The sequence below is a fragment of the Mirounga angustirostris genome, unplaced genomic scaffold (genome assembly GCF_029215605.1).
Source record: "Mirounga angustirostris isolate CCGP_5_RB_7025 unplaced genomic scaffold, mMirAng1.0.hap1 SCAF_13, whole genome shotgun sequence".
Taxonomy (NCBI): domain Eukaryota; kingdom Metazoa; phylum Chordata; class Mammalia; order Carnivora; family Phocidae; genus Mirounga; species Mirounga angustirostris.
This window is the reverse complement of record NW_026991721.1, coordinates 60,181,395-60,433,794: the sequence shown is the minus strand read 5'-3', so window position 1 is coordinate 60,433,794 and position 252,400 is coordinate 60,181,395. Positions and strand designations below refer to the sequence as shown.

General features: G+C 42.7%; 2 protein-coding genes, 1 long non-coding RNA gene and 1 pseudogene across 3 annotated transcripts; 2 read left to right on the top strand and 2 right to left on the bottom strand.

The window, feature by feature from the left end:
* Nucleotides 1-12,472: 12,472 nt before the first annotated feature.
* SYT9 (synaptotagmin 9) lies at nt 12,473-213,126 on the bottom strand. Its single transcript, XM_045894217.2, has 7 exons — nt 212,787-213,126; nt 159,187-159,538; nt 149,235-149,781; nt 66,844-66,964; nt 65,272-65,443; nt 62,303-62,432; nt 12,473-14,931 (listed from the first exon to the last, which is right to left on the bottom strand). Exons 1-7 carry the CDS (start codon nt 212,929-212,931, stop codon nt 14,923-14,925), a joined length of 1,476 nt encoding a protein of 491 aa, XP_045750173.2. The 5' UTR covers nt 212,932-213,126; the 3' UTR covers nt 12,473-14,922.
* LOC123857407 (uncharacterized) lies at nt 28,745-33,739 on the top strand. Its single transcript, XR_006793860.3, has 4 exons — nt 28,745-29,310; nt 30,444-30,615; nt 31,235-31,396; nt 33,231-33,739. It is a non-coding gene; the product is annotated as an uncharacterized LOC123857407 (long non-coding RNA).
* LOC123857405 (NADH dehydrogenase [ubiquinone] 1 alpha subcomplex subunit 3-like) lies at nt 194,609-194,941 on the bottom strand (annotated as a pseudogene).
* Nucleotides 213,127-242,234: 29,108 nt separating the features above from the next.
* Nucleotides 242,235-242,550, top strand: LOC123842166 (MICOS complex subunit MIC10-like). Its single transcript, XM_045871565.1, is given in 4 exon segments — nt 242,235-242,356; nt 242,425-242,479; nt 242,481-242,507; nt 242,509-242,550. Coding segments are annotated over 4 exon segments (246 nt in total).
* Nucleotides 242,551-252,400: the final 9,850 nt, after the last annotated feature.

Genomic DNA, 252,400 nt, shown 5'->3' with positions numbered 1-252,400 from the left:
AGCTGGCTCCCTGAGCCCATCAGGATTGATGAGCCATGGGGCAGACCCAGCGTGGAAACCCTCGTGTTCTTGTGGCCAGAGGTCTCATAAAGAAAGATTAAGCTCCCTTTGGAGATAACCCCAGATCTGACTGACATTCAGTGGCCAACTGTGGCCATCCTCACTCAGAGCAGGCCTTACTCAATGGAAAGCAAAAATGGCTTGGTGCACCTTGGCCTGCAGTTGGAATAAAATCATTTGCTTGGCTCTTTCGTCTTCTTTACATTTAATCTCTGGCCTTGATCACTGCCATAAGCTCACTATGAGGACAGTGACCAAGCACAGTGACAGCCTGCTTTTCTCTGCAAGTGTCTGATCCTTCTGCTTTTCTGCCCTGTATCCTAAGAGAGGAAACTTAAACCCTTGACAGCCACCACTGTGTCCTCAGTGTGGTTGGATCCAGGTCACTAGTCTTGATCTGTAGGCCCAGTCCTGAGCTGACTGCCCTCGATGACTAGTCAGAACCAGACCTGTCAGTGCCCAGCCCGGCCAGCCCGCTGAGGCTGATCTCAGCCAGCTTGCCAGCTCCTCTTGGAATCCTTTGCCCCCTTCATCACAGGTGGTGCTTGTGCTGCTGTCCCTCTATATGGACGGACTCCCTGATTTCTAGAACCTCCTCTGGCCCCTGTATCCTCCACCTCACAGAGAAGTGCTTGCCCATCCAGGGACCCTGCCTTCTTGAGGAGGGAGAATTAACTAGACGGAATACCAGCTGGGATACTAGAATTCAGTATTTAGATCCGACCAAGATGCTTCCTGTTTTCCCCTTCTCCTTTCCTTTCCCCCATATTTTCCCCTTTGTATTCTTTCCCCACTCTAGCCCCCACCCCCACCAGCTCTTTGCCTCGACATCATCCTCCAACCTTCCAGCCTTTTACAAGTAATTGCATTGTTTCCTGCCTGAGTGATCAGAGCAGCCTCTAATTCCTTATGTCTCTTCACATAAAGCACTGGCTGATTTTATGCCAACAGGAAAGCGCTTTAAAACGTGACCTCGGCCAACCCCTCTTGCTTCAGCTCTTGCCATACCCCGCATTCAACCTCTACAACCTCTACATCCAAGTGTCCCCAGACGTCCTCTGAAGTTTAACATCATGGTATCTTCACTTAGCCTAGAATGTTTCTCCCTTTTGTAACCAGTGAACTCTTATCCTACAAGTCCTTCCACCACCTCCTCACCCGCAACCCTGGCAGAAGCAGCCCCTCTTTCATCTGTCTCCATAACATGTTGAAGACCGAATCGTGGGAATTTGAGGGGAAGGCTCCTCTGGACATTGGTGCTCTCTGCTGGAGGGTGAGGGCTGGCTGCCTCTGGGGCAGCTCTGTGGAAGGAGGATGAGAAGAAATATAAACCTCTCCTGGGCTGAACTGTGTCCATCTGCGAAATTCTTATTTTGAAGTCCTAACCCATAGCATCTCAGAATGTGACTGTATTTGGAGATAAGGCCTTTAAAAAGGTGATTAAGTTAAAACGAGGCCATTAGAGTGGGCCCTAATTGAATCTTACTGGTGACCTTATAAGAAGGGAAAATTTGGGCACACGGAGAGACTCCAGAGGTGCAGTGTGTGCACAGGAGGCATCTGCAAGCCAAGGAAAGAATCCTTAGAAGAAACTAAACTTGTTGACACCTTGATCTTTGAACTCTGGCCCCTAGAACCATGAGAAATAAATTCCTGTTGTTATGGCAGCCCCGACAAACTAATATAAGCACCCGCTGAGTTGCAGAAGGGGGCAACATGGGGACAAAATAGAAAGAGATTCCAATGGGGGTCTACAGGATGTTCTTGGCAGGAAGTAAATTGATAAGGAATATCCTGGGTGATACACCAATGATTGCCAAATCCAGGTTTACTGCTTGAGCTCCAAATCCTATTTTCACCTGCCTACTGGACATTTGCACTTGGATATCAAATAGCTATCTCAAACTTGAGCTGTCTCTATTTCTCTCTCTACTCGAACCTGAACTTCCTTCTGCATTTTCTCTCTCCCCAAATAGCACTATCTTCTGTCTACATATAAATGCGGAAATGTAGGAGTTATTCTAGACTCTTCCTCACTCTTATTCTTATGTTTAGTCAATCAGTCACCAAGACCTGTTGATTTTATCACCTAAATATATATAAAAAATGCCCTCTTCTCTCTTTTTATTGCTACCTCCTTACTTAGGGCTTTTTTAAATTTACTACTTTTTATTCATTTATTTAACAAAATTGTGGGGTGCCTATTATGTTCCAGTCACTGGACATGGCACTAGGGATACAATGATAGAGTAGACACCTTCCTGCCTACACAGAGGATATAGTCTAGGTGGGGAAACAAGCACACAGATGTATAATTATAATGCACCAGTCATTACCCCACAGGTATTGTCCACTGAGCACACCCCCAGAAATGCCTTGCATGCACAGTGTCTGTCCCCTAGGGAACCTAACTATGATCGTTTCCTAGCGCCATTACTCAGTCGCTGATAGCCGACACAGAATTTTCATCAATGCCTCAGGTCCACTAAGTTCTGTTTCTGTATCTTTGCAAGGGCAAATAGAGGGAGTATTTAGATCCAGTTTGATGCTAGATTTGGCACTGCCTACAGAAGCCTCCATTCTGACCCCTTCTGGTCTATCATCCACACTGCAGCCAGCATGATGGAGCCAATTGGCAAATCTCATTATGTAATCCCCCTGCTTAGAAGCGCTGACTGTCTGCCAATTTCTCCCCAATCAAGTCTAAATTTCCCAGGCTCAGGAAGGCTTTGCAAGTAAATTACATCTAAATTAAGATTCTAGCATGAGTAAAATGTCAACAAAGGAATAGGTGAGGTACATTCCCAGTGGGGGCGGGGGGGGGGTAGGCACCCAAACAGCTCTTTAGCTCCGACTAGCAAGGCTGCCTCTCAGAACTGACCATGCCTCTTCTGGACCCAATTTATGCTACTCTGCTTGTCTTTGCCATATGTCTCCCACTCAGCTCTTAGAGCCTTGTTTGGACACACATCCTTGCCTCGACTAATTCCTGAAAGACAGACACGTTTGCTCTTGGTCTGGGCTTCTATTTCCTCCAGAAGCGGTCCCTTGTCTAAATCATGCTTGTTCCCACCTGGCAGCCAGGTCTTCTCACCTGACAGCCTCTCTGAAAGACACTTGGAATTTTGCAGGGATGATGTAAGAACCTCAGCTCCATTATAGAAGCCCACCTAATGAATGGGTTTTAGCATGTACCTCAAATCTTATAGTATTTTGAAGGCCTCACTGCTCTCTAGGCCTTAGCAAACTGGACAAGTGTGAGATGATTTCACTGTGGTTCAACATATTCCACACACCTATGAAGACCAAGTTCTCAGAAGTGTCAGATTTACAAGCTATGTAGTACTGTGGACACGATGGGGAGGATTTTGCAAAGACAATCAAACTTCAAAACCTAAGAGGAGGGGCACTGAATGAAGAAGGAGGGGTGCTGAAACACCAAATTGTTTAAAAAAAATAACAAGTCAGTACTTTTCAGTACTAAAGGTCCAGTTGTGACGATCACAGTTTGTATGTAAATGGCAGGTGTGTAGGGGACTTGAACCAGCCTCCTTTTTTTTTTTTAAAAGATTTTATTTATTTATTTATTTATTTATTTATTTATTTATTTGAGAGAAAGAGAGCAAGAACGTGTGAGCAGGGGGAGCAAGGGGGACAAGGAGACTCTGCAAACTGAGCTCAGAGCTGGATGAAGGCTCGATCCCAGGACCCTGAGATCATGACCTGAGCAGAAACCAAGAGTCAGACGCTTGACCGACTGAGCCACCCGGGCGCCTCATACCTCCTTTCTTAATTACTGCCATGTTCCCCTGGATAGATTTATTTTCTTATTAATTTGCTACCTTCATCTTTTCATATCTTTGGATTACATGGAAAGGAAGGAGGTGGGAGTGAAGCAATAGGGAGTGGTCTGTGGAATTTCATGACTAAATGCAGTTTCAAGGTGGGATTAAAAAAAGAGACATACTAGGGGCATCTGGGTGGCTCAGTGGGTTAAGCGTCCGACTTTGATTTCGGCTCAGGTCATGATCTCAGGGTCCTGAGACTGAGCCACACGTCAGGCTCTGCACTGGGTGCGGAGCCTACTTAAGGTTCTCCCTCTCCCTCTCCCACTCTAAAAAGAGAGAGAGACATACTATAGAAGGGAATTAAGTTTGACATTAAGAAGAGTTTCTGAGAATTCTGGGGTAAGAGGTTATAGAAGCAAGTTGCTATGTTTCTAGTGGATAATGGGATATTTGAGGAATCATTTAAAAATATTCAGAGATTTATGTTAGAAGGTAGGGAGTCAGGACAGAACCCTCTAGAAGGCCCCATAAAGATAACAAACAATGGAAGTCATATGTAAATGCTTGTGGAGTCTCCAATCATTGTCAAATATACCTTTAGTTACCGCCTGTCCCATACAGCCTTTGCTGTGTCACCAGCCTGGCCGCTTGTCAGCGATGACATCATCTGACATGCGCGAGAAGTTCCTGAGACAGCCACTTCGCCCCCAATCACCGCTTCTTCCCTCCCTCCCTCACTCGTGGCCCGAGTCTGCTCAGAGCGCAGTCTTCTTGGCTCCGGACTTCCGGCCCCAGCTCCTGGCCAGGATCCTCTCAAGTGGCCCGGACGGGAGAGGCCGGCCCCGCCTCGCGCAGCCCCCGGAAGGGAGAGGCCGGCCCGCGTTCCCTCGGTGGAGTACTCACAGCCCAGCCCCCTGCCGCTGATGCACGGGCTGCTCTTTTCCAACAAGCATAATCGGCACACGGTGTCCTCTATCAGTTTCGGTGTGTGTGATAGGGATTTGATGTTTTTTATTTTTTAATTTTTTTATTATTTTTAATTTTTTTTAAAGATCTTATTTATTTATTTGAGACAGAGAGAATGAGAGAGAGAGAGCACATGAGACGGAGGAGGGTCAGAGGGAGAAGCAGGCTCCCTGCTGAGCAGGGAGCCCGATGCGGGACTCGATCCAGGGACTCCAGGATCATGATCTGAGCCGAAGGCAGTCGCTTAACCAACTGAGCCACCCAGGCGCCCGGGACTTGATGTTTTTTTAAAAGATTTTATTTATTTGACAGAGAGAGAGAGAGAATGCACAAGCAGGGGGAGCGGGAGAGGGAGAAGCAGACTCCCCGCCGAGCCAAGAGCCCGATGCGGGGCTCGATCCCAGGACCCTGGGGTCATGACCTGAGCCGAAGGCAGACGCTTAACGACTGAGCCACCCAGGCGCCCCTGGATTTTATATTTTTATACACTAGGAAGTGATCCCCATGATGACTCTGATCACCATCTGTCACCATACAGAGTTATTACAATATTATTGATTATATTCCCTACGCTTTACGTTACAACCCCGTGCTTTATTTAAACCATATGCACCCGAGTCCTGAGAACTTGCAAAACCTCTCTTGGTGATCATTCTGGTTTGGCTTTTGAAACCCACCCGGGCAGTTTGCTACGAACGGATTCTCACTGGAGGCTAAACGTCTGCTCCTCGCTGGCACCAGGCAAATGCCAGGTGTAGCCGGTTGGGCTCAGGTGGCCTATTTGGAGTGTCTGTTCCTAGAGCACCTGGTAACCACATCTCCGCCAAGAGTCCTGAAGACTTGCCGACATTCCCTTAGCTTGGGGAGGCTTGGCAGTGGGGGATGGATGGACTGCAGGGAGGGGACTGATCAGTGCCTCCTGCTGGTGCGAGAGCTGTGGGAGCAGCTGTAGAAGACTCCCTGGCCAGGAGATGACGTCATGTTGCTTGACGGTCCCCTGCAAGGCCTCCTTACTAAGCAGGCCCCAGGGCCAGGGCTGGGCAGCGTGTGTGGGAAAGCTGGGTCTTACACAGGCTCCGTGTCTTCTCCAGCTCAAGACTTACCCTTGGTCTCTGTGGCAGAGGTCCCCAAGAAAGTGAGGCCATTTTGTGCAAAATACTTGTTTGAGGCTTTAGCCACTAGAGGGCAGACACTTTTTCGGCAGTTACCTGACTATGGCTAAGATGGTAGTCATTTTCCTTTTTATATTTGAATGGGAATATATTCCATCTACAAAAAGTGCCCATAAGCTTTCTCTTTTCTTCCTCCTCTCCACCTCCCCCCAGTAAGTTTGATCGATATTCTCAATCAGACTGACTGAATCGATAGAAGGGACTGAGTGGTTTTATATTCAAAAACGTTCTTGCAGTCTACAGAGCCTCAGGCTCTAGAAATTCACATCTCAGGCCCATCCCATGTGGGCTCGGTGGGTGGGCAGTGTTGGTTTGTGTGAATTCTGCAGTTTGGAGAAGGCAGCTTCCTGCTCTTGGTCCCCGCCCAGACACCTCTGTCTTGATATATCAGGAGCACAGGGTTGAGCCGTGGGGGCTGTGGACAAATCCATGAGTTTCCCGGGATAAAGATTTTTATCACAGCCTGAGGTGAGGGATTATAGGCTGTTGCTGGAGGAAGCAGGCCAGGGAAAGAGGCTGCTCTGCATTCTCCCTTTCTCCTGCCCGACTGAGAACCAACCACCCAGACTGTCTTTCCCTCTTCATCTAACACCGGCTTCTTCATCAGGAAGTCCTTCTTCTGGGGAGCTCTTGGCTGTGGCCCTCTCCCTCCCTCCGGCTTACTCATAGGAGTCTGATGAGTTCTTTGGGGTATACGGAGAGAATCTGTATGGGTATTGAATCCAAAATGGAGTTTCCTCTGCTTGGAGGGCCAGTCCTGGTGTTAGGATCTGCACTAGACATCACTGATCATTAAAAGGGATTTAGGTAATTCCCGAAATCAAATTCCTTTCAGATCATTTGTTACAAATGAAGACCCAGTGAGAAACAATGGGAGGGGTGGGGAGAGAGCCCAGGGCCTCTGGAAAGCAGAGAAAACCCTCCTCCAGGGTTAGTGTGCACTTGGGTTTCTGGGCAAAGGACTCTAGGACTGCACAGGCCCCACCCCGGCTACACAGCTTCCTGTCAGTTCCTCAGACTCAGAGATACACAGACCACAGGTGGAAGAGCACAGAACACACTGGTCCAAAACTTTCTCACGTGAGAAGAAGCTGAGAGCCACAGAAGTGACCTCAGCTTCAGGGGCAGGGGCAAAGCCCTGGACCGTGGGTCCCTTACATCGTGCTACCTCTTGGTCCTTGCTCAGTATTCCTGATCCTTGAACAACAACAGCTGACCTTGAACACCATGGGCTTGAACTGGGTGGGTCCACTTATACGTGGGCTTTTTACGCTGTGGTACGGTAAATGTATTTTCTCTTCCTTATGATTTTTCTGATAACATTTTCTTTTCTCTGGTTTATTTCATTGTAAGAATAAAGTATATAATACATATAACATTCAAAATATATTAATCAACTACTTACGTTATTGGTAAGGCCTGTCATCAACAGTCGGCTACTAGGAGTTAAAGTTGGGTTTTGGCTGTGTGGGGGTGTCATTGTCCTTACCCCACACATTGTTCAAGGGTCCATTGTATTACCCATGAATGGCGATCTTTCCCCAAAGATGGTAGCCTGACAAACCCTACACGTGATGCTGTAGTCTCTGACACGATCCTTTCTTGAACCCACATATTGTGGCCCTTGAGAGGTGCCGTCATCTGCAGTGATGCTTTTTCCTGGCTGAAGACTGGCTTATGGAGGTGAGTGTCATGTAGACTCTTGGATAATATGAGAGTAGAGAGCTGCTATGACCGAGGGTCATGGGTATCTAAGGAGGTAAGAGGCTTTGAAAGAACTGGGCTACTTGTGCTAGGTGGGCAAGTGCACTCATGAAGCCTTGCCTTAGCTCTGATATTTCTGTGCAGCAATTTCTCAAAGACCCAGAGAGCTCTTTGTTACAGAGATGTCAAGGTCAAGTCTCCCAGCTCTGCAGGGGGCCATGTTCTCTTCAATCATTTTCTTCTGCCTAGGAGGGACAGGAAGCTCTGTACTAGCCTCTTCTGAATACTCCCGCACAATAATTGTATTTGTGCTGGTGTGTGTGTGCACATAGACAGTGGGGACCCAGAGCACCATGGGGTACAGTAGGGATCCCGAGCACCACGAAGGAAAAGGCTGAGTGAAGGCAGAAAGTCCCGTGTCGTTTCCGTTGTATGCTTGAGCTCTTTGACGATTGCCAAAGTCCTCTTAAGCCCAGAAGAGTGGGAGCCAAGTACACCCACCAGGGCACCACTCTTCCTCTCTCAGGTATGTCTAATCTGATTGCACTAGGGACTGACAAGGGTCTGGGCAGGAATCCTAGAGGACCAGGGTGTATTAGGAAGGTGAGGCCTGGGAGTTAGTGTTGGTCAGTGACGGGGTAGATCCTCAGCCTCACCCACCACAGGGCAGGGCCGTCTCCAACCAGCACTCTGCTAGGAGGTAGCCAATTTGAGATCCTTCTGCATCTTATAGGGCCAGCTGGTCTCTAACCACTGCTTCTGTCCACCAGAAAAAGGCAAATGTTTTACAGTTAGAACCAAAGCGGCGAGATCACGCACTAGAATAGTTTCAAGTGGCGGGTAAAAGTTTAGTTAACCTTTCTTCCTGGTCCTTAACCCCCACATAATTATAGCTTCAAGCCTGAAATCTGCCTTTCCCAAACTAGTGATTTTACATTGTCCCCTGGAGCAAAGAAGGTCATGAATTCTTCCCTCATTTATACAAACGCCTTCCTCCACGAGGACCCACCCTCCTCATGGAAACATGAGGAGACATAAAGACCATGCTGAGGTTTCCTGAGCCTGCCCAAGTAGACTCTCTCTTCTTCTGAACTAGAAAGGAACCGAGGGTTTGTGGGTCCCACTGAGGCTTGGCACACAGGAACTTACAGTCCTTAAGAAGGCGCCCACGACAGCTACTTCTCCATGGAAAGGGAAATGACAGAGTAGAGCCGTTCAGCCAAATGTCAATATCTGGCCTATCAGATCTAATAAATGCTTGAATGGTTTACCTAAGTTTTCTGGTTTTGTGGGACTCTTTAAAGTCACAGATATACCCTTTGGATTTCTTTTAAGTCCATTGTTTACATTGTTTGAAATTCCATCTTTATTCCCCTTAAAAATCTAAGATCAATAAACTTGAAAATGTAGAAAAAAATTCAGAACACTGCACTTGGGCTGGCTCTAGATGCTGGGGGCCCCCACTCCCCTGCACCCCTGCATGCGCAAGCGCACACACACACACACACACAGTGGTTGTCCTTGTTATTCTGTTTGGTGACATGGTACATTCTTCCTTGCTTTGCATTTTTGGGGACCAAAGGGCCACCTGTCAGATTGGGGAGAATCAAAACCAAGTGGCAGTTGCTGCCCAAATGGCATTATCCCACCCCAGAAGCCCCAGAGGTTTTGTCAGAGTTGCTAAGTGGACTGCTACTGCAAGGCCTGAGACTCACTGGGCCAGGACTCGCGGAGGGGGGGCCCACAGGTGTTAAGAGCCCAATTTCGGGCCAGGGATCCACCCAGGCAGCTTCCTCCCGCCAACCCTACAAGACCAGTGGCACCTCAACGTGCCTTTCAAGTGTGGAAAACACTGGAAGGCAAAGTTTACACGTCTTCTGGTTCATTCTACTCAAACAAATACAATTTTTTCGAAACCTACCAGTGCTGTTCAACATAAGGTTTCACTTAACTTCACAGAGAGCAAGGTAAAACCAATACCTACTTTGGAAAAATATTTACTTTGGTCGAAGTACTTTCTTTTTTTTTTTTTTTTTTTAAAGATTTTATTTATTTATTTGAGAGAGAGAGAATGAGAGACAGAGAGCAGGAGAGGGAGGAGGGTCAGAGGGAGAAGCAGACCCCCCGCTGAGCAGGGAGCCCGATGCGGGACTTGATCCCGGGACTCCAGGATCATGACCTGAGCTGATGGCAGTCGCTTAACCAACTGAGCCACCCAGGCGCCCGGTCGAAGTACTTCCAACCCCAGAGTTCTAATTTGAAAAGGAGCACACAACAGCTCCTCCTCCTTTTTAAAGAGGAGCCAAGACATACTGTTTCTCTCCATGGGGCTTGGCCCAGGGCTGCCCGCGTCTTAGTCTCAATAAGACATTTTTGTATTTGCTCTTTGCATCCAGAAAACACTGACCATAACTGAAAAATAGTACCCATAATGTTGACCATAATGCAGACTTGCCGCTTGGTTAGGGAAGTTCATGAATGTTGCTGGAGCCAGCAGGCCCAGTGAGTCCTTAGCCGAGCTCCCGTGGGAGTTGGTACACATGCAGACAGGGCTGGCACATTTGTTTCCCTTTAAAAAACGAACAGTTTACAGCATTGTTTTTCTTCACTGGGTTCTTCTCTTGCTTGCACTTTCTAGCACACTTTTAAGGTAATGATTGTTGGAAACTTTATATTTGAAATCTCTGATTCAGTTCTAAAAACTTCTGAGGGGGAAATACATTTTAAAAATCATTACTCTTTTAAAATGAAGATAAAAAACTTGTTTCTGGGGCGCCTGGGTGGCTCAGTCGGTTAAGCGGCTGCCTTCGGCTCAGGTCATGATTCCAGGGTCCTGGGATCCAATCTGGCATTGGGCTCCTCGCTCAGTGGGGACTCTGCTTCTCCCTCTTCCTCTGCCCCTCCCTCACACCTCGCTCTTGCTCTCTCTCTCAAATAAATAAATAAATAAATAAATAAATAAATAAATAAATAAATAAATATTAAAAACCCCACTTGTTTCTGGAAGGTTTATTTACCAGTTTACATAGTCCATAAGCTCATCTGTGAAGCCCTGAACATAAGTATCTTCAGGTATTTATTATTCTCTGACAGCTTTGAGTTTGGTAAATTAGAGAAATTACCCCTCTTTGATAAGTTCCAATCCAGATACTGCAGCCATGCAAAAAGAATTTTATCTAAATTGTGCTAAAATCAGTGTCTTCAGATGATGTTCACTTGATAGGAAAAACTATTAGTATTACTCTGTCAGATGCTAGTTTGGAAATAGCTTTAATGCAATTGATAATTACTGGACTAATAGCTATAATAAATTTAGTATTGAGCCAAGAAGACAGTAATTTTTTTTTTTTTTTACTACCTTTACTGTTTGGAGTAACAGTTGAATTTTCAAAAAGTAAAGAAAAAGCAATACCATGTGTTATAAACTATAAGATGCAGTGGTGTTTATCATCGATAACCTTCTTACTGTTAAATATACTTTTTTAACAGTCTGGCAACGCTCCTCCAGCCTTCATGAAGAAATCTATCCTATGATGGAGTTTAGCAATGACATAAGGGGACAGCCTTTGTGGCCCATGTCCCTTTGGCTTAGAGATGAAGGGAGAGGAAAGCATCCAACTTAAGCTTTTGAGCTTTCTGTAGAATGATGATAATCATATTTTTCCTCCAAAGTTCCTTGTGACATTGTAAGTTCTGTATCAGTGATAACCAGTTGCTTCTCTTTAGATTTTGCTCTATGCCAGTGTCCATGGATAGCCCTTCCCGCTCTCCCCCTTATAACTGCCCCACTCACCCCACCCATGTGCAGGTTAAGCATTGCATATGCTTTTCAAGTGACAGCTATCCAGGAAGCCCTCTGACTCAGTGTCACCTCCCTCTCCACTCAGCCCCTGCTATTTCCAAAGTAGCCCTGGTGAGCCACACCTGCTCAGATTCCATTCTTGTGTAATCCCTTCCCCCAAATCTAGGCTGGCCCGATGTGATGACTTGCTCGTGACCAGCAGTGTGTGGCAGGGATGACTCTGTTACTTGGAAGGTTATTTAGAAGAATCGTGCAGCATCTACTGGGACCACTTGCAATGCTGGCTCTGGGGGAAGCCAGTGCTATGCAAACAGTCTGACCGCCTTGACACCTCCATGTTGTGAGGAAGCCCAAGCTAATCCTGTGGCAAGAGATGCCCAACCAGCATCCCGCTGTTCCAGTCATTCCAGAGAAGGAGCCAGACGTGTGAGTGACGAATCCATCAGGAATATTCTACCCTGTGAGGCATTCAGATGCAGCCTTAGCTGCCATCTGAGAGCAGCCACGAGACTCCAAGAGAGAGCAACCACCTAAGCCCAGCCAACCCACATAACCATGAAGGATAATAACTTTCCCTCTAAATCAGCAAGCTCTGTAGTGCTTGTTGTGCAGCAACAGATACCTGCAACATCCACAGGCGCACGACAGGATGGCCATGAGGAGAGCTTTCCGTGTCTGTCTTTGGTCAGTGTCCTCGGCTTAAGTATGAGAACATGCAAGACTTTCTTCTTTTCATAGAAATTTAGTTCTATTGGTAATCATGAGGACTAAGTCATTCCATTTAGAGCCATGATGTTGGAGCATTTTGAAAACTCTAGAAACCACACTATAGAAACCACTCCTGCCCTTCCCTCCCTTATTCCTCCTCTGGTCACGCAGCAGTGTACTTCCTGGACATCATATCACCCGCTAAATGTGCCCAGTGCGCTGGTGGGGAGATGCTTTGGCAGCTACATGCATCCAAAGCAGATCAGCTTGAAGACAAAGGCAGCGAGAGGAAGGGGCTGAGAATCCGTGCCAGGTGGGTGGGGGAGACACTTGGCCTCTCCCATCTCTTGACACCAGCTCTCCCCAAGGTAACTTTTCCTAAGATCTGACCCTCTCACTGCCATTTCCATTTTTTCAAGGCATGTTAATTTCCTTCTCCATTCTGGGAAAGATGTTGGAGAACCCCCTCCCCCCCAAGTTCAATGAGACAAGGTTGGAATTTTTCAAAAGGAACATTTACTAGGAAACTAAAGGGAAACCAAACAGAATGCAAGAGAACAGAGACAGAGTTGCAGATGGGCTCAGGGAGTTCAAATTCAAAAGCAGCTTCTGGCCACAGCTGGACTGGCTGGGCAAAGCTTTCTAGACACAAAGCCACCTGCCTGCCACGCAGACAGGCTTCTTTGCCTGCTGGCCCCTGTAAAGCCACCTTCCGTTTCGTACAAACCCGCCAGTAACAGACTCAGTAGTACCCAGGGCTGCTAGCTCTCTGGGCAGGAAGATCTTTGGGGGGTTGGGCGGGGGTGGGGGCAACAGTAGGCACAGCTGCCCCAGGATCTCCTACCCAGGCTCTCAGGGCCAAGTTTATTGGAATGGCTGCCTGATACCTATGGGGGCCAGTCCGGTTTCTCTGGGACCATTCTTCTGGGCTCATCTGCCTGGCTCTAGAGACAGTATTTCTGCTGGCTATCCTGCTGGCACATGTCCTTCACGCTTTGGTTCGAAACACTGGTACGGTGGAGGATGTCTGACTGGGGAGGAACAGGCAGGGTGGAACTTTGGGCAAGGAAAGTCAAATTCTTCTCACATCATCGGACGTTGGCAGAACCTTGGGTTCTCTTTGGATCCTGGTGGTTGAAAGCCAATCAGAGATGGAAATGGACTAGGCAGGCTGGGGAACGCGGGAAGCTGGAGTGTAGTAACACTGCCTCACACAACCGAAGGCCTCTTTCCTTTTCAGATGTGAGATCAGGGTCGAGTGTCTTACACCAGGCAGCTGCGGCAGTAAGAACTTTCTGAAGACATGCAATGATCCTGCTTCCACCCACGCAGTCCCACAGTGAAATGTTAATTCAAATGAAGACAATGAGCTTCCCAGGACGTTATCTTAGAGAAGTGGTGCAATGTGTGCTTGGGGCACCTTGCACTCATAATGGGAGAGAGAGGGCCACTAGGTAACGGCCACCCCTCTTTCCCCGCCCCAAGGGACACTAAGGCCTTTGGTTTCCTTTGTATGGAGGCAGAGGCGATGAGGATGAGGAGCAGAGCCGGCGGTGGGCTGGCTGATGGGGTCACAGAGGAAGCTGAGTAATGAATGCGATACCTGGGGAGAGCCCTTGACCTTCACTCTTGTAGGTATCTCCGTTCCCCAAGTGCTGTGAAAGTGATATATGTGTCTGGAAGTGAAAGGAAGCCTGTCTGTGGCTGCCCACGGCTAATGCCTCCAGGCTGTTGCATATGGAAATACCCCAGAGAGCATGCAGGCCGAGAAGACCCCAAAGTGGTGCCTTCCTCAGGGGGAGGGTTGTGTTACCTCTCCGTCAACTTATCTCACACAATGGTACACCTGCGGCTGTTCCCCAGTGGACAGCTATGCCTGGAAAAGGGTATTCCAGAACGCTTACGCCACTGAGACGCATGCCTCTCTAACATAGATGGCAAGTAACTTTCATTCTAATGTCAACACCAGTTGCCAGGAAGTGGCTGCTGGCCATCTAGAAAATACTGTCTGGGATTCTGACTCCTCAGAATCTGGGTTTAGCACAAGAAAGGGTTATGATCAACCGGTCCTCTCTGCCATGTGCATGGGAGGGGGCAGTGAATTTGCTGTGAATCAGCCCTCCTTGCACCAGATTTTCTCCAGGGGAACAGCCTGCGTATCCTCTTACTCTCCTGGGGCTATTCCTTGCAAAGCTGGGGCACTTCCTGGGGTAACATGATTTTCTGAAGACAGTTATCAGCTCAAAGGTAGTCCAGTGTGAATTAGATCCGCTGCCTATTTAGCACCTGGATACACTTTTAAATATTCTGTCCTTCCAGGGCATTCAAGCAAATAACATCGTGTCAGAATGACGTTGCCAGGGCAGGAGCTATGACCCCATCACCAAGGGCCTCACGTTAATCACAAAGAGTCCTAGCGCTCTAGGGTACTCTTAGTATTCTCACTACGTCACGTGGTTTCTTCCATAGTCCGATCTTGGTTCTTGGCCATGACAGTCGTGCTTCCCCCGTAGCACACCACCTTAGGCCACTGAAAGATGGCCAGACCATTCATATTCACCAAACCTAATTCAGAAAGAGGGCCAGTTATTGCTGTGGTTACAGCTCAGCATTTGGTCACTGGAGTCGTCCGGGTGTTGTTGTATGGGAAAAGTTACTTAAGATCTTTGTAAGGTGGTTGTCCCACTGTGTCCTTGGCACAAAACAATCCTCTTACCAATAGTCATCGTTTCTGTAGGAAGAAGAAACAAAAAGAATGCTTTGGTTTTCATCCATATACATATTTTTATTTTTTTTAAATTGAAGTATAATTAACATACAGTGTTATTTTAGTCTTAGGTGTACAACATATTGATTCACAGTTCTATACGTTGTTCAGTGCTCACCAGGATGAGTGTAGTCACCATCTGTCACCATACAATGTTATTATAATATTATGGACTATATTCCCTATGCTGTACTTTTCATCTCCACGACTTATTTATTTTATAACTGGAAGTTTGTATCTCTTAATCCCCTTTATCTATTTCACCCATCCCCCATTGCTTCCCCTCTGACAACCACCAATTTGTTCTCTGTATTTAAGAGTCTTTTTTTTACTTGTTCATGTTTTTTGTTTTTTAGATTCCACATATAAGTAAAATCATATGGTATTTGTCTTTCTCTGTCTGACTTAATTTCACTTTGCATAATGCTTTCTAGGTCCTCCATGTTGTCACAAATGGCAATATCTCACTCTTTTTTATGGTTGAATAATATTCCATCAAGTATGTGTGTGTGTGTGTGTGTGTATACCCGCACACACACACACACACACACACCTATACCACACTTGAGCTGCTTCCATAACTTGGCTATTGTAAATAATGCTACAATAAGCATAGGGATACATATATCTTTTCAAATTAAGTGTTTTCGTTTTTCTTTGGAATTTTGGAATTTTCTTTGGAGTTTAGTGGAATTACTGAATCATATAGTATTTCTATTTTTAATTTTTTGAGGAACCACCATACTGTTTTCCACAGTGGCTGCACCAGTTTGCATTCCTACCTACAGTGCACGAGGGTTCCCTTTTCTCCACATCCTCACCAACACTTGTTATTTCTTGTGTTTTTGATTCTAGCCATTCTGACAGGTGTAAAGCGGTATTGCACTATGGTTTTGATTTGCATTTTCCTGATGATAAGTGATATTGAGCATCCTTTCATATGTCTGTTGGGCATCTGTATGTCTTCTTTGGAAAATGTCTATTCGGGTCCTCTGCTCGTTTTGTAATAGGATTATTTGCGGGGGTTTTTTGGTGTTGAGTTATAGAAGTTCTCTATATATTTTGCATATTAACCTTTTTTTTGGATATATCATTTGTAAATATCTTCTCCCATTCTGTAGGTTGCCTTTTGTTTTGTTGATGGTTTCCTTCACTGTTCAAAAACTTTTTACTTAGGTGTAGTACCAATAGTTTATTTTTGCTTTTGTTTCCCTTGCCCGAGGAGACATACCTAGAAAAATGTTGCTAAGGCCAATGTCAAAGAAATTGCTGCCTATGTTTTCTTCTAAAATTTTATGGTTTCAGGTCTCACATTTAGGTCTTTAATTCATTTTGAGTTTATTTTTGTGTATGGTGTAAGAAAGTGGTCCAGTTTCATTTTTTTGCATGTAGCTGTCCAGTTTTCCCAGCATTCATTTATTGGAGTGACTGTCTTTTCCCCATTGTATATTCTTGCCTCCTTTGTCATAGATTAAGTGACCAGATAAGCATGAGTTTATTTCTGGGCTTTCTATTCTGTTCCATTGATCTATGTGTCTGTTTTTGTGTCAGTACCATACCTTTTGGGGCTTAGAGGGAACATACCTCCACATAATAAAGGCCATATATGACAAACTCACAGTTAACATGATACTCAGTGGTGAAAAACAGAGAGCTTTTCCTCTAAGATTAGAAAAAGAATGTCCACTCTCACCACTTTTATTCAACATAGTAAGAAAGTCCTGCTGTAGCAATCAGAAAAAAAGATATAAAAGGGGGCCCCTGGGAGACTCAGTCAGTTAAGCATCTGTCTTCAGGTCAGGTCATGATCCCAGGGTCCTAGGATCGAGCCCCGCGTCAGGCTCCCTGCTCAACGGGGAGCCTGCTTCTCCCTCTCCTGCTCCCCCAGCTTGTGCTCTCTCTCTCTCTGTGTCAAATAAATAAATAAATAAAATCTTTAAAAAAATATAAAAGGAAGACAAATTTGTATGAAAGAAGTAAAACTTTCACTATTTGCAGATGACATGATATCATGTATAGAAAACCCTAGGCTCTACTAAAAAACTATTAGAACTGATAAATGAATTCAGTAAAGCTGTAAGATACAAAATTAATATACAAAAATCTGTTGCATTTCTATACACTAATAAGACAGTAGCAGAAAGAGAAATTAAGAAAACAATCCCCTTACAGTTACACCAAAAAGAATAAAAGATCCAGCAGTAAATGCGACCAAGGAGGTAAAGACCCGCACTCTGAAAACTAAAGCACTGATGAAAGAAACTGAAGACAACACAAACAAATGGAAAGATATCCCAATGCTCATGGACTGGAAGAATTAATATTGTTAAAATGTCCATACCACCTCAAACCATCTACAGATTCAGTGCAATCAAAATACCAATAACATTTTTCATTGAACTAGGATGAATATATACTAAAATTTGTATGAAACCATGGAAGACCCCGAATAGCTAAAGTAATCTCGAAAAAGAAGAACGAAGCTGGAGGTATCAGAATTCCAGGTCTCAAGATATACTACAAAGCTGTAGTCATCATTCATATATTTTTAATGTGTACCAAACAAGTGCCAGGCACCATGATAGATGCTGGGGACACAGAGTATCCCCGAGATGCTGGGGACACCACGAGTAAGACATATACCCCACTTTCAAAGGGCTTACAGGGGGAGAAGTTACAAGGTGAGAAGGTGAGTAAGAGAGGTGTGCAGAGAATGCGTAGGAGCAAAGAAGGACGAGGGGATTGAGGAGGTCTACAGAGAGGATTCTGAAAGGTAAGTCAAGCTGGGGCATTTAGGCTGAAGGGGAGTCCATCAGGAGAGAAGGAGGGAAGGCCACTTGGGGCAGAGGAAAGAGCCCATACAAAGACACAAAGGCAGACGAGGTGTATAGCCCACTGGAGGAACAGGCAGACTTTGGTGTGAGGAGTAGAGGGGGAGGAAGTAAGGCTGGGGAGTGGAGTGGGGTGTCTGTGTGGTGCATCATCCATTCCTGGTTTTCAAGCTGTGAAGGATGGGCTCTTTCAGTGGAGCCCAGACTTAGAACAGCAGGATCTCTCCTGTTTCACACTCAGTGCAGCATCGATTTAATTTAAACTCAGGGCATGTTCCAAAACAGATTAAGGGTATTAATGCTGCTGGCCCAGACAGAAAACCAGAGTCACTCCCAAGGACACAGCAATAACGAAATAGATATATATTAACTACGGGAGAGCCACAAACATTCTGAAACGAATATATGGACTGCATTTCACAGATCTAGTGTTCACATGTGAGGCTCTAACTTAGAGCAGATGGACAGCCATGTCTGGCTTAACCCTTGACTCTGAAGTGTGCCCCTGGCTGTGGGCGTACCGTACCCCTGAGTCTAGAAGGAAAATGTGAATGGGTATTTGTCTTATATTGTGATTCAAAACAACCTTCCCAGACCAGCTGATGCTCTGAAGCACTCTATGAAGGGCTCTCCTTCCCAGCCCACCACCCCCATCTGGCAGGATCTTCCCAGAGCCCCTTCTCTCAGTGGTGAGACCCCTATCTACAGGACAGCTTGCCAATCCCTGAGGCCTTCTTGTCTGGGAAGGCAAACTGTCAACCGGCTTAGCCCCACCAGAGTTGGTTGTGCTGCTATTAGCCAACTAGGCCATGTACCATATTCCTTCAGTGTTTGAGTGTGTATTATGTGCCAGGCACCAGGACAGGAACTTTACAAATCCTTAAAAGGACCCTAGAAAGAACCTATGAGGTTCTTTACTGGCGGACACAAAGATACAGAAAGATTAATTTGCCCAAAGTCACACTGTTACTAAGTGTCAGAGCTGGGATTTGAACTCAAGGCTTCTAATTCAAAGCCTATGCGTCAGCAATTACGTCATTCCTAAATTCACTCTGTAAGTCCTGTCTACACATCTGAGCTTCTGCCTTGGTTTTCCAGGTACTCTAAATCAGATGAAGGAACTTTAAGAAACCCTAGTCTGAGTCAGGAGCATGCAGTGGGTGCCACAGTCCACTCATGGCTTCTGACTTTATCATTCCATTTCTCTGGACTCCGCTGGCTAGTGACCTGTGTGTGTGCTTCATTTGCCCCCTGAGCTCTAGGCACAACCTCAATCTTCCCTGTTCTGACCTTAGTTTCTTCTTTCCATTTGAGCAGGCCCTTGACACTGCTTTGGGGAGAGCTCTCCCCAAGTTCCCAGCCTCAGGGACCACCTCTGTACCTGGTGTGTTAGGGCCTTATCTGAAGCCTGCTTGGAGGGCTGGGCTGGGACTCTAGCCAATCTTTTACCAGTCTCCACACCCAGGGCTACCATTAGCAGAGACCATGCTGCCAGGGGCCAAATTATAGTACAGCTCTGACTTGACCTCCGTAGCTGGGTTTTGCTCACCTGGGGAGTTTCCTTGTGCATGCAATTAGCTGGAATCAAACTCAGTCCCTGGGAATACTGTGGAGGGGCCTAATCTCTTCTTCTTTAGCTGGGTCTCGCTCTTCTTTAGCTGGGTTTATTTTCCGGGCTCTGATCCTGGCTGGTCCCAGTATCCTTTGTGTTCCTACTCTGGACAGTGCCACAAAGGCCCCAGAATGTTTTTGGCCTGCCAGCCCACAAGAAGACAGGATAAAGGTGTTTCCAGGTCTGGCGGAATGGTAGGGTCATCTCTACCGGGGGCCTTTCAAGAGAAGCTTCTTGGAAATGAACTTCTCCTAGGGCAAGTCAGCTATACAATTCAGTTGGGAAAAAAGCAGTTGTTACGGGAGAAGGGCAACTCTGAGTGTGGCCTGGGTGAAGGGTGCTGTGGCCCAACACCTTCTGCCTTCTGTCGGGGGGAAAGCCTGGAAAAACTCAGCCAAAGAAAACAAAATAAGCAAATCACAACACCTTTCCAAACCCTTACAACCGAATGGGCTGCTTCCCAAGATTTCTATAAACTGAGGTGTAAGGAAAGACTTTTGCAGAGTTTAGAAGAGCACTGACCCAGTAGGGTTTTGGTGGGGAGACGGGGTGGTAGAGACCAGAGACAGCAATGGTGGTGCCAACACTGGTTCCAGGGCTGGCACCAGGCCCACCTCAGGGGGCAGAAGCGGCAGCGTCCTTGTTATGTGACCGGTGGCCTCCCCGGCAGCACCAGGGCTTTGGAAGTCATCAGGAACTTCAGTGGCATCAATAGGAAGTAGCGGTTACAATCTTATCAGAACAGAGGGGAACTGAAGTGAATTCAATTGTCCCAAGACATACAGATCCCATTTGAATTAAATTGAATTGAAACCAAAGATGAGAACAATCTCAATGAAAACTGTCATGTGAAGTGAACTTTTGATCACAGAAATGGCAGCTGATGTGAGACAGGCCATTGAAACTGACCCCAAATTAAGAACATGAAAAGATTGGGTGGATCATTAGATAATATCTTCTCGCGAATTTGAAAATGGGTTTTGATCACAGGAAGTATCTTTGAACTAAGAAGCTTGTCAGAAATTGAAGTGACTCTACATGATTCAGTCTTACATGGGCTCATTATGGTTATCCTCGTGTTTCAAATTTTTATTTAAAAACCATACAAATCTCGTGATTTTGTTGACTATTACTTAACCCTGCTTTGCAAAATATATGAGGAAACCTCATGCCCCCCCTGCTTAGAATCTGATTAGCTTCTTTCTTCTTTCCCCGAAGAGGGCATTTTTGTTCTTCATTGCCTCTCACCCGTTTAAGAATCGTGTTAAAGAAGTGTGAATGTGACTGTACTCTCAGCCGGGGGCTGGGGCGACAGCTGGAAAAGGAGAGTCCACTTGGGTAATAGCCACTCTTTGTGGAGCACTCAAGCACTCTGCTCTATCCTAAGAGCTCTGCAGAGCTGATCTTCAATGCTCACCTGGACCCTCTGTGATGGATACTACAATCACATTTTCACAGAGGTAACTGAGTCCAAGAAAGGCCAAATAACAAAGGTAGTGAATGGCAGAGCCAGCATCTGCCATCGTGTGTTTATGGTTCCAAACGTATGCTCTTGAGTACCATGCCCAGCATGGCAAGTTATCGTCCGCGCCACCCCACCAAAATGCCAACTCCCTCACAGCACCTTTCTAAAAAGGATTTTCAATTCAGAGAGTAGCTTTTTTTTTTTTTTAAAGATTTTATTTATTTATTTGAGAGAGAGAATGGGAGACAGAGAGCATGAGAGGGGGAGGATCAGAGGGAGAAGCAGACTCCCTGCCGAGCAGGGAGCCCAATGCGGGACTCGATCCCGGGACTCCAGGATCATGACCTGAGCCGAAGGCAGTCGCTTAACCAACTGAGCCACCCAGGCGCCCCAACCTTTCTTATTTTTTTTTTTAAAGATTTTATTTATTTATTTGAGAGAGAGAATGAGAGAGAGAGAGAGAGCATGAGAAGGGGAGGGTCAGAGGGAGAAGCAGACTCCCCGCCGAGCACGGAGCCCGATGCAGGACTCGATCCCAGGACCCCAGGATCATGACCTGAGCTGAAGGCAGTCGCTTAACCAACTGAGCCACCTAGGCACCCCGAAACACAGAAATTCTTAGGATCTGACACCTTCATGAAGTTTCTGAGATTATGTTTTGGGATATGTTGAGATGTCCCTTCTGAAGTAGAAGATAAACTATGTCTTTTTTTTTTTTTTAAGATTTTATTTATTTATTTGAGAGAGAGACAGAGAGTGAGAAACAGCATGAGAGGGGGAGGATCAGAGGCAGAAGCAGCCTCCCTGCCGAGCAGGGAGCCCGATGCGGGACTCGATCCAGGGACTCCAGGATCATGACCTGAGCCGAAGGCAGTCGCTTAACCACCTGAGCCACCCAGGCGCCCCCAGAGAGTAACTTCAAACATTCCAGACTTTGTAGGAAAGTGCACTAAGACCCACTGTCAAGTCAAGCTTCAGCGGAAAGGCGGTGAGTGTCAGCGTGTGTGACACGTAGACTGTCCTGACAAGGTTCCTCAGAAACAAGCGAGAAGGGCTGGAAGTGACGTGTCATTAAAAAGGTACGCGACACGGGTGCTGTCAGAGTTTTCAGATGAGGGGACGAGTCAGGGAATTGTTGCATACCTGATGGAGTTGCAGAGAGGATGTCTGGAGTTTGTTACTCCAAGTTTTCAATGTGTTAACATTTATTCATTAATTCATTCCGCAAACATTTGTTGAGCACCAGGCCAATGTGCGGACCATTAGAAACATAAAGATGACGGATGCACATCCTACTCTTGAAGAGCTTGCAGTTGTCAGTAAAGGACCAGAGAAACAGGACACTGAGCAAGAAAAGAGAGTAAATGAAGTCTCATTAAGAAGCCTGACCGTAGGGGCACCTGGGTGATCCAGGCGGTTAAGCGTCTGCCTTCAGCTCAGGTCATGATCCCAGGGTCCTGGGACTGGGCTCCCTGCTCAGCAGAGTCTGCTTCTCCCTCTCCCTTCCCGTGCTGGTGTTTGCTCTCTCTCTCTCTCAAATAAATAAACAAAATCTTAAAAAAAAAAAAAAGTAGCTTGACTGTAGCTGTTCTGGGATGGTGGTGGGAAGAAGCAGAGTGTGTATATGTGTGCATGCATGCTCCCACAGAATTCCATCTACCCAAATCAGGGAAGAAAAAGGAAAAAAAGTTATAAAAACAATTGGATCAGGGTGCAAGTTGAAGTGTTCCTAGGATATATGAGACACATTGGATTGTGAAATGAAATCCCACTAAAAAAGCCTGGTGTTATCTCCCACTGACAGCACAGCTAGCAGAAGCCAGCTAGAAGAAGGGCCTTGCCTTGCGAATGCACAGCTCTGGTGACATTTTCCGGGGGGCAATCCAGCCCTTTCCCACGTCTGTACACAGGTATCTAACCTTTGCAATTTGGGACTCAGGCCTCTGAATGGCCATCTGTAGTCTCAGTTGCCACTGAAGAACTAATAATTCTCCTCCCTGCTCTTCGGAAAATTAACTTTGTAATACCAGAAAGGTAGAACAAACAAGAACTCTAAATGATGAAGTGATAATGCTTTTGTGTAGGTTATATTTATTTCAGTGTAATAACCCATTCTGTGAACACAATTCCACTTTACGTTTTTGAGGTAAGTGCTTAATAATATGATATAGTAAAAATTACTAGATTTATGATTTCAACAGATACATTTAGGATAACTTGACTAGTTACGTTTAATATTTAAATGCTCAGGAAAATCCAATATGCTAAGTTTATAAATTTATTTTCTAAGATGCTGAAATGCTTAAGGTAATTTAATCTAAAAGTATAAGTTTCTTTTTATTTATTCACATTATAAGAGTTAACAGTGCTTGACTGAGAATCTTAAGGACAGTGAAAATACTCTGTATGATACATTGCCATTATATGATGGATACATGTCACTGTATAGTTGTGCAAACTCAGAGAATGTACAACATCAAGAATGGATCATGATGTAAACTATAGACTTTGGGTGTCAATGCAGGTTCATTGATTGTAACAACACAGACCACTCTGGTGGGGGATGTTGATAGCGGCGGAGGATGTGTGTATGTGGAAACACTGGTTATATGGGAACTCTCTATACTTGCTACTCAGTTTTTCTGTGTGAACCTAAAACTGTTTAAAAAATAAAATTTATTTTAAAAAAGAGTTAAAAGTGCTTGAGAACGATTTTGTTTAACCCCTACTGTGTTAGATGTTTGAAGCGTTTGACATAATCACACTTTAAATTTGTGGCTTCAGTTTGAAATATTTAGGGAATTTAGCCAATTGATTGCTTAAACAGTGCTTAAATATTAGGAGAATTTTATTTGCTAGATTATAAGGTTTTTTTTTTCTTTAATTTGGAATGTTTAAGAGAATTTGATTAAGTGTGAAATTAGTGTTTAGCAGTTTAGGGAAATATAATCTATCAAGTTAATGAGCTAATTGAGAATTCAACAAAGAACAAATGAAAATGAGTGTTTTAATTTCAAAACAAAATGATTGGATTTATAAATCATTATAATAGTTAATATTACATAGCATTTAGTATGAACTATTCTAAGACTCTTATATCTATTAATTCACTTGCTCCTCACCACAGTTCTCTGAGGTGGGCATACTATTATTATCCCCATTTTACAGATGAGGAAATCAAGGTACAGAGATGTAAAATGACTGCTTTATCAAGTGCTATGGAATGAATTGTGTACCCCACAAAATTCATATATTGAAGCCCTAACCTCCAATGCGATGGTATTTGCAGATGGGATCTTTGCAGGGCAACTAGGGTGAGAAGTCCTGAGGGTAGGGCCCTCATGATGGGCTTAGAGCCCTTACAGGAGACATCAGAGAGCTAGCACTCTTTCTGTCTTTTCACCCGCCATGTGAGCACACAGGGAGAAAACAGCCATCTGCAAGTCAGGAAGAGAGTCCTCACTAGAACCCAGCCATGCCAGTACCCTGACCTCTCACTTCCAGCTTCTAGAACTGTGAGCAATAAACGTCTGTTGTGTAAGCCCCGGTCTACGGTATTTTGTTACGGCAGCCCAAGCTAAGGCACCAAGTGCATCAGTGTCCTAGCGTTTTCATAACAAAATATAATAAGCTGGGTGGCTTAAAACAATAGGAATTTATTCTCTCCCAGTTCTGGAGGCCAGAAGTCTGAATTCAAGGTGTCAGTGGGGCCGTGCTCTTTCTGAAGACTCTCCAGAAGAATCCTTCCTTGCCTCCTCCTGGCTCCTGGTGGTTGCTGGCAATCCTTGGCTGGTAGCCACATCACGCCAATCTCTGCTCCACCGTCGCCATACATTCTCCTCGTAGGCTCTCTCTGTGTCTTTACCACATGGTCTTCTTATTATAAGGACACTAGTCTTTGGATTTCGGGCCTATCCTAATCCAGTATGATGTCATTTTAATGTAACTAAATATATCTGCAAAGATTATATTCCCAAAAAAGGTTCTGGGTAGATAAGAATTTTGGGAGGACACAATCAACCCAGTATCCCATGTCACCAATACCCAGCACATTGATAAACTCAATGTCAGTTCTCAGTCCTCATCTTATTCGATCTTTTGGCAACATCTGAGATCTGATCACTTCCTTCTCCCGGAAATAGTATCTTCTCTCGTCTTTGGATGCTCCTGGTTTTCTTACTACTTCAGTGATTTTCTCCTTCTTAGTCTCTGTTGATTTCTCTTCTTTTTCCTACCTTTAAAGTATTGGAATGTCCCAGTTTTTAGTCCCTGGACCTCTTCTCTTCTCCATTTATATGTCAACCATCTTTACAACGTCAGCTTGACCTTTCTCTGGAACTCTTGATTTCTGCACCTAAGTTCCACTTGATGTCTCCCTGTAGCTATCCAATAGACGCTTCAAACTCGGTAGGTCCAACTTCTGATCGCCTTGCACAGATGCTCTACCAGTTGTCTTCCGCAGCTCACTTCTAGCTGCTCAGGCCTAAAACACTGAAATCATCCTCCACTTCTCTCTGTCATACCCTACATCAGGAAATCCTATTAGGTCTCCTTCCAAAAATACATACAGAATATAACCACCCCGCTTCTACACCAGTCCAAGCCTCTATAGTTTCCATCTGGATAACAGCAGTAGACTCCTAGTGGATCTCCCACCTTCCACCCTTGCCCCCTACAGTCTATTCTCAATATAGAATCAAAGGGATCAGTTATAACCTCAGATCACGTCACATCTCTCTACAAAATCGGGCAATGGCTTCCTGTTCATCTCAGAGTATGAACTAGAGTCCTTATAAAGACCTATTAGGTTCTATGTAATCTGAGCCCTGCACACCTGTTACTTTTCTGATCTCATCTCCTATTTCTCTCCCTCACCCGGCATCCCCCATATTGTTCTCAGGGCTCCTTGTACAAACTTCCCTAAGGCCTTTGTATTGGCCACCTCTCAGGCTGCATACTTACGTGGCTTCCTCCTTCATTTCCTTCAACTGTTTGCTCAAATGTTTCAGTTCTCTGCGAGACCTACATTACTTCTAGATTATCACTCCCCCCTTAAAAAAAAACAAAAAACAAAAAAACCCCAGCCAGCCAAGCAACCAACCAACCAACAAAAAAAATCCACTACAATATTTCTGGTCCCCCTTACTTGCCCTATTGTATTTTTATTTTTATTAATTAGTGATTATTACCTTCAACAATACATAACATGCTCATTTACAATGTTTATTTCCTGGTTTTCCCCACTAGAATATAAACTCCACTTGGGCAAGAATTTTTGTCTATTTTTTCTCACAGATGTATACCCATCGTAGGTAGTCAATCAATATTTGTTGATATATAAATAAATGACTGAATCCCCCACATCCCTCTGCAAGGTGATTGTTTTAAAGGAAACTTGATTGAGCACTCCTTGAACAGAATGCCACGATACATACAACAAATGATGCAAATAGTGTGAAGAGGCATCTTGAAAGATTGTGGAGATAAGCAGCTAGCCTGGGGAGTCCAAACATGAACTTCTGGAGGAGATGGTCATGGTTCTTCCAACCTGTTGTTAAACTAAGATGATTCTCTGCCCAGACCCTTTTGAGAACTGTCTGGGCTTTTTTGTTGCCACAAATCCCATCTGAACAAAGACTGAGAACTCGGCACTGTTGTCATTCTCACGGGTGCTGCCTTGCACTTGGAGAACTGAGTGCTGGACGGGAGGTAGAGCTCATTTGCTCTTCAAGAAAATGGAGCTTCTTCGGCTTTCAGAGCGAGCTAGCCCTGGGTTACTTTTACACATTAACAGAACCACTGTAGCTGTAGTTTTGAAAATATGTCATGCAGAGTCCAACTAACAAATCAACAATGATTTTTTGAGTTGTAAGATAGAAGAAATTGGAATTCTATCCAACAAGAGTTTATTCAATGCTGACTTGTGCCAGGCATTTCGCCAGGTACTGGTTATACAACAATGAATAACAATTGCTATCCTCAAGGAGCAGCAGGATGGGCTGTGGATGACAGGTACACAGATAATATCAAGTGGCACCCAACGCTATGGTAGGGGTAGGCCCAGGGTACCAGTGGGAGAGAACACATACAAGAGACATTGAACTCATAGTAGGAGGTTCTCCAGAATGCCTCCTGAAGAAGATGACAACTGATGAGATGTTTAAAAGACAAGCTGGATCTAGACAAGCAAAGAGAGGTAGAGAGGCTAGCACAAGAAGAAGTCAAAGCAAGAGCAAGGGCATGGGGGTGAATGAAAAGCATGGAGCAGACCACCAGAAACTGGGCATGGCCTCAAAATAAAGTACAAGGAAGAGATGGAGGCAGGGTCACAGAGGTCCAGGAATGGCAGGATAGGAAACCTGATCTTGGTCTGAACAAAGGGCAGCGACTGGAGTAGGGGAGGAGCATGGTCAGATTTGTGTTTTAGGACTTGAAGCCTGCAAGCAGTGCAGAGAGGTTGGATGGGAGAGCACACAGCAGAGCAGGAACCCAGGGTGGAGTGACCACATAGGAGCAGCTGAAGTACCCCTCTTGCCTTCACAGTCTTCATTCACGCTGGCCATACACAAGTGTCGGTCAGTGAAGATGGGGAGGACGTGGCTGGCTTTGGCTCCTCAGAGTTCTATTTGGCTGGTCCACAAACAAGACCAGAGTATTTAAATTCAGCACTTCCTAAAAAGGGACAAATGGAGCTCTGAAAAATATTGAAGAGCTAAGCATAAATACCAAAGAGATAATGAATGAAGAGTCATCTAGCTACCTCCCAACCCACCGATGTTTAGTATACAATAAAATGGATGCTCGATCTGTTCACCAGTGACCTTGACTCCAGGATATCACCACTTATGGATGGTAGGCATTTTCGGCTAAAGAGCAAGATTCCAATATCCTCTAGCTCTCATTTGCCTGACAATGGTAGGTAGATGCTCTCAGCCTGCTGCATGTGTGGGTAACTTGCCCCTCTCCTCTGGATGCTTCTACCACTTTGAAGAGCTGTGTGCAGATTGCCTGGGTCTCAATCCTCCCTTGGCACTCTCACACTGACCAGTCCCCTCCTGCCTATTGATGATCACATGCTGGAAACTTCTCTATGGACCACAGAGGAAAGGCTCAGTCACCATCTGTAGTAAAGGTCCAGCAATGAGCTCATATCAGCTAAATACATCAATTGAGTGAATAATGAAAACCCCTACTTTTCAGCATGGGGAGGAAACATAATCTCAGACCTCAAGGGGTTCAGAGTCAAGAGAGAAAACATGAAACTTACTATAAAGCAAAAGCAAAAGTAAGTGGTCAATATGAATCACAATCAAAGTATCCTGGGAGTATTTCATGCTAAGTGGGGTGTTGTTCACTGGAGACTTCACAGAGGAGGTGGCACTTCAATCGAACCCCGAGGATTACGTGCGATTTATATGGTAAGAATGGAGAGGAAAGGTGCTCTAGGTTAAGGACGCATCAGGAGAAAAGGCGAAAAAAAGAAAATTAATTTAGGGAACATAAATAGCCATGGCCAGCCTGTGGAAGCTTTTGAAGGAGGGAGACCTGGTAAAATCTGAATTCTCCTTCCTAAGGAGAGTAGCTTAAAATGAGAAGGAAAGGGCGCCTGGGTGGCTCAGTCGGTTGAGCGACTGCCTTCGGCTCAGGTCATGATCCTGGAGTCCCGGGATCGAGTCCCGCATCGGGCTCCCTGCTCGGCAGGGAGTCTGCTTCTCCCTCTGACCCTCCCCCCTCTCATGTGCTCTCTCTGTCTCAAATAAATAAATAAAATCTTTAAAAAAAAAAAAATGAGAAGGAAGAAGCCAGGGGGCTGTTGATGCTGCTTCCACAGCCTACCTGAGGGAGAGATGGCGGCACTGGGGGCCTCCTTCCCGGGCACCCGCTGGGACCAATTCACCCTAACTGGCTGGTGATACTCGCTTTAGCAGATTTGCCCCAGGAGATGGTCATCCATGCCCAGAGTTTACACAGGCCAGAGAGAACAGCTGTAGAATCTGTAGCCTGTTGTGATACCACGAGAGAGAAAATATCCGATACATGGCGGCCTCAAGCAGGGGTCCCCCGCCCCCTCCACTTACCCAGGCCCATCATGCTCCCCTCCCCTTCCCCAGGCGCGCGTATGGATGTGTTCTTCCTGGGAGAAACTTGGGAGAAGTTCTCAGAATGAGCCTAAACTCTGGGATGTAGTTGTAGGGAATAAATACAGCTAAGAGGTTAAACACAAACTCATTTTGAAAAGTCAATTAGGGGGGCGCCTGGGTGGCTCAGTCGTTAAGCGTCTGTCTTCGGCTCAGGTCATGATCCCACGGTCCTGGGATCGAGCCCCACATCGGACTCCCTGCTCTGCAAGAAGCCTGCTTCTCCCTCTTCCACTCCCCCTTCCTGTGTTCCTGCTCTCACTGTCTCTCCCTGTCGAATGTCGAATGTTGAATAAGGTATGTGGTAATTTAAAAAAATGTCATGTCTTGCAGCTTACTTTTCTGTGAGAGAGAGATCCTTAAACGTGTTTGTTGTTTGGAAAAGAGGGTATGATCAGGGCACCTGGGTGGCTCAGACAGTTAAGCATCTGACTTTGGCTCAGGTCATGATCTCAGGGTCCTGGGATGGAGCCCCACAATGGGCTCCCTCCTCAGCGGGGAGTCAGCGTCTCCCTCTCCCTCTGCCCCTCCCTCTGCTCATGCTCTCTCTCTTTCAAATAAATATATTTTTTAAAGATTTTATTTATTTATTTGAGAGAGAGAATGAGATAGAGAGAGCATGAGAGTGGGGAGGGTCAGAGGGAGAAGCAGTCTCCCTGCTGAGCAGGGAGCCCGATGTGGGACTCGATCCCAGGACTCCAGGATCATGACCTGAGCCGAAGGCAGTCGCTTAACCAACTGAGCCACCCAGGCGCCCCTCAAATAAATAAGTATTTTTAAAAAAAGAAAAGAAAAGAGGATATGATAGAAGACACTTTCTTTCCCCCAAGGATTTAGAGGCTTATATGAAGTTATAAATAATATCAACATTTGGGGTATTATTCCTACCATTAAGTTTTCATCTCAGCTTCCCACAAAGTCAAAAAACCCCTATAAGCACAATTTTTCTTTTATCTGAGTATCTGCTCTCTTCCGAAAAATCTGACTGACAGTTGGCCATGGAATGTATCCCTCTGCAATGCTGTTAACACTGGGCCTTTGCGTGAATTAGAAACAGGAACCCCTCTGGGCACACTCACCACTTGGTGAGTGGAAAGACTGCTGACCTCAGCTTCATGTCTCCCTCAGCCCAGGTTCCTGCTGCAGGAACCACCTATAGAGTGTTTGTGAGGCCCCGGGAAGAAGCTCCTGGGGGTGGGGGTCCCTTGGGGGACTTAGATTATCAGGTAAAGCCCAGAACCCATCTTGGCCTGAGAGGCTGACGTCATAGGAGGCTGTATTATTCTGAGTAATGATGTAGTATCTTCCTTGCAGGCAGTCTCCCATCGGCAGAGACAGCTATGACTTGAGGTGGATATTTCCTTCCCTGGTTAGAGAATTTTCAGTTTCAGATGATCTGTTTGTCTTGTAATCACTCATGTCACCCCCAGCCCTTAGGAAAGTTTCATTAAACGCTGCAGCCGGGCACCAGCTATGCTTTGGGGAACTACGGAGGAGCTGGGTCCAGCCTTGGGGATAAGCGGTGCAGGAGAGGCTTCAGCTTGGAGAAGCAGGACTGAGACCTCTGAGGATGACCAGCAGAGAGACCCGGAGGCAGAAAGGGTGAGCAAGAAGCAGGACTTGTGAGACAGGGAATCGCCGAGTCGTGTGGGGAAAAAAGTCAATGAGGGTAGACACAAAGGGTAGGGGCTCAGACAGTAGAACCTGTGGACCCTGGACTTGCATCAGGGGGCTGGAAACGTGGGGAGAAGGGGGAAAAGTGAAAGAGGATGGAGCCAGGATGGGGAGAGGCATGTCTTCCTGGATGAATTAGGGGTTGGTGTTACCTGTGGAGAAGCTGAGCTCTCGTAGCTCTGCTTGGAGCACCTGGCCTGTGAGACACGATGAGCTGGCAGAGGGGACAGGCTGAGGAGACTGGTTCAGCGCTTGTCCCCTGCGGCTCCTGATGAGGGGCGGGGGAGCAGAACTGCAGGGGCAGCCACCTCCTCTCGGTGACCCAGACTCCCTGGGACTCAGGTGCCCCACACTGCCTCCTCTCTGCTTCTCCCAAGTCTTTGTTCTGCTGTCTGCTTCTTGTCCCAGGTTTCTGGTAAGTATCAGTTCCCAAAACCAAGGTGGCCCCATTCACCCCATCACATCTCACTTGGTATTCTCATCCTTGAACTTAATCATGACCTATTTCTGTTTACGTGTCTGTGGCTGGTCTGTCTCCTTCTGCCAGAATGCAAGTTCCACCCTCAACACTGCATTCCCAGTGTGGGGAACGGCACGTGGCATGTGCCCAGTGAACGCTGGCTGGATGACTGTGGGAGGGCACACATCGGAACAGTGCAAGACTGCTGTGGGAACTGGTAATAAGTGTGCCGACGGCCAGCCCCTGGGGGTGAGTCTGGAGTGTTGTGCCAGCTCATGCTGACAACACCCCCTCCGCTCTATCACCTGCAGTGCCCCCCACCACAGCAGTGAGTCCTGGAAGCCATGCTTGTGAGACATGGCTCTCCCTTTATCCCCCCCACCTGCACCCCACTGTCTCAGCTGTCCTGGCCACAGCGGGCACCCCACCCAAGATGGGAGAATGAAAGATCTCCTGTGAGACAGCGGGGAAGGGAAAGAGGAAAAGAGAGAAATGAGAATACGGAGGGAGACAGAAATGTGTATGTGCATGCATGCACGTGGGCGGTGTTGGGGGCGGGGAGAAGCAGCAGAGGACAGGGAGAGGGAGAGAGAGGGAGGAGGTGGGAGAGAGAGGGAGGAGGGGGAGAGAGAGAGGAGGGGGAGAGAGAGGGAGGAGGGGGGAGAGAGAGGGAGGAGGGGGGAGAGAGAGGGAGGAGGGGGGAGAGAGAGGGAGGAGGGGGAGAGAGAGAGGGAGGAGGGGGAGAGAGAGGGAGGAGGGGGGAGAGAGAGAGGGAGGAGGGGGGAGAGAGAGAGGGAGGAGGGGGAGAGAGAGGGAGGAGGGGGGGAGAGAGAGAGGGAGGAGGGGGGAGAGAGAGAGGGAGGAGGGGGGGAGAGAGGGAGGAGGGAGAGAGACAGAGGGAGGAGGGGGAGAGAGAGAGGAAGGAGGGGGAGAGAAAGGGAGGAGGGGGAGAAAGAGAGAGGGAAGAGGGGGAGAGAGAGAGGGAGGAGGGGGAGAGAGAGAGGGAGGAGGAGGAGAGACAGAGGGAGGAGGGGGAGAGACAGAGGGAGGAGGGGGAGAGAGAGGGAGGAGGGGGGAGAGAGAGGGAGGAGGGGGAGAGACACAGGGAGGAGGGGGAGACAGAGGGAGGAGGGGGAGACAGAGGAAGGAGGGGGGAGACAGAGGGAGGAGGGGGGAGAGAGAGAGAGGGAGGAGGGGGAGAGAGAGAGGAAGGAGGGGGAGAGAGAGGGAGGAGGGGGAGAGACAGAGGGAGGAGGGGGAGAGACAGAGGGAGGAGGGGGAGTCAGAGGGAGGAGGGGGAGACAGAGGGAGGAGGGGGGAGAGAGGGAGGAGGGGGAGAGAGAGGGAGGAGGGGGAGAGAGAGAGAGGGAGGAAGGGGGAGAGAGATGTAGTAGAGGTAAAAAGAAGAGAGCAGAGTGAGAGAGAAAATAAATGTCGTCTGGTTTCCCCAGAGTTTCCAGGTACCAGCCCCAGACCTTTCTGGAACTTAGGTACATTTCTGTTCTTGAATTCCAAGAATTTCCCTCTCCTTACAAAAAATCCCGAGCTGGCTCCACTTGGTTTCTATGGCCTATAACTAGAATCAACTAAAAGAGGAGGGCACTGGGTGCTGGTGCCTGCGCTGTTCCACACCCCAAGTGCCCCTGGCTCCCAATCTGCATTTCCCGAGTCAGAGGCGGGGGGCGGGGGGCAACCTACCCCTGCAGCCCCCGGAGCTGGCATACCTCGCAGGGCCACCCCGCTCACCTGCAGGTCCCAGGGCCACCGACTTGCCTCAGGGCGGCCCTGTCCTCGCTGGTCAGTGTCTGGTCCCAGCCTCAGGCTACCACTTCTGCCTGGGGACTCTGCCTGCCTCTGTCACTCTTGAAACTTGTCCCCGTGGCCTGGGTCCTATCAGCTACCCTTCCTGCCCCGCCATCTGCGGCTCTCCAGCCCCGCCACCTGCTGTCACTTTTCACCTTGCTGTGCTGGCCAGGTGCTGGCCGGGTCCACCCTGAGCTGTTGAGTGTTGAGATGCTGAGTGACATTATCAGCAAGACTTTACAGTGTCTCAGTCTGCCTCTCTGTCTCTTCTTCCCTCCAGACCTTCAGACGATGTTGCCTGGCCTCATCACTTGCCACTTTCTCCGTATCTCAGCTCGGCTCTCCTCTGATTTGCTCCGTTCTGGGGCAGGTTCTGTGTGATGGTGACATAGCAGTAGGGATGCCCCACTTGTATCCTCACGGCTCCTGGCCCAGTGGAAAGACGTGACTCTTCCTGACAGTTCCAGCAAAACCCCTGGGCCTAGATCAGGTCAGGTCGCCACCCTGAACCAACGCCCAAATGTGCCGACCAGACACAGCCTGGGGCACCACAGACGTGCTCCTGGAGCGGAGGGTGTGGCTACGTCCCCCCAGACCACAGGGGCACAGAGGAAGCGGGTGGGTCCTCAAGGAAAATGGGGTTCTTTTATCAGAAGAAGGAATGCTGCAGAAGCAGAACGTAAGTCCACACTTCAGAGCCTTTCACATTTAGAGAAAATCATGTTCTTATTTGAAGGAATAAAGTCTTTGCTGCTAAAAAGTTTAGTCTTATCAGGATACAACGTTTAAAAAAACACTTGCAGAAAAAATCCATAGAACAGAACATGACTGCTAAAATAAAAAAGAGTATCCCATTAGCTTTTAGGATTTTTTTTTTTAAAAAGGGTTTCAGTTAATCAATTTTACTGCGTATTGTTCACTGCATGTCCTACTGTTTTTGAGAATTATGGTTAGGTGGAAGCAGCAGATGATTAGGTGGGGAAGAAACAGCAGAAGCAAAACAACTGAAAGCAAATTAGCAAAAAACTTTCATGACAAATCATTTGGGAATGTGAGGTCATGCGGGAGAGGGACTTAGCGCCGGCAAGATGAAAACAAAAGAATTTTCCAAAAATTCTTAGGCATTGTTTTAGTTCTACATTCTTAATTGAGCTGAGTAATAACAGCACAGAGCGACAAATCTCTCAGAAGCAGCATAGCCGTGTGATCCATACACCGACTGACCATGCGAGGGAGCAGCTGTGTCTGCTGCCTCTGTGTCTTCCTGGCTGTCTGACAGGCACAGAAGTGGGTTTGAGAGATTTGCTATGTATAGGTACGTGCAGGCTTTTTTCTTTCTTTCTTTTTTTTTTTTTTTAAGATTTTATTTATTTATTTGACAGAGAGATAGAGAGAGAGAACAAATACGCAGAGAGGCAGGCAGAGGGAGAGGGAGAAGCAGGCTCCCCGCTGAGCAGGGAGCCCGATGCGGGGCTCGATCCCAGGACCCTGGGATCATGACCCGAGCCGAAGGCAGCCGCCCAACCGACTGAGCCACCCAGGCGCCCCATGTGCAGGCTTTTTTCTAGGAAGAGGGCAGGGGAAGAAAAAGAAGAGAGCAACTGCAACAGCGGTAGGCTGCCTGATTCAACTTGATGAAGAGAGGAAGACAGAGCCTTTCCTAAGAGGGTGTTCAGACCCAGTTAGAACAGCCGTGGTATCTATGCCCCAGAAGCACCGGGGCAGGAGAACACTGTGATTTTAAAAGCACTGAATAGAATCAGAAAAATCTGTATTGGTTAGCTTCTGCTGCAGTAACAATCAACTCCCCAGTCTTAGCTGCTTATAACAACAAACACATATTTCTTGCTCAGAGGTCTGTGGGCTGGCTACAGCTCTGCTGGGCTCAGCCACATCTGGCCCCAGACAGCTGGAGGTCTGCTCCTGTGTCTTCTCATTCCAGGACCTAGGATATTCCCTGACAGATGCCAAAAGCTCGAGGGGATGAGTAGAAACATGGGATGCCTCTTAAAGCCCTCACTGGGAGCTGTCACCGCTTCTATTGATCAAAGCAAGTCAGAGGGCCTCATCCAGAGTAAGTAGAGGATAAGACCCTCGCACAGTGTAGGGAGGGCATGTAACGACGGACAAGTAACACAACCGACCTCAATATGTCAGCTCTCCACTTCTTTGCCTCAAGATGTTGGAAAACTTGGTCAAGCTTCACTGTTTTCATCTGGGGAGATAATACTGTTTACCTCACAGGGTGAGGGTGAAAGTGGATGATGGGTGTACAGTGCTTAGCACAGTGCCCTGGACAGAGTCGGTGCTCCATGTAGCAAAACTCACATGATATTATTATTGATCTGAGGTACTGTGTTATAGGCAAGGCACGCCTGCTTGTTAGGAGGGTGATGACCGGCTCCGGGGAGAAGGCAGGACCATGACTGACAGCTCAGATGGGCACAGTCCAGGGCAGAGGTGGGGAGGTGGTGGTCAGGCAGGCAGGTAAGAGTTTAAGGTGGTGGGAAGGCCATGGGCACACTAGACCCAAGTGTCATAAACACTGGGTGATGAATGAATGGACGGATGTATGGATGAGAGATGGCTCAGGTCAAGTCCCCTACGGACAGCTCTGGGAGGGCAGCTGGTCTGAGGGGGGTTGTGGCTTTATCTTCCCACCCCAGGACAGAGGACAGCCTGGCCACTTCCGCTGGTGGAGGCATACTTTGCTCCCCGAGGTTGAACCTGCCAGGCCTCACTCCTTTGCCTTGCCCCCACTGTTGGGTCACCTCTCCATACTGTCCCCCATATCCTGCCCTGTATTTCCCCTTCCCCGAAGGAACCCCCTCTTTGAACCAATTCCAGCCCTCCACATGCCATCGTCTGCATCCTCAACTCTTCATTCAAACCTTCCACCTGCCTCCCCACCTTACGTTCTCCCTCAGAGCCACAACTCTACAGCCCTCTGCGCAGAAGGCAGTTCAGGCCCACACAGCCCCTGGGTCTCAGGATAGAGTAGTGAAGCTCTATCTCTTGCTCCTTGATGCCTCTGCTCCTCCACCTTTTTGTCAAACCTCCTGCCTCCCCTCGACCTCTCTTCCCTACAACCACCAGGAACATCCTCGGCCATCCCCCTTTGTTCTATGAAGCTGGCCCCCGCTCATCACCCCATACTGATGGCCAGTCCAGGTGGGTGTCTCACGTGGGCGCCAACCCAGCCCACTGTAGGGACGGAGACTCAGATCTCTGGGGAAGCTGCAGAGAAGTGGCCTCTAACTCACTGTGGCCCCTGCAGAATTATGCTGGAGGACCTGTACAAGGTGAGTTATTTTGAGAGAATTCTCTGTGCTCTGAAGCAGAGGAGATTTTGCCACCTTCTCAAACGATTTTAGTAGGTCTGGAAAACAAAACCATGCACGACACAACGCTGGAGACACTGTGGGTACAGTTGCCATTTCCAGCATAGACTGGTGGGATCATCGCAGCGTGAAATTGCAATAAATAGGCCCCGTCATGTTGCCGAAGCCAGCGCAAGCTCATGCACGGGCTGCTTCCTTCTTCAGAGCAGGTCTCCGCCTTGTAGGGGGCGCACAGAAGCTGAGATCCGAGGGCGTGCCCTTTTCCCAGGGACCACTGAAGGCAATGGCAGCCCCCCTCCCCCGCGCCTCAAGCCAGGTCCCCACACCTGACGACGGCACGTTGGGTGGCCAAGACTGTTTGCAGAACAGACTCTGAAGCCTTCCTGGAGGGCACAGCCTCTACCCCCGCTGCCTCTCCATCTCCTGCCTTCGCTGCTTCCCGAGCAAAGTCACCAGATCATCTCGAAATGTGAACTGTCCCGGAGTCAGGGAGCCCTGATGCCCCGCTGTTTCTTTCCCTGTGGGTCTTACAGACTTTCCCTGATAGCCCCTCCAGAGACGGAGATCCCATGCTGCAGAGCAAGGCCTGGGCTGTTGCCAGTGGGGGCTTTTCTATTCAGCTCTGCGGTGGACACACGTTGAAACCTGCTGAGATCAGGCCGTGGCTGTCCGTGAAGGATGCCCGACCTGGGAGCCAGGGAAGGGCCTGCATACCTCACTGGGAGCACGCGAGCAGCTGGGCCCTCTGTCTCTGTCCCACCCAGCCAATACCAAGCACCCACTCATTGCTGGGGCCTATACAAGGGCCTGGGGATTCAGAGATGAATGAGATCCACTGCCTGTTCTCAGGGAGCTCATGGTCTCTTCAGGAAAACAAATACAAAACGGCGAAATCGCATGATGGGAGCTATCACAAAGGTATATATATGAAGTGAGGACGTCATGCTTGGGTTGAATCCGGAGGAAGTACACGTTTGCAGGGAAGTCGTGGGGAGAAGTCCCAGGCAGGTGGGACGGCACATGCAAAAGCAAAGGGGCATCAGAGAGCACAGTGTCTCCACATCCTAGAAGCAGCTTGTGTGGTGTGGCTGGGCATAAAACATCAAGGGGCAGAGAGGGGCTAGGACTCCAGACAGATAGAGAGGGGCCAGGTGGTGAAGGCCTCTGTGTGCACACTTGGGAATTTGGGTTCTCCTTGCAACAGGAGGCCTGGGAGAGCTGGAGGCAAAGACAGTATTGGGGTGAGGTGCCGGGGCAAGACCCGCAGCAGGCAGGCAATTTCCAATGTGTTCACTGGAGCCCAGGGAAGCTGGCTGCATCTGCCTCTTGCTGCGAAGCGGGGGCTCTGGCTACAAGGTCGAGACTGGTTAGACCCCAAAACACAACGTCTCACAGCATTGGGAGGCTGAGTTCCATCAGCCAGTGCTACCTGTCCCGCAGCCTCACAGACACTTCCACGTGGCCAGACCCCATAGGCCAAAGCAGAGGGACACCAGGGTATGTGTGCCCTTTGGCCCCAAGAGCGACAGCTGTGTTGCAGTCATAGGTTCTGCTGGGACCGAGGGCGGGTCCCAGGTGGGGCTGGTGTCAAGCATAGCCCCGTGCTTCCTTCCCTCGCTCTCCTCGAGGGTTGGGCCCTTCCTGTCCACTGGATGGGCATTTTATTAATCAGGAGTCATTGCAAGAGGCCTGGGGGCCTGACCGAGTCCAAGGTGGGCTCATGGACAGAGAGGCAGGGCGGGCACCACCTCCTCACATGACCCAGGAAGAGGGGAGGAGAGGCTGGGAGGTACCAGCGTACCAGCCTTGGGCCCCTGGACGGGGAGCTCACAGAGCATCCCGCTCCTGCTTCTCCCTGAGGGATTCAACACAGAGGCCTTGTGAGTGGTGGGGGTTGGAGGAAGACGGGCAGGGAGGGCCTTTCCTTCTCTCCCTCTGGGCAGCGCCATGATCCAAGTTCCTCAGGGACGGCCCTGTGGTGCCTATGGTACCAAATGCTGAGTTCAGGAATCGGGAAGCTGTCATGAGGTCACTGTACTTAGACATTCCTGGACAAGAGGAGCAGCCCTTCCAAGGGGTCCCAAAGCACAAGGGTCAGGGTCGGCCCAGTATTTCTGGCCAGGACTGTATAAGCCCCGTGGAGCCTGGCTTCTCCTTTCATAATGACAACAGGGGTGCCTGGGTCGCTCAGTCGTTAAGCATCTGCCTTCGGCTCAGGTCATGATCCCAGGGTCCCGGGACTGAGCCCCACATCCAGCTCCCTGCTCCGCTGGAAGCCTGCTTCTCCCTCTCCCACTCCCCCTCCTTGTGTTCCCTCTCTCGCTGTGTTTCTCTCTGTCAAATAAATAAAATCCTTAAAAAAATAATGACAATAATAATTAATATCTATTGAGAATACACTAGGCACCAGGCACTCTTATAAGTGCTTTACATTTATTAACTAATTTAATTCTTACAACTCTAGAAGGTCATTAAAAAATGATCTTCACTTTAAGTCTTCCTATCAATAGCCACGATCATCTATGAATGTAAGGACTGGACAGCTTGCTCCAAGCTGTCACTGGCCGGGAGCTTCTGCCTTCCCTACAGCCCTGGCTGCACAGCTGTAGGATCGGGTGGGTGCTCCAGGCTGGTCTGGCACCTGGATGGTGCTGCGCCTGGAGCTGCTTCCCAGCTTGGGGCTGCCACATAACTGCTGCTTATGCCAGGAGCAAAGCCAGCCCTGTGGTCAGTGCCATGCTGGCCACGTGAGTCGGACTTTTTAGCAACGTCAGCAGAAAGGGCACATAGTGTGCCCAGGAGGGTGGGGCGGGCTGAGCCCAGAGGCTGGCCATGAGTGGGGCGGCAGTCCGAAAATGTTGACCTCTAAACAGGGGACGTCCCCAGGGCCCAGTGGTGCAGAGTGCCTCTGTGAGCCCCGCTCTCGGTACAGAGTCTCAACAGCTGGCTCGGCCTGAAAGCCCTGCCTATTAAAAGAACTACCTCTCTGGCATCAAGTATCCCCCAAAAGCTGCTTTGTGTGGCACAGAAGAAACAGAAAGTGGCTTAAAACATAAACTTGGGGCATGACTGTGTCCAACGGTGAGCCCACCAACTCAATACAGGAGACAGAAAAGGGCAGTTGGAGATGTAGGAGGAAAGCAGGCTTGTTCTGGGAGCCAGCGGGAGCCAAGAGAGGGCAGGATCAGGGCAGAAGGGACACAGAGTGAGGCTGCGGTCAGGAGCTCCTGGGTGGGTCACCACGGAGGGAGACTGAGGCCGGAGGGCATGGCTGTGAAGTCCGAGCTGGGCAGTGAAGCCTGAGGCCTGGGGCCACCTGCTCTCAGAGGCCACTGGGCCTTGAGGGAACACATTTTGGACAGTCTGGTTTTCCTTTCTGCTTCTCTCCTTCCCCTGGACATCCTTGTATGTTAAGTAACAACAATTACCAAAATTCACCTAGCATCCGTTAAGGGCAGACACTGCGTTAAACAAACACGCTATGTGACTTTCTCATTAAGTCTCAAGCTGCTCCATTTGGGAAAGTCTGTTACTGTGCTGTTACAGAGATGAATAATCTGAGGCTCAGAGAGGTTCAGAAACGTGCTCAAGGACACACAGCTCAGAAGTGGTAGAGCCGAAACAGGAGCCCAGTGGTCTGACTCTCGAGCTTGTGTCTTTCATACCACGGTCTCCTGGGCTCCCCCGGTGAAGAGACCTCATCCCTGGCTTTCAGGTAGTGGGTGGTGGCCTAGGGCTCCTACAGAATCCCTCCTGGGAGCCTGCTGGAAAATGAGCCAGCCTCCCATCTGTCCCCAAGAGCTGACCTCTAAGTCCCTGTAGTAATCCTGCTCTGGAAAATCATGAACTCCACAGGAGGTCAAAGGCAGAGCTGGGCACCGCCCTGCCAGTCCAATCGGGCCTGGCCCTCCCGCGGCCGACTTCCAGGGAGGCAGGACCAGAATATCCCCACTCTCCCTCCACGGTGGCAGCACACACACGGGCCTCCATTCGCTCTGGAAATCGGGCAATTTTTCACTTAGAACCAGCTGAAAACAAACTTTATGCCTTCAAAATTATACATTCACAGAACATTTCTAGACTCTGGAATAGGATTAGGCGGTAATGATATAATTGATGGTTAAGTGTGTAGATAAAATGAATGTGCTGAATCCTTTCTGTAATTATCTCTCCAAGGAGCCCTGGCCGTTGTAATTACTGTCTGAGGCCGAAATCACAAACCAGCTGTAGTTTTAAGCAAAATGTGTTGAAACCCCTGCCAGACGGAGTGAAAGTCAGTCACGAGCAGCATGGGGCCCCCAAGGACTCATCAAAGGGGGCACAGCCCTTGCAGAGAGAGGCTCGTCCCCCAAACCTGGGGAATGTGTTCTCACAACTGCTTTGCACTCCCGGCCCTGACCGTCACTCCAGTGCTGTCCACACCCTGCTGGGGGCCAATACACCAAATTGGGTTTTAAATCCAGGTCTGGATTAAGCAAAATGGCTGTCTCCACTGATCAAATGAGTCCAATCATGACCTTTGCTTTGTGGAAGCTAAGCTCCTGCCGGGATAATTATGCTCAATTCACGTATTCATTCAAACAGCACAGAATTGTGAAGTGCCTCCTACAGGCCAGGTGCTGTGTGAAGGACTGGGTATTTGCAGGTGAACAGAGCAGACAGGGCTCCTGCAGGGTTGGACCATGCTGCTTAAGTTATCCTTGACATGGGCAGGAACCTGCTAAAGATCTCACACATCTGGACCAGCATGTGGAGATGAGGCTGGGGACAAGACAGTATCAGGAAGGGGTGGATGTGCTGGAGCTGACGGAAGGCCCAGAAGCTGCTGCTTGCCGCAGAGCCTGTTGGAGGCAATGGGCTTGGTTGTCAGGCCTCTGGTGTCTGCAGTCTCTGGCAAGCATTCAGCACTTACCGGGATGCCCACCATGTGCACAGGTTCTGCTCCTCTCTGGTTCATTCCTTCTGCCCTCAAACTATGGATCCCATACCTGATCGTTGCTGTGCAGGACTCTAACTAGATGTGAACAGGGCAGAACCCAGCAAAAGGGAACGCTTACCCTAAGTGTAAGGAGCCCAGAGTCAGACCACTGGGCTCCAGTCAAACAATCTGACTACTTACTTGTGTCTATGTCCTTAGACTCTAAAGCCCAGGGGTTGTGGGGCTAGAATTTCCCCCACCTTATCTCTAGTGCAGAATGCTTGGCACCTGCTCAGAAATATCTGGTTTATCAATGAAAATAAATCATCACATGCTAGGGAGGAAGGAGGCAGACAGGACTGGTACACTCTACTACCGGAGGGAAGTCAAAGGTTCCCATTCTCTCTCTTTCTCTCTCCACTTTTCCTCACTAGTCTGTGCTCCTGGAAAGAAAGTGCCATGTGTTTTTATTGCTGAATCTTCAGTGTCTAGACATTGCGTAGTACAGAGTGACCCTAAGTAAGTGTTTATTGAGTAAGAGCATCAGTAAAGCTATCAGAGTGCTGAAAGGTTACCTGCACTGACGCCGATGGCCAGGGGAGGGCAGCAAGGGCAGCAGAGCTGATGGCAGATGCCCAGGAGAGCGAGGTTTGCTCTTTGGGGATCGCTGGGCATTGAGGCAAAAGTCCTATTATTCATGTGAATATTTGGGGACACTTGGAGGCACCAGGACAGGAGAACATTGCCGACAGAAGTCCAATGAAGCCCAGCGTCCTAAAGGAGGGAGACCAATTTGAGCGGGTGGCTAGAGAGGCTAGGGACCAGTGCCAGAGTGGAATGTGCACCGAGGGGCTGATGTGCAGGATCCCAAGGGAAGGAGTCTAGAGTCACAGGGCTGGCAGCACAAGCCCCATACAGAACAGCTCCCAAAGCTCAGACTTACTCTTGGGGCTCTGGTTCTTAAAGTGACAAGTGTCCTGAAAGTCAGGCCTGATACCACCCCGCCCATCCTGCTTTGGGCTCAGGAGCAGTAGGAGGAGAAGGCCAAGACCAGACCGGGCTGTGTGGAGGGATGCTCCCAAGGGCCCCCACAGGTGTTGGAACTGGCAGACCGCCAGATTGTTGGAAGCGCTCCTCATCTCAGTCCATTTTCCCTGGTGCACAACGTGCTGACGGCACGTGCAGAGATGTGACAGGAAGCAGGTGGGGCGCCGGCTGCAGCTGCCTGCCAGGATTGCCTCTCACCTGGAGAGGTTCTCAGTGGGGGCTGCTGGTCTGGCAAACACAGGCTGCAGACTTGATTTGCTGTCCTGTGGTGCCCATGTTGGCTAGAAAATGCTTTGTTTCCAGGAGGACAATGGAGCCCAGAGCTGTTGTGGGTGGACCTCAGGGGAATGGAGGGATTCGCCCCTGGAAGGTTAGAGAGACATCGCTAGGGGCCAAGGAGATGGTGTTTCCTGGCAGTATGAAGGGAATCTGCCTGAGGGTGGAAAACAGTGTCCTTCAAATCAAGGGAAGCCCTCTGTACCTCAGTGGGTGTGACATGGCCAGCTAACCCAAGTGGGAGGTAGGACACATGTCCCTTCAGGGTGCTCTGAGTGTCAGGAGCTTTGGGAGGTCCTTAGCCCGGGAGAATATGAAGAGGCACATAACCTCAGGTTTTTTGACCAAAGCCTTCATGGGGGCAAATTTGCTCCATGATGCTTCCAAGTGTCCCAGTTGTGAAAAACAAGCGGCCCTGGGTCAAGTCCATGCTTCCTTGAAGAAGCCCAGCTCCCCAGTGGAGACAGAAGATCTGATTTCTAAGTACCAGTCTGGTGCGGGCCTCGGGAAGTGGTGAGACAAGCAGGGTCTAGAGAGTGGAAGTGCAGTGGGGAGGCAGAAGGATGAGGATTGTGTGAGGTGGTGAGAGAGAGACCAGGTAGTAAGACAAAGGCAAGAGCGCACCTTCCCTACGGTGTTCTTTTCAGCCTTTGTCTATGTCCATGTAAAACGTCAGTAGGCATGTCTTCCTCTGAGTCCTTCCCTTCCTATCATTTGTGACTGCAGAGTCAGAAAGCATTGTAAAGAGCTTTCTGAATATATGGAGTCTATCTAGGCTCCCAGCAATTGAAAATGCCTATTTTTTTCTTCTGAGTCTTTGAAAATCTTCATTTGAAAGCTGATGATAGAATCTGACCATATCCCAACATGATCTCTTTCACTACCATGATCTCAATGATGATACAGTAATTTTCCCCAAGGGCCTAATTACTTCTACTTTGCCAAAGAGTTCTTGTTTTTCTACATGTTTTCTTTCTTTCTTCTCTTTCTTACTTTCATATACATTTTTTCTGACCTGAACTCACTGTCTACATTTATGAGATAGATGAAGCACCCTGTTAATTACCTGCCCAGCACCCACTCCTCCCTAATTTCCTCCGTCCTAAGTGAACCTTGAATTTGCCAGGTTTCCATTTCTCCCCACACACCTATGCATCTCCCAGGAAGAGGATCCATCTCTGGAGTTGGATCTGTTTGGCCCACATAACCCCATTCCTTTTGCCAGTGACGGGTTCAGAAATTGGCATCTTCTGGCCGATGGCAAGTAAGGGGAAAGTTTGTTGAGGGCTCGAGAAATTCTTTCCTTGCTCCCAACAGAAATCAAGAAGAAGTGCATTCTCCTCTGGTTATTTTTATGTCTGGACACAAGGCCTAGAGCTGCATCCATCTTGCCACCAACCTGAAGATGGACCAAAGAGGGAAGATGGCACAGCAGCCTGGAAAGATCCAGAGTTCCTGACCTTGTCATTAACCACCGTAGGGAATCTACAATCCCTGAGCCCTGTCCAACTCTAACTCCTCAGGCAGATGATACATTTCTCATTGTTTAATTCAGTTGGTGGCAGGATCTTGTTCTTCACCTCCAAAGTCTTCTGATACATCTTGCCAGCAAAGCAACTCAAGGGCTTGTCAGATCCTCTTGTTTTTAACCAAAGAAGACTTCCAGGACCTGTCTCCTTGGTGGGTTTCTCCTTCATGATGAGATTCTGCCTCTGCACTAGTGTTACGATTTGTTTCAGGAAAGCGCTACCCCTCTGCCTGTGATCGCCCCTTGGTGGGGTCACCCTGCTAAGCCCCACGTGTATCATTCTCGTTGAGTTTTCTACCTCAGGTACATGGCTTTCCTTTCCACACCAACCTGCCCGTTTCTAAGTGGTCTGCTGACGTGCCTGCGAGTCCACAGACTTCGCACTGGGTTATTGTGCTTGTTCTCTGTGTGGGATACATTAGAATGCTGGTCACTTACAGCTGGGCTTCTGATCTTACCTTCCGTGTATCGCTGACACCCCTGGTCCCAAAACTCTTTTTTCCACATCCTACTTAATATCATCCATAGGGACTAGTCTGGTGTATTACCAGTTTTGTCGTGTTATTTCTCTTTTCCTCCTGGTATTCACTTTTAAATCCTCTTGATGGGATTAGCTAATCAACCGCTAGTTCCCCCATGTCTTTATAAGATCTGCATTCTTGGCTGAAAATGATTTCTTCTGGTATGTTAAGCCATGGTTCAGAACCTTACCTAAACATCAGCCTGATTTTGTGAGGCAACCGTTGATCATCTTCGAGGCATTCCTTCTAGAGTTCCAAAGGACAAGGGGAAGAAGTAAGGAAAACACCACTTACGTTCTCAAGTCTTTCATTTTCCCACCCTAAAACCATTATCTCTGAAGATGTATCCATGTTTGTTCCTAGTGGGTTGTCTATGGTTCACGAGAAACAGTAAATTTGACCAGTCTCAGCTGACTCTTTATTACACCTTATTGACCATCAGGAGGTCATCCTGCCATCACATCTTCCAGGTCCATCCGCAGCTGCCTCACGACAGGGAGTCACCAACCAGGGTCTTTTTAAGCTTCCCTCCACGCAGTTTTCTTCACACTCAAGTTCTTGGGGTTTCTCCTTCATCTGCGCTTCTCTTCCAGAAACTGTGGCTTCCTCTCAATGGGATAGATCTCATTTCTCTTGGGCATTGTTCTACTCATTCTAGCTTCTTTTCTATTGAGGGAGATTTCCACCATCTTCAGGTTTCATCTTGAGCACCGCTAGGCTGTGGCAAACTATGTGACAACAAATGGAGTGGCCCAAATCCAATATCCGCCAAATGTACTTCTGGGCAGCCCCAAGTCCATAGATGTTCTGCTAAGTCTTTGGGTTGCAAGGAATAAAGGCTCACTCAAGGTAGCTCAATAAAAAGGTTTAACTAGGGATGGTGGTGGTGATTTATCGTGAAAACACTCACGGGGCAATAGTGGAAATGGATTCTCACAGAAGATCAAGAGCAGGAACCCTGGTAGGCGTAGGTCCTATGACCAATTGAGCAGGTGTTTTGGGTCCAAGGTAACTCCTAGAACCTCTGCATCACAACTTCTGGATCTTGACTCTACTCCACTATTAACTGAATTCAGCTGTGTTCTGTTCTCTTTTTACTGACTGGCTTCTTCATCTTCTATTGAGCATATATTTCTACTCACTACAGTTTCAGCATACTTAGAATGTGGTTTTTCTGTGGCCAACCAAGACCTCTAAAGCCTCTCTCTATTTCATAGTCCTGCTGATGCCTCATTTTCTTGACATATGCAGGGTCACTGGCGGTATCTAATGGATCCAACCCACTTTAGGGTATCATGAAACCATGTCGTATGTTACTGGGCAGCCCATAGACTGGCTGCTGGGAGCATGTGCCCTTCTTGACCCAATAACCCCATACATTTTACAAATCATGGTGATTAGGACTGCTTCTTCAACAGATGGTAGGGGTGGAGCTGTGTGTGCAGGCAGGGGCGGCTAAGATGGGGCAGGCACCGTGAGTTACATACTCAGTGCAATTCCCTTGCAGGGCTCTGCCTCCCAAGCTGCTCTGTGTCCCACCCTTGCTTCATTTTCCTGACCTCCAACCTTGAAGTCTGTCTGATCAGCCTCTCCAGTCTCAGGTTACAGCTCCACCTCTCGCCTCCTAGCCTGTCTTCTTAGTGTTGCTTGATTGAAGCTCCTGTGGCTTGGTCAGGGGGTACACTCCCATCAAACGTTTCCATGGCAGCCTTGCTAGGGACGACCCAGCATTCCTGAGCCCTGGCCTCCCCAATGGCATCAGCATACGCTACTTGAGATCAAACATGCTCCTCTCTATCAGCCCACACTCAGCTCCAACACTGGCTCCCCCTAGCCTCCTTCTTGTTTTCTGGAACAGAGGAATCTCCCCAGAAGTTTAAATTCACATTCTAGGTGAAGGTTTCACACCATTAGGAAACACCAGTGATAGAGTGACCTCTCCTCTTCTATGGTGTGCGTGCCTCAGTGCCTCCACTTGCTGGTGGGATTTCTTCCATTCTCTCCTGCAACACTGTCTTCTCTGTTAAGCTGGGTTTTTAGGAACATTTTTCAGACTGTTTCATCTCTTCCAATGTCTTAGCATTTGTTTGATTAAGGCCCAAAGGACACAGTGAGTGTTTGTATTCTGAGTTGGGAGGGGCAGCCTCTGGCATCAACTTTGAGCCCTTTAGGACTTTAGAATAAATGCTCAAAGACTGTCCACAGCAGGACCTGCTGGAAGTGAATGGAGGTGGGGGCTGTGAATTAGAGCCAGGAGGAGAGGACTTAGCAGGAAGAAACTTCTGCGTCAGGGCTGATGCTGAAATGAGAGATGAGGACTAGGCAGAGGTGTGGCATGCCTATTCAACTGTCAGGGGCAGGACATGGCAGGTGCATGGGAGTACAGGGTGCAGTTGATCCGAAGGGTCAGTTTTAAAGTGCAGAGCAGAGCATGGGGAAGAGGCCGGGCTGTTCCAGATAATCTGATCAAAGTTGACAGAAGAATAAGAGCAACGTCTGGATGCTGGCAAAAGGCTCAACAGGATCCAGGTGGAGAAAGAGGCCCTTTCCAGGTGGAGCCAGGTTGGAAAAGGGCAGAGCTGCTTTCAGGACATGGGAGTGCACAGGGGGTGTACAGAAGAAACCTGGGGATCCAGAGACCCTGGAAGAGAGGAGCCAGGGGATCATCTGGGCCTCAGTTCTGGTCATTAGGGAAGGTGGAAAGAGGCACTGCTTAAATCCTGGGTGCTCTGCACAAAGCTACTCCTAACCCTGCCTATGGAGTGACATATGCTTCCATAGGCCACCAAGGCAAGATGGAGCCATGCTGTGCCTGAGTCAGGAGGGAGGAGCATCTGTGTGCTCTCCGTGGGGAGCTGGGCAGAGGCCCAGGACCATGTGTCTCCAGGTGAATGGCCACACACCCATCATCCCTTCTCTCCCCTGTATCTTGACCTTTCCTTCCCCATTGGCCTTTTCTGCCTATACAAATGCTCAAATTCTTGCTTCCGAGAAAGAAAATCTCACTCTCGAAATCCTTCATCACTGTCTACTGACTGGCCTGTCTCTTGCCTTCCCATTTCAGCCAAGAAATGTGAAAGAGTTGTCTGTGTTTATTAACTCCTCCTCTATCTCCAGGCTGGATGCCACTGGATGCCACCACTCCGCTGAAACTGCTCTCCTTGAGGGGAGGAAACATATAGACATAAAAACTCAGGGTAGTCAGCCCAACCAACCCATGTATATGGAACCACAAGAGTGCTATCTTCCTCTCAAGATATTTGAGAAATTTGAAGGAAAGCAGAGAGATGGGCATAGTATTGAGGAATGATTTTAAAGTATCACTAAGTTTAACTTGACAATGACTTGAACAGATTTTGCTAACTTGCTAACTTCCCAAATTTTGTCTTGGTCTGCTCCTGATACCACCTTGACATTGACCGCCTTACTGTTACTCTGTCCCCTTGTGCCTCTCTCCAGTCCTTGCTCCCCCACATGCTCCTTGTTTGGAGGACACCTATCTGTCTGAGCCCCTTGATGACCGCTGTTCCAGAATTATCTTTCCAGTCCCCACTCTAGGCCTCAGTGGGAGAGGGCTGCACTCGAAGACTCAGCCTGTGTGAATGGACAGTCTTTCTTTCCCGAGTAGGGTCACAGCTGAGTCTGGATTCCCCAGTATTGATACACCAGCTATGTGGGAAAACCTGCAACCTCCCTTAATTCAGGGAGAGCTTTTGTTGGCAAAGCTCAGAGCTTTCTGACATGCTCTTCCTCACAGGACCTGGGGCTTAACAATCAGGCTAATTAGCCTTTTGTCAGCAGATTATGAGCATAGGCATTTTCACTTCAAAACTGGGTGAACAAACCTGTCTTCTCCCATGGCCTTGGGCCCAGATTAGAATCTGACTGGCTGTCAGCTAAGAGAAGGGCAGGAGGTAGGAGCTCAGTGTGCACATGCGTGCGTGAGTGTGTGTGCGCGTCTGTGTGTGTGTGTGGGGGGGGGCGTAGATGGTTAAACTTGAAGTCACTTAATTGTGAACAGCATGTGTCTTCCAGAGGAGCATTTTTTAGAATGCATGGTGTCAAACACCACTGCTCTCAGCTCATATATTGAAACTCCTTCATCCCCCCTCTCCTTGTCAGCCCACCATCCTCTCATTCCTGCCCTCCAACAGCCTATCCCTTCTCTACCATTCCACATCCATCCGGTCAGCAGAGCGGCCTGGATATCACACCGAACTCCTCTCTCTCCTGGGCCTCCCATAAACCTCGGCAAGACTTTCTTCCCGCCCACCTCTCTACTTGCGGCCTCTCTACTCAGGCCTGAGCACGAGCACAGCTCACCCAGACCCTACAGCGGCGTCTGCCCCCAGCCTCATCCCTCTCGCCCACGCTCCTCCAGATGGGCGACGCGATCCTTTTGAAGCATAGATTTGGGCATGCTGCAGCTCGTCTTAAAATCATTCCAAAGGCCCCTACTATCCCCAGCAGAAAGTCCAAATTCCTTAATGGATGAACAAGCCTGTCCCTCTGTTTCGGGCCTCATTTCCACCCCCAAGGACCCTGTGCTTGAGTCATCCTGAACTCCCCTGCCCCAGGCACCAGCCCTCCGTCCACATCTCCATGCCTTTGAATGTGTTTGTCCTTCCTCTCTTTGCTCGGCAGGAAGATCCCTACCCATCGTGGGGAGCCCACCCCAGTGGGCCAGCATGTCTCTCTTCGGCCAGCCTTCTCCAGCCTTCTCCAGGCTCTTAACTGAGGAAGTCCTTATGCAGCAGGGCAGTCTCCTGGGCTCCCGTGAACTCAAACACCATCTGCAGACAGTGAAGGAAGCTAGTGCATCTGTGCTGGGGGCTCTAGAGAATTAGTGGCTTAAAGCAGTAAGAAGAACGTCTTCTGGGCTGAGTAGCCCTTGAAGACTCCCATGTGATTCAAAGGTCCTTTTCTTGCCCGTTATTCCCTTTCTTGCTTTCAAGCGTCTCCTCTGCAGCAGCAGCTGGAGCTAAAAGTTATTTCCCTGTAACAAAGGACAGCCTCCCCAAGGCCTTTGCTGGTAACACTCTGGTGTCTGCTGACGTGTGAGAACAGCAACAGAATGGGGGTGGGGCAGGGGGTGCACTGTGTGGGATGGCTTAGGTTCTGCTGGACTCTGTGAGTGCTGGCAGGATCCCAGATTTCCCCTTGTTATCCTGAGGGTATAGGGCTCCCCTGAGTTACTATTTCTTTTGTTACCAGGATCTCTGGAGCCTTATTCCTGATAAAAGGTTTAGTTCTAGGTATGCCCACATTCACACCATACTTTGGTTCCATACTTGAGAAGCAACGGAATTGTCACATTATTTTTAAGTAGGATATGAGCCAGGACGCCTGGGTGGCTCAGTTGTTAAGCGTCTGCCTTCAGCTCAGGTCACGGTCCCAGGGTCCTGGGATCGAGCCCTGCATCGGGCTCCCTGCTCAGCAGGAAGCCTGCTTCTCCCTCTCCCACTTGCCCTGCTTGTGTTCCCTCTCTCTCTGTCAAATAAATAAATAAAATCTAAAAAAAAAAAAAAAAAAAGTAGGATATGAGCCATTAGCACCAATCCTGGGAGTGGCCCTTTTGCGACTTTAAGGAACATAAAACTTAAAACGCAAGTGCAAGGTCAGATTCTGTCACTCCCAGCTACTTACCTATGAATGCACTGTTGGCTTCACCGGGCGGCTCCACATGGGGAGGAGGAACTGCTGCTCTGTGGCTGACCTATATGCCTCAAGATCCTGTGACGCCATCTTCCAGGGGCCTCAGCTGTCAACCCATTCCTGGACCTTAGGTGCTGAGATGAGCCAAACTCCCACATCCTTCGCCTCCACCACCAGATGGGCCCAGCCTGCCAAGCTAAGATCCTGCTTGGATCCTACCTCGATCCTAAAAGCCTGCTGAGAAGAGCTCTGCCATCATTCTAACAGAAGCCCGTCCTGATCCCTGCCTTGGCTCTTGGCTTCTTGGTTAGAGGCTGAATCTGCAGCAATAGTCACTGCCACTGGAGGGCTCCACTCACCACCCCTGTGTGGAAGCTTCTAGAACTAAGAAGGGAGCACTCGATGCTCCACCTCAATATCTTAGTTACAGACACTTCGGGCTCCATGCCCATCTTCTCCTCATGAGTAGGTGTTGCCTGTTCCCATTTAGCTCTGCTCCTCAATGTGACCATGACTCCAGGCAACAGAGAGACAGAATGTAGATAAGGCCCAACTAAAAACACTCTGAATCCACTTCTCCACACCCCCTTCAGAGACTTCATTAAGCATTAATATCAGGAAGGAAAATTCAGAATGTTTACATTGCTTAATTTTAGTCAATCTGAATCTCTTTGGATGGCATTTTCTTGATTGGCTTTATGACCTTTTTCTAGTAAACTTTCTAAATCTGGACATTTACCATCAATATGTACAGTATTTAAGCACACTCTGATTCTCAGCTACCTAGGGGGAAAAAGTGTATCTTGTTTTCCTGCCCCTCATTCATAACTGCTTCTCCTTCTAATAGTCTGAGCACAACTCCCAGTAGTACACCCTAAACCTTAGAGTTAAAGTTGCACTTTGTAATTGCTCAGTGAGTTTTTTCCCACATTTCTTTATTTCTAAGCATTTGAATGATCAGTGTCATCACATTTCATGTTCTGGACTCGATTTGAAATGGGGGAAAATACGTAATTCTATCACTACTGATCACAGGCTTTGAACATATAATTGAGCTCTAGCTCATAAATAAAAATAAATAAGAATGGGATTAAAAGATAATGTTACTGCTGCTAAAATATTGTTATCAAAAGAGTAGAGATTTTTATTTTCATTCTTCACAGAAGAATTGTAGTCCATGGTAGGGGCTATCAATGGGAAATGACAGGCATGTGACTGATCTTCATTCCTGAAGAACTTTGCCTTTATCAACCCAAGGAGCCGCCAGCAGATACAGAGCAGCCCACAGGTCCTTCAGGTCCACACAGGGTTTGAGTTTCCCTTTGCAAAATATGATACAAACACAAAAGGAAAGCAGTTTTCCCCTAATTTTTTTTTCAAAGATCTCATCCATTTATTTGAGAGAGACAGAGAGAGAGAAAGAAAGAGAGAGAGAGCATGAGTTGGGGGGGGGCAGGACAGAGGGAGAGGATAGAGGGAGTGCAGACTCCCTGCTGAGCAAGAAGCCCAATGTGGGGTTGATCCCAGGGCCCCGGGATCATGACCTGAGCCGAAGTCAGGCGCCCCTCCCCCTAACTTTATACAGTATTTTTGTGTCATTAAGAGCAGAGAGTCTCTCTTTTAGCCATGACTATTTCAACATGTAAGCTAAGCAACCAAACATCGATGATGTTGCCTTAGAAAAACTTCACTCAATATCTACCATGTGCCACGTACTTTGTTAGGTATTAGACATACCATAGTGAGCAAGATAGAAGAGCTGATCTCATGGCAGCTTTGGGAATGTTTCTCTTCACTCCAAGGGAACACCAAATGGGTCAGGAGTGTGGGGGGGTGTTTACCGACATCCCAGATAAGATGTTTCTGTTTCAAACAACAGAAATCCTACCTCATATTGCTTACATAATAAAAGGAATTTATATGCTTACATATTCACAAGGGTCAGAGGTAACACTATGTTCAGGAAAGGCTTGATCCAGCAGCTCAACCGTAGGCTCAAGGGTCTGGATTCTTTTTCTTTCTCTGTTCTGCCATCCATGGGATTGGCCTCATCCTAAGCCTGGATCTTTTAGAGATGCAAAAGGACCATAGCTTCTTTGTTTACATCCAAGAGGAAAGAGAGCATCTTTGCCCAATCATTCACACCAAATGTTCTCCAATCTTCTCTGACTGAATCAGTTTATGCAGTGCTAATCTCCATGGTTGGCTTGGCTAGTTTAGCCTGGGACCAAGTCATAGTTTCATCACTGGAACCAAGGATGAAGTCAGGCTCCCTAGAATCCCCAGTGAGAAATCAGAGCCTTCAGAAAGGAGGGCTGATGCTGGGGAGGCAACTAATAAATGTTCACACTGTCTGTCAGCACCTGCAGAGCTGGGCAAAATCCTTATCAGCTCTCCTGCTTCTTATTCTTGGGGTGTGAGAACAAAATCCATCTACCCCAAGACAGTTAACTGTCTATAGAATATGCTCTATGTTAACTTGACTTTACTATTCTACTATCTTCATTAACACAACTTTACTATTCCTAGAGACCTTTGCCAAGAGAGATAAAAGTTGCAAATAACATCATCGCTCATTACAGGGAGTTCTCAAAAGACCACTGGTTGGTTTTTCCTTAGCATCAAAAGACAAGTTTATACCCCAAAACTCTTTTTTTTTTTTTTTGAGAGAGAGAGAGAGAGTGCACAAACGAGTGTGTACATTGGTGGGGGGCGGGAGGGGGAGGAAGAGGCAGAGGGAGAGAATCTTAAGCAGCCTCCACACTCAGCACGGAGCCTGATGTGGAGCTTGATTTCACAACCCTGAGATCATGACCTGAGCCGAAATCAAGAGTCAGACACTAAACCAACTGAGCTACCCAGGCACCCCTATCCCAAAACTCTTTGACTCTTGGCCTCATGATCCTCACCTTGCTGTGTCTACCTAAGCTATCACATCAGTTCTAACCAAGCTCCCCTATTCCGTACCAGGCAGGCAATAAACTCAGCTTTGCCCTATCAACAGTTGATCTGGTGTTATTTGGGAAGCAGCATTCAACAGGCACAGCTGAAAGACTTCCAGGTTCAGTGGCCCTCCAGACATCCTCCATCCTCTGCCAAGATGCGCTACCCTTGGTCCAGGCCCCTTCACCCAGGAAGTTCCCTTTTACCCCCAGATATCACGTGGGGGTGTGGCTCTTTCAGAGGCTGGAAGGAACCATTCCAGTGAGTTTTGTCTGTGGGGGAAGAACTGGCCCACCGTATAAACCATCACCTCTGAATGCCATTCCTGGAGATGGAAGATTGCTGAAGGCCCAAGCCCATTGTTAACCACTTTCTGATTTAATTACTATTCAAGTGTGCAGCAGATGCCCTCCAGGGCAGTGACTGCTGGGGCGAGGTCATTTTTGAATGAGAGGAGAGTCAAGATGCAGTTGACTTTTTGTTCAGGCAGAAAATGTTATTTTCTAACACATTATTATTATCTCTTATACCTCTAGTGTTACTCCCAAATGTTTCCATGTTTTGTATGATCACTATCTCTACAGATACTTGGAAGAATGCTGATTTTGCATCCCAGCTAAAGATCAGAAAATATTTAGTGTCTTTTTTTTTTTTTTTTGTATAGCTAATTCAATACAAGAAAGAAGACTTGCTTGGGAACTGCTGAGTGCTCTTGGCTTTGTTTGCTGACCATTTCCTCCACCAGCTGGAAATCCGATGCCTCATTAACACTAGCCATGCCTACTTGTCCAAACGACATTCTGGCTGCTTGTAACAATTGGCACAGATTCTAAAAGGCTTGTTAATGTTTTTTAGATCCCAAACATGTAGGATATTTTTATGTTCTTTGCAATTGGTTTTGTTTCAGTGGCCCTGCAGGTGTTTACGGATACTGGCATGCTAAATCTCACCAATAAAAATAGTTTATTTTCTAAAAAAAAAAAAAAAAAAAAAAAAAACCTCAATTATAAGTCCCTTATTTTGTCTAAAAAATACTTCTCTGGTACTTTTCTCTTTTTTATTGTCACAGATAGGTGGAGCAAATCATTACACTGTATAAAACCTCTGCTAAAGTGTTTCCCTGGTGAGAAAAGCCAACTTATGGACTTATGTACTTGTCCCTCCTGATCAGTTCTCATTCAGGATGCATCTGTCTACCACTCGTCATAGACATCTTTGTGGTGTTTCTCCTTCCTCTGTCTGTTTCTTATAAAAGAAGACACTGAAGTACTCTAGGATCTGGCCACCTCCATCAGCTTGAGGGGGTCCTTCATGATTTACTATGGTGCCTCGTTACTGTTTTGAATATTTCTCAACTGCACTCAAAATGTAAAGCTATCACCAGATGGCAGTTAAAAAAAAAAAGGAAAAAGAAACAATAGGCTTAAAATGGAGTCACTTGTGCTAAAGCCCCATGTCAGCGAACCAAGACTTAATACCGAACCCAACTGCAGTTTCAACCTCTCCCAGGAATGTAACCTTTAACCAGCCAATCTGGACTTACCTGGTCAACTGGCATTTTGGCATCTAACCCCTCTTTTTGGTCTTTAGATCAATTGGCATCTAACCCCTCTCTTCCCCCAAAGGAAGGTGGTCTTGCCTGAAACAATCCACTCTGCTAGAACAACTTCTTTGCTTCACCTCCTTCTGCCTACCGAAGTCTTTCATTTTGTACAGCTCCTCAGAACTCCTTTCTATCTGCCAGATGGGATGCTGCCCAATTCATGAATCACTGGATAAAGCCAATAAGATCTTTACATTTACTCAGTTGAGTTTCGATTTTTTAAACAGTGGGAACAAAGGGAGGAAATGACTTCTCATATCCTTCTAAATGGAGAAAAGTTAATCAAAACTTGGAGCTTAATAAGGCCCATTTTCATTTGAACAGCCCACTGCAAATTCAGTGTCCATACTGTTTAATTCTTGCTCTGAACTGACTTTGGACTCTGTCGAATGGAAAACTGTGGAACTCCAGAACTAAAGGAACTCAAATGCTTTCACTATATGTCTCATTCATTCATTCTTTCATTCATTCATCAGTACTAATTCAATGCCTGTGTAACAGAGGTACTATTTCCATTCTGTGCAAATCATGTTGTTCCATGCAATGAATCAATGCCACAGATTCCTATAAGCCAAGGGCAAATAACACAAAGTTAATCATCAGCGAGTCCCTCATGAAACAAGAGAAACAAGAATATGGAAAGCTGGGCCTTGTTGAGAGAAAAGAGATATACTAAAATTCCAAATGTTCCCTGTACATGTTGAGAGGAAACCCTGGACATCTGAACATAAGGCATAAGTAGAGAGGAACTGTGCTAGATATAAAGGAAGTGTAAGCACAAGGAGTTAGGGGTCCCCCCGCAAAAGAAAGATGAGATATAGCTTCAGTGACCTAAGAGAAGTCATTTTAGGTCTCCAGCTGTTTTCCCTGATCTACCAGCACCAGCACACTTCTTGCAGAACTTCCTAGGAGGTGGCAGAATTACAAAGAAATGCAAAAACCACTAGGGTCTACCAGGCCAGGAAACAACAGCCCTGATCATATCAGAGACAACCAGTCACTGGTAAAACTGCCAGTACTTTTCAAAAGTAAGCAAGATAAAAAAAAAAAAAATAAATAAATAAAATAAATTAATTAATTAAAAAAAAAAAAAAGTAAGCAAGGCCCTGCCCTGGACTCCAAAATAAGGAGCCCAGGACTTTAGTCAGTTTATATTGCTCTCGCGCCCCAGGAGCATGCCCACAGCCCCTTCTCCTTGTCTGACAGTTACCTCTGCTTCACTATAACATCAAAGTATCGGCCCCTAAAAGGAGCACAAGCTGTACTAACAAACATAGGATGAACGTATAGGCATGTTTTCTAAGTACGTCTGCATACCCTGTGTCTGCCTTTACAAGCGAGGACAAAGCTCCCCTTTCCGAATAGTCATTCTGAACTTTATTATATTTTATTTTTATCCTAAACTTTAAATAAAAGGAACCTGCTCATCCTTGCTTGGTGGGTGGGACGGGTCATAGCTTTGGAAGTTATTCCCTGTGATCTCCTTATTTGCTGCAAATGAAGTTTCCTTCATGTGACAACTCCCCGGGGTGTAGTCTCCACCTGTAACTCACCAAGGAGCAAACTCACATTCATTCAGTTACAGAAGTTTCCACCAGCTGGGAGGAGGAAGTGGAGAGCCTTTGGCAGAAGAGATAGGGAGAGGGGAAGAGTGGCTCTCAGGTGAGGTCCTGACCTCAGGCCCAAAACCTCAAGTTTTAGGTGGATTGAGGAGGAAGCTGAAGGCAGATGTGGCCCCAGTGTTTGGAGGGTGTGGAAAGGAGGTGACTGTTGGCTGACAGGGTTCAAGGGAGGTCCAGCAAGTGGGGAAGTGACCCCATACCAAGGGCTGCAAAGACTTCCCAGGCTTCCTAGGCTGGGCATCAAGTGAGATGTGCGGTCAGACCTCAGAGATCTGTAGGGCTGGCAAGAGCCCAATTCAGGTCTGGTCAGCCTTGAAGGGGCCAAACTCCCAAGCAGCAATCATGCCTGGCTTGTACTGTGAGGACAGGTCGCAAGTTCCATGAGCAGAGATCCTCAGCAGCGTCTGATGGCCAAAGACAAGAAGGACAATGTCCCCAGTGAGATGAAAGCACACAGTCCACCCCTGCCACTGGGCTTCCCTATACCTGGACACCAGCTCGGGAAGGAGGAGGGAGAAGAGGCCCCCAGGAAGAAGGGAAATCACTCTGGCAGAGAATGTGAACATGATATTTGACTGAATATTTAACACAGAGAGACTGAAATAATCTAGAAAAGACCAGAAACATTAATGTGCAAGATCAAGTTTATGTTTTTTCCCTTACCAGGATGGTATTCATTTTAGAGAATAAAGAAATTAACATTTTCTTACACTATTTTAATGTACTTTAAATGCTTCTTGTTCTCTCAATTCCCATCCAGAACAAGCATCTTGTTCTCTGAGACACTGAGGAGACTTCTGTTGGATTATGTATGGGGGGAAGGGGGATGTCACAACATGGGGAAGAGAAGGTGCCAGCACATGGTCCTTCAGGTACCGACTCCTCATCTCCTCCATTACTACCCCCTGATACACTCATTAGGCTTATGCTCAGCTCATGGACCCAGTTCTTGAGCCACCCCATCAGAGGGCAAAGCACGTGATTGCCAGCCTCAGTTCACGCCCTACTTACCAGAACTGGATTCACGGTATTTCCAAAGACCTGCGAGGGGGGTGCTATAGGCAGCTCAGATCCCTCCTGCTTCTGAGTGGCAGCACTTTCCGGGGCTCTCCCTGTCCTGTCCCTCAGTCCACGATCCACCCCCCATCCCGCCCCCACAACCAGTCTCAGTTTTCTTCTCTGCTAGTCTAGTCCTCACCAGGACCCAAGCCCTGCAACAGACTCAAACTCCTTTGATAGGAACCTGATCTCCTACTTGGTTCTTTCCAGCCAACCCCTCCCCTTTCTGGAGAATCACTCCTGTTTCCTCAACTTTTTATAAATAACAATTTGCCCAAAGTGCTAAAGCCTCTGACTCGTTCACTTCACAATCTGGGTAGCAGTGGGGTTCGCCTGCATCAATTTCCCCATCCTGCCTGGGCCCTTCTCAGGACGCTGAAGTGAGCACTGGCTCACATTTTCTAAGACCTCTGACCTACAGCAAATTGGGCCAGGGGAGACCCAACCAGGGCAATCAAATGGCTTCTCCCGGGAATGTGTGTACCTCGAAGACTCCAGGCAGGCTCTGCTGGGCACTTGATGGATTCTATCCAGAGCTGGTTTCAAAGGCCTGCTCATGTAACTCCCAGGGGAGTCTGGGTAACTGATGTTTGCTTTAGTTCTACAGCTGTAAGTTTACACCTTTAAGGAGGCTCCAGAGGGTGGTAGATGAGTACTCTGCTCACGCCAGACAGGTGTACTATTTCACACTTGTCCCTCAGTGATTGGGGTCCCTCAGCTGCATGGGGATTGCATAACTCTGAGTTGCAGGGGGCACTGGGCTCTGTGAGGTGGCCCTGTAGACCAGCAGACCAGCTGGGGGCAGAACCCCGTTAGCCTCATATACATATATGCATGAAAGGCTGAGCTTGGAGAGAGGAGACTTATCCACACCTAAGCACAACTTGAGTAGGACTTTGGGGTTTAGAATCTTGTACCTCTGCCAGTCAGGATAATGTTGCTGATCCTCACTATATATTCTGATTGGATATTCTGTCTTCTCACTCTTTTAGAAAAGTAAAATTTTATTTAGCCAAATAGTGTCCGTGTCTGGTCTTCCCATGAGACCAGGTCACTACTTGTTAATGCAGAGGTTATGCGGCACTACAGTGGGAAGCCATGAAGACCTGGAGCTATTTTTATTACTCTTGCTGGGGTTCATGATGGAGGACAGCTCCACATGCAGGAGGGTGGAAAAGGTGCTGGGATGTGGCCAGGCCAACACCATCTTCTCTGGGACATACCAAACAGGGGGCTGTGATAGGAGCTCCAAGAGCTCCGTCACCTCCTGAGGCCCCATGGAGGGGCTGCTCCTGTCCCCAGGTCCCAGGCAGCCAGCTCTGGGGGAGTCTGCACAGCTTCCCAAGGCTTTGACATCATGGAGAGTAATGGGAACTGTATTGGCTGACCTTTGAGTGTGCAGTGAAGCCATCCAGAAACGCTGCGAGAGAAATGGATTTTTGAACTCATTGGCTTTGAAGACTCCATCTGTCACCTGCCCTGGCAAGGTCAGGGTGTGTTGGATGCAGCCTGGAGTCGGCTGCCAGATCTCTGCAGGGCTCAGGGTTCAGTCCTAACCTGGTCCCTCAGCCCCCAGCAGTGAGGAGCTTCTGCCAGGTCAGCCTCCCTTTATACTAAATCCTAACTACCCCATATTCTTCCTCTTCCCTTTCTCTCATTCATTCATGCACACATGCTTATGTACACACGCACACACACAGAACTGGGACTTAACTGCTGTTTTTGTCTTCACGCAGAACATTTAAAAGTTCGTAGAGAGTATAAGAAGAGAGGAGAAGAAACAGAACTTAAGTACGTGCATCTATGTGTCCAGTCATGCCTCAAATGACCCCTTTCCCCATTCTGAGGTGATGGCTCCCCGGAATACAGGGGATAGGGGACTTCCAACCTCCCTTTTATCCTCTATGACTAACATTGTGGATGAGAGTCCCATGAGGACACACGGCAGTCCTTCCCAATGTGGGACATACACAATCATGACCATGACGCAGAACCTTTCTTACGCGCCTGCCACTGTGCTCCCCATCTATCCATCAGACCGTTTACTCCTCACAACCACCCTTGGGAGACAGACACTGTTATGGCCACTCCACAGATGACAAAACTGAGATTCAGACAGGGAAAAGCACACAACTTGTGAGGGGCAGCACAGGGATACCAACATAGCTCCATCCAAGTGAGTGCCTCCACCCATGGGCTCTGCTCTGTCGCCTCTGTCCTCACAGCCGTCCGCAAAGCACGGTGACCTCTCCCGTCCTGCTTTTCATCTCATCTGGTACCAGGGCCCCAATTCTGCTAGCTGCACGTTTATTTTTAAGATGGAAAGTATGGCTTCTGCTCTCAGGATGGATGTGGAGTCCTGGGCACGTACTTCGAGGAGACAGGACACCACGGGGCAGAGAGACCCTCGCCGGCCCCTCCCACAGGTGCGCGGGCAGGGGGTTCCGCTGCAGCAGTTGAGAAACCCCCGTGGTGCTAGCCGGTCATTCCAGCTGCTGTGACAGACGACTCCCAAGTTTCAGTGGTTTAACCCCAAAAGCATGGATTTCTCACTCACACCGCTGACATACACACATTTGCAAAAAGCCAAGTGCTCAGGGTTTAGGGACTATCTCCTAGGTTTGCAAAGTCAGACAGTGCTTTTTCCTCCCATGAAGGCAGCTTCCAAGGCATGCTTTTTACACTTCCCGTTGGGTACCGTGCGTACCCTGCCACTCGGGGCCCAGTGTCCTTCCTGGGACAATGCACCACCTGTCCTTCCTCCCTAGCAAGGGCATTGAGAAGGCGCTGCCTGTGCACCGAATTGGGTCCTGTCTCAGCCCCACACCATACCCCTAAACCTCACCCCTTCCCCCATCCTGTGTCCTGAGAAGCAGAGAGCTCTGGGACACTCCAGATTACAAGCAAGAATTAAAATCAGCAGTGACTCGTAAGTGTGCAAGAAGCCTATTATAACTGCTCTGATGGCCTAGCTGGCGCAGGCGGTATCATGAGCCCCACACGGACTCCTCTGAGAGCTCTACCAGGAGCTGCAGAAACGACGGCAGCTGGGTCAGCATCCGTCTCCCAGCTACTTCTCAGGGGGTTCACAGGGACTGTGGGTCTCCCTTAGGGATTAATTTTGAGTCCAGGAGAGAAAGAGTCCTAGCTTCGATGGCCCAGGGGCAGAGGTGTCTGCAGGAATCTGTAAATTAGGGGGCCCTAGGCGCTGCTCGAATACACCCAATGGCCCTGAAGCTTAGAATCAGTCCACAAGGCCTGCACTGCTCTTCTCCTCCTGGCACCACCTCCAACAAAGGGAGACTGTCCCTTCCTCCCCGGGCCCACTGCCTCTGCACAGCTGCCCGGCACGTCTGCTTCAACTTGACTCTCCGGACTCTCAGTGGCGGCAGATCCCACACTGACGAGGCTCTTGTCTTGGCCTCTCAGGATGGCTTTGCACAGGGCAGGGCTGCCTGCGCTGGGAGAATGACAGCAAAGTTCTCTGCCTGGAACCCATGCTCCTTGGGGAGTCCCGTTCCCAGGGGCTCCCTTCCCTTCCCTTCACTTACCAAGAGCAGGAGGGAGAATGCTTCATAGACAATCTCACTCCCTCCTTTGTGCTCCAGTAGCACCTGATGTGGATGTTAAAGCTCATGACTGTGCATTTTAATGATTAGTTAGCATGCCTTCTTCTGTTTCTCTTGTGGTCTATAAGCTCTGTGGGGGAAGGTTTCCTATTCCCATCTACTTTCTTTATCTAATATGGCATTTGACTGTCACAAATGTTACCTGGTGAATGCAATTTGTTTTTGAGAGAATGAGTTAGTAAATAAATAAGAGAGTGAGTCAATGGACAAAGATGGATGGGGGAAGCATAAATGAGAAGTGATGGGGTAGGGGGTTGGTGAGTGAATGAATGAAGGTGTGAGGCAGAATGATGGCTCACTGTGTGCAAGTATTCACTCCTCTCTTCTTCCTTGCACATAGAACCCTGGTTTTCAGTTGGGCATATTTCCACCCAACAAAAGAATACATTTCCCACATGTGTCCATGTGGCTATTCTGTGACTAAGTTAAACATAGGGTGATGTGTTGCATGACACATCAAGGAAAATCCTTTAAAAGAGAATATGTGTGCTTTTAGCTTTTGTCTCTTTCCACCTTTCTGTGACCTGGAAGATATGTGATGGTTGGAGCTTAGCAGCCGTGTTATTCAGTGAGGCCTCAAAACAAAACAAACCCATACTGGGACAGTGAAGCAGAAAGACAGAAGTCTAGGTCTCTATTGATCACAGAGCCACTATAACACCCTGGACTGCCTCCTTCTGGACCTTTTTTTTATGTAAGAGAGATATAAATTTCTATTGCATTTGTTGTTGTTGTTGTTGTTGTTTTATCACATGTAATTGAATCTGATACTAACCAGCTTGTCCAGGATCACAGGTTAATGCTAGAGCCAGTCCTGGAATCCGGGCCTCCTCTCTCCCAGTCTCGAACTCTTTCTGATGCCACACATAAGTCACCATATGGCAACCTGAAACTCCACATTCATCCAGATCTTGCAGATACCTTCCAAATATCAACCCAAAGCCATAACATGGAATCAGAGAATCTCTATCATTTTTGAAGAGAAACAAAGTGAGGGATGAATGATCAATGTTCAAAACCTACCAGACAGGTGGGGTGCATAGACTCAACCTTAGATTGAACGCAATTTCCAAAAGCTCCAGGAAGGGCAAACAGAGAAACCCATTGGTGACCACAGACCTGGTATACTCAAACTTTTGGTGGCTCCTGCCTTTCAACAGCAAAGCATTTATTCTTCCACGAAGTGCAACATGTGGGAATAGGGTCTTACCTCCACCAGGGAATGCCAGTGTGCAATGGGCTTCCGAGGATACGACAGCATTTCACTCCAGTGGTCTCTGCCCAGCCTCTCAGCTTCGTTGCCTACTTGACACACGCCGATGATCTCATTATGACCTACACTGTGAAAATGGCCCACAATAATTTTTTCTTAAAATTTTGGTAAGAGCAACAACTACTCAATTAAACTAGTAGGAATGAGGGCAAGGGTGGTTCTTCTCCTTCCCTCATTTAAACTACAGGACAAGCTTAACAGCTAATAGGACTTGGGATCCAATATTGTACTTGGGGGCACAGAAAGGAAGAGTAGAACACTAGGTGGCCATCACACACCTTGGCTTTTGTGACACTGGCATGGCTTAGCTTGTTTCTGATGCATGCTAAGCATGACAACTCTGGTTCTAGAACTAGGTTCTAGACCTTATCCTGTCTTCTCCGTAGGAAACACACCACCAGTGGTGTCAGCCCACAGGAGGGGCCATTGCCCACCAACCGTGGAAAGCTAGGCCAGCTTTTTTCAAGCGATTGCCAAGTTTCCCGCATCAACAAATCTGATTATATGAGCTCTGCTTCAATTCAATTCTCAGTAAACTCATGAATCTGCCTGGAAAAATCCTTGCCTGGAAAAATCCCTGCCTGGAAAAAGACCTCCAGGTCTTCAAGTCTATATCATGAAAAGGAGGCCATCTGAAAGGAGTTCCTTGCATTATGGCTGCTCAAATTCCCATAAGAGGCAACCAAGTATGGGTAAGAGAGATGCGCCAGGTAGGGCAGCCGTGGTCTGGAGCTTACAAAGGGGGCAGGGTGGAGACAGCTCCTGGGTCTCCTTGCAATCCCTCTCTTCAGAGAACATGCATCCTGATGCTCTCCCCTCCTTCCTTCCAAGCCCATCTTTGCTTCTTTGACCCGACTTGATTTCCCTCCTATAGAAAGATACTTAGCTCCTGTAACTTCAGGGCTAATATTTCTGAAATTTTCCCTGGGTACGTCCCTACCTTGGGACAATTCTTCCCCCTCAGTAGTTTTTGGTTAGATGTCATCTGCATAACTAGAATGATATGACCCATCCTTTTTTGTTTTTAATTTTTTTATTCTTATGTTAATCACCATACATTACATCATTAGTTTTTGATGTAGTGTTCCATGATTCATTGTTTGTACATAACACCCAGTGCTCCATGCAGAACGTGCCCTCTTTAATACCCACCACCAGGCTAACCCATCCTCCCACCCCCCTCCCCTCTAGAACCCTCAGTTTGTTTTTCAGAGTCCATTGTCTCTCATGGTTTGTCTCCCCCTCCGATTTCCCCCGCTTCATTCTTCCCCTCCTGCTATCTTCTTCTCTTTTTTTTTTCTTAACATATATTGCATTATTTGTTTCAGAGGTACAGATCTGAGATTCAACAGTCTTGCACAATTCACAGCGCTTACCAGAGCACATACCCTCTCCAGTGTCTATCACCCAGTCACCCCATCCCTCCCTCCCCACCCCCCACTCCAGCAACCCTCAGTTTGTTTCCTGAGATTAAGAATTCCTCATATCAGTGATGATATGACCCATCCTTTAACTGTTTGGGATCAAAACTCATGGGCTTTCTTTTTCCATCCTGCAAAGATGAGTGGTTTTTCTCCTATTTGTATGTAGGGAATAAGGGCGAGACATGGGTGGGGGAGTGTGAAGGATATTCGAGGCTATGCTCATTAAAATCAGTTGCATGCAGTTGCATGGATTTTTCCAGGCAGATTCATGAATTTACTGAGAATTGAATTGAAGCAGAGCTCATATAATCAGATTTGTTGATGCGGGAAACTTGGCAATCGCTTGAAAAAAGCTGGCCTAGCTTTCCACGGTTGGTGGGCAATGGCCCCTCCTCTGGGCTGACACCACTGGTGGTGTGTTTCCTACGGAGAAGACAGGATAAGGTCTATTGCCTGACATGGGCTGTCACACCCATGGGCCGCTGAGCTAAGCCATGTGTTCCTGGGGCTGGAAGACGGTTCTGCTTGACCTAGGCATCTGCTAGAAAGAGTGTTCGGGGTGCTGAAGCTGCCCTACTGACATTTCAGGGGTATATGGGAACATTCTTAGCTACAAATAATATTTGTAAGATTATACTCGAAGTCAGAATGATTTTTTTTTTTTTTTATATAATTGTGCCCAGACCACATGGGAAGTTTCCAATTAAAAAGAGACTTTGCATTTCAGTCTAATGACTGGTTTAACATGTCTAATTCCCTGTTGGTACTTCCTTTGCATATTAAAATGACTGTTTTTAAAATCTGTCCTTTAAATACACAATTGGCCACAATGCAAGCTATAAATATCTCTTCTGTGCTGTATTAATTAGAAAGTCGAGCATCTTATACATTTTAATGTACCCTGTCATCCATACTGATTCTAGCATTTTCAAGAGAACATTTCTGTTTGCTTTCAGATTTAAGTGGATGGAAATGATCTTTATTAAACACATTGGGAGAAGGGAAAAAAATAACAGAGTTATGTATTTAGAAATGTTGGTGGTGTGGCTAAAGGAATCACTCTGCTATTTTGAGTGGGATCTTCCCACAAAGGCCAGGCAGGATTGCGTGGGAGAAGATTAAGACCTGCAGGGCCCCAGTTTCCCAGGCTGAGATTCTGGGGAGTGTGCAGGGATGGAGAGGGGAGGAGGTGGGGAGGATGGGGAGGATGGGGAAGGAGAAAGAAATGAAAAGGGGAAGAGCAAAGAAGCACTTGGGTAATAGGACTCTACAGCATGGTGTGGAAAATGCCGACTCCTGTCAGTCAGCTTTCCCTCGGGGGCTCCCCTGACTCGTTTCCCACAGCCTGGGCCGTCAGCTGAGCATGTGTGGCCGCGCACCCCCTCTGCCCTCCCTGCCCCAGGCATGGTCAACCTGCCCCGAGAGAGAGAGAGAGAGAGAGAGAGAGAGAGAGAGAGAGAGAGAGAGCTCCAGGCTTCTCACCGGTCGTAGTCCATGACAGCTATGGACAAGTGGATTTGGTCAATGTTCTCGGGAGGGACATCAAAGACTATGGCTTCGTTGTAAACAGGGTTCAGAGTGTTCCTCTTGGTGGATGTTTTCCTCTTCTTCAGTCGTCTGCCATCACACATCAGCGACACTTTTACATAGGGATCTGTACAAGCAGGAGAAGCGGGGGGGAATGTGAGGATAAATGTGGGTTCAGGGGGCAGTTTCATCACGATGGGGTTCCACAGACAATGGGAGGCAGAACTCCCTTACCTGCCTGTGGCCTGGAGTTTGAGGATTTTAATTAATACGATGCCTGGGCCGCGACGAGAGTTAGGATAATTAAGACATTCATTCAAGAAGAAGCACAGCACTCTGTCTCCTCAAAGTGTGTGGAATTTAAAAAGGGTGTGAAAACATCTGTTATTGAATTAGAAAATATTCCAGCTAGATTCAAGACCTGCCTGGCTTCAACAGGGAGAGGCGCAAAGGTAATTCCAAGGCAGGGGAAACAGGCCACAGGCCCCGAACTCTGAGCCGCCCCAGAGAATCTTCCTAAACCTCAGGTCTTTAGGAAAGGGACAGGCAGAACACCTGGATGACAGGGAGAACTTTGGGGAGAGCTGCCTGCAGCAGCATGGCAGGGAAAGAAAGCCCAAGGGCTTGCTTGTGGTATAACACTAGCAGAGGGGGACAGGTGACAAGGCTGGTCCCTGCTTCCAGTGGGACTTTTCTGGTTCCCCCTCACTCTCCTTCTGCTCAGTGGGGAGTTCCCTCTCTCCTCACCTGCACAACCACTGACTCCCCGTACACTGTCCAGGAGGAACTCAGAGGACCAGAAGGGGCCACATCTTTTTTTCTTTGAAAAATACTGGAGGACAGTAAGCAGGCTCTATTGCATCCGGTGTCCTTTGATTTCTGTGATCAATAGCCAGCGGACTGGGTGTCTTAAGCAGAGGTTGTATAGTAGGAACTGCGTATTGGGGCGTTTTTTGTTACGGTTTAGAATTTAAGTGTACATGCTTGATTCATTGGCAATACCAAACTGCATAGTTCACTGATGGGCTTTTTATGAGGATATAAGATTGTTTTTCAATCTTCCATAGGCCCGAGATGGTGATTGCTTATATCTGAGGAAAGACTCAGTTAGATAAACTGTATCAGCGTGTGTAAACTATAGGACAAATTCACAATTATGGTGAGAAGACCTAAGAGAGAACAATAATGATTATTCAATGAAGAAGACCTAAGAGAGAATAATAATGATTATTCACATTAGGTAGCATATAGTATGTGCCAGGTACTATTCTTATTTTATAGGCATTAACTCATTTAAACTTACAACAACCCAAGGAGCCAGATACTATTATGACCCTCATCTTACAGATGGGGAATCCGAAGCGCAGAGAGGTTAAGTGACTTGCCCAGGGTCACACAGCCATGAGGTCTAGCACTGGGATTAAACCTAGGTAGTTTGGTCCCATGCGCCTAATTACTCTACCGAAGACTTCATGAAAGTACTATATTAGAACCCTATGAAGAAGTCTGAATTTGAGAATGTCCCACCTGATGCTCCTGTTATGTCCATTGCCTTTAAATTCCTTGCTTTTATAATGGTAATGGTCAGCCTGCCAGCAGTTGGAAGATAGCAGAGGGAAAACATCAACTCTCCAAGATCCACATTGTCCTGTGGAGAAAGCACAAAGGGACGCATTAGAAAGTGTCCTGAGCCCAGTGTGCATAAGGATCAGCTGCAGGGCAGCTCTAGAAGGGATGCACTTCTCCTCTTGCTCCTCTTGTGAGTCCCTGCTGTCTCTCCCTTCACGTCAGTCACACGGAGAAGAACAGATGCCTGGACTTTGGGGGCCCCTGCCCCTAAGGAAGTACAGCCCACACTCAGATGGCAAGGCTGTGGGGGCCACGCAGGACTTCTACCACCCTCTATCCAGCCCTCCGCAGCCTCACACAGGTCCCCACAGCCCTGAATGCACCCCCCAGAGCCTTAACTATTTCCCAGAGTCCCCCATGTGGCTCCATTCATAGTGCCACCACAATCCCCCAGGGCCCCCAGGACAAAGCTGCCTGAAGAGGGGCTCTGTAGGATGGCACAGCCCCACCAGCAGCCCAGACACACTCTGCACACAGCCCTGAGCAGCCTCCTGCGGCGTCTCAAGCAGGTCCCCACTTCTATGGAGTTTCCCCCCAGAGTTTTTCCCACAGGCTCTACATCAGCCCACAAAGTCCTCCAAATAGTCACTATCCCTATGCCTCCTTCCCTTACAGCCCTACACACTCCCTGACACAGCACCCCCAGGATGGCCATAATACTTCTGTACACTCCACTCCAGCAGACACCTCGCCCCAAAACACACACATGTGCATGCACACACACACACACACAGACACAACCCTTCACCCGCCAGAGCACTGCACACAACCCGGTCACACACTACGTGTGCAGACCAACACACAGCGCCACTGGATCCTGAAATACCTAGTCCCTACCATCTGGCTCTAGACAAGGGCCCTGCAGACCCCCACACACCATCCACAGTCGTGGACACACGCAGACACTCACCCGGCCCTGCCCAGCCTCACACAGAGCCCTGCGCGGGCTCCACCCAGGGAGATGGGTTGGTGACCCCCTGCTGCTGGCCTCAGGGGCTCCCACTTAACTGCAGCTCTGGCCTTCTCTTGGTGTGTCCCTAAGGAGCCCGTTTCCCTCTGCTGGGGAAGACATCTCCTCAGGCAGTGTGCAGCCATTCAAATAGGTCAGAAGACATGGTCTTCTTTCTCCTTTTTAGCCCAAGGAGAGTGTTACCAGAAAGGAGGGGGGGAGCCAGTTCATTTAGTTTCAATATCTGTGATACCTAACGTTATTGAGCTGGGAGCCTTCATCTAATTAATACAGTTTCATATTGACAATGCTCTGGGAAGTCCGGGTTTTGCCCTCAACATCCACAGCCTCCCGTCCTCCTTGATTCTCCAAGGATGCTTCTATTTTTAGAAGCAAAGATTCAGTTCTGGAAGGTCATCTCGCCCAGCCTCCCTACCTTGACCGCTTCTGCAAGAGGATGAGGCAAAGGGAATCTGTTTGGTGGCTAAGGCAGATGGATTGCTCTGCATCTCCGTGCATCGCCTGCCTCATGTAAATAAATAACCTCACTTTGCAGGCCAGGCTCTCTTGGATCCTGGAGCCCAGATCTCAAGAGACCCAGGAGGCTGGGCCTTTCTGTCTGGGGTGGAGAAACCAGAATTCTACAGGAGCTGGGGTGTCACCTGGGGCAGGCACTGGACCGTTTCATGCTGCTGGGCTTCCCATTGCAGGATGGAGGTCTGCTCTCCCTGAAGAGGGAGGATCTGACCCATCTTCCTGCTGGTGGCACAGGAGAAAGAGAAACAACAGCTGTCCCCACAAATTATCTTTTTCCTTCCACACTCCCTGCCCTATTCCTTTGCCCTTTGACTTCTCCTGCCTGCCTTAAGCAAAAAGGCCAAAACACCTGTTCCTCCCTCAGGGGGCTGCTCACTGCACCTAGCTCACCACCCCCTTCTCTCCTTCTGCCCAGAAAATCTGAGTTTGACAAAGCAAAACAGGAGTGACCAGAATCATGCCTAGGAAGCTTCATCATCACCAAATTCCCCAGCATAAAATTCTGGAAGGCCTGCACTTACCCAAGCTCTATAGGGTTCAAGATGTGTACCCCAGACCCTGCCCTCGAGCCCAGTGCACATAACTGAATATGACAAGTCAGTTACTTTTGCCTTAAGTACATTTTCTTCCCAACGTAAATCCCATTCACAAATACTCATAGTATGGCTCTTTGCTCATGAGTTAAACTAAAAAAAAAATTAAGCTTCAGACTTGGTGATAGAGTATTCGAAAGGTCAGCTAGGGCTGAAGTCCACATTTGTACTTCCAAAAAAACAAACAACAAAACCCAGAAAATTAAAGATAGTTACCAAAGAGAAAATGCTTGATTTGATTTCCAAGTGCTTTAAAAATAAAATAAAAAAGTTAAAATTTTCTAAGTCATGCAAATAAAAATGAAAAAACTCAAATAGAAACTCTTAGTGAAACAGTAAAAATCCTTTTCTTATGTATATACACCCTCTGTACCACTCCTTTCCCCAGAGTAACACTGTGAATAATTTCTATTTTTCTTTTCATCCATCCATCCATCCACTCATTCACTTATTCTTTTAACATTGGCTATGGTTGTGGTGGTTGAGCACTGCTCTTTTCCAGGTGCTGGGAGCTGTTTTTGTAGTAGGGGAACATCAGACGCCATCCCTTAAGGACAGATAGGCTTGCAGGGATATGGAACAGGAGTTGATGTCACCTAATGTTAATTCTGCTTTTTCCCCACTAGCTGATGTTGATTTGGGGTCAAGAACGTATAGATCTTGATGTTAGCAAACATTTCCTTAAACCAGTGGTTCTCAGTTAGGAGCAATGTTGCTCTCCTGGGGGACATTTGGCACTATCTGGAGAAATTTTTATTGTCACAACTGGGGAGGCAGGTGTTACTGACATCTAGCAGCTGGAGTCCAGGGTTGCTGCTAAAATCCTACAATGCACAGGGCAGCCCCTCCCTGCAACGAATTATCTGGTTCAAAATGTCAATAGTTTCAAGGTTGAGAAACTGCCCTACACAGGAGTATTTATATTGTTTGTAAAAATTTTTCCAGAGTGCTGATAAAAGTCAAATATAAAAGGGTGGTGCAGCGTTTGGCTTCTTTTTCAGCTTGACAGGAATCAGATATGCAAAGCGTCACCAGTGGCTGTGTGCCCTGGGGGAGACAAGGGGCAGGAAAATGTCATATAAAGAAATGCTTCATTTGCTCCTGCTTTGTATGGGCAAGTTCAGTATAGTCAGCAAAATATATTGGGAATTTATAGCAAGTGTGAGTGAATTCTCCACCTGCCAATCTGTAATGTGATATGTTTGCCTGTAGTGGTCTATGATAGTTCTAGTTTTTGTCTAATTAGTGCACTTTTGCATTCCTCTTCTTAGGTTCTTCCGGTGAGCTCCTTTCCAATTCCATGAAGTTCTAGAAGGGCTGCTGCAGGAATTCAGGCTTAGCAAAATATTCATGCCCATGTCCATTGTTGTTTATTCAGGGATGAGTATGGAACCCAAGCAAGGCCACTTAGAGTCCTTTCTGGGATTGAAAAATTGATACTGAAATGGAGAAATGATCATTTTATTGGGATTATTTGTTGAAAAGATATGAAACTAGAATTGTAAGGTTCTTGTACTGTAAATAGCATACATAGTATAATATTACTTTAAGTTAGGCTGTGTATGTTAAAGATGTACACTATAAACCCAAAAGAAATGATTAAAATATTAAAAGATGTATAGCTAATATGCCAAAAATAAGATAAAATGGATGCTTTAAAATTATTAAATGTACTGCATGAAGCACTGGGTATTATACAAAAACAATGAATCATGGATCACTATATCAAAACTAATGATGTGTTTTATGGTGACTAACATAACATAATAAAACCAAATTAAATTAAAAAAAGAATACAGTATATATTAGAAAAAAAATAAAAATATTAAATTAATCCAAAAGAAGACAGAAAATGGAAAGAGAATAAGATTAGAAGAGACAAATCTGACAGAAATAGAAAACAATAGGATGGTAAATTTAAACCAACTATTTTCACAAATACATTAAATGTAAATGATCTTAGCATCCAGATAAAAAGCAAAGATTGATTAAGTAAAATAGCAAGACTCAACTGGTCTCTATAAGAAATGTACTTTGAATATAAAAATATAAGTAGATTAAAAGTAAAAGAATAAAAAAAGATATGCCATACTAACACTAATAAAAAAATTGGGGTGGCTATATTAATATCAGACAAAATATATGTCAGAGCAATGAATACAACCAGGACAAAGAGGATCATTTCATTATGATAAAGGGGTCAATTCATCAAAAGCACATAACAATTCTAAATACTTATGCACCAGATAACACACTCTCAAAATACATGAAGCAAAAGATAATAGAACTGTGAGGATAGACAAGTTATAGTCAGAAGTTTGAATACTTGAACAACACTGTCAAGTGACTCGGCATAACCAGTGGCATTACAAAAGCCCTCTATCAAACATCAGCAGAATACACATTCTTTCCAAGGGCACCCAGAACACCAAACAAGAAAGACTATATTCTGGGCCATAAAACAAGTTTCAATTAAATTTGAGAAGATTCAAAGTGTATTTTCTGGCTGCAGTGGAAATGATTTAGAAATCAGTAACAAAAAGATATCTAGAAAATCTCCAGATATTTTGAACTATCACACTTCTAAATAACCCATGGATCAAAGAAGAAATCAAAAGAGGAATTAGAAAGTATTTTGAACTAAACTGAAATGAAAACATGACATATTAAAATTTGTGAAAGGCAGCTAAAGCAGCACTTAGGGGGAAATTTATAGCACCAAAATGCCTATATTACACAGAAGAAAAATCTCAAGTCAATGACCTCAGCTTCCATTCTAAGAATCAGAAGAAAAAAATAAGTGAAAACAAAAAATAAATAAAAACAAAGTAAGCAGAAGAAAGGAAATAATAATATTAAATAAAATACTGTAAAGAGGGGCTCCTGGGTGGCTCAGGTCATGTTCCCGGGGTCCTGGGATTGAGCCCCGCATCAGGCTCCCTGCTTGTCCAGGAGCCTGCTTCTCCCTCTTCCACTCCCCCTGCTTGTGTTCCCTCTCTAGCTGTCTTTCTCTCTGTGTCAAATAAATAAATTAAATTAAATTAAAAATACTGTAAAGATGTATATTTCAAACAATAGAGTAATCAACTAAAAAAATAATAGGTATAGCAGAGCAAGACCCAAGTATATATGCTGTCTACAGGAAACCCACTTAAAATATCATGACAGAGATAAGTTAAAAAGATTAAAAACAATTAGGCCATGTAAACACTAATCAAAAGAAAGTTTTAGTGACTCTGTTAATATCAAAGAAGATTTCAAATCAAGGAATAGTACCAGGAAGGAAGGGTCAAGTCATCAAGAGGACATAATCTTAAATGTATATGCATCTACCAACAAAAATTCAAAATACATTAAACAATCTGATAGAATTAAGAAGGGAAATAGGCAGGGGCGCCTGGGTGGCTCAGTCATTAAGCGTCTGCCTTCAGCTCAGGTCATGATCCCAGAGTCCTGGGATCAAGCCCCACGTCGGGTTCCCTGCTCTGTGGGGAGTCTGCTTCTCCCTCTCCCACTCCCCCTGCTTGTGTTCCCTGTCTCGCTGTGTCTCTCTCTGTCAAATAAATAAATACAATCTTTAAAAAAAACGAAAAAGAAGGGAAATAGGCAAACCCATAAGTAGAGTTGGAGATTTCAATACTGCCCTATCAGTAATTGACTTAACAAGCAAGCAGAAAAGAAGTAAGGATATAAAAGACCTGAGCAATAATATCAACCAATCTGACCTAATTGTCACTTACTTTACCCATTATTACTCCATCTAATAACAACAAAATACATATTCTTTTCAATTATACACCAAACATTCACCAAGAGAAACCATGTTCTGGGTCATAAAAAAAAATTCTCATTAAATTCAAGATGACTGAAATCATATAAAGTATGTTCCAAATAAGACTAAAATGAAACTACAATGCAATCATAGTTATCTGGAAAATCTGCAAATATTTGGGAATTAAACAGTATTTTTCTAAATTACTCACGGTCAAATAAGAAAAACCACAAGGGATATTAAAAATTAATTTGAATGGAATAAAAACAAAAACACAACATACCAAAATTTGTAGGACACAGACTAAACAGTGCATATAGGGAAATGTACAGCAGTAAATGTTTACATTCTGGAGCGCCTGGGTGCCTCTGTTGGTTGGGCCTCTGACTCTTGTTTTCAGCACAGGTCATAATCTCATGGGTCATGAAATTGAGCCCCACATCAAGCTCTGTGCTCAGCAGGGAGTCTGCTTGAAGATGCTCTCCCTCTGCCCCTCCCCCTGCTCTCTTTCTCTCTCTCTCTCAAATAAATAAATAAATCTTTAAAAAATGCTTACATTCAAACAGAGGTATCATTTCAAAACAATGATCCAATCTTCAACTTAGGAACACAAAAAACAGGAGAAAATCAAACACAACATAGATAAAAGGAAGGAAATAATCAATATGAGTAGAAAATAATGAAATATAAAAAATGGAACCACCTACAGAAAATCAATGAAACCAAAATCCTAATAAGACTGATCAAGGGGGTGCCTGGGTGGCTCAGTTGGTTAAGCAGCTGCCTTGGGCTCAGGTCATGATCCCAGGGTTCTGGGATGGAGCCCCACCTCAGGCTCCTTGCTCAGCAGGGAGTCTACTTGTCCCTCTTCCTCTGGCTTATGATCTCATTCTCTCTCTCTCTCTCTCAAATAAATAAATAAAATCTTAAAAAAAAAAAGACTGATCAGGAACAAAAATTAGGAAATATTAATTACCAAATTAAAAAATGGAATTGGGTACATCCACACAGATATTATAGACATTAAAATAATAATAAAGAAATATTATGAACATTTTTATCCCAATAAATCTGACAACTTAGATAAAATGAGCAAATTACTTGAAAGCCAAAAAACCACCATACTAAAGAAAAAATAGATAACCTGAATTGTTTTATATCCACTAAATAAATTGAAGTCATAGTTAAAAACCGTCTTACAAAGAAAAGTCAAGCCCATTTAAAAATAATGCCAATTCTTTATAAGCTCTTCCAGAAAACAGAAGAGGTGGGAACATTTCCCAACTTATTATATGAGGATGCAATATCCTGATACTAAAACTGGACAAAAATATTTTAAGAAAACTACAGACTAGCACACTCCTGGACACAGACACAATTACCCTTAATAACATTTTAGCAAATTAAACCCAGCAATATATTAAATAGGAGATATATCCTGAATAAGTGGTATTTATCTAGGGAATGCAAGTTTGGCTTAACATTTGAAAATATTAATCAAAGTAAACCATCATATCACATACTATAAAGGAAAAACCATATCAACAAACACAATCATTTGAAAAAAGTCAATACTCATTCAGGATAGATGCCCTCAGCAAACTAGGAATAGAAGTGGGCTTCCTTCTATTAAAAAGACACCTATAAAAAACTACAGTTAACATTAAAGTTAATGATGACAGACGTTCTCCCCTAAGATTAGGGAACGAGGCTAGGACATCTGCTCTCACCACTTCTGTTCGACATTGCGCTAGAGGGTCCAGCCAGTGAAATAAGGCAGAAATGAAAGATATATACATTAAAAGGGAAGAAGTGAAACTGTTTTATTTGCAGATGCAATGATTGCTTATGGAGAAAATCCTTAGGAATCTATAAAAAACTATGTAAACAAGTTCAGCAAGGTCAACAAGGTTAATACAAAGCAACATTATTTCTATATACTAGAAATGAAACAATTAAGAATTGAAATTTAAAAATACATATGCATTTATTTATTTATCTTTGTTATTGTTTTTTAATTTTTTTTTTTTTTTTTTAGAGAGAGAGAGTACATGAGGGGGAGGGGCCGAGGGAGAAGAAGAGAGAGAATCTTAAGCAGACTCCACCCTCAGCACAGAGCCTGATGCGGGGCTCGATCCCACAACCCTGAGATCATGACCTGAACGAAAATGAAGAGTCGGATGCTTAATTGACTAAGACACCCAGGTGCTCCAAAAATACATTTACATTTATACTCACAGATAAATTTAACATATTATGTGCAAGACCTGTACAATGAAAACTACAAAACACTGCTGAGAAAAATTAGATAGGACATAAACAAATGGAGAGATATTCCACATTCACAAATTAAGAGACTCAACGTTGTTAGGATACTAATTCTTCCATAATCTGTAAATTCAATGCAATTCCAATTAAAAGCCAAAATACCTTTTGTAGATGTTGACAAACTGATTCTAAAATGGAAATGGAAATATAAAAAACCCAGAATAATCAAAATAATTTTGGAAAAAATTTCCAAAAAAGTTTTGGAAAATTGAAAAATTTAATACTACCTTACTCTGAGGCACAGAATAAAACCACAGTAATCAATAATCAAGGAGGTGCTGGCAAAAGGACAGACATACTAATGAACGAAACAGGATAAAGAGGCCAGAATTAGACCCTTGTTTATATGGTCAAGTGATTTCCTACAAAGGGACCACATAACTTAATGAAGAAATTTACACTTTTTAACAAAGAGTACTGGAATAGTTGGACATCTATTTAGGACAACAACAAAAGAAGCATGACCTTTCTTCACATGATAGGAAAGAATGTGATGAAAATGGATCATGTAAGCACTGAAACTATGAAAGTGCTAGAAGAAAGCACAGGAGTAAATGTCTGACTTTGGGTTAGATTCCTTAGATGGACATAAAAAGCACAAAGCATAATAGAAAAAAACTGATATATTGTGCTTCATTAATGTTAAAAATCTTCTGCTCTTCAAACTCATTCTTAAGAAAGGCAAAGATTAAGTAAGCCACAGGCTGAAGGATCATATTTGTATAACGTACAACCAATGAAGGACTTACATCCAGAATACATAAAGAATTCCTACAACTCAGAGAAGCCACCTAACAAAAATATGGGCAAAAGATCTGAACAGACACTTCGTCAAAATTACATTAAACCATAGTGACATACCGCTACACACTGACTAGAATAGCTAAAATGAAAGACTGACAATATGAATGACTGCCCAGGATGCAGAACAATTGACTCTCACGAGCTCTGCTGGAAATGCAAAATGTTAAAACCATTCTGGAAAAACCGTTTGGCCGTTTCTCCTAAGCTACACATACACTTGCCGAATGACCCAGAAATCCCACATCTGGTTATTTCTCCAAGTGAAATAAAATCACACATCCATGGGGCGCCTGGGTGGCTCAGTCGTTAAGCGTCTGCCTTTGGCTCAGGTCATGATCCCAGGGTCCTGGGATCAAGCCCCGCATCGGGCTCCCTGCTCGGCGGGAAGCCTGCTTCTCCCTCTCCCACTCCCCCTGCTTGTGTTCCCTCTCTCGCTGTGTCTCTCTCTATCAAATAAATAAAATCTTTAAAAAAAAAAAATCACACATCCATCCAAAGACTTGTGTGCACTTGTCGTGAGCCCAAACCAAAAAGAAAACCAAATGTAGCATCAAATGGTGAATGGACAAAGTGGTATATTCATTCAATGGAATACTACTCAGCAACCCAATGGAAAACTACTAATGAAAGAAACAACACGAGTACATTGCAAAAGCGTTATGCTGAGTGAAAGGATCCACACACAAAAGGCAACACTGTATGATTCCCTTTATGTGAAATTCTGGGAAAAGCCAAATTACAGTGACGCAAAGTAATCCGTGGGAATGAGGGACTGGGGGCTGGGAGGAGGGGACTGACAGGAGGAGCACTGGGAAACCTCTGGGGGTGACAGAAATAGTCTAACATCACTATTTTGGTGGTAGTTACATGATTGTATACATGTGACAAATCTTGTACACTTGAAATTGGTTCGTTTCATTATGTATAAATTAATAATGGGCATTAAAAATTCTGAAAAGAAACATTTTGCAGAGAACTCTACTTTTGTCTTCTAATTTTACTGCCTTGAGTTCAGAGAATATGCCTTAATGATTTCAACCATTTAAAATATTATGCTATTCTCTTCTATTCCTGTCCCATTCACTTGTGCTCAAGTGTGCTCAGTGTGGATTCTCCATTTGCCAGGGCCAAATTTCTACGTGTCTATTAAATCAAGCTTGTTCGTTTTGTATCTAAATTTTCTTCCTCCCAGAATTTAATTATTTATGCTTTTGTCTTTTAAAATACATTTTTTTTTGTTTTGTTTTGCTATTCTATTATGTTTCACAGCCAAATTAACATTTAAACTATGGTTAAAATATTTCCATTTCTTTGCTCATGGCAGTTTCTTAAAACCCACATCATCCCCCCTTTTGAGATACATTTTTCATTTTGCTTGAGTATGTCCTTGAGAATTTTTTTTCCAGGGAGGGTTCACATATAGTTAAAATAATCTTTATTGTGCTCTAATTCTTAAAAGAAGTTGGCTGGGCACAGAATTTAGGTTAAAATTATATTCTCTTAGAATCATTTTACATTGTCACAATGTCTCCCAAGTACTTCATGTTCCAGCTGGGGTGTTTGATGCCATTCTTTTGTAGATATTTTTTTCCTTTCAAGGAGGTTTTAAGATTGTCTCTTTGTACTTTTACTTTGTACTTTATACCTTCTGAAATTTCCCCAAAAGATATTTAGGTATTTTGTTTTTACTCATCTTGCCTGGTCCTCAGTGATCCATGTTAATTAGAATTCTTTCTTTTCTTTTAATGTCTTTTTCTCCAATGATCAGTTGATCTTTTTGTTTACTTTGGACCATGATGGTGGTTTTCCTAGGATATCCTTAATTGTCTATAATTAGAGGGTCAAAGCAAAAGTCTTCTACTGCTTATGCCCTTCGTATTTCCTTTATTATTATTTTATGAGGGGCCTCAAGAGGGAGTGGAGGTTATCTCATGTTTTTCATGTGATGTATTTAAGTAGAAATTCTGATGAACCGTTCTTTAATACTACCTGTATGATATTAACATCACCAAAATCAGAAGGTTACACAGTTAGGTAAAGAGAATCATTATCAACAGACTTTTGATACCCTAGTTTCCTCAATACTTGTGAGTACCACTGTCCTGGAGGTCCCCAAAACCACCCTCAGGTTTGATGATTCGCTAGAAGGACTCTGAGGACCCAGAAAGGCTGTTATTCTCATAGTTATGGTTTATTACAGCATAAGGACTCAGATTAAAATCAACAAAGGAAAAAGATACATAGAGTGGAGTCCAGAAGAGACCAGTTGTGCTCTCCCAGTGGAGTCACACAGATAGCACTTAATTCTCTCAGCCATGATGTGTGACAACACACAGCAAGTATTGACAGCTGGAAAACTTACCTAAACCTTGACGTCCAAGGTGCTTAGTGTGGGTGGCAAAGAGTGTCCACATGACTGACCTTAACTAGTCAGTCTTCATTCCCTTCATCAGAGGTCAAAAAGCATGGCTCAGGGCCCTAGGTGAACAAAAAGAGGTGTTCACCATTATTGTATTGTTAAGATAAAATATCTGGTGTGGCCCAAGATCTGTTATATAAAGAACTCTTATCAGGCAGGATATTCTAAGGGCGTAGAGGCTATCTCTCAAGAACCAGTAAGTCCAGTCCTTTCTTTAAAATATGTAGGGTTTGAGTACCCCATGCTCACTGAGTGAACCCTTTATGGAAAGCACACAGTGCTCTCATTTCAACTTGCCTTTTCACACACATAACCCAGAGATCAACACTTATGATTGGCATCCAAAGTGGCAGGCAATCTCATGAGCCTGAGATTAAGGGCCTGAGCCCCTAACCTGTGGGATCTGAAGCTATCTCCAGGGAGATAGTATCAGAATTGAGCTAAAGTTTAGGGGACACTGGGGCGCCTGGGTGGCTCAGTCGTTAAGCATCTGTCTTCGGCTCAGGTCATGATCCCAGGGTCCTGGGATCGAGCCCCACATTGGGCTCCCTGCTCTGTAGGAAGCCTGCTTCTCCCTCTCCCACTCCCCCTGCTTGTATTCCCTCTCTTGCTGTCTCTGTCAAATAAATAAATAAAATCTTTTAATAAAATAATAAAGTTTAGGGAACCAAGTTGGTGTGGGAAAACCCCCCATGTTCGGTGTCAGAAGTGTTGTGAGCGGGGAAGCGGTATAAGAGTAAAGGAGAAACACATAGGAAGAGAAGAGTAGGTTTTTTTCTACATAAATCCTTAAAAATCAGATTAAGGGAACATTTTTAGCTTTAAATGCACAACATGGAACAAAATAAGGCTGATTATCCAGTGATCAAAGCATCTACCTGAAGAACTTGGAAAAAGAACAACAAATTAAACCCAAAGTAGAAGGAAGGAAATAACTATAAGAGTGAAATTAATGAACTAGAAAACAAATATATTTAGAGAGAGTCAAAAAGCCAAACACAAAGTTAGCTTTTAAAAAGCTAATGAAAATTGCTAATCTTTTTTCAAGACAGACAAAAGAGAGGGAGACAGGGGAATAAAAAAAACACAACCATGTCATGGTTGAAAATGCAACACCACTACAGATCTTTACTAAAAACATTAAAAAGACAAATAACAATTTATAAACAACTTTACACCTATAGATTTTAAAAATTAGACAAAAAATTAGAAAAAACTGATGAATTTTTCAAAACAAAATTTATAAAATCAATGTAAGAAGAATTAAAGACTGAATTTTTATTGCTCATTAAAGAAATTGAATCTGTAATGAAACACCTTTCAGGCCCAGTTGGGTTCACTGGGGAATTTTATTAAATATTTAGAGACCAAATAAAGCCAGTATTTGCAAACACTTTCAGAGAACAGAAAAAGAGAGAATACTCCCCAATTCATTTTTGAAGCCATCAAATTTTAGGTACCAAAATCTGAGAGGTCCATTAAAAGAAAGGCAAAATTACAGACCAATTTCACTCATGAACTGAGATTCAAAAAAAAAAAAATTAAACAAAATATTAGGAAATGGACTGTAGAAAAACATGAAATGATAACACATTACTAGCATATGTGTTTTATCTCAAATTTACAAGGTTAATTTAACATATGAAATTAAAAGCCATAATTGTCCATAACAGAATAAAGAGGGGAAAAAATCACATAATTAAATGAATATAGAAAAAAATGATAAAATCAAGTATCTGTTTGTGATAAAAGGTTTTCACAAGCCATATATGAGAGGGGAATTTACTTATCTGATGGAAGGAATCTAAAAACAAGGCAATAGTAGTGGTGAACTTAATGGTGAAATGTGGAAAGCTTCCCAATTAAGTTGGGAATAAGATACATAACTATTTCTATTCTACATTGTATTGGAGGTCCTAGCTAGTGAAATAAGGCATGAAAAAGATATAAAAGGCATAGGTTTTGACATAAAGAATTAATTCTGTCATTATTGTTAGCTGATATGATGTGTAAAAGTATTCAATAAACTCTACAGAAAAATAATTAGAATCAATAAGCATATTTATAGATGACTTAATGGCCATGAGATCAGTAAACAAAGATAAATTTTCTCTTTATATATCAGAAAAAAAAAACAAGTTAAAAAAATAGAAAAAAACCCTTCACTTAAAATAGCATCAAAAAAACCCCCATCAAATACCTTGGAATATGTTTACCAAAAAATGTCCAATATTTTTTTACAGAAAAAAGATAAAGTGTTATTGAGTAAAGTTAAGGAAGATCTAAATAAATGAAGAGATATACCATGTTCATAGATTGGAAGACTCAATATTATAAAGATATTCTCCAAACCGTTCTACATGTTAAATGTAATTCCAATCAGATTACAATTTAACAAAGTAATCCTAAATTTTATGTGGACATGCAAAGTGCTGAAACAGTCCATATTCTCTTGAAGAACAAATTGGGAGACTTTACTGGATAGGAAAAATAATTAGATTTCTACTGGACTAGTGTCCAGAATGGACTGGACTAGTGTAGCATTTGTGCAAGGTAAACAAACCAACAGAATTATAGAGAGAGCTCAGAAACTGACTCGTGTGTGGACATTTGTCTTACGTATTGGTTATCTTCATTTGCCTCTCCACACCACTCCCTGCTCTATGCCCTAAAAGGCTGTCCTCTACAGTAAGAAATAAAACCTGATCTGTGTATTAAGAGACTTAAATGTCTGACAGAGTTTGGGATGAATTAGTGATAGGCACATGGAAACACACACCCTCATACAGCAAATAAAACCCAGGTAATTCATTTGTTTATTCTTCATTCAACAAGCATTTATGTAATATAATTATTTGCCAGGTACCCTCTGGGTGCTGGGAATCCATCAGTGAAGCAAACAGGCAAAACTCATTTGCCTTCATGAGGCTTATATTTCTTGTGAAGCTAGACAGCAAAATAAATTACACACACACCCACTCATAAAAACACATATAACACACACATAGAATGAAATGGAGAAAAAAAAAAAGTCGATAAGGGGGCTAAGTAGTGTTGAGGGGTTAAATGAAAGGAAGGCTTCATAATAGCATGTCTTTTGAGTAAGAACTTGAGGAAATGAGGCAAGAAAGCTAGCAGTGCAGCTAACTGGGAAGACTCCACACAGACCACAGAGCAAGTGCAGAACCCCTGAGGTGGGAGTGTATCTGCTATTCCCAAGGAAGGAAAAAGAGATACGGAAAAGGGAAGAGAGTAAAAAAGACTGAGATCAGAGAAGCTGTGAGGGACCAGGTCGTGCAGCTTATCAAAAGGATTCTGGCTTATGCTCTGAGTGGGAATAGAAGCCATTAAAAGGATTAAAGTAGAAAAGTAGCACAATGTGACTTGATTTTAACAGGATCAGCCAGGCTGCTGCATTGAGAACAGTCTGGGGGACAAGGGTAGAAGCAGGGCTATCAGTTAGGAGGTTATCATCAGTGAGAGGTAATGTGGCTTGGTCCAGAGAAAGCAGCTGAGGTGATGAGAAGTCATCAGATTTTGAAGCTAAAACAAGAGGATTTTCTAGTAAATTAAATGATAGAAAGAGATGAGTCAAAGATGGTTCCAATATTTTTGGCCTGAGTTAATGGAAAAGTGGAATTTCTATTAACCCTCATTTCTACATGTAGAGGGAGAAGGCATTGGGCTCTGGGAGAGATCAAGAACTCAGTTTTTTGGGGTGCCTGGGTGGCTCAGTTGTTAAGCGTCTGCCTTCTGGGTGGTTCAGTCATTAAGCATCTGCCTTTGGCTTAGGTAATGATCCCAGGGTCCTGGGATGGAGCCCCACATCGGGCTCCCTGTTCAGTGGGAAGCCTGCTTCTCCCTCTCCCACTCCCCCTCCTTGTGTTCCCTCTCTCGCTGTGTCTCTCTCTGTCAAATAAATAAATAAAATCCTAAAAAAAAAAAAAAAGAACTCAGTTTTTTGTATATTAAATATGAGATCCAAATGGGGATGTCACATAGCCAATTAGGTATGAGTATGGAGATCAGGGGAAAGAGCCAGGCTAGAGATACAAATGACCAACTCCTGTGGGAAAAAGAGAGTATAATCCACAGCATGCTACATGGTTCAGCTATCAGCCAAGTTTACATAATAATGGCATAGACATAATTACCTCCACAAATTTATAACTATTTTGAGAAGATGGGGAAGAGTCTGCATGTGTAGTGAACTTAGGAGCTACATCCTCATCTTCTATAATAAAACTCAATAGAAGCTCAAACTAAAACTAAAAGAAAGCATTTAAAAATATGGAGGTATATTTTAAAAGAAAAGGTTAAAGTAGCTGAAAGTATTTACTTCTGTAGAGTGGGATTTGGGACTGAAGGTATAAACATAAAGATGATGACGTAATTGGTATTTTAAAGGCCCTTAGGCCACAGTGCAGCTGATGGGAGCTGAGTTCAAGTCTCAACGCCTCACTTAACATTATGCAACGTTAGGCAAGCTACCTAATTTCTCAGTGTCTCAGTTCTCTGTTTCCAGTCTCTTCATTTGGAGACTGGAATTAGTATCTAAAGCACAGGGATGTTAAAAAGTTTAAATGTGAAAACACGTGTATACAGTCAGTACTGAATATGAGGTAACTATTACCACCATTGTCCTTGATCACATGTGTCTCACTCTCACTGGTCTGTTTACTCTTCAGGGGAAGTCCCACTCACCCAGCCCTCCCAGTGGCCAGCATTTAGGGGGAGCTTGGTCAGTATTCCTTGAATTAATGGACTGACTCACAAATGAAGAGTTGGTACAAGGGTCCTGGGACAGCTACTGAGCCTCTGTAGCCTAGCTCCCTGGGGCCTTTGGGTCAAATTTCCAGTGAGCCATCATGCTAGGGGACATGTGATCACTACAAGCCCCCGTATTCTCCATCACCACTAACTCCCTGAGAAAGCCTCTTACAGAGTCCCTGTGACATACAGCAGCAAGAAATCGTCATTTAGCAAGTGGAGAGGAAATCCTCGTTGCAACATTTCTCTCAAGGGTTATTAATCCTCAACTGTAATAATCACATTGATGGTCCGAACCTGCCCCACCTGTAACATGGAAGCTGCCTAATGATTTGATCATCCTGTTTTCTCAGAAACTCCAACTGTATTCCTGATACTTGCCACAGACATGACAAAATTGGCAAAAACACCCTTTTCCAGTGACAGATCCTACCAATAATTAGTGATGCACTGTTAAAGTAACTGTTGACTGCACTTTATTTATAGATATTAACAGGATTAATTGCACTGGCAGTGCGCCTGGAGGATGACGCTCTCTGAGCGGCGCCGGGGTGCAAATGAGCCCGCCAGCCCTCCCAGGATGCTGGGAGGGGTTGTGGTCAGTCCCCTCCTTTTCCTTTTCTGAATGGCTCCCTCATAGGAGTCCAGGTCACATTCCATAGGACTGGCCCGACGTCAGACAGCGTTTACTTGGACTAGTGATAGGTTCAGCTAGGAATGGACAGGAGAATAATATCACATGTGCATAAAGCACTTCACGGTTGACTGCAACATTCAGTATCACTATCTTACCTGATTGATCTTATCCAGCTCCCTGGTTTAAAGTGCAACTTCTGCATGGCTGACTCCAACATTTATGTCTCCATCCCAGCCTCTTCCTGTCATTACAGACTCACACATTCAGGTGCTTTCTTTTTCTTTTTCTTTTAAGATTTTATTTATTTATTTGACCGAGAGAGACACAGCGAGAGAGGGAACACAAGGAGGGGGAGTGGGAGAGGGAGAAGCAGGCTTCCTGCTAAGCAGGGAGCCCGATGCGGGCTCCATCCCAAAACCCTGGGATCATGACCTGAGCCGAAGGCAGACGCTTAACGACTAAGCCACCCAGGCGCCCCCAACTAGGTGCTTTCTTTAGATGTCTAGTTCATTGTCTAATAGGCATCCCGACCTTGACAGTTCACAAATGGAGCTGACTTCCCTCCCCCTGCCAAATCGTCTTCATCTCCGTTTGGTAAAAACATCCTCCAGAAGCTGAAGCTCACAATCTGGTAGTCAGCATATCTATATTCCTCCTCTTCTCTCACCCTCCCACATCTGCAAGTCATGTTATCTCTCCCTCCCAAAATATCTAGAGTCTGTCCAATTTTCTCCTTCTCCACACACTTCCCTAATCCAGGGTACCGTCACCTCTCTCACAGGAACTACTGAAAAACAGTGAAGGCAAAAGGAGAGGTGAGTCGTTGAGGCTGAATGGCTGCCCTATGCCCAGAGCACATGCTTCCCCATGGCGCACAGGGGCTCAAGGTGGAAAGAAGCCTCCGCTTCTGGATTACATATCCTCCTGTCCCCACTGAGACATGACTCTCAGTCTGGGATTCCCAGTCTGGTCTGGTGTGCTGGTGAGTACTCGGACACAGCTTCAGGAAAGGACTGGTCCTCCCAGGGGAGAGGATGCTGCAGTTCCCTATGTGCCTCCCCCGTGATTGGTGCTTTTCCTCAAAGCCTTCTAGAGTATGACCTGGTGGCTGAGGAGCTCCCATCAGCCTCCACCACATGGGAAGTGGCTGCACCCTAGAGCTGCAATGGCAGGTAGGACTGATAACAGTAACAGCGCAAAGGAAAACTTAATGATGAGAAGAATGTCATAGTTCAATCTCAGCAACCTCTCTTCCCTCCTGTAAAAAAGAGGGAGCTCTGGCTTGTCTCGAGTGACATGATGGCTGAGATTTGAGTCTTTCATATTTCAGAACACTCTCCGACACAGCCAGGGAAGATGTGGTGATTTGGCAAACACTCTCTTCAGTATCTCACAGATGGCTTACTGGGGGCTCAGCTTTTCTCAGCACTAGAGGACAAAAGAAAAGCTTGGTGACTGTGCTCCGTAGGAACTGACTGCCTGGGATGTGGCCGAAGCTTCGCCACAGACAGTGGTCGGGTCCTAATTGGCAGAGAAGGAAACCATAGATCCAGACTAAAGAGTTGAGCCCTTTTCTGAGGAAAGTAAACTTGGTGCTCATCTCATCTTCTTGGGATTGATTATTTTAAAAGTATGGTTTTGGAGGTCCTAAAATTTCATTGAGTCTGCATGGGTTCATTAAACATGGGGGACAGCAGACTAACATCACTGCCTTTTTTGATTTGGGCTACTTGGCTCCCAGATCGGTGCACTTTTGTAAGCACAGTAAACGTGGACCTCGGCACAGCATCTGGTGAGGTTTCTCCCGATCCCCTTTATATGATCTGGATACATTTAGGCTGGACGATAGCAAAACAAGGTGAATTCTCTCCCACTTGGACAACCATACCAAAGGATGCTGCTTAATGATTCAACAACGAGGTATTATCTAGTTCTATTATTGCGTCAATAATTTAGAAGAAGACCTAGAATCTGGGCATGACATGATATGCACAATAAGAACATTGGAGTCCAGAATCAAGATTCATAAAAATCCTGATAGGTGAGATGGGTAAAGCCTAACAATATAAATTGATTAAGATAAATTATTTGAGGGCCTACAAAGTCAATGATGCAACCTCCGAAGTAGGTGCAATTATGTGAAAATAAAAGTCTTGATGGTTTAATCCTACCTTGAATCAAAATGTGAAATAACGACCAGAAACTGATTTTGTTTGGGGCTGCATCAGTAGAGATACAGTCTAGAAAGGGAGGGTGTACACCAGCCACCACACACCCAAAACACTAACTCTGTCCTGGGCATCTCAATTTTAGAGATATGTAATCACCTGGAAGACGGTGAGAAGAGCAACCACATGGGAGAGGGTCAGGATTACAGAAGGAGCAATGAGGAGCTCTTAAGCTGTAAGGAAGGACTCAAAGCTCCAACAAAGATGAGATTCTTGTCAGCACATAGAAGGACCGTACTTGTTCTTTTTTTTTTTTTTTAAAGATTTTTATTTATTTATTTGACAGAGACACAGCGAGAGAGGGAACACAAGCAGGGGGAGTGGGAGAGGGAGAAGCAGACTTCCCGCAGAGCAGGGAGCCCGATGCGGGGCTCGATCCCAGGACCCTGGGACCATGACCCGAGCCAAAGGCAGATGCTTAACGACTGAGCCACCCAGGCGCCCCAGGACTGTACTTGTTCTTAATGGCTCCAAGGATTAGAACTAGGACTCAAAGGTGGAAGCCATAGGAAGATGTAGAACATTCTTTTCTATCACAATGCAAAACCAGTCTGTTTATCTCTGAAAGTGGTAAATTCCCTTCCTGTTGGGCAGGTTTCTCTGCTTTAAAGAAGAATGGAATATGGAGAAGGGGTTAAACAAATAGAAAGCCTTTCTCAGCCCTGATATCCTGCAATTCCCTGATCTCAGACATTAACTGATAGGCAAGAGAGACAGTAGTTTTGGAGCAAGGCAATTGTGTTATCAGGAGTGAAATTAAGGAGACAGGATTTGGTGGAGTGTGCAATTGTATTTGAGGGAAAGATCTGGCGACTGGGAGGTCAGAAGAGTGATGGCTGTTGACTAATAAAGCTTAATTGTGCATCTTAGGAACATGTATACTTTAAAGGGGGATGTGGGAAAGAGGAGGTGAGTTCCAAGCCTTGGCGTACCTAGCACAGGAATATTGAGTATTGGAGTCTTCCTGAACCTTCTTATTATTTCTCAACATACTTCCCTAATAGATTCTTTGAGATTTGCACATGACTTTTTTAATGCTCCTATTTTCCCAGAGAGCATGTCTAGTCAAAGACTGTCCTCTGTAAAAACAAAGCAGATTTCAGAAGTTAAAGGGCCAAAGAAAAGGCTTTAGCATTGAATTTGAAAGTAAAATGAGTTATTCTGAAGACTTTTTATAGATCTATCAATGCTCCCTAGGAATAAAAAACCCAGAAGTAATTGGAGATGAAAATTTGTTCTTATTAAAGCACAAATATCATTTTGGAATATCAGAGCATCCTTAGAAGCCTGGGCATTGTGTGATGGCTCTGACTTCCATGATAAGTATCACTGGCTTCTGGAGAAAAGAAAACATTAAGACGAGTTGGAGATAATTATGAATTTACCTCGCATGCCAAACATCCTGTCATTCTGAAAATGTCCATCAAAACTAAGAATTCACATTTAGAAATGAGAGAATGAGAGTCTCTAGTAAAGATGCCCTCTAAAGAGAAGCACAGCAATGAGTGAATGAAACCAACATGCTCAGTGGTATGAATAATCATAAACACATTACTTTTATTCTACCACGGATGGAGACATGCTCCAGAGAAAATCATCACAGGACCTGGGTGTGTTTTTTAACCTTTTACTGGAGACGAGCACTGGGCATCCCACTTCTCTGTCCCTGTCAACTATTCCTCCGAGTTTGGTACATGGGTCACCAAGTCACTTTATTTGACCTCCAAAATGTGTCTTGATTGCAACACTTCCCCTCTGTTCCCTTGCACCTGTCTCCGGAAGGTGACTCGGGGGTTAATTCTACCTCTTCCGATCTATCCTCCATGGAAACACAGATCTGATCACTCCACTCCTTGCCTAAAACCTTCGCTGAATCCCAGATGCTCTGAGTCTATCCTGTAAATGATGACTTCTCCAGCTGCTTTCCTGTTATTTCCGCTAAGATGCCCAATTCCCCAATCAGTCTGAACTATTCTTAACTCCCTGCACATACCTTACCCTTTCATGCCTTTGTGTGCTGTGGCTGCTTCCTGGACGACGGCTCCCTTCTCTGCTGGTGAAATGTTCTTTTGTATCTTTGAAGACCCAGCTTGCAAGTAATCCCTACCATGCAAACATCAGGTCCCTCCAAGCCTGTGCTCTCTGCTCGGGAAGCCCTTTGTCCATATTTCTATTACCGCATGAAATTAGAGATATTTGTGTTAGACTGTGAGATCCTGAAAGTAGGAGCTATTCTTCTTCCTGTTGGCACTTTTATCGGGGGACCCAGACATTTGACAGAAGAGCACCCTAGGCCAGAGAGGTTAAGTAACTGGCCCAAGATCACACAGCTAGTTAGTGCTGGAGCCAGGCCCCAACCAGGCAGCCTGACTGCAGAGCCTACAGTGCTCCCACCTGGAGAACCCTTGCCTAGCCCAAGAGGATTTTAGAGGTTGGTAAAGCAGAAGGTGGCCAAATTCTCCTTTCTTGTGCGGTGGAGAGAGACTTGAGGAAGTGTGCAGTAGCTGAACTGGGAAATACAATTCTCCAGAACCTTCCCTTTACCACACAAGGTTTCTACCCTCAGGGCTGACCTTCACCTTTTATCAGCAGGGACTCACTTCTGCCTTTGCAGCTAGTAGGGAAGAGAAAAAAGTAAAGAGAGAGATGCGACCTTGACTGAATCCCATATTAGAACTAGGGCAAATGGGGCTTTAGCAAAAGAGGATCTGCCTTTCCTTCATGCACAAGCATCAGTCCATTTCCCTCCATATGCACTAAATGTTCCTAATACTCTTTAGGGAAATAAGAGATTTGGTTACAATAAAGGGAAGTGTAGGTGTAATTAGAAAGCATTTCAGATGTACTTCCAATACAGACAATAACAATCGTCTCTTTCTTAAAAATTAAATGAACTAATACATGTAAAACATTTAACACAATGTCTGAAGTATGTGTTAACTCATTATCTGTGTCACCCCCACACCTCTTAGAGCAGTGCATAGCACGAAGTAGGTCCACAACTATCAAGCACAATGTATCAGTGAATGAGCATCAGTCATCTCTACAGGAAGGGGAAGAGAAAAAAGGAAAGAGAGAGAAGTGAGCTTGACTGAAGGTTTTTTTCTATCAGGGAAAGCACAGAGCTGAAACTCCTCTCCAACAGCTCGACCCACATTTGAAAACACTCTTACATCGTGATCTACTAGCTGGATAAAGCAGACACAGAGAAGCTACAAGAATTTCCTAGGCTATGAAAAGAATTATACAGGAGAGAAAACACATAAAATATCCCTCTAAAATGGTATGGCTCTAGGAGCCACAGAAGGTTATCAGATACCATCAGAGAGGTTGAAGAACCTGCCCAGGATCACAAAGTTCACCAGTGTCAAGGATAGGTCTGAAGATATTTTCTATATCCCCGGGCTCTCTGTGACCCTAAGTCTTCATTCAAAGGCGGTGACTTTCAGAAGGTGTCAAAATATCCTATCAGAATTTTAGAACAATCCTCCCACTCCAACTCCCAGGACTTAGCAGAGAGTCCTCAGTTTTCTCCACCCAATGCTCCAGTTGAGACTCACAGGCATTTCTAGGAAGAATTAAGTCAACTGCTACAGAGAGTCTACTTCTTGGTAATGGCCCAAGGCCATTCCATGTGTTGGGGTGTTCTGGGTGACAAACCTGGGCAGGGAGGTTGCCCTGATCTCCTGAGGAATTCTCAGCCTCCCTAGAGTCATGACAGTCTATGTTATGTAGGAATAATATCTTCCCTCTGCAAAGGCATAGTTCATTCATGCAGGACAACAAAGGCAGCTTCTGGGGAGGCAGGGGAGACCTGGGCATGTTTTAAAAAAAGAGAGAATGAGTCTTCACTTTAAATTTACTCATTCATCTGTTCAGCAAGCGGTTGCTGAATACCTACCATGTACCAGGCACTATTCAAATTGCTGGGAATACAAAGAGGGGAAAAAAGGGTAAGAATCCTTGCTGTGATGGAGTGGCCAGTGCAGCCGATATTCTAGAACTCAGACAACAAAGAAATTAAAAAAGTAAACTATATTGTATGTCAAATGGTAAAAAGTGTTACCAAAAATTATAGGCAGATAGGAGGTGGTGGAAGGAACTCAATTTTAAATAGGAAGGTCAAGGAAGACCTCAGAGACAATGACACTGAAAAGAAGACCTGAAGGAAGTGAGGAAGCAAGGCATCTGCATATGTAGGAGAAGTGGTTAAGGCAGAGAAAAATGTCCCAGAGGCAGCAGTGTCTGAACAGTGGAAGGAGCCTCCAGTGTAACTTGAGTGGAGAAAATATCTGGGAAAGGATTGGAGATGAAGTCAGAGATCACAGGGGATGGGGTCTAAATCCTGGAGGAGTTTGTCTATTATTCTGATGAAACTAGTAGTCATCAGAGGATTTGGGGCAAAGAAGTGACAGGAATCAGCCAAAAATTTAAAGGGATCATTCTAGCTTTTGTGTAGAGAACATCATGAAGTGAGGAGGCAAAATAGGATCATGATAACCAATTAGGAGGCCATGGCAACAAGCCTGCAACTTATGCTATTCAAGCTTCCATTGTTTTTAGCTAATTTCCTAAGATTATCTTAGATTTTATATGGTAGCCTTAGTCATTAAGAAGTGGCTTACTTGGTTATGGAACTCACCACTGCTTTTGCTGTGCACATGCTTCTGCTATTCATCTAGTCAGATGCCATAGGGTATGACAGGACACTCCTTTTGGTTAGAAAGATTCACAATAGGGTCCTAAGTGATTCTTTTTCCCAGGAACTCTGGGATATCAAAACAACTTTAGGACAATCTAGCAAACTGTAAAAAGAACTTTGAACATATTCATCAGGAAAACTTTCCCAACACTGGGGCCCCCAATCACCCCTAATACAGGCATCTCCCTCTAGGCTCTCCAACAGAAAAGGTGTGAAGGCTTCCCCAGCCTCGAGGTGCTCCTAGATATCTGGCAGGAGAGAGTCCAAGTATTAGGTTGAATTATGTGAAAGTTCCACTTTTGTAGTTAAAAAATGATGGACTACTAGTAATTTCATACAGTTCAGTCTTTTCATGGTTCAGAGTCAGTGTGAGCTGAGCTTGCTGCTGCCCAATGCTCTCATGAATGCCCTCTGGCTTAGTACAGGAGAACTCATTCCAAAATAAAATGCAAGCCTTGGCAACTCAGGGTGGCCTGTACAAAGGATACTGACAGAGCCTGTATGTGAAGCAGTCAGACCAAGAGCAAGTCAACAGGGCAGTTGGGAATGTCTGGAGCTCAGCACTGGCCAGTAACATTTGGGAAGAGGAGGTGTGAGCTTAAGGAAATCATGCCGTAAAACAGATAGGGGGATAGGAATGAAAATGTCACATAGGTAATTGATTTTTTTAAAAAAATACATTCCAAGGGAAAAATAATAACAACTCTTACATTGAGTCTAGTGTAACCCTGAAACTAATATCTGACAAAGATGCACAAAAGACACAAACATCTCTACAGAAACAGTAATACACAAGCAAACAAACAAACCTATAGGCTAATTCTTATATGGATATAGTTGAAAAATCCTATATATTAACAAATAAAATCTATGGGTATTAATAATACACCTTGACCACATAGGGTTTATTCCAAGATGCATGGATGTCTCAAAATTAGTAAATACATTAATGGATTAAAGAGGAAGCATCTCAACAGAAAAGGTATTAGATAAAATTCAACATCCATTCCTCATAAAATAGTGATGTAACATGAAGAGTATTATCATCGAATTCAAGATCAGAACAAGAATTTCAGTTATCGCTCTTGTTATTCAACAGTTTGGGAAGTTCTAGCCAATGCCATAAAGTAAGAAAAATATGTGAAAGGTAAAATTATTACAAAAAGGGAGCAAATATGATTCTTCAGAGAAGATATGATTGCTTCACTGGAAATCAACGACAACCATGTGAGTAACTACTGAAACTAATGAAACGGGTAGCTAATGACATGTATGTAAAAATCATAAATCAAAAGACAACCCAATAAAAAATGGGCAAAAAGCTAAAACATAAGTTTTATAGAAGATACATAGAAAGCTAGGAAAGGTGCTTGATATCCTTAGTGCTAGAGGAAAACCACAGGAAACACCATCACTAGAATGGCTAAAATAAAAAGACGACAACACCAAATATTGGCAGGGACATAAAGCAATGAGAATTCACATACACTGCTGGTGTGAATGCAAAATAGTGCAATTTAGTAAGAAACTATATGTATTTCTTAAAAACATATATCTACCTTACAACCAAAGAATTTTACTGCTAGGTATTTACCCAAGAGAAAGGAAACATATGTCTACCCACAGACTTACGCAAGAATATTCATAACAGCTGTGTTCATATTAGCCAAAACAAAAGCAAATAAAGAAAAAAACACCCAAACTAGAAACAACCCAAATGTCCAAGAGCAGAAGAATGAATAAACAGATTCTGGTGTGTTCATACACTGTAATATTACTCAGTTAAAAAAAAAAGGAACGAACTACTGATATACTACACAACATGGTTAAATATCAAAAACTACATTGAGCAAAAGAATTCCCTCTTACACAAATTATTAAGTATAAGAACAGGAAATTGTGGTGATAGAAGTCAGAAATTGGTTGCTGTTCAGGTAGGGTGGAGGGACTGACTGGAACAGGACATGATGGCACTTTCTGGGACAATGGAAATGTTCTATACCTTGTTGAGGATGGTGGTTACGTGGGTGAACACAAATGATAAAACTCATCAAACTGAGCACTTCAGATCTATGCACTTTATCAAATGTAAATTATATCTCAATTTAAAAAGTCTTTTCTATATATACCAGTGAAACAGATTTTGAAAATGAAAAATTGCCCATTCTCAATGGCAGCAAAAATTGAAAGTACACAGGAAAAAATCTTAAAAAGAAATGTAAGGAATCCAGATAAAGAATACAAAATGTTATTAAATGACTTTTTAAAAATTCCAAAGTAAATGGAAATATTTTATGTTCCCAGATGGGAATATTTAAATTTGTAATGATGCTCATTCATACCAAAATCGTACATAAACATAAGTAAATCCCACAGCAGTGTCACAATTCATTTTTTAAACTTCTTCTCGAAATAGTATAAAGGATTACTTGCAAGATTATATCCATGAAATAACCAGTCTTTTCACCATTTATAAGAATGAGACATTTGTCTTACTAGATAGTAAAACGTATTATTAAGAGACTGTAATTCTAATACCAGTATACTACTACCAAAACAGAGAAGATGAGGGGGGGAAAAAAGACCGATAAAGTACAAAAATAGACCAACTACATAGGCAGTTCCCTACTTGGGTGCATAATTATCTCATTAAAACATAAGGGATATGGGGCACCTGGGTGGTTCAGTTGTTAAGCATCTGCCTTCAGCTCAGGTCATGATCCCAAGGTCCTGGGATCGAGCCCCGCATCGGGCTCCCTGCTTGGCGGGAAGCCTGCTTCTCCCTCTCCCACTCCCCCTGCTTGTGTTCCCTCTCTTGCTGTCTCTCTCTCTCTGTCAAATAAATAAATAAAATCTTTTTTAAAAAATAGGGGATGCAAATGCACAAAACCCGAGAAACGTACTTGGATATTTTTTATAAAGGGATTTCTATAAGAACTAAAAATTTTATTAAAACCCTAATTGCCCATTACTTTAGTAGCACAATTTTTAACATGTTCCCAATATTCTCTTCCATTCACAATAGATCCCAGAATCAATAGGATAAGTGTTAGAAAGCATGTGTTTGAGGATAACAGTGAACTGCTTTCAAATTCTAATTATTTCCATATTTATCCCAATTTTATTACATTTTGGGGGTTATACTTTATGATTAATAACAGCATTTTTCAATTTCCCATCTTCTGTGTGTGCACGTGCATGTGTGTAGGTTTTGCTTTTCTTTTTTAATTGCTCTGCTAAAAATAATTTACATCCCATAAAATTCACCTGTTTTTAGTGTAAAGCCCAGTGAATTTTATTTTTTTTTATTTTTAAAGAATTTTTTTTTAAGATTTTATTTATTTATTTGAGAGAGAGAATGAGAGACAGCACAAGAGGGAAGAGGGTCAGAGGGAGAAGCAGACCCCCCCGCCGAGCAGGGAGCCCGATGCGGGACTCGATCCCGGGACTCCAGGATCATGACCTAAGCCGAAGGCAGTCGCTTAACCGACTGAGCCACCCAGGTGCCCAAGCCCAGTGAATTTTAGTACATTTACAGAATTCTATAAATATCACCACATTCTAATTTTGGGGCATTTCCATCATTCTAAAAAAGAAACCTCATGCCTATTTCATCATTCCCCATCACCTCCCTAGTCCTAGACAACCACTAATCTACTTTGAATCTCTATAGATTTGCCTTTTCTGGACATTCCATACCAACGGAATTCCATATTAATGGAATCATACAATATATGTTCTACTGTATCTGGCTTCAAAATAAAGGCAAGATGAGAGACAGTTTTTTAAACAATTATATAAATACCACTAATCAAATAAAGATGAAAATACTGCTGAAACTGAGCTGTTTCAGCCCGTCCACTTAAAATAGTTTCAAGAGCTTTATCAGCTGATATATTAAATGTCAAATTTGGGTTACAAAAGATGGTTTAGTGATGTCAACGTATAAGGCTCAAAGGTGCAGACTGTACAAAAGTTAAAAATATGGGGCGCCTGGGTGGCTCAGTCATTAAGCGTCTGCCTTCAGCTCAGGTCATGATCCCAGGGTCCTGGGATCTAGTCCTACGTCGGGCTCCCTGCTCTGCGGGAGGCCTGCTTCTCCCTCTCCCCCACCCCCTGCTTGTGTTCCCACTCTTGCTGTGTCTCTCTCTGTCAAATGAATAAATAAAAATCTTTTTAAAAAAAAGTTAAAAATATGAGTATTTGTTATATGACAATATTGGCAGTTTAGGAAATGTTGGCTTAATCAGATGGGGTTGAAATAACCAATTATTTGGAACAAATTATTTAAGATCATTAGCTCATATATACACCAAATTCATTCCAAGTGGATTCAAGTTTTAAAGTAGAGAGTGCAGTTTAGGTTGCGGCCTCTGGAGTAAGACTATTTGGGCTTGATTCCAGGCTCCGCCACTCACTATGTAACCTTGAACAAGTCACTTCACCTCTTTGTATCTCAGTTTCTTCATTTGTAAAATAAGTTATAATAAGAGCATATGCCTTAGAGGGTCTTTGTGATGAATAAAGAAGGTAGCATATGCAAAGCTCTTGGAACAGGGGCTGGCAAAGTGCTCAGTAAATGTTCTTGGAACAGGGGTTGGCAAAGTGCTCAGTAAATGGTCGTCCTGGATGTGTCTGGTTGTGGATATCAGTGATTTTTGTAATCTCAGGAATGAGGGCAGAAATGAGAGGGACTTTTGAAGCTTATCTCCAAAGGTGGAATTTTCAGTAAAAGAACATCATATATGTGAATACATAAACATTTACTTAGGTAAAAAGCAAACAAACACTGACACATTTATTTCCAAAGAGATCTTAAAAATTACTAAGAAAAAAACTAATGTGGGGGCGCCTGGGTGGCTCAGATGGTTAAGCGTCTGCCTTCAGCTCAGGTCATGATCCCACGGTCCTGGGATCGGGCCCCGCGTCGGGCTCTTGGCTCGGCGGGGAGCCTGCTTCTCCTCTCCCTCTGCCTCTCCCTCTGCTCATGCTCTCTCTCTCTCTGTGTCTCAAATGAATAAATAAAATCTTTAAAAAAAAAAACTAATATAAACCCCAATACAAAAAGAAATAAAAGAAACAGACAAGTCACAAAAGGAAAAAAAAACCCAAATGGTCAATTGATGTATAAAATGATTAAAACACAAATTATATCAAAATCATCATGCTGTACTTTGCCTGTTAGATTAGAAAATAATACAATTATAATAACAAAAAACCCGTGAGATCTATATAAATTAAAATAATAACTATAACAACCAGAAAAAGCAAAAATTAAAAACAGGTGAGAAATCCCCTGAAAATGTCAGTAAATAGAAAGCAAAGAAAATCAGAAGCCAATTAAAACTGGTGAGAATACTCAGCAAGAAAAGTATAATTAGCTCATTCATTCATTTAGTAAAAAAAAAAAGTCACTAACGAGATGTCAAGCATGGCACGAGGCGCTAGAATTTGGGGTTTACAAAGGTGAAGTAGAGTCCCCAGACTCTGAGGAGTTCCCATCCCATCCCATTTGCTCGGAAGTGCAAATAAAATACAACCAGCATTAAACATAATGCAAACATTACCAGATCATGGTATACTATAAAGTCTTAAAATATTTTTAGGCTTGCAAAGACATAAAATGAGAAATGTGAATTATTTTTTTTTCATTTTTGGCTGAGAAAAAAAAAAAGAGAGAGAACGTGCTTTCCCCCATAACATGGGAGGAGAATAAAAGCTGTACTTTTTAGACTAGGGTGTCTGTTTTCCTGACAAATCATCTGTTCCCATTCTCCTACCCCCATCTGGATGGTTTCTAAGTTGTTTCAGTTTTTCTTCTCTCCACAACCCTGATGACAAAAACTGCGTACACTCCATTATCACAGCCCTCCGTGTCATTGGAAATGGAAAGGTTACTGCAGGGTTTTGCTGCCCAAACAGGGGAGAGGGGATGAGGGTAGGCCTGGGAGGAGGAAGCCTGGGGCCTCAATAGCATACTCACTCAGGTACCCCAGGACACAAAGCAAGGGCCCCTAGCAAGCCAGAAAACCTGTTCCAGGAGGCAAGTCTTCACTGTCCGGTTAGAAGGTTCAGTTTAGGACAAATCTTTTTTCTTCCCTTTCTCCCGCTAGCATTTACTCCCTCATCCATCTGTCACAGCTGCAGAGTTCCCCAGCCATGAAGGAATCTGACCCCAAATTCTATTTTAGTCCTTGTGATGCCTTACATTTAACAGAAATAAATGTAACCACGGAAGACGACAAATCCTGCTCACGCAGGTTAGAGTTTTCAACTGGGTCACGGAGGATCTTAAATATCCATGTGACTTGTAAACAGGCCAGTGAAGGACAGCAGAGAATTCCAACAAGCCAGGGAAGACTGGAAGGGGGTTGGTTTGTCTTTGCCACACTCTCTGGTGTTTCAAATTAAAGTGTCAGCTGAAAGGCAAACAGATCAGGGGTTCAACCCCAGCTCTGCCATCCACTTTGGGCAAATTGTCATACATTTGTTTCCACATCTCTAGAGTGAAGGTAATAGCACTGAATGTTTTTTATTTGTTTGTTTTTTAAGTAGGCTCCACGACCAGCATGGAGCTGAATGTGGGACTTGAACTCACGACCCTGAGATCAAGACCTGAGCTGAGATCAAGAGTCAGATGCTTAACCGACTAAGCCACCCAGGTGCCCCACTAACTGGGTTTCTGTGATTATTAGAAACACTACATGACCCTGACACTGGAAATTTAAAGGAATGTATGCTATTATTTACCAGTCAATCTGGCTTCCTACTCTTCCTCAAACCTCTGAACTCTTCCTGTACCTCAGTAGCAGCAAATGACTTTGTTTCTTACCTCATGGAGAAAACAGAAGTCATTGGCCAGGAAGTCCTCCCAGGTTGCTCCCTCAACATCCTAACAAAGACCTCTGTATCTTTATCCTCCTTCCTGCGCTGGAAGACGGGTTCCTCATCTGATCAGGCGGGACTGACATTCCACCCCACTTCAGCCCTTTTAGAAACTTAATGAATTACCTCTGCTCTTCTCATTTTTCACCATTTTCTTCTCTAATGCATCCTATGTAACATCAGTAAACATACTAAGTTTTTAAATAAATCCCTTTTTAAAAAAAGATTTTATCTATTTGAGAGAGAGAGAGAACGAGAGAGCACGAATGGGAGGAGGGGCAGGGGGAGAGGGAGAAGCAGGCTCCCCGCTGATGAGGGAGCCCGACATGGAGTTCTATCCCAGGACCTGAGCTAAAGGCAGACGCTCAGCTGACTGAGCTGCCCAGGTGTCCTAAATAAATCTCTTCCTTGAAAACATGGCTCTCTTCCCAGCTACTGCGTGCCACTTTCATATTTGGCCCAACTTCTCCAAAGGGTTGGTTAGACAAAATAGCTCCGATCGCTTATCAGCCACTTGCTCCGCAGCCCACCCCTACCTGGCTTACGCAGCCAGGGCTCTCTCCACACTGCTCCCAAATCTACTAACACAGCCGCCATGTCTCTGTCTTCACCTGGACCTCTCAGTGGCACTTGCCACAAATGATCCACATGCTCTTTGTGAAAGCATTCACTTCCCCTGGATTTGTCAATATTAGCTTCTCCTGCTTTTCTTCCTTCTTTCTGACTCTACCTTTGCAGTTTCCTTTGGGAAGGCTTCTAGTCCACTGGACCTTTAAATGTAGAAAGCCCCCATGCTTTGGCATGAGGTGTTGCATTCTCTTCCTTCTAGATCATCTGAGAGGGTCCCTTCCCATTGCCTTACTGTGCTCAGGCCAGCCCCATCTTTCAGTTTTAAACCCACACATCTAAGGGCCTATCCAACATCTCCACTTGGATGGCCCAAAGACACCTCACATTCACCATGTACAAAACTCAATTCATGACCTACCCCTCTAAACCTGTTTCTAGTACTCTCCATTCCAATAAATGGCACCACCATTCACCTAGATGCTAATGTGAAAAAATTTAGGATCATCATTTTCCTTTTATGACTTCCTGGTGTTAAAGGTACTCAATTTGTGCCATGTGGGGTGAGTTGGGAAAATTTAGGTTAGTTGTTTTCTTACTAATTTCTCTATCTAGTTCAGTGAAATCACTCAGAAATAGTAGCAAGAGTGGATTCCAGAAGGCCAGTTAGGAGACTAGGCAGAGAAATGATAACAGCTTGGGCCAAAGTAGTAGCAATGGAGATTCGAGCCAAATGTAGAAACTGAGATTTACAGAAACTGGTGAGTGATGGAATGTTCGAGGAAAACAAGAGAAGGGTACGAGGGAGATGTTCCGAGTTCCTAATATAAGTAACTGGTGCAAAAAAGGTATAGTGGACAGGGGCGCCTGGGTGGCTCAGTTGTTAAGCGTCTGCCTTCGGCTCAGGTCATGATCCCAGGGTCCTGGGATCGAGCCCCGCATCAGGCTCCCTCCTCCGTGGGAGGCCTGCTTCTCCCTCTCCCACTCCCCCTGCTTGTGTTCCCTCTCTTGCTGTCTCTCTCTCTGTCAAATAAATAAAATCTTAAAAAAAAAAAAGGTATAGTGGACAACAAATTAATGGTCAATTCAATAAACAACAAGAAAAAAGACAGAGGAGGCAAAAAAAAAAAAAAAAAACCATGTTAACCAGAAAGTGAAAAACAGTAAAACAGTGAAATAAATCCATACACATATAAGTAACAGCAATATATGTATGTGGATTAAATTTTCAGGTAAAACTTAGTTATATGCTATTTAGGAGACATCCCTAAAATGTAACAACATATTAATGTTGAAAGCGAATAAGTGAAAAATATATGCAAGGTAAATACTAACCAGAAGTTCCTATGATATTGGACAAAGGATCTTTAAGGTGAAAAACACCATTAGGTATAAAGCAAGTATGGCATACTCAGATGATTTTCTACCAAATATTCAATCTCTCCATTTCCTGACTAATGGAACTCCAATTTTGTTTGAGGCAGCAATGGGCCCAGTTAAAAATACTCAATTTTCTGGACTCTTGCGGCAAGGGACGATTGTGACCATTTCTGGCTGACAATATATAGGTGGAAATCTACAGGATGGTACTTTTGAGAAGGCTATTATTTTCCTGATATAAAAGAGTAGTCTTAGCTGACACTTGTGTTTCAACTTTCCACCGTCTTCTTATGTGTAATGCAGAGCTGATACTGTAGGTAGAGCAGGCATTCAGTGACTGAATTTGAAAGTATAATTTTAAGAATGGTGGAGTAGAAAGTTAGAAGGATCTGGGTCCTTGAAAACTCCTTAAAGAGTGTGGCCAGCCCTGAGCTATCTATTATCAGATTTCTTAAGAAAAATGATATTTTGTCACTAAGCCACTCCAGCTGGTTTTCCGTAACATGCAGCTGATTTTGTTTCCAACAGACATAATGACATAAGGAACAATTCATCAGGAAGATATGATCCTGAACCAGCATATATGTACCAGAAAGAGATACCAAATTCACAATCATAGTAGGACATTATGACATACCTTTTTCAGGAAATGATAACCCAAGCAGATAAATTATGTGTGAGTACAAATTATTTGAAAAACACAATTAATAAGCTTGATCTAAGGGATATATATGGAAGCCTGAATTCAGTAATAGGAGAAAACATTCTTCTTTATACATAAGCATACATAATCAGTTACATTGTTCTTATTTTGAACAAACTGTTAGCTGTGAATTGTTCTGTTAGATCAACTAAAAATAAGAAAAATGAAAGTTTTTATTTTACTTTCACTTAATTCTTCCTTGATGTTCTTCCTTTCTTTATACAGATCCAAGTTTCTGGCCTATGTTATTTTCCTTCTCTCTAAAGAATTTGTTTTCACCTTTTTTTGCAAGGTAGGTCAACTGGCAACAAATCTCCCTCAGTTTCTGTCTGTCTGAGAAAGTCTTCATTTCTCCCTCACATTTGAAGGACAATTTTGCGGGGTACAGAATTGTTGGTTGGTGGTTCTTGTTTCTCAACACCTCAAATATTTCACTCCACTCTCGTCTTGCTTACACAGTTTCTGAGAGTAAGTCAGAGGTAATTCTTACCTTTGTTTCTCTGTGGGTTAGGTGTTTCTTCTTTCTGGCTGTCAGGATTTTTTTCTTCGTCTTTGGTCTTCTTAAGTTTGAAAGTGACATGCCTCGGTGTAGTTTTTCAGCATGTATCCTGCGTGGTGTCCTCTGAGCTTCCTGGATCTGTGGTTTGGTGTCTAACGTTAATTTGGTGGAAATTTTCAGTTATTATTGTTTCAAATATTTCTTCAGTTTTTCTTTCTTTCTTCTGGTAATCTTGTTACATGTATGTTACACCTTTTGTAGTTGCCCCAAAGTCTTTGAATATTCTCTTTTGTTTTTTTTTTCCTCAGTATTTGTTCTCTTTGTTTTCCAGTTTTGGAGGTTTCTATTCAGATAGCCTCAAGCACAGATTCTTTCCTCAGCTGTGTCCAGTCTACTCCTAAGTCCACCACAGGTGTTCTTTATTCCTGTTATGGTGTTTCTTATCTCTAGTATTTATTTTTGGTTATTTCTTAGCATTTCCCTATTTCTGCTTCCTGACCATCTGTTCTTGCATGCTCTGTATTTTATTCTTTAGAGCCCTTAGCATATTAATCATTGTTGTTTTAGATTCCTAGTCTGACAATTCCAACATCCCTGCCATGTCTGGTTCTGATGCTGGATCTGTCTCCTCAGATTGTGTTTTATTTTTTTGTTTTATTTTTTTGCCTTTTGGTGTATGCCTTGTAATTTTTTATGGATAGTTGGACATGATGTACTGGATAAAAAGAACTACTGCAAATAGGCCTTTAGTCATATGGTACTGAGTTGTGGGGTGAGAAGAAGTATTCTATAGTCCTATGAATAGGGCTCAGCCTTTTTTTTTTTTTTTTTTAGATTTTATTTATTTATTTGACAGAGAGAGAGAGATAGCGAGAGCAGGAACACAAGCAGGGGGAGTGGGAGAGGGAGAAGCAAGCTTCCCGCAGAGCAGGGAGCCCGATGCGGGGCTCGATCCCAGGACCCTGGGATCATGGCCTGAGCCGAAGGCAGACGCTTAACGACTGAGCCACCCAGGCGCCCCAGGGCTCAGCCTTTTAATGAGCCTGTGCCTCTGGACTGCAAATCTCACAAGTGTTTTTAATTTTTTTCCCCTCCCATCTTTAGGTGAGAAAGGATGGCTAGAGCTGACTGGAGTTGGATAATATCCTTCCCCCAGTCAGTTAAGCTCTGGTAATACACCAGCAGGTTAGGTTCTGGTTAAACACTTTCTCCCAAGGGCAAGTCTTGTTAAGTAGAACAGAGTACTCTGGTACAGTTCAAAACTGTTCTTTTTCCCTTTTGCCTTCCAGAAGCAGGAAGGGATTTTTCTCTGATATTTACTATGGAAACCTGGTTGGGCTGAAGGTAAATTTCACAAAATTGCGAAGTTCCATCATGATTGGGTCCCCCTGGAGTTTTTCTTTTTTCTTTTTTTTTTCTTTTTAAAGATTTTATTTATTTATTTGAGACAGAGAGAATGAGAGAGAGAGAGAGCACATGAGAGGGGGGAGGGTCAGAGGCAGAAGCAGGCTCCCTGCCGAGCAGGGAGCCCGATGCGGGACTCGATCCAGGGACTCCAGGATCATGACCTGAGCCGAAGGCAGTCGCTTAACCAACTGAGCCACCCAGGCGCCCTCCCCCTGGAGTTTTTAATTCTCAGAGTTGTCTACACTGGGCCTCTAGCAATTCATCAGGTTTTCCTATCCTGGTGCTAGTTCTAGCCGTGCTTCCCATTAATGAGTCCTTACTCCTGAAGTTGTTACGCTCTGTACTTGCCTGTTGGTCTCTCCAGTCTTGGGGGTTTGCCCTGTGTCCTCACCTCTCTTTTAGATTCTAAAAGAACTGGTGATGTTTTTCAGTCGGTTCAGCTTTTTACTTGTTGTTAGGACAGAGAGGCAATTTCCATGTTCCTCACATGGAGAACCAGAAACCAGAAGTTGAAAATACATTCTTTTTTTTTTTTTTTAAAGATTTTATTTATTTATTTGAGAGCGAGAATGAGAGAGAGTGAGCACATGAGATGGGGGAGCGTCAGAGGGAGAAGCAGACCCCCCACTGAGCAGGGAGCCCCATGCGGGACTTGATCCAGGGACTCCAGGATCATGACCTGAGCCGAAGGCAGTCGCCCAACCAACTGAGCCACCCAGGCGCCCGAAAATACATTCTTTTTAAGGAACCATGGAACAGTTATAAGAGCTGACCACATATAAAGCTGCAAAGCAAGTCTCAGTAAACCCAAAACACTGATATTCATCAAATCATATTCTCTGAGCAAAATGCAGTAAGATTATAAATCAACAATAAAAAGCCAAACAAACCCACAAATTTGGAAATTTAAAAATCATACTTCTAAATAATTCACCAGTCAAAACAGGTATTATAATGGGAATTAGAAGGTACTTAGAACCAAATGACTCATAGAATGCAACAAAAAAACCACATAAAAAAGTTAGAGAAAGTATAACAGACTAAGCAGACCAAAACAAACACAAGACAAAGAAAAGGGGCAAAAATATCAAAAATAAAGACAAAAGGATTAACAATACAAAAGTGGTTCCTTGAAAGCTCTAACAAATCAGTTAAATCCTTGACAAAGTTGGCCAAGAAAACAGAGATAAAGAATAAACAATGGTAGAAATGAAAAAGAAGCCATAAGTATGCCTATGTTAGAAATTGTTAGAAATCTTAGAGATTATGACCAACTTTATGCCAAGAAATTTAAAAACTCAATGAAACAGAAAATTATCTAGAAAAATATAATTACCAATATTTGAATCAAGAATGGATAACTTGAAAAAATTATAACCATTAAGTCAATCAAATCAGTTATTTAAAATCCACCTCAAAAAGCCCTCTATGACAGATAATTTGACAGGTAAGTTCTACCTAATCTTCAAGGAATCAATATTCTTTATCTCACACAAATTTTTCTAGAGAACAGATTTAAAGAAGAAACTTGGTCCAATTTATTTTGTGAAGCTAGTATAACCTTGATGTAACCAGACATGGACAGTCCAAGAGAGGAAAATAACAGGCCAATTGCCTCTATGAAGATAGCTGCAAAAACACTAAAGAAATTATAAGAGAGTAAATAAGGCAATATATGAAAGGAAAACCCTTACAACAAAGTTGGGTTTATCACCAGTATTCAAGAATTTTGATAATCCTATAGACATGATAATCCTATAACCCACCACATACAATGATGGAAATGGCACACAGTATTGTCATCTTAACAGACTCAGAAGAAACACTAAAATGTAACAGGCATTCATGAAAAAGATACTAGTGGGGCGCCTGGGTGGCTCAGTCAGTTGGGCGTCTTCCTACAGCTCAGGTCACGATCCCAGAGTCCTGGGATAGAGTCCCGCATCAGGCTCCCTGCTCGGCAGAGAGTCTGCTTCTCCCTCTCTCTCTGCCTGCCGCTCTGCCTACTTGTGCTCTCTCTCTCTGTCAAATAAATAAGTAAAATCTTAAAAAAAAAAAAAACAAGAAAGAAAAAGATACTAGTAAGCAAACTGTGAATCTTTAGTCTCATAAAAGGTGCCTATCAAACACTCACTGAGACCATCACTCTTACTTGTGAAATGCTAGAAGCCTCCCTTTAAGAAGAAAAGAATTCCTGCTCTCACTGTTTCTGTACAACACTATACAGGAGGACCTAACAATGCCCCAAACACAAGAAACAACTAGCAGGAGGAATGAAGAGAAATGAAGTTGTATTGTGTTAAAATTATAACCTAAAGAGAATCTGTAAACTAATAATCAAATACAAAAGTTTGCTGGATATAAGATCAATATTCAAAAAATCAATAGCATTTTTATTCACCAGCTAAAACAATGGTAATTTAAAAGACAACTTTCACAGTGGCATAAAAAACTATACTGTACTGAGAAATAAATCTATAAACATCATAAAAAATTTAAGGAGAACGTTATTACTGAATGACAAAAAAAAATGCCCTATATCAAACAGTACTAACCTTATTGTCATTCTTTATCCCTTTGCATACCATTTTTTCTTCCTCATGGTGCTTCTCACCTCCTAACATATGTATTTTTTGTTTATTGTCTATTTCCTCTACTAGAATATACAGTCCTCAAAGTCAGTATTCTTTTTGCTTTAATTCTCTGCTGCATAAGTCTCTGGAATAGTGCCTGGCACATAGTATGGCTCAATAAATGCATTTTCAATGAATCAATGAACATCAAACCCAGTGGAGAAATAAAGTATCTAAGGGTAGAAAAAAAAATCAATACTATAAGTATGTCAATTCTAGTCAAGTTAGTGTATCAATTTAATTTAAATAAAAATGTCTACATTGTTTTTCATGAAGCTGAATAAGCTGACCCTAAAATTCTTAAGGAATAATGAAAGGCTAAAAATGCCTATCCATGTAAGAGGGAGGAGAGGAAAATTGAGAACAGAGTTGAGTAGGAGGAGACTCACACTGCCGGATTCAACAGTTACTAAAATGCTATGGAAATCGATGAAATATAAATTGATGGAAAAGGGAAGAATGCCCAGAGGAAAAACAAAGTATGTCTGAGAATCTGTCATGTGTCAAAAGTAGACTTGCAAACTCACAGGGAAAGGACGGACTATTCATAAACGGTGCTGAGACAGGTCGCCTTTATGGTGGATTGACTATAAAAATGGCTCCAATGCTCCACCCCTCTCTTCTCATACTTTTGACCAAGTCAGGTTTCAGCTACTCCCATAAAGAGATGGTCTATTTCCCCACCCCTTGAATCTGGGCCAGCCCTGCAACTTGCTTTGGCCAATAAAATGATACCGAAGTGCCGTGTGTCAGTTCCAAATCTAGGTCTCCAAAGGCTCTTCTCTCTCCTATTCCTGAGCCTCTGCCAGGAGAACAAGCTTGGAGAACCAGGTGGAGCAGAGCAAAGTACTGCTGTCCCAACAGAAGCCCCAAATGTGTGAAAGTGCCCAGCCAAGATCAGCAGAGCTCCTAGCCAGCCTTCAGCAGACAACACAGCCATGAGCGAGACCCATTAGGCCCAGCTCTGATCAGCACAAGCCAAGCTTGGGAGCAAAATAATCATGTCACTGAGGGTTTGCAGTTATTTGTTATGTGACATTACTGTGGCATTAGATAATGGATATAGATATCTTTATGGAAAAAGACTTCTTTTAGAGAACACTACACACTACACACATAAAAGAAAATCCACATAGACTAAAGAATAAACTGTAAGTTACAAAACTTAAAAAGTTTTAGAAGACAGTCTGAAAGGTTCTTTTTATAAAGTTGGGGTAAGGAAAGATCTCTTAAAGCAGTCCAAAACTGCAGACCATAAGGAATAAAGAGATAATTTTTTTTTTAAAGATTTTATTTACTTATTTGACAGAGAGAGAGAGAGACAGGAGAGTGGGAACACAAGCAGGCGGAGTGGGAGAGGGAGAAGCAGGCTCCCTGCTGAGCAGGGAGCCCGATGCGGGGCTCAATCCCAGGACCCTGGGATCATGACCTGAGCCGAAGGCAGACGCTTAACAACTGAGCCACCCAGGCGCCCGAGATAATTCTGATCCTATTAAAAGTAAAGGCTTCTGTACAGTAAAAGATAAAACACACAGTTAGAAGTTAAGCTTTAGAATGAGAGAAGGTATTTACAACATGCATAATTGAAAAATGATTTATAACTAGAAAGTAAAAAAAAAAAATCCTAACAATTAATGAACAAAAATAATCCTAAAAGAAAAAAGGCCAAATTATATGATTAGGCAATCTGCAAAAAATTCTAATGGCAATACATATAAATGTAATAAATATATAGGGAAACATAACTTAAAATAATGAACTACAAGTGTCAAAATTAACCAATCAACCGTATTTGGGGGAACACATACAGATACTGAAAACTATACATTTCTGTTGGGAGTATAAATTGGGATAACTACCTGAGGAAGCAATTTTTAAATACCTAATAAAAATTGAATTATGTGTCTACTCCAACCCTTACCAATTTCATTTGTAGTAATGCCCCAAAGGGACATGTAGAAGGATGTTCATTATAGATTTTTTTTTTTTAGCAGAAAGTGGAATCGATGCAACTATCCATCAGGCATGAGATGGATAAGCAAACTAATGTATTCACAAAATGGAATTCTAAATAACAATTAAAGTAAATCATCTCTATGTCCAAGTATCAGTATGAAATAAACCTTGAGAAAATATTAGAAGAAAAAAAGCAATACAAATTGTAATGCTACTTATGAAAAATTTCAACATGTGGCAATATCATATTTTGTTTATGGATATAATCATGTAGTAAAATACTAACAATATGCATGGAAAAGATATACACCAACTTCAGTGGTTAGGTCAGGTGGTTGGGAAGGCTTTGACTATGTCTGTACTATTTTATAACTATAAAAATATTAGAATCAAATATGGCAAGAAATTAACAAATGAACATCTATTCTGTTTTTTGCATTTTTCTATATGTTAAAATATCAAGAATAAAATCAAACAAAAAAGACAACAGAGGGATGCCTGGGTGGCTCAGTTGGTTAAGTATCTGCCTCCAGCTCAGGTTATGATCTCAGGATCTTGGGATCAAGCCCCACATCGGGCTCCCTGCTCAGCAGGGAGTCTGTTTCTCCCTCTCCCTCTCTGCATGCTCTCTCTCTCTCTCTCTCTCTCTCACACACACACACACACACACACACACGTGCACACTCACCATAAATAAAATCTTAAAAAAAAGAGAGAGAGACAATGGAAGGAATTAACATACTGGCCATCCATTCTCTCCCCACCCTAGGCTTCCTGACCATTCACTCAACTCCTGCTCCCAGGGCAGAATATCTTTAAAATTGTGGATATTTTCCCAAAATGGATGGGGCTGATGACAGACGAGCAATGGCTTTTCTTGGGTTATGTCTTGATTTTGTTAGCTCCTGCCAAGGTGCCCTTAAAAAATGTAGGAGGAGTAAGTTCGGGGTCTCTGGTTATCCATTTATCTGAAAACTATTATATCAGGGGTTTACTTCTCATTGCCTCTTTATCTTTAGGACACTCTCACCCAATTATGGTTGGTTCGTTTGCATTACCTCACTTGGGAGACAAAGTTTAGTAATACCAATAGTTAAAAAATTTTTATTATCAGGTCTTAAAGACCAGTGTAAGCATAATATTACTTTTTTCTTATGATGCTGGTATTCGTATCCTGTATTTCCAAACAAGCAGACATTGGCTCCCTTTTGTAATCTCGCAACAATAAGATGATACCAAGATAGTCCTTGACAATTTCCCTAGACACCTTACAGTTTCTTCTTCACATAACAGCCTGAGGGCTTTTTTTTTTTAAAGATTTATTTGATAGAGAAAGACACAGCAAGAGAGGGAACACAAGCAGAGGGAGTGGGAGAGGGAGAAGCAGGCTTCCTGCGGAACAGGGAGCCTGATGTGGGGCTCAATCCCAGGACCCCGGGATCATGACCTGAGCTGAAGGCAGATGCTTAACAACTGAGCCACCCAGGTGCCCCCTGAGGGCTATTTTTAAAATGCAAATAATTTCATGTCACTCTCCTCTTAAAAATACGTCAATAGGTTTCTATTTATTGTTTAAGGGGGGGGGAATCCCAAACACTTCACACGGCTTATTTTTTCATCATGAAATGCTCTTGCCAGAACTTCTTCCTCTTCTTCTTCGGGTTAGCTTGGATTCACACTTTGCCCTCAGCATAAACACTACTCCTTTGGGGAAACCTTCCCTCAGGCCTCAGACTAAGTTCTGCCCTCTTGTTACTGGTTCTTGGAGTAGCTGATAGTTTTTCTTGTGCCACTTTTCACACTTTCAATTAAATAACAATCTGTGTAATTACTTATTGAATATCTATCTCCCTTCCCTCCCGGTAGAAACACCATGAAGGCAGAGAGCCTCAGATAGGGCAACCCAGTGCCTGGCACACAGTAACCATTCGACAGATTATTGTGGGATGCATGATTAGCATGTTTTAATATTACAACTTGAAAAAAGTGAATTAAAAGATAATGATTCTCCAAATAACAGAACCCGCAAGTGGAGTTTTAAGTATTGATGATCATAATTTACTTTTCATTGCATCTACTGTACAATGTTGATAGTTGTCTATAAAGGACTCATTTTAGATGGTTCAAGAAGTGCTTTCAAGTCATAGGTTTAAGTAATTAGATCACAAGGGGAAAGTAGCATTAGTGGAGTCCAGGGAGGGTAATGTGCAACAGGGCATCCTCTTCTTCCCTCCCTGGGGGGCTGCATTACACAGAGTCAAAGCCATGCTGGGAGGGAGAGATAGCAAGAGCAGAAGAGAGCAAGCCTCCAAACCAGGTCAGGTTAGGCCATGACCTGGATGCACACCGCTCCTATTTTTGATCACTGAAATACAAAAGTGGCCATTTTTCCCAAGAGAGAATCTAGATGTTGACTGTCAGAGTTGCAAAGGTACTAAAATTAATTTCAAGAACTAGAAAGATGACTAAAGTTTGAAGATGCACACAGTAGACTCACCAAACAGTTCAGTCTTTCTTTCTGTGCTAGAACTATATTGGTATCCAGACAACTGGGCTCACAGAACTGCTTCTTCCATCCTTCCACCAAGCTCATTATCATTTGTGACTTGAACTTCAGTGACCAATCTCAGCTCCTGGATAAGCTCAAACACATTGTCAGTTCTCTCAGCCTAGACCTGAGACTTGATGAGCTTAAGAGAAAACACCATTCCACTGGAATGATTTAAGTTGGATTCCCAAATGAAATCCAAGGAAAAGGCTTGGGTGCAACCAATCAAGTTCAATAAGATACATTTCATGAGCTCCTACTCTGTACAGGGTCCTGGGCCAGGCAGACACAAGGCAATAAGGAAAGGAAGGGGGCCCCAGGCAGTTCCTGGGATAACTGGGGAGAGAAGACACAGCACAAGGAATGCAAAGAGCACAACTGCAGATGAGTTATGAGAACCCTGGCACTTCAGTTCCAGCTCCAAGTGACTGAACAAGTTCCACTGGATTTTGGTAAGGCTCCTCTCCTCTGTCTTGGTATCATTTAGCCAGAGGATCTCTCAAGTCAATCCTATCCATCTCACTGTGCCCTCTCCACTCTCTAACCCAGTACTTGCACAGAAGAGAGAGTAACTGCATATAGGAGATGTTCCAATATGTCCCAATCTCTCTCCAACTGTCTGTGCCTTCCGATTCTCTAGCCCCGTACATGCATACAAGAGATGTCCCAAGGCAGTAGCGGGCTATCTCTACAATTGTCTAATAGACTGATCAGGCAATAATGGAGGTAGAAGTCTATGAAAGAAGGTGGGGTAATAGGCCTCAGATGGATCCTCTATTCCTTCTGGCTGAGGAAGGAGGGAGAGAGTTTAAGGGAAAGGTGGGACTTGAGTTGGGGACGAAAGGAATAACGGAAGAGATAGGAGAAGAGTAGAAGGTAACTCCAACACGGTACTTCCCTTACCTCCTATGTTGTGGCAAACAAAGAAAACTCTATCTGTAGTGCACCCCAGAGGAAACCAGTCAGGTGGGGCGGTGATGCTGGCGTGCGGGGAGCCCACTTGGCCTCCCAGAAGCTGAGGGGAAATCAGTATGTCAGCACACCTGTAGGCCCTCTGGCACCCCTATATCTCCCGGCGTGCCGTTGGGCAGGAGTCTGGTGGTAGGAAGGAGCCAAGTGCCCCTTTCAGGTTTCGAGTAGGGTCAGGTGTGGAAGTGTGTAAGTGGAGGAGCAGGGAGAAAACCTATGGAAATGTATTTTTGTCTTGGTGTGGACCTTGAAAAAAAGTTAGTGTTTATTGAAATGTCTCCTCTATTACAGGTACCAGTCCAAACACTAACTCGTTTGTTCTCCCCAACAGCTCCACAGGTAGATACAAGTATTTATATCTTTTCTATCTGAGAAAACAAAAGACATGGGAAAAACAGTGACCACAGGATTTACAGAGGAGCAGCCTGAGAGAATGTTCCCAAGCGGCAGTGTTAGCACCAAGTAAGACAACAGATGTATTTCCACAGCCCGTACATGCCTAAGGCCACCACCACCACCTCTGAGAACAAACCATAAAGCATTACTGTGGGCCCAGCACATGGGCAGCTTCTTGCCGAGAAGAAGCACAGCGTCAGACTGGAAAGAGGGAGAACAGGTGAGAACACCATTCAGCCAAGAGCACGAGGAAGCAGGACTGAATGACTCACTCAAAAGCTTTTCAGAACTGGGGAAGGGGTCATGTGTCTGATCAGAGGGAGGGAGTCCACACCTAAGGACCTGGGATCCCTCAGTGTATGTTTCCCCACTCAGGTTTGCGGGGTGAGTGGGGACAGGTGACAAAGAAGAAAGAAGAAGAAACATGTTGGTCCTGCCAGGGTTTGGACCATCAGATTCACCATGGCCTGGGGCCAGACATGTTTGCAAACTGGTGGCCTTCTCCAATGAAGTGTCTGAAGCAAGAGAGTGACATGCTTTTTATGTGGATTATGATGGCTGTGTAATAGGTAATGAGCTAGAAATGAGATAAGGAAGTGACTTAGACTTAATATAAAGATGGATGTAGGCAGCCTCTCTCGATCCCAATCAGAAACATTATTTGACATGTAGATAATTATTTACAATTATTAATGATTAACCATGCTTGCTCTATACTGAGATATTTAATAATGATGGTATAAAGCCATTATGATTAACAAGGTAGTTGAAAAACAAAATTTCAAATATACAATTTCATCTTTGTCTTATTAGAATTTTTGTCTATGTTTTAACACATTTATGCAAATTAGTAAAATAGTACATGAGTATAATTGATAAATAAGAAAATATACATATATTGGCAGTGAAGTCTCCATTCTTTTTTTTTTTTTTTTTTTTTTAAACTAATAGAAGTGCACTGTTACCAGTCTGGGTCCAGACAGGAGACAGAAAACCATCCAGTAATTTGGACAGGGAAAGTTTAATATGAAGAATTATTTACTGTACCAAAGGACTGGAGTAATGAGGCAGTGGTTAGCAAGGAGGAAAGAGAACCTAAAGAACCCGGGAATAGTGGAGAGAAGGAGCAGCCATTTCCCCAGCGCTGAGCTAGAGCACCCAAGCACCCAAGGATGAGATCCTTCCTACCCTCAAGGAAGAGATCCAGACATTGTTGGAGAGGGCACAGCTGTCACTCACTGAATGACAGAGAGGTCGCCATGGTGCTGCACCAGCAGAACTTACTGGAAATCCACCCTCTGGGACTTGCCGGGACTCTGCCATCCAGGCGCCAGGAAGAACCGTTCACGGGAAGGTGTAAACCAACCGAGGGGGTGCCAGGGGGAGCCGCTGGCCCCTGAGCGCTGGAGAGGCCCCCTGTGTAGGGGAGCCTGGTGATGAAGCGATGCTCTCACTGCAGGAACAGGACACGAGGGAATCTGCTGGTGCTGCTGCAGGCGCTGGGTGCTGGAGAAGCCTGGCCTCCTGGCAGGAGCCTGACAACACCAGAACTAGGAAGACAAACCACTTCCTCCGGCGTTGTCTGCCCAGCGCCCTCTACTGACAGAGTTTAGCATTGCATCACGTGGTAAAGGTAAACTATGTAAAGGTTCCAATTTACTTTTCCAGAGCAGGCAATGAAGGATGACTGTGGAGTTGAGAGGAAATAAATTTATAACTGGCACATGCAGTATTAAAGAGTTTTGGGCATTATTCTCAACGTATGTCTATCTGCTTACTTATAACTTACATGCAGAAAGTTCTAACAAATTACATATAATAAACATACACCAAAAAAAAAAAAAATCCCACAAAGATAATAGAAACAGAAATTCTGATATTTCATTCTTGCACCTCAGTGTACTCCAGCCAGTCAAACCTGTCAGGGGCCACAGCCAAACTACTTACCCTGCGGTACCTCTCTCAGCTTTGTAGCTCGCAGTGATCTCTGCATATGTGCCATCCCTGTATGAATCCCGCTCCATACTGAGCCTTCAGTGTCACACGGGTGCACCTCACCCCCCCTAACAACTGCAGGGGCATATGTCTCGCTATTCTATACTATTCCCCACCGGGCTGGATGAAAATTACACTTGTCACAGACTTACTAACGGCTGAGTCACTATTCTTTTTTCTTTGCAAAACTACTTTATTGAGGTACACTTGACATAGAAAAACCTAAACAGTTGAATGTATACAACTTGATAAGTTTGAAGATAAGTAAGTATACACCCACGAAACTATCACCCCAATCTACGCCACAAACACATCCATCATCACCAACGGTTCTTAAATACCATCAGTATCTACCGTACACCATTCTTATTTATTATTCAGATAGTAATGAGCCAGAGGCAGTACGTGGTTCCAAAATTTAAACTATGATGTCTGGGTCTTGTTTTTTAACTCACTTCCTCCAAGGATACAAGGCAAGAGCACATTTAACAAAATGCATTTGTTGTTGCCAGCTTGAATGTTTGTCATACAACTTTCTGACGAGTTTAAGGAAATACTCTCTCAGTCCCAGTGCAGACATTCAGGGCAGCTATGCAGACCCAGCTGCCTTGTTGGGGCGACCCTTACCTCTTCTCCATCTCTGAGTGCTTACACAACACTTGTGTAGAAACTCCTGCGACTCTAAGATTGTATGTGTTTGCGCTTCTTTAGGAAGGAAAAAGACCACTTCCTTCGAGATCATTTATGTCAGAAGTCTAGAGATGGCTCCCCTGGGTAAAAATCTCACAGCATGTCTCACACACACATATTTCCCAAACACTCAGAGATGGCATGTCAAGTCAGCTGGGATTTGGCCAAAGAGCCACACAACTGCTCACCATCTAGGCCCTCCTCAGGCTCATGGCGGACCTAGACCTGCAAAGAAAAGCAAGGTCTGGTGGGCCCTCTGCTCTCACTCCATCCTGTCCCTACTACTCCTATGGGATTTATTTCCTGGAAAACACATTCACAAGCCAGTCACCTCAGCTCACCCATATAGCGGGCTCTGGCATAGAGTGCTGGTTGCTCATTATTTTTCTTCTTCCTTTCTGGTCACTTTCAGACCTGTCATACTCCTGGCAATGTTTGTAACTTAGATAGAATCTTTCCAACCCTGGGTATTCAAATACCAGCCTATCTTTCAACTAAGCCCACTGTTTGTCTGAGGATACTTTGCTTAACCGAGTGGCCAATTGTTGACAAAACAGAACTTAGCCTCATCTCAAATTTCCACTTCCCTCTTCAGAATCGATGAGCATTCTGGAAAGTGCATCATTAATCCCATTACATCATCTTATTGAAGACGCTGGTGTGGTGTTTACAAAAGGAAATGCTTTCTTTCCCCATAAAATCAATGATGGCAGGCTAAGGGTCTGGGCAGGGAACGAGCAGTCTGGAGCTCCCGTCTAACACACAGCTCCCACACGGGGAGCCCAGAACTCAGGAACTACTCTCAAAAGTAGGCCAGCATCACCACTGCATCGTGCATTAGGGGACTGCCATCAGACAGGCTGCCCATAGCCACAGGGCCCTCTTGCACTAGCTGTGGGAGCTTGACCCTGGCTAGCCACATCCCTGGCCAGTTAGCATAGATGGCAGAGTCTTGAAAACGTAACCACTGCCCCAAATGACACACAGATAATACTTTACTTGTATTAAAGGTCTTAGGAACTGTTGAACTGTTAGTTTCCTCCCCCAACAAAGTACATGATATTCAACCGTTAAGAAAATAGGAAATACATACCACTTTATTTGTTTCAAGGTGCAAAACAAAAAAGATCACTAAAAATTATTTTTAAAACCCCGGCTATTCATACGGGAGCAGGACTTTTTAAGGTGGCCATTTTGATCTGGATATTTTTAAGACAAGAGCATCGTATCCTAAAGATCACTGGTTTTATTACCAAGCGGGTGCTTACCTCATTCCTCACTCCACTTCCACGTGATCGTCACTCACAAATAGGATGAGGGTTAGAGACAGGGTCAGAGCTGGGAATCCTCTAAAAACAGTTGCTTTATACATTTTTAGGCAAGTTTATAAAAGCTGGAAGTTCATCTGTTTCTTTTTAGGCAGTGTCAAAACGCACATAGTATTTAGATCCTTTTTTTTCTTTTAATTTTTTTTTTTTTTAAAGTAGGCTCCATGCCCCATGTGGGGCTTGAACTCATGACCCTGAGATCTAGAGTTGCATGCTCTACCTACGGAGTCAGCCAGGTGCTCTACCTCTTGCCCCGCCCTCATTTCTTTTGGAAAAATCACACTCTCAGGTTGGAAGTTGGTGGTGGCAGGAACAGCAACGCCAGTCGTAGAAGGAGCTGGAGGCTGGGCACTGAGGGAGGAGGGATGGAATGAGAGAAGACACAGGGCGGCCTTAGCAATGAGTCTTGAGACAAGGACGATGATGGAAAGTCAGCACAGGCCACGAGACAGCATTTTGGAGGCCCATGTCCCTGAGGCAGACGTTTGAACCTACAGAACTGACCAGAGCATGTGGGCAGCTCAGGCAGGAGCAATGGGCTGCCCTTCAAAGTGGTATTATTTATATACCTCTTCAGTGTTTATTAGAAGAGAAGCTGCCTGTACCGGTGGGTAGAGAAAGAAGATTGTCCACCCCCCGAAGAGTCAAGTCTGAAGCCTGCAGTTAACTGGACTGACCTCATCAGAAGACAGGATAGTGAGCATGCACTGCAGTCGGGGCTATTCGGGAATGTCAGGGCTCTCCCTCTGTGGCTTAGGGTAGTGTTTGTTCCAACTACGTGTAATATTCTCCTGGAGAGAAATTTTGATGAATAGTTTCCTCCACCACAGTGTTTTAGCATCCTTTATTGACTACTTCTCTGGAAATCTGTCTGGCCGGCCTGCCCTTATTCAAGCTCTGACGTATCATCTATTCATCAAAAACGACACTGGGGGACAAGGCGCTGTGGGTGGGTCCCACCGGCACCAGTGACTCACGGAGTGGAGGGGATCTATGACGAAAACACCAGGAACACTAGCAGTTCTCATAATTGTGCCAGACACAAATCAGGACACAGATGCATTTTTATTCCAGAGTTGAGAAGGCATTGTTCAAAGCCTATTTTTATACTGGGACAGATATCTGGAAGTGTGATATAATGGAAACAATAAAGGTTTTGGAACACAGGCTTTAAATATGCTTACATTCAAATTTTGTTTTGCCCCTTATTACCTGTGTGACCCTAGGCAAGGAATGAACTTGTTTATGCCCAATCTTCTCTTCTGTAAAATGGGCATAACACCTATTTCACTGTATTGAAAATTCATTGGGAAACATCAAAGCCCTGAAGCTGGGGTCTGGCAGCTAGGAAGTGTGCATTACACGAGTCCCCGTCTCCTGCCCCGCCCCCCATCCCGTGGGAAGTGCCGGGGAATCCAGCCCCAAGCAGGCACTGAGTGTGAAGGGTTCAACAGCTGGGCAGCTGTCCCTTGACCACTGCAACGATTTCTCGGAAAGAAAAACCTTTTCTAATGAAGACTTTTGCTTTTCTTTTTTTTTTTTTCCAAGCGGGTACACTCAGCACCCAGGAGAGAGACTTCATGGGTGGGGTGGTGAGACAAGTGAGAATTCGAAGGGAATGAAATAAAAGGAGTGAATTTTGTGAGGACAGGTGTCCATGGGCGATGAGCCAGGTCCCAGGAGCTGAGGAAAGGCCAGCTTGCACCTCCTGGAGCCCCTTCCACACTGGAGGAGCCCCCCTTTGAGACCGTCCTGGTGCTCAGCTGAGGCAGGGCAGCGCAGCACAGTCTGCTCTGGGCTCTCCTCTGCGAGCTACAGGTCTCTTTCGCATGCTGGTAGAGGGTTGTTGTTGTCCTGTATTTTTTTTAATAGTGGAAAAAATACACATTACACAAAACCTACAATGTTAACCATTTGTAAGTGTACGATTCAGTAGTGTTAAGTACACGCATAATGTGCCACCATCACCACTACCCATTTCCAGAACTTCTGCGTCATCCCAGGCACTCCGTATCCTTTAACCAGTAACTCCCCCTCTCCCCGCTCCCATCCCCTGACAACCCCCAAGAGGAGAGTAAATGGTGGTGACAATGGGCAGGAACCCGCTGGAAATTTCCTAATCCGAACCCACTTGTGAATTTTCTGACCCCTTTGTAAGCCACTCCCCAAAAGCTGTGGTGAGTTCAAAATCACATCAGGGCTCGGAGCCCCTCTGCCCGAAAGGCCTGCCATACCTCTCCTGCCCCACCACCAGCCGCGGCTTCTACCTCCTCAGTTTGTGCAGCTCGGCTCCCTTCCCTCCTCCAGGATCAAACTGACGTCAGCGACTTTCTGATAACTGCTAGAATTGAGAAATACACAGACCACAGCCAGGACTAGACCCGATCTGATGCCCATGGCTGGGTATGAAATCTAAAGAGACAGTAAAAGAAAAACCCATTTTGAAAAAGGACTAGCTCAATTCCTAAAAACCACTCATCCACAATCTGAAAATACAGAAGGATTCTCTTCTAAAAAAAAAAAAGGTCTGGTGGCTCTGATACCTGGAAGGGATTAAATGCTAAAAATAGCTCAAGGTATTAAGAATGCTGAGGGAGTACACAGTTCATGAAGCAGAGGGCAGTAAAACCTGGCATTAAATGCTAACAAGAGATGAGATCTTCCAAAATGATCGGGATCTGTGAGTCAGTGGAACCTCCTCCATTAAATGCAGAAGCAATTTTCTTTAATAGCAGCACAATTATGGACCTTACTGTCCAACCCAATGTGTTAACAAAATACTAAATGCCTAGGAAAGGATCCAAAACTGACCTGAAATGAAGAAAATGAACTATGGATTTAGATTCTCTAATGCCTCCCTGCTTTGGGTGAAGCCATGCTGATGGCCAGGTGACATTTGCAGGGCCATCTGGTGACATTTCTTTTTGGAAACAGATTAATAGAGACTGGGAACGGTGGTGCAGAGGCCAACACAAGATTCTCAGGTGGCTTGCTGGAGCTTGTGTAGGTCTTTGGGGGAGGGGGAAATCCCTATTTTTTTCTAGAAGAACATGGTCAAGCTATAGTTATTAAGCATTGCATGATCTTATGGAGGACTCCTTCTATGCAGAGAGTATTCCTTTTAATTCTGAAAGCATCTATTAATATGACCCCAGGTATTAAGAAAAGTCCCTCATTAGGGAATCTGCTTGCTTCCTTTTTCTCACTCTTCCAAGATGAGAGGGGAATAAATGCAGCTAGAGATGAGTTTCTTCTTCTTGGAATGGCTTCCCGCTCTGATGCCACAGACTCGGCCTCTGCCAGACCGTGGGCTTCTCCTTCAGTTTCTACCGGCATCCCAGTGCCTAGCATCGAGCCTAACTAGCAGTGTTTGCTGAAAGAACAAAGCTTCACTGGACCTGGGACCCTTCTTCCCCTCATGCTCTGCTCTCACTGAGTTGTGGATCTCTGGCTCAACACGGCAAAACTCCAAAGTTTCCTGTTGAGCCTCCATCCCTTCAACAGCTGCTGTCCATGTCTGCTGTGACAGAACAGTGAGACCTTTCCCTCCAGGCTCATGTGGAAGCACCGCATGGCTGCAAACTCCCTTACTCCCCGGAACCAGCAGCATCCTTTAGTACAGGGATGCTGGCCCGGAGATCCTGGCAGTTGCATCTGACTTCCCCAGTGCCTGGCCCTGCACTACCCCACTTTGACTGGAATATTTGCGTAAGAACTGTTTGGAAGTAGTATTGGCTGACTGATTGGTGCCAGCTCCCCTTTCGGACACACTGACTAAGATCCCTCGGCCTCCAAAGGGAGAGGGAAGGAGCCAGACAAGCTTCCTCTGGAGGCTGCACACTGGATTTGGGTTTGCCCAGGGCTGCCGGGCCTCCAGGGAAACCCTGACCTCAGGACACGTGGGCAAAGGGAGCCAAAGCCTGTTCAGCTGTGCAGGGACAGAGGCCCCACCCACCCGCAGAGGGTGCCCTCTGAGACACACAACTGTGCATTCTGCTTCTTTCCTGAAACACATGGAAGCAAAGAATCAGGCCAAATCATGTCACAGACATATCAAAATGGCCAACGAAGAGCCAAGGACAGAGATCACATGGGAAAGACACATCCAAACTTCAAAGAGTGGCTGTCTCTGGACAGAGGGTTCGTGAGTGGCTCTGTACTCAGGATTATCTATCCTGCTTTTACTCAAGTTTTCTGGCTTGAGCATATTACCTAATAAAGGGAAAAGCCAACACATTAATTTTGAAAAGTAAAATATGTTCTAAAATTTAAAACAGACCAAACTTAAAGTGAGACCGAGTTTATGACATTGTATTTTGTAGTTACCATAAAAGAACTCGTCAGACCAGCGCCCACCAAAAGGCCATGAGCTCCCTGAGGGGAGGGGCTGCTTCATCTCACGTTCAGCACACAGCTCTGTCTTGCCCTCCTCCGAGAAGACAAGACGGAGTCACCGGATGGGGCTGCACGTAGCCTCCTGCTTGCGTGGGGCCTCCCCCTGCCACTGTGACAAGGGAGGAGTGCCTACCCCAGCCGGCCCAGCAGCCCTGGTCCTCTGCCCACTCTCAGCTCTCAAGGGGCTCCTGGCCACAGGGTGCCCTCTGCGGCTCACCCTCGCTCTCCTGCATCTTGAAGCTCTTCCTCTTTACCTGCTCTTCCCTGTCAGCATTTCAAGGGTCCCTTCCATCTTGACGAAACCGCCTTAACTCCAAGTTCTCTTCTTTGCAGACAAAGGAGTCACAGAGCTATTTAAACATAATGCCTCCCTGTTCCCTCTCATTTGCTTTTTCATCGGCTCCCGCCAGCTTCATTCCTTACGGCTAACTTCCCTTACTAGAATCACCGATATTTCTTGCCGCAGACTCCGACAGGTTCTTTTCAGTCCTTTCTTAACTGACATCGGTGCAGCTTTTGACCCACCTGACCACTCCCGGTTCCTTGAAACATTCGTGTAGTGACTTCTGTGACACAATCAACCAGTTTTCCTTCCCTCTTCAGCCGTCCCACTGCAGGTTACCTGCAGGTTACCGTAAGCCTCAGGAATTGGTCCCACACTCTTCCTGCTTCCCTCAACTTCTATGATTCAAATAGCAGACACAATATATGTTGACAAATCACAAGTTCTTACTTCCAACTCGGACCCTGCTTCTGAACCACAGCCTAGAGTATCCAACTACTTTTTATGTTTTGCACTTAATGTGTCACCGGAAGTACAAACTGCATATGCTAAGAACGTCATGCATGAGCTTATCAACAGGGAAAATATAAATACCTATTCTCCATCTAATGCTTCCTATCTCAGTAAGTACCAGTACCTTCCTTGGGGGTTGATTATTCTGGAAACCAGGAAATCATTTTGACTATGGCCATTCTTCAAGTCTCAGAGAAAATGATGGAGAGACAGGCAATGAATTTACCCTCACATCTTAAACAACTAAAAATCTGGACTACATCAAAAACTAATGATGCAATGTATGGTGATTAACATAACATAAAAAAATTAAATTAAAAAAAATCTGGGCAAAGTATATGAAACAATGATTTCCAAAACACTGAACACCAGGCAGTGAGGATAAGTGAAACCTGAGTGACAGGAAACAAAGGAGATGAGCCCAGCTCACTACCTGGATACAGCACAGAGGTGAGCCCGGCATTGAGGAAAGGCACTTGGGAACCTGGAAAGGCCAATCCAGCTAGAGTACTGGGAGGAGAAAGATGAACAGAGAGAGCTCCACAGATGTATACTAAAACATTGCTGAAATAAATTAAAGAAGATGTATTAAATGGAGAGACATATACTATCTGTGGTTGGCAAAACTATTTTTAAGATGTCTATTCTTTCCAAACTGATTTTATAATCAATGAAACTCCAAAATTGCAACAGCGTTTTGTAGGTAGGTACACGTGTGTGTGTGTGTTAAGAGTTAAGCTAACTATAAAATTCCTATGGAAATGCAAAGAACCTAGAATTATCAAAACCACTTGAAAAAGTAGGACGAAATTGAGCACTTATATTACCTGATTTCAGGACTTATAAATCTACAGTAATCAAGACACTGTGGTATTAGAGAAGATAAACAATGGAAAAGAATTGAGTTCAGAAGTAGACCCATATATTTGATCAACTGATTTTCTTCAAAAGTGAAAAAGACAGTTATATAGATGAGTTACAGTCTTGTCAACAATGGTGTTGGAACAACTGAATACCATATAGAAAAAAAAAAATTCCAATTCATATGTCACACTATATATAAAAAATAACTCAAAATGTATCATAGTCACAAATTTAAGAGCTAAAGGTATAAAACTTCTCAAAGAAAACAGGAGAAAAATTTGAATTAGGCAAAGATTTCTTTGACCTATCAGTAAGTGCACACTCCATGAAAGATTAAATGGATAAAATGGACTTGAGCAAAATTTAGAACTTTTCCCTTTTAAAAGACAATATTAAGAGAATGAAGGGGCGCCTGGGTGGCTCAGTCGTTAAGCGTCTGCCTTCGGCTCGGGTCATGATCCCAGGGTCCTGGGATCGAGCCCCGCATCGGGCTCCCTGCTCCGCGGGAGGCCTGCTTCTCCCTCTCCCACTCCCCCAGCTTGTGTTCCCTCTCTCGCTGTGTCTCTCTCTGTCAAAAAATAAAATCTTTTTAAAAATAAAAAATAAAAAAAAAGAGAACGAAAACACAAGCTATAGCTTGAAAGAAAATGTTTGCATATCATATATTTGATAAAAGACTGGCATCCATCATACATAAGAACTCTCACAATTCAATAATAAGAAAGCAAATAACCCAATTTAAAAATGGATAAAAGACTTAAACAGACATTTCATCAAATAAGATGAGCTGATGGTAGATAAATATATGAAAAGATGTTCAACATCATAAGTCATTAGGGAAATACAAATTAAACCCCAGTGAGATTCCATTTTTCACCTGTTAGAATGTATAAAATTAAAGACCAAACCTACCAAGTGCTGGTATAACGCAGAGCAACAAGACCTTTCATACGCTGCTGGTGTGGATGTAAATGGTACAACCATTTTGGTAAACATTTTGGCAGTTTCTTAAAAGGTAAATATATAACTCCATATATATGATCCAGCCATTCTACTCTTAGGTAATTATGCAAGAAAAATCAAAGTATATGCCCATACAAAACCCATGAATGCTGAGAGCAGCTTTATTTCCAATAGTTTCAAACTGAAAATAACCCAAATAATCCAATAATAATAATCCAAATAAGCAATGGAGAAAAAGGGGTATATCCATGTCATGGAATAGTACTCAACAATAAAAGGATCAAACTGTTAATACATACAACAACATGGATGAATCTCAAAATAATTATTTTGAATTTTGAAAGAAGCCAAACAAAACAGAGAACATACTGTGTGGTTCTTATGTATACAAAATTTTAGAAAAATCCCAACTATCCTATAGTGACAGAATCCAGCTCAACAGTTGCCTGGGGATTGGAGGATGGGTAGCAGGGAGGGGACATAGGAAGGGATTACCAAGCGGTATAAGACAAGTTTGGGGGGTGACAAATATGTTCATTATTTTGATTGTGGCAGTGATTTCACAAAATGTATGCATGTCAAATACTGTCAAGTTGTACACCTTAAATTTATGCAGTTCGTCGTATATCAATTATTCTTCAACAAAACTATTTTTTTTTTTAAAGATTTTATTTATTTATCAGAGAGCGAGAGACAGAGGCAGGCAGAGGGAGAAGCAGGCTTCTTGCTCAGCAAGGAGCCTGATGTGGGACTCGATCCCAGGACCCTGGGATCATGACCTGAGCTGAAGGCAGACGCTTAACCGACTGAGCCACCCAGGCGTCCCAACAGAACTATTTTTTAAAAAAATTTTAGAATCTGCTACTTTTCTCCTTGTCTATTACCACCAGCCTGCTGGGAGAAATCGTTGTCTCCCTCCTGGCCTTCTACAGCAGCCTGACCCTTTCCTCGCTGTGTCCTCTTGTCCACTCTCTGTGCTGCAGCCAGAGTGATTTTTTTAAGAATATAAACCTATTTGTGTCACTTCACTGCTCAAAATCCTCCAAAGTTACTCATAAAGACTGAAAGACTTGCTCTTGTTCCAGCCTGAATTCTAGCCTCTTTTCCATTGTTTCCCTCTTTTTAACCACTCTGCACTTTCTGCTCCTGCAACTTGCCAAAATTGCTTCTGTCTCAGGGCCTTTGCACAAGCCAGCCCTTTTGCCTGGGACTTTGTCCTTTTCCAGGTGAACTCCTAACCTTCCTTTAGTCGCAGTTTCTCTTCTAAAGCATCCTTCTTTGATGCACCTGACGGGTTAGGTCTTAAAAGCAACACTGGCCTATGTCCCCTTTGTGGCACCAAGCACACATGTAAGTAATCAACTGTCTCTGTAACTTTTGGTTTACTCTTCCTTCTTTCCATATTACATTTCCCAAGACCATAAGCTCCAAGAGAGTACTTGATGCTTAGTACATTGTCTTGCACATAGTAAGTAGTCAAAAACATTTGTTGAATAAATGATACAGACCAAAAACTCACTCCCTGAGTTCCAAATTAGATTTTTCTCAACCCACACGTGCAAAATCCATCCTTCTGTATCTGACAGCCAAGTATACTTTTTCTATAATTACTTAAGTCTCAAATTGGTAAGAATTAGGAAATGTAATGAAGGAGTAGCTTAAGTATTAAATACTTTAAAACCAAAATACTAGACTTAGAAAGGTTCCTAATGTTTGATACAGCTGAACTGATAGATCAGTTGAGGTTTTTAAAAAATCAGTCATGCTCATTTTAATGATATATTTACTCTGAAAGTTACACCCCAAGAGAGTTACAAAGTTAGTTAAGGAAACAGTTAACAAAGCATGAAGAGAATAGGAGCGAGATGAGGTACCGAGGAAGGACCTTGCAGGAAATGAAGTCACAGCCTCCTGCTGAAAGTTGACCACTGACCCAGCACCACCATGTTTTTTAGCAAGGCAGTGGCCTAGATTCTCCCTGTAGCTGAGTGTGTGGGGCTGGAAAGATAAAGATTGCAAACATGGCCATTTTCCAAAACAGCTTCCTAAGAAACAGCCTACCTTCCCCTCCCGTTCACTCCCCCACTATGTTTATAGACTACCCTTAATTAGAGCATTTCAGCATGGAAGCATAATCCAATCTGAAAGAAAATTTCCCTTGAGAGCCATCTGTCAGAATTAGACTACACTTAGCTACTGGACAGTAAGGCTGTATTGTAAATACCACAGACTGCTTTGATTCTCCAAAGGCTCAAAACTCATTTCTAAGCAAGCAAATGCCAATCCATGGGATAAGGCTTTCTGTCAGGAACTGGCTTGCTATTTTGGACACTAATGCTTCCACAGGTAGAAGATCATTAAAAGCAGTCCCAGGGGAACATTCTACCTGACTAGTCTCACCTTTCTTCAGGGATGAAACTGCCGCCCCTTGACAAATCCATTAACTTTCCCTTTAGTTGTTTCAGGTTTGCAGAAGATTTCCATTGAGCTAGGTAGTCCCCGCGTGTTCAGCTGTGGAGCCATCGGACTGTGTAAAGGGGGGACCAAAGAGAGCCCACTTCAGCTCCCTGCAAAGCCGGCCTCTCTCTCAGGAGCGCCCAGCTCACCGTGAAGACCCCTGCCTTTGGTACCCTCGTCCAGGCGGCAAGCAGACTCTTGGCTGCAAAAAGAGCATGCAGGGTGGGGGTGGTGGGGGGAAGAGGGCCCCTTCTCTCCCTCCATCTCAGAAGCCATGGGAGTCAGGGTCTCTCCTGTGTCCCCACAGCCCCTCTCCCCCTGCGCTGTTCTATCACACTGCAGCAGACCCCGCTGCGTCTTGCCCAGATCCCCTTTACCAAGCTGGTGCACCCATTCCTGAGCAGCTGTGACTGCTGGCTGCTTACAGCTCATGGCTGCATCCTTTTTGGGAGAATTTCCCTCAGCTGAAGGCGCCCTCTCCCCAGAAATGGCCTGCAGCCAATAACAAACTAGTTCAGGGTTTAAAGGCAGCCCACTCCCCACGACTCAGGATGGGCTACCTCTGCGGTGCCTTTCACGCTCCCCAGCTGCCCGTGGGATCAGGCTCCAGACAGGCTTTAGCCAGACCTTCACCTTTGCCTATCCCGCTCCCCTTCCCTCCTTGCAGACTTCACGTGGGAGCAGTGCCTCAACAAATCACCTGCACAAGAACCCCTCCCAGCCTCTGCTTCTAGGGAATCCCTACTTAAGATACACACACTACATGGGAGCTATCCTCATTTCGTTCATTTATTCATTTTTTCACTCAAAAGCATGTATCATCTATTTCTTGGGTTAAGTAACAAAGATATAGCCACAGACTTTGTCGTCAAGGTGCAACAAGTTTTGTGGGGTGGGCCAGGAGAAAAAGACACTTACAATCGAATGGGATCAAGGCTGTGAAGAGGTGCATATAGGATACTTTACGGACACACAAGGGACACCTAATCTGTGCTGGCTGGACACAGGGAGGGCTTACTTAATGAGGTGATGGTGGAGTGTAGGGCTTCTAAGACGAGTAACATTTAATTGAGCAGAGAAGAGGGGCAGAAAAAAAGGTCACTGCAGACAGAGAACAGTGTGTATACAGAACACATGCATGAGTGAGCCATTAGAATAAGCTGCAAGAACAGAACGGAATGGGTTGTCCCAAACTCACGGCAGTCATTGCTATTGTGGATCCTGGGCTTCTTGTTTGCTGGGCTGTGACATGGCTGCTTAAACCTTCCCATGGCCCACCAGTCAGCTGCTACCAGTTGGTTAATGTTGGTCCTCCATGTGAAAACTTGCCATTCCTTCTGCACATACATTTTTATGTTTTATCTTCCATTACACATCTTCAAATCTATAAACCTCCCTGCTTCTGCTCCCACACTCACTAAACCCTGGGACAAAGAAAAGGATGCCCCTGTGTTTATCCAAAGTCAACCCCTGTACCTATATTTTGGATTCTGTCTCCTCCATTCTCAGGGAACTTCTTTTTTTTTTAAAAGATTTTATTTATTTTTCAACAGAGAGAGAGAGAGACAGCGAGAGAGGGAACACAAGCAGGGGGAGTAGGAGAGGGAGAAGCAGGCTTCCTGCTGAGCAGGGAGCCCAATGTGGGACTCGAGCCCAGGACCCTGGGATCATGACCTGAGCTGAAAGCAGACGCTTAATGACTGAGCCACCCAGGCGCTCCGGGGAACTTGTTCTAATGATTATCCTACTCTCTCTGTATCTTCAAACTCTACCTTTTCTGACTTTTCATTAGATTTTTTTCTCTCATTTATTTATTTTCCCCCTCAAAGGTGATTTTTAAATTTTTATTAATTTGTGTTTAATTTAAATACAGTAAAATTCACTGTTAGACAGTTGGATGATTTTTGACAAATGCACAGAGGCTTGTACCCACCACAATTATTATAGACAGCTCCATCAGTTCTCCAAAATTCCCTCTTGTTGCCCTTTTGTAGTCACCCCACCTCCTCGCTCCAACTCCTGGCAACCATTGATTTGTTCTCGGTCCCTGGAGTTTGGCCTTTTTCATAATATCATATAAATGGAATCATACAGTAAGGAGCTTTTTGAGTCTGTATTCTCTCACTTAACATAATGCATCTGAGATTCATCCACGTTATTGTGTGTGCATTATGCACACATTGTTCCCTTCATTATTGTATGGATGTAACATTTTATCCACTTACCCACTGAAGGACATTTAAGTTGTTTCCAACTTTTGGTAATTATGAACAAAGCTGCCTATATAAACATTCACATGCAAATCCATAGAGATTTTTTTTCTAAGTGTTTTTATTTCTCCTATAAATGTTCTATTTTCCAAATTCCACCTAAAATAATGAAAATATGGGTAGATTTTATAGAGACAAATATCAGCACCCTGGTATAAGGAGCTTTTTGAGTCTGTATTCTCTCACTTAACATAATGCACCTGCTCTCTCTTTTGAGCTGTGGTACTGTCTCCATGTTCATACACAGGAATCCCAACAGAGCCAGCCTGCTTTCTCAGCTCTCTGCCCTGTTCTCCTCGTTGTGCTCCCCAGTGTGTCTAGATGGGCCACTGCAGTTCAGACTCGGGTTCAGGGAAAGGTTTCTGAGCATCTCCTTCTGTGTCCCTGGGGCAGACACTAGAGACCCGCAACCCCTTCACATCTGGCCACATTCCAGCATAGAGGATGAAAAATTGAAAAGTATGTTTTCAATACCATTCTTAAATGTGAATATGGTTTTTTGACACAGCTTTGGCTAATAAGAAATAAGTCACATTGGTGTGACTTTTAAGAAAGCTTTCCTTTCCTGATGGAAAGTTTGAGAGGTAGCAAGGACTGCCCTTTCTTCTTGACACTTTCCTTTTGTCACAAATGCAGAAATGATGTCTAGAATCATTTTATAATTGCCTGAAAGTATTATATAAGTAGATTGATAAGCTTAAAAAATTTTTTTAAAGATATCGAATGTGTGAAAGAGGGTTATACAAATGACCAAAGCTTTGGAAATCAAAGCTGCTAGGAATGAAAATTGTATTAATAACTGGGAGATTCAATGGAATCACTCCATAGCTAACAAGAAATTGCTAAAGAGAGATTTACTGAACTGAAAGACAGATCTTTAAAAATTACCCAGGATGGTATTTGCCCCAAAGATACAAATGTAGGGATCCAAAGGGGTACGTGCACCTTGATGTTTATAGCAGCAATGTCCACAATAGCCAAACTATGGAAAGAGCCAAGATATCCATCAACAGATGAATGGATAAAGAAGATGTAGTCTATATATACCATGGAATATTATGCAGCCATCAAAAGGAATGAAATCTTGCCATTTGCAACGACATGGATGGAACTGGAGGGTGTTATGGTGAGTGAAATAAGTCAATCAGAGAAAGACATGTATCAGATGATCTCACTGATATGAGGAATTCTTAATCTCAGGAAACAAACTGAGGGTTGCTGGAGTAGTGGGGGGTGGGAGGCATGGGGTGGCTGGGTGATAGACATTGGGGAGGGGTGTTATGGTAAGCTCTGTGAATTGTGTGAGACTGTTGAAATACAGACCTGTCCCTCTGAAACAAATAATACATTATATGTTTTTTAAAAAGAAGAAGATAGTAGGAAGGGAAAGATGAAGGGGGGGAAATTGGAGGGGGAGACGAACCACGAGAGACTATGGACTCTGAGAAACAAACTGAGGGTTCTAGAGGGGAGGGGGTGGGGGGATTGGTTAGCCTGGTGATGGGTATTAAAGAGGATACGTACTGCATGGAGCACTGGGTGTTATACGCAAACAATGAATCATGGAACACTACATCAAAAACTAATGATGTAATGTATGGTGATTAACGTAACATAATAAAAGAAAAAAATAAAAATAAAAATTACCCAGGATGCATCAGCAATACAAAAAAAGAGTAAACAAAGAAACAAACATAAAAGACAGAGTAAATAGATCTAAAAATATCTATTTCCAGGAGGAAAAGACAGAGGTGTCAGGGAGAGACAATATTTGAAGAGATTGTGGCTGGGAATTTTCAGAATTGTTGAGGTACTCATCCCCAGACTCAGGATACCCTGTGAATCCTAAGCAAGATAATTTAATTTTTTAAAAAATCCACAACATTCATGTTATCATCAAGTTGCAGACAAAGAGAAGTCTTATAACAGAGAAGAGAAAAGTATGTTACAATTGGATTGCAGCTGATCTCTCAGAACCAAGAATTTGGAGGCAAGGAGATAATAGATTCATTGCTGAGAAAAAAATTATCCACAAAAGACATGTTTACTCATGTCTTTTTCAATTATAAATGTAAATGTAAATGTAAAAGACTGATACTTTCAAACAAATGAAAACTGAGAGAGTTAACACTGGCAGACCTCTATTGAAACAATATCTCGAGGATGGACTAAATATGAAAAATAATCTTTAGGGAAAAGCCTGAAGAAATGGCAAACAAAAGTGATGAATTTATGTGATAAATGTAAACAATGATTGACTATATGAAACATTAATTTATACTGTCTAACTGAGGGGGTAAAAAAGCAAGGCAAGACAGAAGTACAACATTGGAAAATAATAACATATTACCCAGAATGGGGGTGACTGGAGCTGAGGGTTCCAAGATAGAAGTATAGTTTTGATTAACTTCTAGTTTATTAAATCAACTGTGCATATTACAATTTTTAGGAAATACCAAACAAATAGAAATGGAGAGTACAGCTTATAAGTTAGTAGAAGGGAGAAAATGAAATAGGGAGAAAACTTAATTCAAAATGAAACAAAATAGGAAAAAAATATCAGGACTAAAATAAGCATAATATAAAAGGGTAGAAATAACCCCAAAATACTAATGTTCACAATGACATAAATAGACTAATATTACTTTTTACAAGTCAATGATTTTCAGAATATATCTTTTTAAAAATCCAGCTTTACCTTGTTTACAGTACTTATATTTACAATATAAAGATATAGGAAATTTGTAAGTAAAAGAACAGAAAAAAATATGTAAGACAAAACTAACTGAAAGGAAGATTTTATAGTTCTATAAATACCAGAAAAGATACACTTGAAGGCAAAAAAACATTTCTTTAGGTAACAAGAGACACCAAATAATGATAAAAGGCTTAAATGGCCAGAAAAAATATAACAAGTGCCAATATTATAAATACAAATACATATATATATGTAAGATATACATATGTAAGAACCAAAGAGTGATAGAACTACAAAAAAAAAACTGAAAATCTACTATTATAGTAGATTTCTAAGCATGTTTTATCAATAACTGATGTTAGACAGAAAAAATATCAATCAAGATATGGATGTGAGTAATGCATAGTCTTTTCAAGTACATATAGTATATTTATAAAAACTGAGGTAAAAGAGAACATAAAGCAAATCTCAACACATATCAAATAATATGCAAAATATAGTCTGTATTATCTGATCACATTCTAATTAAGTTAGAGCAATAACACTTAGAAAAACTATTAAATGTGAAATTTTAAAAACATGCTTTGAAGTAAAATATATAAATCAAAAAAAAAACAAAACCCATACTTGATAGAAGACACTTAGATCTGGATAATAATGACAATACTAAATATCAAAATTTGTGGACATCCAGTTAAAGCAGTACTTTGAAGGAAATTTATAGCCTTTAATGCGTATTTAAAGTTTCAGTTCTGCAAGATACATCAGTTCTAGAGCTCTAGTACACAGCACCACCCCTGTAGCTAACAATGCTGTACTGCATATTTAACATCTGCCAAGAGGGCAGATCTTATGCTGATATTCTTGCTACACAAAAATACTATTACCACTACTCATAATAATAAGAACAGAGAAGGTGGGAGGAAACTGTAGGAGGTGATAGATATGTCAATGGCCTTGGTGGTGGTAATGATTTCATGAATGTATGCTTATCCCCAAACCCATCGAGCTGCATACATTAAATATGTTCAGTTTTTCACATGTCAATCATGCCTCAGTAAAATGGGCTGAAAGTTACTGACCTAAAGCTATAAGCAGAGAAATAAGAAATAATTGAATAAGCCTAAAGAATAAAAAAAAATCATCAAAAGAAGAAACAGAAGACAAAAATTAAATATAATCAATAAAACTAAACGTTGGTTCTTTGAAAAGACTAATAAAAATTAACAAACCTCCAATGATACTGATCAAAGAAAAAGAGAACAGGAGCAAACAGTTAATATTAGAAATGAGAAAAAGGACCTAAGTACAGATGAGGCAGAAAATAAAAAGATAAGATTATGAAAAACTTCAAGTCAATGCATTTAAAACACAGAAAAATCTAAATCCCCAAATGTGACTTATGAAGAAATATACAATTTGTATAGTATGGTAACAAAGGAATGGAATCAACTTTCTCCAAAGTAAACACCAGACCCAGAAGGTTGTATGGGCCAATTCTACTAAACACTGAAAGAAAAGCTTATTTCAATTGTACACAAAATCCTCAAGGGAATAGGAAGAGAGAGTGCTCCATCAACTCCATTTGATCATGAAATCAGTTGAAGAGAAAACAAAAAAATAAAATCAGAGGCTGATCTCACTTACTAATTTAGTTGCAAAAATCTTTAACAAAATATTAACTAAATAACTGAATACACACACATACTTAGGTATATCTATGTATATGAAAAACAATACATCATGCACAAATTGAACTTATAACAGAAATGTAAGTTTTTACCAAAACTAGAAAATAAAGCAATATACTTTATCACATTAAGAGATGAAAGGATCAAAACATATGATCATCTAAATAAATTCATAAAAATCATCTGATAAAACTCAATATCCATTCAGGTTTTCAAAGCCTATAGCCAATGTCCTACTTAGTATGAAAATTCAAAGCATTCCTTTAAAAAAAAAAAGATTTATTTTATTTATTTATTTTGGGGGGGAGGGCAGAGGGAGAGGAAGAGAGAGATAGAGGATCTTGAGCAGGTTCCACACTGAGCACGGAGCCCGAGCAGGGCTTGATTCCATGACCCTGAGATCATGACCTAAGCTGAAATCAAGTCAGATGCTTAACTGACTGAGCCACCCATATACCCCTCAAAGCATTCCTTTTAAGATAAGGAACAAGGCAAAGATTACTCTATGGGCCTTTGTACTGGGAGTCCTAGCAAATGCAATAAAGCAAGCAAAAGGGATGGTATGGGGAGAAAAGTCAAAAGGAAAAGAAAAAACAAAACTGTCCTTATTCATGCATGGAATAACTGTCAGTGTACAAAACTCAAAAGAATCTGTGGTGAATTTATTAGAGAGTGGAGCAATACCATGTGTTGGAGAGAGCACAGACTAAGAAGGGCTCACACACCGCTGCTGGTCAAACCTCTTTGAGATATAGTGTTCTTTATCTAGCAACTACATTCCTAGGTATAGACCCTAAGAGAAATTCTTGCACATATTTACCAGGAGACATGTACAGAAAGCACATATACAGCAGCATTTCCTAAAATAGAAAAAACTTAAATTAATTCAAATATCCATTGACAAGAGACTAGATAAGGATGGTATACCATACAATGGGATGCTAAAACACCCCTGCCCAAAATAAAAAAAACAAAAAAGGACTACAGTATCTACATAAACATAAATGATTCAAAACAAAATACTGAAAATAGCAGTTTGCAGAAGAATACATACAATATAATTTCTCCACAAAAATTTCAAAAATAGGCAAAACTGAACAACCTGTTCTTATGTGGTAAAGCGATTTTAAAAACAAGGAATGTATAGATATAAAATTCAGTTTATTGGGGCGTCCAGGTGGCTCAGTCGGTTAAGCGTCTGACTCTTGATTTTGGCTCAGGTCGTGATCTCAGGGTCATGGGATCGAGCCCCACATTGGGCTCTGCACTCAGCAAGGAGTCTGCCTAAGATCCCCTCTCTCCCTCTCCCTCTGCCCTTCCCCTCTGCCTGTTCACTCTCTCTCTAAAAAAAAAAATAAACATAAAATAAAATTCAGTTTATCAATTATCTCTGGGGAAGTCTGGGGGATGGAAGAAGGGCAGAGAGAGAGCTTCAAAGAAATAGACAATGTTCTCTTTCTTGAGCTAAATTCTGGATGGACTGATACAAATTTTGTTATTAATATTAAATCATACATATACATTATATATACCCTTGTATGTGTCATATATTTCATGTAAAAAAGCGAATGCTTTGTCCTCTGCAAGGATAAAAGCTATCCAAGTCTCTGTCAGAGACCTGCAGCTTTAGTAACTGCTTCCTTCAGATGTTCTGCTCTATAGTTCTGCTACTTCTCACTACTTCTGAATAATCTTAACGTCAAGGGGATGACATGTCTGAAGGATCATGAATGGGAAAAATGATAGGGTGGGATTCAGTGGATTTTCATGAAGATTCAGCTCATGAGACCCCAGGGATGGCTGACTCCACCCACATCCACATTATGAAAAGAACTTGGCTTCCGTGTCATCAGCTGGAAACCCGGGCTTTCTATGGGGTTTTTCAAATTGCTGTTCCCTTAGGATCAGTTGTCTAACAGACATAGTATTTTCAGCACCAAATGCAGTGGTATACCAGAGCCAGCTTTTATCAACTGGCACCAGCTTGCAAGAGCCAATGTGAGCATCTTTTATCAATTTCACCTTCAGTGATGTCAAACTGGTAGCTTGAAATCAGCCCTGCTAGGAGTATTTACACCATAGAAATAGACAAATGCTACAAAGCAGGTCCCCTTCTTCTCCCTCCACCCCCACCAGCCAGATGTTACACATCTACCCCTGAATCTGACATAGCCATACAATCATATGACAGTAACTCAGGACTGATGGTGCAATGGAATGAAACAGGATTAAATTAATAAACTTCAGGAACAGAGACTGCCTGCCCCATTTGCATTCAACTGACTTCCCAGAATACTTATATTTCCTCCTGCATGGTTCCAGGTATCCACCTCTATCAGGTCTAAAAATGGCCTCAGGGACTTGGAAGACAGTACAGGAAAATTCCTACATCAGCTACTGAAAAATATGGGACCCTGCAATGACTCACAAAGTCAAGTTTTGACGGAAACGTAAAGCTTTAAAATTCCTAACATTAAAAGAAAGCTATGCTATTGTAAACTGCACCCTTCCCTTTCCTGAACTGGGGTCCATATTGGCATGGAGGGAACCTCATGACTTCCACTGTTACCACGTGAAAACCCCAGCATCTCCCCCAAATTAGAGTCTAGCTGAGATGATCACAGGTTTCCAGAAAAGGTTTCTGAATCGGTTTCTAAGAGTGCCATTGAAAGAGAGATTCCTGAATGCTCAATGCCTCTTTGCCAGTGATGAGTGGGGTATACAAAAATGTCAAGATTCAGGCATGACAACTAACATTCACCCAGACCACTAAATTCATGCTCTCCCAACTCTGACCTTCCCCCAGATGCTGTCTTCTCTTTTGTTGACTGATACATATCCCACAGAGATGCATCATACTATTATTGATGGATATGGTTTTGGTTGAGAGGTTTAATTAAACTACTGTTTTTACATTCAATAATTGTCATTTTGTTCCTTCACAGGAAGGTGTGAGGATTAGTTTTTACTTGACTGCTAACATTTAAAAAACCCATAATCTCCTTGGAGAATTAAAGAACAAAATTTTTTAAAAATGAAAAGATTAATTTATGGGTATCAGCACTGCACAACACTCCCCAACCAAGTCAGTCCCTAGAGCCTCACCAAATTAGCCCCTTCTCAGGAGCTGCCTTTTATTCACTAAGTGCATATTAATTATTTCACTTCCAGGCAACCATTCTAGAGGCTGGGCACATAGTATGAACATGCCAGATATGGTCTGTGCGCTTACAAAACAGTCTAATGGGGAAGAAATGAAATTAAACAAATATGTACAAGAAAGTATGATGAGGAATGACAAAAGTACAGAAGGTCATGGAAACAAATACCGAAAAAACCTACCCTCCTAGTCCAGGTCTCAGATACATCTTCTCTGAGAAAGTGGCATTTAAGCTGGGATCTAAGACCTCAGTAGGAGTTAGCTAGGTAAAGAGAAGTAAACCAGCATATATGATAATTTTGAGACACCTTTTCATGAACTGACTGGATCGGCAGTTGAAAACCTTAGTCCCAATTCCTGTTTGGCCATTATTAAGCTATGTGACATTGGGTGAATCTCCTAAGGGCCCTCCACCTCAGTATTATGTGCCAAATGAGGATTTCAGATTACAAAAACTCTAAGGCTCTTCTGGCTACTCAATCACAAGGCAAACATATGCTACACAGATTACTACTCAGTACAAGGAAAAACTGTTTTGAACAAGCTTGGAGCAATATAATATAGCCCATGGTATTTCCAGCAATAGGGGAGATGCTCACAGAAACTCCTCCAGGTAAAAATACTGGATTACAAAATCGTTTTTAATGCCTCACAGAGCAAAAAAGCAAAAAAGAACTTCTCCCTTGCATAAGTAGATGTTGGACTTGCTCTAGGTAAAGCAAGGGAAAAAAAAGTCTCCCCTGCCAGTTTCTTTCTTTTTTTTTTTTTTTTAAATATTTTATTTATTTATTTGAGAGAGAGAGAGAATGAGAGAGAACACATGAGAGGGGGGAGGGTCAGAGGGAGAAGCAGACTCCCTGCCGAGCAGGGAGCCCGATGTGGGACTCGATCCAGGGACTCCAGGATCATGACCTGAGCTGAAGGCAGTCGCTTCACCAACTGAGCCACCCAGGCGCCCTCCCCTGCCAGTTTCTAACCATTAATTCAAACCTGCACTTACACATTTGGAGCCTATATTCATTCACCCTACCTCTCTGCTGCCCCCAAGCCCTCAAGCTCAAAATTTAGTTTAGAATGGTTCCATGTTGATTAACTCACAAATCATCTCTGAAGGAATGCACTTTAAACTCAGAGCTTGAAATTTTCCACTGACAAAGTTCCAAGCCAGATTAGCTCACAATCACAAATCACTAAATACAAGGGGCAATAAAGCATGATGAGTTAGAGTCAATGGAAATACCAAACAAAAAAAATCAGAGTTGCAAAATTGGAGTTAGGAGCAACAGAATATAAAAATGACTATGTACAGATAAAAGAAATAAAAAAGGGAATTGAAAGTATGTTGAAACAAAAAAAAAAAGAGACTATGAAAGATATTAGGCAAAGTAAATGGGTGAGAATTTTCCAGAAATGATAAAAAGAAACAATCTCATATTCAGGAATCCCAATAAATCTCAGTCAGGATAAATAAAAAGAAATCACCGCTTAGTAATGTTATAGTTAAACTACAGAACACTAAAGAGGAAAGCAAGATATTGAAAGCAAGAAGAAAGAAAAGAAAAATTAAACACAAGGGAATAAATATTCTACGAAATGTCAACTTCTCAAAAGCAACTGGAGGTCAGAGGGCTATGGAATGATGGCTTTGTAATGCCAAAATCAAAACAACTGAGAGTTTTAAGCCCCCACTTTTTATACCCAGAAAAACATTCTAAGAACAATAGCAAAGTGGTCGCCTGGGTGGCTCAGTTGGTTAAGCGACTGCCTTCGGCTCAGGTCATGATCCTGGAGTCCCAGGATCGAGTCCCACATCGGCCTCCCGACTCAGCGGGGAGCCTGCTTCTCCCTCTGACCCTCTCCCCTCTCATGCTGTTTCTCTGTCTCTCTCTCTTTCTCTCAAATAAATAAATAAAATCTTAAAAAAAAAAAAAAAAGAACAATAGCAAAGTAATGACATATTCAGAACTGTGGCTTTCAGTTGAAGCCCACAGATACCCTAAGGAGGGTACCTAGGGGAATAAATATGTCAACCTCACTCTCCTCCCTTGCTCACTTCCTAAACCTAAACAGAAGCCAGAGACTAAAAGAGCTCTTTTCAGTTCAAAAAAAATAAATAAATAAACAAAACCCACCAAAGCCTCCAGGAGCACCAAGGAGGAGCAAAATTAAAGTATCCAGAATAATCTCCCAATTTTATAAATCAAGAATTACCTTGATTCCAACCCAGATAAGGACCATATGAGAAAGTAAATGACATGAATCACTCACCAGCACAGATAAAAAAAATTTAAACAACATATTAGCAATGTATAAAACAGGTAATATATCAAAGCCAGTTTGAATCATACTAGGAATATAAGATTGTTTCAAAATTAGAAAACTGATCAAGGTGTTGAGTAAAATAGCAAATTAAAGCAGAGAAAAACATCATAGGATCATAGCAAATTAAAGCAGAGAAAAACCTGGGGCACCTGGGTGGCTCAGTCAGTTGAGCATTCGACTCTTGATTTTGGCTCAGATCACGACCTCAGTGTCGTGGGATCGAGCCCTGCGCTGGGCTCTACACTCACCGCAAAGTCTGTTTGTCCCTTTCCCTCTGCTCTTCACCCCCCCCCACCTCCCCGCTCAAGCTCTCTGTCTCTAAAGTAAATAAATAAAATCTTTAAAAAAAAATAAAGCAGAGAAAAGCCTCCCAGCATCATAGCATTTGACAAAACAAATATTTATAATAAAAAGTCTTAGTCAACTAGGAATGGAGGGATACATTCTTTTTTTTTTTTTGAAAGGGATATATTCTTAATATGATAAAGACATCCACAACATATCTACAGCAAAATCATACTCCATGAAAATGTTAAAGGAGTCAAGAATGACTACTACCATAATTATTATTTGGTATTATACTGGAAATCCTAGTCTATGAACTAAATTAAAAAATAAATAAAGGCATACAGATTAGAAAAAAAACAAACAAAACTATCATAATTCACATGTCTGATTATCTACAAAGAAAATTCAGAAGATTCTGCAATCAAAGTATGAGAATTAGTAAGAATTTTGCAAGATTGCCAAATTGAAGATAAATATGCAAAATTTAAACTGCATTACTATACAGCAGCAAAACTTAGGAAATATAAGTTAGAAAAAATGCTACAGTTGACCCTTGAACAATGTGAAGGTTAGGGGTGCTGGCCCCCCAAAACTTAACTATTAATAGCCTACTGTTAACTAGAAGCCTTATTGATAATATAGTCGATTAACACATATTTTACATATGTATTATGTACTGTATTCTTACAATAAAGTAAGCTAGAGAACAGAAGATGTTATTAAGAAAATCATAAGGAAGAGAAAATACATTTACAGCCTTGTACTGTATTTATGGAAAAAAATGCATGTGTAAGTAGATCCGCATAGTTCAAACCCATGTTATTCAAGGGTTAGCTGTAGCGGAAATAATGAAAAGTATAGCACCTACCAATAATTCTAATAAGAGACATGCAGGATCCTCATGAAGAAAATCATAAGCCTTGAATAAAAGAATTTTAGTCTTTAGTGAATAGACTCAATATCACAAAACATGCAAAATTTCCCTAAATTAATCTACAGACTTCATACAAGTCCAAATAAATAGCAGAAAGAATTAGTAATTTGATAATTTGATTCTAAAATTTATGTGAAACACTACATCAAAAACTAATGATGTATTCTATGGTGACTAACATAACATAATAAAATTTAAAACTACCAAAAAATAAATAAATAAATAAAATAAAATTTATGTGAAAGGTCAAGTATCAGCCAAGACTGAATGAAGAAAAAGCAGGCTGGATGACTGTTCTTTCAGATGTTAAATCTTATCACAGAATGACAGTAATTTGCAAATTGTGCTATAGGTAGGTACAGTCAAGTAGAACAAAATAAAGGAAAAAGATTCCAGAAACAGACTCTTCATATACTATATAGGACAGAGCATGCACTGCAGATTATTGAAAAAATATGGCAGAAAATTGGTTATCCATATGGAAAAACATGGATGTATCAGGGACTGAAAATCTGTGTCCTCTCCCCTCCCCTCCCAAACTCATATATTGAAGCCCTATTCCCCAACATGATGGTATTTGGAGGTGGGTCCTTTGGAAGGCAATTAAGTTTAGATGGAATCATGATGGTGGGGACTCCATGATGGGATTAGTGTCATTATAAGAGAAAGGAGCTCCTGGCTGGCTCAGTTGGTGGAGTGTGCAACTCTTGATCTCAGGGTTGTAAGTTCGAGCACCATGCTGGAGATTGTTTAAAAATAAAATCTTAAAAAAAAAAAAAAGAAGAAGAGAAAGAGACCAGAGCTCTCTCTCTCTCTTCCATGTGAGGACACACTGAGAAGGTAGCTGTCTGCAAGGCAGGAAGGAAGCTCTCACAAGGAACTGAATCTGCCAACACCTTGATCATGGACTTTTCAGCCTGTGGAGCTGTGAGAAATAAATTCCTGTTGTTTCAGCTACCCAGTGTATGATATGGTGTTATGGCAGCCCGAGCTAATACAGGGTGCCTGTACTACATTGTACAATAGTTCATTCCGTGTAGATTAAAATAATTAGGAAAGTCAAAAGTGGGGAGGAGCAAGATGGCAGAGGAGTAGGAGACCTAAACTTCGTCTGGTCCCAGGAATTCAGCTGGATAGGGATCAAACCATTCTGAACACCTACAAACTCAAAAGGAGATCGAAGAAAAGAATAGCAGCAACTCTCTGAACAGAAAAGCGACCACTTTCTGGAAGGTAGGACGTGCGGAGAAGTGAATCCGAGGCGATATTCGGGAACATAGATGGCGGGAGAGGGGGCCTTTTTCCCTTTTTCAACCAACATCTTATCAATCCCTTTTTAAAAAAAATCTTTTTTATTTTTCATTTTTACATATTCTATCCCTTCATAGCAGATAACCTTATTTTTGGTATATATATATGTATAAGTTGTTCTCTCTTTAAAATTTTGGGATACAGTTTCTTCTAAAAGACCAAAATATACCCCAAATCTCTAGTGTATGGCTTTGTTATAGTCTCCTGCCTGATCACATTCTCTCCCTTTTATTTATTTATTTTTTAAATCCTCTTCTCTCTTTTTTCAACCAACTTCTTATCAATTCCTTTTATAAAAACCTTTATAATTTTCATCTTTACAGTCATATTCCATCCCTTCATCATATTTACCCTTATTTTTGTACATATGTAAGTTTTTCTTTCCTTAAAATTTTGGGAGGCACTTTCTTCTAACAGACCAAAAAACACCTAAAGTCTAGTGTGTGACACTGATCTATGCACCAGCCTGATCATATTTGATCATATTCTTTTTTTTGTATGTTTGTTTTTTATCTTTTTCTTTTTCTTTTCTTTTTTTTTTTTTTCCTTTTTTCTTTCTTTCCCTTTCTTTCCCCCCGGTTATAGGTCTCTTCTGATTTGTTTAGTGTATATTTTTCTGGGGTCATTGTTACCCTGTTAGCATTTCGTTCTCATTCATCTATTCTCCTCTGGACAAAATGACAAGAGGGAAAAAATCACCTCAAAAAAAAGAACAAGAGGCAGTACCGACTGCAAGGGACCTATAAATACGGACATTAGTAAGATGTCGGAACTAGAGTTCGGAATGATGATTTTAAGGATACTAGCTGGGCTTGAAAAAAGCATGGAAGATATTAGAGAAACTCTTTCTGGAGAAATAAAAGAACTAAAATCTAAGCAAGTTGAAATCAAAAAGGCTATTAATGAAGTGCAATAAAAAATGGAGGCTCTAACTGCTAAGATAAATGAGGCAGAAGAGAGAATTAGTGATATAGAAGACCAAATGATGGAAAATAAAGAAGCTGAGAAAAAGAGAGATAAACAACTACTGGATCACGAGGACAGAATTCAAGAGATAAGTGGTAATAAGGTATGGTATGTGGTAATAAGACGAAATAATATTAGAATAATTGAGATCCCAGAAGAAGGAGAAAGAAAGAGAGGGGCAGAAAGTATATTGGAGCAAATTATAGCAGAGAACTTCCCTAATTTGGGGAAGGAAACAGGCATCAAAATCCAGGAGGCACAGAGAACCCCCCTCAAAATCAATAAAAATAGGTCAACACCCCGACATCTAATAGTAAAATGTACGAGTCTCAGAGACAAAGAGAAAATCCTGAAAGCAGCTCGGGACAGGAGGTCTGTAACCTACAACAGTAGAAATATTTGATTGGCAGAAGACCTATCCACAGAGACCTGGCAGGCCAGAAAGGACTGGCATGATATATTCAGAGCACTAAATGAGAAAAATATGCAGCCAAGAATACTATATCCAGCTAGGCTGTCATTGAAAATAGAAGGAGAGTTATATACAATGGAATATTATGCAGCCATCAACAGGAATGAGATCTTGCCATTTGCAACGACATGGATGGAACTGGAGGGTATTATGTTGAGTGAAATAAGTCAAACAGGGAAAGACATGTATCATATGATCTCACTGATATGAGGAATTCTTAATCGCAGGAAACAAACTGAGTGTTGTTGGAGTGGGGGGTAGGGTGGGAGGGATGGGGTGACTGGGTGATGGACACTGGGGAGGGTGTGTGCTCTGGTAAGCGCTGTGAATTGTGCAAGACTGTTGAATCTCAGATCTGTACCTCTGAAACAAATAATGCAATATATGTTAAGAAAAAAAAAAAGAAGAAGAAGAAGAAGGTAGCGGGAGGGGAAGAATGAAGCGGGGGAAATCGGAGGGGTAGATGAACCATGAGGGACGACAGACTCTGAAAAACAAACTGAGGGTTCTAGAGGGGAGGGGGGTGGGAGGATGGGTTAGCCTGGTGGTAGGTATTGAGGAGGGCACATTCTGCATGGAGCACTGGGTGTTGTGCACAAACAATGAATCATGGAACACTTCATCTAAAACTAATGATGTAATGTATGGGGATTAACATAAGAATAAAATTAAAAAAAAAAAAAAGAAAAAGAAAATAGAAGGAGAGATAAAAAGCTTCCAGGACAAACAAAAACTAAAGGAATTTGCAAACACAAAACCAGCCCTACAAGAAATATTGAAAGGGGTCCTCTAAGCAAAGAGAGACCCTAAAAGCAACATAGACCAGAAAGGAACACAGACAATATACAGTACCAGTATATTACCAAAATATATTAACAAATATAAATATAAAATATATTATAAAACAACATATAAAATATATATATTAAATATATATTTATATAAATATAAAGTATATATAAAAACAAATATAAATATATCAACAAAATATTACCTTACAGGCAATACAATGGCACTAAATTCTTATCTTTCAATAGTTACCGTGAATGTAAATCGGCTAAATGCCCCAATCAAAAGACACAGGCTATCAGATTGGATAAAAAAACAAGACCCATTGATATGCTGTCTGCAAGAGACTCATTCTAGACCCAAAGACACCACAAATTGAAAGTGAGGGGGTGGAAAACCATTTACCATGCTAATGGACACCAAAAGAAAGCTGGGGTGGCAATCCTTATATGAGACAAATTAGATTTTAAACCAAAGACTGTAATAAGAGATGAGGAAGGACACTGTATCATACTTAAAGGGTCTATCCAACAAGAAGATCTAACAATTGTAAATATCTATGCCCCTAACATGGGAGCAGCCATATAAGCCAATTAATAACAAAAGCAAAGAAACACATTGACAACAATACAATAATAGTGGGGGACTTTAACACCACCCTCACTGAAATGGACAGACCATCTAAGCAAAAGATCAACAAGGAAATAAAGACTTTAAATGACACACTGGACCAAACGGACTTCACAGATATATTCAGAACATTCCATTCCAAAGCAACAGAATACACATTCTTCTCGAGTGCCCATGGAACATTCTCCAGAATAGATCACATCCTAGGTCACAAATCAGGTCTCAACCAGTACAAAAAGATTGGGATCATTCCCTGCCTATTTTCAGACCACAATGCTTTGAAACTAGAACTCAATCACAAGAAGAAAGTCAGAAAGAACACAAATACATGGAGGCTAAAGAGTATCCTACTAAAAAATGAATGGGTCAACCAGGAAATTAAAGAAGAATTTAAAAAATTCATGGAAACGTATGAAAATGAGAACACAACTGTTCAAAATCTTTGGGATGCAGCAAAGGCAGTCCAAAGAGGAAAGTATATAGCAATGCAAGCCTTTCTCAAGAAACAAGAAAGGTCTCAAATACACAACCTAACCCTACACCTAAAGGAGCTGGAGAAACAACAGCAGATAAAGGCTAAACCCAGCAGGAGAAGGGAAATAATAAAGATCAGAGCAGAAATCAATGAAATAGAAACCAAACAACATAGAACAGATCAACGAAACTAGGAGCTGGTTCTTTGAAAGAATTAACAAGATGGATAAACCCCTGGCCAGACTTATCTAAAAGAAAAGAGAAATGAACCAAATAAATAAAATCATGAATGAAAGAGGAGAGATCACAACCAACACCAAAGAAATATGAACAATTATAAGAACATATTATGAGCAACTCTATGCCAGCAAATTAGATAATCTGAAGAAATGGATGCATTCCTAGAGATGTATCAACTACCAAAACTGAACCAGGAAGAAATAGAAAACCTGAACAGACCTATAACCACCACTAAGGGAATTGAAGCAGTCATCAAAAATCTCCCAATAAACAAAAGCCCAGGGCCAGATGGCTTCCCAGGGGAATTCTACCAAACATTTCAAGAAGAATTAATACCTATTCTTCTGAAACTGTTCCAAAAAATAGAAATGGAAGGAAAACTTCCAAACTCATTTTATGAGGCCACCATTACCTTGATCCCCAAACCAGACAAAGACTCCATCAAAAAGGAGAATTACAGACCAATATCCTTGATGAACATGGATGTAAAAATTATCACCAAAATATTAGCCAGTAGGATCCAACAGTACATTAAAAGGATTATTTACCATGACCAAGTGGGATTTATCCCTAGGCTGCAAGGTTGGTTCAACATCTGCAAATCAATCAATGTGATACAATACATTAATAAAAGAAAGAACAAGAACCATATGATCCTCTCAATAGGTGCAGAAAAAGCATTGGACAAAGTACAGCATCCTTTCTTGATCAAAACTATTCAGAGTATAGGGATCGAGGGTACATACCTCAATATCATAAAAGCCATCTATGAAAAACCTACAGCAAATATCATTCTCAATGGGGAAAAACTGAGAACTTTCCCCCTAAGGTCAGGAACGCGGCAGGGATGTCCACTATCACCACTGCTATTCAACATAGTATTAGAAGTCCTAGTCACAGCAATCAGACAACAAAAAGAAATAAAAGGCATCCGAATTGGCAAAGAAGAAGTCAACCTCTCACTCTTTGCAGATGATATGATACTTTTTGTGGAAAACCCAGAAGACTCCACCCAAAACTGCTAGAACTCATACAGGAATTCGGTAAAGTGGCAGGATATAAAATCAGTGCACAGAAATCAGTGGCATAACTATACACCAACAACAAGACAGAAGAAAGAGAAATTAAGGAGTCAATCCCATTTACAACTGCACCCAAAACCATAAGATACTTAGGAATAAATCTAACCAAAGAGGCAAAGAATCTATACTCAGAAAACTATAAAATACTCATGAAACAAACTGAGGAAGACACAAAGAAATGGAAAAACGTTCCATGGATTGGAAGAACAAATATTGTGAAGATGTCAATGCTACCTAGAGCAATCTACACATTCAAAGCAATCCCCATCAAAATACCATCCACTTTTTTCAAAGAAATGGAACAAATCATCCTAAAATTTGTATGGAACCAGAAAAGACCCCGCATAGCCAGAGGAATGTTGAAAAAGAAAAGCAAAGCTGGTGGCATCACAATTCCAGACTTCAAGCTCTAATACAAAGCTGTCATCATCAAGACAGTATGGTACTGGCACAAAAACAGACCCATAGATCAATGGAACAGAATAGAGAGCCCAGAAATGGACCCTCAACTCTATGGTCAACTCATCTTTGACAAAGCAGGAAAGAATGTCCAAGGGAAAAAGACAGTCTCTTCAACAAATGGTGTTGGGAAAACTGGACAGCCACATGCAGAAGAATGAAACTGGACCATTTCCTTACACCACACACAAAAATAGACTCCAAATGGTTGAAAGACCTCAGTGTGAGACAGGAGTCCATCAAAATCCTAAAGGAGAACACAGGCAGCAACCTCTTCGACCTCAGCCGAAGCAACTTCTTCCTAGAAACATCGCCAAAGGCAAGGGAAGCAAGGGCAAAAATGAACTATTGGGACTTCATCAAGATAAAAAGCTTTTGCACGGCAAAAGAAACAGTCAACAAAACCAAAAGACAACTGACAGAATGGGAGAAGACATTTGCAAATGACATATCAGATAAAGGGTTAGTATCCAAAATCTATAAAGAACTTCTTAAACTCAACACCCAAAGAACAAATGATCCAATCAAGAAATGTGAAGACATGAACAGACATTTTTCCAAAGAAGACATCCAAAATGCCAACAGACACATGAAAAAGTGCTCAACATCGCTCAGCATCAGGGAAATCCAAATCAAAACCTCAACGAGGGGCGCCTGGGTGGCTCAGTTGGTTAAGCGACTGCCTTCGGCTCAGGTCATGATCCTGGAGTCCCGGGATCGAGTCCCACATCGGGCTCTCTGCTCAGCAGGGAGTCTGCTTCTCCCTCTGACCTTCTTCCTTCTCATGCTCTGTCTCTCATTCTCTCTCTCTCAAATAAATAAATAAAATCTTTAAAAAAAACCTCAATGAGATACCACCTCACAGCAGTCAGAATGGCTAAAATTAATAAGTCCGGAAACAACAGATGTTGGCGGGGATGCGGAGAAAGGGGAACCCTCCTACACCGTTGGTGGGAATGCAAGCTGGTGCAGCCACTCTGGAAAACAGTATGGAGGCTCCTCAAAAAGTTGAAAATAGAGCTACCACACAATCCAGCAATTGCACTACTGGGTATTTACCCCAAAGATACAAATGTAGGGATCCGAAGGGGTATGTGCACCCCGATGTTTATAGCAGCAATGTCCACAATAGCCAAACTATGGAAAGAGCCAAGATGTCCATCAACAGATGAATGGATAAAGAAGGTATGGTATACACACACACACACACACACACACACACACACACAATGGAATATTACGCAGCCATCAAAAGGAATGAAATCTTGCCATTTGCAATGATGTGGATGGAACTGGAGGGTATTATGCTGAGTGAAATAAGTCAATCAGAGAAAGACATGTATCATATGATCTCACTGATATGAGGAATTCTTAATCTCAGGAAACAAACTGAGGGTTGCTGAAGTAGTAGGGGTGGGAGGGATGCGGTGTCTGGGTGATAGACATTGGGGATGGTATGTGCTATGTTGAGTGCTGTGAATTGTGTAAGACTGCTGAATCACAGACCAGTACCTCTGAAACAAATAATACATTACATGTTAAAAAAAAAGAAGAAGAAGACAGCAGGAAGGGGAAAATGAAGGGGGGGAATCAGAGGGGGAGACAAACCATGAGAGACTATGGACTCTGAGAAATATACTGAGGGTTCTAGAGGGGAGGGGGGTGGGGGGATGGGTTAGCCTAGTGATGGGTATTAAAGAGGGCACGTACTGCATGGAGCACTGGGTCTTATACGCAAACAATGAATCATGGTACACTACATCAAAAACTAATGGTGTAATGTATGGTGATTCACATAACTCTAAAAAAAAAAAAAAATAAGTAAAGGCCAAAAACTCAAAATAAAATTGTGCAAAGATAAAAAAAAAAGAAGGAAAGTCTAAACTTTAAAACTTCTAAAGGAAAATATAGGGGAAATATCTTTATGACATACGGTAAGGAAGGATTTCTTAAAAAAGACACAAAAGCACGAAGTTGTGAAGGAAAACATTGTTATGTTTTACTACATTAAACATAAGAACCTCTACTGATCAAAAGGTGTCAGCAAGTGAGGAAAAAGACAGTCATAAATTGAGAGATGATGTTTGTTAATACACATCGCCAACAAAGGATTTGCATCCAGCCTATACAAAGAACATATGTGAATCAATAAGGAAAAGAAAAGAGGAAAAAGTGCTGAACAAGCATAATGCAAGAAAGGAAATGTGGATGACCAATAAGCATATCCAAAGATGGTCAACCTTGACAACCAAGGAAATACAAATTACTTACCATGTCACAGGCATGTACATGCACACATAGTAAACACTGGCAACCGTAAGAGTTGGTGAAAATGTGGAGCACGAGGAACTGTCGTACCTCACCAGTGGGAGGATCAATCTGGACAGTTGCCGTGGAAAGGAAGTCCGGGAGGCCTAGAAAAGTTGAACATGTGTGCATCTTACCTGTATCAGGGATATACCCTAGAGGAATTATTGCATATGTGAACTAGGAGATGTGCACAAACATGTTCTCTAGAGTATTAGTCAGAATTGTTAAAAACAAATAACCACCTAAATATCATCAATATAAAAAAGCTAATTCGTCATCTATAATGCAACAGAATAATAGATGAAGAGATCTACTGATCTCTTTTGTTAAATGTCATAAAGTGGGCTGAAAAAAAGAAGCCAAAGAAGAGCTGTGAAAAGCAGAAGCAGACAAAACCAAACAATGTATTGTCTTACAAATATATCACAATATAAATAAAATTCAGGATAGTGTTTTTCCACTTGGCAGGAGTGGACTGAGAGGGAATGGGAGGAGGGAAGACAACCCAAGGGTCAGCAAAAGTACTGGTTCTGTTCTATTCTTCAGATGAACAGTGGGTTCATGCCTGTTCATTTAATTATTCCCTCATGAATCTATATGTGTACATTATATACATGCTATATTATAAAGATTTATTTATTTACTTTAGAGAGAAAGAGAGCACGAGTGGGTGGGGCAGAGAGAGAGGGAGAGAGTATCCAAAGCAGACTCTGCACTGAGCACGGAGCCTGAAGCAGGGCTCGATTTCACATTCCTGAGACCACGACCTGAGCCGAAACCAAGTCAGATGCTTAACCCACTATGCCACCCAGGAGCCCCCTACATGCTATATTACAAAACCAGAAACTTGGCAAGCCTCAGACCTTCACGCTCAGTCTCTACACAAAGTCACAATCAAAACAGCCTCAAATAATAATTTTTAAAATGGAATTTTAAAAACTACATGGCAGTACACCTGAAACTAATGTAATATTGTATGTCAACTATACTTCAATAAAAAACAACTATATGGCAGATTATGAAATAATCTAGAATTCCATTCTCAAAACCTGCCCTCTCTTGCTGGTCATCCAAAGGCCTAGATCAATGCTCAGAATATTTGTTATTGGCCTGAGGAAAGAGCTGAGCGTTTTGAAGCCTCTAGCCGTATCAGTTTTCCTCCTTCATAAATAATTTTACAGTCTCCTCAAATCAGTGGAAATCCAGGATTCTCCAACAATAGACACGGGCACTCTTACTCCCTGGGGAGTGCTAAAATGGCAGTGATCTCAGGGCCAGGAGGTCTCTGCAGGCTGCCATTCTATACTCTCATCCCAGGAGAAACTGTTCTAGATGTTTCCACCAGGGACCAGCCTTATCCAGATTTTTATCAGCTACTGGGTACTCAGTGTTGCTCAGCCCATGAAGTCTCTAGAAGTCCACTCAGAGCAGGATCTCTGTGGAGCTTTCTGATAATCATTCCAGCTACTCTGTGGAATCCATTTGTTAAAAAATATAAATAGATATCACCCCAGATTGTGCGACCAACCCCTGCCATGGAGCATCCCTGTTGGCCCTTAGTACCTCCACTCACTCCCCGGGGGACTCGGTAAACGCTCCAATCAAAGAGTTCCTCCTTGAGCCCTTCGTATCTTAGTGTAAGCAGCCTGTCCACTTTGCTACCTCCTGATTCTGGCAACTGGGATTTGGGATATAGTCTTTACTTCCCCCACCATCCATTTTTGGATTTACAGATATCAACCTTGTCAAGATTGAAGAGATCTGTTCCTTCTCCAATCTCCCAAATCACCTTAGTTTCATCAACTGCTGTTCCCTGCACCTTCTCCAGTTCTTTCTTTCCTTTCCTCACCAGCCAAACTCCACGCTACACTTTGCTTATCGGAGTAGTAGGACACACCTGGCACCAGAGAAGGTGCCTCTTGGAAGAGCCAAAGTGTGGGTGAGTCCCCAGTTCACAAAGGTGGCCAGGAGCGAGAAAGTACTAGTGTGGGGATTTGGTCATTGGGCAGAGATTTTGTGTGTTCTCTTCCTGAACAGAATGAGAGCCTTTCCCGTGCTGGACTCCAAACTCAAGCTGGGTCATCATTTGAGCTGAGGAAGGATTATGGTGCTTGGTGCCTTTGGATGCCAAGGCAGAGAATGAAAATTGTGCTGGCCTCAGAAGGGCTCGTATTCTAGGAGACGTGCGAGCAGAGCTGCCTGCAGGAATCTGGATGGAAGAAAGAAACAAGTGGCTTTAAAATACCAGAGTTACCTAAGAGGCATTTCCTCCTTCATAAGGAGTCTTTCAGGAGTGCCAATACACATCTGCAGGACGGGGAAAAGGACAGAAATGGAGTAATAATATCACCACTGCAATCTCATTTAAAATGTAAACATGGGCATGTGGTGTCACTACATAGCACTTCTGCCCTCTCCTGAGCTCTAAATTGGATGTGACCTTCCATAGATTAGCGCTGCCAATATCTGCAGATCTTTTCAAACCGGACTCCTTGTCATTTTGATTCTTTGCTTAAAAATGTGGTGCCAACTCTTCGCAACCATTGTCACTTCTGGGATTAAAGAGGAAGATCTGATCACGGGAAATGCAGCTGAGCTGACCTGGGGACACGGTCAAGGACTTAATGCTCTCAGAGAGTCTGGCAATGGTTTCGCAGCTGCAGATTACAGTTAATAGGATGCCAGGATCCATTTAGCACAAATAACCTAAGAAAGCTCTACAGAAAATGTGGTAAGGAGGGCAGATAATATCTCCTGCCAATTAGGGAAGAGGTAAGAATTAGAAAGCAGAAAAGAGAGAATGTTATGCTTTCATACTGTTTTCATGAATAATTCTGGGAACTTTTAAAATGAATATTGTTAAAGACCTGTTTCTGGGAAGGTACAAGAAGGTTCTGAGACAAAAGCTATCCGGACACTGAAGTGAATTTTATACTTCGTCCCTGCAAAAAAATAAGGTGTAAGTAATCTGTTTACAGGTGGACCAAGAAGCCGCCCCCAGAATGGAGAAATGCTGGACTTACGTTGGTGACATATTCGATATCCTTCCAAAGGATGCACTCCCTGGGGAAATCAGCCAAGTCTAAGAAGTGATCCACCACCACTTGGCCAATTAGGTCATGGCGAGAGAACCTGTCAAAGTCATACACAGAGAAGTGAAGCTTCCGGGCTGCAAGGTCATTGTAGGGTACTGGAAACAAAAACACTTCATCAAACACAGGGTTCAGGGTCTTTCTGTGAACTTTAGTCTGGTGTTTGGTTTTCCGATCAGGAAGCAAATAGATCTTGACATAAGGATCTGAAGTCCCAGAAAAGTCCTTGGCAGGCAAATTGACAGCTTTGTGAATCTTCACTATGAGCTGCTCTAAGTCACAGTCATATTTTAAAATGAAATTCAGTTTCCCACAGGCTTTGCTATTACCCCTTGTCCCATCATCATTATCCAGTGACCGCTGCTTATATAACTCTGGTTTAATTCGACCAATTCCAGTCAACTGTTCCTGTTTTTGAAGCTGCTGGATATTGAAGTCCGGGTTTGACAGGTTGAGTTGTCTTCGGATTGAATTATGCCTTGAGTGAAGAGCAAGAGAGAACAAAGTTACAACCTCATTAGCCACGGGTCTTTCAGAAACTTGTGCCCGGGATGTAGGTACTGTTAAAAACTTAGATCTGTGGGGTTTTTTTTTTGGGGGGGGGGTCTAAATTCAAAATGCCCATCAATGTGAGTAAGCTGCTCTCCAAGGCCTGAAGCTCAAAACTGAGGCCATCAGGAAACGAACCTACTAACACGTGACCTTGGAGCTTTAAAGGTTTAATGCACTTTCGAAACTAATACACCATTAAAGAAGCTTTTTCAGCCGGCAGAATGTAAAGGTTTGTACAAACTGCTTTAAAAATAAAATTGTTCACCTTTACATATAATGTCATCCTGAAATTGAAACGTGTTGTCTTAGGGAGAACGCATCTGTCTCTAAATCACATAGAATTTCCTGTCACCGGCTTATAACTTTATTAGTAAGTAAGTACTTGCTGGTTCAAATCAAAGCATTTCATCATAAGAACACAGCTTTTGCTCTCGTGAGAATGCATGTGACAGGATGCGTCCGCTTCCAGTGGACTGCTGGCTCTGACGTGCAGATGGCGGCTCCATGACAGCGTTTCCGTCATACCATGTGATCGGGGGGAAGGGCTTTATTTCTGTCATAAACACTAAGAGTATAAAAATTAAAGGTAAGCTGCTATAAATGTGTATAGGGATTCAGAGAAGGTTGAATACTGATATTTGCAAATTAAATATTTGCTGGCAGAATCTACTCTTCACCCTATAAGCTTATTGGGTTGGGTTAGTGGTTTCCCTGGAATTCTCTTTGAAACCTGCCTTATCTGTGTGAGTCCTCATGAACTGAGAGAAGTAGTCATTACATGCAAGGTTGTTTTTAATGTTATTTGTGTTTGTTTTCAGCCCAGAGTTCAGAGTCATTGTATTGTATTTTCTGTTATCTCTCAATAACCCTAATTAAAGTAGCCGCTCTCCACCAGTAGGTGAAAGGGAACAACCAGGCTGTCTTTGAGGGGACTGATAAATAGCTGGAGAGGCAGAGTAAACATCTGAGTTTGTCTTCTTTTCCTTTTTGAGACTACTTTATGAAACAAAGGTGTCAAATGGGATTAATAGGCCCCCCAAACATGTTTGAAATTATTCTCCCTTGTGATATAGATGCTGTTATGCTGAACACTCCTCTTCATCCTCAATGTGCTCCTGGCCACTCATCACCCCCCCGGTACAACAGGAACACCACCACAGAACTGTCAGGTGCGCCCGTCACAGCCAACATGGCCCCCCGCAAGCGGATACGCCCAGGGCACATGCATTCCCGTATGTGCAAAAACCGTGCGGTCTCGAAGTCTCTGTTGTCAGATTTCAATTTTGTACAAAGAAATCCACCATCTTAAAAGTCCTCTCTGCATTTTCTGACTTCTCGGGGCGGGGTGGGGGGAGAGCAGGGGATGCTGTTAAACACCTCAAACCAGCTCCCTGTGAGAGTACAGCCCCGCCATTCGCTTGTCCAGACACTGACCCTTTGCAGGGCTGGAACAGAGCTCCAGTCTCACCCTCCTGGGATCCCTGGGCAGAAGGGATTGGCACGGAGCAGCCAGCATCCAGCCCTACGCAGAGGCCATAAGGGGCTGGGATCTGTTCTGGCCTCTGCTGTTGATTTTTCCCTCCAGGCTAGATTCAAACAAGGGCCATGCCTGGGTCTGGTGTCAATTCCTGCCTACAACAGGCCATTCCAGAACTGTTTAGTGATGCCGTTTAAAAAGATTTTATTTATTTATTTGACAGAAAGAGAGATAGCGAGAGCAGGAACACAAGCAGGGGGAGTGGGAGAGCGAGAAGCAGGCTTCCTGCCAAGCAGGGAGCCCGATGTGGGACTCGATCCCAGGACCCTGGGATCATGACCTGAGCCGAAGGCAGACGCTTAACGACTGAGCCACCCAGGCGCCTGTAGTGATGCTGTTTAAATACTAAAAGTGCTTCCTCACGGCCACAAGATGCACTTTCTTTGGACCAATGTCTGATGGAACCCCTGTCCTGTGTCTGCGCTAGACCCAGAACCTGCCACTCGGCTACCACTTTTCTCCCAAGGTGGTTGCCGAGCAGACTCTCTGTGTGTAACAACTTACCTTTGGGTTTTCTGAGTACTGGCTTTAGACTCCTCACAGCAACATTTTGTCTTAACCCTATCTGTAGGACTAGGCCTGCCATGTAAATTTAAATTTTAAATTTAAAACACATGAATCTGCCTGCTTGCGATGGAACATATTCCATTTTACTTGTACATCTTCTTAGAGAGGAAATCTAAACAGAAATAAGTCCCATGTGTTCTGCTCCTCCTAACCACAATGGCTTGCCAGGCGACCAAGGGTGCGGACTGGGCAGGGCATCATGAAGAGCTCTGACTTCAAAGACCAAAACAAAACCCTAAATGCACAGGAGGCCTCCATTCAAAATTCCAGTAGAGCTGAAGATTCTTTTTAAAAATCAAGCACGGATAGGAACACTATTATCCACCGAAACGTCTTCCATCGCTAGTTTCCTTCCCAGCACTTCTGCCTCCATTCAGAATCCCACTTACTATTTGGGAAAAAGTTGAATCCCACTCTAAGGCGGTGGTTTAAAGCAGACAGCCAACTGTAACAGGCCATGACAGTTCTCGCTCCCTGGGATCTCTTTCAATCACTTTCAATTTCCTTTCAGGAGCAAATCAGGGATTACTGGAGTTGGGGGGTGGGCGAGCAGACAAGAGAAGCTCAGAGCAGTCAGGGAGCCAGGGTAATTCGCGACCTCCCTACCTAACCTCTGCAGCTCTCTGGGCTGAGACATGAGCAAGAAAGGCTGCCCCTGGGATGAGAAGAAGACAAAGGAGAGGAAATGGAAAATCAATACCCCATCGCTCTCATAGGCTGCTCACATGGAAGTGGGAAGGAAAAGCAAGGCTGAAGCAAGAGAGAAGATAGATATGGAACAGAATGTTTTGATCTGGCTCCTGCCAGCCCAGGCGAGGTAGTTCTAAAATGGTCCATGGAGGTGGCCCTTGACTCCAGTAAACTAGAGGCCCCCAGGGCAAAGGTCTGGAATTTTAAGGTCACAGAGTGAGCGTGACAAGGAGGGATCTGTGTCTGAAGCAGGCAGTCCTCTGAGCAGGTCTGGGAAGTCCTGAATTTGGTGTTCTCGGGACTTAATGTGGGCAATGAAAGAAAGGAGAAGGAATGGTTTCCAAAGACTGGGGGTGGAAAGGAAAGCTGAGAGATGGGGTCCTCTGTAAATAAGTCACACTCTGACGCTGTCTTAGAGAAGCCGGACACTGGGGTTGAGATCCTCAGCTTTACCCACCTCCCATCCTCCCTTAGTGCAGGTGGAGGACATTTTCCTGTCGTGGAAGAGAGCTGAAAGACTGGATGTGGCTGGCCCACATCTGAGTTGGAAGATTGGTGGTTGAGCCTGGAGAAAGCCTAATTTCAAAGATGATTAACAAAATCTGTGAAGCAGATTTCCCACAACAAACTCAAAAACACTTTAATGCCTGAAAGGAATCTGAGCCTCGCCGAGTCGCAGCCTCAGGTCAGCAGAGGCAGGAGCCCAGGTGCAAAAAGCTTTTCCTCCTCTCCTTTCCTCAATTTGAATTAACGAGTTCCAGGATCCCACTTCAAGTCCCCAAAGTCTTGGTCCCTGAACCATGACCTAAAAAGCCAACTACTTCCACTGGATTTTAAGAAAGAGGACAATACCACAATTCACCAAATACGAATGTGCAAAGCAAGGGGTCAGGTAGGGTGGAAGGCACAGAGAGGCAAAGCCTAGTCACCGCCTACAAGGAGTTGGCTGGCCAGGGGGGTGATAGAATAGTCAAACGCTAACTACACAGCAGGTCAGAAGAGGAGAAGAACTGACCAGACGTTAAGGAGCCACACAGGCAGAGAGAGAGGCCGCTGGCTTGGGGAATGGTCATGGAGGAAACGGTACTCTCCCCAAGCCTGGCTACTTAACTTGGCCTCATATTATCAGCCTCCAAATTGATGCTATAGACCTCAATAGGGAAATTAAGGGAAGTTTCCATCTTGGCTCCCAGCTCTCCAGCAGGATAGGATCTTCAACTCTTCTGCCTCCACAGCTTTCTCCTCACATACGCCTACATCTTCCATCCAGGCTCTGTGGGAGAGCCAATGTCCATCATTCTCACCATTCCTTCCACCTCTGGGTCTCCCATGCAATTCCAGGCAACCCGCCATCACTTCAGTGACCCCATCTCAGAGGTGACACTTGGCTTATCCTTTCCCTGGTTCTGGGGTACCGGTGTCGACAGAGCTTCGGGGTTCAAGGAGAGGAAAGAGAGAAGCAAACTGTGATTTCAGAACCACATGGGTTTCTTTACTAGGTTCAAGTCAAGACAAGGAAGTTTGGAAACAATGGGGATAGGATTGTTTCCCTTCTTGGAAGTTCTCCGGGTGATAGAGAGGAGAGAGTTGGGTTGTCCTGAGCCACAGACAGACAGAGAAGAGGAAAGTCTCAGACAGGGGCAGATGCAGTGAACTGACTACAGGGCAGAAGGAAATGGGGATCTTTCTTAGCACAGGATTCAGAGGCTTCCAGAATGAATGATATAAGAAAGATGTAAGCATCCCACCTTTGCCAGTGGAGGTGTGTGATCAAGTGGAGTCGGAAACTCTGATGCATGACCTGCTTCTTCCCACACCTTCCACCCAAGTTAAACAAGTTTGAAATCTTGGTGTCACTTCCAATATTTTATTCCCTATTTCTAAGATGAGCTTATGTCTACCAACACCTTCTCAAAAGTAGCTCACAACTCATGCCTCTTTCCACTTCCATTGCTTCCAACTGAGCTCAGGCCTCATCATCACAGGCCTGAATCAGCCCCTGTGGCCAGCCTTCACACTGTCCCAAGCATTTTAGACACTCCTGCCAGATTAATCTAGAGAGCAATTTGAGCACTTCAATGTGTGTAACTGGCGCTCTTCTCATCTATTTCCCCAACTAGGCTGTGGACCTTTTGAGGTCAGGGCTGTATTTTTTTTTTTTTACCTCTTTATTACCAGCACATGATATAGAACTTTGCACATAGCAGATGCTTAATACAACTGTCTGGAGTAAATATATAAATGCAAAGGACATAACAGTTTCCAATAACTAACTCCCAGTAGAGAAAATGCACATTTACATCTAGTTTCAGAATCTCACAGGAGTTGAGAGACGTCTAAGCAGCTTCCATTTCTGAAGCCATCAGTTTATTAAAACCTGAAGAGATATCTAAGAGTAGTTAAAAAACTGTTGTGTTTAAATGTTTACATCTAACCAGTGTTTTCAACACACACACACACACACACACAGCTTAATAGAATCATGCTACTTTTAGAGTAATTACAATATTTAATCTTAGCATACCACTTACTGAAGTTGTGGCCAGCAATGGGACCCGAATCTAAAAATGCAATGACTGTCATCTTCTTTCAACTCCGTCAGAATATTTCTGTGACTCTAGGGATTGCTTTTCAGATATAAAGCCAAAAGTCTACACGTAAGGCTCTGAATGAAGGTAAGTCCTTGGACAAAAGGCCTTCTACCAGCCTCATCCCATATAGGCCCTTCCTCAGTTTACACTTCTGACCTTTTGCCATTCTGATCAGCAGAACACAAGTGGCTGGATACTGATGCACGTATCCTGTCAGTCATTCATGCAAAAAGTCTGCTCTATGCCAGGGGTTGTGCTAGGTGTTAGATATACAGGGAGAAACAAAGCAGATGTGGTCTCCGAGCTCGCAGAACTCGTAGATTAGAGAGGGGGTACAAGTGAGAAGCAAACAAATAATCATTGAGTTAGAGTTCAGTCCTGTGAAGAAATGCAAGCAAGGCAGCGTGTGAGAGAATGAAGAGTGGGAAGGGGTCGAGGAAAGGGCACATACTTCAGACAGGGTGGTCGGGGAGGTCTTTCTGAGGAGGTGATGCTTTAGGTGGGACATTAAAGCTGTAAAGGAGCTGGAGAGGAAAAGGAAAAGCATTCCAGGCAGAGGGAACTGCATGTGTGAAGGCCTCCAGGCAGGAAAAGGCAGGGGTACTGAAGGCGCTGAGAGAGAGGCTAGTGTAGCTGGAACGTGACAAGCTTTCCCAGGTAAAACTTCCTAGTGAGTTCATGTCCTCCGGGGTAGTGCTGCTTGGCGTTGAGGCAGAGCGCTGACAGAAGGAGACTGTGGCAATAACATGCAGGCCCTAACAGGCCTGATAAAAAGATGCAGTGTGGCAATTGAAATTTTTATAAAACTAAAGTGTTACCTAGGTCCCATCTTGGGATGTGAATCAGGAAATGCATTAGGTGGCCTGTCAAGGTTCCTTCTATTTTGAGGACCCAGGGATTTTTTAAAAATTGGAATAGAGGGGCGCCTGGGTGGCTCAGTCGTTAAGCATCTGCCTTCGGCTCAGGTCATGATCCCAGGGTCCTGGGATCAAGCCCCGCATTGGGCTCCCTACTCCTCAGGAAGCCTGCTTCTCCCTCTCCCACTCCCCCTGCTTGTGTTCCCTCTCTCGCTGTGTCTCTCTCTGTCAAATAAATAAATAAAATCTTAAAAAAAAATTGGAATAGAGATCTCTAAAATGTTCTGGTATTGAAGCATTCTGGGAAAAAAAAATCCATATTCCCAGAATATTACACAAAAGGGATTTCATCTAAATTGAAAAGAATGAACAGGAACTTTAGAGGGTTCTAATAGTAACTGAGCCAACTAGAAACAGAATGTTAACATGCTTGATCTTGGGAAAACAACAGAAAGTCATCCTGACCAGAAACCCTCCGGGGAGATAAAACAACGCCATCTTTAGGGCCTTCCATAGACATTGGTAGGAGCCGCACATATTCAAGCTCAAGAGGCCAGGAGAAGGTGAGCTTCCCAATATCAATGCTGGGACAGAAGCTATGCCGATGAGTCACAGGGACAGCAGGGATGCCCTTAACAGGGAGTCTAAGCCTTATGTTCTGTGGGTCAAGAAGGTGTCCTGGGACCCTTGGGACAAGTCACAATGGCTGCAGGAGGGAAGCAGTAAGAAAGAAAGAGACAGCAGTGAGGAAGTAAGGAAAATCATGAGGGAAAAAAAAGGAAGAAATAAGAACTAGCAGAGCAGACTGTTGAGAGCCGTCTCAGCACAGAGTACCCCCCGCCCCAAATTCAGTATCACAAATGTTACTTAAAAAAGAATGTTAAAAATGTTTTGGAACATGAAGGAAATTTCATTCATTTCTCCCATTTTGTCAGTAAAAAAGGGCTTGTGTTTGTTTATAACATAACACAATCCCTCAAGAATTAGAAGACCATACACGACTCATTAGGGTGAGACCATGAATCATAGATACGTATTTTCAGACATAACCCATAACACTAGGTCAGTAGTAATTTAGATAAGAATGTTTTAAATGCATAATGATGCAAACTACCAGTATTAGGTCAAATGCAGCTGGAAAGAGTTTAATAGTTTTCTTGTGGTCAGATATTACTAAACTTGATTTGGCCATAAGAGAAGATAATTACATGACTCCAAAACTAAAATAAATCTAAATGCAAAGTTCATTTTATAGAGATAATTCCTTTGCTTTCCCCTTTTTGTCTTTTTCTCCTTCTACCCCATTTCCATAAATCAGTGGTGAAGATACCAGTTTTTATTTTTTTACCACAGCTTTTATTTTTAAATGAAATATATTTCTCGAGGTGTAGAGTACTTAAACATTTTTCTAAAATAAATATTGTGATAGAGTGATATGACTGCTGTCAAGTCATTAGAATTATGGCACAGTCCTCAGATCCATAATCTAATAGAAAGCACAGTACTATCTATCACCTTGTAGCGATGGGACGCGGATCAGAAAAATTAATGTGCAGAGTAAAACCGAACAGGAGACAATTTCAGTGGATCCTCCATCTGAAAGACTCTGGTTATTGAAATACTGAAGGAATGTTATCCTGAGTCTGCACCACGGTATGAACTCCATGACTGCATCAAACAGAGCTCCAGTTATATTTAAGTCTGTATCTAAAGAGAAATCCTAGTGAGAAAATCTGAGGAGTTCTTCTAAATCAAATGGCAAACAGCCATCCATTTCCTCACAGAGGAATATTTTAGGTTTAGCTCTTCGATTCAGAATTGGAAATGATGCTAAACTAGGTTTGTGGAAAAATTAAATTATAAACTGTCATATTCCATCCCACTTAATGGGAATGTGCAGAGTCTCTAGGATAAACTTGATTAACATAAAAAAGGGTAAAATCTTATTTCTGTTTCTAGAGAACAAATAAAAAAGATTTTTTTAAAAATGCCCCCAAACTTTCCGAATGACAGCACAGGTTATTCCTCTGGCTATCGCTCGAGCAAATATTTTCATTTAAAAAAAGCTGCTTCCTTTATCTCTCTTCCTGAAATCTCCTATTAAAAGTGGATCTTTATATCCAGTGATTCAGAATTGGCCGTTTAACCTCAAAGACACATCCGTGCCCACATTTGAGTTTTGGGAGAAGCCAGTCGCAGTGAGAATGATCATGACAAGAGCAATACTGGAATGAAAACGGCAGCTCGGGCTTTGGAGTGCTTACCAGGCGCAGCCTGTGCAAAGCGCATGAAGTGCATGTTCCTGCTTCATTCTTAAAACCACCCATATGTTGCTATTCTCACTGTTCCTCTCTCACAGAAGAGGAAATGGAAACATGGAGGCTAAGTAATATATCCAGGGTCACACACATAAGTAAAGCCATGAACCTGACCCCAGAGCCCTTGCTTTTAATCACTGCGCTACATGATCTCTCTCCTGCTTCAAGCACAGAGCATCCCACGGAGACAGTGACCCTAGGCCTGGTACTCTAGGCCTTGCAAAGGCTGAAGATGGACAAAGGCCTCCAGCCACTTCGTGGACTCCAAAGACAGCCTGCGTGTGAGAGCTCGGCTAGGTCAGAAGCACGGAGCGTAAGTCCGATAGCACTAGGAAGGCCGCGGGAAGAGCAGTTAAGGGCTCAGGCGCTGCTGTTGGATGAATCACGGTTCAAACCCTGAGTGCGTACCAACATAGGACTTTTTTACTTAAACTCTTGACTTAAGTTTCTTCTTGTGTGAAATGAAAATGATAACTTTTGCATCTCACGCAAAGTTGTGGACTATAGTAAAATAATGCACAGGAAGTTCTTAGAACTTGACATGTCACTATTCTTATTATGGACTAAGTGGAGACTACGTGGAGAGCTCAGGAAAGGTAAGGAACCTCACTGGAGCATAGGAAGCACCCCGTTTTCCCATATTCATGTCTCTGACACTGAATGGACGTGCAAAAGGTCACAGGCCCCAGGCTCATCTGTGCTACTGCTGGCAAGGGAGGGAAGCGAGGTGGTCCCTGCCTTGCATCTGGAAAGGAAAGCGGCGTTACTGACCGGGCCGACGAGCTCGGCGCTGTGACTTGGCGCTGCACACGGACGCCATGGGCACAGTTCTCCTGGCCCCCGGCCTGGGTCGAGAGGGGAATGTCAGGGGAGGTGTGGCTGATCTTCATGGAGGAGTCAGGGCAGGGGGTGGGAGGGTCTAGGAAGCCCTCACTGTTCTCCTGCTCATTGGTCTCTGTGTCCGTGTAGTTAAGAGGTTCCCGATTGTTGTCTTTGCTACCAGACAGCAGGCCTCGTTCTCGCCACGGAACCCAGCAGAGTTTCCAAGACACGAAGAGAGACACGCCAAAAAGCGCGAGGCCACAGGCAGTGACCATGAGGGTCAGCAGGCTCACCGAGATATCTGCAAAGAAGCAAAGGTCAAAGGTCAGTGCGATGGCTCTTCCTGTGCCCATCCATTGCACAGTGTGGGCAGAATGACCCTTTCATCCCTCCATCCCTCAGGAGCTGGCCACAGGGCCACCTGATGCCGGCACGGGGACAGTGAGACTCAGACACAGCACAGAGAAGGGAACATGCAGGCAATATTTCAAAACAATGAACAGTCTGCTCTAGCAAGAGACAGAGTGTATTCAGGGAGACCAGGAACGCCCTCCAAGTCAACTGAGACCCTACACCACGGCAATACAAAGCACTGAGGTTTTGTGAGCAGGGCAGCTTCAGCGGTCCTTAAAAATTACTCAGTCATTTCAGAGAGCTATATAATAGAATTTGGGAACTGTTTAAGTCACAACTTTCTTAAACAAGAGAAACTAGAGTGCTTTCTTTCTCTTTTTCATATGAGTTTTAAGGGTCTAAGCAAAATGAAGCTCAAGTCCTCTGAAGCCTCAAGAATACCCCCCCAGCCAGTGGCCAGGTGCCCAGGACCCAGCGCCGACCATCACAGTTTGGGTTCCTCAGTAGCAGACCCTGAGACAAGTATTCAAGGGCAGATGGTTTATTTAGAAGGTGAAGAAAGCACAGGCGGGGGAGTAGGGAGGTGGTCCAGGGAAGGCAGCCAGCAAAGGGGGCTTTACCAAGCCAGTTACCACAGATGGACGGGACACCTCCTGGGCAAGCGTCACACCTCAGTCACCCCACACAAGGAGCATTTCCCACCTGCAGCACAAGGGGCAAAGTAAGCTTCAGCGGCCAAAAAATCCCACATTCAAATAAATGCAGCAGCTGGCCTGTGGAGGTCAGCAGGCATGCACCGAACTGGTGAGGGTGAGTGGATATGCCGACGCAACCACGGCATCTGTTACCTGGACCGTGTGGCCTCCGCTAGGGTCCACGCCAGTGCAGGGGCTGTGCCCCTAACTCCCAGAACAAAGTCCAACCTCCTCCAGGCTTCTGCCCCATGCTACAGTGGAGCCAGGGAGGCTGAGGCATCAACGGGAGCCCATTCCTGGCGCTGTGGTGGTTGTAAACCCCTTTCTTTCAAGGACACTCCCACCTGCCCCTACTGTGCCCCATTACACTCAGGAGCTCCAAGTATTCTCCCAGGTTTTGCCTTTACAGTCCATCATCAATATTTGCATTGCTTCAGCCAAAGTTTTCTGAATGTCCATTACGTGCCAGGCACTGTGCTAGGTTTTGGAAATAGTACAAGGCGGGGACATGACAGACACACTCCATACCTTCTTCATAGACTCATATTCTTGTGAAGGACATAATTAGGAATAAGTTAATTTTCACAATATCAATTATCCACAGCATGCCAACGATCCATGATGTGAGACAACTGGTATTTCTGCTGAGGCATGCATGTGAGCCCCTACTGGGAGTCACTCACCTGCTGAGCCAAGCTGACCCCCTACTACCCGTGTGCTTTTCAACATGACTCTGAAGGTACTTTGATCATTCTTATGAAATGATAAATCAGTTTCTTCATGAAAAATTGCTCTTGAGAGAATGCCAGCTGCCAAGGGCTGAGGACGGATCTAATGTATCTCCTCTATGCCTCCCCATCGATCTTTGTCCTTTTGGTGAAATAGTATTCTATCTCTGTTCAACAGCACTGGAGTTTCACATGGGCAAGTGAGCTCAAATCTGCCACCTTTCTCTCCTCAGCTCCCACTGCAAGGGGGTCCGCAAACTATCCAACAATTGAAAACAAGGATGGGTTCCCTCAGTCCATCCATGAACCAGTAACATTGAGGAATTTCTGGAATTGTTTTAAAGGAAAGCCAATTAGTACTGAACACTGAACACAAGCAAATGAAGGGACACTAAGGAAACAATAAAAATTAAAACTCCCAGGTGCAGAGCAGCAAGGGTAGGGATGGGGGCAGGAAAGAGAGTCAGTGGGGGCAAAGTAAAGGGCACCAGAAATCACACCTCATGGAGCCCCAACATGAGGCAGGAAGAGGGCATGGTCTGGCCACACAGGCTCCACTGGGTTCTGACGGCTCACACAGAGAGTGGAAAATCTGTCAGCGCAAACTTCTGGGGTAGGTGGCAGAGCTGGGGATGCAGAAAGGAGGAGACTCTGTCCCAGTTAACCAGGCTGCCACAGCAAACATCAACTCCCACCTTGTCCAATAAAATCTAAAACCAAAACAGGCTCCACACCACAGTGAAATCCCTTAATACCTTCTGTAATCCAAACGGAGGCAAAACTCCTCGCCTGTGTCCTGTCAGTCACTTGGGCGCTGTCCCGACACGGACATTGCTACAAGACACCAGCAAAGGCTGGAGCTGGGTGCGCTGGGAAGCAGTAGGGTTCAGTAGGGCAATGTGCTAATGATATTGTTATTCACCAAATATTCGCTCTCCCCCACCACAGCGCCCCCTATGCCGAGGAAGGAGAATCAAGCCCAAGCCCTAGAGGGTTGGTTTTGTCTACGTGACTTGCTCTAGTCAATAAAATAAGGGTAGATATGGCCCATGCCACCTCTGACCAGGGGACTCTGGGCTTCCACCTTCTGCCATGAGAAGAAATCTTAAATAAAGCTCAGTCTTCCAACTTAGGTGCTATAATGGGAAGACTTGTGGCACAGGCCCAAAGTCCAGAATGAGGAACAAACTTAAACCTGACTCCCAGACTGGGGCAGAGCTGCAGCTGGTCCACAAATCCATGAGCAAAACCTAAATAGTTGATGTTTTAAGTCACTAACATTCTGAAGGTGTTTGTTACCATGGCAAAAAAGCTGACTAATACACATGACCATATAATTTATTGTCCAAAGCTGGGACACCTTTAAGAGAGACAAAGGGTGGGGGCACGTGGGTGACTCAGTCAGTTAAGCATCTGACTCTTGATTTTGGCTAGGTCATGATCTCAGGGTCATGGGATCGAGTCCTGCATTGGGCTCATTCTCCCTCTCCCTCTGCCCATCCCCCACGTGCGTGCACTCTCTCTCTCTAAATAAATCTTAAAAAAAAAGAGAGAGAGAGAGAGAGAAGGGGTGATATTAATAATCACTTGGGACAAGAGAATTCACCCAGTACTCAGGGTAAACCAGAGCATATGGTCACTGGACTCATCACCCTGGTACAACATAACCTCTCAGGGTTAACGTGGCACAGACAACATGCTAAATAAAAGAAATTAAAGCCTAGGCCCCCACAGGGCCCTGACCCAACTCAAGAATGACCCCAGCTTGTTAGTTGACTCCCAGCTCGTGCACCCAAAAACACAGCTTGCTCCTAAGTCTAGTCATAGGGCATCCATGAGAGCAAGAATCTTGTCTATCTCAGCCTTGAATGCCAAACAACTAAAAGAATGCCTGGCACATAGTAGCATTCAGTAAATGTCTGATGACACCCACCTAAGGAGCCCTATAGCCACCGGCTACATTTACCACGAATTATGGTTGTGACTTGCAAACTCTAGGAGGTGCTACTCACATTCATAATCATTGTAGATTTTTGTGCATATAGGTATTACAGAGAATTGCTGGCAAATGACAAAAATGATTTTTTCTTATTCACACAAAGGTGCCATGTGGGTTAGCAATGGGCCAGGGAATACCTTCCAGGAGAAACCTATGGTGACCTACACAGACACACCAACCACTAAGCACAATCATCTGGGCTTCTATTTTGCAAACAACTCAGGGTTTTTCTGGACACTTTTTTCTCTTTTTTCAGAACAAAGTGTGAGAAAACTGTTGTGGAGTGACCATGGCCATAGATACTACCCACTTCAGACTCACGACCTTAGGAAAGGAAGAAGGAGAATCAGCTCAGAATCACATAATAGTTTTGCTTAGAAGAGAAGTTATTTCCTAAGTTAGGTGGTAGGTACATGGCCATTTGTTTTATGATTGATCCTGGAACCATATGTATTCACTATATATATTCTTTGGCATTTATGGCATATTTCATAACAAAAACTAAAAAAAATAGTAACATCGAAAAAATAATTATTCTAAAGATAAATTTTCTAAAAAATGGGGAAGTATAATTAGTTCTTTTGACCAAGAGCCAAGAGAATAACCAGATGGTGATTCAGGGATGAAAGGAGGCAAATGGCCACCCAGTTCTGATCAGATCCCTGGAGGTGCTGCTGCTTGGGGGTGACTGTGCATGAAAACTGTACCCAGACCTGACATAGAATACATTCTTCCAGGGAAGATGTGGCATAGAAGACCCTGCCACTAGGACTGACCATCAGAACTCTCTTCTCCCTGCTATTAGGTGTAGCCATTGGACATGACGTACTATAGCAAGACCCCTCAACACCAGATCCAAGACACCATGACATCCCTACACTCAACAGATATCCCAGCTATATACCTATAATCCTAAGGGATCCATGCAAGCCTAAAGACTTGTTTTGGAATGGCAAACATTACTGTCCAATGAATGAAAGACTCAGAAAATATACCATTCTCCTTCTTGAGGATAAACCTTCTCCTGCATAAAACCTAAGGAAATTCTCCAGACAAATACAAATTTATGTCAGAATAGAGAACCCAAGAAAGGAAGGACATACTACATAAGATACACACTTACATACTGTGTACCACAAGAATTAGTGATAAGCAAAGGAAACAGCACAAAGTGCATTAAATCTAAATAATTGCTGGTTATGAAGTTATGAAGTTTAATGTAACTGTTCAGGAAAAAAAAAACTTAAAAGAGCAAAAACTTAAAAAAAACTTAAAAGAGCAAAGGAGTTGGCGGGGATGCGGAGAAAGGGGAACCCTCTTACACTGTTGGTGGGAATGCAAGCTGGTGCAGCCACTCTGGAAAACAGTATGGAAGTTCCTCAAAAAGTTGAAAATAGAGCTACCATACGACCCAGCAATTGCACTACTGGGTATTTACCCCAAAGATACAAATGGAGGGATCCGAAGGGGTACGTGCACCCCGATGTTTATAGCAGCAATGTCCACAATAGTCAAACTATGGAAAGAGCCAACAGATGAATGGATAAAGAAGATGTGGTATATATATACAATGGAATATTATGCAGCCATCAAAAGGAATGAAATCTTGCCATTTGCAACGACATGGATGGAACTGGAGGGTGTTACGGTGAGTGAAATAAGTCAATCAGAGAAAGACATGTATCAGATGATCTCACTGATATGAGGAATTCTTAATCTCAGGAAACAAACTGAGGGTTGCTGGAGTGGTGGGGGGTGGGAGGGATGGGGTGGCTGGGTGATAGACATTGGGGAGGGTATGTGCTATGGTGAGCGCTGTGAATTGGGTAAGACGGTTGAATCACAGACGCGTACCTCTGAAACAAATAATACATTATGTGTTAAAAAAAAAAAAAAGAAGAAGATAGCAGGAAGGGAAAAATGAAGGGGGGAAATCGGAGGGGGAGACGAACCACGAGAGACTATGGACTCTGAGAAACAAACTGAGGATTCTAGAGGGGAGGGGGATGGGGGGATGGGTTAGCCTGGTGATGGGTATTAAAGAGGGCACGTACTGCATGGAGCACTGGGTGTTATATGCAAACAATGAATCATGGAACACTACATCAAAAACTAATGATGTAATGTATGGTGATTAACATAACATAATAAAGAAAAGTCAATACTTAAAAAATAAAAAAATTAAAAATAAATAAAAGAGCAAAGAAATGATGCTATACACACACTTAAATTCCAACAGTTCCAACAAAACATGGGAGGCAGAAGAAGGAAGGAAGTAAAAACAAATTGAATGTCCTATATTGTTAGCATGCAGAGATTATCAATGCTTCAACTTGATATTGATAAGGAAGTATCAATGAGGGGTAAAAATATGTATATAAAATATTTAAGGGGGACTTTGATTCATAATGGTACATCTGATATATATATTAATATCCTCTCCTTCTTGAGACTCCCATTAAGTGATAGGACGTAAATGAAAAAATATAAATGACAATCACAAGGAGTATAGCACAAGACAATCGACAAACTAAAAAACTTTTCTGGAAGACTGTATGTAGATAGAGAAGCAGCAGAGGATGCAGAGGGCAATACACCGAAGGGGTAGGCAACCTGACCTGAGCTCAGCCTCAGGACACAGACATTTCCAGTATGGTGGCAGCTAAGATTGAGATATGGAGCTAAAAATGTGGGCATGGATTGAAAATCTTCAACAAAATATTGTTCAGTCTGTCTAGGGAGAAACCAAGGCAACTAGTGTGAGAATTAGTGTCCAAGAGCCAAATCCTCCACATTCTCACAAAAAAATGTAACCCTTTAAGTCCCCTTAAAGTAAATTTTGCCTGGTGAAATATCACCCACAGATACATAGCCTCATAGTTAGCTTTTCTACTACTTCATTATTAAGTATGACTAAGCTGCAAAGAACCACCAGCCATGTAAGGAAATCTTACAGCATCCAGATCAATGTATAAAAGCCAAAAAGAGGTTCCCAGAGAATACAGATAAATCAGGGAGGAAAAAAGAATTTTTCATTCACAGGATATTTCCATAAGGTTTTTGATCCATTAAATCAGAGTAGACTACTAGTAAATGAATGAAGAATAAGACAGTGTTCTTAGAAGTAAAATAGCATGATTGCTGAAATATATTAAAAATTTCATGGAGGGGGTGGGGGGATGGGGTAACCAGGTGATGGGTATTAAGGAGGGCACGTGTTGTGATGAGCACTGGGTGTTATACACAACTAATGAATCGTTGAACACTACATCACAAACTAATGATGTACTATATGCTGGCTAACTGAACATAATAATAATAAAAAAAATCTTTCCCCCTAGGAAAGAGAGATATCATAGAGGGTAAAGAGTTTCTGATTCAGTAGGTCTGCCTAAGAAGTTCCTAGGTTCTGCCGCTGCTACTGGTCTGGAACACACTCTGAGAACTGCTTGGCCTGTTGTTGAACTTCAATGAATGAACCAACTAATATGTATAAAGTGCAGAAAGGCAAGAAGAGAAGTCACACCTCCTCTGACCTCAAGAAGCTTAGCTTCTGGCTAGAGAACTGCAAACTGCATATTCAGGAACCATAAGCAACAAAGTGCAGAATCTGATATCTATGGAAATTCTAAGAGGTGATGCTAAGTAGACTATGGACCACTCAGTCGGCCACTCTGCAGACTACTTAGAGATGTATTTTGGTGTTAAAATGCTCTTTCTTGTATGATGTGACCGTGACAGTAAATGAGTTACATTTTAACATCAGTATTAGCAAAGTGAAAGGTTGATAGCCTATGTCAGCCCCTTGATATTTTTTTTATGAATCAAGAAGTCTGAACAAAGATGAGTGGACAAGGATGGATATCTTTTATAGGTTTGACTTGGAAGGAAAACTGTGCTGATGGACTCAGAAGATCATTATTATAATGATTATCAAGATTTTCATTTTAGGGAGCTGTTGCCCATGGGATCACCCTGGCCCAACTAGTGATGGGAGCTGATCGAGAAATATTTTTCATTTTTGTCTCCTGGATGGACAATTCTTACATTTCAGGTTTCTGAAAAGATTGCAGAAGAACAAGAAACAGTTGCTTGCCTGTGTGCCAACTCAAAAGCTAATCCTTGCATTTGTTTTCCCTTAGTTCCTGTTTCATCTCTCTGTCCCTCATACCTTCTCTCTAGGATCACATTTCCAGTAAGCTATCTGCACACAATCCTTTTTCTCCATGTAATATTGTGATTTATAATAACAAATATATATTGGAAAAAAATGTAAGAGAGGGTAAAGTCAAGTAACATCTGCCTGAAGTGGACCAAACTAAGACAACAGGAAACTTAAGTGAAAGATAGGAGATACAGACTATGCATTCAGAAGGTCTAATATCTACGTTTTCCAGAAAGTGAAGACAGAGAAAATGAAGGTAAAAACCATCGATGAAAAAAATTTTTCATTCCCTAGAACTGAAGGACAAATTATAGGAGTCCACCGAGCACCTACAATAAAATAACCCTACTTTAGACACATTATTGTGAAATTTTGGAACAAAAAAAAAAATTAGGGAAAAATCACAAAAGCTTGAGAGACAAAAATAATATGAACACAAAGAAATTAGAACCACACTGGTACTGGCCTTCTCATAAAAAAACACCAGATAATGGAATAACACCTACAAACTTCTGAGGAAAACTTGTACTCAGGTTAGAGTTCTATACCCAATCACACTGCCAATACAGTATAAGGGCCAAAAACATCAGCAAGATTACTTTCTATGCACCTATCATAGGAAGTTACTTGAGGATAAATGTATGAGATGAAAACAGGAGAGAAGAAGACAGCGTGTACAGGAGAAGTGGCAACTCCGCTCAGAAGACCAGCGATGACTCTCCGTGAGAGGTTAGTGACGCACCTAGAGAGGAGTCAGTCCAGCCTGGAGCAGGAAGACAGAGCTCAAGGGAGGAGGCCTCCTCACATGAAGAGGACTTGAAAATAAATAAACAACATTATGGAGAGTTTAGCTTCTAATGACATTATTACTTGTCTTTGAATAAAGAGAGAGAGGGGCGGGGGAGAAATTAGGAATTCCAGGAGGAGAACTCTTTGGGAAAAGGAAGAATAATCACAGCATACCTTTTGGTTCTGTACTAGATAAAATTTTATATTCATGATAACATGAACACCATTTATTGATTTTCAACCCTTAGAATCAAGCAATAGACAAAGCATGGAAGATATAAGTACGATGGTGGAACAGAATGCAAATTCAACTCTGACAATTTAAATTAATAGAAAAGATGTCAGATATTAAGAGGTAGAAAGAGGCAAGAAGCTAATGGCAAGATTGAAGGTTGCCTTCCAAAATGAGGGAAACAAGACATACTATCTACAATTGATAGACACCTGTACATATCGATATTTTCATGCTAACAGTATTTATTTTTACATTAAAAACCATGCAGAGATACAGCAAGCCATTTCTGTGGGGATGAAATTAGAAGGGACTTTCACTTCCATATTAACTTCTTACAAAGAACAAGTGTTACTGAGAAGAAAAAAAAAGAGATTTTTCAAGCTACTATAGAATGTAAAGCATATATGGCTTAGTACATTCTGGTGAGCTTGGGTCTATAATCCCAAAGCATTTCTGAAAACAGTCCTTATTTACTTCTGCTCCTTGGTATATAAGGAACAAATGAATGAAAATCTTGATAATCATTATAATAATGATCTTCTGAGTCCTTAGCACAGTTTTCCTTCCAAGTCAAACCTATAAAAGATATCCATCCTTGTCTACTCATCTTTGTTCAGACTTCTTGATTCATAAAAAAAAATATCAAGGGGCTGACATAGGCTATCAACCTTTCACTTTGCTAATACTGATGTTAAAATGTAACTCATTTACTGTCATGGTCACATCATACAAGAAAGAGCATTTTAACACCAAAAACAAATGGCCTTCCCTTAAAATACTGTATTGAACTTTATGAATAAAACCATTCCACTGTCCTTATTTTGCCAGTTTGCTTCAGACCTGTGAGAGCCTCACAGAGGATACCCAAGGCACCAGAGATTGAGAACCATCGTCCTAGTCTCTCACATGTCAGTCTGGCCTCATCTCTACTTCTTACGGCAACAAACACAGCTCAGGGCAAAACAGGGAAAGGGATGATGTTTTTGATATCTACCCCAGCCTTCCTATCCCAAGCTCTCCTCTTTCAACTGCGCTCCCAACCTCGTGTTATCCCAGAGGACTGGAATTTTTGAAGAGATTACTTTGTCACCTAAAGATTTCGTGTCTGTGTCTAGTTCTCTCCTGCCCAGAGGAAACGGACAATGAGGACACAGAGGAGCCCGTCGATGCTCAGGATGAACGAAATGTGGTATTTCCAGGGTAGGAGAAGGAAGCTAGGGAACACAACTGAGAAGGGAAGCAAAAAAGATCAGAACCAGAAAAATGGTGCTGAGCACTGGGCCTGAGATGGAGTGTGACATAAAAAAGAAGAGGAAAGTCATGGTCAGAAGCTCAGATGATAGGACCTGGCTTAAAAGACTGGTGCAAAATGAAGTAAGGCAAATGGCTTGAGGTCACTGATACGCTCATCCACATGCGACTTACCTTTTAATAAAAGGATTAGAGGCGGCCTAAAAATATATATACCACCCTGGGTGCCTGGGTGGCTTGGTCAGTGGAGGCTCAGGTCATGATCAGGGTTGTGAGATCCAGCCCCGCATGGGCTCTGCACTTGGCAGGGTGTCTGCTAGAGATTCTCCCTCTCCCTCTGCCTCTGCCCCTCCCCCTGTTCATGTGTGCATGTGCATGCTCTCTTTTCCTCTAAAATAAATAAATCTTTAAGAAATACACACACACACACACACACAGCACAGTAAGATAAACTTGGTGAAGAAATCAGGAGTGAAGAAAAATAAAAGTAAAATGAAGCTGAAGTCAGGGGCAAGGTACATAGCCAAAAAACATGCGTGAAGCTTTGTAAAGTCGTCAGAAGTAGCTACAGAATTGGCTCCCAACATCCCACTTGTCAGAGAGAAGAATGAAACATAACTAATTATGTGATTCAGCATCCAAAACACTCTACAATTAAGAAACATTTGAGACAAGGAAAATTTTAACTAGCAATGTAATGATATTAGAGATTACTGTTAACTACTTTCTAGATAGAATAATTATATTGTGGTTATGTTATGTAGATACATATGAAAACATTCAAATGATATCTGGAATTTGTTTCAAATTACAGATGAAACGAGATTGACCACGGGTTAATAGTTGTTGAAACTGAGTAATGAGTCCGTGGAGTTTATTATATTATTCTCTCTACTTCTGACAATTTCTTAATGAAAAATAAAAAACAAAACGTCTCTTGGTCAGGAAAAACGTGGATCCCTGACTCCAGTCTTAGATTTTCTTTTTTAATAGGTCTTGGGTGAAGAACTTTAATCTCCATTTCTAATAAGCATCTCAGATTTCAGATTAACCTAATGCAGATGGTATATAGATAACACCAAGGAGACCTGATCAAGTATATATATACTCTGTATACATATGGAGTACATACACACACACACACACACACACACTGGTTCAGAACACAAGACGCCTTCCTAATCCTAATACAATTGTGTCTTGAGGGCCTAATAAAGATAACACTGGGAAATTTAGTTAGACAGTCAGGCCATAGAGAACTTGAGGCTATTGCCTGGTGCCTTGTAGGGAAAGCAGTAATGTGATTAGATGGAGGAAACAGGCAAGCCCAGACAGCGCTGGGGACGAGCTGTCAGGGGTTTCAGGGAACGGAACCAACATGGAAACGCTGTACTACAAGAAACCTCAGCGATCCCCCACAACAGCCCACGTGAGAATCACCTCATCAACAATCCCTTCCGTGTGACCATGAGGCCTTCATTTCAATACTTTATTTACTGTCTTTTTAACCTTAATACAATAAACATGTATTACTCTATAATGTAAAAAGATAATAATAATAGTAAAACGGTTGTGTTAAAAAATCACAGCATTCTGGAGTTATCCAGTGAAGGGGAACTTAGCCCCGTACACACCTCAATAGCTCAGGGGGCATCTTCCGGATGGTGACCCTCAGGCATCTTGGATAAGAAGCATATAATAGATTTTAGGCTACAATTAGATGTGTTGGCGTTTAAATGACTGCACTTAAGTTGTCTGGGAAATGCAATCTTGCAGACCTTTCTCTTTAATTATACTGCGAGCACCATAGCACAGTATTAGGAGCATGTGTTCTAGAATCACAAGGTCAAGGTCTGCAGCCCAACATCCGTGGTGTAATGTTACTTAGATCTCTCCTTATCTTGTTTCTCTTTGTAACACTGGGATGATTATAGTATTTACCTCTTGGGATTGTAGTGAGTGCTTAGAAAGGTCCTGGCATTCAATAAATTAAGTTACTGTTCTTTGTTTTTTCAGGATTCAGCCACTCCATATCCAGACTTATTCTTATGCCAAAAGGTGGTCAGCTTGGTTAATAAATAGGGAGACCTCCTGTAGCTTGATGAAATGGGCTGACAACAAGCAAACATCAGGTGCCTAGTAGGTGCATATTGAGCTGAATTACCGAGGACAGGAAAAGGAGCTCCTACTGAGCACCTGGTGTTTGCTAAGGACTAAACAAGGGTACAAAATAAATAAAATGAGCTCTTGCCCTCAGGGAACCACTAGTCAAGAGAATTTCGACAATGCTACTCACGATTCACAGAGTGCTACAGGAGCCCAAAAGTGGGGACTACATAGCCCAATCTGGGTTTTAGAAAAGGCTTACCATAAAAGAGGAATGAACCAAGTCCTACTTATAACCACTTCTCTTATACAAAGATGAAACTCAGGTCACTTGACGATGTGGCCAAAAGACTTCACCAGAAGAAAGGCCAGGGCTTCTGTGTATGGTTACCCATGTTGTATAGGGCACAAGTGCTCAGCTGTACATGGAGGCCTCAGGAAAGAACTGGAATGTTCCAACAGCTCCAGGACCAGCTTTGCCACCATTTATAATTTGTGACCTTGGGTAAGTCACTGCCTCTCTCTGGTCTTTCTCATCTGTCCTAAACGTCCTGGGCATGGCTCTCGCATTCTGTGGTTCTTGTGAAAATGCCAAACGACCTTGAGTTCACAGTAATGTCTGTGTCCAGAGCTAAAGCCATTATAATAATTCCCATTAGTGACCACAAGCCAACGAGTGCAGTCCAACTGGAGGCTATGGTTTAGGGCCGTTCCTACTTTTCATTCTTGCAGCAGACAGGAGGTTCTCTTAGCGCTAGCTCATGATGCAAATTGAAAGGATTAAGGAGCATTAACTTGGGCCTGCAGGGGCCATACATTAAGGTACTGAGCCAGATAAACAGAGCGCTTCGCTGCCTTAACCCTAAGAAGCCCATGGACTAGGAAAATGAATTGGAACATGGAAATTGGCACTAATTGCATTTTCCTGTGATTGACATAAAAGGTTGGGCATATTTAGTAGGACTGTGTCTCTGGCCCTCAGATCCTTTCCTCAGAAGGCTGCCCAAATGATTCTGTCTGTGTTAACCAAACAGCTGGCCTAAAATTAGCGTTGAGAGAACACTTTCTGTTGCACCTTCTATTTGCAAAGTGCAGCCTCATCAGTGTGACCAGCTCCTCCTCACACCGCCATCACCCCCTCTGCCTCGGCCACAGGGGCTGCTCAGAGGACACTGTGGCTGCCGCTGCAAACACCCACAGCTAGGTTTTGCCTCTCGTACCCCTGCCCTTCCCATCCTGTGGCACCCGAGCCCCTGCTGTCTGCACAACAGGAAGGCTCAGGAATTATCATCAGGTTTGCCACTGGGCTCCCAGGATCTTTTTACTCTCTACAGAAATTATTTAATTGGAAACAAAATCTACTTAAGAAAATATTTTACTACCCACTGTAGCTTCATTGGAAGTGCCTGCAAATCTACAATGTTCTCTGTAGCATGGGATTCTGGCCTGTGCAGAGTAATTGGAAACACTCAGATGTACTTAGATTCCTGCAAAATGATAGAAAATCTGACGAGTAGGGTTTTAGACAATGGGGACTTTTTGCCTGAAAAGGACACCATGAAACGGAACTGAAGAATACGTAGGGGAACTGGGCACAAGCCAAAGAGGTCAGCAACCTTCCTTGGTCTGTGTCTGTGGAAAATGGGAGCCCCAGCCCTCCCAGAGCAGGAGGATAGGGGTCAGCAACTGAAGACCTGATGTTCACTTCTTTTATCTCCTGTGAGACTCTGAGCTGCCTGCAACCTCTCCTGGGCCATTTTTTTTTTTACTTCTAAAAAGGGTGAGGGGAGAAATTCCTCCTTGCCTGGCTCTTTTGAAAGTTAGGTGTCCTTGCATATATATAAAAGCCTCCCATATGCTTTCACAGTGTTGTTTGAGATTCTTCTTCAGCCTGGCATTGCTGCATTGACCTAATAATTCATACCTCCCACAGGACCCCTTCCCAAACTTCCTCAGTCCCAGTCATCTCCTAGACCAGATCTGGTCTTGCTTTGGTCCAATTAGCATTTAAATCTCTCCTCTACCCTGTGGAACAAGATCAAAAGGTTGCTGACGACCTCTGCCTTTGTGAACCAGCATTTAGAAAAACCTCATAAAGCAACGTGGAATGTTAGAGTGAGAATGCTTCTTCCCAGTCCTGGCTCCCATGAGGAGTGACTTTTCCCTAAATGCTCCTGGTCACTATCCTACCTCTTCCTTCTCCACTCAGAGGTGAAGCGGGTTGCTCGATCAGAAAGCATCTTCCGTTTACCACCCCAAATCCATCTCCTTCCCTCTCTTGCTCACTTTTGGGACGTGGAGTGTGACCCATGTGGACTATATCCAGGAGGTGCCCTGCCTTGGCTTCTGTTGAGTTCGGCCCTGACAGGAAATCAGAGGGTGAGGAGAGAATGAAGTGATAGTATGTATTACGCCGGCTTTCTTCCGGGTAGGTTACTGTGCTGCAGGCGTCCCTCTAACTGAAAGCCACAGCCCCTTTTCTGGATTCTTTCAGGCCCATGGGTGGCGATGGCTCCCTACCATTTCAAGCACTAAAGTACTGTACTCTCCCTTGCTGGTTTCCCTGCATCCTGACCATGTCTTTGTAAAAAGTCCCTTATTAAGCTCTCCTCAAATTACTGGGTTTGACCACGGTGCCCGTTTCCACTGGGACCCAGGCTGTTATGCTGTAGAATGAGCTGTTTGCTATTCTAGGCCCTACCTCTCGTCACCTGAGTAACCTCGGGGAACCTGAACTCATATTTGAGCCTGAGTTTCCTAATATATAAAATGAGATGCAATGAGATGGAAGGGGCCTTCCAGATCTCACATTCTTGAAGTGAGAGGAATTTTATATCTAAAGTCTGTCCTACAACTTAGCATGATGTCTGGCACACAGGAGGCGCTCGATGTTTGATGAATGATAAAATTCTAAGCTGTGTATCATTTCCATTTTTATATCTACTAAAAAATGTGCTTCAGGAAAAGAAACTGCCAAAGAAGTCGTGTGTTTCAGTATATATAGAGTGAGCGTTAAGATAACCTTTTCATCGTGATTGAAAATGGTACAGTATTTCATGCTTCTCCGAACATTTAAGACTCCACAGAGACCGTGTGGTGCAATGGAAAGAGCATGGGCTCTGCAGACAGGCATCATTTCTTAAATTCACCATGCCTGGTATTGAGCTGCCTTGAAGGTATTATGTAACCGGGGGTAGAGTGACCCGTACTGAGTGTGTCAGAGAAACTACATTTTCAGGAGACACTCTTGCGGCAAGATGATGTCTCCAGATAGGCTTGCTTTTAGGGCAACACCAACCCTAGAAGCACCTCTCCTAAGAAACAGTTCCAAGCCACGGGCTGCTTAAAGTCAGAACAGAGAGCCAACTGCTGGCTCCAATTCTTTCCTATTTTTTTTTTCCTTCTGTCTGGCTTGAACGCTGGTCCAGGGCTAAAAACACAGGCTCTCTTCCAACATCCAACCTCTTACTAGTTTGGACTTCTATACCTGAAACCCTAATGTATCCCCCAGGTCATGGATCTGCCTGTGCAAGCACAGTCAGGCTCAAATGACTGGCAACTGGTTAAAAGCGTGAGCTCTCATGTCTTTGTATGCAACTGGTAATTTTCTACAAATTATATGTTTTTAAGTCAATTTCCTTTCCGTAAATATTTCATGCTGCTGAAATGAAGACGGTTTCTCTTAAATCATTCATTTTCATTAGTAGTTATGCATAGAAACTGGCGTCTATTCAACATCAGAATGATTAATAACACTGGTATATAACCCAAAAATGTAGTAATTGTTCTAAAAAGCACTGGCTATAAAGAAAAAATATACTTTAGATTTCAATAGAAATTACTGTTAACTCTAACTGGAAGATACAAAGAATACCAATGCTTCTCAAAAAGGATCTCCTTAGGCCTGCCTCTCCTTGACTCACAGAAATTCTGCCTCCCAGGCAGTGGACAGAACTACAGCTATAAGCAGGCACGAACGTTTTCTCCTAAGACATTTCTGCAGTCCTCACTTCTCTTTATATTGGGTATTCTCTTTTTCGTATTGTGGTAAAATCCTGCATAAATGGAAAATTTACCATTTTAACCATTTTTATGCACAGTCTTCAGTGGCATGAAGCACATTCACACTGCGGTGCAGCCATCACTGCTGTCCATCTCCAGAACTTTCTGTGATCCTGTACCGAAATTCCGCACCCATTACACAATAACGTCCCACTCACTTCTCCACCCCTCCCCCCAGCCCTCCGGCAGCCACAGCTCTATTTTCTATCTCTATGACAAACCAAATCGTTTGCTTCACTTTAATGAAAGTTGGTCACTGCACAGGCTCTGCACCTCCCTCAGCAGAGGGAGCGAAAAGACAATGCCAGGCAGAGAGCCCAGGCAGGTGGCTACCCAAATGCTGAGTAAACGGGAGAGCCTGGGGGGACATCCCACATGACGCTTCAGAGACTTAGGTGGGAAAGGGGGCCACAAATAAGTGTTTCACTAACATTCTCCAGGTCCTTGGACCCTGGATGGAATGGGCTCTCCTGCGGCTGCACAGAACTTCCCCCACTCTTCTGGCATTCATCAGCATCCTGTATCACTAGCAGTCCAAGCAGCATCGCCATAAGACACTCTAATCCAACGGGGGCCTGAGATAGGAGAGGTGTTTTGCTAAAGACCAAAAATGTGAGTGCTGGAGACAGGAGTAATGAACACTCCAAACAGCAAGCAGAGAGGGCAGGGCTCTCACACATAAAGGGGCGGAAGAAATTGAGGCTAGATCACTAGTGGGAGATCAGGCAGGAGCCCTAAAGACCCAGCAGAGATTAGCAGGCAGACAAGGCCAGGAAAACAGGGTGGGCAGCACTGGAAGAGAGAAACAGCAAGAGCATCAAGTATGCATTAGTGGGATGACACGAGTACTAGGTTCAGCTGAAAGATGGCAGAGCCAAAGGAAGTGGCTCATTTTAAGTGGGATATTGTTATCCACCATATTCCCCACAGGAGACTCACAGGAAAATGCAAGAAGTGGGAGGACAGGAGTCCTTCCTACCCCTTGGTAGGGAAAGGATGATGGTCCAGCAGGCCAAGGTATAAAATGCTAAAGTTGCCTCACATAGGCCCATAAGATATTTAAGTGAATAATCAATTAAATGGAAATAAGAATTATTGAAATGATTAGAAAGGATGAGACATTATCGTAAAAATACAAGAATTACTAGGCAAGGAGCGGGTTGATGAAGTTAGATTTCTAACAAATATATCTAACTCCACAGCTTTACTAAATACCGGTAATAGCCAGGCACACAGTCTCCCTCAAATCCTTCTGCCAAAATACTCTTAATGGAGCATCACCCACCCCACAGTTTGGGGTTCCTCCCAGGGTTTCCCAGTGCCCTAGCACTCACTTACTTATTCCCACTGTTATGACTCTGGAGTCTGTGTCAGAAGAGCCTTCGACAATCTTGCAAAATCAAGTCTAGGAAGCATCTTTGCCATTTGCTATGAAGTCATGATGTGAACATATGGACTGCTATATACCACTTGGAAAATGTGGTGCATCAGAGCCTAAACAATTCCACTTCCATAAATAACTTATAAAATACATAAGGAAATGGAATGAAAGCATAAAGTGTTTGGTTGTCTTTATAACTTGCATACTATTTTGGAAAATTCTAGATGTTTGCTGCTTTATAATTTGTTAGAAACCAGAAGGGGGCCCCTATCTCATTGTCCCAAAATGAGAAAGAAAAAATTGCAATTAGATAGCATTACTATTAATCAAGTTAGGTTTAAAATAAGGACGCATACTATCTCAAGGTGAAGGAGGTTATAGTAAGGAGCTTGACCCTCTTCTAAGATAGGGAGCGACTCAGTTTCTGCTCAGATCTTTGAACAGGTAAGGACAGAAACCATAACCACCACCAAACTGAGAAGCCAATGTGGGTAGTTATATCCAATCATTACTTAATTCTTTCTTGGGAAGAAGTAAGTGGACTCTGCTGAAAACCCCTTCTGACTAATGTTGGTCACAGAGTTCTGAACCTTACACTCCTGACTTTATAAAAAGAATCATTAACTTAATACGGGCATTGAAAGGATGAAGAAGCCTGGCTGATCTTCAGCCTCAAAATTCCTGTAAGATAGGGTCTAGGGGTAGTTTGTACTATAGACTATATAGCTCCCAATTCATAATATTAAATCCCAACACCCAATGAATTCAGAGGTGGGCCTTTGGGAGGTGTTTAGGTCATGAGGGTGCTGCCCTCACGAATGGGATTAGTTCCCTTATAGAAGAGACCCCAGAGAGCTCTCTTGCCCTTTCCACCAGGTGAGGACACAGTGAAAAGACAGTCATCTATCAGCTAGGAAGTAGGCCCTCAGCAGACACTGATCTGCCTATACCTTAATCTTGAACTTCCCCGACAACAGGATTGTGAGGAATAAATATCCATTATTTATAAGTCACCCGGTATCTGATAGTTTGTTACAGGAATCCAAATGGACTAAGCCAGCTTGGTCCCCTAAGGATGTGGAAATATAACCAAATGGCCTGAGTAAACTCATACAGAGTTGTCTTTCTGTTTCTCGATGCTCAAACTCCATGATTAGATGAGGGGAAGCATGTGGAAAATTATGGTGAAAGGGTCATGTAAAGGGAGAAAAGTATGGAGAAGTGAGAGGAAGGAACACAAGATTCCCCATACTAGACTATTCTGATGTAAAATTTTGCCTTTCAAGACACTAAGAGTATAGGGCAGAAAGAAAACAGCTTCAGAGAAGCTGGGAAACAAAGAGGATTAATCCAGGAGCCAACCCCCCCCTCCAAAAAAGAGAAAATGGAGAAAAAGAAATTCTCTTAAAAATAACATTTCCCAGAGTGAAGGAAAGACATGGTTTTGGATTAAATATCCCAGAAAATGCTGAGCAAGATGAATGAAAAAAAGGCATATATTCAGACACATTGTTATGAAATTTCAAAACCCCACGGCTAGAGAGAACATCATAAAGAGACCTAGAAGCCAGGCACCTTTAGACTTTTAAGCAATTCTGTAATGCAAGAAGACCATGAAACAGTACCTTTAAATATCCAAGAGAAAATTATTCTCATTATAGAATGTATGCTTAGCCAAATCATCCATAAAAATGAGGGCAAAATAAAAGTTTTTTTAGGACGCAAGCATTCAATACCTATGTCCTATGTCCATCTTCTGAAAAATTTACTTGAGGATGTACTCTAAATTAAAAAAAAAAAAAAAGGAATTCAAAAAAGAGAAAGTAGGGAAACTAATAAACAGTGTGCTTAACCTTCAAGTGCCAGTGATATGGGGTCCCAGGACATCACCACTGTCTAGATTAGAGAGAATACTTCTAGATGAGAGCAGGAACTCCTGGAAAGAATACCATCAAGAAGAAAGTAGTTTCCCAATACCAGGTATATGATCAAGAGACTGGCTGTTTTTAATAATAAAGTGAAGAAATATTGCTTCCTTTCATTTACATAATATCCTAAGCATTTGGTGATAGCAAATACTACAAAATAGTCGAAGAAACACAAAATGGCATAAATGGCAGTAACAGTCAAATATCAAGCCAATTAAAATACGACAAAATTGTGAACAAGTGATGTCACATCACCAAACACTTTGGATACAAGGAATCGAATCCTTCAAATGGCACAAGATTAACAACATAAAACTCCGTTTCCCTTTCCGAGGTCCAATCCCACTTCATGGCATGGCAGCTACGAAGTTTCACAAAATCACAAAATTACAACGGCAGTTCATGATAGCCCCACCTCTAACAAGGGCCGATGCTGTGATTAGCATCACCGATGTGTTAATTCACTGATCACTACGGAAACCCTATGATGACCACAGTTTAACGGATGAGGAAAGCTAAGTACAGAAAGGTAGCTTGCTGAAGGCTACTCAGTCACTGCCCTCAGTCACTGTCCTCACTCTAACATTACAAGCTAACAACACTTTGAGCTCCAGTGGTTGGTGCCAGTTAACTGAAAAAGTCAGTTAAAGGAAAACACCACCCCCCTTATGCCTCAAATATTTTATCTTAAGGTAAACATTTTATTTTAACTTAAACCATTAATTCACCAACTCTTTGACACAGGGTAAAGTTCTTTTCTTTGAATATGGGTCCTTGGATTATAGCTTCATGTTGTCTTTCTCACATCACAAATACCCACAATACAGTCTGTGTTCAATTCGAGTTTGCTTAAAGTAGAAGAAGAAGTTAAAAGATATTTGCGAGGCAATCTGAGAGGGGAGTCCTCGATTTTTACCATCGTTTTCAGTCTTTCACAGTCACTCCTCCACTCTTAACTTCGGCAGCATTTAAAAATACAACTCACCTGCAGTGAGCCTTACAAAGCGTTCAAATCAGTTTTCCCAGAAACAACAGTTCTTTTTTAGTATTCATATTTCACCAGCATATGTAATATTTAATTAAATTACATAATTGAAATAATAAATACAACCAGAATAAACAAGTTCTGGAACAAAAATAACTGCTTCCTAGGAAGCATTCAGCTTAACTTCTGGAAGCAGAAATAAACAGGAATAGTAGTGAAAAGCCTGCTGTCCCTGAGCACTCAGGCTCTCATGGTATTTACTGAAATGTTTTCTAGAAGAAATGGAAAGCCCTGATAATTCCAGCCAACTAGACAACTGGAAGTTGGTTAAGAAAGCCTCAAATGTACCATAAAACACAGTTTGTTGGTATGTAATATTTAGGAGTAACATATGGTGAAAACATGGATGACTTCACGATTATAATACAGAATATAAGAATTTTACCATCACAGCACAATAACAGCATGATAGCCGACCAATTTATTTTTATCTTACAAAGCAGAGGACCCGGAAATAATGTCTAAGGTTGATACAATAGGAAATGGAAATTTAAATGTTTTTTAGAGTTTAACATATAACAATAAAAGGATCCAAAACATAATAATAAATAAAAATTGGGAATGGGAAAATTCCTCACCCTGTTTACACACAAAGTTTACACAAAAGGCACAAGTATATTACTTACATTGTGAAGGAAATTGCCAGAAACCTAAAACTTGTAGAGTCAATGAAAATGGTCGCCTCTGAGAGTGGACCCACAAGTGAGAAATAAAGCTTTTCTCTTTTTTTTCTCAGTATTGTATGATTTCTTGGAACATTTTTAAATATATATATATATATATTACTTAGATAATTATAATTAAAAACTGCAAATAAAATGTGGACAAGTTAAATGTAGTACAAATAAAGAACACGATTTAAATTAGGAAGCTGAAACATTCCCAATTCTGGTGAAAGAGGATCATTAAGAACCCAGAAGGGGCTGTCTTAACTGAAACAGATGCCAAAAAACACAGAGAAACACCTGGGAAGACTTCTGCTCTCCGAAACTTCCCACGGAGCTGCCAGGTAACCCTGGGGTGCGGGACCCGGATGGAGTCCCTGGGTCAGCCCCTGCACACAGTGCCCTGGGAGGTGCGAGCTGGAGGAGCAGTAATTAGGCACCGCCTGTCATCACGCACGTGAAGCGCAGGGTGCCTAGCCTTCCATCTGTCTACCTGGCTGGCTCTGTGAACTCACACCTCGACACATACCCGGCCAAAGGGTATTTTATAGAAGCCCTCGGTCGTGGTTCCACTTTTTGCCCTGAACCAGAATAGATCCACAAAGAGAGCATCTATGAACGTGGCTTTGGCTTGAAGAGAAAACTAGAAAGATCGTGTCGATACTGTAAAATGGGTTCAGGGTCTCCCTCCAGCCAAAAGATTGTTGGGTTTCATTTTATGTTTTTTATATGATAAAAATTTTTTTTTCATTTTATAAATGTAAAACTTTATTCCAGTATTAGGAGAGAAGCTTTCTTACCCCAACTAAGAATCGGGGGGGTGGTGCCCTAAGAATTTTAACTTGAAGTATTTGGGAGCCTGTAGAAGATTTCTTATGACTGAAATAGCAGCCAAGTTGCTGGATTATATAGCCAATTTCCACAGCAGGCAAGAACAAGTAGCAACTTAAAGCAGTTTTGCGTTTACATTTGTTAGGCGAAAGTCTGTTTAAGTAGGTCCCAGTGCCATAATTACAAGGGTCAGTACAGAGAATATTGATAGAGCCTAGGTCCCTACAGTGGGAAATTCAAACGCACTTCAGGAAATGCTCTTGGGGAGGATTAAATTATTCAACAATGTGCTTGTAAGCATAACAGTGAGAAAACAGGAAGAAAGGATATGGTTGTGCACTGAAGGCATATTACTTACTCCCTGACTATCCAAAAATTCTATTAAAGAAAACAGCACTGCACAGAACTGTCAGTTTTAGTAAGAATTTAGGTAAAAGTGCAGCTCAAATCCTAATTATCTTTGGATATTGAGGCAGATAGCCTCAAACTTCCAGCTCCAAAAACTTACAAATTGCAAACAAATTCTATATCTGCCTTTGGGCAAATGACTCCAAAAATCTACTCTAACGCCCACAGCCAGGCTGCCATTAGATTTTAATAACGAACTGACTGCCCGTTTACAGAACAGGTGTAGAAGCAAATGGAAAAGAAAGAAATAATAATATCATAACATACTTGTATTCAGAAGGTCTTCCTGACTGGAGAGTGTCAAAATATCAAAAACAGTTTTGCTGGAATCAGTAGGATGCAACACAAGAGAGGTACCCTTACATGTCAGAATATCTATTGAGGGAAAACGCGAAGCTGGCAAAGAACATGAGTCGTAAATAGTTTCCCAGACATGACAGGGGAAACCTGTTCTATTGGATCTGAACTCATCTGTTTAGGAATTCCTCTTCACTCTGATGCCCAGGGGCGGGACACATTTGTCAGGCATGTTATTGCTATGCTCTGGCTTAGAAGAGCTGCATTTTATGCAAATATGAAAAGGTACCTGACTATCTTATCTGTACTCCTGCATAAAAGCAGGAACATAACCAAGTAACCAATCTGCAGGGTCAGAAAATTTGCCCCTGTTCAGCAGTAGGCTAGAGCCAGCTCACAGAGCTCATAAGGGCCAATCGTTAAATTTTTAGGGATTTTTGAGAGCTGGTTATAAAACTCAGCCATTATTTTAAAATTAAATGACATAAACTTACAACTGTATAAATTATATTGAAAACAAAAGTAATAAATATTCAAAAGCTGTCATCTCCTACCCGTTTTACTCCATTTACTATTATCTGTGTTCCCAAGATTATTTAAATATATTTCATCCATATGGTGGAAATACTATATAATGATGTACTACTGCTCATGCCTTCCCAACTCCGAGTTCAGTGATGTCATACTGGTAGGTTGAGATGGGCCATGGTAGAAGCATTTACACCATGGAGATTTCAAACACGACAAATCAGCGCTTGATTTATTATTTTGCTGATGGACTAGTCTTAAGAAAGTGATGGAGAAAATGTCAATAATAAAGATTAAAAGTGTGTCATGTCTATAGCCATTATGTTGTGAACAGCACAACAGATTAAAGATACATTCTTATTACCTGATTCAACAAAGAGGCTGCTCCCGTTATTGCAGAATGAGTGATGTTAGGACATTTGTCACTAACTGTTGTTCACTTCCACCTTACTCGCTAACATAAATGAAACTATCAACCACCAATGCATGTTGGACCCACACTTATTTGTCAATTGCAATCAAAGGTTGCTATGGATACAGATGTTTGACAAAAATCACGGAAAGCATTCTGGAAGGGTCGATTGTAATGTAATCAATAAAGTATAATGTGTATTATGAATTGTGTGCTGCACACCCTTTATATCAGTAAAATTTATAATAAACTTATGTGTGTATTCTTATGCACATGTTTTTAAATCTGTGCGTTAATGGTTGTTACACACAGAGCAGCACCCCAATTTAGGCATCAAGGAGACTGACTTTCTTAAGGAATTGTACAGAGCTAAATTTCTTCAAGTATGCCCCCACTGCTCTTTACATAAGGTCTTTACCTGAAACAGAATTCTTATTTTAGTGCTCAAAAGATTTGCCTCATCAGCCCTACTTTTGCAGCATAAATGGGCTATCACCAGATGGCAACAGAGTTGGGTCTGACCCTGGGCAATTAGATATAGAGGAAGATTGGAAATTTCTGGGTCATAACCATATACAAAAAAGGAATCTGCTTATAAAACAACAAAAAAAAATGCCTATACTTCTCTAACTGGGTAACTTTCTTGACAGAAAGCTTATCTTTAAAGCAATAGTTCTGAAATGAGCTTATCTTTAAAGCAACAGTTCTGAAATTTGTGTGTGCTTGATAATTGCCTGGGAAGCTTGTTAAAAGTATAGATTCCTGGGCTGTGCCTCCAGAGGTCCTGATTACGGGTGAGGCCCAGGAATCTACATTTAAATGAGCACCCCCAAATATCTCTGGAGGCAGGTGGCTCCCGGCTCCCTGTTTGAGGAATGCAGCGTTAGGGGGCACTCTGAACACAGTAGCTTATCGAGGCTCCCCACTCTTTCTCAGGAAGACTCTACCTGGCTCCATCATGCTGGCCCCAAGAGGTAGTACTGTCCTGTTCCTGCTTTTCTCCGCAGCTGACAGGAGCCTCACCTTACACACCCTTTCCCCAACTCCGTTTCTTTGTTCTTAAAAGAACAAAAGAACTTGTGTTGGGTATCATGAGCAGCCTCACGAAAAATCTTGCTGAAGTCAAGAGTGATTCTATCAAGAAAGGATGCACGGGAAGATTAGTATGACTTGGTTTTAATTAGCCAATTCTGGGGCACCTTTTCTTTCCTAGGTGCTCACAAACCATCTGCTAAATTGGCTTAGGACTCTGCCAGAGATGGACACCACGCTCACAAGCCTTCAGTTTCTAGATTCCACATATCCTCCACTGTGAGGCCCGGGCCATCTGCCTGGCTCTCTCTGCTGGTATGGCTTCTGCTTCCATTGGATGTCTCCCTCTCCCCAGGCAGGGAGATGTCTTCCTTCTTGGTTTGATCATAAATTAAAATAATACACTTGAGATTATTCCTTGGAGGTTTCCAAAATACTGATTCATTCTTGCCACCAGCATTCCTAGAAACATCTTTGTGGCATATGCCTCCTTAAAATTCCTGGATTATATTTGCCCGGCCCCTTCCTTTGGGTGCCATAATCCTTTAAATTTGTGCTCACTGGCCCTAGTTTCTAAGATGGTGGCATCTTCCCCTTCTCTTCCACTTTTAAAAGTTGTAATGTGAGACTCTAGAAGATCCTCTATGTTTTTCATTCCTCTTAAGCTATTTGGAATCTGACTACATGAAATTATACCTAGTTCTGTTCACTTAAAATTTGTTCTAAGTTATAGGACACAAGTCCGGCTACATTCAGCCAAATCAAGCCAAATATAGTATCAAGAGAAATCTGATCCAGAACCACCCTCTATAAACCAGATACTAGTGTTGTTGTGCTGGTGCAGTGGGAGTGACGGGCAGCCAGCTTCCCTTTCACCCCGGAAGTCCAAGTGTAGCCAGGACAAGGTTGCAGAATCTCAGGGCTCACTAAAACAGAGTTTCAAAACCACCCTGCAGATTTAAGCACTACAGATTTAAGCTGCAGATTAAGCACTTTAGGACTGACTTTCCTTTGCCATTTAAGTCACGTGCAGCTTTCATAGCTCTGAACGAGTTAACAGTATCATTGGCACAGTGCCTTTTTTGGTGAATCTCTACGTGCCACTGAGACAGAACTGTTCAACTCAAAAAATTCTGGGCATGAATTCCAACAAGTTGATGATGAAATTCTGCAATAGAAACATTTATTTTCACATTGAAAACTCAAATCCAGTATGTACTCTGGGGGAAGGAATAGTAACTTTCAGCTAAGCATACTCTAAATCCTTAAAAAAATTGTCCACTAAGCCATAACGTCCATGTGGCTGACAAAACACATGTTATAATAACACAATTACTTCAGGGCGCCGGGGTGGCTCAGTTGGTTAAGCGACTGCCTTCGGCTCAGGTCATGATCCCGGAGTCCCGGAATCGAGTCCCACATCGGGCTCCCTGCTCGGCAGGGAGTCTGCTTCTCCCTCTAACCCTACCCCCTCTTGCGCTCTCTCTCTCACTCTCTCTCTCTCTCTCTCTCTCAAATAAATAAAAATAAATAAACTTAAAAAAAAAATAACACAATTACTTCACCACTGCAAAAAAAAAGTCATTTTATTCTTGTTTCAGAAAACCCTTCAGATTCACACAACACAGAAACCAATGGACATAATCTTCCAGTGGCCCTTTTTCCTTTTTGGTTGTTGTTGACTTGGAGTCTTAATAGGACAACAGGGAAGGTAAGACATGGCATTTTCTGACAAGCAAGTATAAGGAGAATGTTCTATAGCAGAGAGCACACAAGGAACCCCCATCTTGCAGATTTCACTAATATCATTCAGGTTTTGAAAATGCAATTCTGTGTCCTAACTTGATGACAATGACAGGACTTCAGCCAGAAAACACCCATCTTGACAGGTTATTCATTCTTTCTTTCATCTATTCAAGGATTCATCAAGTACTTATTATGCTTTAGCCACTGGATTAGACGAGGGGAATAGAAAGGTGAATAACACACAGTCCTTTCCATCAAAGCATTCTCAATCAAATGAAAGAGGCAGATACATAGACAGATAACATTAAGTGTAGGTACAGTGATAGGGAGAAGAGCACAGAGAATGCACATGAAGGAGACCCAACACTGAGTGCTAACAGAAGGATACAAAAGACTCCACTAGAAGGGAGGGGGCAGGAGGGCGGGGAGAGACATTCCAGGCTAAGAGGACAGTTTAAGTAAGGGGGCAGGAAACTGCATGGCACACTCAACTGTTCCTGTAGAGCCAGGTACGGCACATTGGGTGGGTGGAGGAGTCTCATATGTCCTGCTAAGGAGCTTGGACTTGATCCTATGGCTGATTGGAACCAATGAAGAGCTTTTCAAAGGAAAGCAGCAGGGTCACGTCTGCTTTTCAGAAAGACCACTCTGGCTTTGGTGGAGGTTCGATTTGGGTGGTTAACAACAGAGGCAGGAAGTCCATTAGGCGCTCCAGTAATGCAAGAGGGAGGTCTGACGTCTAAAACAAAGTGGTAGTCAGAGAAATGGAGTTGGAAGACAGATTTGAGAAACTAGCTGGAATTGGTGACTGTGGATAAAGGAAGGCAGGAATGTGGTAATAGTGACAGAAATTTCTGGAATGACATCCAGGTTTCTGATTGAGGAGGGATGGGTGTGGTGTCACCCAGCAAGATAAAAAAAATACAGAAATCAGTCTGGGAGCGGGGGTGGGGGGAGGGATCATTTATTCATTCACTCAGTATGTGGGTACCTACTATGTTCCAGAAATTGGTCCAGGTCCTACAAATATAATAGTGAACTAGATAGATAAAGAGAGCTTACATTCTAATAGGGGGAGGCCAACACTAAACAAGTAAAAGTAATTCTATCATATCAATTCAGATATATGTGCTCTGAAGGAAAAAAAAAAAAAAGTCTGGGAAGAAATAGGTAGATATGGGGCCTTTCTGAGAAGATGTTCACTGAGCAGAGAGATTCAATGAAGAGCATAGTAAGCCCCGAGGGACCAGTGGGAAGCATATTCCAGGCAGAAGAGCATCAGTGTAAAGGCCAAAATGATGACTCCAGTTTTGGGCATGTTGAATTTGAGGTGACTTTCATCTATCCAGATGGAGACATCCAAGGCAGTAAAATATACAGGGCTGACGTTCAGCAGAGTCTGTGCTAGAAGTGGATTTGGAACTATCAGCATGTTAGAGAGCCTGCTGAATCTTGAGAGTGGAGGGGATGACTTGGGAAAAATGCAGAAAGTGAGAAAAGCAGTGGCCAAGCTAGGTAATTAAGAAACATGAATAGTTAAAGGGCAAATAGAAGAAAAAAAAATCATGAAGAAGGAAGAGAAGAATGGGTTCAGTGTTGCAAAATGCAAGAAAGGAGGAAGCAGTGAACACCATGTCCAAAGGAGCAGCATTCCAATAACTGCAGTGTGGCCGCTAGGATTAGCAATTAGCAGGTCCTTGATGACTGTAGTGAGAGCAGCCTCAGAGAAGTGGCTGGGGAGGGGGGTAGCGTGGAAACTGCATGACAGGGGCTTGAAGAAAACCCAGCAAGAATAAGGCATCTTATGAGAGTGTGGCTGTGAAGAGAGAGACATCATATGGAGAGGGGACAGGCAGCAGAGAGAATATCTACTCTGGGAGAGTCCAGAATCTGTCAAGTCTGGAGAAATCAGTTGGGCAGTGCCAGCAGGCCAGGGGTATGCCCTAAGCTGGAGTGGATGCCATGCATGCTTTGCCAACTGGCTTTGTGCAGCCCTGCCTCACAAGAACTCATTCTAGCTCATGCCCTGGACTTCACAGGGCCAGGATAGAGCTGTTAGCTCACCTAGCTTTCCTCACTCCAGTGGACTGCAAGAACCTTTAGGAAATCCTCCCAGATCTCTATGAGGCATTGGGTGTAATGCGAAACACTATAAGCAAAACATAACGAATGATGTTTGTCCGTGGGGCGGCGGGGGGGCTGGCCCTGAGGAAGGGGTTGGGAAGCCTGGGTTTCCTAAGAAGGTGGCCTTATGTGTGGCCTTATCTCTGCCTCCTCTAAGAGAAAACTACTCAGGGCGCCTGGGTGGCTCAGTTGGTTAAGCGACTGCCTTCGGCTCAGGTCATGATCCTGGAGTCCCAGGATCGAGTCCCGCATCGGGCTCCCTGCTCGGCAGGGAGTCTGCTTCTCCCTCTGACCCTCCTCCCTCTCATGCTCTCTGTCTCTCATTCTCTCTCTCTCAAATAAATAAATAAAATCTTAAAAAAAAAAAGAGAGAGAAAACTCCTCATTCTTCATTTATACCATAAGGCATCAGCCCCAGAGTCTAAGATCAGGCCCAGTTCCATGTATCAGGTGGGATGTGGGAGCTGTAGAAGGGAAAACTTGAGTAGTGATGGAAATGAGAACCTCCCCTATATGGGGGGAAAAAACCCAACCACACAAAGTAACATCATAAAAATACGAACTTATAGAGGTATGACCAAAGATTATACAATCAGGACTGGTGTAGATTACAGAAACATGCACGTGGTCAACAAATTCTGAGATATCAGAAGCAAAAGAGAAGCACTAGAAAGCAAAGGAGAGGGCAGGCTCTGACTAATCAAAAGCAGCTCTACACAGCTCAGCAGGAAATAAACTTCCCATAGGACTTCATCTCAAAGGACACAGAAAGTGAGAAATAAAAATAGACTCTCAACATTTTTAGATAAATTCAGCAATCACATAACCACAGTTGTTTCTTAAATGAAATTAGCTGATTTAGAAACACATCTCATCTTGGAGGCTGAGTCTAGGCAGGCTAAGACCTTACTTATCCCCCACCCCCCAAACTCTCACTCATACACTTCCCTTGGGGCCATCCTTGGTCGATGTTTCTGGCCATGGGACTCACTTAGAATGGTACTTCCACTTTTTGGAAAGAAGCCAACCTCCAAGTTCCTGTAAGCAATCCCTATGATACCAGGAGCTGCACACTCTCTATTTTATTCTAATTGCCTTCACTGGAAGTGCATCCTGGATTCTCTCTTCCACCACAACTATGTTCTCACACTTTGATCCCGCTTGGATACATATAATAGAGCCATCATTACCCAGCTATGCATACCAAAATATAAAGACAGGCAGAAGGACCAGAATCATGCAAAAAGACACAAGAAAACTGTTGGCAATAACAAAAGTGATCACCACCATAATTTCAAAATAAGATTTGAAATCGCTTTTTCATTTCAGACTCATGTTTATAACTCATATTTAGTACGTACCGCAAACACATATTTCTAAAATTCAACTCAGTCTCTCTCATTCCCTCAACCTGCCCCTTCTTGTGCATTCTGTATGACCTAGCTGCCTAATTCAGAAACCTCAGACTTCCTTTACACCTACCTCCCACTGTACTCCATGCCCTATGGATTCTGTGGTAAGACAGATCACCATTACCACTAGGATAAAAATCCCAATTCTTAACATGGCCCACAAGACCCTTACTTACGTTTCTGACTTTATCTCTCGTTACATAAACATCCCCCACTCTAGCTCCCAAATTCAACTCTGCCAACCTTAAACTCACTCAGGCTCCCTAAGGTCACTCCCTACTTCAAATATTCAAGCCTTTGCACATGTTGTTTTCTTTCCTAAAAACTCTTGGTCTGAATGCTTTGCTTGGCCTCACACTTCCATAACATGTCAGAGCTTATTTACTTCTTACCTGGAGATGCTGTTTTTGACACCACTCCTGACAAGTTTGAGTTAGGTGCTCCTCCTATGTGTTTCCATAACACACTGCACTTTCCCTTATTGCACTACGCTGTAACTGCCTGTTTACTTGTCTATATCCTCCACTAGAAGGTCATCCATCTCCTTGAGGCCAAGGACCATGCCTTTCTCAAGCACAATAACTCCAGCACCAAGGACAGCATCCAGCACATGGAAGTTTCACATAGGGTGAATGATTAGCCAGACTACATTACATCCTCATTTATGAAAAGCAGCAGAAAAGAGCCAAAAACAAGTTTGGAGGATAAAATGAAGCAAGGGGGAATAAGACGAAGAAAAAGGAGAGAAAACATTCATGGATAGGGCACCAGAAGAGTGGAAAACAAAAAGAGAGACTAATGGAACAAGTAAGAAAAGGCAAAAAATAAAGGATGGTGTCAAAGTCACTTGTGCAGATTTTCATGAAGCTCAGACAAGTCTTTCCCGAGGGGAGTAATAAGGGAACTAACATTGATTGAGCTCTGAAGGCAGGTCCTGTCCAAATCCATGGTCTCATTTATATCTTACGGTTCCCCTATCAACATTACTATCTTCCTTTTGCAGATAAGAAAACTGAGGCACCAAGAATTTAGGTAACTATCCTCAAGTTACACAAATATAAAGTGGTGAAACAGTCTTTGAACTCGCTTTACATGCACTGCCCAGGAAGTACTGAACTGTAGAACAAAGGCAGATTTGATGGTTAAAAAAGAAAAATTCTAAGCAGAAAATCTTATGAATGAAACCGTGATTTACCTTGTGATAGCTCAGCTCCTGCTTTTCTTCCTTCCTTTCTTACATAGCTCCTCTGAGAGCAAGCAGTCTGTCCTGAAGTCAGCATTTGCCAAAATCTGATATGGAACTGATCTCAGGACCATCCATTCTTCCCCAGCCTCCTCTAGGGAAATGTGTGGCCTGCAGGGACCTAGGTCCCATCTCTACAATGAGGTGGCGCTAGCCCCCCCCTTTGCTACAGGCTCCAAATGTGGGCTGGTGGCAGTGCTCCTATCACAACAACCAGTGATCCTGGCCCATGCTACGCGGTCCAGCACTGCCTTTCCTGTTCTAGCAATACTCCCTAAATGTACACTTCTGGAAATGCGTGGTATGCAGCAGATATAGGTCTCAGCTAAGGCACCCATCGGGACCAAAGGAAAATGCTTTCTAAATTGACATTAAAAATGAGCTTGGAGCTAAAATATATATTGTATGATTTTATATTGGGAAAAAAAAACTGTTCTCTACCTTTTTCCAAACTTCTGTAACAATAAAATAGCTTTGTCATGACAGCATTCACAGATACAAGGAAAAGAAGGCTACTTACTCCTGTAGCTGAACAAAAGCTCACACAGTGGCTATTATGCCTCAGGTTCCTTCATTTTAAATCGTCCCTCTCCAGGTAGAAGCAGAATCCTTACAGGCAGAGCCCTTGCAGGCTTCCCTCATCTTCCCCACTCTTTGAATTTACTAGGCTTTGTAGATTTTTATCAAATATTCTCCACATCTGCTGAGACACACACACACACACACATACATATATACACATACATATTTCTTGTGCATCTAAATACCAAAGCCAATACTTTCTCATGGAAGCAGATTTTCACAAGAAATTAATTTTAACTGATTCAATTCATCATCTAACCGTGGTTACCAAGGATACCAAATAGCCAAAATCAGTTGGCTCCAACTTGCTTGTTAATCAGAAGATATTAACAGAAAGCTGTGAAGAATTATTGTTGTCTAAGTAATCTGGCCAGAAACAGTCCCCCCTCCCAATGTCCCTCAGTCCTGAACTCAGTTAAAAACATTCCAGTCTATAATAATCATTAAAAACATGCAAGGTTTTTTTCCAGGATTTGAAATTCAGTGATTAGTATTTAGAAAAATGACCGCTAATGGTTTCACTTTAATTCCCTTCCTGATGAAGCACCAAACTGAGAACGGCTACTGATTTGATCTTATCCATCTGAAAGCAGATGATTCTCACCATAGCAGGTAATTGAGCATTCAGGTGATCTAGCTGAATCTGTCCTAAATCAAACAGCCCAGCAATGTATATGTACTAATAGAGGGTAGCATCAAACAGATGAGCCTAGTACGTGCCCTTGAGGGACAGAGAATTAAAATAAAAACACCCCAAACAAAAAAATGTTTCTCCTTGCTAAAAGGTCAACATGGCTTTTTTAAAAAAGTACTCATAAGATTAAGTTTTATCTAGTCTATAATGTACATCTAAAGAAGAACCAAAAAATTGATACTTTCTCTCCAAAAAGCACAGGCAATCAAGTTTCTTACTAATTAGATTTGTTTACATTTTAAGAATATTAATTACATGTCATTCACTGCAATTATTCTGTCTCATTTTGTAGTTTGTCATTTTGTCTACAATGCCTTTTGCAAAAGAAAACACAGTTGCCACCCAATACCTATTTTTCCCTTTTCCCAAAAAACAATGAAACTTAAATTGCATTTGGAATTTGGGTTGACACCAAAAGACTACATTTCCCAGCTTTGGTATGGCCCTGTGACTAAATTCTGATCAAGAGATGAGAGCACAAGTGTTGACAGGGACTTCCAAAAAGGTTCCGTAAGAAGAGCAGACTTGGGCTGGAGGTGGACTCTTTTGTCTCTCCCAGGAATGTAAATGTGAGTGCTGGAATTCCAGCAGCCATCTTACCCCGTGAGGTGACTGTGAATTAGAAGCTGTGCATGGGGCAAGTGGGTGGTACAATCAATTAGGTGTCCAATTCTTGATTTAGGCTCAGGTTATGATCTCAGGGTCATGGGATCAAGCCCCATGATGGGCTCCGTGCTCAGCAGGGAGTCTGCTTGGGATTCTCTCTCTCTCCCTCTCCCTCTGCCTCCCCCTCTGCTCATGCTCTCTCTCTGTCTCTAAAATAAATAAATGTTAAAAAAAAATGAACCTTCTGTATTTAAGCCACTGTTATCAATGTTTTCCTGTCACATGTAGAGAATCCTGATTTTAAATTATAATTTCCTTTAGAATTTTAATGATTTTACTTTTCGTAAAATTTAAAACACATGACAAATTTGCGTAATAGAGCAGAAATACAGTGCTCTTCCCAACACCATTTACTGAATAATCCATTTCCTCCCCCCGCCCCGCTGATTTGAAATGCCGTGTTTACCAAATACTATGATGCCATGTTACTCTGTTTCTGTTCTATTAGGTTTGTTTGTTTTTGCATAGTCTTTATTTTCTCTGAGAAGTGGAAGTTGAGAGTAGAGGTAGAGCTTCAGAGGAAGGAGAGAAGGGCAAGGAAGAGGGCTGATGACAAGTAGGAACTACCAAGCAGCACTGAGGGCCCAGATGAAATGAGATTCTCCACATTACAAGCATAAGGATTAACAGGGTAGACTCTGCATCAGAATGGCTGCGTTCAAATCCCAGCTCCATGACTTACAGGCTGTGTGGAGGCAGATTCTTTGCCTTCCTCCTCTGTAAAATGGAGATAGCACTAGAACCTACCTCAAGGTGGCTGTGTTAAAGGAGTTAGTATATAAAAAGCTTAGAATGATATCTGGCAACAGGTTCTATTATGTCTCATTGGTATTATTATTATTATTAATAGTTGTAATTGTTAACATTGTCACTGTCACCATCATCTTCTTAATATTAAGATGGCAGCTTTTTTGTTCCCTAAGGTACAATCAAGAATAATGTTGAATTTTATCAGATGCCTTTTTGGAGTTACCTGACATGATTGTGTTTGTTTGTTTCTCCAAAAACTTATGTATTGTGAATAAGACACCATTTCACACCCACTAGAATGGCTATAATAAAAAGATAATGACGAATGTTGCCGAGGATGTGGAGAAATGGGAACCCGCACGTGCTACTGACGCAAATGTAAAATAGTGCAGCCATTTTGGAAAATGGTTTGGCAATTCCTCAAAATGTTCAACACAGAATTATCAAATGACCCAGCAATTTCACTTCTGGGTATGGACCCAAGAGAAATGAAAACATACCTCCACGCAAAAACTTGTACCTAAATGTTCTTAGTAGCAGTTATTCATAATAGCCCCAAACTGTAAACAACCCAGACGCCCAGGAACAGGTGAATAGATAAATAAAATGTGGAATACTCATATAATGAAATATTAATCAGTAATAAAAAAGAACTAATGACACATTATACAATGTGGCTGGACCTCAAAAACAGCATGCAAAGTGAAAGAATCCAGTCACAAAAGAGATCACCTATTGTAGGATTCCATTTATACGAAATGTCCTGAAAAGGCAAATCTATAGAGACAGAAAGTAAATTAGAGGCCTTCTGGAACCAGGTAACAGTGAATGGACATGAGGGATCTTACTGGGGTAATGAAAATGCTCTAACCTTAGAGTGATGCTTGCACAACTTCATAAATTTACTAAATAATCACCAAAATGTATACTTAAAAGTGGCTGAATTATATACTATGTAAAATATGCCTCAATAAAGTTATTTCTTTTAATGAGGGAATGGATGGAGGGTAATAGAAAAAAAATGGGAGAAGCTTATGTTAATTTTGTGTAAACATGATCAAAACTTAAAACAAATAATTATGTATGTATAATACGTATACAACAAAACCTACTCATGCAGTGATAGCTTTCCTATGCTTTACCATTCTTATATTCTCAGAGTAAACACCCAGTAGAAAATTCCACTGGGTTACACTAAACACACTACATATAAGGCATTTTCTTTTAATCTCTTCTGTATCTGTTTTTTTTGGGGGGGGAGGGGTCGCTTTTCACATTTTATTGGCTCAGGGGAGGGGCCTCCTCCATGTCACCAGGGGTGCTCACAAGTTCTTCAGCCACTCCAAGCTTGGGCCCTGGCGGTCCTGGGGGTGGCTGGGCACATCAGGCATGTTCCCATCATCTCGGAGGGGCACTGGATAGTTGTAGGTCGTGGCCTGGCTGATCATGGTGGCGTATTTGGGGAAGGGGCTGAGGGTGGGCAGAATTAGAGCGAGGCCCCCGATGGTGAAGGATGCGACCAGCACCGCTCCTTGGCCCAGGCATCCTTGAAGAAGGTGGTGAGTCTCCCGGCCATCTTGGTTACAGCGGCGGCAGCAGCCTCTTCTGTATCTGTTATTAAATCCTTCTTCTCATTCCCTTTGTTTTATATTTGTGTTTTCACATTCTTTTCTTGGTCAGAATAGCAAAATATTTACTTATGTATATTTCAAAAAACACATCTTGGTTTTGTTTATTAATACTGCTTTTGTTTGTGTTTTTATTTTTCACTTTCTATTCATTAATATGTTCTTTTGGTTTTTACTAATGTTTTGCTCCTACATGTTTTTGGTTTATTTTTCCATTTCTAAGTTCGTAAATTTAATGCTTGGTATATTCATTTTCTGTCACTCTATTTACTACAACCAATGAAAGTTATGAATTGTCATCTAAATATAGCACTCCACAGTTTTAACATATGTGCTTTCATTTCTATAGTGTTTTCAATGTCTATAATTTTAGTTTCCATATCTGATTTTCTAATTAAAGAGATCTCTGAAAGAGTTCAATTTTCAGGTGTTTAGGGTTCTGGTGATGTTGTGACTTGTTATTCACTTATTGATAATTTTGTTGCATTACGGTCTGTAAATGTGGCCCATAAAATTTAATCTTTTGGAATTAATGTTCCTTTTTTTATGGTACTGAAACATTTTTTTAAAAATGTTCCATGAACATTTCTTCTCTCTTGGTGACTAGAAAATTCCATTGGTATTTCACATAAATCAAACTTTTAGCAACATCCACTTCTTTTATCTATTGATGTGTCATTGTCGGTGAAGTATCATAGTCTCCCCCTATAATTCTGATGTTTCTAACTTCTGAAGTTTGAACAAACTTAGTTCAATACATTTGAATATCATTTCATTTATTAAAAGTTAGTGACTGGTAGGTCTCCATTGTTTATAGCACTATTTACCAAGCTAAAATAAGTCTTATTTGATGACTTTTATGTCACATGCAGTGTGTTTATTATAGGAATGTTAGTTTGATTAGCATGAGGCCTTAAAAAAGAGCAGATAAAGATGATATGAAATCCACAGAGGGGCACCTGGGTGGCTTAACTGGTTAAGTGCCCAACTCTTGATTTTGGCTCAGGTCATGATCTGAGGGCTGTGAGATGGAGCCCCACATCTGGCTCCATGCCCAGCATGGAGTCTGCTTGAGATTCTCTCCCTCTCCCTCTACCCCTCCCCCACTTCTGCTCCCACTCTCTTTCTCAAAATAAATAAATAAAACCTTTTTTAAAAAAATCCACAGATATTTTGCACTTGTTATTTTAATATTTTCAATGAAGCTATTTCCTGAGTATTTAAAAATCAGGTAGTGCACATCCAACTCTGATCCTCCTCTGACATTTCCCCATGTTCTAAGCTGCATTATTAAAGCCACCATTTAACACCCACTTCTGTCCATTCCCTGAATTAAATCTGATGACTTTCCTTAGTGCTGTGACTGCAAGCCCTAAAACATCACCTTTTACTATAAAGACATATGCTATAGTGCCCTTGTTTTGTGAATCTGTCCAGTTCAACTTTCCATTTCCCACATACTGAGGCACTGGGAAGACAACTGTGATTGAGTCATTGACGTGTGAGACAATATAAAAATTAAAAGATCAAAAGAACCAATGTAATGGAAAAGAGCTGTGATTTTAATCTTTATTGGCCTACCGAGTGGATCCTCTCAAACTGAACCTATGGGGATTAGATCCCCCCCAGAGAAGCTGCAGTAATCCACACATAAATGGCCTCTGAAGCAGTGTGGGGTTAGAATCAATAGATGCTTCTCCCAACAGCATGTGGAAGGAAAAAAGAAACACTTTGGGGGATTTTCTAGCTCTCTTTGTAGACTCTCTCTGAAATAGATTCCATGACATGATGAGTTTTAGCTACCTAAAAATTAAAGGAATACACACAAAGTACTTTAAAAGCCCCAGAGAAGGATGACCTATAAATTCAGTATATTACAGTGACATTAAATCTAAAGTAGCAATTGTGGTGGAACAGATTAAAGAACAGCAAACAACAGTTTTCTCCTTCCTTCTGAAATAACTGGGGAGGACTTTAGAGCTAGCTCAGCTATGCTATCTACCACTTGACATTCATAGTATTTGGGAAAAAAAAATCACCATTGAAAATACGTTTGACCTGAGATTTTCAGCGTAAAGTGTTAAAAGTGGTTCGAATGTGGCCCCTCATTTATGCCTCTTTCTTTGTTTCCCAGGTTTTTCTGATAGGAAATGAACATATCGGCAAGAACAAGTGATAGACTACAGGAATCAAGCAACCATGTTCTTCTCTAAGCTCACAGCCTAGTTAGAGTTTTTACAGAGCTGATTTACAGTGCAGTTATCCTAAATTAAAAATAAGTGATAATCATATTACATGTCTAGCAATAGAGAAGACCATGATTTTCGTTACTGCCAGGATGCTACAGTTACATCCTACAGCTAAATTTTCTACAGAATGTATTATTAGTTGTGCCAACAGCAGCTGTGCTAATAATTTGGGATAACTCCCACTATGGTTAAAAAAAAAAGAAGGATCAATGATAGATAGTAAAAATATTTTCATGCTTGGATTTCCTTACCTAATATAACAGTTTTATACAGATGGTTGAAGCATTTATTTTGACAATGGGGTTGTAAAAAATAATTTCTATCCATAAAGGCCATAAATCCATGTCATTTGCAACCCCAGATGCGTGCCAGACTCATGTGTAGGGGTACTTTAGGAATCACCCCTAAAGATTCTGATTTAGTCAGTCAGGGAACAGCGCAGTTATGTCTTCAAAAGTTCCCGCAAATGATTCTGATGCATAGCCAGAACTAAAAATCACTTCCCCAAAACCTTCAAGTTGGAAGGAGCCTTAGCATTCAACCATTTCTCACCCTCCCTGATTTCTAGTAACTTCTTCCCTATAGTCCTCCAGTCAACTGTCCTGGATGTCTGCATCAGATCTCCTATACAACCTCAAACTTAATGTATTTAAAATTAAGCTTATTTTTTTCCCCATAAAATATGCTCAAGGGGCACCTAAGTGGCTTAGTTGGGGTTAAGTGTCTGCCTTCGGTTCAGGTCATGATCTCAGGGTCTTGGGATCAAGCCCAGCATCTGTCTCTCTGCTCAGCGGGGAGTCTGCTTCTCCCCCCCCTCTGTCTGTACTCTCCCCCACTCTCTCTCAAATAAATAAAATCTTTAAAAAAATATTTTTAAAAACCCATGCTCAACTTCTTGTCACAAACCTAATAAATCACATGACCATCCTCCCAGGCACTTAGGCCCAATATCGGAGAATTAGGATCCTTCTACTTTGTCTCAGTATACCGATTATTTTTACCCCTTAAATATGTTTTATATCAATCCCCTCTTCTCCAATTCCATTACCTTAAAACATTAATTCAACACTTCTGCCTAGACAAATACTAATAGTCTACTATTTCTGGTGTTTTCTCTAAAATCTCCAGGCTTTGAATCTCATACTGCCTAATTGCACCACTCCACCCCAGCTGCCCATCCTTGTCACAGATGTCTACATTCCTCAGGCCACTTCCCCACTTCCCTCCATTCCCGGCTTGTTGTCACTCTCTCCAACACTACTTTTGTCTTAACTTGTGGTTAATTCAATACTTCCAAAACCACAGTCTTTTTGTTCTTGTCCCTGTCTCCTTCAGTAACTTGTCCTTCACCCAACCTTAGTGCCTCATTCCACAATCACACCCCAGACCTGGTTATACCAACAACTGCAGCCCCTCCTTTTCACTGCATTCCCAATAATCACCCCACACCAGAGGACCTACAACCCTCTAATCCTACCAACTCTTCACTACCTCCACATGTCCACTTTCCCCTCTTTACTCAGATGAGATTTCAGAGTCGATCATCCCAATCCCTCCATCCTATACGCCCTCAAATCTTTTGTCCCTCTCTCATTGTCATACATCAGTGTGACCCTTCTTAAACACACCCCCTGTCTCTTCATGCCTGCACAAACACAGGTGAATGTAATGGGAAAAACATTCACGCCTGTGGTGGTGGGTAGCACTTCAAATACATGATCACTACCTTCAAGTGGGCCCTTAACGTTGCCCAGCAATTACCCTGCACTTCTCTGATCCACTCACTCTCCCGTCTTCTGGCTATCACTTACACCTCTCCTGTTTTCACCTCCCACCCTATCCTCACTCGCAGCTGGTAACCTGGCTGTTTCCTTTTTCACTAATAATGGAAGAGCAGTCATAAGACAAGCTTCTATATGATCTCCAAACCATATCTGCCCACCCGGGCTCATATACTCTGCCCTGACTCCTTGTCAATGAATGAAATGTTGAAAAACCCACCTACTCAAGTACTCAGGCAATTCAATCCCCTATGTCATTTTTTTCTTTTTTTATTGAAGTATAATTAACACACTATTATATTAGTTTCAGGTGTACAATATCATGATTCAACAATTCTACACATTCCTCAGTTCTCATCACAGTTAAGGGTCCTCTTGATCCTCTTTACCTATTTTACCCATCCCCCTACCCATCTCCCCTCTGATAACCATCAGTTTGTTCTCTATATTTAAGACTTTGTTTTTCAGTTTCTTTTTGTTTGTTCATTTGTTTTGCTTCTTAAATTCCACATATGAGTGAAATCACATGGCATTTGTCTTTTGACTTATTTCACTCAGCATTATATGCTCTAGATCCATTCACATTGTTGCAAATGTCAAGGTCTCATTCTTTTTTATGGTTGAGTAATATTTCAGTGTGTTTGTGTGCCATGTCTTCTTTATCCATTCATCTATGGATGGATATTTGGGTTGCTTCCCTATCTTGGCTGTTGTAAATAATGCTGCAATAATATAGGCATGCATATATCTTTTTGAACTAAGTGGTTTTTTCATTCCTTTGGGTAAATACTCAGTATTGGAATTACTGGATCATATGTATTTTTTGAGGAACCTCCATACTGTTTTCCACAATGGCTGCACCAGCATGCATTCCCACCAACAGTGCACGAGCGTTCCTTTTTCTCCACATCCTCACTGACACTTGTTTCTTATTGATTTTAGCCATTCTGATTGTGGTTTTGTGGTTTTGATTTGCATTGCCCTGATGATTAGTAATGTTAAATACATTTTTATGTGTCTGCTGGCCATCTATATGTCTTTTTTGGAAAAATGTCTATTCAGGTCCTCTGCCCATTTTAATCAGATTTTGGTGAATTTTTTCAGTTTTGTTTTTGTTTGTTTTTTTGGTGTTGAGTTGCATAAGTTCTCCATCTACTTTGGATATATCAAAATATCAATACCAATATCAAATACATCAATTGCAAATATCTACTCCTATTTAGTAAGTTGCCTTTTTGTTTTGCTGATGGTTTCCCTCACTGTGCAAAAGCTTTTTATTTTGTTAGAATCCCAATAGTTTATTTTTACTTTTGTTTCCCTTGCCTGAGGAGACATCCTCTGCATGATTTTTAACTTCTCTCTAGCATCCAATTATGAATTATGTAATTACGAATATGTAATTATTTTCTCCTCTCTTTAAAAACCATCTTTTGACTTATTTTCTCCTCCCTTTTCTTTCACAATAAAACTCAAAAATGTAGTATATGTTCTCTTCAACTCTTCTCAAAGAGACTGTAGTCAGACTATCACTGACTCCACTTGCCCACAACTCCTTCAGAATCCCTCAGTTCAAGGTCGCCAATGAAGCTCCATGTTGCTAAATGCAATGATCAGTCCTGGGTTCTCATCTTACTTGACCTTTCAAGTACATTTCACTAGGAGGATCACTCCCTCCTTCCAGGAATACTTTCTGCACTTCCAGGCCACCGTACTCCTCATTTTTCTCCCACTGTACTTGATGATCCTTTTCAGTCTCTTTTGTTGGTTCCTTCTCATCTTCCTAACCTCTAACTAGTTGTTTGACTTCTTCTTTTTTTAATCTTCATTCCTTGGTAAGCGCTTCTAGTTTCTGAGCTTTAAATATCCTCTCTATGTTGATAGCTCCTAAATGTATATCTACAGGCTACACTTCTTTCTTGAGCACCTACGAAGGATATCCCAATACCCACTCAAGAATACTGCTCCAATAATTGTCCCCCTTTGTCCTACAACATGTATTTTTGTTCTTCACTAGATCATTCCCATCACATTAGTGATGTTCTCTCTTACAATTTAAAACAAAAACAAAAACCCTTGAACTCATTTCCCTCACCAACTAATTACTCATTTCTCTGGTATCTGCAGAAAAACTTGAAATAGTCTATACTCACTGCCCCACTTTTGCCAGTCAATTCCTCTTACAGCCACTCCAATCAGGCTCTTGTCCCCACCTCTTCACCAAAACTGCTTGTCAAATTCACTTCCGATGACCTCTACATACTAATGGCAGTGGTCAATACTCAGTGCTCATTCTACTTGACCTAATGGTAGCACTGACGCAACTTTTATGCCCTCCTCTTTGATACGCCATTTTCTTGGCTTCTCATTTTGGCTTTCAGGTCAATACTCTTGGATTTTCCGGTCCATCTTAATTAGTTTTCTTTTGCTGGTTCCTCAACTCCTCTCCATCCTCTTAGTGTTGGAGAGCTCCAGAATTCAGTGCTGGTCCTCCTCTCTCCTTTGTCTTCCTGGATCATTTCAGCCAGACTCATTTTAAATATCATCTCTATGCCTACAATGCTCCCATTTGTATCTTCAGTCCAGCCATCTTTCCTCAACTCCAGGCTCATATATCCAATTTCCTAATCTGTAGCCCTACTTGACTCACTCACTAATAAGCATTCCCAACTTAACACATCCAATACTGAGCTCTTAATATTCCCCTCTAACTTACTTCTCCTACACCTCTATTCCCTTGCTCAGGCCAAGTTTTGGGAGCCATTCTGATTCCTCTCTCTTGCATACCCTACATCCACCCACTGGAAAATCCTGTCAGCTCTACCTTCAAGCTACCTGGAATCTGACCACTTCTTACTATCTCCACTGCCATCACTCAGGTCCAAGCCACCATTATCTCTCACATAAATAATTACAACAGTCACATAATTCTTCTCCCTGACTCCACCCTTACTCTTCTACAGTCTGGTCAAAGTGATCCTTTCTGTTCTTAAGGCAGACATTATCACTGCTGTGCTTAAAACTTTCCAATGACTTCCCATCTTACTCTGAGTAAAAGTCATATTCATTACAATGGCTTATAGGGCCCTATGATCACTCTGCCATCACCTTTCCAACCTCACCTACTATGTCTCTCTTCCTTGCCCCTGGCTAATACCTGGCATGTGCCTGTCTCAGGACCTTTAAACGTGCTGTTCCCCTGCCTGGAAGGCTCTTCCCCTGGCATGTGCATGCCTTGCTCCCATCATTTCCTTCTGACCTTTTACTCATCAACTTTCCGCGATGCCATTTTGGTCCCCACACCTATTCTCTTTCCATGTTTTATTTTTCTTCTTAGCACTTATTACCATCTAACATACTAAGTAATTAGTGAATTTATTTATGTATTATCATTTTCCTCTCAGCAACATATAAGTTCCACAAAGGCCAGCTTTTCATTTTGTTTGGTTTCCTACCACATGTACAATGCTGTATCTAGGTATCTAGATATGTACCCTACATAGAACAGAGCCTTGCACATAGGAGATGATCAATAATCATTTGATGAGTAAGTAAATGGCGTTTTCAATCATGATCTCTCCAATCAACCTTCATCCTGTCTCCAGAGTGATATAATTAGAAGAAAAATCTGTTCACCTTAATTTTTAGCTTAAAACCCTTTAATGGGTCTGTAGTGTTATAGCTGATGCAAATAGAAATGTCTTCAGTAGCCAGGCATATCCTATCAATGTGATGAGGTAAGTTCATTCATGTGGGCAGGGGAAGGGAGGATAAGAAAAGTGGAGAGTGTATGACCCGCCTAAGGGCATTCAATCCAATTATTTTAACAAATTGTGCCTACTACTTGGCAGCCCCTGTATGTAGAAGAAAGAACCATCTCCACAGCCTGGCTTGGTAGGCACTATGGATGGATACTGGGCCCTATAACATCAGAGAAAACAGGCTGTGCATACCCACAAACTGAGTGGTTGCAATGCAACTGAACATGTTGCTTTTTCATTATTAAATGAACAGGCAAGGAAGCAAGGTGTCACTGTTGGCATAGTCTGAAATTATATCTGGAGCCCAGATGTTTGAACCAGACGACTAAACTTGCTAAAGGCAATTATGTGAGGTAATTATACCTGAGTTTCAGGGTAACATGACTGGGGACCTAAAATAGGTGATCTCCCATTCAGTGATTCTAATCTGTCAGGAACTTACCTTGAACAGGAAGAGCATCAATCACCACCCACTTGAGCTTATTTCCCATTCTTCAAGGAACCAGAGAGACTTGAGATGTGCACTCACAGAACTTCCCTCATCCTGAAATCTCCAAGAGTATTTTGCAAGAATGAATCCTTTGGACTCATTACAGTAAATTGTACTTCTTTCAAGATTTCTACATCAGAGTGCTCCAGCCTAAGTCCTCCGTGGGACTTTAACAATGGCATACAAGACTTCCACAATCTGATCAGTGTTCACTAGAACAGACTCATCCCTCAACAGTCCCAACACATACTTCACTTCCTATTACTACCAAAGATCCACCCTCTCCTGTCATAGGGCATTTATAAATTCCTAGAAGGTCCTTCCCACCCACACGTTCCAGGCAAAACACTTCGCCCAAGAATCAACTTCTCTAGGAATCCTCTGTGGATACACTCAAGCCAGTTAATTACTTCTCTCCTCTTTTCCTGCACTGTGTCCCATATATATCTCCCTTCCTGTCTTCATTTTATTAATTGCAATTACTGTTTTATCTCAATTCCATAGGGGCAGTAACCATGTTTAATGGATCTTTGAATTACTGATGCCTAACGAAGCATCTGGCAATTACGAGGTACTCCAATATCTTCTTAATTTGACTTAATTATAATTAGTAAAGAGTGATCTGGTCAGTATGGCTAAAGTAAGGCTTCATAAGTGCTGGGAGAGAAGGAGGAGGTGGAAAGAGGGAAAGAGAACATAGATAAAAAGAGGTCCAAGTTATATTACAAATTTTTTTTCATATTTCACATAAATAAAGGCAGTACTTTGCATTGGAAAGAATGTTACGATGTATCAATTTTTTCTTTGCCATTATGGGCAGAATGTGAAAAACTCTAAATTCTCAACATTGTTCAATTAAAGCTTAACTCCTCCCCCACCAAAAAAGAGTATTACAATGAATCCCTATTTGTTGATGCAACCTTAAAATTTTAAAAGGCAGTCTAGTATAATGATTGATTGTAGTCAGACAATGAATGCAATCATTCACTGCACAGTGAACTAATCCTTCTGTGAGCTAATCTGACAATACTTATATTTTAACTAATGCAAATTAGCAATAAAAACATTAAGATTCTCAAAAATAAACTGCCACATGATAGTAAACACAGAAAATTCACATAAGAAATATAGGTAGGTTTAAAGTATTAAAAATACTCAATCCCACCACCACCAGCAAAAAAATACAAATTGAACCAGGTAGTCACTTAAAACCTGTTAAATTAGCAAGTTTTTTGTTTGTTTGTTTTTTAAGGCTCTTTTTTTAAAGATTTTTTACTTATTTTTTGACAGAGAGACAGCAAGAGAGGGAACACAAGCAAGGGGAGTGGGAGAGGGAGAAGTAGGTTTCCCGTGGAGTGGGGAGCCTGATGTGGGACTCAATCCCAGGACCCTGGCATCATGACCTGAGCCAAAGGCAGATGCTTAATGACTGAGCCACCCAGGCACCTCAAATTAGCAAGTTTTTGCTGACATTATTACCACCTAATGCTAGTGGATATACTGTTCATTCATAGCAGGCATATTTGGCACAAATCTTGTGAAAGTTAATAATGGGAAACCTCACTAATATGGAGTCAGGAGGTTTGGGAAGGGGTGCTCCCACACCCTACCACCCTACCACTCTTAATCAACTGCAGACCCAATAGGAAGAGATGGATTTGACCCTGCACAAGGATGCTACTTTACTATCCCAGCTGAGGAAGACATGCTTTCCTATCCCCTCATCCACTCAATGGCTCAGCCAATGAGAAGTCACCACACTTGGAACCCAGCTTACTCCAATGGACTTTTAGTTTATAACAGCCTTCCCAACTAACACCTTTCCTCCTTAAAAAAGTGTACCTTTGTTCTCCAGACTTCCTATGGTTTTGCCACAGCTTGTTTGTCCCAGATGGCAATTCTCTTTTATTCCTGAATACACCCATCTTTTGCTGGTAAAATATCTGGAAGCTTCTATTTTTAAGTTTGACAATCTACAGGAAAGCAATTTGAACCCGATGTTGATAATTTATCAAGAAATTTTCTACCCCTTCGTCTTCAAGGAGGTGGCTGAGCGGGTCGATGGCCATGGTCTTGTGGCAGATGTAGAGATGCAGATCTTTGTGAAGACCCTGAGGGCAAGATCATCATCCTTGAAGCTGAGCCCAATGACACCACTGAGGATGTCAAAGCCAAAATCCAAGACAAGGAGGGCATCCCACCTGACCAGCATCATCTGATTCTTGCGAGCAAACAGCTGGAGGATGGCTGCACTCTCAGACTACAAAATCCACAAAGAGTCCATCCTGCACTTGGTGCTTGGCCTGTGGGATGGCATCATGGAGCCTTCCCTCTGCCAGCTAGCCCAGAAATACAACTGCCCTCCACTGGCTCTCTTTTGCTGGCAGGGCAGCCTCCTGCCAAAGCCCCAAGGCCCTGGAGCTACAATATATTTTCCTTTTCATAGACTGGAGAAGGAAGGAAGGAAGGAAGACAGGGAGAGAAGGAGGGAAGAAGGAGAAAAGGGAAAGGGAAAGGGAAGGGAAGAAATTGTCCCAAAAGGAAGAATACTACAGATACATCACAGTATTTTTAGGTAATGAAAAATTAGAAGCTAGAAATGCCCAAAAAGCACAGTTAAGTGAAAAAGATTTACCTACTCTCCGGAATATAGATATATAGTCATCCTAAAAATTGCACAATCACTGTTCATCATGGAAAAAATACAGTAATAGTAATAATGGTTAGTATTTATTGAGCATTTACTATGTGCCAGGTACTATGGTAAGTATTTTTTTTTCTTTTTTTTTTTTTTTAAGTAGGCTCCATGCCCAGCATGGATCCCAGTGCGGGGCTTGAACTCACGACCCTGAGATCAAGAACTGAGCTGAGATCAAGAGTCAGACGCTTAACTGACTGGGCCACTCAGGCGCCCCTGCGGTAAGTATTTCACATGCATTGTGAGATAGGTACTAAAATAGAGTTTCTAGATTTAGCATATAAAAATATAAAGTGCACAGTTCAATTTGAATTTCAGATAAATAATAGGTATTTAGTATACGTCCGTCCCATGCAATATTGCTCATCTGAAATTCAAATTGAACGGGGCATCCTATATTTTACCTGAATACTGGCAATCCACTTTACTGATGAGGAAACTTAAGACACGGAAATCACCTAGGGACATACAGCTAATGAGCAGAGACCACATGCTAAGCACACGAAAAAAGAAGAATGGGAACTTTTGGGTGTGAGGGATTATAAATGGGTAAAACATATGCATGCCCACAGATCACGGCTGAGAGGAAGCGGGGAGAGGTGACAACTCTGCCACCAGAATCTCCGGAGTGCTGGGTCTGGACACTGTGTTACAGCAGCCTTCCCTTCCCATCGTACAGATGAATAAACTGAAGAATTAGATATTGTGCTCCAGGTCATAAAGCTAGTAAGAGCAGGATCAGATTCTGACTCTAAAGCTCTTGCTTTATTCCACTTTGTCATCTTGATTTCCCGGGTGAGTTTTTTTTTTTTCCCCCTTCAGGTGCAGTTCCATCAGTGTTGATATAAAAGTTTTTGTGTGATAAAATACATGCACAAAGACACATCAATATTTCAAGGAGATCTGTAAAACCTAGTCATTAAGGGTTTGCTTCGGTTGAAAGCCATTCCTAGAACTAACCCAATAAAACACTTAGGAGAAAAAGTCCTGATGCACATTATGGCTTAAATTGGGATTTCATTTAGAAAGTAGAAAAGCATACTCCGTACTTATCCTTTTAAAAGTGAGATTGCTCTCCCCACTTAGGCCTCCTTGCTAAGCTCCTCCCCTTTCTCTATCCATTTCAGCATGTGTACTTGTTAGTTCCTTCAAGTAACTCAGTCAAGACCCTTCTTGAGCATTCTGAATTTTTGCAGGCCAATCATACAGGAAAGCACATGTACACGCACAAATACACAAGTGCCATTATGTTTTCACAGTGAAAGCAATGCTTATGCTCTATACATAATAGGACATTTTAGGTGATTTCCCCTTAGGTATTGGCTTAATATTTCCTTGAGAGGTTAGCCCACATCAAAAAGTTTGTGCTTTTGATTGTTTATTCTGAAAGAGGCATCTGGCCACAGGGCTGCCTGTGAGGCCTTTGCCACAGTTTGCTTTTGTTTTTCCCTCTTGATAATTACCTCATGACTAAACCACTCACTGGTCCATGTAGAAGAATCCCACAGAGATGAAAACACACTTGTTTAAATAAAATATTTATGAAGAAGGCCTAAAATGTCACCGAAGTAAATGCAAATTATCTTCACATATTGTGCATCCAATATGCCACTCGTTCCTTAGAAGACTATTTCCTGATTGCAATTAACATTAATTTTTAAAAATTAATCCCATTGTGCCTAATCATCCCAATGCCTATTCATAAAAACCTAGTGTTTTAAGGTTAACTCTCTTTTGACGATCTTTGAAAGTTTTAATAAGACTAATATTTAGTCTTGAGGATTATTTTGAAGATTTTTCCTTAGACACTATATTTAATTATTTTACATGTACATCTTCTAATAAATGATTTCATTCTAATTCAATATAAGGTGACATTAGTGAAGATTCCACATTCTGACCTTTTAATGAAATACTATTTGGACATGATTTTCTCAATTTGTTCTTTTTTTTTCCCCCCAAGTCGGGTAAACATAAAACATAATGGATTCTCATTATATTTTTATAGAATCCTCAATATAAAAATTTGGAGTAATATTATCAAAAGGAAGTTAAGAATCAGTCGATGTATGTAGTAACTATTACAAGACCCCTGGCTTTTGATACCATCTTTCCTAATTTTTCAGGAAAGAGATATGAACTGAGCTGAGAAGACTCGGTGGTTTCATCCTCTGCTTGATGGTCTTGACAGTTGTTCTCCACTTGGCTACACTTTAGAATCAACAGAGGAACTTAAAAAACACAATGATACCAGGCCCCACCGCCAGAGATTCAGATTTAATTTGTCTAGAATAAAACTCAGTCATTGGTAGCTTTTTGTTTGTTTTATCTTTGTCAGAGCTCCCTAAATGTTTTGAACGTGCAGCCCAGGTTGAAAACCATTTGTTTAGAAAAAGCTTTTCCTAAGAGGGTTAATGTCCACTTGAAAGGAGGAGTCATTAATGATGAGCCATAAGGCTCTGCTTCACACCCGGACCAGAAAATGAAGAACAATCTCTAGAAATACAAAGCTGCAATGTCAATGTAAACCCAGTATCCTGAACAAAAAGAATGCATAACCTAAAAACTAAGCTGCACAGAATTTCCCTTTTAACAAACATAACTGCACAGAATTTAACCTACAGTTAGAGATTAAATCCTTTATAGAAGAACAGAATAGACAAAGTAGGTCTGAAGGCGGCTCTTACGAAAAATACCTATGTGAATGAAAAAATTTTCACTGACAGTAACTCTCAGATTCTTAGTACTTGTGATGTGTTTACCTAAGAAGCTACTTTGACTTAAACTCAACCCTTTCTCCATGGATCCCATGGCCTTGCTGCTAGTTTAGCTCTGAGATTCAGTTTTTATTTGCACATACAAATCTCTCAAACTTGAACGTGCCTACAAATCACCTGAAGATCCTGTGTATACACAGATTCATATGCAGTAGGTCTGGGTGGGGCCTGAGAGTCTGCATTCTAATAAGCTCCCAGATGCTGCTGATGCTGCTGGTCCACAGACAAACACTTGGGGCAGCAAGGTCTTGGAAGACATCATGAGGATCAAATGAAATGACCTACATAAAATGCTTGGCACAGACGTGGTTGGCATCCTACAGAAGAAAAGACTTAAAAAGGAAAATAATAAAACGTGGTAAAAACCTAGAGATCACATGATCCAATCCTCCCTCCTTTTCCAGATGTGGAAACGGCAAGTTAAGAAAAGTTAAAATCTCTTCCTCTTTAGAGCCAAAGAAAAAAACCATGGTTTCTAACTGCAAAAAAATTGCAACGAAGGTCCATGGGTGGAAGTTAAACAGAGCTCTTCATCCCATATCAGGAAAAATCTTTTAACAATAAATGCTGTCCTACAGTCATTTGGCCCTCTTGAGGAGAGAGTGTGAAGTCTCCAGTTACAAAATGTGAGCACAGACCAGTTGGTAATGTGAAAGAACACATTCATGTTTCAGGTAATTGTTGAACTAAGTAAGAGACATCACACACTTAATATGTACAAAAATATTTTTTTTAATTAAAACAGAAACCTCATTTCTTTCCTCACTCCAACTTTGCTCTTCCTGAAGTCTTCCCCTCTGCAGTAAATGGAGTTACTTGGGTCAAAAAGCCTTGGAGTCTTCTTTATCACTACTTCTCTCACCCCTCACATCCATTCCATCAACAAATCCTAGCACTGTTACTTCTCACCACCTCCATTACAACAATGCTGGCCAAGCCGCTCTCCACTCTGTCCGGATCACTACAACAGCCTCCTGACAAGTTTCTCTGTCTTTGTCCTTGATCTTCAACAGCATTTTCTCAGCAAGCAGCCAGAGTGCTGCCACTTCTCAACCCCTTCCTTCTCGTTGGGAGTACAATCCAAAGTCCTTCTACTGGCTGACAAGGCCCTATGTGATCTCTCCCCCCCAGCCCTCAACCACATTTCTAATCATTCTCAATCTTTTTCTCTCTGCAGCCACCCTTAAACTCATTGTTCCTTGGATCACATCAAGGATGCCCCTATCTTAGGACCTCTGTCCTTGCTCTTCCCTCCGTCATGAAGGCTATACTCTGGGATTTGCAAGTGTATGCCCCACATTGCCAATATATGAAACAACAATAAAGACACTTCACAGAAGGATTCTAATTGCTCTCTATGGACAAAAGTGCCCAGACTCAGTTTAAAGATCAGCACGTTACTTTCCATAGTTGGTACAGATGAAAGGCTGGGTGAGGCATTCCAGTTCCAATTGTGACTCAGCTTCATTTTTAAAAATTGCTCTTTCATCAAATCCTCTCTTAACACCAAGTCAGGGAAGGCTATGTGCTATACTCCCACCTCAGCACACTGCCTACCACAGCCTGGGCAGAGAATAACCCTTCAGGAGGGCCACCTGGTCTGTGACCTCTGAAAAAATGAACAAACATCCCAGATGCAGTGTCCTTCTGCTGCCCACAGGGAATTATGTCCGTTTTCTTCTTTTAAAACCAAAGTTCTGCAGTTGAGCTTGAGAAAACTTAACTGCCGCTGAGTAACCATGGACAGACAATGGACAGAGAGCGCTGGTACATGGCGTTCAGGTGAGTTCCTCTGCAGAAAAGGAAGTCATTCACTTCTGGAGAGGACTGTGTCGGGGACCCACGTCCCAGGGCCGCTGTGTATGCTTATTCTGGTCCACAGGAACCAACAACAAGGGTACCATGCACAGTGTTGTGCAATGCAGCTACTTCAGCCACTCAGCCTTTAGGGCTCGAAATGAAAGCCACTCTTGGTTCAGACAATCAAACAGCATCAGAGGGATGGAGATAAATGCATCTAATGTAGGAATTACCGTGGGCAAGGAGAGGAAGGAGGGAAGTGAGGAGAGATTCTGGCCTGAGCTGAAGAGGATGCACTTTGGCTGTGCGCTTTGGCCTCAGCCCCCCTTACCCCTGCGCTCACAGTGCCCCACTCCTGCCTCACAAGCAGGGTACTTCCAACCCAAACCAAAGATCCAGAGGGGCACGGGCTGGAGGAAAGCCCAAGAACATAGAATCCAGCCCATGTATTAAAAGAAGCAGAGGCATAAAATCAGCCAAAAAGTTGTGGAGTGTTAAACAGGAGACTCGGCAAGAGGCCTCATCCATCTTCTCTCATAAAGCCAAGGGAAACTGTTTACTTATGTGGGATAACAATGGAAACTTGTGGAGCAGTTACAGGCAAGGAAGTGGGACATTTCAACACTAGCATTTGCTTTGGGTGAAGCATACTACATAATTTTCTTGTTCCTGCAGCTTCAGGAGGAAACTTTGCCCACTTAGGACATCATCCAGGACTCCCAGTTCATGAAATAAGGAGCTCTGATTCCTATCTGTGGTCTCCGCAGAACATCACAGCCAGCAATGAGCCACACAAAGGCTGGGTATTGAACCTCCAGGGAGATCATTTAGGATCAACAGTTATTTCTTGACTGAACTCTGCACTTTGAAGTAACCCATTAGGGGTCATCCAATAAACTTAATTAATGTAACCACAGGCAAGGGGGAACAACAATCTTTCTTTTTCAATAGAGAAATAGATTTCGAATAGGGAAAATCTGATATAAACTTTTAGCAGATGATTTCTCTTCACCCCACAGACCAATTTTGAATATGCTATCAAGAAATGCTATTTAAGTCAGGCGCAGAGTATATCTCTTTATAAATCAAATAATTCCCTAACTTATCCTTTGTGTAAGTAGACTTTTATATAACATATATGTAATATATAATGCGTTGGCTTAAAATAGGCAAATTTGTACTGGATAACCTGCACAGCAATAGCTCATTTCCAATATTTATACACGGGAATATCACGGGCAAAGGCCATTTTCTCATCCCATCTTTAACACAATACTTTTTTTTAATATTTAGGTTGAGAGAATATTCGAGAAAATGATTTCTCCAGGTAAGAAGAATCTCAAGTAAAACATATGGAAGCAATGTGTCTTTCGGTAACCAGTAGTGGATGAGATGTGGGAGACCCAGGGCCCTTAGGGAAAGCAAATGGCTCCATTAAAAACTCCTTCCTCCAACCTTAATTGGTCAAATGCCAGAATAAACGAACTTTCCAAAGTTAGGAGCTGTGCAACTTTCACTAAGGATAACTGCAGGTGCCCCAGCCGTGACCAGCGAGCCCACCGAGCCGGGTGTGCCCGGCGGCCGCAGCTGACAGAGTCGGGCGCCCAGGCCCAGGCCGCCTCCACGCCAAACGACCCGCCGGGAACCGGTTCAGGCCCGGCTGCCCAGGACCGGGAGCTCCCCGTTGCCGGCCCAGCGCCAGATCCCGCCCCGCCCTTCCCACCCCAGACCAAGGAAGGGAAATGGGCGCTCCGAAGCGAAGGTGAGGAGCGCCCAGCGGGATTCAGCCGCAGCCGGGGCCGCCCGCAACTCCCAACTTCCCAGAGTTTCCTCCGGCCTCGTCCCCCTTCCCACCGCTGGTGAAGCGGCCGCGGCCTCCCCTCGCCCCGAGCGCAGAGCCCGGGAAGTGGAGCGCGGAGCCTGGAGCTCGGGAGCCGCCCCCCGGAGCCCTGGAGACTGGAGCGCAGGTGGCGGGCGTGGTCCCTCCAACCCTGCCCCAGCCTCCTCCCCCCGCCCCCCCCGATCCCGGACGCGGCCTCCGCGCAGCAGTCTTTGCCGGGGTCCCCGCCCGGGGCCAGCATCAGGCCACGGCGCGCCGCTTCCTGATCCCCTCCTCTAGCTCGGCGGCCACCCCCCTCCTCGCCCCAGTCCGCGTCGCTCTTCTGCCTCAGGCCCCGGTGCGGCCCCAACTCCCAGCGCAGGGCCCTCCGGTCGCGCCCGGCAGCGGCGGCCGCACTCACCTGGGTCGCGGAGCCGGGGTCTGGCGCGGTCCCGCAGGTGGTAGATGAAATCCTGGCAGCTGTCGTGCTCCAGGGCCCCACGGGCACAGAGCTCGGCCAGCAGCTGCAGCGCCTGGTGACAGAGCGCGTCCCTGGCCCCGGGCATCGCCCCCCCGCATCCTCGGACCGCGCCGGGCAGGCGGGCGCGGGAGACAACCCTCCGCCTGCCAGCTCAGAGCCTCCGCCTCCGGGCCGTCCGCGCTCGCCGTCAGGGAGCCGCCGAAGAACGGCCCGAGCCCCAGCCCCGGCTGGCCCGGCCTCCCACCGGTTGCATGCAGCTCTTCGGCTGCCGGTCGGTCGGGCTTTCTCTCTCTCCCGCCCGGCCGCTCTGTCCCTCCCCGGGCACCGAGGGGAGGCGGCGCCGCACAGCCCCGCGCGCCTCTCTCCCGGCGCCCCGCCCGCCACTCGCGGCCGCCGGGGGGCGGGGCCGGGTCAGGGGCGCGCGCCGCGGGCTGCGATCCCGGTGGGCCCGACTCCCGCGCCAGCGGCGGACGAGGGGGCGCTCGCCGGCTCCTGGAGGAGCGCGGGACTCGGCTCGGGACCAGGCGCTCAGAGCGGCTGCGCCCAGGCTTGGAGAGTGGGAGCGAGGCGCGCTCCGGGCATTCTCGCCAGCCCACCCCTCCGTTCTCAGGCAAACCAACACCCTCTCCCACCGTCCCTCGCCGCGAGCGTTCAAAGCGCGCGTTGGGTGCGTGGCGCGAAAGGTGCAATTTGGACCACACCCGCCCGATCTGGAGAACCGAGTCCTGGCTTCGAACTTGAAAAAGCGCCGTCTGGGCAAAAACCATGGGCCTCAGGGTGCTAGATCCCCAAATGCGGGTTCGGGGCCAAGATCTGCCAACAAAGGAAGGATTTCCCAAGTGCAGGACGTTTTCGACCACCGTGGTGTTTTGGAGACGGTGGAGGCTTGCACGTTAGAACTAAGGTCAAATAAATGGCTTCTGGAGAAAGATGTCGGGACATAGATCCTGGCTGGTTTTCTAAGCAACTGAATCAAAATCCGGGGATTGCCAACCTGTCTCCCATATCCACCAAGTTAGAGTTTCACAGAATCTGAGCTTTCTGAAAGGGAACTCTGGGCACCTCTCATGCACCCACCTCTTCAGCATCTCAGGCAATAAGCCCAGAAATAACCTCGAAGTACTGAACTCGTGGGGGGGGGGGTGCGGGGGGGGGGGATCAGGGGAGGGGTTCCTGGCACTATGCCACAGCCTTTTAGATACACAATCTCATTTAATTCCCTTGATAGCCCAGCAAGGTCTGTATAACCGTTGTCCTCATTTTACCAGTGAAAAACCTGAGACTCAGAAAGTTCATACTTGGGGAGGCAGGGTAAGGTATTATTATAATAGTAATAATAATAATTATTATTTTTAGCTTTAAGTAAAACTAGTGTCCAGGCCCTACTACAGACAATTACAGTTGATTCTACAGCTGGCACTCAGCCATAGGTTGTGCTGTTGCTAGGGCCACCTCCTAGCAAATCATACTGTGCAGGAAGGTATTTCAGGATGCCACACAGCGTTCACCCAACAGACAAGCTTTGAAATCCTGCTGCGAATGGTGCCGGGGCCTCAAGGATCTTATATTAGAACAATAGAGAAAATGCAGAGTTATAAAGATAACTCCAGACAGTGAAAAGAGAAGTAGACTCTCTGTCCTAGGAAAACTAGGAAGGAGATGAAGCCAGCTGAAAGGAATCCTGTGGAGGAGGTAGAACAGAAGCCGGTCCTTGAAAGGAGGGAAAAGCCGATGTGACTGTGGAGGGGGAAGCAGAGAGAGTGGGATGCTAGAGCTAGTATAGTAATGGTGGGGAGGAGGGTGTGTGTTCAAGCATGTAGAAATATACCACCGATGTGACTACCTCAGAGAGGAACTGAAAGCGGAAAGTCCAGTTAAGAAAGTACTTTGATAAGCCAGGCAAGATATGATGAGGGCCTCGATCAGGCTGAAGGCACTTAGCTGATTGCTAAGAACATCTAAATTTGAAAAACATTTCAAGTATTAATTGACAAGATTGCACCCACTGGAATGAGATAGAATGAAAGACAGAAGTTTCACAAACTGACCTGAGTCATATGTGGTGAGTAATGAAAAATGCTTAGAATTGGAAGCATTGGAGTTTAGGAGAGAGGGGAGACTGGAAATCATCCATAGAAAGATAGAAATTGAGTTGCCATATTGGATGGATTCCTCCAGCTAAGGAGAGCTGGAAAAATGGGAGAGAGCTTGTCATTTAAAATGTGGTTCAGTGGGGCGCCTGGGTGGCTCAGTCGTTAAGCGTCTGCCTTCGGCTCAGGTCATGGTCCTGGGGTCCTGGGATTGAGCCCTGTATCGGGCTCCCTGCTCAGCAGGAAGCCTGCTTCTCCCTCTCCCACTCCCCCTGCTTGTGTTCCCTCTCTTGCTGTCTCTCTCTATCAAATAAATAAATAAAATCCTAAAATAAGATAAAAAAATGTGGTTCAGTTAGGAGGAGATTGAAAAGCAGCAGTGATGGAGAAAACACTGGACAGAGGGGCGTCATGGGGGCCAAAGGAGGAAGAACATTTGATGGAGTGATCTACAGCATCAGCTGTCAACAGAACCTACAGAGACAAAAACTAAGAAATGCCCTTTGGATGTAGCAGGCAATAAGACATTCGTGATTTACATCTAGAACCAACCTTGTGGAAGTTATTTAAAATTTTTGTGCCTAGGGTTTCTCTTCAGATAATACTAATATGTACATTAATGAATTGTTATAAAGATTACATAAAGTACTTAGAACAGTTCTGCCACATAATATGGGCTCAGTCAATATATGTTCTTGTTGTTGCTGTTGTGTGTCTACTACAATGTACTAGATGCTAACTAAACAAACACACTTTCTTAATTTATTAGTGACAACATTCCTAAGTAGTGGGTGTTATTATTTCCTATTTTACAGGTGAAGAATGTGAAATCAGGGGTTAAATAATTTTCTCAAGGACAAACTGATAGATCATTTCCAGAGACAGCCACAACTATCCCTCCCATTCCACATGTCTGTTTTCACTGTGACTTTACCACTCCTTCAATCAAGAAATTGAGTCTATTTCCCATCCCCCTTGAATTGGGCTAGCCCTGTGACTTGCTTTAACCAAAAGAATATGTGAAAGTGATATTCTGGTGTCAGAATGGTGGCTCGCAAGGATGTGGAAAAAAGGGAATCCTTGTGCACCACTGGTAGGAATATAAATTGATGCAGCCACTAGGGAAAACAAAATGGAGATTCCTCAAAAAATTAAAATTGAAGGGGCATCTAGGTGGCTCAGTCAGTTAAGCGTTCGACTCTTGGTTTCGGCTCAGGTTGTGATCTCATGGATCAGGAGATCTGCGCTCAGTGGGGAGTCTGCTTGAAGACTCTCTCCCTCTGCCCCTCCCCCCACTCTCTCTCTCCCTCTCTCTTTCTTTCTAAAATTAATAAATAAATCTTGGGGCACCTGGGTGGCACAGTTGGTTAAGCATATGACTATTCCGGCTCAGGTCTGATCTCAGGATTGTGAGATTGAGCCCTGCCTCTGGCTCTACACTCAGCGTGGAGTCTGCTTGAGATTCTCTCTCCCTCTCTCTCTCTGCCCCTCCTGCTCATGCTCTTTCTCTCTCTCTAAAATTAAAAAATATATATATTTATAAATAAATAAATAAATAAATAAATAAATAAATAAATAAATAATAAATAAAATATTTAAAAAAATTAAAGTTGAACAACCATATGATCCAGCATCCAGCAATTCCACTTCTGGGTATTATATGCAAAGGAAATGAAATCACTACCTTAAAAAGACATTTGCACCCCATATTCATTGCAACATTATTCACAACAGCCAAGACACGGAAACAACCTAAGTGTCCATAGATGGACAAATAAATAAAGAAAATGTGACACACACACACACACGCACAGGAATATTATTCAGCTTTAAAAAAGAAAGAAATCCGGCTATTTCTAGCAATATGGATAAACCTGGAAGGAATTATGCTAAGTGAAATAAGCCAGACTGAGAAAGACAAATACTACATGGTGTCATTTGCATGTGGAATCTAAAAAACAAAACCAAACAAACAAACAAAAAATACTGATCTCATAGAAACAGAGTAGAAAGATGGGTTGGGGTTGGTGAAATGGTGAGATGTATGTCAAAGGTACAAACTCTCAGTTATAAGGCTCTAACATACAGGATAGTGATTATAGTTAATAATATGGGATCGTGTACTTGAAATTTGATGAAAGTGGATCTTAAATGTTCTGACCACAAAAAAAAAAAAATGTTTTTAAAAGAGTTAAAAATTTACAAGGTGATGGATGTGTTAATTAACTTGATCTTGGTAATCACTCCACAGTGTATATGTATACCAAATTATCATGTTGTACATTTTAAACATATACAATTTTATTTGTCAATTATTCTTCAATAAAGCTGGGGGGAAATAATTTTTTAAAAAATCCTGTAAGTCTTTCATGCTGCTCTTAGACCATATCCTTACTCCTGCATCCAAGACTCAGATTCTGTTCTTGGGAAATAGTTAGGACTTCCTAATGGCAGAACTTCCTATTCATTGGCCTTTGTTTTATTCCGTTCCTTGCCAGATAGTTGCCGCTAACAAAAGAAGGTAAGATTCAACTGGCATTTGTTTTTAGTGAGCCCATGCTATTTCCCAGTGATTACTGCTCCTGTGAAACCCTCCCAGACCTCCTGTTTAATTAATCCTGATAGGAATTCATCCTCACACTTGCTTTAGAGCCTGTACTATAATTCACCTGGACCACGAGACGAGAAGTGAGTTCATGTTCTGTGACAAGCATTCTCTCATCTTGGGCATCAATCTCCTTTTAAATCTGTGAGCCCTGTTAGGAGTGAATTTTTCCTGAGAGATGAAATTAAAGCAGATTTTGGATTGGGCGGCCAAACTTTGCCCATGCGTCCGTTATCATTATACCAAATAGCAGGTTGGGTCTGGGGTGTTCAAAATATTTATTCTTCCTTCCTGAGCTGTGCAGTTCCTTCCCAGTTTTATGATTGCTGGTTACAAAGTTATAAATCCAATTTCTTTGACTTTAAAGAAAGTAGAGATTTATTGGCTTTAGTATTTAAAAGATACACCATAAAAGGAGTATATTAAAAGGAACAGAAGGCAATGTTCTGGGTCAGAGGGCCTGGCACTCCTCTGCTGTCTCTTTTTAGTAGACACTCGTGGTTCTACATTTGTTCATCTTGTCTGAATGAGGACAGGGGAGAGAGCAGAGGTCAGAATTCTGCTGACCGACAAAAATCTATACCTAAGTACCTTCTGCCACCAAGTAATTTTTTTGTAATTCTTTTTGCATCCCTGGAGTGCCTTTCAAAGTGGCTGATGTCCCTCACCCTGGACAGGTTTGGGAAACTGCTGGAGTCACTCCGGATGCTGGAAAGAGAGAAGAGGATGATGAAGTCCAAAACTGGCTAGACTGTTGGGGGTGGTCGTGAAATATCCAACTAGATAAAGAGGTGTCAGAAGAAACGACTCCAAATAGCCAATACCTTTCCTCGTCTTCCACATTAAACTTCCTTTCATCCTCAGTGTTAAAAATAGGTTGACCACACTCGAGTGCCTGCTTATTAAGAAAAGGGGTCAACGTGCCTATTTATGGGCAAGAATGTAAGCATTAAGCACATAAGGAAGAGTTTCAAGAATCCCTTTCTTGATCTTTTGCTTAGCAATAAATGGCTTGGACAAAAATCTCTAGTTATACAAAGAGAGACAGAGAAGGTAGGAGGAGGGAGAGAGGGAGAGAATCCATTTCATTGTCTCTCCAGCCTTATTCAGAAGACCATAAGACTGTACACTTTTCTCAGCCCTCACTCTATCCAAAGAACCAAGCTTCAGGTTGTCTGCTGAAAAGTTCAGTATTTAATCACACTTAATCAACCAATCAATCATATGTCTACTGAGTGCTCACTAAATGCAAGGGGTTTTGGAGAGAACTTCAGGGTTGACTATTAAATTTCCATACTTAAGTTTTCTCCTTGTATCTTTTTTTTTAATTTTGTATAAAGGGTTTCCACTAACCATTCGGCTCAGGTCATGATCTCAGGGTCAGTGAGATCGAGCCCCACATCGGGCTCCATGCTCAGCCTGGAGTCAGCTTGAGATTCTCTCTCTCTCCCTCTGCCCCTCCCCAGCTCTCTCTCACTCTTAAATAAATAAATAAATAAATAATAAATAAATAAATAAATAAATAATAAATAAATAAATAAATAAATAAATAAATAAATAAATAAATAAATAAATCTTTAAGAGTTTCCACTAACCAGACGTAAGGTTTCCTCCTATTCAATAACTGCAAAATAATTACTGTTCTCTACCACACAAATACTTTTTCTCTGCTCATACAAGGGCAGTACTTGATTGTTTCTCTATTATCTCATTTCTCTCATTTTCATAGGGGTCTCTAAAATATGTGCTGTGTGTGTGTGTGTTAAATAACCTCTGCTTTCTTGTTTGAAAAAGAGGAACTCTTTTCAGGGTTTGGCCAGTAGAGGAAGTAATAGACTCTGTTTCAGTACAAAGCAGCTTCCCTAAATACATATGGATGTAGCAAATAAGCTATTTTTCCCCCTTTTGAACCATGTTATTCCCTATGGAAGAGTATGTGTTTCTGAAAAAGGTTAGAATTCTTCAGGTTCGTCAGGGCACAAGAGTAAGCTAGGGTGAGGGCTATTTCACATTTCTCGAAGGGCCTTTTGCGATCAGACATCTTCTGTGTGAATGCAATGTATTGAAAGAAAGGGGAACTCATCAAGTTCAGATAATGAAGGTTTCACGCAAAATCTGAACTTTAATGAACTGTAGATGACTGCCTGACTTTAATGGTTTAATTAGAAGAGGTGTACCTTTTAATCTGTAACTTTAACTCTCATTGATTAAAATAAAAGCACATGCCTTAATTTTCTTTGAGATCTAAAAAAAAGGGGTCATTATATATTGGTTGTCCTATTTGAAATCGTTATATTTTAAGCAACATAATGTTATTTGTGAACTACTTTAAGGATACTGACTCAGTAAAATGGCAAGAGGTAGTCTTGTTCATTTTTTGTTTTAAAATGGCGTAGGATATTAAAAGATATATTCAAAGCTTGTTTTGTGAGTTGTTTTTTTGTTAGCTTTTTACTATGCCATTTTGGAGAAAAATGTCTTGCATATATTATTGAAGAAAGAAAAAGTAGACAAGTTTTTTTAAGTGTTTTTTTCTCCCTCAATTACGTTCCTATTTTCCTTTGATTTCCAGTAGTTTTTAGGCTCAATTGGGGGTGAGACTCACTTAAAGCGAAGTGAATCTATTCTATGGATGCAAGTTAAAATGCAAAAGATGGCTGTTGCCTTTGAATACAGACCTCCAGAGATAGAGTTGCGGGGGGAGGGGTATTTGGGCTGGATAGGCCTAGTACCTGGGTGTTCTCAAGACATGGCAGTTGGGTGCCCCAAAGCGAGTTATCTAAGAGAGACAGGGCCCAAGATATAAGCCACAGCCTTTCATAACTTCATTTTTGAGGTGATGTACAATCACTTCTGTCATATTCTCTTAGTTACACAAGCTAAACCCTGGTACTGAGTGTGGGAGACCACACAAAGGTGTGAATCACAGGATGTGGGATCACTGGAGGCCATCTTGGAGGCTGGTTCCTGCAGCAGGAAATTCTCCAAACACAGTAAGGGTGTGTAAAAGGAGCTTGATGATCAGAAAACATGAAAAATGTTCATCAGTGCTGGGCTTTCCGATCTTTTTCACATTGTGGCAGACATGGAAAATGATGCTATTTATTCAGTAAGCTCAGGTTAATGGATGAGTCTGTCTGTAGACAGACCAACCCTGTGACTTTGGCCAGCTCTGTCCTCTCCTTGTTACACTACGGACTGAAAAAATCAGTATCTTTTCCACCTATAACCTGTTTATGTGCTAAAACATTTTTCTCCCTTCTTCCAGTCTTGCCTCCCACAATCCTTCCTCCTCAGAGCTGCTATAGTGATCTTTTAATTCATGAGTTAAATCACATCGATTCATTACTTAAACCTCAAATGGCTTCCAATTGCAGTGGAAATTAAAAATCCAGACTCCTTTGTTTGATCTACGTGTCTAGCAGAACTGAGCAGAATTACCTCTACTTTCTGACACCATCTTGTATTAGTCTCCCCCCTTGCTCGGTCTGTGTCAGTCACATTGTTCTCTTTCTGTCCCCAAATACAGTCGGTTTGTTCTTAGTTCAGTGATGTTTCACTTACTCTTTCCTCTCTCTTAGACATGTGTCCTCAGCTGGTTCCTTCCTTTTCTTAACATTGTAGCTTAAACATCACCTTCTTCGAGAGGCCTTCTGTGTTGAACCTATTTAAATGCCCTATTTCACACTAATCTATTTCCCTCTTATCACCTGTCACTATCAGAAACTATCTTGCTAGTTCTACCAAATCACAAATACTTATTGAACACCTACTATGCACCAGAAACTGTTCTAGGTTCCAAGTATCTGTTTGCTTGTTTTTCCCATTTCCAACCCTCATTACTCATGAGGCAGGGACCTTATCTGTCATCCCTGAGAATCCAGCATCCAAGACAGGGCCTGACTCTTATGAAGTATCCAGTGCATATCTGTTAAATGAAAAAGGGCAGATGATGACAGGCAGCGCTCAAATCCAGATGAGCCAGGGTACTCGTGACAGCATGGGCCAACAGCTTGGAACACATAAGGACTAGTGTCATATGTCAAAGAGTCACACGGATCATGAAATCCGAATTCCAGGTGAGCAGTCTGGGTCTGGGTCTGTGCAGGACAGGGAGTCAGACTATGGAGAACCAGAAGAAAGATGAAAGGAACTGGTTCATGGAAACAAAGTGAAGCTGCCCTCCATGATCATCTCTTTCACTGTCAGTCTTGTCACTGCAGACCCAAGCGAGCAAAGTACAATGACAGCTATTGAATAGTGTCCCCCCAAATTCATGCCCAGATGGAACCTCAAGAGTGTGACCTTATTTGGATAAGATCTTTGCAGATGTAATCAATTAAGGATCGAGAGATGAAATCACTGCATTTAGGGGGGACTCCTTCTAAGAAGAGGTGAGGACACAGAGAAGGCGACAGAGACAGAAATGGGAGTGAGGCAGCTACAGGCCAGGGAATGTCAAGGAATTGCCAGGAGCCTCCAGAAGCTAGGAAAGGGCAAGGGAAGATTCTCCCTAGAGCCTCCAGGCAGAGTATGGCCCTGCCAACACTTTGACTTTGGACTTCCTGCTTCCAAAATTGTGAGAGAATAAATTTCTGTTGTTTTAAGTCACCAAGGTTATGGCAATTCCCAGAAGCCCTGGGAAAATAATACAACGGCTGTGCTGGGTTGTTGTTTTTTTTTTTTTTCTGGGCATAAAATATGCGTCCAATAATTCAGCCAGGCAAATTTGTAGCCAACAACTTGCCCAGTGTTTGGCGTGATGATTTTAAAAATTCTTGTTGAAATAAATGTTTGATGACTGGGTGACCTGGTATCATTTCAAAAAACCCCTAGGTGAAATATATCAAAACCTTTCAACGATTCTGTCTGTGAATATGAAGAGTCAAAAGCACCCTGAGGATCCTGACCTTTTCCTGCTGGCTGAAATAAAAATGCATTACCTTTATCCATATAATTATACAAGACCTGAGGTCAAAACAGATAAGAAAACAGAAGGGTTTGGAAACATGTCTGTAATTTTTATGCCAAGTTTGAAGTATTCTACCTTGAATCTGTATCCAAGATTTAGTTCTCTACTACCTGTGCTGCTTTCTTGTGTAACAAGTGGAGCCTTGCACCAACAGCAGAACTACCTGGACTATGTCAGATCACTTTAGGCTGATGAATTGAGCACCATCTGGATAATTATGACCGTGTCAGTCACTGTGAGCTTTGAAAATGTATAAGATCAGCTCTTACCTTGTGGGACCTCCCAATTCTGGAGAAGGAACAGACAGTGGTACCTAATTAAAACACAGAACCATGCTAAAGTTGTTTTATATATGTGTATATATATATATGTATGTATATTTTATATATATAATTACAAAACAATGCAGAGGGATGGAGAGAATAATTCTATCAAGAAGCATTTGTCTAATATCTGGTTGTGTGGCCATAAGTAAATGACGTTCTGGATATCGGTATCCCATTGCCAAAATGAACATGTTTGACAAGACCAGGTCCTTTTAGGCACTGACAGTATAACCTTGACCCTGGATTATCTGTTTCACGTATGTTGGTTTCATCTCCCCTGTTGGACTATGATGGAGTAGGAATCCTGTCTCAGGCATCCCTCTGTCCCAGTGCCTGGGGCACTGCCTGGCCCACAGCAGGCACCCATTAAATGCATGCTAATTGGTTGAGGACTGAAATCCATCTTTCTCTCCTATTCTAATATCTCAGAATCAGGTAGAATTTCTTATCTTGAATTGAAAGATTTCAAACAACTGAATTTATTTTTTAAAAGATTTTATTTATTTATATGTCAGAGAGAGAGAACGAGAGAGACAGAGAGCACAAGCAGGGGGAGCGGCAGGCAGAGGGAGAGGGAGAAGCAGGCTTCCCGCTGAGCAGGGAGCCTGATGTGGGACTCGATCCCAGGACCCTGAGATCATGACCTGAGCCGAAGGCAGATGCTTAACCGACTGAGCCACCCAGGCATCCCCAAACTACTGAATTTAAAGACAAAAATAAATGCCCGCAGGGAGCTACTCCTGGCCTAGCACTTGACCCTCATGAATCCTTACAAAGGCCTTGAGGGGGGCTCTGTGAATCAGTTTTACTTTGATAGTAATGTGTCAGAAAGTTCCCTTTTCTGAACTGATGTAAGCTCCTCACCCTCCATGATCTTCTCTGATTCAACACCTCGGACAATGACCACCACATATGTGCCTGTATTTGTGAATGTGTCTTGAGGTGTGAGTGTTTATAGGTGACTAGAGAGAGAGAGAGAGAAGTGTGTGTGTGTGTGCGCATGTGCGTGTATACATGCAGACACATATACACAAAACTCTAGAGTAAATGTGACATTTAGTAGCATGTGCATACAAGATGTATGAGAGAGACTCAGAGTGTGCACTTGTGTGTGTTGATTAGTTCAGTGAGAGCAAGGGAGCTCTTTATGCCCTGCAGAATTCCCTTGCCCCACCTCAAACCAGAAGCCTTCCTCCAAGTTAGCTGAGTTTAACCCAAAGAACAAGCTCCGTAGAGATGGGGGCTCGTGCCTCTTGTTAGTCTTTGGGCCTCCATTCCCTATTCTTTGGGGGTAGGAGTCTCTTCACTGTGAAGCTTTAGATAAAGATGACCATGGAAAAGCGGCCACTCTCAGGGGTGTGGTTTTTGGGTTTTTTTAGAGTATTAAAAAACAGTAAGCGAGCAACCTTGACTTTCTCTACTGAATAGATAATGTTCTGTCTGTTAGAAGGACTGTCGTCTGGAAACTTCTTTTTTTCTGCAGACATTTGTTTTCAGTTTATGACCTGCTCTGCTCCCAGAGGGGCAAGAGCATAAATCATCCAGTTTTCAAAAGAAAGAACCATGAAATAAAAACAAAGGCCCCAAAAAACTGACTTTTCCCCCCCAGTTTAAACCAGTCTTGTCTGAGTGAATATGTATGAGTTAAGGCCCAACAGGGTTAACGTGTAAGCAGGTCCAAGTCCGGGTCTCCAGAGACTATCCCACGAGTGTTAATATTAATCTGGGATTTTCAGGGAACACAAAACAGCCTTCTGTCACACCACTTATGCTGTTTCTGGGTCAGGATGACTCCTGAGGCAAAAGGAACTCTGTACTGGGCAAGCTTAAAGTTTCTCTTCGTGTCTACCAACACCCCTCCCCTGCCCCATCATTTCCTGTTCTATTACAAAGCTAATGGCCAACAGAGAGCAGACCCATTTGTGGAGCTGTGGCTGTTCTAAGCACTTTCCAAGCATTGACTCATTGAATCCTCAAAATAATGCTATCAGATGGGTGCTATTATTATCTCCATCTTATAAGTAAGGAACCTAAAGCCTGGATAGATTCAGTCACTTGCCCAAGGTGACACAGCCAGTAAGTAGGAAACCTGGAGTTCAAATCCAACCAGTCTGTCTGGAGACTGCTTTTTTAGCTGCAACCCCACACTATCTGACTAACCAGGCCCCTGTTACAGCCAGCTCCTAGACATGGACTTATAATGTTAACATTAAATAAAATCACAATTTAAAATGGAACAGAACTTTGGCAACTATGTATTTAGATATTGATTGATTTCTAGGATGAAAACAAGGCAAATATAAGGATGGGAGACACTGGGAATGTGTTGTAGAAACCCATGGCTAAGATAAAATAATACACTGATGAGAGTAAGGAAGCTGTAGTGCCTTCTCTGCCTCTACTCTTGTATACTATCAACTGATATCTCTGGATACAGTGCTCCCCCATCTGTCTATATTATGCCCTTAGTGATGTTGAATCCTGGGAACTGAAATCCCTAAAAGCGTCCAGAAAGAGATCTACTAATGAGGACACTGTTGTGTGTGGCTGGAGTAGGGAGAGATCCAAGGAGAATGGTTCTTCTGCAACCTTTGGTAGGTGAATTCCCTGGACCTCTTGGATTCTCCTCACTCAAGGCCCTCTCTACACTCTGGCAATTGGCTTTACTTGGGATCTACTAGATTTTTGAACAGCATTCCTACGTAACTTTCTGTATTTTCAGGGTATGTCACTGGGAAGGAAGGGAAGACAAGTCAGGGCTGTCTTGCTAGGCTCCTCCTGAGCCTTTGAGTTGTCTGTTCTAAGACAGATTTACATACAGGGCGCCTGGGTGGCTCAGTTGGTTAAGCGACTGCCTTCGGCTCAGGTCATGATCCTGGAGTCCCGGGATCGAGTCCCGCATCGGGCTCCCTGCTCGGCAGGGAGTCTGCTTCTCCCTCTGACTCTCCTCCCTCTCATGCTCTCTGTCTCTCATTCTCTCTGTCTCAAATAAATAAATTAAATCTTTAAAAAAAAAAAAGACAGATTTACATACATATCTTAGAAATAAAGTGGAATCATGAAACCAGAAGCTTTGGTATAATATCATACTTTGGATATTATACCAAACGTATGGAAAAGCATACTTTTCCATGGCATGCTGCTTTATACAATGATGCATCCTTGAACATATCATTGTATTTCCTATACTCTGACTCTATTAAACATTTAATTCCATTCAGAATTCCAAATCAGAGTCCTCTCCCAAATTTATCAACTATCTGACATACACTTGATTATTTCTCCCACTGAATTAATTATCTGCTATTACATAACAAATTACCCTAAAACTTAGGAACTTAAAGCAACAAACATTCATTTTCTAACAGTCTCTGTAGGTTAGGAATCCAGGTACAACTTAGCTAGCTCAAGGTTTCTTATGAGGTTGTAGTCAAGCTGCAGGTCATGGCTATGGTATCATTTGAAGACCTGGTGTGGGAGAATCCCTTTCCAAGCTCACGCATGTGGTTGTTTGCATTCTTCAGTTCCTTGCAGGCTGTTGAACTGAGGGCCTGAGCTTCTTGCTAACTAGTGGCTAGAAACCTTCTTCAGTTCTTTGACGTGTGGGCCTCTCGATTGGGCAGCTCACAATATGGCAGCTGGCTTTCCTCAGAGTGAGTAAGAGAGAATGCCTAAGATGAAATCTGCAGGGGCGCCTGGGTGGCTCAGTCAGTTAAGCGTCTGCCTTGGGCTCAGGTCGTGATCCCGGGGTCCTGGGATCGAGCCCCGTGTCGGGCTCCCTGCTCAGCGGGGAGTCTGCTTCTCCCTCTCCCTCTCCCTCTTGTGCTCTCTCTCTCAAATAAATAAATAAAATCTTTAAAAAAAATGAAATCTGCAATCTTTTTGTAACCTAATCTTAGAAGTGACATCCCATCACCTCTGCTGTATTTTATTTGCTAGAAGTGAATCACTAAATCTAACCCATAATCAAAGGGAGGGATTTCCACAAAGGTATGAATACCGAGAGGTGGGGATCACTGGGGTCCATCTTAGAGGCTACCCACCACACCCCTTAGAGCAGCGTCATTCCAACTGGGAACGATTTATATTCAATCATTTGCAATCTAGTACTTCCCAAATTCTCCATCTTTCAAGTCTTATCCTATAGTCCAAAAAAGATGGTTCATGCAGCCATCCTAATACTGTACAAAGTGCACCTACCTCTGCCACTGGTATCGTCCCTTGGATTTCCAGGGAGGGCTTATGTTCTGATGTTATGTTCCATCCTGAATCCCACTGCCTCGTCACAGCCTGCCTTGAAAAGTTTTCTTTGTTTCTGGGTCTGTGTTCCTCTTCCTTCATACCCACAAAGTACCACAAACATTTGGTTATTTTAGATAACAGATTTCTACTGAAGGTTTAGAGATATTAGAAGGTAATTCTAGTCAGTAAAGGAAATACCCTCAAATTTGATAGCAGACATCATTGTTCCTAGAAATATATTAGCCATTCTCCATTCTTAAACATTTCTCACTGACTGGAACGCTCTGAACTGGCTTAACCTCCTGACATGTTGCTGGGGCTACACCCCTCCTGCTCTGTCATACATCTCGTGATTCTTTGTAATCTTCTAGAGACTCAAAATTTCTTCTTCATTTGTTTGCTTTGGGACCTTTGTGCTAGGTTGGGACCATCCTAATCCATGTCTGAGATTTAAGTAATGTTGACTTTTGAACAGGAAGGGGTTGAAGCATTTATCTGTCTTTTGGGGCAGCTTTATGGCTCCTATGTGAAAATGTCCACTTTCTACTCAAAGACCAGATATGTCTACATACTTAGAGACACTTAGAAAAGGCAGCCTTGGCAAATACACAAAAGTCCCTATTGTCTCTTTTCCCTAGTGTGGCAAGTGCTTACTCTTCTAATATTTACAAAATCAAGTAAGGGCATTCTAGCAGTAGGTCAAGAAAATCTGTTTCAATGTGCATCTCTGTGTCCATTTATACAAAGAAGAATTTGGCAGCTTCTATTACTAAAATATTTTTAAAGATCTGCTCTTCCAGGCACCTTGTTATAAGAATATGATCTCATTTTAGAAAAAAAAAAAAACTCTATACTCATATAAATATATAGAAGCAAACTTGGAAGAAAAACACAACCAACTGTTAGAGTAGTTACAGCTGAGGAGCGAAGTTATTTTGGAGGAGTTCTGTGAGAGGGGACTAGAAGGACAAAGTAGTGAGAGGGATTTTTTTTTTTCATGTAGTGCCTATGTCTGTATATTTTTAAAGACTCAAATGTATTCTTTTTGTTATTGTATTTAAAATTCAAGAATAAAGTATCCTGGCATTAAACAAAAAGAAACGTTTGTAGATGAAGAACCTAAGGCCAACTTCATAATACCCTTCAGCAATGCTAAGTACCAGGAAATAATGGAACAATATATTACAATTTTGATGGGAAAAAAAAGTGTATGAGAAGGATTTTTTGTCTTCAGCTATTTTCCCATTCCTCATGGCAACAGGAAGAAATCCTCAGATAGTCAAAAGTGCAGCAAGTATACCATGCTCGTGTTCCTATGGAAAACAATTTGTGCATAATATATGTACTTCTATGTCTTATTCCAGCTAAACAGGTAAAGACTCAAAATAAAAAATCAAAGAATGTGTACTTTATAGTATAAAATGACTGAAGAAGAATGTAAAGATCAATAAAAGAGAGAATTCATTAATCTATTCAGGAAATACTAATTAAATACCATTAAATACCAATTTTGTGTCAGGAACACTTCTAAGATCTTAAATGTATCATCAACAAATAAAACAAAGACTTCTGCTCCTCTGGAGCTTTTATTCTAATTACATAATATACTAGATGGCCCCATTATTTTTTTTTTAAAAAGGAGAGACGCCTGCCAAAGGTATCTAGAGAATGGGGAAGGGGGTAGCCAGGTTATAATTTCCACAATGACATTTTAGAGGTAGATGTAAAAATCTGGAATAAACCAATGAAAATAATATGGTACTATATTAGAAGAATAGTATGCCCTGAATAGTATGCAGAGTTTATTCTTAGAATACAAGTTTATTTAGGGGCGCATGGGTAGCTCAGTTGGTTAAGCCTCTGCCTTCAGCTCAGGTGGTGATCTCGGGGTCCTGGGATCCAGCCCTGCATTCAGCCCCACATAGAGCAATTCCCTGGGCTCGCTGCTCAGGGGGGAGAGGATTCTGCTTCTCCCTCTGCCCTCCCCACTGCTTGTGTGCATTTGCTTGCTCTTTCTCTCTCAAAAAAAATAAGTAAAACCTTTAAAAAAAAAAAGAATACAAGCTCATTTATAACTAGTAAATTTATTAATATTGCTCATCAGTAATAGGTTAAAGGAGAAAAGCAACATGATCATTCCCACAAATGCCCTAATATCCCATAAAATTTTGTATCTATTCCTGAGAAAAGTCTTGGAAAATAATTAAGGGAGAAATTTTCCTTAACATTACAATGAATATAAAAATCTAGAGGCAACATTCTGAATGCTGAAACAACAGAAAAATTCAGGAACAACAACAACAAAAATCCTAATGTCATTACTATTTAACAATACTTTATAAATCTGCAAAACAATAAAAGAGCTAAAGGGAAATACAGTATCACTATTAAAGTAAGGGAAAATATTTTATAAATGACTGCTTTGTTGATTTAGAAGACTGGAGAAATTTAAACAAAAATTATTTGAACTAATTAGAGAAGTTAGGAAGATGTCCAGATGCAAACATACATATAAAATATTAAGGTGCTTCTTTTCAACAGCAATAATCCAGTCAAAATTATGATGGCAAAACTATTTTATTCTATGTCATCAAAAATAATTAAGCACATTTGCAAAAAACACTAATAAGAAATCTGGGAAGGGGTGCCCAGTTGGCTCAGTCAGTTAAGTGTCTGACTCTTAGGACGCCTGGGTGGCTCAGTGTGTTAAGTGACTGCCTTTGGCTCAGGCCATGATCCCAGGGTCCTAGGATCCCATTCTGTGTCAGGCTCCTTGCTCAGCGGGGGGCCTGCTTCTCCCTCTGCCTGCCACTCCCCCTGCTTGTGCTTGTTCTCTATTCCTCTCTCTCTCTGACAAATAAATAAAAATAAAATCTAAATAAAAATAAGTGTCTAACTCTTGATCTCAGCTCATGTCTTAATCTCAGGGTCGTGAGTTCAAGCCCCAGAAGGAAGGAAGGAAGGAAGGAAGGAAGGAAGGAAGGAAGAAAGAAAGAAAGAAAGAAAGAAAGAAAGAAAGAAAGAAAGGTGTGAAAAATAATTTAGAGAATTGTGTGTCATCTAAATGGAGAAAATTAGAAAACAGATATAAATGGAGAGATATACCATGTTCCTGAATGGGAATACTAAATATTATAAAGGTGATTATTTAATTATTCTGAAATAATTGAAAGGTTTAATGTGATTCCAATAAAAATCTTCTGAAAGAGTTCTTCTGATTTTTAGTTTTGAGTAGTAAAAAAGTTTCAAAAAGATGAAATAAAACAAGATGGAAAGAGTAATGAAGAAAGATTTGTCTTATGAGATAATAAAGCCTACAATAAACTTTCAGTTATCAAGATGCTGTGTCTCTGGGGCAAGAATTGACAGTTTGATCAATGGAACAATATACAGATTCTAGAAACCAACACTTTTCTATGTAAGAATTTAAAATATAGTTAAATGCCCATCATAAATCAGTATGCAAAGGGAGGAGTATTCAGTAAATGATGCTGGAACAACTGGTTAGGTATTTGGCAAAAAATAAAGCTAGATTGAAATGACTTAGTATTGTGCTTAAAAGTAATAAAAAATAAAACTAAAAACATAAACCAAACTAAACTAGAATAAACAATAAGTGAGTATTTTATAGACTCCAGGAAGGGGAAATATTTTCCAAGAATGAAAGACATAGAAAAAATCACAAGGCAGAAAAACAACAGATTTAATTACTTAAAAAGCTAAAATGTGTTTCTTATAAATTACCATAAAATAAAGTTAAAAGAGGGCACCTGGGTGGCTCGGTTGGTTGGGCATCTGCCTTTTGCTCAGGTCATAATCCCAGGGTGCTGGGATCAAGTCCCACATCAGGCTCCTTGCTCAGTGGGGAGCCTGCTCCTCTCTCTCCCTCTGCTGTTCCTCCTGCTTGTTCTCTCTCTCTTTCTCTCTCAAATAAATAAAATAAAAATAAATTTTAAAAAAATTTAAAAAGTTAAAAGAAATTTGACAACTTGGAAAATTATTTATAGACAAAGTCTTAGTCTTAAAATACTTTTTAAAATTTCTGTCAAATCAAGTGGAAAGGAAAGACCAAAAGTGACAAAGACAAGAAAGGAACAGAGAAAAATCTCAGAAAAGACAGAACAAGTAATAAAATGGCACTAAATACATATCTACCAATAATTACTCTGAATGTAAATGACTAAATCCTCTAATCAAAACAGGGTCTCAGATGGGAAAACAAAACAAGACCCACCTGTATGTTGCCCACAAGAGCCTCATTTTATTTTTTATTTTTTTAAAGATTTTATTTATTTATTTGACAGAAAGAGAAACAGAGAGAGAGAGGGAACACAAGCAGGGGGAGTGGGAGAGGGAGAAGCAGGCTCCCCGTTGAGCAAGGAGCCCGATGGGATGCGATGCAGGGCTCCAACCCAGGACCCTGGGATCATGACCTGAGCTGAAGGCAGACTCATAACAACTGAGCCACCCAGGTGCCCCAAGAGACTCATTTTAAATATAAAGCTACCGGCAGACTGAAAGTGAGGGGGTGGAGAAATATTTATCATGCAAATGGAAATTAAAAGAAAGCTGGTAGCAATACTTATAACAGACAAGCTAGACTTTAAACCAAAGATTGTGACAAGACATGAAGAAGGGCAAAATATTGTAACAAAGGGGACAATCCAACAAGAAGATCTAATTGTAAATATTTATGCAACCAACATGGGAGCACCAAAATATATAAAACATTTAATAACAAACATAAAGGAACTCATTGATAATAATACAGTAATAGTATGGGACTCTACTACCCCACTTACATCAATGGGCAGACCATCTAAACAGAAAATCAACAAGGAAACAATGGCTTTGAATGACACACTCGGAACAGATGGACTAAACAAATGTATACAGAACATTCCATCTTAAAACAGCAGAACACCCATACTTTTCAAGTGAACATGGGACATTCTTCAGAACAGATCACATACTAGGTTGCAAATCAGGCCTCAACAATTATAAAAAGATAGAGATCATACCATGCATCTTTTCTGACCACAACACTAAAACTTGAAGTTAATGACAAGAAAAATTTGGAAAGACCACAAATACATGTGAGGTTAAACAACATGCTTCTAAACAATGAATGGGTCAACCAGGAAATCAAGAAAGAGATTAAAAACTACATGCAAACAAATGAAAATGAAAACACAATGATCCAAAACATTTGGGATACAGCAAAGACAGTCCTAAGAGGGCAAAATATAGCAATCTAGGCCTACTGAAGGAAGCAAGAAAAATCTCAAATAAACAACCTAAACATACACCTAAAGGAGCTGAGAAAAGAACAACAAACAAAGCTTAAAGCCAGCAGAAGGAAGGAAATAATAAAGATTAGAGGAGAAATAAATGATGTAGAAACTAAAAAACAATAAATCAATGAATCCAGGAGCTGGTTCTTTGAAAAAAATCAATAAAATTGATAAACCTCTAGCCAGACTTGTCAAAAAGAAAGGAGAAAGGGCCCAAATAAATAAAATCACAAATAAGGGAGGGGAAATAACAACCAACACCATAGGAATACAAACAATTATAAGAGAATATTATGAAAAACTACATGCAAACAAAATGGACAACCTGGAAGAAATGGAAAAATTCCTAGAAACATAAACAACTAAAAATGAAAAAGGAAGAAATAGAAAACTTGAACAGACTGATAACCAGCAAAGAAACTGAATCACTAATCAAAAACCTCCCGAAATTCTAAAGTCCAGGGCCAGATTGCTTCATAGGTAAATACTACCAAACATTTAAGGAACAGTTAATAACCTATTCTTCTCAAACTATTCCAAAAAATAGAAAAGGAAGGAAAAGTTCCAAATTTGTCCTTTGAGGCCAGCATTACCCTGATACCAAAACCAGACAAAGACTCCACTGAAGAAGAGAACTATAGGCCACTATCCCTGATGAACATGGATGCAAAAATTCTCAAAATACTAGCAAACCGAATCCAAGAGTACATTAAAATATTCACCATGATCAAGTGGGCTTTATTCCTGGGCTGCAAGGATGGTTCACTATTTGCAAATCAATCACTGTGATAGACCAGATTAATAAAAAAAAGGATAAGAACCGCATGATCCTTTCAAAAGATATGGAAAAAGCATTTGACAAAGTACAAGATCCATTCATGATAAAAATCCTCAACAAAGTAGGTTTAGAAGGAACATGCCTCAAAATAATGAAGGACAGGGGTGCCTGGGTGGCTCAGTCGTTAAGCGTCTGCCTTTGGCTCAGGTCATGATCCCAGGGTCCTGGGATCGAGCCCCACATTGGGGTCCCTGCTCCGCAGGGAGTCTGCTTCTCCCTCTCCCACTCCCCCTGCTGGTGTTCCCTCTCTTGCTGTGTCTCTCTCTGTCAAATAAATAAAATCTTTAAAAAAAAATAATGAAGGACATATATGAAAAACCCATAAATGAAAAACTCAGTGGGGAAAAACTGAGAACTTTTCCTCTATGGACAGGAACAATACAGGGATGTCCACTCTCACCACAGTTATTTAACACAGTACTGGAAGTCCTAACCTCAGCAATCATACAACAAAAAGAAATAAAAGGCATCCAAATCAACAAGGAAGAAGTCAAACTTTCAGGATTTGCAGATGACCTGATATTCTACATAGAAAACCCAAAAGACTCCACCAAAAAATTGCTAGAACTGATAAATGAATTCAGGAAAGTTGCAGGATACAAAATCAATGTACAGAAATCTGTTGCATTTCTATACATCAATAATGAAGCAGCAGAAAGAGAAATCAAGGAATTGATCCCATTCACAATTGCACCAAAAACCATAAGATACCTAGGAATAAACCTAACCAAAGAGGTAAAAGATCTGTACTCTGAAAACCATAAAACACTGATGAAAGAAATTGAAAATAACACAAAGAAATGGAAAGACATTCAATGCTCATGGATTGGAAGAACAAATATTGTTAAAATGTCTATATTACCCAAATAATCAATACATTTAATGCAATCCCTATCAAAACACCAACAGCATTTTTTCAAAGAGCTAGAACAAACCTACTTAAAATGTGTATGGAACCACAAAAGATCCCGAATAGCCAAAGCAATCTTTTTTTTTTTTTTTTTAAGAGTTTGGTTGGGTTTTTTTTGTTTTTGTTTTGGTTTTTTTTAAATTTTTATTTATTTTTTGACAGAGAGAGACAGCGAGAGAGGGAACACAAGCAGGGGGAGTGGGAGAGGGAGAAGCAGGCTTCCCTGCTGAGCAAGGAGCCCGATGCGGGGCTCGATTCCAGGACCCTGGGATCATGACCTGAGCCGAAGGCAGACGCTAAACGGCTGAGCCACCCAGGTGCCCCTAGCCAAAGCAATCTTGAAAAAGAAAAGCAAAGCTGGAGGCATCACAATTCCAGACTTCAAGTCACATTACAAAGCTGTAGTTATCAACACAGTATGGTATTGGCACAAAAACAGACACATAGATCAATGGAACAGAATAGAAAACCCAGAAATAAACCCACAACTATATGGTCAACTAATCTTTCACAAAGCAGGAAAGAATATCTAATGGAAAAAAAACAGTGTCTTCAACAAATGGTATTAGAAAACTGGACAGTGACATGCAGAAGAATGAAACTGGAACACTTTCTTACACCACACAAAAATAAATTCAAAATGGAGGAAAGACCTAAATGTGAGACCAAAAACCATCAAGATCCTAGAGAACACAGGCAATAACCTCTCTGACATGGGCCAGAGCAACTTCTTACTAGATATGTCTCCAGTGGCAAGGGAAACAAAAGCAAAAATGAACTACGGGAACTTCAACAAAATAAAAACCTTTTGCACAACAAAGGAAACAATCAACAAAACTAAAAGGCAGGGGTGCCTGGGTGGCTCAGCCAGTTAAATGTCTGCCTTCAACTCAGGTCATGATCTCGGGGTCCTGGGATTCACCCCATGTCAGGCTCCCTGCTCAGGGGTGAGTCTGCTTCTCTGTCTCCCTCTGCCCCTCCCCACTGCTCGTGATCTCTCTCTGGTGTGTGCCCTCTCTCTCAAATAAATATTAAGTTTTTAAAATCTTAAAAAAAAAAAAAAACTAAAAGGCAATCTATGGAATGGGAGAAGATATTTGCAAATGATATATTTGATAAAGGGTTATTATCCAAAATATTTAAGGAGCTTATAAAACTGAACACCCAAAAAACAAATAATCCAATTTAAAAATGGACATGAATAGACTTTTTTTGTCAAAGAAGACATCCAGATGGTCCACAGACACATGAAAATATTCTCAGCATCACTTACCATCAGGGAAATACAAATCAAACTACAATGACATATCACCCAACACCTGTCAGAATGGCTAACATTAACACAAGAAACAACAGGGGATGGCAAGGATGCGGAGAAAGGGGAACCCTCTCACATTGTTGGTGGGTGCAGCCACTATGGAGGTTCCTCAAAAAGTTAAAAATAGAAGTATTTGGCTTCTCCACCAGCAGGCTCCAGCTTCCATCCTGGACGGTGCCCGGGGCTACGCAGGACATCAAAGAAAAGAATAGCAGCAATTCTCTGAAAGAAAAGCGACCACTTTCTGGAAGTGTATATTTTTCTAGGGTCATTGTTACCCTTTTAGCATTTTGTTCTCTCATTCATCTATTCTCCTTTGGACAAAATGACAAGAGGGAAAAAATCACCTCAAAAAAAAGAACAAGAGGCAGTACCGACTGCAAGGGACCTATAAATACGGACATTAGTAAGATGAAGGAACTGGAATTCAGAATGAAGATTATAAAGATACTAGCTGGGCTTGAAAAAAAGCATGGAAGATACTAGAGAATCCCTTTCTGGAGAAATAAAAGAACTAAAATCTAACCAAGTCAAAATAAAAAAGGCTATTAATGAGGTACAATAAAAAATGGAGGCTCTAACTGCCAGGATAAATGAGGCAGAAGAGAGAATTAGTGATGTAGAAGACCAAATGATGGAGAATAAAAAAGCTGAGAAAAAGAGAGATAAACAACTTCTGGATCACAAGGGCAGAATTCGAGAGATAAGTGATACCATAAGACGAAAAAATATTAGAATAATTGGGAAGAAGAAGAAAGAGAAGGGCAAAAGGTATATTGGAGCAAATTATAGCAGAGAAGTTCCCTAATCTGGGGAAGGAAACAGGCATCAAAATCCAGGAGGCACAGAGAACCCCTCTCAAAATCAATAAAAATAGGTCAACACCCTGACATCTAATAGTAAAACTTACAAATCTCAGGGACAAAGAGAAAATCCTGAAAGCAGATCGGGACAAGAGGTCTGTAAACTACAACAGTAGAAACATGAGACTGGCAGCAGACCTATCCACAGAGACCTGGTAGGCCAGAAAGGACTAGCAGGATATATTCAGAGCACTAAATGAGAAAAATATGTAGCCAAGAATACTATATCCAGCTAAGCTGTCATTGAAAATAGAAGGAGAGATAAAAAGCTTCCAGGACAAACAAAAACTAAAGGAATTTGCAAACACGAAACCAGCCCTACAAGAAATCTTGAAAGGGGCCTCTAAGCAAAGAGAGAGCCTAAAAGTAACATAGACCAGAAAGGAACACAGACAATATACAGTAACAGTCACCTTACAGGCAATTCAATGGCACTAAATTCATATCTTTCAATAGTTACCCTGAATGTAAATGGGCTAAATGCCCCAATCAAAAGACACAGGCTATCAGATTGGATAAAAAAACAAGACCCATTGATATGCTGTCTGCAAGAGACTCATTTTAGACCCAAAGACAACCCCAGATTGAAAGTGAGGGGGTGAAAAACCATTTACCATGCTAATGGACATCAAAAGAAAGCTGGGGTAGCAATCCTTATATCAGACAAATTAGATTTTAAACCAAAGACTATAATAAGAGATGAGGAAGAACACTATATCCTACTTAAAGGGTCTATCCAACAAGAAGATCTAACAATTATAAATATCTATGCCCCTAACATGGGAGCAGCCAACTATATAAGCCAATTAATAACAAAATCAAAGAAACACATTGAAAACAATACAGTAATAGTAGGGGACTTTAACACCCCCCTCACTGAAATGGACAGATCATCTAAGCAAAAGATCAACAAGGAAATAAAGACTTTAAATGACACACTGGACCAAATGGACTTCACAGATATATTCAGAACATTCCATCCCAAAGCAACAGAACACACATTCTTCTCTAGTGCCCATGGAACATTCTCCAGAATAGATCACATCCTAGGTCACAAATCAGGTCTCAACCGGTACCAAAAGATTGGGATCATTCCCTGCCTATTTTCAGACCACAATGCTTTGAAACTAGAACTCAATCACAAGAGGAAAGTCAGAAAGAACTCAAAGATGGATGCTAAAGAGCATCCTACTAAAGAATGAATGGGTCAACCAGGAAATTAAAGAAGAATTTTTAAAAATTCATGGAAACAAATGAAAATGAAAACACAACTATTCAAAATCTTTGGGATACAGCAAAGGCGGTCCTGAGAGGAAAGTATATAGCAATACAAGCCTTTCTCAAGAAATAAGAAAGGTCTCAAAGCAGCTTGGGACAAGAGGTCTGTAAACTCTTGTTTAGCCCATCCTGGGATGCAAGGTTGGTTCAACATCTGCAAATCAATCGATGTGATACAATACATTAATAAAAGAAAGAACAAGAACCATATGATCCTCTCAATAGATGCAGAAAAAGCATTGGACAAAGTACAGCATCCTTTCTTGACTGAAACTCTTCAGAGTGTAGGGATAGAGATACTCCATATCATAAAAGCCACCTATGAAAAACCCACAGCCAATATCATTCTCAATGGGGAAAAACTGAGAACTTTCCCCCTAAGGTCAGGAACATGGCAGGGTTGTCCACTATCACCACTGCTATTCAACATGGTACTAGAAGTCCTAGCCACAGCAATCAGACAACAAAAAGAAATCAAAGGCATCCAAATCGGCAAAGAAGAAGTCAAACTCTCACTTTTTGCAGATGATATGATACTTTATGTGGAAAACCCCAAAGACTCCACCCAAAACTGCTAGAACTCATACAGGAATTCAGTAAAGTGGCAGGATATAAAATCATTCCACAGAAATCAGTGGCATTTCTATACACCAACAAGAAGACAGAAGAAAGAGAAATTAAGGAGTCAATCCCATTTATAATTGCACCCAAAATGAAACAAATTGAGGAAGACACAAATGGAAAAACGTTCCATGGATTGGAAGAACAAATATTGTGAAGATGTCAATGCTACCTAGAGCAATCTACACATTTAATGCAATCCCTATCAAAATACCATCAACTTTTTTCAAAGAAATGGAACAAATCATCCTAAAATTTGTATGGAACCAGAAAAGACCCCGCATAGCCAGAGGAATGTTGAAAAAGAAAAGCAAAGCTGGTGGCATCACAATTCCAGACTTCAAGCTCTATTACAAAGCTGTCATCATCAAGACAGTATGGTACTGGCACAAAAACAGACCCATAGATCAGTGGAACAGAATAGAGAGCCCAGAAATGGACCCTCAACTCTATGGTCAACTCATCTTTGACAAAGCAGGAAAGAATGTCCAAGGGAAAAAGACAGTCTCTTCAACAAATGGTGTTGGGAAAACTGGACAGCCACATGCAGAAGAATGAAACTGGACCATTTCCTTACACCACACACAAAAATAGACTCCAAATGGTTGAAAGACCTCAGTGTGAGACAGGAGTCCATCAACATCCTAAAGGAGAACACAGGCAGCAACCTCTTCGACCTCAGCCGCAGCAACTTCTTCCTAGAAACATCGCCAAAGGCAAGGGAAGCAAGGGCAAAAATGAACTATTGGGACTTCATCAAGATAAAAAGCTTTTGCACAGCAAAAGAAACAGTCAACAAAACCAAAAGACAACTGACAGAATGGGAGAAGATATTTGCAAATGACATATCAGATAAAGGGCTAGTATCCAAAATCTATAAAGAATTTATCAAACTCAACACCCAAAGAACAAAGAATCCAATCAAGAAATGGGCAGAAGACATGAACAGACATTTCTGCAAAGAAGACAACCAAATGGCCAACAGACACATGAAAAAGTGTTCAACATCACTCCTCATCAGGGAAATCCAAATCAAAACCTCAATGAGATACCACCTCACACCAGTCAGAATGGCTAAAATGTAACAAGTCAGGAAAGGACAGATATTGACAGGGATGCGGAGAAAGGGGAACCCTCCTACACTGTTGGTGGGAATGCAAACTGGTGCAGCCACTCTGGAAAACAGTATGGAGGTTCCTCAAAAAGTTGAAAATAGAGCTACCCTATGTTATACGCAAACAATGAATCATGCATGGAACACTACATCAAAAACTAATGATGTAATGTATGGTGATTAACATAACATAATAAAAAAAAAAGAACCAAGGGAGCCAGCAGCATAGAGGGGGGAGGGGTGGGGAAGGAGAAGCTATGGATGGTGACAATAAATTCTTGTGAGAAGGGGGAAAAAAAAAAGAAAAAAAAGAAAGTAGAGCTACCCTACAAACCAGCAATTGGACTACTGGGTATTTACCCCAAAGATACAAATGTAGGGATCTGAAGGGGCACATGCACCCCAATGTTTATAGCAGCAATGTCCACAATAGCCAAACTATGGAAAGAGCCTAGATTTCCATCAACAGATGAATGGATAAAGAAGATGTGTTATATATATATACACACACACACACATATATATGTGTATATACATATATGTATATACATATACACACACAATGGAATATTATACAGCCATCAAAAAAAAACAAAAACAAAAAATGAAATCTTGCCATTTGCTATGACGTGGATGGAACTAGAAGGTATTATGCTAATTGAAATAAGTCAATCAGAGAAAGACAAGTATCATATGATCTCACTGATATGAGTAATTTGAGAAAGAAGACGGAGGATCATAGGGGAAGGGAGGAAAAAATGAAACAAGATGAAACCAGAGAGGGAGACAAACCATAAGAGACTCTTAATCTCAAGAAACAAACTGAGGGTTGCTGGAATGGAGGGGGGTGGGAGGGTGGGGTGGCTGGGTGATGGACATTGGGGAGGGTATGTGCTATGGGAAGCACTGTGAATTGTGTAAGACTGATGAATCACAGACCTGTGAAACAAATAATACATTATATGTTTAAAAAAAATAATAGGAAGGGAAAAATGAAGGGGGGGAAATCGGAGGGGTAGACGAACCATGAGAGACTATGGACTCTGACAAACAAACTGAGGGTTTTAGAGGGGAGGGGGTTGGGGAGATGGGTTAGCCTGGTGATGGGTATTAAGGAGGGCATGTATTGCATGGAGCACTGGGTGTTATATGCAAACAACGAATCATGGAACACTACTTCAAAAACTAATGATGACTAACATAACATAACATGATAAAATAAAATTTAAAAAAATAGAACTATTCTACAATCCAGCAATTACACTACTAGGTATTTACTCAAAGAACACAAAAATACTAATTCAAAGTATACTTGTTCCCCAATGTTTATAACAGCATTATTTATAATAGTCAAACTATGGAAAGAGCCCAAATGTTCATCGAGTGATGAATGGATATAGAAGATGTGGTATATATACACAATGAAATATTACTCAGCAGTCAGAAAGAATGAAATCTTGCAATTTGAAATGACATGGATGGAAGTAGAGGGTATTATGCTAAGTGAAATAAGTCAGTCAGAGAAAGACAAATGCCATATGATTTCACTCATATGTGGGATTTAAAAAACAAAATAGATGAACAAGGGGGAAAAAAGAGAGAGAAGCAAACCAGGAAACAGACTCTTAATTGTAGAACAAACTGTTGGTCAGCAGAAGGGAGGTGAGTGGGGGGGGGATGGGTGAAACAGGTGATGGGGATTAAGGAGTGCTCTTGTTGTAATGTGCACTGGGTATTCTATGGAAGTGTTGAATCACTATATTGTACACCTCAAACTAATATTACACTGTGTGCTAACTAAATGGAATTTAAATAAAAATTTTAAAAATAAGTAAATAAAATAAACTTACTGCCAACTCAAGAAGAAATACTGCTACCTCAAGAGATACTAATGAGTAAAAGACATGGACAGATAGTTCACCAAAGAGGCATAAGCAGCAAAAAATGTGAAAAAACATTTGATCTTTTAGTTATAAAAAAAAATTGGTTAAAATAACAATGAAACAATGTTTTCCCCTATTCCAAATTTGAAAAAATTTTTAAAAAGCTATAATGCTCAGTGTTAGTGAGGGTTACACTAGCATTAAAATCCTGTCTGGAAAAAATTTGGAAAAAGTATACCAAAGTAGTTTATTAACATCCTCTGACTTAAGTAACCTTATTAATTGTAGTTCATGTTATTATTTTTTTTAAGATTACCAAGTTTTTTTTAAAGATTTTATTTATTTATTTGACAGAGAGAGAGAGAACACACAAGTGGGGGTAGTGGGAGGGAGAGGGAGAAGCAGAAGCAGACTCCCGGCTGAGCCAGGAGCCTGATGTGGGACTCGATCCCAGGACTCTGGGATCGTGACCCGAGCCGAAGGCAGACGCTTAACCAACTGAGCCACCTAGGCGCCCCTGGAGTTGATGCTATTAAAATAGGTGTTCAGAGAAAGACAATTATCATATGATCTCACTGATAATGTGGAATTTGAAAAACAAGGCAGAGGATATAGGGGAAAGGAGGAAAAAAATGAAACAAGACTAAACCAGACAGGGAGACAAACCGTAAGAGACTCTTAATCTCAGGAAACAAACTGAGGTTTGCTGGAGTGGAGGGGGGTGGGAGAGTGGGGTGGCTGGGTGATGGACATTGGGGAGGGTATGTGCTATGGGGAGCACTGTGAATTGTGTAAGACTGATGAATCATAGATCTGTACCCCTGAAATAAATAATACATTATATGTTAATTTACAAAATAAAAAAAAATAGGTGCTATTTAAAAGGTTTAATTATCTAACAATAGAAACGAATCATTAAATGTTGAAAGATTAGTAATATTTCAGCAATTATAAATCATATTCTTTAAGAAAATAACATTTGAAAACATTCACAAGGCAAATAAAAAACTAGACTACAAAACTGTTTATATACCATGGCCATAAGTCTGCGTACATCTGTGCACACACACATACAAATAGCAACACGTGTGGGGAACATACCAGATTCAGAGCTCAGCAGGAAGTGGGACCGGCACACGGCAGATGCAGTCATGAAGTAGGTACTGGTTTTGCATTACGACTTGTTTTCTCACTTAGCTTCTTTCTGTTTTCTCACTTAGCTAGAAAAATGTGGCCAATAGTCTTTGGTTCTGGCATGGGATTGGGAATGGCCTACTCCCAAGTGTTGGCATGATTTCCAGGCTCCATTATCTTCTACATGGAAAATTTGTCAGGGAGCAGGAACAATGACTTATACCTGAGAGCGTCCGAGTGGAAGGAAAAGAGAAATCATGTTTATTCCTCAGGAGTAAGCCCTAGAGTAAGCTGACATTCTTCTGTAACAATGTTATCGGTAATACTTGAAATTTCAGTACACTGTTTATGTATTTGAAATGAAGTCCATTTCCTGTTTTGTATTTTGTCTCTGGAAATTGCAAGGAGGTGGTCTTAAGAGAAATAAATTAAAAGTAGGCAGCCAAAACAAAAACAAAAACAAATACCAACACCGGTGCACACGTAAAAACGCTACAGGAGAATATTCAAAACCTAATTTTATCTTTATGGGTGGATTACGAATGTGTTTTCTTTTATTCTCTTTCTTTATTTGGTAATTTGGACAATATGGAGAACGTTGTATTTTTATAATTAAAGCATTTGGAGGAGAAGGATAAGGCGATACTCCTAAAACGAGGAGACATTCATACACTGATTTAACCAATATTTACCAAGGGTCTACTGGGGCCAGTCGACTGTGTCAGGTCCTCAGTGTCCATGCAAAGGGTGAACAAAACAGGCATGATTCCTTCCCCCAGTGACCTTACAGTCCCTGTGCCTCTCAAGACTTGTATTTCTGGTTTTCAGCCTCTCCTTTCTGAGTATTATCTCACTCAGAATAAATAGGTTGTATTTTCTCATACTCAGCAAAAAAAAAAAAAAAAGAGAGAGAGAGAGAGAAAGAAAGAAAGAAAGAAAGAAAGAAAGAATATTAGCTTGCTTTACTGCAAAGAAAAGCTAGCAACCAATTCTCTTAACTTGCTATCCTTTTGCTCTAATGAGCTAACTTTCTTCCTGAAAGATGACTGTGTCAATCAGCAGCAGCCAAATTGCCAAATGACACCTTCCTTTCTCTCTGATGTGTTACCAGCCCAGGAGCTCAGTTTAGCAGAGTTCTGTGCTGAGGCCCAAAAGGAATGAATTGTTTCTTTTAAATAAACAGTAAGATGAGCTCTAGAAGAGCTACAGTGAGCTCCATTTTCCCCCTAAGATTTTGCTGACATTTCTACAATATAGTGTGTGTGTGTGTGCATGATGCATTAATGCATAAGTGCTGTGTATGCATTTATATATGTGTACTAGATTTCTCAAGTGAAACTGAACAATTAATTCAAAATATATTTAATAAATGATTCCAAAATTAACTTTCGGTAAAGCTACTGCCCTATAACTCACTGATTGGCTGGGCCAGAATTTTAAAGCATTATTTTTCCCCCAGCTGGAAACACCTTCTGTCAGGCAGTCATTGGTCACTTAGAGAATCCCTTCCAAGTGGCAGTAATGATCCTAGCCCCTGGGGAGATGGAGATGAATGAGGCAGTCGTTGGTCTTAACCCCCTTACCAGGGTGAGCAGAGGTGTAGAAAATATTACAGTAGTGTGAGCTAAGGTCTATGTTCCAGGTATTTTCAAGAAGCTTTGGGAGCCAAAGGAGAGATCATCTCATAAATTCTCATGAACATGTGCTATTTGTATTAAGTTTGCACACGTGTACAAGCTCAAATAGCACACAAAATGAGGGCAGGAAAAGAAGAGGCATGTGAAAATTGAGGAACCAACAAGAATACTATAAACCAGGATAATGTATTGACCTACTAATGGCTGTTTTATTTCTGCTGCTGTAAAAGAATTGAAAAGGATGTGAGCTCTTTTGTTTTTCTCATGTTTTCTGTCCTCTCCATTCTGACAAGTTATGGAACACTACTCTAAATCCTTTCCTTAGCTATTAATTCAATCCTCCCGAAAGCACCATGAGAGAAGAACTACCATTCTCTCCAGGTTACAGATAAGAAAACTGAAGCACAGAACAGGTAAGTAACTTACTGCTTAGTGTGAGTGAATTCAAACAGAGATTGGGTCAAAGCCTATATTCTACAAACACTACCCAAACAAAGGATTCATATGCAGGATATGTATAAAGATCTCCAGCAGTTCAAGAAGAAAAAACACAGAAAAATAGTCACCGTAATAAAATTCATAGAAGAAGAAATCTGATTGGAAATAAACATGCAAAGAGATGTTCAGCCTTATTTAGTTTTTGCAAAATAAAAGCAAGTAAAGCAATAACAGAGTGCCATTTTTCTGTCATCAAATAGGCATAAATTAAAAAGTCCTACAATGTCAATTATTTGCAAAGATTTGGGGGAAATGGAATTGTCCTACATTACTGCTAAGAATATGAATTGGCATAACAACTTCAGAGAGAAATTGGTAGCAGCTATGTAAACTTTATGATCCACTCTGGATGTACAAACTAGAAAAAAATTCTCACACATATGCACCACAAAACATATAATGACAGTAATTAATCTATTGTTTTTGAGCTATTAAATCTGACATCCTAAATGTCTATTACAAAGGGAACAGACAAGGGGCACCGAGGTGGATCAGTTGGTTGAGCATCCGACTCTTGATTTCAGTTTGGGTCATGATCTCGTAGTTGTGGGATGGAGCCCCTCGTTGGGCTCTGCGCTCCACAGGGAGTCTGCTTGGGATTCTCTTCCTCTTCCTCTGCCTCTCCTGCTGGTTCTCTCTCTCTCTCTCTCAAATAAATAAGTAAATCTTTAAAAAACAAACAAAAAACCCCAAAGGAAACAGACAAAACTTGTTAGGTTGATAATCATGTTGTGAAATATTATACAATGAATAAAAAAATTGAGCTATATATAAATTACCTATGTCTGTAAGCAATTAACTACCATTAATTCTGGGTTGTGGGAGACTAGATATTTGTTCTCTCTTTAAAATTTTGAGATAGTTTCTTCTAACAGATTAAAATATACCCTAAATCTCTAGTATATGGTGTTCTCTATTCCCCTGCCTGATCACATCCTCTCCCTTTTTTTTTCTTTTTCTTTTTTCTTTTTTTAAATCCTCTTTCTTTTTTCAAACAACTTCTTATCAATTCCTTTTATAAAATTTTTTATAATTTCCATTTTTACAGTCATTTTCCATCCCTTCATCATATCAACCCTTATTTTTGTACATATATAAGTTTTTCTTTCTTTAAAATTTTGGGAGACACTTTCTTCTAAAAGACCAAAACACACCCCAAATCTAGTGTGTGGCACTGATCTATATACCATATAGATCATATTTGATCACATTCTGGTTTTTCTTTTGTTGTTGTTCTTTTGTTTTGTTTGTTGTTGTTTTTATCTTTATCTTTTTCTTTTTTTTTCTTTTTTTTTTTTCTCTCTTTCCCCTTCTTATCCCACTGCTTCAGGTCTTTTCTGATTTGTTTAGAGTATATTTTCTGGGGACGTGGTTACTCTGCTAGCATTTTGTTCTCTCATTAATCTATTCTCCTCTGCACAAAATGACGAGACGGAAAAAATCACCTCAACAAAAAGAACAAGAGGCAGTACCGACTGCCAGGGACCTACTCAATACGGACATTAGTACGATGTCAGATCTAGAGTTCAGAATCATCACTTTAAAGATACTAGCTGGGCTTGAAAAAAATATGGAAGTTATTAGAGAAACTCTTTCTGGAGAAGTAAAAGAGCTAAAATCCAACCAAGTAGAAATCAAAAAGGCTATTAATGAGGTGCAATCAAAAATGGGGGCACTAACTGCTAGAATAAATGAGGCAGAAGAGAGAATCAGTAATATAGAAGATGAAATGCTGGAAAATAAAGAAGCTGAGAAAAAGAGAGATAAACAACTACTGGATCATGAGGGCAGAATTCGAGAGATAAGTGATACCATAAGACGAAACAACATTAGAATAATTGGGATCCCAGAAGAAGAAGAAAGAGAGAGGGGGGCAGAAGGTATAATGGAGCAAATTATAGCAGAGAACTTCCCTAATTTGGGGAAAGAAACAGGCATGAAAATCCAGGAAGCACAGAGAACCCCTCTCAAAATCAATAAAAATAGGTCAACTCCCCGACATCTAATAGTAAAACTTACAAGTCTCACAGACAAAGAGAAAATCCTGAAAGCAGCTCGGGAGAAGAGATATGTAACCTACAATGGTAGAAACATTAGATTGGCAACAGACCTATCCACAGAGACCTGGCAGGCCAGAAAGGACTGGCAGGATATATTCAGAGCACTAAATGAGAAAAATATGCAGCCAAGAATACTCTATCCAGCTAGGCTGTCATTGAAAATTGAAGGAGAGATAAAAAGTTTCCAGGACAAACAAAAACTAAAGGAATTTGCAAACACAAAACCAGCCCTACAGGAAATCTTGAAAGGGGTCCTCTAAGCAAAGAGAGACCCTAAAAGCAACATAGACCAGAAAGGAACACAGACAATATATGGTAACAGTCACCTTACAGGCAATACAATGGCACTAAATTCCTATCTTTCAATAGTTACCTTGAATGTAAATGGGCTAAATGCCCCAATCAAAAGACACAGGCTAACAGACTGGATTAAAAAACAAGATCCATCGATATGCTGTCTGCAAGAGACTCATTTTAGACCCAAAGACACCCCCAGATTGAAAGTGAGGGGGTGGAAAACCATTTACCATGCTAATGGACACCAAAAGAAAGCTGGGGTGGCAATCCTTATATCAGACAAGCTAGATTTTAAACCAAAGACTGTAATAAGAGATGAGGAAGGACACTATATCATACTTAAAGGATCTATCCAACAAGAAGATCTAACAATTGTAAATATCTATGCCCCTAACATGGGAGCAGCCAATTATATAAGGCAATTAATAACAAAAGCAAAGAAACACATCAACAACAATACAATAATAGTGGGGGACTTTAACATCCCCCTCACTGAAATGGACAGATCATCTAAGCAAAAGATCAACAAGGAAATAAAGACTTTAAATGACACACTGGACCAAATGGACTTCACAGACATATTCAGAACATTCCACCCCAAAGCAACGGAATACACATTCTTCTCTACTGCCCATGGAACATTCTCCAGAATCGACCACATCCTAGGTCATAAATCAGGTCTCAACCGGTACCAAAAGATTGGGATCATTCCCTGCCTATTTTCAGACCACAATGCTTTGAAACTAGAACTCAATCCCAAGAGGAAAGTCGGAAAGAACTCAAATACATGGAGGCTAAAGAGCATCCTACTGAAGAATGAATGGGTCAACCAGGAAATTAAAGAAGAATTAAAAAAATACATGGAAACTAATGAAAATGAAAACACAACTGTTCAAAATCTTTGGGATGCAGCAAAGGCAGTCCTAAGAGGAAAGTATATAGCAATACAAGCCTTTCTCAAGAAACAAGAAAGGTCTCAAGTACACAACCTAACCCTACACCTAAAGGAGCTGGAGAAAGAACAGCAAATAAAGCCTAAACCCAGCAGGAGAAGAGAAATCATAAAGATCAGAGCAGAAATCAATGAAATAGAAACTAAAAGAACAGTAGAACAGATCAACGAAACTAGGAGCTGGTTCTTTGAAGGAATTAACAAGATTGATAAACCCCTGGCCAGACTTATCAAAAAGAGAAGAGAAATGACCCAAATCAACAAAATCATGAATGAAAGAGGAGAGATCACAACCAACACCAAAGAAATACAAACAATTATAAGAACATATTATGAGCAACTCTATGCCAGCAAATTAGATAACCTGGAAGAGATGGATGCATTCCTAGAGATGTATCAACTACCAAAACTGAACCAGGATGAAATAGAAAACCTGAACAGACCTATAACCACTAAGGAAATTGAAGCAGTCATCAAAAATCTCCCAAAAAACAAAAGCCCAGGGCCAGATGGCTTCCCAGGGGAATTCTACCAAACATTTCAAGAAGAATTAATACCTATTCTTCTGAAACTGTTCCAAAAAATTGAAACGGAAGGAAAACTTCCAAACTCATTTTATGAGGCCAGCATTACCTTGATCCCCAAACCAGACAAAGACCCCATCAAAAAGGAGAATTACAGACCAATATCCCTGATGAACATGGATGCAAAAATTCTCACCAAAATACTAGCCAATAGGATCCAACAGTACATTAAAAGGATTATTCACCATGACCAAGTGGGATTTATCCCTGGGCTGCAAGGTTGGTTCAACATCCGCAAATCAATCAATGTGATACAGTACATTAACAAAGGAAAGAACAAGAATCATATGATCCTCTCGATAGATGCCGAAAAAGCTTTTGACAAAGTACAGCATCCTTTCTTGATCAAAACTCTTCAGAGTATAGGGATAGAGGGTACATACCTCAATATCATAAAAGCCATCTATGAAAAACCTACAGCAAATATTATTCTCAATGGGGAAAAACTGAGAGCTTTCCCCCTAAGGTCAGGAACGCGGCAGGGATGTCCACTATCACCACTGCTATTCAACATAGTATTGGAAGTCCTAGCCACAGCAATCAGACAACAAAAAGAAATCAAAGGCATCCAAATTGGCAAAGAAGAAGTCAAACTCTCACTCTTTGCAGATGATATGATACTTTATGTGGAAAACCCAAAAGACTCCACCCCAAAACTGCTAGAACTCATACAGGAATTCAGTAAAGTGGCAGGATATAAAATCAATGCACAGAAGTCAGTGGCATTCCTATACACCAACAACAAGACAGAAGAAAGAGAAATTAAGGAGTCGATCCCATTTACAATTGCACCCAAAACCATAAGATACCTAGGAATAAATCTAACCAAAGAGGCAAAGGATCTGTACTCAGAAAACTATAAAATACTCATGAAAGAAATTGAGGAAGACACAAAGAAATGGAAAAACGTTCCATGCTCATGGATTGGAAGAACAAATATTGTGAAGATGTCAATGCTACCTAGAGCAATCTACACATTCAATGCAATCCCCATCAAAATACCATCCACTTTTTTCAAAGAAATGGAACAAATAATCCTAAAATTTGTATGGAACCAGAAAAGACCCCGCATAGCCAGAGGAATATTGAAAAAGAAAAGCAAAGCCGGTGGCATCACAATTCCGGACTTCAAGCTCTATTACAAAGCTGTCATCATCAAGACAGCATGGTACTGGCACAAAAACAGACACATCGATCAATGGAACAGAATAGAGAGCCCAGAAATGGACCCTCAACTCTATGGTCAACTAATCTTCGACAAAGCGGGAAAGAATGTCCAATGGAACAAAGACAGTCTCTTCAACAAATGGTGTTGGGAAAATTGGATAGACACATGCAGAAGAATGAAACTGGACCACTTCCTTACACCACACACAAAAATAGACTCCAAATGGTTGAAAGACCTCAATGTGAGACAGGAGTCCATCAAAATCCTAAAGGAGAACACAGGCAACAACCTCTTTGACCTCAGCCGAAGCAACTTCTTCCTAGAAACATCGCCAAAGGCAAGGGAAGCAAGGGCAAAAATGAACTATTGGGACTTCATCAAGATAAGAAGCTTTTGCAAAGCAAAGGAAACAGTTAACAAAACCAAAAGACAACCGACAGAATGGGAGAAGATATTTGCAAATGACATATCAGATAAAGGGCTAGTATCCAAAATCTATAAAGAACTCATCAAACTCAACACCCAAAGAACAAAGAATCCAATTAAGAAATGGGCAGAAGACATGAACAGACATTTTTCCAAAGAAGACATCCAAATGGCCAACAGACACATGAAAAAGTGCTCAATATCGCTCGGCATCAGGGAAATCCAAATCAAAACCTCAATGAGATATCACCTCACACCAGTCAGAATGGCTAAAATGTAACAAGTCAGGAAACGACAGATGTTGGCGGGGATGCGGAGAAAGGGGAACCCTCCTACACTGTTGGTGGGAATGCAAGCTGGTGCAGCCACTCTGGAAAACTGTATGGAGGTTCCTCAAAAAGTTGAAAATAGAGCTACCATATGATCCAGCAATTGCACTACTGGGTATTTACCCCAAAGATACAAAAGTAGGGATCCGAAGGGCTACGTGCACCCCGATGTTTATAGCAGCAATGTCCACAATAGCCAAACTGTGGAAAGAGCCAAGATGTCCATCGACAGATGAATGGATAAAGAAGATGTGGTATATATATACAATGGAATATTATGCAGCCATCAAAAGGAATGAGATCTTGCCATTTGCAACGACGTGGATGGAACTGGAGGGTATTATGTTGAGTGAAATAAGTCAAACAGAGAAAGACATGTATCATATGATCTCACTGATATGAGGAATTCTTAATCGCAGGAAACAAACTGAGTGTTGTTGGAGTGGGGGGTGGGGTGGGAGGGATGGGGGGACTGGGTGATAGACACTGGGGAGTGTATGTGCTCTGGTAAGCGCTGTGAATTGTGCAAGACTGTTGAATCTCAGATCTGTACCTCTGAAACAAATAATGCAATATATGTTAAGAAAAAAAAAAAAGAAGAAGAAGAAGAAGGTAGCGGGAGGGGAAGAATGAAGCGGGGGAAATCGGAGGGGTAGACGAACCATGAGAGACGATGGACTCTGAAAAACAAACAGGGTTCTAGAGGGGAGGGGGGTGGGAGGATGGGTTAGCCTGGTGGTGGGTATTTAGGAGGGCACATTCTGCATGGAGCACTGGGTGTTGTGCACAAACAATGAATCATGGAACACTTCATCTAAAACTAATGTTGTAATGTAAGGGGATTAACATAAGAATAAAAAAATTAAAAAAAAAAAAAAAAAAAAAAAAAAGAAAAAGATGATCTCTCTTCCTGTCTCAAGGAAGGAAGCATAAATCCCACAAGATACCATAAGTATCTCAGATCCCAATTATATTTCCTACTTTTTGCCACTTTCTTGATGTTGCAGAGGCAGATAATTGGGTTTTTTGAAAGATTTATGATTATTTGACCCCCTCCCCATCTCCCCTCCTTGGGTTTAGATTGTTGGTTCCAGGGCTAAAGGGTATCCTCTTCTTTTTTAAGAGAGAGAGTCAGTGAGAGAGAGAGAGAGAGAGAGAGAGCACAAGCAGGGGGAGGGGGAGAGAGAGAAGCATACTCCCCATTGAGCTGGGAGCCCGATGAAGGGCTCGATCCCAGGACCCTGAGATCATGACCTGAGCTGAAGGCAGACACTTAAGTGACTGAGCCACCCAGGCACCCCTCACTTTTGGTTTTAATCAGAATGTTTTAGATTATGTTAAAAGCTTGGTATTAATCAGAATGCTGTGGATTATGTGCTTTGATGTTATTTAGAGATAAAAGGACCTCAAATCAAAATGCCTTAAACCAAAACTGAAGCCCATTGGTTCATATATCTGGGAATTCCAGGAGTTAACAGTTCCTTCAGGCATTGCTAGACCCAGGAAATTAAATATTAGATTCTTCTCCTTCCTCCTTTTTCTCCTCCTCCTTTTCATATTCTTCTTCAATTTTTAATTCTGCTCTTGTTGGCCTCATTTTCTCCTACTAGAGATGGACTTTTTCTATGCATTTAGGGAAGATGGTTGCCAGCAGCTGCAAGTTTACATGCTCTGAGTTTAGTAACTCCAGTGGAAAGACAGACACTTTTTCTCAGTGTCCACATATCAATCCCAAGAAAAGGGTTTGATATCCTTGTTTGGGCCAACTGTCTCTCCCTTGGACCACTTACTGTTGCCATGAGGTGTGGGCACCATGACGATACCCTACCAGAACAAAATGTAATGGGAATGGAGCAGTTTCCCCAATGGAAGAAAGGTACTATTACCAGACAAAAGAGAATAAATTGATGGTTCCCAAAGGGGAGGTGGGTGGGGCAATGAGTGAAATAGGTGACAGGGATTAAGGAGGACACTTGCTATGATGAGCACAGGGTGTTGTATGGAAGTGTTGAATCACTATATTGAACACCTGAAACTAATATTACGCTGTATGTTAACTAACTGGAATTTAAATAAAAACTTTAAAATAGAAAAATGGCTTTCTCTGAATCATCC

Excerpts from the sequence above, each read along its gene's own strand:
- SYT9 (XM_045894217.2), bottom strand. The coding sequence starts at position 212,931 with ATGCCCGGGGCCAGGGACGCGCTCTGTCACCAGGCGCTGCAGCTGCTG. Across the intron at positions 149,782-159,186 it reads GCGCCGAGCTCGTCGGCCCG|GCATAATTCAATCCGAAGAC; the intron begins GTCAGTAACGCC and ends TCTTCACTCAAG. Across the intron at positions 66,965-149,234 it reads ATATCGAATATGTCACCAAC|GACAATGTGGATCTTGGAGA; the intron begins GTAAGTCCAGCA and ends CTTTCTCCACAG.